The following is a 288,358-nucleotide window of genomic DNA, read 5'->3' on the forward strand; positions in this document are numbered from 1 at the left end:
AAGATAAAAAGGAGGCTATTTCAGAGAGGCAAGTTTTACAAAGAGAGAATCTTGAGAAAGAAGGTGAGCTCCAGAATGTCGAACAAGAGATAGCTAAAATGTATCAAGAAAGGGACACGCGGGACAAAGAGTTTAATGAATGTCAAATGCAGATGGGCGATATGCAAAATGTTATTAATAAATTGGGTGATGAAAACACATACTGCGCAAGTAGGCAGACTGACTTCTTAAAATGTGCAAGGATTTGGAACAGCAGATATGATATTTCAGGTCCCAGAACAAGCGACAGGGCACCACATTCACTGGGATTGAGGTGAATTCCTTTTCTACACGGGGAGATAGCGCCCCAGTGTCTGTGCCTGTGTCTGGGCTTGGTTTCAGTGCCTTTGGGGGGTTTGACTCACCCATTGGGGGTTGCCACCGATCCCATACACCTGAAACAAGTGTTGAACCACAAAGTAATTCAATTCCAAATATAGCACCAAGTAGCCCTCTCAAGATAATGAAGTCAATCAAGGCCCTGATCAAACCATTCAAAAAAGGAGGGGAGTGTTGTATAGAGGACCACTTAGAAGCGGTGCATGATATATTTAAAGCCCTACACATACTCAAGGAACAATACAGACAATACTTTCACTTAACTCTGGATGCTCCCACAGCGAGCATCATCAGGGGATTGAATGAACAGGAGAACATGTCATGAACAGGAGAACATGTCCTGGGCAGAATTTGAAAAAGAGGTTAGGTACCATTTTTCTCCATTCCAATCATTACAGAAGGTGAAGAAAGTTGCATACACAACCACAGCTGGGCCAAATACATCATCTCGCCAATTTCTTCAAGACTTAAAAAGAGCTTGTTCTTGTTTTGATGTATCTTTTAATCCCAATTCCAATGAGTTTAAAACTGCCTATTTTTATGGTTTGCAGAAAGACATCATATTACAGTTAATCCGTGAGTTTGATTGTGAGAAATCCCTTGAATGGATTGTGCACCAAAGTACAAAACTGTATGAAGTGCTCTACTGTCAGGGTAGAGAGGGCAATAAAATGAAAGAAACAAGATCAAAATCTAAAGAATCCTCTGCAACAGTAATGGAGATCAGGTCGGCTAAAATGTCACTTGAGTCCGCTCAAAGTCCAGGCAAAAATAATATGAAACCCGAACAGAGGGGTACTCCACAGAGGTAACCACCCTCGGCGCTGATGTTTCGTCACATGATCCTAGTAATAGGGAGAGTTACATTAGCCATACATTAGGTACTTAGGAGACAGACCCCGTGCAGGATATATGCCCGATATGTCAGGCACGAACAACAATCAGAGACAAAATGAAGATCAAAGAAGTAATAGTCCCTATCAGACATTGGGGACACAGAGCAGATTTGACCCCAACACCGTGATATATGGTAACCAGGACAGACCGCGGTATGTGGATCGTTTTACTGAAAATGGGAATCAGCATAGGGGACAGTACTCACAAAATGAGAGACAGGACACGAGGCTGAACATGAACTATGCTCCACGTAAATACAATCAATCACCGCCACCAGCGGATTAAAAACAAAGAATAGGTACACCCCGCTCCCCACCCCACATGAATCAAGAGTTCAGAAAAAATTCAAATAGGAATCACTCTCCTGAGAGATACCAGAATAGATTTAACCCGAGGGAGAACAACCAATATCAGCATAAGCCACAAAGAGATGATTCTAGAGAAATGGAAAGATTCCAGTGTCTCGAGGCCCAAGTAAAAATATTGGCTGAAGAAATAGGAAAACTCTGCAAAGATCAAAAACAGTCATCAAATGAAGGGGCAGAAGTTCATAGAAGTGACGTGGTGGCTTCCAATAATAAGTGACTAAATATTCATGACAACTGCAATGGTAAAAAGACAGAATCCTCTGAGCGGTTTTCCATAATGACCCTGAGCTGTTTAATGATTTAAAAATGAAAATACCTGCAAATGAACATGAGGCAGAAATTGCAAACATATCTAAAAACGAGGTTTGGTTTAACCTAGCATTGAAAATGAAAAAGGAAAAGGAGAAAAACATGAAATCCCAAAGGAACAAAGAGACAGATTTAAGAAAGACAACTCATGCACTGATAAAATAATTAGTGAGGGAGTAGTTGTGAATGTTAGAACACCCTCCCTAGACAATCAAGATGCTAATAAAATACAGGCAGGAAGAATAAGTACTAAAAAGGAGGGTACAGATCAGTCACCTGAAGAGTTCTTTGAGCCACATATTTGTGAAGAAATTAAAAAGACTAATATCATGCCAAATACCCGCAAATGCCCAGAATTAGAAAATGACAACTTATCAGGTGATGTTTATATGCATATTCATTTGGAGAATTGCAGTGTGAACTCTGATGATCCCACGATGGAAGGGCAAACTGTGGCCACACTCCAAATGACCTGTGAACATGGGGAGATGGGTAAGGTTTCTCAAATGGAAATGGACAGAAAGGAGGGAAAAGGGTCCTTTCATTTACCGATGTGCTTAGCCACGAGTGAGAAGGGTCTGAGAAAAGTGAATCCTGAAATCAGTAAAAATGTGCACTTTTTGTGTGTATTAGAGGAAGTTGAAGACAGATATTATGCTCCCATTTCTGTGGAAGAGAAGTGCAATACATTTGCAATGATTGACACAGGTGCACAGGCCACAATTATGTCCAAACAATTGGTAAAACGTATCAATGAAGGGAGATCTCCACAGAATCAGATCAAAGTGAGACAGAGTGAAGGCCCAGTACATAACTTTAACGGTGATGAGGTGTCTATTGAAGGTGTCACTGAAGTTGACATAAAGATAGGGAAACACAGAATGAAACAGGAAGTATTGATCACATCTATTTATGAATTTCCATTTATGAAGAGAAGAGATTGCCTGTAAAGATTGTCTCCTCTCATTGATGGGGTAAATGGGGTCCTGTGGTCTTTAACCGAAAAACCATTAAGGTCTAAGAAAATAAAGTCACAAAACAGCAGCATAAATGAATGCCATACTGTTTCCAAATCGAATGATGCAGTGGAAGTGCACCTCCAGAATAGCTGTGTGCCTAGTGTTATTTTGATGTGTCAGGACAAAATGCAAAGTGAAAAAGAAAAACAATCTGTGCAGATTTATTTGGATCCTAGGAAGAAATGGCAAACTTAAATAGATGAACACACATTGCGCTTCTATTTAAAAGAGAAGAACTGCAAACAGAACACCACCCCTAATGCAGACACAGAAAAACACATCACCACTCTTGCTGAAATACATATGGAAGATGAGCAGCCATGGATTCATATTGGTATAAATGGACATTCTAAAATGATAAAAGCCACTTTGGCACTTGAACAGGAAAGGAGTTTTATTAATGAGAAACTACTGCAGAAAATAATGGAAAGAGAGGAGATCCCAAAGTTTAGAATTAAAAACCAATACATCTCTGGATTGGACAGGAAGATGCATGCTAAAGATTAATGTTGGACAAAAAACATCTACCATAATGTGTGGATAGTGAGTGGAACACAAAATGATTTTTATCTGGGCAATGATATCATGCACAGGATGTGCATGGTGTTAGATTTCCTTAACCAAAAAGTATGGTCCCGGCTAGGCGGACCTGCGCCCGAATTTGAAGACAAAAGAAAGGCGTATCATTGTGCACAATTGGTGCCATATAATTGAACTACAGGTGAAGAAGGATATTACTATTCCTGCATTCACCAAGCAGGTTACTTTAACACTAAAGCGCAAGAATGAACAACAAATACAGGATTCTGATGCATTTGTGTGCTTGAATGAATCCATGAAACAGCAAGGGCTGGATTATGAATATACCCTATTGGTAGATATTGGGAAGGGGTCCGTCAAAATTATGGTGGATAATAAAGGATGTCAAGATGTTCATTTAGAAGTGAATTCTGTGCTAGGAATGGCAATACAAAAATCACATTATGCTGCAGATTTCATCAATATGGTGATTGGAAATACCCCTGAGAGATATGTAGATGCACAAGGTGTGTTGCCAGAGTCCTTGGATTCTCAACCCAAAGGGATGTTCAAAATTGAATCTGTGTACCCTTATGATTCCAATGAGACAGTGTGCTGTCACCAGGAGAATTGTATATTATTTGATTTAAATTAAAATGAAACAGGACACCAGCACATTGAAATGGAGGCTGATATGCCAAAAGATTTAAAAGTGGCAACTCTGCAGAGAGATACAGCCACACAGTTGGAAGAAAGCACAGAGGTTCCTCCATTGGAGGATTTCCCAGAATTTTCAAAAATGGTAGAGGAGCAGATTCTGTTAGCAGATGCCTCTGATAGCGAAGAGGACAAGAATGAATTGAGAAAAATATTTATGGAATTTAAGGAGGTTTTTGCTAAAGACGCATATGATTGCGGCCTAACTGATTTGCATGTTGCCACATTACCAGAGGAGTGTGGTAGAAATCCAGTATTTGTGTGGCAATATCGATTACCACTGGCATGCTTAGAGTCATTGGTAGAGATAATTAAAAGTTGGAGTCTAGGGGAATTATCAGACCTTTTCATAGTACCTCCAACACTCCCATTTTGTGTGTATTAGACCAAATGGTCAATGGCGTCTGTGTGCAGAACTGAGGGAATTAAATAAGAGTGCCAGTGTCTGGCAACTAAAGAGTTGTCACTGTAGCCTAACTTTGCAACAAATAGAGAAGCCCATGGAAATCCAAATGGGGGATACATCTGAAACAGGAATATTTCAATTGTCACTGAATGCATGCGTATCCCACTGCTGTCATCCCGACTGGAGGGAAGTTAGTGATAAATTGTAGTAACCTGGTTGTGCTCTCTTTCGAGATTTGTACTGGTTGCACCGTCCTTACCAAAAGGACCTCCTCGGGGCCCGGAAAAGAAGAAACCCAAGGAAAACCGAGGTGTCGCTCCACACCAGAAAGGAAGACCCAAGAGAAGTGTCCCAACTCCTCCCGCGTCCCAAAAGGATTATGAGACACACCCAAGAGCAAGGTAATAACTGCTGTTAATTAGAGTAACGGCAGGGATACGTTCAGACCGTATGCATCCGGAGAGGCTCTCGTTGTTCGTGGGGCTCACAGGCCCTTTTTACAGCAGTATGATGCGCTACTTGCGTCACCTGGGAAAATCATCACAAAACCTATCGCCACTCCGGGTTGGTTCCCGAGTGGTACGGTTAGTATAGTTACCCTATGGGAGGAAATGTTAGTGGATAAGGACGGGTCAGGTGGTACACTTGGGCTGTCCCTAACAGTTGCTACATCGGAATTGTTACAAGGGGACCATTGGTGATTGGCTAAGAGTGATGGCGTCAGTGATGAGCCCCCTGTGTTCTGATTGGTTCTCCCGTGAAACCCCAAGCCTAGGACCATCGCCGTTCCCAGCTCGCACTGTACCTGACATTAGCAACAATGTGCAACTATGTGTTTGTGGCGGACAATGGACAGGTCTGCTTACGGGCTGGTGTGCATGTCTTTCCCATCGCTGTAGGTGTCCAACTCATCACTTCGTTGTTGAAGATTGTGTCCCAGACGTGGGACCCTGGCGATTCTCTGTCTTGTGAGCTTGGCACCTTGTCAGTTTGGCTTGGACACATGTGGGGAGACCGAAGCTGGAGTAGAATTATGAGCATTATATTTTGTATTCTGCCTCTGAGGGCTTGGCACCGGCAGGTATAACCTTGGCGCTGGGTGCGCGGCATGTGGGTTGCAACATCGCGGCCTTGGCTGTGGGCTCTCGTTGGGGGCTCGTTCTGCATGATCAGCACTTGCATTTTCATTCTGGGAGGATTTACATTTGCGAGGCTCTTCCCTGGGGGCTCTTGCTTGCGGCCTACTTGGGGCTAGTTCGTGGGTGGCGGTACATAATCCATACTATGAAGGTCACAGGGAGACAGAGTGTTATACGCAGCATTAGGTATATATGGTGGCGTCTTCATGGGAATAGGTAGCAAGAAAGCATCAGCAAGCATATACACAAGGTCTTCAGGCGTCTTGCTTTTCTGCGGTGCTGTAGAAGGCCTATGTGAAAAATAACAACGATGCATGTCCGTGGGTATGTCAGTCAGCTACGTCATAACACTGAGTATATTCTTTGTGTGGGTTGGTGCGTGAGTGACCAGTGTGCATGGTGGCACGTGTGTTCTTGTCTGTTGGCTATGTCATCATGGCATCTCTAACGATGGTGGTTTTCGTAGTTGGTGTCTAATCGAGCTGGTCCATGGCGCATGCATCGGCTTGACCAGGGCGTGCTAGTGGGAATGCTCCTCGTATGTGTATGCCTTTGAAGCAGGATATTTTGTCATCTGGTAAGGAAGGGAATTGTTTGAACTCCTCTCGTGGGGGTGTTGACGAGGAGAGGAAATTACTGACGGGCCCACTAGTCAGTACTCATCCTCGAAAACTAGTAATACAAGATAGCAGCACCATGTGAGGACAGAGTGCAGGATTTACATACTCCAGCAAGGTTCAATAATCAGGACGCAATAAATTGGCAAAGGGAAGTCTGTTTAATGATACATACATCAGCTTATGGAAATCAGCAGCATCACAAACACCTGCCTCACCCCGACTTCCTCGAACATTAGTCAAACAGCCTCATTTATGGACAAAATCCATCATCATTGACGTCTAATTCTACAAAAAATCATCATGCAATACAATTGGGTGGGAAAGGTAACTTAAGTATAGGTGCTATATCTCTATATGGAAATAATGCAAGTGGATTGGATAACTCTTATCGGGTGGGTGTCTACGCCCTTCCATCTACACCACACGTGATTGACGTCACTACAAGTATGACGTCTCATTGGTTACAGTGTCTCTAGGACCCTAGATTACATGGTCCCTTGTGATTGGGCAAATTACACCCCTAAACATAAATCTCCATTTTAATTAGCAGCTTTAGAGTAGACACCCAGGTGCCTAGTGTCCCACGATTCACCCTTCCTCCCTTCCATCAATCAGTGTTTTAGGGCTGTGTGTCAATTAGTTGGCTGGGTATGGCCTTGGATCTGTAGTCTCTTATCAGGAAAAGTTATGGCACCCCCTGGTTCTGGATGACATCAGGCGGTGGTACATCTTCGCGCCTGTCTGGTCATGTGTTGGTTCACCGTGAATCTGCTTCAGTTTCCAACCTTTTGTGCATTTAATTATGTGTGCGCTTGGCCACCTGCATGGGCCTCTCTTATCTTGACCTTCATGGGCGGGCTGGTATTCTCTGTAGTTGGAGTCTCGTGAGCTCATGCTCACCTCCCCTTCTCTGGTTCACCTCGATCTCCCTGACATAAGCCTCTCTTTGTTGAGTTTCGATTCCGCTCCTTCTCTGGTCTATGCTGGGTTTCTAAACTCGGCCTGTCAGGCCTTTGGCCGCCTGGGTACATTTCTGCTTTCACAAAATGGAGTTGCATGTGTACATCGTGCAGTATTGAGGTAGATATATGGTTGGCGCTTGCTGCTCTACTGTTCTACTAGGCATTGCAAGCAGTATCGATTTCTTAGCCTCTTGCATTTCAAGCTTATTTACACACATTCAGCAGGGCGGTTGCTTCCATCTTGTCTTATGGCACCATTCTCTTACGTTTTAACAGGGTCTCTCCCCTGCATCCATTATTATTATCCTTGCAGTTACTAGTACTGGCATTCGTGCTTTCAGTAGCCAAGTCTGTTTGTTCTCGGGGCTGCTCGGGTCCTTGGTTTATTTTCATTGGCCTTCCATTAAGGTTTTAGGGGTCTCCTTGTGGACTGTGTGCAGGTATTCCTCATTTCGTATCAGTGGCTGGTATGGCTGTCTGATAGGGTATAATGCTGCCCAGGGTTGTCGCTTTATGGCTGCTTCAACCGGTATTGATCTCCTTACGTACAAGGGGCAGACTCCCAGTGCGGCTCTCTGTTGGTTCATTTTCTCCTCATATGTCACGTACCACGGCGAGTACTTTACTGGCAACTCGCAATGGGGGCAGGGGTGCAGGTCATATCTGGGACCTCCTCTACAGGGGGTGCTTGGGCTGTAATCCCCTAGGCCATGCTCTGGATGAGACTGGGGCGACGGTGTTATCCCATTCTCCCACTTCAGAAGGTTTCCGGTATCGTTCCAGGTTCCAACCAGAGGCAGCAAGGAGAGCGTGTTGCATCGTTCGCTGATGGAAGAAAGACTCATACCCGACAGACCCTGCCTTGTCCAATGAAGGAATCCCACTTGCCTGATTCTCCCTCAGCTCAAAATCTCAGGAGACTCGTGGGGGGGACGTGTGGGATATATTGACCCATTCTGCTGTGCTTTACCACATCACTAAGCTGCATTTGTGCAGGAAACAGCAAAATGACTGTGCTGCATTTTTGCAACAACCAAAAAGATGGCTGCATCATCCTGCCACACACAGTTCAGGGAGGGTGAAACAGGGGACACACTGCAGGAGCGTGCCAGTGTGCCCGGACTATATAAATGAAATTAAGTCAAGAGGCAGCCTTGCTTTGCTGAAAGCCCAATATTCCCCTTCAAAATGAAACCTTTTTTCACCCTTTAAAAATGCTGTTTGATGCCAATTCCATCCATTCATCTGAAACCATTGTGATTGAAAAGGCCCTGCCGTGCCCAGGAGAATTCATTGTGCCTCAGCAAAACCGGTCATAATTCCTGGATGACAGGCCCAGTCACATGAGCTTTGAAAAAAATCAAGAAGAATCTTTATTTTTCACTCACACAGGAACGCATGTTTTTATTTTCTTCATAATGTAGCAAAACACCAGCTGTCTTCAATGGAACTCTAACCATCTGAGCCTGGTCAGTTTCATATATCAGTGTTCTGATAAAACTCCTGTCTTCCAAGAAAAATGACTTTAGCTGCAAAGACATAGTGGAAATCTAATGAAGGTGCCAAAACCGATTTAAAGAAATAAATGTCAGGTTGGCACTACCTTTAAAAATAGGCCTTTGCAAAATAAAGAAAATGAATGCTTGTGTTTTAAAACAGTACACTAGTAAATGAAAGCTTCACAGTCTTCAACAATATGAAGGGGTTTGTTACGGGTGAGACTGTATCACGTGTGTTATTTGATGCAACAGGTTTGTTTAATTCTGGATTTAAGATCAAAAAGTGAAGGATGTTAAACCCAGGGTGGCTTAAGTTGCAAAGTTGAAAACAGGTTTCTGCCAAAAGGGAGGGCTATCTCTCTCAGCAAATCCTGGCAACTCCCTGATAATTATAGGGTGGAACAGGCTTTGGTCTCTGCTGGGACCCAGAACAAGGAGCTCCCAGGGAAGGAAGACGGAGGTTTGAGAGACAATAAAACTTCAATCAGGCAGAGAAACCCCCCATCCTGCTTTGAAGGAAATGCCAGTTGGGGTCAGCTGAAAAGAAGAAAAAATGATCCAGTGATGCCCATTTGTTTCTAAAGACTATTTCATAAGGAAAGGTGGTAGAATGTATTGACACCTTGTGGACAGAAATGGTGATATATGTTGGATTACAAGAAAAGCATCCACGTTGCAAATATAAAATTTGGTACATACATCCCTAATGACAATCCCCACCTCTGTATAAAGTTGTAGAATTGTAGAATTGTGAGTGATATAAATCCCATTGAAAAGCGTGAAAAACTGGTGGTGGGGCGAAACCAGGCCTCACAGAATGGAGGTTTGGACTGAAATGTGATGCACAAAATATGTAACCTGTGTATCTGATTTGCTAAGAGGTTGCAATTGTGTAAACATATGTTTGTGGCAAAATTAGATTTTAGTTCCAGTAACTATGGGAGGTTTCTGGACATTGTAAAACTCACCTCGTAAACCTGACATAATTTTTCTGAAATCTAACCAGCAAAAAGCTAGACAGAGATTATTACCCCTGCCCAATCCAGTTGATAGAGCAGTGTGTAGTAAAGCCTGCCCCAGTCATATACTGTGATGATGTTACTAGGAATTATAAATAAGAGTCCCTGAGAACACACACAGAGACACTGATTCCTGATTTCCTACGCCGGCATCTTGTTCCTGTCTATTCCTGTCTTCATCTTGCATTTATCCATCCAGACTTCAGATCCCAACCACAAGGCCAAGCATTGCTGATCCGGCTTCAGCTAGGCCTCAATTCTAAAATAATCCCAATAACCAAGGGAAATGCTGTGGTGTTTTGGGAAGCATCCTGAATTAACCTGGCTTGCTGCTCACTAAATGCATGCCTGCTGCAAACCTGCCATCCAGCTAATCTGTAGTATCCAGTGACCTAAGGTGCCAGTCCAGTGCCAGTTGAGTGCCATCCGGTGGCCAGAACTGCCCAGCTGGAATGCCAGGTGCCTTGTCGTGTAGTGACCAGAACCCTTGACAGTCCAATATCCTAAACTCAAGTGGACTGTAAGTATCACCCCTAGTCAGTGACTTGCACCTGTTTTTATCAAAAACCATTTGGTTAATTCCAGGCTGGAATTAAAATACTTGCAAAAGTTCCCACATGTCATTTTGATTATAAACTATTATAAATCTTCCATTCAATTTTGAATTGTATGCTTTGGCTCAATGCATTGCCTGTGATTGCTAGTACCTTTCCAGTGTTGCTCCATGAAAGAATTGTTTTTGTTTCAAGATTTTTATACACATTCATTGTTTTATTCAGCCATTACCGAGTGTCATTTTAACATTGCAATTGTTTCAAATACGTTATTCATTCTCATTTGAGGAGGGAAAGTTAGATTTGAATTCCGTTTCCAGATTCATATTCCTAACTGCGTGTTGCTTCCTTATATCCATTCAGAAGTGATTATTTGTGGGTTGAGGGAACATTGCAGGGGGAAATACTAACTTTAGTGCTATCTTTCCGAAAATCCAAAAGTGTGTCTATTCCCTGGTGTTTTCTATCTGTGTTACTAAAGGGTTGAATTAAGTGCATTGCCTACATTCCTATTGTTATTATCATCACATTGGTGATTGCTGCCCCATTTATTAAAACGTGTATGATTTCTTTTGAATGTTTAAATAAATAAATAAATATTACCTTTACCCACCAGCCTAGTTCCTGGTCCTTCGTGACCCGGGGTATTTGAAATGGTTGTGTTATATGAGTGGTGTATCTCTCAAATATTGAATCTATATATAAGTAAATAAGCATTTCAGTCGTGCGCTGCATACCAGGCTAAGACCAGGGTGTGTCGCCTGATTAAAATCCTTAACAATTATAACATTTTGCTGTATATTATCACCACACTGGTGATTGGTGCCCTTAAAATTTGTTTTGCTCTGATTTTTCATTAGAATTGTACAAATAAATAAATATTTCATTGTTACACACCGGCCTGGTTCGTGGTCCATTGCGACACAGGGTATTTGTCAAGGTGGGTGCCAGACAGGTTGGGTGCCTTCTCAAAGCAGAATCTGAAATCAATAAAGATAAAAAGCGTTTTTATTGCACACCACATTCCTTGCTAGTGGAAAGATTCCTTGTCTGGAGTGTGCCGTGTCTTAAATCCGTTACACAGTGGGGGCTCGTTTTCCGATATTGAGATAAGTGATTCTACCCATGACAGTTTAACACAGCAGGCTAACCCAGAAATGTTAGTGATACTTTTTGTGGTTAGAAAACTGTATTACACTGTAAAAGCGCCATCCCAAAACTTAGAAACTAAGTATCAGGCCTGTATGTAACAATAAAGTAAAATTAACCCTGAACTAGACAAAAGTAGAGTACAGATTTGCCCTTGTATAAATAATTTGATAAAGGGCACTGTGCACTGTTGAGATCAACATGGCTAGGCAGCACCTTCTGCACAAACTATTCGTTAGAGGGGAAGGGGCGGAGCAAGATCAGGAGGCCTGGCTATTAGACATGATGCAACAGGTCATCTCTATGAACATGGATCTCTGGCAGGATAGTGGCCTGTTACATCAAGCCTTGACTGAGTTGTATATGATTCCAAATATTAAATAGGAGCAGCTTCAAATGATCCTACTCACTGCCTATATATACCTCCACATGGTAGTTATGGAGGAAAAATACAAAGAACGTATAACCCTTGCGCAAAACCAGTCTAAGCTCCTAAACCAAATCCAGATTGAGTTAAAACAGGTAGGAGAGAAATGGCAAAAGACCCAGAATTCTGAGGTAGAATTTGAAAATCACATCAAGCAGCTCAAAGAAGAGTTGGCTGTACAACAACAAAATAATTCAGAGCAAGGGGACCAATTAGATACATTAAAAGAGGAGTGTCAGGAAAAGGTTGATTCTCTGAAAGAGAACCAACTAAAATTAAAGCAACGAGTTACATACAATAATGCCTGCTGAGGGCAGATAACCACCTTACAAAATCAGATTAAGCAACTGGAAGAGGAAAATAATAAATTAATCATTAAAGAATTCCACTCTCAAACAGAATTTGACCAACAACACCAGAAATGAAGTGCTATTAAACGACAGAGGGATGACATGGCTGAACAGATGGGCCCCCTGCATCAGGGTAGAGATGTCCTATGTCAGGAAGTGTACAAATTAAAAACAGACCTACAGAAAAGTGAGTCAGACCTTCTGGAACTGACTGACTTAAAAACTGAATATGAAAATGTGTTGGGGCGCATGGGACAAGTAGAAGGTTCTCTAGAAGAGATCATCCAAGCGAAAAATGTGCAAAGTCAGGAGATCTATCTCCTGCAACAAAAATGGCCTCAGTGTTCCCAGGCAATGCAGGCAGCACAAAAAGACAATGAGGCCCTCTGTGATGAGAACAGGGGACTGCAGAGCCAGGTAGCAGGCCAAGGAAAGATAATAAAAGTAAGTCAAGCCCTGATAGCAGAGCAAAAGGTGTGCGCAGGCTTTTGCCTACCGTCAGGAGATAGGGGTTGAGAGGGAGAAACTTGAGCTGTTAGAAAAAGAGTATGCTAGTCGGAATCAAAACTTGAGGGACCCGAACAATTAAAGAGTGGCAGGGCAACCCCTGATCACAGCATGATGCCCTCTATACCAAGGGACTCAAACCCATTTGCCACTTCGTATGCACAAGACACTGCGCACGTCATGCCCACAGGTTCACACGAATACGAAACCATGAGGCAGCCAGACTTAAATAGGCTTAGCATGATTGAGCTGACAGTTCAGCGTCCAACAGAAACTGATGGACGGATGTCCCTGTTCATATAAAAAAATATTATGGCTGAGGGATCTGATCAGGATAGCTCCTATGAAGAGTAAATCAGGGGGGAGCTAGACTTGCAGAAACATCACCTACAAAGAGACCCTTTGTTTCACTTTGCAGAAACACAAGAGCATGAATTGAGGCCCCAAAAGAGTATTCTAAAAACCTCCACCCAATCAGGGCAGTGGGAGGGATTCTCCACCAACCCTGGAAGCAGGGAGGAGTTAGAAGTCTACTTTCCTGTGCAAAAGAGGGAGTCCACTGGGGTGACCCAGAGAGCCCAAAGTACAACAGGGGTGAAGAAACTAGGCCCCACACACACAAGCTCAAAGAATTAGGGAGGGCCTAGAGGATCATGAGGGGACCTCAAATAGCAGCAGCTCTGAGTCTGAGGGTCGAATGGACTTAGGTGAAGCGGCAAAAGAAGGCTAACATGCAAAAGAGAGCTCTGGTGAAAGACCCCATTAAACAGATTAAAGCTATTGGGAATTTCAGGCCCTTGTACTGCAAGAATGCCAAATATTCTGTCTAGGAGCATCTGGAGCTATATGAACAGATGGTGACCTCTTTTGACATAAACAATAATCAGAATTGCATAGAATTTGCCAAATGGACATTTTCTCCAGAGTACTCCAGCTTCTTTGCTGGGCTGGAAGACCAGAAACATTCAAGGTGGTGCACCTACAAGACAGCCATCTTGAAGCACTTCTCCACACACAGAAACCCCCAGGAGGCCCGCAAAGTGGCCTACAATCTGCAGTGTGGAGAGGATCAGGCCCTAAGAGAATTTGTGCATGAGCTAAAACGGGCATTTGCGCAAACTACTAGGTGGTGCGCACGAATAGTAGGGAATTTATAAATACCTTTTTTTATGCACTCCCAAAATATATCATTACATAGCTGGTCAGAGATTTTCATGAGGAGGGAACCCTGGACTGGGTAATAGAGTAATCTACCCAGATCTACGAGGTCTCCAAAAATTTGTAGAAAACAAAAGTACTACTAAAACCCCCAAATCAACCAACATCCCCACTGCTGCCAAAGTGGCGGAGGTGAAGGTTGCCCCCATTTTGGAGCTAGAAATGGGGGGGGGCTAAAAATACACCTTCCCAAAACCAACAAAATCACAGGCAAAGAAGACCCTCTGATCAATCACAAGCAGGTGGTAGTCCAGTAGGGTGCCCCACCAATGTGCCCCCTAACTCTTCCAATTACATCAGCCCTAGGTACAAGGGCAACAGATCCTCCTTGGGGAACGTGTGGACTCCCCCAGCCCAGGGGGGAGAGGGTCCAACCAGGTGAGTACTGCCACAGGAAACTTCCCTCCTAACTTCCCTCAGGAGATCAGTAACCTTCAAATTCTGGGTTAAGTTTTTTTCCTAGGTACCCTCAAAACCCTAATATCCAGGACAACCCTCCTTACTTTCACCGTTTTCAGGAGTCCAGACCACCAAATTTGGGAGAGGGGAGGCGATGGGTGGAGGTCTACCAAGGAAACCCACAGTACCTAGGTTATCCCGGGAGAAGGGCTAGTTACCCTTCCTGAGATCAACCCAGATTCAACACAATACCCCCGTACCAGCCATAGTGGGTGTCTTAACTTGAGCGCCAGGTTCCGAACCTTACTCAGGATCTGAGTTGCATGTGGAAGGCTCAGCTGTTAAAGACTCCAATCAAGCAATCCCACTAAGTCAGTGCCTGGTCTGGGATGCCCAAGGGAAGCCCTTATTTATATATTTTTATGTCCAGTTTGTGTACTCTGGATGACAACCCTTATATAACACCCCTCTCTTAGAATCCCCCTGACCCCACTGAGCCAAGAAGTAAGTTTGTTTTGCAAATTTAAAAGGTTTATTTGAGAATTAAACAATATACATATATATATATATATCGCACTTTTATAATAAATTAATAATTGATATCACACTTGTGAATATGAGCAGTAATCAGCAATAGGTAATCCTAAAATAGCACGGTTCTGGTGACTTATGACTAGGAACAGGGGAATAAGGTATCAGAGAATGCTTTATGGTTTCAAGGAGATGCAAAGATGAATGAAAGGCAGTACAGAAATAAACTTGATATGATTTCAGCAAAAGATAATGTGATCACTTTTTCTTTGACAATTCACTCCCCCCCTATGCAATGTAAGGAGATGGAAGTAACACGCACAATTCTCAGGAATACACACAAATGCAATACAAAGTTCCAGTTCCCCCCAGCGAGCTTAGAGGAAAACAGGTATGATTTTAAACACAGGCAAAATCCTTTTAAATGTGGTGGCAATGAAGTGAAAAATATACTCAAATTGATTTTATTTCCCTATAGGAGGTTCAGGGTCAGTGAGAGATACTTTAAATCAGTTCAGGCCAGCCCTATCAATGATTCAGGGATGGTTTTCAAGTTGTAAACAGAATTCCGTGATGGAAGCAAAAGATAAATGTTTTCACACATGGCTGGAATGAAGCAAAATGTCAAATCGCTGCAATTTAGTTGCGTGCGCTGAGCGCAATTACAGAGGCTCTATAAGGAGTAGCAAGTCGGTTTGTTAGCAAGGGCTCGTTGGAAAACTTAGATTCTTAGCTTTAAGATGAAAGTTAAATTACGTTCCTAGGACAAACGGTTCCGGAGATACGGACGATTTTGTGAAGGTAGATTCTCGAAATTAAATTTCAAAGTTCAGAATGACAGATGACAGTTTTGCAGCTTTGAATCAAAAGAAGGGACACGATTTCTATAATGCAGTTCTCAATAGGTTAAATTAGTTTGAATTAGATTATTTTAAACTAAGAGATTGGTTTTGCACAGTTCTGGCTGAGTACTCACACTATTTTTTTGGACAAGAATGCGACTTCATCACGGATCAGGTCAGGATTGGCTGCGGTTCTCTCGCCACTGGGTACTGGTTCTCTGGTTCTGCTCACAGCGATCTGGGTCAGCTCTCAGTGATCTGGTCTGGCACTGGTCTCTCTGGTCTCTGGAGATTGATGGATTTGAAGTCTGGATCTCTGGATGTGAAGTCGTCTGTCAGCGTGCTCCGCAAGGAAATGGAAATTGAATGTCCCTACCTGTCCTGCACAGTCTCCTTTTATGTGTTTAGAAAGTGGGTGGGTCGGCTCATTCTGCATGCCCAACCCTCTCAACTTATCATTGGCCAGTTCCTCCTCTCTCCCTTGATTGGGGGAACTGGGTTGTGAGTCAGAGTGATGAGGTAGGTTTATGGTCCGAGTATCCTCCCCTTGTCAAATTGCACCCAAATCTATTTCTGATCCAAATACATATTTATCTATGTACCATTTTTCTAATATTATATATTATAATAACATATTTTCTGTAGCACCAAACCATCCGATCCCTGTCTTTGTAAGATGTCGTGTCCACTTATGACAGAATTCTCCCCTTTTAATCCAGATAACAACCTCTAAACCTTTCCAGATTTTACACAAATGTGCACCAGGGATATGGGTTTCAGATGATAAAGTGTCAGATTTTTAACATGCATACATTTGGAGTAACAACCTTTTTTCCACTACTATCCTCAAGAACATACCACAGAGTCCTAACACCTCTTAAAATGTGCACAGAAAAATCACAAGAATGATGATATTATTATTATATAATTTTTACAAGTCCACACTATGAATTATCCATCTTTTTTTTAAAATTATGCTCTGGCCCGAGGGGTGTGGTTTTCCAAAGCACATGGTGGAATTTCTGGTTTATCCACTTCCCCCAAGCTCAGCTTGCTCACAGATGCAGTGCCCCTCCCCGTTTCCTTCCAAGAGGAAGCCATTTACGACCCCCCTAATTTAACATTTCCCTGGGCCAAGGACAGTGCTTTGTTTAGTTTCCTGCAGTCCCCAGGTGCTCCCCCCCTGATTCAATCAGGGAGGTGTCATCTCCTTTTGGCAGGGGCAGCAGAATGCAGCCAGGCCTGGGAACAGAGCTGCTGATCAAGTTTCAACTTCTGTCGGGGGTAGTTGCCGGGCAGAATTCACTCTCTTCAAGCCAGGCTTCAGCTAAATGTCACTTTGGTTCCCAGTATTTCTTCATCCAAATAAAACTTACAATTTTTACACATGCAGCTAGAACGCTGATTCTAAGTTCAAAACTATGACATTTAACAGTTGTAAACTATGTGACACTCAACAGTAGGTCACTCATATTTTAAACATTTAGATTTTAGTGTCTTTCAGTCCAATTTCACTTCAGCTGCTGACATCCACAGCTCGGCCAGTTTTGTTATAAACATTGTTTTGGGCGCTTCATCTTTCCAGATTTTGTATGCACACAAGAATACATTCTGCCAAATGTCTGCTGGTGTTCAGTGAGATTTTTGAATATCTTGCAATGTTTAAAATAGGCATTTTTAGCTTGCATTTCAGAGAAACAAAGGTGATTTCAAAGCGCTTTCTGAGCTAACCGGCACTGCTGTTTTTCCTTTGGCACACATTTCACCCATGGCATTCCTGGCCCATCACGCTCACACTGGTGGGTGGCAGGTCAGGGGACCATTTGGTTGTGCGCAAAACTGCGCGGTTCTCCTGGTTCTGGGATAGAATGATGGGCGGCGACAGCTCATCCCCACATCTACCCAGTCTATTGATTTAGTTTTGTTCTGGGATAGAATGATGGGCGGCGACAGCTCATCCCCACATCCACCCAGTCTAATAATTCAACATGGGTCAAAACCCTTGACGCAGCAGAACCCTCAGATGAACATGGTGGCTCAGAATACCTCAAACCAAGGGTCTGGAACCCCGGAACAATAAAAGGGAGAGAACCCTGATAACCCACCGGTTCCAGAGGAGGAGGCACTGGAGGAAGGGGGGGTCCAAAGCCCTAGAGGAAGCTTCCTTCCTCAACTGTGAAAAGCCCCTAGAGACCCCGGAAACGGAACTAAAATCTATTGCCCCCGAAAATCTGCAACCCAGGGAACAGAGGGTGGGTAGGACAAACAAACAAAGAGACCAAAACGTCCCATTTTGTGGAGGAAGTCAGTATCCTCCAGTTTGAAGGGGAAGAATCCTTAGAGGATTCTGGGAAGAAAGTCTTCTCCTTCAGGGACGGGGGAATTCCTCCCAAACAAAAATGGGTCCCAAGAGACCAGATCCCAGACTGAGGAGGCGTGAGGACTGATTCAGAATCACCCATCCCTGAACCCCAAAATTGGTATCCTGAGAACATAATGATCACGGAGGGATCCCCCCACAAACTGGTTCTAGTGACTGTCTCCCGGTAAGGGGGACAGCACAGGGCTAAGGGAAAAAGGGGATTCCAAAATCCTGCCTATTTCAGGATGCCAAATTATTTTTACAGATTTCCGAACTCTGACACAAAATGCTGTCCAAAACCCCACAGTGTCGGAGTCCAAAATAAAGAAATTGGCTGCCCCGCTTGCTCAAAATGCCCATTTCCTTTGCCCCTTGGAGGAGAAAGAAGGGAGGTCCTATGCCCCTGCCCGGGTGCAAGGACAATGTGCATTTTTAGCACTGGTGGGCACTGGATCCCAAGCCACTCTTCTGTCTAAAAGGGCCTTTGATAAGCTAAATTCAGGAAGGGGGGAGAGACACCAGATCCCTCTCACCCCTCTTCGTGGACATATCCAGAACTTTAACGGGAATAAAATTCCCATCGAGAGGGGACTGCGGATCTTGAAATTAAAATTGAGTGACATAAGGTGAAACACCCTGTCATAGTCGTGACTCCTGAGGGAACCCCATGTCTCTTAGGGGAATTACATCCTTCAGAGGTTGTCTCCCCTAATAGACTGTGTGAACAATGTCCTCTGGAATCAGGCTAACAGGCCAATAAAATTAAACCAAAGCATCAACTATGTCAGTTTAAATGGCACATGCCACATGGTTGAACAAATATCTGACCAAATTGAGTTCCATTTCCAAAATAATCAAATACCTGACATTACTGTAATTGCTGTAGGACAAAAAACTCCAATGATGTCCTTGCCTTGTGTAGTAATTTACTTGATATTATTGTCTAAATGTCAGGAAAAGAACAGAGTAACTGTAAGCATTGTTTCGCTGTTGTAAATCTTCCGGGAAGACTGTCAGTTAAATATAATAAAACCTGTGTTTATCTATCTCCTATTAGATAATTAACTTCATTACCTCCTAGTCTGGTGAGGACCTCCCCGGGCAACTGGAAAGGGAAGCAAGGAAAGGGGGTGCCACTCCATACCCTCCAACCGAAAGACGAAAGGAGATCTTGGCATGCCACTTCCGTATGAAAGAGAACTTTGCCAAATGAACCCCATTCTGCCCTACTCTCCCTCAACAAGAAGTCGTGGCAGAGCAGGGGGGGTCTGTGGGGTACATTTAAGGCCTAAGGCAGACCCCCCTACAACAAAAACTACATTTCAGCAGTCACCCAAAAACGTCTGTGCTAAGCACATGGGGGGTGAGATTTGAACACAGCCACCCCAAGAATGGCTGCATTGTGTTTCCTTCAAGTGAATCCAGAAAGAATAACTTAAAGGCAGAATGGCTTTGCACTACTGTTCTGTCATTTCAAAAAATCAAGGCTGCACAAGAAAATGTCTTGCATTCCAGACTGCATCGCACTGGTGACTTCTTTCATTTACAACATTACACAGTTTTGTCTATTTAAACACAGCCCTGCCGTGTATTGCATGTGAATACTATGAAATAAGGCCATCCCTCACTGAACGGCATTGTTTTCATCAAGTAAAGTCCATCAAAAGCAAAATAATTCTGCCCTAAGTCTGCATGGTTTGGATTGACTTTTTGGGAATAAATGAACACATGCAAAGTATTTCAAAGGAAAGATGCTCTCTCTTACATTGTGTCAGTTACCAAGAAACTATTTTCAGCACATATCTGTGTTCAGAAACTAATCAGATCTGGGAAGAGCCTTTCAGAAAGTTAATGCAAAAGAAACCACATTTTCTGACAGTAACAGGAGAGAAAAAGAACATGTGTAAACCTATTTTTGCAAAGCTGATAAATTATATTTGTAAAATTAAATGTCAAATAAAACCGTGGCTCGCACAGAAATACAATTTTACATTTGGGGAGAGGTGCTAAAGGAATATGTATAGTGTGCTGGTTTTTCCCCAAAAGACAAATCATCCCAGCTAAACTCGGGTGTTTCTGTCAAACCAGTTTAGCAGAGGGGCCAATGTTGCACCTACCCATGAACAGATACTGCAAAGGACATGTGCTCTGTTCTCTGGGACCTGATAGTGTGATAATTACAGGTTCTCCAGACTGTCTGGCAGAACTGCCCCAAGGACAAAGAGTGGGGTGAAGCCCTGGGTTTTGCCTCATATGTGTGATTTTCTCTCCATTCCTGCCCAGTATCCACAGGAGTACTTCAAAGGGTAGTCATAGAAACCCTTGAGCAAGCCAAGCCTGGCAGGGACATTTGGGTGTGGGGCGCTGAGGACCACCCACATCTGGGAAGAATTCACCCCATTGATTTGAAAGAGCTAATGTACATTATGACATTTGTTTCAACACCCTAAAAAGGAAACAATTTGATGTTATGCCAGTATTGTATGTGAATTTCGGACAAGTAAAATAAGACTATGTGTGCCTTCCTGGCATGTGGTGGACTGGAATGGCAGTAAAAAGGCATTTCTGAGTGAAGCATAAATGGTGCAGACATAACATTTGGGGAGAGCATGCTGGATACTATTATACATATATGTAGCCATTTGGAGAATTGTAGATGTTATGTGTCTCCTAAAAACTGTGCCGAAGGGTGATGCAACATTGCACAAAATTGGCATTCGATCCGGCATATTCCTTGTAAAATATGGGACCTACCTATCTGATTTTTATGTTGGTAACTATTGTAAATATGGAGTTTTATTTCATAACTCATTTTGTGAAAAATTAGGCTTGTGAGACAATGGGAGTCATAAAAGTACACACTCATAAACTAAGGCCACTTCCCCTAAATCAATCAACTCGGAGGGAGGTGGGGGCATCAATAGCCTGGCCTATCCTATTCAAGGGATATGTCCAGATTTTTTCCACCCATAATGTAAAATTCTCTGATGTCATCCTGGCTATTTAAGAGGTAGACAGGGGGGCACAGGGAGATTCAACATTCACAATTCACCTGCAAGATTCCAAGACTCCAGAACCAGGTCCAGGGGTAGCTGGCCCAGATTCAGGCAGAACCACCTATCCAGAACCACCTTTTCATAACCACCTATCCAAATGCAGGCAGAACCATCCAGATCCAGGCAGAACCACCCATCTAGATCCAGGCATAACCACTAATCCAGGGAGAAAAGAGGAGAGGCCGCTGATCCCCTTTATGAGAATCCAGGCACTAGACCCCTTTTGCCATTCTGTTCCCATAAAGGAGAGCCCAGCCGGGACCCAGTGACCAGATACTTGCCCCGCTGTCCAGAGACCCAGCTGGCTGTCCAAATTACCCAACTCAAGTGCATTTTGTAAGTATCACCCTCCCCAGTAACAAAACAGCATATCCTGCTCGTTTACCTTGCATTTTGTCTAAATCTTATTAAAACCCCATAAAAACCCTGACCACATCCAAAATTGTCAGTATCCTTTGTTTATCCTGTCCTTAGAAGAATCTGTGTAGTATGCACCTGTTAGCATATTTCTTTTCTAAATTCATTTCAGTATCTGTGTAAGTCCTTGGTACCATTTTTGAGATAAAGTAATTAATTCCCTTATAAGGAGGTACGCAGCAAGAGCTTGTTAAAATTGCAAATTAACCCCCTTGTGTGCAGTGTCTTTCTTTAATAATCTAGCCATTAAAATATAGTCTCAGTAGAACCTGTCATTGTACCATCAAAACCGATTTTGCCTGTATCATTGCTTCCCTTGAAAAATCTGATTTTCATTTCATATAGAGAAACCCATACTGACACCCCATATAGAGTCACGCTTTCACTCCAGTATCCTGTTATGTGCCTTGTTTCCCCATCACAAAAACCAATTTCCGATTTTGATTGCTAAGCTATTTTCTTAGCTGTTTGCTTGTTTACAGTCCGTGTAGAAAAAGAAATCGCAATTCTGCCACTTGTGATTTTGGCTGCATTGCTTTCCTTCCCAAAGTCAATTTTCTCACCTGTGGTCCTATTGCTTTAGTACCTTGCTCAGTAGCCTGTCTGTTTCCTTGCCTCTTTAGTACAGCGCACAAATTTCTGTCTTATCTATCATACCGCAAACGTAGACTGACCTCAGAGAATGCCATTTTGCACAATTTTAAGGTTTTCATTTTCTTCTTTGACCTGCCATTCTGGAGTGGTGTGTCGAATTTAAAAATGTTTCCCTCCTCTTGCTGACTCTGTGCCACTGCTTTCTATCCACACAGAATTTAGTTAGCAGGTGTTTGGGGAAATGCTGCAGGGGGAGTGCCTAACATAAGTGCCATCTATGAGTGTGACAAAAAGTGATCTTGCTCCCATTCATATTTAAAATTGGTGTATCTGATGTCAGAAAGTTAAATTAATTGTATTATAACATGTTGCTGTATATTTTCACCACACTTGTGATTGCTGCTCAAAAACTGTGTTTTGCTCTGATTATTCCTTTGAATTATAAATATTTCATTGTTACACACCGGCCTGGTTCATGGTACATTGTGACACAGGGTATTTGTCAAGGTGGGTGTGAGACGGGTTGGGTGCCTTCTCAAAGCAGAATCCGACATCAATAAAGATAAAAAGTGTTTTTATTGCGCGCCACTTTCCTTGCCAGTGGAAAGAGTCCTAGTCTGGAGTGTGCCGTGTCTTAAATATGTTACAGTCCAATAGCTGAAATATTGCAGCCATGCCATCTTTTTCATTGTCTGATACTAGTCACGTTATCAAAAGCCTTTGATAAATCATAAAATTCCCAAAATGTGCGAAATGCCAACACATGTGAGATTTTACATTTTTGATGTTATTACACTTGTGACGTAAAGAAATCGTCATTCTAGAAACTCAGATTCGACATTTTTTTTTTCTTTTTTGTATCCACCAAAACTGTTTGGTTTTACAAAGCGGGTTCAGAGTTGAGGTTTTGAGTCACCAACATTCCAAGTTATTGTGCTTGTGGGTCACTTTCTTGTTGTTTTGAGATTTCAATTAGTGTTAGAGCTGTTAGTAGGATTTTCGCGGTGGCTATTGACCAAGAGGTTTTTTGTCCGCTTATCAGGCGTGACCACCAGGCCTCTTCCGCATGAAAAGCTGAGCTCTCTAGGATAAGGGGCAGATAAATCTGTCGGATTTTTCCTAACGCCGAGCATGACGTCAGTAAGTGGCGTACTGATTCAATCTTGTCATCCTTTTTGCAGAGCCTGCAGATGTTGGTACTTGAGAGGCCTCTTATGTGCAGGATTTCATTTGTTGGCAGTAGGTTTAGTCTTGCTCTCAAGAAAATCTGTCTTAGCAGTCTAATGGGGAATCTTTTGTACATTTCTGCTGCGTCGCTTAGTTTCATTGGGCGTATGGGCAAGTGAGTTAGAAGTTTGTTCTTCCCCGTCTTTTCCAGGGTAGTGATCCAGTCAAGTTCCTCTAGTTTTGTTTAACTCTGAGGGGATTTTGGATCAGGTCGTCCTCTGTGCAGCATATAGAGGCAAGTTGGTTCCTTTGTCAGGATGCCCAAGTTGTCATCATTTTGGAGCTGCCCTCTTTGTATAGGTGTGGTGCGTCCGGTAGTAGGATTTTGCGGTACAGTGACATGACCAAGCTCTCTCCTCTGAGATTCGACATTTTCCATTCCAAATGTTTAGTAGTCTTTCCTTTAACATTCGAGATATTCAAAGAGAACCCATAAAAGCAGTTGCTTAAAGCAATGGTGTTATTCCAATGTGCTAAAGGCAACGTCATGCTACCCAGCAATACCGACATTGTGAACACAGTTCGGTCATACACCTCAGCAAAACTAAAAGTGTGAAGAAAGTGCATAACGGGGTATGATACTGCATGGTGGCTGAAGCAGGATTTTGGGACGGAAGGGGGGAGTTGATATTATGTGCAGGCCATGCTTGTGGTGCCATGGGAAGAAGCAGGCACACCCGAGGTCAAGTACTAAAGAAAAGTGGGGAGGATTAACATACCAACTTAATGTGGTGTCACTAGAAAGTAGCATATCATGGTGTCCTCTGAAAAAAAGTGGGGGAACTCAGTCCACCCGCGTGTACCCGTGAGCCCTGGACCTATCTAGCCTTTGGCACAGTATGGCCACTGCTCAGAAACTCGCTTACACTACAAACGTCCTAAACAAACGCAGGGCTCCTAGCGTGTCGCCGTGGTCAAGCCTCCATGGACGCTTGAACGTGGAGCAGCGTCCCACGGAACACAGGGAGCGCTGGCATCTCTCCAGGGCCCCTATAAATAACTGCCGTCAGTGTCACACATCAAAGGAGGGCAGCTGATGAGAGGTGCTTCGGGGACTGTGCGTGCGTGTGTGTGAGAGTGGAGCCGGGGGCAAGGGGAGGGGGACGACCCGAACCCACACCCCACCCAGCCACTTTGCATAAATAAATAAATCACCGCGCAGGAGGGGGGAGAGGGCGCAGAGGAGGCTACACCGAGGGGAAAAAAATACCCCGCCAGCCCATCTGATCCTCGCCGTCCAGAGAGCGAGACCGCAGGAGAGCAGCGTGGGTCATGTTACAAAGGAGCGAGGATCGGCCACAGTGCAGCTCCCGAGCAGCCCACGGCTACACCTCGCCAATGGGGACTTCCATGTGCCACCTAACAGCCACCCTGCCAAGAAACTGAAAGGGGCAAAGGCAAGAAGCAAGCAAGCTGGACAAGACTTCCCCAAAACTTGTTGAGTGCTTTTTTTTCAGCAGCTGCTGGATCTCTTCATTATTTCCTTATTAAGGACGGGCATCATTTGAATTAGGTTTTCTCGTCCATCCCAAACCATTTCCTGGTTTCTGGGTGCGATTTGGATTTCTGCTTCCTGTGCCCACCGTTTCCTGGCGTGCCCTACCTGGGAGAGGAGAGGACCGGGGCCTGTTTATTCTATTCTATTTATTTATTTATTTGACTCCGGCTGGACAGGAGATGGATGAGGGGAAAGGGTGCGCGGGGGCTCCCGGCAGCGCCTGGGTGCAGGGGTGCAGGGCGCCCCACAGGAGGACGGCGGACGGGCGGCGGGGCAGTGGCGCCCCCCTGCTGCTGGGCTGCGGGTGCGCAGCGGTGTCTGTGGTCTCGCTGGTGCTCAGCCTCCTGGCGCAGGCGGGGACCTCGGACCTGCAGTCCCGGGTCGCGAGTCTGGAGGAGGCGAGGCAGCACCGGCTCGCCGCCTTGCTATCGGCGGACCAAGTGGAGACGGCTATTTTGGGAAGAGTGGATCGACTGCTGGAAGAGGTTTGTGAAAGTTTACTTTGCGTGTCTCTCCGTGTGACTGTTGCGAGTTCTACTGTTGGCGAGAGTCGAGTCGATGTTATTGTGTCTACGGCAGCAGCACACATTCCGCTGCAGCTTCCAGCTAACCACCTACAGAGCCTCTGGGCAATAATCGTGCGAGTGTGCGCACAGAAGGATATTCTGACCCCCCCCCCCCCTTTCCAGGTAATTGCACTGAGTTGCAGCTGACAATAGCCTGGGCAATTAACACCGCCCCATCCGTCAGGCACTTTTCAAAGCAGCACGCTCCTCTTACACCTTCTTTTCTTCACTTTACTTGTGTGAGGTGTTCTCGTGAGATTTTGGCGTCCCACTCATATGAAGAAGCCCGTCGACGCACAAGGCGCCCCAGCAACGGCAACTGCGCCTCGCAGCTAGACTGCGCGGCCCTGTTTAACCCGTTGTTGCTAGAATAGTTAATCAGGCAGAAGATCATTCAGTGAAAATATGCTGGGGTCAAAAAAAGCGCCAAGTGAGCAAGAAAGCGGTAGCAGTCCGCTATGTAAAACCCACAGCGTTACCAAGCTCTCCTTTTCGATGCAGTCTACACGTGTAATCGTTTTCAGTTCAATGGGACCGTACACGTACCCTTAGACGTGAGGGTCCTATGAAGGAGGGACGGGGGAGTGGGCTAGGCTGAAGTCAGGGACACACCACTGCACATGTGCGTGTTTTGGGTGCAATACATGTAAAAGAGGTACATGCTGACGGACCAATGGAATGAATGTGTTGGGGTCGTGGGATGCAAAAGAACACCCGGCACCCAAGTGATACATACTGTCCACGTATGTAAAGGACTGGCCGATTCTTCCAGGTTCCGTTTGCAGAAGCTTCACACGGGGCCAGTATCCCCCTCTCCGGTCTCCAGCACACCGCCCCCATCCGCATTGAAAGACAATTCAGTGGCGGGCAGATGGAATAATCATTAAACCAAGAAACGCCGCTTATCCAAAAAGCTGCAGCAGTCCCTGACGCAGAAGCGTGCGTGGCTTCAAGACGCGGAGAGCGGCGCTTCCTGGCTGGCTTTGGATCCCCGTAACGCGCTGTGGGGGCATCGTAACGTCCAGGCCATCTATGATGCGTAGAACTTACTGTGCAGTCGAACGTGATGGTACCCGAAAGAGTAAAGACTACGTCGACGTGCGCACGAGGCGTGCAACTTACACAACGAGTATCACTGCAATAGGCACATCAGCAGTGGCGTCGCTAGGGGGGAACTGGGGGGGGGGCGGCCCCCGTGTGTAATACTGCCCCCCCCCTTGTGCACACCTACCTAAGACGAGCAGTGACCATGTTCTCCCCCTACATTTGTCTGTGCCCCCCCCACTTTTGTCTTTGGCCCCCTCTGTGCCCCTCCTAAATGTGATTCCTGGCGACACCACTGCACATCAGCCCACCGCTCTCGCCAGTGCACACATTTAAAAACCGGATTCATGGGACTGTGCAAAGTGTATTATTGCAGTGAAAAGCCATTTTTGCAGTACAACATGAACTTTGCACTGACGTTGCACTGCAAAAATAAAATACCCTTTTGCACAGTTCCATAAATCGGGGTTTTAATGTCCTACCTGCATACCTATGACGCACAGTGCTAGGTTACCGGGCATCTCAATTATCAGGGCTCCGCATTTCACCAAAACACATTGACAAAGATTACAATGGGATACAACGTATGGAAGAAAAAAATAATGGGAGGTGACCCCCGCGAGGGCACAAAAGGAGAGGTACTCGCAGAGTAGGCGCGTGAGAGAGTGTGCCTGGGGAGAGGCGGGTTAGTGGGGGCGAGCGGGGGTGTATTTCACATCCCAGGTGCCCATTGAGGTTAACCACGTGAGGTTATTCACGCGCCGCGTTTGAGTCCTAACTCTTCCCGTAGCCAAGTGGTTTTCCTGGAGATTAAAAGCTTCAGAAAGCGTCCAAGAATAGGAGGCTAAAAGCTGGGTGGGATCAAGGGCTGCAGACCCCGGAGACAGGCGTGCTTGTCCCGCGCCAGTCCCTGGGCTGCCCGGTTTATTCTGCGCCGTCAGCCCGTCCTCTTGAGCGCTGGCTGGGGATGAGGGGGAGAGGGCAGGGCCGCCGTGTGAGAATTCGCACCTTGGAAAAGGAGGCGAGCTAAAGTGGCGAAACTCCCAAACTTGCAGGCTGGGGACGGGAGTGTCGCGTCTCGGTTCTGTCACTTGACAAGATGGTGTGATCCTTGTCAAACCAATCCGTCCGCAAGTGCCACTGTTCTCTCGTTAGAAACCCGGGGAGGCTTTGGAACACGAGAACCCCGGGCTCGAAGTATAAAGCAACAAGCCCACACAGCTGTTTTATGGGAGTTTCGGGGGTTTCTTCCACGCTCAAGCAAAACCCTTTGGCGAGAAGAGTGACCGGGCCCCAAAACAGATATATAGTTCATTTAACCCATAGTGAAAATAGGGCATAAGTGCGCCGCCCGCTCCACGGCGGCTTAATAAATTACATGTCTGGTAACATTGCTGAGTGGGTGGAGCGCCAGTTGCAGAAACATGCATGTGTGAACTGCAGTGCAGTGTTGCCAGCAAGATACCTCAGTGGGTTAACACAGTTGTTGAAGAGATGCGTCGGTGACATCAAATGCACACGTTCGAATTATAATTGGTACAACTGAGCTTCTTCTTCGCCTGCAGACCTTGGTAACACGAGCGCCCTTGTGTTTGGGGGTAATGGGAACACATTCGAGTAACACGGTCCAACGCTTGCGGTGTTTACTGAATGTAAATTGTGATTATTAGCACGTGCCGTATTTGGTCATTCAGAAGGAAACCGCCACGTCTGAGGGAGAGCGCAGTCTCTCTCAACGTGCCCTCTTTTGTGAGACTCCCTCGTTGATACATTATTTGTTCCGAAGAGTAACCCTGGCGTGACTAGATTTAGTGAAGTTAGGGTTTTTTCTTCGGACCTCCATTTTGCCTCAGCCATCCAAACTGATCAACCGACCCAATATCCGGGCAATTAGCTCGGGCCCGCTTTCCTCCCGTCTTAACGGAAGCCTGCCAAGCCAGCAAAGAGCCAGCGACATGTAGGTATAGCTTTTGTTCGGAAAGGTGTGCTTTGGGGGGATGGGCTGTGCTCGGACGAAAGGCGGAGGTTTCCCACCGTGCTTAGCACGTGACGGACGCCGCCTCAGCCTCATAAGCCGGTTTGCGCATCCGAACTCACTCAGGCGGATGAAAGGGGTGTCCGGGCCTGATGCTCTCACACACACACACCCCAGGCCTCTCTGCGAACGGCGCCAATTATAACAACGCTTTGGTGAGAAAAGTCACGGAAATGGAAGCTCCATGAGCATATAAAACAATCTTAACAATACCTAGGGACTTGTTCCTGTCTGGTGATAAATTGACTTGTGAATTCTTAGATTTTGGGGTTCTCCGACTTGCACTTTGAAAAACTGACCTCATCACCGAGGATTTTTAAAGCATAACAGTAGCCACCGGAGGGTCTCTCGGCTCTATGACCCACATGGAGCCAGGGGGTAGCTATTGAAGAGCCACACTTTCAGGGGGCCCGGCCCTAGAATTAGGTGTATCCCCTGATAAAATCCTAGCGTCTAAACACCCCAGACATTACAGACCTCTCTTTCAATACTCATTACAAAGCGCTTGTTATATAGGAACCTCATCCGTGTTTGTTATGTCAGGGAGCAGGTGTGAGGCTGCAGCTTCGCTGTGTTTCTCTTACCGAAGTTTGAGGTGGTCGAATGTAGACTACATTGAAAAAAACACATTCGTCGAAGCTGTAACTTTGCTTCAGCACCCTGACTTAATAATAACCAGGGGTCAAGTCCTAAAAAAAAAAGTGAGGGACTCATTAACATGGCAATTGAATGCCGTGTCACCAGAAATTAGCACATCAAGGTGCCCTCTGAAAAAAGTGGGGGGACTCTGTCCACCCGCGTGTACCCTCGACTTAAACCCTGACAATAACCGGCGTTCTTACACCCGACTTCATGCTTCTAAGCACTGTAATAACAGTTTGAACCCCCAAGCAATGGTGCACGATTGACCAACACCGGGAAGATGAAAGCCTGCCGTGGCCTTGCCATGGGATTCAAACTTGCCAATTCCTGACCACATGTGAACAGCGAGGCCTTACCCTGTGAGCTGGAACCCCTGACATAACTGTGCACCTCTCGGGATGTTTCGTCCAAAGTTGCTCACCTCATTAAACGCAGGACGGGTGGATTAGCTTTCTTGAGCGCTGACCGGGGTGCTACCAAGGGGCGTCCAAGGGGGGCCATGTCCACCCTTATAAAAACGCTGCCGTCCCCCACCACGCTGGTTCTGTTAATTATTTGTTTTGCTGTGCCACCCCAAGATTTCCAGTGACCTCATCAGGCAACCCGTATGAAAAATGTCTGGGGGTGCCGCTGGAAAGTGAGTCTCCTATTCGTGGACTTCACCCTTCTCCTATATCCGGGTGTTCGTGTCCACCTCACAGCGTGCCAGCAGCCCAATACTGGAATTACCTTAAACATTGGTAAAGTGCCGCTACTTGCTCATCGGGGAGGGAAAGTAATCACATGCTTCAATCCTTCTGCGGATGCCTTAAAATCTGGACAAACCGTTTGCCCAGATTTTTAACACAGTTGTTTTATGTCTTCCATAAAGCACACGCCTAGCTACGAAGTAACAGACCAGTCTCGGGAGGATCGCTCAGGGGCAACGCGCTCGTCTTGGAATCAGATCACTGCCATGCGCATGTGCAGGCGGCAGAGATCCTCATGGATTTACTGCATGTCTGCATGTCAACTGCTAGTAACATGCATGTAGTGGATCTGATCTGGCCATGTACTATAAAGGCTGGGTTTCCCCTTAACTGCCAGAGTCTATGCAAAAAGGACGAGCGTACTCGTCCTTGGCACTTAAGGGTAATGCATCTTCATTTTCGGCTGTTCTGGACAATGCATTGGCACCGCATGCATACCGGAAATCACCGAGCGCAGGCAGCGCAATAGTGTTTCGGTATCTCTGCACATTCGGATGTGCCTGGTATCTGTACATTTGCCTGGATTTGGTCCAGTTTTGGTGCATGAGTGCACATCAGAGTCAAACCATGCACGTTCTTGGTGGAAGTGGAGGTGGAATGGTAGCAGTAGGCAGATTAATTGCGTATCTCCGCGCATGTGTGTGTGTGCACACGGTAGAGATCCTAACAGGTTCACTGCATGTGTGAAGTTAAAGGGCTGGAAACATCCACACATTAAGGTTCTGCTCTGTCTCCAGAACTGGATGGTCAGAGTGAGTCTGAGTGGTCATGATAACAGTTAAGATCGCTCCATTGGCCAAATTACCAACATCAAAATGCCCCATGCACGCTATTGTTCTGCCTGGTAGAGGGCGCTCCAGGGTTCAGTGGTATATTGCGATGTTTCAAATTGAAGCAGGTCATCTCTTTTTTCCCAGTGACAGCGCTCAACATTTTTCATAAAGAGCGCAATATACAAATGTACTCCGATGGCCATAATACGCTTTGAACTGGGTTCTTTGTCTCGGTATGTTCAGGTCTTATGGAAAATGTGTTGCTTGTTAAGAAAATGTCTTCTCGGCTCTAACTCAGATAACATCTTGAGTGTCACAGCCCTTTACTTGTGAACATCTGTACATGTCTTCCCTTGAACTTGGCGTAATTTCTTAAATGACGCCTTGTCTGTTGCAAAAATCACTTTGGAACTTCTATTAGTCAATCCAGGGAGGGCTAAAATCAAGCTTTACCAACACGATTTAATTTGTACACAAGTCAAATGTAACGCGTACATAGACTTTAATCCATTCTTGTTTGGACGTAAGAAATTTCGCCAAATGGCTATTTGATCAAGTGTCCTTCGCCACACATTAGAAATCAATACGTAAGATTCAGACTAAACTTGTGGCCTACAAATGACATATTGGCAAGGAGAGGTTTCATAACCAAAGATCAAAACTTTTGTCGTTTCTCTGTGAATATATTCCAGAAAGTAACGTTGCAGCACTTGGTTGTTGAATGTCCTGCTTTAATTATAAAACGTCAAGTGTTTTTTAAGAATTTATTGATATATATCATCCTTTGAATGTGAATGAGTTATGGCAAACTATTTTTACCTGCTCCAGACTCTCAGTCATTGGTTCAGATTAGAAGGCTGTTCATGTTACACCCAAAAGATTATTTGTAGTAATACCAAACCAATAAGGATGAAGTGTATATATCCTTTATCTCCTATATTTTTGATGAATTTTAAAACTATAGTCTGGAATCTAAGAGTTCGTTTTAGATTAAGGATAATGATTATGAGGACTCCGGATTTAAGGATTTGAATTGTTCTATTCTGAATTACATTCACTGCCACTGTCACTGTGCCCAATGCATGTTAAGATTTGTCATTGTCATTTTAGATTAAATATTTTGATATTATAATCTTCCTGTTTTTTATTAATCTATGTAACTTTTGTATTTGCTTTTGTAATTAATTTGAAAGGTTGGTATTTTCAGCCAACCAAATAAAAAAATAAAAAAATAAAAAATAAAAAATAAAAATTATATATATATATATATATATATTGGTAGCAGTTAAGCACAGTATGCCCATATTTTCCACCCATTTCCTCCTACTGCAATGCTATAGAGCGCACATGGGCCCTGATTCATGGAATTATTTGCGTGTAAAACAGTGATTTGTGTGCCATTCTGCCCGCAAATCCCCATTCGTCAAACAGGCAGAATGGCACGCAAATCCCTGTATTACACGCAAATCATTCCATGAATCAGGGCGTTAGTCTCCAGTTCTGTCATTGCTCTCACACCATGTTTACTCCCAAATAAACTGAAGGAGCGAGCAACAAGTTTCAATAATATTTAAATATAGCTTGTTGTCTTTCTGAGTGAGCAGGCGGCATGAACTGCTCTTGAAACCCTATTTGGATTTGTTAGTGTTCACAATGCCACTAGTGAATCCTTCCTAGATTTTCTCACAGTGATTGATGAAGGAGGAAACACAGGCTTAAACATAAGCATACCACTGATAAGGTGGACTATGGGGATTACCAGATTTGGAATTGCTGGGAAGTATATGGCTCCTGCCTGTACCATAGGAGAGCCTAGTTAGCTTGAATCCAACAGCCACCCGGAGCTACTTTTGGCTCCCGAGGCCAACTGGTACCTTGCAAACATATATAGGTGACATTATCTTTGAGTATTTGAGAATGTTAATACAAATTAAGACATATTTAGTACACTTTTAAACTTAATGGTTCATACATAATGGGTAGAAAATTAAAGTTTGCCTCTCCTGTGGAAGTAAGATTTGCGTTGTGGTCCGTACTCGTTCCCGGTTCCCTCAGAAGTCCCTCCTGCCGAATCTATATGATCACTGCGCCGCCCATAATGTCGACTATTTATGAAATTGCTGACTCCCATTATGGCGTGGCGCAGTGATCACACAGTGCCCTGTGCCCTGCATTGCCATAACTGCCCCCCCCTACCCACTTACCTTTTCGGCGGCACACAGTGAAGTGTGCCACCGTCTCTCTTCCAACCCATTAACGTGGGTCTGAACTGTTGGGCCAGGGTCCTTTTTTCTTTTAAACTTTGTTTCTCTTTATTGTCCCCCACTACCATATCATGGAAGTGGGGAATACCCCCGCAACCCCCACTACACTGACAGAGGAGATCGAGGGACACCCCCGCAACCCCTGCTATCATTATTCGATGTAGTGGAGGTTGGCAAGTTCTTACCGCCCAAAGGTGCAGTATTTAACATGCCGTAGTGTTTGGGTGCATTTTACTATTATTCTGCTCCTGCCTAGTGCCTGACACCTAGGAGCTGGTTTCAGCTCCTGCTCGTTCAATCTGAATACTGAGCCATGGGGTTATGAAGGGCTGGTGCCAGAGTACAGTGGTTTTCGCTTTAACTTTGTTCCAATTATTTTTGGATGTATGGACTATTATTATCCCTCGCTATGAGTCTGTATTTTTTTTGAAGATCTTACCGATAGACCCTTTGCGACACAGCATACTTCCAATGCATTTGAAGACATTTTGCACATGCTCATGGTCACTTTTTGATGTAATCAATGTCATACCCATAATAAATTAGAACGATAACTGCTTGAAAACCAACTGCAATGGAGCACCTCTGTTTCTCCCATGCTTACGCGAAATGAAATGCCCCCTATAGTAGCCAATTGCAAAGAGTTATGCACAGATCACAACTGCAATCAGTTGCTCCGGGAATAGTTTCATCTCACATTAGTTGAACGAGTCCCACACCCATATTCGTTCCTCATACCAGGAATCACTTATTCACTGACATAGCAATGCTCACAGCAGCCCACACCCAATGTATAGTAAGTATTGGCAAAGCCATCAGTTTGGGCTTTCGGGTAGGTGTGAGAGAGGCGTTTGACAGGCACTGATATAATGGTCATACGATCGCTACAGCTGGAAAATGGAGGGATTAGCTGATCATCCGATGTCAGCACCTTGCAAAGTCTTAGCTAATAACACTGTTTGCCTTGTCATTGGTTGTTTTTAACAGAATTTCAGTTCATGGAAGAGATGTACATCTAGTGGCTGAAGGCACACTTTGCTAAGACATTTTTATTACACCAGTAGCCATTTACAGCTGCAATTAGGGCATTTCCTCTCAGCAGGATGCTTAGAAAAAACACTGACAGGCTGAGATTTGACATTACAGCTTCTATATCGAGCACAGAGAGATTCCAGGCGGTTTTGTTTAGGGTGTGAAGGGCGGGTATCATGTTCTTGGAATCTTTATGCACACGTTTATCATGTAATGTCCTTCTCCTGAAATGCAAAGTCTTGCTCTACCAGGTGTGTGCAGACTACAGTCTGCCAAACGCCCAAAGCGACTAATGCTATAAATATGTCCCATAACGTGACATTAACAAAACATAAAATAATCTAGATATGGCAGACGTCACTTGGCACTTTTAAACGCCCCTGTTATGGTTGTCAATTGGCCATGTGTGACAAGGTCTGCCAGTCACTTTGCAGAGAGCGTGAAGCACCAAAGCACACCTACATCATTGGTTTAAAAAAAAATGAAAAGATTGAGGATTAGCAGCTGGATAACACTGTATTACTATATATGTGTAAACCTTTTAACAGTCGGCATAAAACACCCGCTTGAAAGGTGAGTTACAAATGTACTCTGAGAGTGATTTTCTAAACATCACACATATGCAATGTTTTGGCTGTGGCAGCATCCCAAATCAACACGCCATTTTGAAAATATCTTCAGGAGAAAAGCGACTTTCTCTATGAACATCCCCCATTTTTAGAGCAATGGCCACGAGAACTATTAGGGGACAATAGGTTGTTGTCACATCCTCAACCGCTAGAGCATGGAATATTGGGGAAAATGGAGTTCCCAGCGGATGCCCACTTTCTCTCAGGATGGAGGCTCAGGTGCTGGCCGTGTGGATGTTCCCCATGCACCATGGGGCAGAAGAGATTAGGATGCTAGCTGGCATACATACCTAGAACCAGAAAACTGTGAAAGTTGAGTGAGGAGATCAGCATGCACAAGGGGTTATGCAAGGACCATCCGCAAAGGTCGGCCTTGCACACATCCTATCAAAGTGTATACATGTCTGGGAAGGGGACATCAAACCTATCCAGCGACTGTAGTGCTTGACCCATGACAAAGTCCTACCTCTATGGACCTAGCTACTTACATTGAAGTAGCAGAGGTCCCCAAATCCCTAAAATCGTCCAGAAACATAGGCAAACAGCCTCGTTCTGAAGGATGTAAAGCAGGGCTCGGCGAAACATTGGCTCTCCAGGCATACCTGCCTACATTTGAAAATCAAAATTCCTGAGATTTATGCCACGCCCACAGCCACACAAGACTCCGCCCATTTGCACACGGCCCCACCCACCTATCAAAAAGATAAACTCGGTTGCTGTAGCCTTCAGTTTTCTTACTATAGCATTGAAAATAATTATTTCAATGCTATAGTAGCCGAAATAATAGTGCTTTCAATCCATTTCATTGGATTGAAAGCACTATTATTGCTGCAGCAGCACCTTCAGTTTGCTTACTATAGCATTGAATGAATTATTTTCAGTGCTAACGTAAGCAAAATGAACGTGGCACCGCCGCCGTAATAATACTGCTTTCAATCCAATGACATGGATTGAAAGCACTATTATAGTGGTGCAGGCAGTGGGCACGAACATTTCGCGCCGTTTCCGGGTCCCGTCATATTCTCCACGTGTAGCCAATCAGGTGGAGAATATGACGGACCAGAAAGAATCACAAAATTCCTGAGATTGAAGGGACTTTTCCGGAGACCCGGAGAAATGCTTGAAATTCCGGAGTCTCCGGAAAAATTCCGGAGGTTAGGCAGGTATGTCTCCAGGTGTTTTGGACTCCAACTCCCATCAGACATAGCTAGCAAAGTAAATGATTAATGGAGAAAAATACTGGAAACAAACTAGCCAACAGCATTTGAAACACCTCCCTAGCTTTTGTAGCGGCAAGATTTACCAATGACAGTGTTTGCTAGTAAAGAGATGACCGGGATTGCAAACAAGAAGTAGCTGCTGTAACATTGAAAGCAGAACAACTGTTTCATCACATTGACTGGTCTTGTCACTGAGCTCTGCTTAAGAAAACCCCTTTTAGACATGCCTATATGAAACTACCATATGTTGTTTTTGGTACCTCCACAAGGTATTATTTACTTTGATGGTTGCCTGTCCCAGGCAGGCCACCGACAGTGGAGCTCTAGAGACAGTTGCCGACTCTCCCGCTTCCTCTTATCCAACCATGGAGTGATGCATACATGTGAACCACAGGGCACCAATCAAAAGGCTATAAAATGTGGGGTGAAAATGCAAAGTTTTCATGTTTGTGGCTGGCATCCTCCCAATGTGCCACGCAGGCGTGGGATTCTTTACAGTGGCTGCAGGGAACTTGCAGAAGATGCTGGAATTAGAAATGAATGGGTCAGAGTCAAAAGCACCTTAATACGATCGCGCAATCTGGCAAAGTAAAACCTTTGGCTAACGGATGTTGTCCAATGGGCAGAGTCCCACATTCGATATTTGGATATGAATACTGTTTGCTTGTACACCTGGTTTTCTGGGAAAAAGTCTCAAACTATTCAAAGAGAGTTCTGATTACTTACTTAAATGACTAAACTGTAGTGTCTCGTGGACAAGGAGGATGGCTAGTTGACGAACATAGTCTCCCGACTCCTAAATTCATTCCCGGCCCTCCGACTCCAAGGATCGCCTCTTCGTTTTAAATTACCATAGGATAACGTCAGGATGCTTATCTACAAGGCTGATCTATCCTTCATAGTGAAACGTGAATTGATGCAATGTCTAGAATAAGGGGGTCTGGCAAGCCCGGTGGCGTATATTGCGTCTCCCATTTCGAGCCTACTAAGTGCAGTAAATGAATAGAAAACGTTTAACTCAGGCTATCATTGGAGAAGCAATGAAACATATTTTCAGAGGTTCTACGTAATTTTGGTCGCAGCCAAATCCATCTAATATTTTTTTTTTCTTTTGAGCCATTTAGAAGCAAATATATGTGGGTGGGAGACCCCCCTGGCAGCCTCTCCTTTCCCCCCACCTTATTATTACCCTCACCCACCCCCATATATATTTACGGCAATGCAATGTTACCTTTTCAGAAATCCCATGGCGTTTTATAATGGGGCTATGTAGAGCACTTCACCACAAGTCAATCATCAAGCGTAAGTTATAAATTGGCTATTGGAGTCATCAGCCACATCAATACATTGGGCTGCATCATCAATATGATTGATTACCTGTACGAAATTGTTGAAAGGTCCAAAACAATGCTATTGTGCAGGGGGAAAGCTCAGGTGCAACGCGTTTGTCTTGGAAGCAAGACAAGATAACACAGGCAATACAGGTTCGAATCCCGATCCCGCACTTGGAAACCAATCTCTGGTATAAAGTGCGTTATAAAAGAACAATTATAATTATAATAATACTCAATACTGATATTAAAACTATTGCCTGACAGGTTAAAGGCTTGTTTTACTTTAATGGGCACCCTTTTCTAGCCGCTCTTTGACTATAAATGAAAAGTGTTGTGTTCAGAAATCCCCTGAAATTTGTGTAGCCAAACATGAATCCGTGCTTTGTCTCTGGCGCGTGTTTTTTTAAAGAGGTAACAGAAGACAAGTGTGCCCACATTTTGGGAGTGGGGCGAGTAGACGAGCCGCGCAGTCTGAAGATAGCTGCGTCTAAGTTCTTACAACGGACTATACTATTAGTATATGCGATTCAGGATGGACCAAAATGTGCAGATAAGGAAAATAATTGTGAATGAATGCTGAAGCTCAGTCGTAGCCCAGGAATCAGTGTATTCGGTGGAAAGGAAAGTGCAGGAGTAAGCAAGCCTTCATTATGTAAAGACGTTACAGCTGTAGCATTCTCTAACATGGAAAGTGATTGGGGAGCAGGTCAAAAGTCTAACATGGGGACCTATGAACTTTGCTCAAGTTTAACTGGTAGAATCACATTTCGCCGCATTCGATTTGCTGATTTTTGCACCGCAAAATATGACGGGACACCCCTTGCGCCCCTTCTCACCTACGCTCTCACTCCCCCCTGCTACATGCCTAACCCCAACAAACGCAGTGGGGAACACCTGATGCAGAGCACAATGCCAGAGACATGGGACCCACCAGGGCATCAACTGTGGCCAACGAAGTGCATGTTTGTGTTTATTTTTGTTTCTATTTCCCAACTACAAACTGATTTCAGACAATAGTTTGTATCATGCTGATAACGGAGATACGACTACGTTGGGGATGTCGGATATCTCAGCAGCCTGCGGCACAGTGCATCGTGACATCTTACTTTCCCATTTGTATGTGCGTGGCCAAAATGGTTTTGCTCCATTTTGGAGAACATGTCGCAACAGCAACATTTAGGCCCTTGTTTGTTCCCTAAGGTGTGTGTGATGTATGGCGTGACACAGGGTTCCCCCCTGTCTCCATTACTTTTTAATATTTACATCAGACCACTGTTTGACATTTTTCTTAGTCTGGACTGCTGTATAGCTCGTATGCTAATAATACGCAAGTTGACATTCAAGTTGGTGGCCCTGATTCTAGTCTCACAAATGGGGTTAATTGTTTAGAAGAAGTCTACATTCGGATACTAATCAATGCACTTCACCTGAATCCCAGCAAAACAGAAGTTGTCTTCCTTGGCCCAAAAAGTGCATTTCACACTCCCACAAATCTTTGTCCTCCTCCTCCTTTATTTAATTTACCCACGAGTTATAATCCCAAAGTAACAATTTAGGCTTTTATTGGCAAAAAAGACCTTCATATGAAAACCTAAATCAATCAACTCCTCAAAATATAATGGTATAAGCGTCGTCTACTTCCAAGAATTGTTCAGTTCAGTGACCAGCGCCTGGAAACCCCTCAGGGTATACGTGCATTTAAAAAATGTATTTAATCAATCGTCCAATCACGCTAAGTTATTCCTCTTATTGGAAATACAGATCACACACAAGATAGACTTAGCTTTATTTGTCAAATATCCGTAATGGAAGACCGGATTGATTTGATTGCATTTTGGGTGACTTTCTGGGAATGCATGGGCGATATTTTTTTCCATAAATATCTTTTTTTGCTGAGCTGAGTATATTGGTGAGAACTTTCTCCAGAGCCAGCGGACAGTGATTTGCCTGACTGCACCTTTGCTATTGATGCAAGGGAGTGAGCCTCATGGGCATAGGTTCATATTCGGCCTGTGACTTTATACTATATAGCTGATTGTTTAATTTCTCTTTTGGTACAGCAACAATTGCACATACAGCAAAGATAACGTTTAAGATAACGAAGGCCCTTTCTCGTCAATGACCCTTTGGCTATTTCTTCAATTTGTGTTTGGCCTTTATAAAAGCACTTTGTACCTCTCTGTGCATGAGCCATGACTGCCATGGCTATTTCTAATTATGGCACTGTTCAGCCATTGACCCAGTCATTACCATCCTATAGGCCCGGCCCTTTATGACAAAAAGGCAGGCGTGTGCTCTAAGAAGAGATATGATGGCCTGGATTCACACACCCCACTGAAACACGCTTTGTGAATCAGGCCCGCTGAGTGAGAGAGAGCAATTTCATGCAGGCAGCCCAATAAGGCTTTGGAGCAGTGATTTATAAACTGCACATCAGATATAAAAAGAAGACAACATTCAGAGGCTGGCTGAATTCAGTGAAAGAAATACAAATACACCCCATTTAACTGAGCAAAGTATGACAGTTATGATGTTCCCCGCTGCCAGAAAAATAGAACAAAGTGTTACGAAAAGAATAATTTAAAAAATCAATAATACCCATCATACTGTTAAAGAAAATCACATTTGTATTTTCTGTGTGTGTGTTTGTATTTTGACCTGTCAGAGGCAATACCCTGCAAGGGATTCCCAGTGCGTGACTCTACTGTACTTACAAGAGAAGGAGACGGAAAGGAGAGAAGATCAAAAAAGATTTGGAAGTGTTTTCTTGCTGTTAAAAATGCATTGTGTTTTCTTCCACAGTGCTAAACAACGATAACTAATATATACATATTGTATCACCGATTTGGGAATAAAAACAAGTTTTGCACTCTCTAAATTACAGAGACAGCTGGAATATGTGAGGCATAATACTCAAAATTACAGGGATTTTAGTGTCACGTCCAGTGGAATTCATTCAACACCTCTTTAGATGTGAAAAACAGAATAAGGGGCCAGTTGAGAACGTGTCAAGATCTAGGTTTCAAGGTGTTCAGCCTTGTGACTGTGCCAACACAGATGGATTGGATTTGGGACTTGAGAAGTCCCAGCAATTATTCCCCCTCCCCACCACATGTGGTCTGTATGCAAATGTGCCTAGGCGTGCCACAGCTAATACACCTCAGTTTCATTAGTGTTTAAACAGTTTATGTGCTGTCATGAAATACATTGAAAACCATGGGCATGCTTATTTATTTATTTATACATTCACAGGCAAAACAATGCATTTTTGGCACAAAAAACACATACAGAATTTACCATTGATAACAGAGCTGAGGTCATGGATCCTTTACAATGGGGTGAGAGAACGTGACATGAAGACCAGATGTTGCAGGGGAATGTGGAATCATAAACCAGGGAAGAAGGCAGGACAGAATGATATAGGAACTGGATGGTGGAGAAAGTGCTGAATTAAGGATGGAGAGTTTTTGGGAATGTGCTGGAGAGTTGTCCATGAACTGTAGGGAGAGAGGAAAACAAGGTGATGCATTATTGTAGAAGACTAGGAAACAGGTTATTCAGAAATAAGGTGAGCTTTGAGGTTGGATTTAAATAGTGGTAGAGTTGGAGTAGTACAGAGAGGACGAGGAAGAGCATTTCAGGATAGGGGTGCAAAGAGTGAGAGAGAGCAGAAACTAGAGGGAGCACAGGGGGCTCTAGTGGTGGCAAGGAGGTGGGCAGAAGATGATCTTAACGAGCGAGGAGGAGAGGTGGGAGTGAGATGAGCTGATGGGTAGAGTGGGACGAGTTCACGGATAATTCTGAAGATGATGAAGATACGTTTATATTCAGGCCTTTCTTTTATAGATAGCCAGACAATCTGGTGACGGGCATAGGAGGTGGAGGTAAAGCAAGACAGGTTGAAAAGGGTGTGGACTGCAAAGTTCTGGACTTTGCCTAGAGGTGAAAAAGCATAGTTGGGAAGGCCATAGAGTAGACGGCGCAGTCGTCAGAACTAGAACAGACTAAGCAGACGATTAGCTGTTTAGCAGTATTGAAAGGAAGAGGACACATTTTTCTGATATTGAGGAGGTTGTGTCTGGCTGCACTGGTAGATTTGGAGATGAAGAGAAAGAAGTTGTGTCATGGGTTGGAGATGACACCAATGTTATTTGCGGAAGCAGAGGAAGGAAGGTAGGCAGGAGAGAAGAGAAGAAGAGGTGAGGAAGAGGTAGCCTGTTTGGCTGGAAAATAGAGAATTTGGTTGGACAGAGCGTGTTACCGTTGTCATGGGCACATCATAGCACTCCCACTTTCTTTTCCATTCAGCACCTGGGACCGTCCTTATTTTGATCCTATAGAGTAGCACCATACATCGATATAGAATGTTCTTACCATTGGTCACCCTTGGGCCACTTGCGTTCAGTCTGCATTTTTGTTTACCGTAGACACAACTAAGACAGGCAGATTACATTTATATCAGTATGTCAAAGTTCATGGACATTTGCTTGAACCTCAAACATTGAGAAGTGGTTAAATATGCAGAACAACCGAACAAGAACGGCATGCAAAGATAATCGTAAAATGTACTCCACCCATCACCCCAGTATCTACTATGTATGTCTAGCCTTGAAAAAGCTGCAGGTGCATGAAACATAAGTAAAATACGTGTAACCAAGGCAAACACAAGAGATCAATCAATGAGTTCTGTATCATGAATTCATTTTTGTTGTTGTTGTTGTGAGTCGCAAGCACAGACAAATACCCTCACAAACTACAATTCTGTGACAAATGAAGCTGGCATGTCCTACCCAAGCTGAGGAAAGTGCTTTTGTCAGAGAGGATTCGATAGTGTGGGTCCCAGTCCCCTTACCCCTCATTTCATGAGTATGTAGGTAGAATGCAAGAATAGAAATGCAGTGAGTGTTTCCTTTGCACTTACTTGGCCGGGCGGATAGCTCAGAGGCAATGTGCTTGTCTTAGAAGCAAGGCAAAACCGAGCAGCCTGGGGTTGATCCCTGGTACCGCGCTTAGAGGGTGGACTCTGGTTAGAGGCTGGACTCTGGCATGAAACGTGATATTAAAAAAAGCCCCAATATTGTAAGGGGTTCATCGCCTTTTTGAAATATCAGAGTGGTTATTTAACCCCAGAGACTGGTTCACGTTTGACATGCTTGTCTCTGATATGGAGCCAGCCTGTACATTGCACGTCTGAGTCCTAGCTGGGCCATCAGCCTTAGCCCTTCACCCTTCTGGGCTTTATAAAATGAGTTACAGTAACATTAACTTGGGTAATAATAGCAGTTCCCATTACTGTGCTAGACAGTTTAAAAGGGGGGCAGGAGGGAGATTGTGTGTAACTCAATTCAATTGTCTTGAAAGAACTTACATATTTCATAGTAACTGTTGAGGGGTGCGGACCTTTGGGAAAAAGTGAGCCTATCCAGTTCTTATCACTGAAAATGCACACCTGGGCTGTCACAACGACGCATTCCCTTTTCACCATCCGCAAATGCTCAGCTGACAACATAGAGATGTGTTATTTGCATATGTGCCTTCCCGATGCCACACCCAGCTCTGCTTCACTCAGTGAGGTCTGCTAAGCCCTCCGGGGGAGCGCCATACAGCTGGGACGGTGCCACCTGGACAGGTTAGTTGTATATATTAATGTATTTGTTCTTTTCTGGGGCATCCAGGCAGGGTTCTGGTCATGTTTTCAGGGCCAGCGGCTTGAAGCTCCAGTGCAGTTCGAGTCTGCTGCTTGTCTTAAGCCGGCTCGAGCCCCACCTGGCCTGTCCACCTCTAAAGTTAACATGCCCACACGGGAAGCATTGGTAATTCAGCTTTACATGCTTTCTTCCTGGTGACTCAGGAGCACTGTGCTGCTGACGTTGTCAATTTCAGTTATCCAATGTCTTCATTTCAGCTCTCAGCGCTGAGTGAATCCTTTCTTATAGGGCTTCCCACCATACTTTACACCTCAGTCATGGTCCAATGAAAACAAATGGGGATGTCTTTCGCTGCTGTGCTAGATGGGGTAGGCCTCTAGTTGCACCTGCTGCGGAGTCTTAATGAAACTTGATAAAAGTAGCATTGCGTTGAGCTAATCACGCTACTTAAAATGAAGGAAGCAGCTACCCTTGAACACAGGTTCGCACTGCTTTTGTTCAAATATCCTATCTCCCTTAATGGGCTCTGTATTGAGCTTCAGCCCAACTCTCCTCTACCAACCAAATACTTCGGACCTGATTCACAGAGCGTTTTCCGAAGGGATTGCACCATTATAAAATCAGGCCCTTGATAGGAATCAAATCACAAACGGTTTCACAAGCGCTGTCCTTTGATGCCACCCGAAAGTGTTCACCAGTGCCAGGCATTGTTTGCGCAAATGGAGAAACACACACAATTGCATTTATGTAGCATTTACTGCCACAGACATACACCGTCAAAACACTGAGAATAACACGTTATTAAGCCTGCAGTACTCGGTTGAGAAAGTTCAAATTGAGTAGAGGCTGTGAGGCGTTTCGGGGACTCACTTTGACAGTACATTAAATATTTGTCAGTAATGGAATTGCTGCTAGTTTTCCTGCACTGCTGTATGCTGAGTTGGTGTTCAATTGGAGTAGTTACCTTAAGTGCTGGAGGTAAACTCTGTTTGAATGCACCATTTGGACCAATTACCATGGGTAGAATTGGTGCGCAGGTTAATTTCTCAAAGTTCTTCACAGAGTCACATGGACTCAATCAAGGGGGTGTAACTCCCATTTACCACCACTTGTAATCTGGGCGATTTACCATCAAAACGCGAGATTGTCAGGATAATAAAGTTTGGCAGGTAAAATAACAAGGCCCCTTGACTTCAAATGAGTCAGTGTGTGTTCGTGAGAGGCATTGATTGGATGAGGAAATATGGGTGGTTCAATGTGTTTTTACCACCACGTTTTTTACCGATTTTTGCAGATGTGTTCTCTGCCAATTTTCAGTGTAAAAGGCAAGGGAAACACCCACCACCCCACCACCCTCTGCCGCCCTCCATTAACCTATAACCACTCACCTCTATCATCTTATAGTCCTCTTTGCCAATGAACCATCTGTTTTTTCTTTTTTTATATATATTAATTGCATTTCGTTTTAATGAATATTCTGTAATGAAAACACTGGTTATCTTTGGCTCCACATGTGTGCAAGACCTTCATCTGACTCCTGAGTAAAGCACCACTGGTAACCTTTGTTCTACCTACTTCCAGGAAAGTCTAGTTCCCATCTTGATTAAATGTTTTTTGGTAACAAACCATATGCAAATAGTACATTCATCCCAGTATTATAAAACGTTCTTCAATTCTATTTCTAACTATTTCTGGTGGCACACGCGCACAAAAAAAGGGTTTGCGCTATGCACAGGAAGGCCCACAGGAGGCGAAGAGGCAGAAGCAGCCCGTGCACATGTGCATGCATCGTTAGCCTTCATCTGGGGGCAGCAAACTGAGCATGTGGGGCTGGAGTGGCTTGTCCTGCCCTAAAAATAGAGCCCAGCCCTTCATCATCCCGGCCGGAGCACTACCTTCCCGTCCTGTTACCTATTCTTTCTGCCCTGCTTCTACCTGTTCCCGGGTGACCAGGAAGGCAGCCACTGTGATTGGTTGCCTCTGAAGGTGTTTGCAAGCTGTTGACACTGGATGCGGCTGGTCTGCCACTCCTGTTGCTACTGGTCCATTTTGAGGTCAAGAACTGACTGTCTTTGAAGACCAGTGGGCCTGCGAGCACCTCCATCCATCATGGGGGTTAGTGGGTGGTGGCTTGCAGATGGGTATTGTTGCTGACAAGCATGCACCGCTTCCTTATCGTGGCATCTTTGCCTTGCTGTTTTGTATTCTACTCTGGCAACATTAGGAGAGCCTGTTCAGCTGCAATTAACTTAGCTTTAGCGGAATGCCTGTCAAAAGAAGTGGGGCGCAAGGGCGAGATTCTGCCACTTCGGCCTCCAAACCTGTCACTCAGTCATTTAGCTGTAAGTCGACTGGGAGAAAACTAGACCCACACACTGCCCAGTATACTTTCTAGTAAACACTACCAGACCCATAGATTGAATGAGAGATCTAAGCACTTTAGTTTTTGGGAAGTCTGATAGTTTTTGGGAAGTCTGATATTGTCAGTAGGACCTCTTTTGCTACCCCCTCTTCCCGAGAAGGGACAAGCTTCGAAGATCGGACTCCTGAAAAAATGTAGTTAGGGACAGGGCCAAGGTTTAAAACAGGTGGGATCCGTAACAATTGTGTGTGTGGAATTACCCCCAAAAATACTCTAATGGAGATACCAGATTCCTTACCAGACATTGTTTAGAAGAGAAAGAAGTATAGAATCCATGCGGAACAGAAAAAGAGAAGCTAAGACAAGAAGAAACTGCAGAGCTTGTGTCATTGTGTCATTGGGGTCCATCCCTTTAATTGATTTATCTACTTCACAAGAAACACATAACTACCTAAGAGCTATCCCAAAGCTAAGAGTGTCTGGCTGCATTGCAAAAACTCTCACGAATGTACCTGCTATTAACCAGACAGAGCTTACACGATCCTGTGTGCCCATGCCACCTGTAATGTCCCGACCTAAACCTATCACTGCAAGATTGGTAAATCCTCCCTATTGCCTATCCCACTCATTGCTATTTGGTGCTGATTCAAGAAAAGGGAGCGGACATTGATGAAAGTAAAATCCCCACTCCACCTAGCTTTGAACAAAGGTGACTCACATCCAGCTTTGCCACTAGGAAATAAAGCAGTCACAAGCTGTTGCTCACAACCATCATCAGCACATCTTCATCCTTACTGTATTGGTGCTCTAGCCAAGAACCTTGATGACTTGAACATCGAGACCTTGGGAGGATAGCTCAGGGACAACGCGCTCTTCTTCAAAGCAAAATGACGCGAACCAACAAAGGTTCGATCCCCAGGTATTAAGCGCATTATAAATAACCAATTACATATTTACCTCATCTATCCAGACTTCATCTGTCTCCCTTCACAATCCATGAAGCCAGTCTCACAAAATCTTAAGATTCAAAGGAGACATGCCTAAGCAAGTTGATCCCAGACTTGTCAAACGCATCTTGAATAAGAGCATCACCCTCATTAGCAATGTCCCTCAGCATCCTAGACTTGACCATTGGGAGACTCTTCACAATAAGAGTCTTGCCTGGTTAAGAGGCAAAGTTACTGCATCAACTATTCTAAGACGAGATTCAAAGTCATAAAATAGGATACACACCCCTGAATGAGACCACATTTCAGATTGTATTTTGATAGACTTTGGTGAGAGTAATCTTCCAGAGCTCCTCCCAAAAATATAAACTTACTTTCAGAACTGTCCCAGCTATCTGCCTTTTTTAAAGTAAATGTTGTTCTGTTGGGACCTTCGCTAATAGATTTCGTTATTAATTAATTCTGTCATTTGATGTTTTATGTCTGTTTTGAATTAGTTTTGTGTGGTGTTTCGGCAAATAAACAAGCAAGAACACAGTGTCCTTTCACAGCCTGAACGTAATTGCTTTTCTATGGAAAGTACAGTATGTTTGTATGTCCAGGAGGCATTGTAAGGGTTAAAAAAACACACACAAACACCCAGCACGGACTGGTTTAATTGAATTGAATTACAGGCTTAGAAGCACATTTGGATGTGATTTAATTCGTGCCTCCAAGCTAGAACATAACAGAAATTCATGACAACATTTCCCAAAATCATTAGAGCTGTAAACTGGACTAGTGAGTAAACAGGCATAACAAAGAGCGCCAAACTCTTAGAAAGGTCGTCTTAAAGCACTTTCCAAGACGTATGTGTGTGCCGAGCCAACGTATGCAGAAAGAATCCATGTACAGAGTAGGTGAGGGAACATGTGAAGCAAGCAGAGTAAGAGGAATGTAATCTGCCCTGAGGCACTTTAGTGAAGAGAAAGGACTTCTACAGGGCTAAGAACAGTCATCATGATCAGGAGGATAGCTCAGGGGGCAACGTGCTCGCCTTGGAAGCAAGGCGACACAGAGCAACACTGGTTCGGTCCGCGCTTAGAAACCTCTGGGTATTAAGTGTGTTATAAATAACCTATCATATCATATCATGATATTTCCTGAAGGTCGCAGGGTGGTTTTCTAAGTGTACATTGGTATTGAGTAGAATCAATAATTGAGGGCCCTAGACTCCAAAGTTGTACTCTTGGTTGGTGTTTTACCATGTTCTGGCAATGAATGGTAGTTTTGTTTTCTGAAGCGGAGAGTATGTTCTGAGGAAAGACGTTTTCTCTCATAGCGTCGGGTATTTTAATTGGGTGCACTTATAGCCAAGAACGAATTCTGAAGGTCACTCAAGATTGTAGAGGTTTTCCAGCAGGTATTTGGTGATGACATGATCTGTTTGGGTACCTTCCCACCCATTACTCTTACTCCGGAGTATTAGACAATCTGAAAATGGCAGGTCTGGAATGGTGTAGTATTTTTCACGTGCACAAACACTGTTTGCACAGACGCATACAGTGGCTATGCATGCACATTCAATTTAGTGCCAATAGAAACACTCTTGCTCTGTATTGGAACTGGCACGTATGCAATTGTTCATGTACAAATAGCATGAACGCATGCACAAATGTACCATAGCACCACCTCTTGTAGTTTGGACATTCCCTGGCAGATGGATGTGAGATGATCCTCTATAGGAATCATCAGACGAGTCATAGGCAGTGGTGACGGGAGCTGATTTTATCCCATTCCAAAGAAGAGTGCGGCTCGACCCAAGCATCGTCAGGTCACAGGAACCTTGATGATGATTTCACTAAAGAAGTATGTGGGGCTGTGGGGTGAATTAGAAGTGGCTACTAAGGATTGTGTGCTGAGGTTTTTAGAATTTTTGTAAATTGGCCAGATTAATTTAACCGACTACAGAATATTAAAGGACACAGAACATTAACCGTACCCAGGTTCCTATAGCAACGTAAAGTGTCCATTGACTCAATTGGTCCAGTAAGAAAAGGTCAATATGAAGAACGCCAAGGATAATTGCAGATTACCACCATTGGGAATGTACCACCTGTAACAGAAAGGAAAATACCATCCAAGGGAAAAATCTCTTCTGCCACGTTCACATTATTGCTGACAGCAAATAACCTCGGTGGTATTTAGCACTGATGGTAGGTTCTACCTGCAGCTAAAATGGCATTATCACAATATTGCCAAGAGTATTCGCTGGCAGATCCATAATGGTTTCAGGTAGTAATTTACCAGAAGACATTTTTGTTACTGTAATGAGGGCAATTGTGTCAAATTGCTGCCTCCTAGCACTTGCTCGGCTTAATGCCTCTCCCCACAATGCCCTTCCCTCTCCCGTTATTCCTTCAGTCGTTCCCCATCCTATTACTTATCTCACCTGTCTTCTGGATAGTTCTATTGCTACTTCTTCCTTTCCCTCCCTCTGTAAACATGCAATAGTTTAAGCAATTCTCAAAAAACTCCCTCTCATCCCTACTGTACATGGCCACTTCTGACATATTTCTTTTGCCTTTCAAAACTTCTTGAGCATGTTGGAACTCACAAGTTTCCTCTAACTTAAATCTGTGTTCACTCCTTCCTGCTCTTCCATCTGGAGTTGATCCTTCTCACTCCGCTGAGGCAGCTCTCCTTCACACGTGGCCAATCCTCTTCTTTCTCTTCGTCATTGTTAACTAATCCTCTATACTTATTTTTCTGGATCTGTCTGCTGCCTTTGCTAATCATTCTGTCCTTTTATCTTCACTGTCCTCTCTTAACTTTTCCAGTTCTGTGCTCAAGTGGTTCCAATCCTACCTGTTGGACCATTCCTACTTGGTCCCATTCTTCTCCCAATCCTTTAGTTGGAGGAGTTCCTCTAGGCTCTGTTCTTGGTCCTCGATTGTTCTATATTTGCACCATTCCTTTATCTGAGCTCATATCTTCTTGTAATCTATCTTGTCACTTCTACAAAGATGCTCAAACCTTTTTCTCATTTTCTTCCTTTACCAACTTTCTCCACTCTGATGTTTCTAACTGCCTCTCTGCCATCCAATCCCACATCTCTCATCTCAATCCTGTAATAACCAAACTGCTCTTTTTTCCAGCTAACACTCGACCTCCATCTTTCCTACACCCCTCTTTTATGTCTCCCTTCTTCTGTACCTTTTTTCGTCCTCAGTACAAATCCTGGTGGTGATTTTGATTCCTCTCCTCTTCTCGCATATCTAACACTGTGTGGGTCTGTCGCTTTCATCTCTATTATATCCGTTGTGCCCGCCCCTTTTCTCTTTCTCTGCTGCTAAACTCCTCATTATTTCTCGCATCTTCTCTCTCATTAACTATTGATTGTCTGATTGGTCTTCAATTCTTGTCTCACCCCTCTGTGCTCCATTTCTAATTCTGCTATCCGTCTCCTCTTTACTCTCTCGCCACGTACCACTGTCACCCCATCTCTTCTATTTATTTCTCTCCTTCCCTTAGATTCTCTTCTCCTTTTCCACCTCTTACCATCGTCTTCAAGTGCATCTCTGGCCTTTGTCCTTTTCATCTTTCCTCTCTAATCTCCCTGTACACTCCTTCTCATCGACAACCTTTGCAATCCCATTTCCGGCTTACCATTCCTTCTCCTCTTTGTGCTCCTCTCGTTTCTGTTGTTTCTCACTTCTAGCACCTAAGCACTCAAACTCTCTTCCACTGCGCGCACCAGAGAGATGGTCTAGCAGATGTCTGCCACCAAGTTAGCTGTCCAAGCCAAAGGCAAGTTCCTCTAAGGAGGGAGTGGTCATCTAGCACACAATAGTGCCTGATAGTAAGGACTCTAACGCTACTAGAGCTTGTGGAGGAGGAAATTAGGGCAGCCTCACCTAGGGCTTCCTGTGACACAGGCTGTCCGTGTCTCACCAATCAGTGGCCAGTGTGTGCATCTCATAAAAAGCTTTGAATACAGCTTTTACAGGAAGTTATGTCCTCAAGACCAAGCTTGCGGATTTACTAGACTGGAGGCGAACTGTCAGAGAACAAAGGAGAACCATAGAATGCAGGCTTCTACTGTGGTTGGGGCCTGGATGCCACACTTTGGTTCTGATTGTTGTTAGCTCCTGGGAGGTGATGTCATGCCACCTTGCAGCTAATCAGGGAGCTTGGAAGCAGTGGGAAGCTGCCATCTTACCCCCCCCTTCCCGGGGTGAAATAATTCACTCAGCTGTACCTCATTTACCCTCTCAAGAATTCCCACACCATCCCCTCCCAGGAAATCAAGTCAGGTTGCTAATAGCTATAACCCTCTCAGTAGGGGGGTATTACCAGTCAGGTGATGGCCCCAGTTTCCCACGTTCAGGCCAGAGCGCACCTGACTGGCAGTGCCCCCTACCTGAGGGTTATTGCTTAATTTGCACCCTTCACAGAACATTAGAATCCAGAAAACCAATCCGAATCCATGGCTTCTGGGGAACATTCACGGTGTAGCCATGGATCCTTTTGCCTCTCGGAATTCCAACATTCATGCTCACTCGTGTCCCTACTCCCTCCCCGGATCACCTCTGCCTTGCTCTCTCTATGTGGGTCCCGCAAGGTCCCATCTTCGCCCCCCCACTCTGCTCCCTCACTGCGCCCATTTGCCACACCATTAATCCCACATCCAGAGATAGGATGGGGAATGTTGCTATCAGCCAGATGAGAATCCCTGGCTTGGCAGCCATTTCTGACTGGCTTTCTTTGCTTGCTTTTCTTTTTCTTCTATATCATCATAACTCAGCGTAAGCCGGATGATAATAACATCACCCTCAGCTGCTGGGCAATATGAGCTTTTTCAAGCCCGGACACCGTCCTTTCCCACCTTGGCACATAAATCGGGCTTCCGGGATCATAAGAGCTTGTATTGCCCATGCCTGCTGGCAATAATGCTGGATTATCGCACCGATGGATACCTGTGCATGTTTAATGTAGACTTGGTTGTTTGGTAGAATGTTATTCTGTCACATCACATATGGAAGCTTTGTACAGCTGTATGGCGAACATGCTTGATATTTATTTATTTTTATTTTATTTATTTCATTTGGTGTTCGCCCAGACCCTTAGGTATCACCGTGAGGTTACGGACAGCTTATACCTTAATTAAACAATGTTACACATGTACAAGTAAAATAGCATTTGGCCAAAATGGCTCTGCAGAGCAGAATAGTTACAATTTGTTGAGACAGTGTTGCTCTTAGTAGGACCTACATGCTTCATAGGATTGAGACTGGGCCCTTGTGGACAGGATGCAGGTAGGATGTCTTGGTCCATCAGTATTGATTGAACAACCAGGTTTTGAGCACTTTTTTGATAGGGCCAGGAAAATTAAATGAAATACAATGGAAAAATTAATGTTTGCAAAATGAGTTCTTGCCCATTTCTAAATATATGATTATTCTTCGCCAGATCTCCCTGTGTTTGTGGCAGCAATCTAACAGGCTTCTCTGTGACAGCAAATGGGATCATCCCAATGGGGTGGCTGGGGGGGGGAGGGGTATTTCTTCTCCCCTAGACACTGAGAGAGGGCAAAGATAGGAAGAGAGAACCTCACACCCAACAATGGTAGGAATGTTTCGTGCCCCTTTGGAGGAGCGTTGCTTTGATTGGGAAAGCCTGGGATTGGCCAGCTATGGAGAATCCATTACCTATCCGCAGGGGGTAGATTAGTTGTTTTGTTTCCACTTAGCCCCCCTCAAGGAACAAAAACAACTGCAGTCCTTGAGAACCTGGACCCCACCACCAGATGCTATTCACTCGCACATAATCTCCCCGGTAGGATGACAAGTCTGGGAACGCGCCGACTAGAAATGATAGGTTTACCAGAATCTGCGGTCCCACTGCGAGGCCGCGCTTTGAACAGGTGAATAATACATAGCCATGGCTGGGGGGAAAGCGCGCCTGGCTTCCTAGTCGCAGTTTCATGTCAGGAATGGCAAGGCGGCTGTGCCAACTGCACCGCAAACGCAGCAAACGCGGATTCCTTGGCATCCGGAGTGTGTGGAACAATAACACAGTGAAATACATTTTGAGCAATGTTAACTACACGGAGCCCCTTCGAACGATTGAGGTATACTGCTCTAGAAAACAGAGACAAGTTGAACGTAACTTTCTTTAACTTTTCGACATATTAATCAAAGTAACGCAAAGTGGATTTGCGTGACTCTCCTGGTGAATAGAAGAATAGCCAGGAAAGCGCTTTAGTGTGCTGTTAAGTGCTGCTCGGGAGACCTGCATGTTGCTGGATCGAATCAGTGTTTGCTGGATTCAGCCTTTCCCCCACTCTGAGGTAGTAAATACGACGAGTGCCTATTTTGATCGAGTAATAATTGCAACTAAATCGATTCTATGTTCTCTGGATGTTAAATGTTAAATGTTAAATGTTAAAGGTATTTGTACTGCGCACCGTCACCAAGGAGTTGGTCCCAAGGTGCTCTGGCGGATCTGTAAACAAGAGGTGGGATGGGTTAGTAAGGTGAAGAGGGAGTAGGATAGTGAGAGGAGTGGTGTTCTGTTGGCAGCTTCAACTCGGTATACACCGGGTGCTGAGCTTTGGTGCAAGTATCATCGATGTCAGTCCTTGTGTGCTTTTGGTGCGGCTTATGTGTTGTTGCAGTGTTGTGAAGTGCATGCGGGTTGTTGTGCGAGAGATGGTTGCGAGAGATGGATAGCAGTGCTTTGTTAGTATGACTATAGGCAGTTGTAAGGGTTTATTGAGGGGGCACCCTCAACACAGGGAGTTCCTTCTCTCCGGCTGCCTCAGCAGCAACAATTGATTTCAGAGTTTTCATACCCTTTGATTTTCCCATTCTTTAGACCCCGGAACATTGCTTAAGTAGGACACGTGTCATGGTTGTATGTGGTCTACTATAGAGCGGTCTCAGTTTGCCACGTCACATATGACTCACTCCTTGAGTCCTGTTTATTTTTGTCAGTCTGATATTTGGTCTTTGCTTTTCCAATTGTCATTTGGGGATTACATGTCCCAGAATACAACGACATAAAAACAGGACCGTTCAGCTGGATAGCTCTGTGTATGCAACGTGTGAATTGTCACCATTCTTCACAGTATTACTCTCATGTATTTAAATACAACATGGTAGTCGCAGGCAATAGTGGTCATGTTGTGTGTGTTATTTTACAAGCCTTCTATAAAGTCCTTGCAGGCCACTGATGTAGCCTGTGGTGCTGCGGCATTTAGGTGTTTAGAGCTGCTTGGTACCTTGTTTCCGGTAGACTGTAGTCTGCTTATGGTACTGCTAAGGACAAGGCACTACATGATTGGCTGGCATATGTTGGAGCTACAATCACATGATGGTGACAACGCAAGAACAGTGTTATGGAGCCAAGAATACATTTCAACTTTTAGAGTTCAATGACATTGGTATTTAGAGAAGAACGCATCAAGTTATTGCATAAGGGTGGTTGCGATTTCAGACCCTTTCTATGTACACAAACATATCCCCATGAATCTATCCAATGCATTCACTATAGATGATACATTACAACAAAATATCATCACATCAGCATTGCGATAACACTGAAGTTATTGCATATTGGTGCATTGATGTGGGTGGTGATGTGCAGGATTCCGCTGTGGAAAGCTATGTCAGTTTCTAGGGATGGATGGATTCAGATTCACTGTGATTAGGAGATGTCAGCTTGTGCACCTCCGAATACACCAAAGGCAGGATATGATGTTGTTGAAATGGCAGAACTAGCTAGCTATTAATAATATGGATAAGCAATCAGTTATGAACATAGTAACAGTAGAGAGGTGTCATCTTCTATTCAGGGGGACCGGTCTGATGACTGCTTGTTGCCTTGTTCACATTTGCCCCCTCAAATGTCGAGGATGGCAAGGGGGGAAGCTCTGACTCAAACTTCTCAGCCCTTGTCATGATATGATAGGTTATTTATAACGCACTTAATACCCAGAGGTTTCTAAGAGCGGACCCGGGGATCTAACCTGTGGTGCTCTGTGTCGTCTTGCTTCCAAGGCGAGCACGTTGCCCATGAGCTATCCTCCCGAGACTCATGCCTCATTCGGCCGGATAGACAGAGGGATGACTGATTGCTGTGTGGGTGTGTTGATGGGGTAGTTCTTGCTGGCACCTCTGATGCAGTTGGAGGCATAGCCAACTCCAGAACTACAGTGTTTGGAAAGTTGCAAGTCCTTGATAATAACGCAAATAAAAAAGTCAGCATCCCACAACAAAGCTTGAAAAATCTTTGCCAAACACTTAAGCATCACTCAGGATTTGATGGCTTGAGGATCTTTTATGCCTCCGGGGAATCAGCTTAGCAAAGCCTTCTTGGATGGGAAAATGTCCAGACGGCCCTGTGTGCAGTGCCTTTCATTTTACCAAGAAAGCATTGCAAGACTTGGGATGCGTGCCAACTTGAGCAGATATGGCTGAGCTATCTCCAAGCTGCTGCTGTGAGGCAGATTTCACCCATTCTGTCAGCATTTTTTATTATGTTGTTGCCATTTCCTCTAAAGATGCAGAACTTTGTGATAATGCAGTTTTTCTTCTAGGACACATGGGAGGGTTACATTTATAGAGCTGAAACCAGCAAGATCAAATCGTATGCAGTCTTTGAACGTCCTCGCTTTTAAAGTAAAGAAAAAGATGTTTTTATAGTTTTGAGTTTTTCTCAGTATCTCTTTGCATCTTCTACAGAGACAAAGCAGCTTTATTTTTTCATTTTATGACTGCATGAATGCATTTAAGTTGAACGTTTTTTTTAAAAAAGCATGTTTTATACTACTTTTATTTTGTACTCCATGCGATAGCATTTTACAAAGAATAAATGTCTCAGTGTACACATACATTTACAATTAATTTGATAATCGGGAGGATAGCTCAGCGGCAACGTGCTCGCCTTGGAAACAAGACGACATGGAGCAACACAGGTTCGATCCCTGGGTCAGTGCTTAGAAACATCTGGGAATTATAAATAACCTATCATATCATATATGCCGTTTCAAGGAAGAAAATCAAGACTGTTTAAATAAAAGAACAGTACTTTACTAATTGTAGATGACTAACTATGAACATCAGGGATATATTTCACTGAAACGTTCTGAGTGACATGTGATAGACAGAGAGAGCAACGACTCGGGTGGAATATATACCCATCATTGATAGTTAGCCATCTTCAAGTTGGTATTGCACATGCCCCACCAGCACTCCTTTCTATTCTGCCTGTCTGCGTAGACCAGCAGTGGATAGGCGAGGAGGAACCATATGCAATACTCATAATGCCTGGCGTCACGACACCTTGACCGTCAGTGTGTGGTTCTCAAATCTTCCCTACACACAGCATCCTGCCAACTTGTTCCACCTTCCTCATCTGGCTTCTTTCTCCGTTGTCCCCAAACCAAAAAGAAAAAAACACACCTGCCACTCTGCCGCCCTACCCTCCTCCCTCAGCTTTCCCTCTTCTGCCCTTCCCAATGGCCGCAGGTGAGAGCGATGTTAGTAAGGAAAGTAATGCCCGTAAACAGGCCTCTGATATTGAAATACCAACTACAGGGGATGCTCTCCAAGCAGAACAGAAGCTGAAAGTTTGTTTCTTTGTCAGACCCACGATTCCAATGTCATTAGAGAGCAACTCAATGTTCATCAGTTGGCCTCTCAAAGTGTGTGAGGAATTGCCTTCTCGCAGGTTTGGAATTAATGCAATCATGCAGGCAATTCCATCTCAGAAAGGGCAATCTGCTAATTAGATCCCAAGCTACATTCAAAAAATATAGTGTACACCTGTGCCCTGTAGGATCAAGTACCTTGATTTGCAGCTCCTGCTCTCCGGTGGCAATGAGCAGGATCAGAGGTCACAGGTGCCCTCTTGACAGATGCTATGACCACCAAGTCTCTGCAGAGCAGGGGCTGCATTGGAGATATGCACCTCTGTTACAAAACTACATAACTATGAGTATGCTATCCTGGTGCTACATTAAACTGTAAATATAAGCCATACCCGTTTAAGGTAAGATATTGGTGGCTAGCATCTTTCATTCTTATCTAAGCCACATCAGTTTGATATCACAAGTGGTAAACCTGTGATACCAGCTCAACTGTGGAAGGGTTAACTGTATCCCCCACACCCCATCCAGGCTGTATCCTGCTACTACCAGCAAGACCGTAGCCCTGTGGGTTGCCTCCCATTTAATCTTTTGTGAGGGCAGGCAACTTCCTCTCCAGTGAGACAGCCACTCCTCAGGAAGCTGTCCTGGGAACAGGAATCAATGGGCACAGCCTGCACAAAAGGACTAGCCCCACATCAGGGTTCTACACACCAAAATGGCCTTTGATGCTATTGACAAGTTGGGGTTTGGGAGGGGGTTTAGGGGGGTGTAGGCAGAGACAGATCAGACCAGCGAAGGAAAGTTCCACAATCTTGTTTTCTCTGTTTACCTCTCTTCATTCCTGTCCACTCCACTTCCTTTAACAAAAAGCACTTTTGGTGTCAGGTCAGAAGGCAAAGTTTATTTATTCAAAAATCAGGAATTAGACCCTTAAAGCAGTGTTACTTTGGTCCAATCAACTGCAGATGTTTGTCTTTATAACCGAACTTCAAGAAGATTTAATTAAACCCTATTGGTAGAGCAGCCTTTTCCAAAGTCCTCACGTTTTGAGGTGAAGATAGGTAGTCCAGAACACAGGCAAGCTCTGTCCCCTAACCATCCTTATGGAACTTTGGGGGCAATCTGCTGCTGGAGCAAGCCCCACGCCTTTTTCAGACGCTCTGCCACCCAGGACCTCACCATGCTGAAGGGCCCCTGAAGGTGTGCGCCAGCTTACTCCATGTTTGGGAGTCTGAGAAAAAGACTACTCTTGCCTCTGAGTCCTTGTAGTGGGACTCACAGCTCCTGAGAGCCAAGAAAGTCAGGAGTCCTGCTCTTTCACATTTAACCGTTGTGATTAGTTATTTGAGCTAGTTCAACACCATTTTGAACCAACAGGATCTTTCAGAGCTGCCTTCGGCACTCACCAACATTTGAACCACTGTTCCGCTCTTTCGAGCCAGTTTGCCACCACAGTCCACCACATGAAAAGCATTGTTGCCTCAGCTCGATAAAGATGCATTGCTACACGTACATTGCTAGAACCGCTGTTCAAACCACATGTCTCTTCATCACCAGTCCAGTCGATGATCGAACTGACCCTGTCCTCTCCGATCCACATGCGTTGAGCACAGCATTGAGTCGGCTCACCTGCACCTCCAGTCATCAGCCTGTCTGCCGTCGAACCTCAACTGACGAACCAAACCTAGTGACGCCCATAATGCTCAGTGCTTGAGCATCTTGTCATACCACACCTTGAACTGATTTGAAACTTTGAACAACGCTGTGAAGCCTGGTTTGACGTTATAGAGATCCCAAGACACTGCAAATGTATTACTTACTGCCTGATATCTGCCACCATGTACATTTTAGGAACTAGAGATCGGCTAAGTCACTTTTATACCTTTTTCAACTCAGGAACATTGGGGTTTTTGTTACATTTTCTCCCACTGTTACATTACCCTAAGTGCTGCATTTTGATGTTTTGCATATTCTGCATTCTTTCCACGGGTTGGGTTTTTGTAGTGCTTTCTGTTTAGTTATTGTTGCAAGCAAAGTGGGTTTAATTAAAGTAAATGTATTAATATAGAAACTTTATTGGAGATTTATTTATTTTGGATTGTTAAACTTCATTGTTTGGGTTGCTTTTGTTTCACATCCAAACTCCTCTTGACAATGTAGCCTTCCCTCTGCCCACATTACCACAAAAAGTGAAGGAAGTCTATCTCTTGAATGTGACTGTTTCACCTGTATGATGGGTTAGCTCTTAGTATGTAGAAGTTTGAAGGCTGAGAAGGCGCTTTAGCCTCTGCTCATCCATCCTGCAGGGCTGAAGTCAATTTGTCACAATGTAGGGATGCAGGCTTCCACGACACTCCGCTTAGCCTCATCTGCATCCCTCTGAAATGAGAAGGACTGCAAGGACAGAGAAATGCTAAATTCCTCCGCCATGAAATTAAGACAGTGAAACATTGTTTTATTTTAGATGTAAAGAGCATTTAGAAACGTGTGTTAAGTGATAAATCGGTCAGTTCCAGGGAGGCTGCACCATGTGGCAACAGCCTGCTGTCCTCGCTCAGGCTTTACTGGGCATGGTGTGCTGTTACTAGGCACTACAGCCTGCAAGTAAGGTTTTTATCAATAGTAGCAATCCCGGGCATAGCCCTAGTGCACCATTTCCTTTTTTAGAAAAAAATACAAAACAAAATGGCCAGCTTCAGAAATAGGAAAAGGATAGCAGTCCCTTTTCTATGTCTAACATCATGAAGTGCGGCTTTGACATCGAGAAAGGAGATGGCAGAGGCCAGGTTTATGGAGGTGTGTGCAGTGCTGGTCATTGGTCTGGCTCTCGGTGGATCTGAGATCCGGCACCAGATGTGTGTAGCCGGATCTCGGGATCCAGCCAGAGTCAGCCGCCCAAGCCCACGAACAGCACTGGAATACTTACATTTTTTTAAAAAAAAGAAAAGAAACAAAAGGCGCCCGCGACGGCAGCATTGCTTTTTACCACCAACTTTGGCATTGTTGTGTAATGCACAATGCTCGCTATATGTAGAATCAGTTTTACATGTAGCGAGCATTGTGCATTACATACCAGTGCCAAAGCTGGCGGTAAAAGGCAATGCAGCCATCGCGGGTGCTTTTTTTGCTTTTTTTTTTTAAAGTATTCTAGCATTGCTGGATGCAAAAACAGTTATGAACCAAATTCACAGAAGCGTTTTATAATGTCACCCCCGCGGGAAACGCTCTGTGAATTAGGCCAAAGATTCATTTGATCGGATGTCCACTACCAGCCCCGCCCCCTCTAGAACACGCCCACTCTCTCACCGCACCCTCCCCAACTCCACCCCCAGCCCAGCCCTGGTGGGATCCCCCACCACATTTTTTCCATTTCCACCACTGGGTGCGTGGCGAGGGTCCCTGGGTTAGTCAGAACAGAGCTGGGACATGTTATTAACAGGTGAGGCATGGGGTGACAGCAGATAGCAAACATGGTGACTTCAAGAGTAGTGCATGGGTTGGAAATGGAACGCCAGCTTATCCTGGCATATTTAGTCTATTTTAAGTGCCTCCTCATTGGGCAGTTACTCTTCTCTGTGTGCATATTGTTGACAATGGCTTCCAATGGATAGCATGCTCAACAAAGCTGTTGTTCGTTAGTGTGGAGGAGGAGCGAGGTGACTGCTAGGGACTCCAGACTCTATAACATCACACTAAATATAAAACAATAACAATCCCCACACTATTTGACCACAGCTGTTAATCCACATTTGTTGTACAGCCTGCATGGCTTATGACCGTAGCTCAGTAACTAGAAATATGGCACAGACCACTGGTCTGTCAGACTCTGCTTTTAGGACAGCCAGGTCAATTGGCTTGGCCATAGTCATATATGGAAATCCTAATTAGATCTTGTTTAGAGTTTGTAGATTAAAAAAAACAATGTGGCATACTTTACAAATGGTTAAGAAATCCATGATTAAAAAGTGTGTGTGTGTGTGAGAGAGAGAGAGAGAGAGAGCGGGAGAGAGAGAGAGAGAGTGAGAGAGAGAGAGAGAGAGAGAGAGAGAGAGGGGAGAGAGAGAGAGAGAGAGAGAGAGAGAGAGAGAGCAAGAGAGAGAGAGAGAGAGAGAGAGAGAGAGAGGGAGAGAGAGAGAGAGAGAGAGTGAGAGAGAGAGAGAGAGAGAGAGAGAGAGAGAGAGAGAGAGAGAGAGAGAGAGAGAGGAGAGAGAGAGAGAGAGAGAGAGAGAGAGCAAGAGAGAGAGAGAGAGAGAGAGGGAGAGAGAGAGAGAGAGAGAGAGAGAGGAGGAAACACATATAAATACATCCTAATCCCAAACTAGAAAAAGGTGAGAAAACTTGACTCTGGCCAGCAAATTGATCTTTATTTAGTGCTTTTGCAAAATGAAAAGTTATTTCATCTTAATTTGAACTGGGAATATCTGTATTACTATGTTGCTGGTATCCCGCTGGTAAATCCGGCGGATGCCACTTAACCGGAATTGGCATTCCCACTGCCTGATATCCCGATATTACTGTGATATTAGAGGCAGCGGGTAATGCCCCGTTCCATGGAGTCCTGTAAGACTACATGGGGGAATTACATGAATTACCGGTGTCAGTAATTTTGGTATTTATTTGCCGGTTTGGGCCTAATTCCCCTCCAGTTGTTGCCCGGAGGTTAATCAGGTATCCCTCACTGGAAAACCTGTAGTTTACCAGTGCTGTAAAAGCCCCGGTTATGGATTTACCATCACTTTTACTGGAATTTTTACCACACTGGGAAATTTCTAATGACCCCCGGTAATTCAACGAAGAACGAAGCTTGACATAGGTGCAACCCTTCTGCGAGCATGTAGTTATCTTCCAACTTTTTTTTATATATATATTTACAGAAAATGTCTACTTTGGATCCTGCCATTTGGCCTGTAAAGTGTCAGATGGGGGCATTTTATGAAGAATTATGTATGTATGACCTAACTAACTAGACCCTCATATTTGTATCCATTTGTGTTGTACTCGGCAATCAAACATGTGGAATTTTGAGCTCTCATTTTTCTGAATGCTTAAATCTGTATAACTGCCAATCTGCAATTTGGAAAGGGCATCTGATTTTAAAAAAAATCGTTTTCGAATCCATAAACATTCTTCCAATTTCAAACTGAAGTTTGTGACAACTTCATCAATAAAAAAATACTCTTGAAGCATTAATTCATGCAGACAACATCATGTTTCAAAAGTATTTAAAATATATACGTTAGAAAATGTGTTTTATAGAGCTGGCCCCCGTTATTTAATGTTTTCTAAATGTGTGAGCTTGATAACTGCTTGAATGCTCTTTGAAAATGTTCATAAAAGTTATTTAAGAGTTGTTATCAATTAAAAAGATATCAACGTTAGTTAGTAGTTGATGTCCTTTCCTGGTGAAAACAGCCTTGCATTTTAAGAATATGTTTTCCTGAATAAAGGAAAACAATTGTTTGCGAAAAATGTGCAACTTTGCCAATTCTATAAAGTTTTGTTCTCAATTTCTGTATGTTTGAGGAGGTGACGTTTGTCAGTTTTTAACATTACTACACAGTGTATTCCTATTAAAATGATTGAACATTTGAAATAAATTCCCTTAAGAGCATGTCCCATTATGGATGAGAGTCAAGCAGTGCAGGACCAGATCCATGCAGTTAGGTGGTGCAGCAGGGAAGAGTTTAAGAGGAATATATATGCTCCTCCACCCAAAGAACTGCCTATTTCCAAGTGCTATCTGAACTAACCATTAGTCAAAGTCTCGCCTCATTTCCAATGCTTACAAAAAGGCTGCTTTTTTGGCCAATAATTTCTAAAAGCAATTGCAGTGGAATTATTTACTAGATGGCTTCTGAAGGTTGCCCCCCTGAGAATGAATGTGTAGGGTCTAGTATATGATATGCAATTGTTAGATGGAAATATAGAATATGGTGAGGAGTTGGAGCCAATTGTGCTCTATGTAAATAGTCAATTCTTCTCAGTATCTGTTCTGACAATTTGCAAATGATCACGATTAACCAAAGACGCTGGGGTTCATAGTACTGGTCTTGTGAAGATGGTTCCCAGCAGTAATTCTGGTGCCTGGTCAGCCATACATTATTGGGCTAAGAATTGAAGAGAAGATCTGGAATCACATGTTCCGGCCACCTACTAAGCACTTTGGGTTATCGGTTTATGAGAACGGATCTAGAATAGCAGGGCTTACCGCAAGTCAGGCATGACGTCCATTGGCAGCGCTGCATGTGCACTCTGGACTGAAATAGCAGGGATGTTCAATTCCGCTCCCCTGGCACGGTTCCACGGGGGGACAAGAGATTGCAAAGCACCTGCCCGCACTATGTCTGGCTCCAGCGCATGCTGGAAATCAGACCCTCCCGTCTGCAGAGGTGGAAAGACTGTCCATTTACTGCCATACGAGTACTAGCACCAAGTACCGAGGTTAATTCTGGTATAAGCAGAATATGAGAACACATACTTTTTCACTGGGTTTTCAAAATGCACTGAGAAAGATTTGTGAGGACGTATGCTCGGATTGGAAATCTACTACCAAAAATTCCAAGAGCTACCATAGGAGTGCAACTGTAAAATGTTGCCCGCCCTGTGGTAGTTGGAGAAGAAATCCCTCAGATATTATCATCAACATGACATGCATGAAGTCCGCATTCACATGTTCATGATCAGCCAGGATGAACATGCATCACTCACCCATGCACAACCATCACTAGTTGCTGCAAAGTCTTTTTTAGACCACTTCCGGCTCAGGAGGAGAATGAGATCAAACTTCATGTGCAGGAGTCCGAGTCCATTGGGTAAAAAGCCTGGAAGGTTAGGGTGACCAAGCAAATCTATATGCCGAGAACTACATTCAGATATACTGAAATCATGCCCAACTTACTATGACTGTGTAGGTAAGATGAATCACATTGCTCCCAAGTTGCAAAAACTGTTATTTAAACTGTTTGGAGATATTGTATTGGAGTTTATCATGTTGCTAGACTGATGAGCACACCCATCCATCTCCCCAGTGTTTTCTGGGCAAAGCTTTACAGACTAATGGCCTCAAGCTTAAAGAACTGGACCAAACATTGAAGCTTTTCCATGCAACCCATCAACGTTTTGCTTCATCTGCTGCAGACTCTCACATTGACCGTTTTCAAACGAATTTGGGGCCTGATTCATGGAAGTGTTTTATAATGGTGCAATCCCATAGGAAAACGTTCTGTGAATAAGGGCCCTTGATATTTAGGGCCCGATTCATGGAATATTTGCCCGGTTCAATGTGAATTTGCACTGCTAAAAAGTGACTTTGCACTGTTGACGCAAAACCTGAGTCATTGAACCGTGCAAAGTGTATTTTTGCCGTGCAAAGTCCGGGCAAATTCAGTGCATAGTCATTTTTGAAGTTAAAAATTACTTCGCCCAGACTTGCTAAAATACGCTTTGCACATTTCCATGAATCAAGGTTTGTGTCAGCAGTGTAAAGTCACTTGTCAGCAGTGTAAAGTCACTTTTCAGCAGTGCAAATTCACTTTGAACCGGGCAAATATTCCATGAATCGGGACCTTAAAGTTCCTTGTATCCCAGTCGGCCAGTCCAAACTTCCTGCCCAACAATGACAGGTGGAAGGCAAAAGCATTTGCTGTCACTCTTTCCAAGCACCATCATGGCAGGGGACAATATGCTGGTGGGTTCATACTGGGATGTACATTGCGCCTACAGATTCTGAATACACTGCTCCTACCTCATCAAATGTAGATGATATTCAGAAAGGTAGCTTTATTTATTTATTTTATTTATTGTGCATTTGCTTATACATCAATAAATTGTGTTTCAAAGCACCCACAGTCCAAGGGGCGGGAACATGGGACAAGGGCAAATAGAAAAACAATGATAATGAAGATAGAGGTGGTCCTAACACTCATTGAACATGCAGTAACAAAGCAGCCCAGTCAGCCAGCAGCCAGCAGCCTGGCTGTGCTAATTGGGTTACAGGATGTAATTCATGGCAATGTAGCGCTCAGCTCAGCCATCGAGCCAAAGATGATCATGATCCGCTGCCGTTTGCTACTGTGGTTAGCTCAATGCCTTGGAGATTCAAAGTTGCGAGGTACCAAGTCCACTCCCAAAGATGCGCTGGAATTTAAAATGACATTAGTGAACTTAACGGGTTGGCAATGAATGGGATTGGCACTTGATGCAGTCGTGCCATTCATTTTGATCAGGATCATCAACTGTTCACGTTAGCACGAGCTGATATCAAGCAATTCCAGTGTTAAGGTGAGAAGTGAGATTTACCTTAATAAGGTTCCGGTGGTCAAGTAGTGGGCGGGATCTACAGGGAGCGTGTAGCGGAAGTGCCGGCTTCTCAAGAGCAATGCTCAAAGCGAAGGGGACAGGAGTGGAAAAGAAAAGGTGGCCATTTATTGTTGCTGGGGAGACGGAGGGGCAACCGGGAAGTTCAACTACCACCTCCACCGTCCAAAGGAAGATGCAGTGCCTCGTTTGCTCATAGCCTGGTGATTTTAGGCATTTTGTGAACATCTTGCTCTGTTTTAATCAATACAGAGTTAGTTTCTTCTACTGCGCCAGACTGGTAATCTTGTACACACTCCTACACCCTTGTCTTTGCAGCAATGGCAAAGGGCACTGTAGAAAGTATTTTATTTACTTGGTACATGTGCAAGTGTGTACGAGAACTTATGAAATCAGTCAATCCAGCGGTTGGATCGGCTTTTTCATTCGAGAGTTTCTCAGGTCAATCGTGCTTGCTTGAGACAGTCCCAAGTCACCATTGATCAAAAGTATGTGCAAAACATGAACCGCGCCTGGTGGTCCCTGTCCAGAGCCTTGGGCGTGCGACGTCAACCCCACACACCACTCAGATCCACCATCACTAATAACTGACAGACTTCACGGACAGTCCCGCAGTGAGGGTTTCACAAATATGGCATCTCAACCTTTAACAAGTCCACGTCTCATAAATGAATGGGAATTACCTTCTGCTTCTTGAAAATCAAGGTTTGTTACACCAGTGAACGGCACCTTTGGCAAGTAACACGTGTGTCCAAAGGGGTGGAAGGAAGGGCGTGTGACAACGAGGAACAAAAAGGCCTGAGCGAGAGGCAGACAAATTGGGTTGGAAGTGCATTCATAGAGGGGTGGGGCTGAATGGGAGGACTGTCAGGGGGGAGTTAGGCACCTCAGCCTGCCTCCGGGATGAGCGACAACCGGGGAACACATCATCTCAGAGCAGGCTCATGCTGCATGAAAGGAGGCTACCAAATGACGGTCGGAAAAGCCTTTTGACTACAGACAGGTGTACATGGCTCAGTGTCATAGAAGTGCCTGCGGAGGGCCCGTTGTCTGTCATGATCACGAAGATGATTGCCGAGGGCAACATTTACCCGGGCTGGAGAATTAGAGTCCAAATGCCTTTCATGCTCTCCGTAGTATCTTTATTAACTCTCATCTTTTACAGAGCAGTTACTACAAGAGACCCAGGGCCTCATTATTAGTAGCATTATAATGGTAATTAAATATGGTGATTTCAATAGTACTTGTATGGTGTATTTGCCGCATGCGGTACATACCAAGTACTGGCATGGTATTGTTTATTTATAAAGCGCCTATACTCAGGCAAGTGTTTCAAAGCGCTCAAGGAATCATTCTTTTACTCAACTCAGTGGTACTCATCCTATCAGCCTCAGGCCGTTGAAAATCTGCCCCAGACCACTAAAATGCATCTCTGTGGCCTGCAGCAGGCGCATTGACCCCCAAGCTATCTTTCATACATTAATGTATCTATGTAGGCAGGAATGAAAGCAAGCAACTATAAGGGGAAATAATGTGATCACCATGCTAAGACGCAGATTCATGAAGGCCTCACGGGATTAGACTACTGTAGGCTTTTCAGAGCCTGGCACAACGCTGGGGGATGGAACCTGCAGTTTGGAATCAAGAGTCACTGTTCAAATGACATAGGAATGCCTGGAACACCCCCATTGCTGGGACATTCACTTCGTCATGCTATAGCAGTCAATACATTGGACTTGTTGGTGATGGGGAAGGAACTGGAAACAGTAAATGAAGAACACCCAGGCCAGGCATTAAATGCATCCTCAGTAGCTGCAGTAGTTACAGATATATACAGATAGACAACTCCGTGGCAATGGCACTTGGCTCTGTTCCGAGAGAAGCTGTAGTTAAGGACAATCTTGAAGTAAGTCCCTATTAGAATAGCCTTAATTGCTTTGTTAGAGCATTCCAGTGATGGAGAGCCAGATGGGGCAAAGTGGGAGGGGGGGTGGGTGGGTATGGGGGCTAAACCATGAATGCATCGAATAGGAGAATTTTGAATAGTGAGTGGTTTTGCATGGATGGTCACGATGCATTGGGGGGGTGGGGGGGGCACGGTGGAAGAGGATCATAGGCATTTTAATGGTATGAGTAGCACACATGAATATCTTACTATGTGGAAAAAAACAGCAGAAAGGGTGTCCCGCTGGGGAATTGACCCACTAATCCAGTCGCAAAAGACCAGGGTGGCCCGAGAGTGGAAGATGGGGGTGGATTTCATGTATGTTCAGTCAGAGCAAGGTAGGTGGCACAGTGCTGAAGTTTCAGATCGCTATCAAGGAGAACAAGGAACCCCTAGATCGGGCGCCCTGGTGTAACGAGGTCAACATATAAGTGAGGAGAGAAGGACTGTGGCATTGGAGGTAGGGAGAAATGTCACTTTGGATGAGCACCAGGCAACACAAAGCGATACAATGCCACATAGCAGATATGCAGTTAATGATGCAAGAGGGCAGCTCATGGATGAATGAAGACAAGAAGAAAATGTGAGCATGATCGGCAAATAGATGTATGATAAATCAGAGGTGTAGATACGTTTCCCAGTGGAGGATGAGCAGTGTCAGAAGAAGGGATGAAGGACAGACAGTTTTCCTACTCCCATCTGGAGTGAGTGGAAGATGAGGAGTAAATCAGCCAGGTAAGGTAAGTGTGGGGGCCACCCAAATGAGCACGCTTCCCTGAAAGTCAAGACAATTCTCTAACATAGGGGACCTCCTGCGCATGTGCACTTTGATAGGAGGATGTATTGCATTGCAAAAATCAGCCCAGTGTGGCCAATAAATAATGGTGTATGACGCCCCCTGACCCCTGAACATTGTTCTGCCCCCTAACATTAGCCCACCTTCATAAAACACCATTCTTGAAATCAGAAACGTTTTCTGATACCCACTGACCATGGATTTGTTGCCACTAGTTTTATGCAGCCAGGTTACCTCTACACATGCAGATCGTTATTATGGATTTGTTGCCACTAGTCGCATGCAACCAGGTTACCTCTATGCATGCAGATCATGACTACGGATCTGTTGCCACTAGTCCCATGCAACCAGGTTACCTCTATGCATGCAGATCATGACTACGGATCTGTTGCCACTAGTCCCATGCAGCCAGGTTACCTCTATGCATGCAGATCATGACTACGGATCTGTTGCCACTAGTCCCATGCAGCCAGGTTACCTCTACGCATGCAGATCGTGACTACGGATTTCTTGCCACTAGTCGCATGCAGCCAGGTTACCTCTATGCATGCAGTTTGTGACTACGGATTTGTGCCCACTAGTCGCATGCAGCCAGGTTACCTCTACGCATGCAGATCGTGACTACGGATTTGTGGCCACTAGTCGCATGCAGCCAGGTTACCTCTATGCATGCAGTTCGTGACTACGGATTTGTGGCCACTAGTTGTATGCAGCTACGTTACCTCTATGCATGCAGATCGTGCCTAAGGATTTGTGGCCACTAGTCGCATGCAGCCAGGTTACCTCTACGCATGCAGATCGTGACTACGGATTTGTGGCCACTAGTCGCATGCAGCCAGGTTACCTCTACGCATGCAGATCCTGACTACGGATTTGTGGCCACTAGTCGCATGCAGCCAGGTTACCTCTACGCATGCAGATCATCATAAGAGTGTCCCCTTTGCATAGCTGGAGTCTCACTGCCTCGGCGCTTGCAGTGATGGGTCTGGCCACGCAGTCTGTCAACTGTAAAGCTGAGTCTGACCTGTGCAGCAACTACTTATGACCATATGGAAATGTACAGTCCTGCATGCATTATTGAATGTTAAAAGGTGGCGGGAAAAGGATTAGGGCTGCAGGTTTAGTGTAACACACACCAAAATATATTAATAAAAAATAACCTATTTTTCATACAGTGCTTGCTACTACCGCTGTTTGCAATGTTGTAGTGCTCTGAATTTTATTAATACTCAATTTAAAGTATTAATCCACGTGTGATCCTTCTGGAGAGAAAGGAATTGCCCCACGTTTACATATTGTAGATCAGTGACAGGCTTGAAGGATAGCTTTTCCGATGGGGTCAGCACTTGCCGAAAAATAACACTTTCAAAAGATTGAACACAAATCCTATCATTAAGCTTAAAGTCAGAATCCTTGCTTGCAGTGTCCCAGAGTTGCTGCCTCAATGTGCCTTTATCGACTGCAATCATCTGTGTCCTCTATAAGTGACTCTTCCGATGATCTGTCGAGGAAGAATGTGAGTGCCCAGTGACAGGGCGAGGACCTCATGGCGCTTCCGCAGTGTGTGCGTCAAGTAGTCCGGTGCCGCCTTACATCCCAATAAATAAAGGCTGGGTCAGCATTGTTCTTTAACAGACCACCACCATGTGCAACACTGGGGCCCTGGTTGTCATGGGCAGCATGCTCTGCTCTGCCCTGCAAGGATTTCTCAGCAGTTCTGCCTTTCCACAGCACTGCTTTCACAAAAGCCTATTTTGGGCATAATATTACCTGGGGCATAACCAGCAGTTTTTTTTTTCCCCCGCAGCACTCGTTAGGCTCATTATGCTTACGGGTTATGGCATCTCTGGTGCTGCGATATGTTTAAAAAACGAATTAAAAAAGCATGTACATCCTCGGGATTCGGAACCGGTTTGAATGGTTAAGGCAGCAAAGCATTTAGCATATGTATCTGCCAGAGGTTTTGAGAGAAAAAGTGTGTGGTTCACGTGAACAGACGACAATTCACCAGACGTCATTGGTAGGCTGTCTGAGGTCACGTGTGCGTTTTTGGCCTATTTGTCGCAGCTTTCAAATAGCTCTTAGGGCCTGCCCTATAAGTGGGTTCCACCTGCAACGCAGGTTCGAATCCCGAGGGTGCTTCATGTCTGGGAGTGTGCAAGGCCGCCTGCATACCTCTTTTTTTTTTTTTTTTTGCACTGCACCGATTCGAAATACTGTGGGAGAGCCAAAAATGGTGCACAGACAACAGCCCGCGTTTGCTATGTAAAGTAGAGGCACGAGGCAAAACATATGTATTTGCTGTTGCGCCCGTTTTGAAAGCATTTTTTTCAAGTGATCATTTTTTTTCCCCACTATCGCATAACGGGCCTGATTTACCAAATAGTTTTCAATGGGACTTTGTCATGTTAAAGCATTTTTGTAAATCAGGCCCAAAGTGTCTTTAAAACTTAAAACATGACAAATGGAGGGCAAATGCTCCATGAAAACAGAGGCCTGCGTTGATTATTTACTGAGCTACAAAATCGGCAGTAGGAAGGGCTGTATAAAAATACACGTTTCTTTTATTTCTTTTATTTATCATTTGCTTGTTAGGCGCTTATACTGAAAGTCTATTCTGTTTAAAAGCGCCACAGGGCAACAGGGAGGGGACACAGGGATGAGACTCATTAAAATACATACAAAATATCAAATACAGTGGGGGGGACGACAAACCTACTATGCCTTGTGAGTATTCAGAACGTGCAAGTGCAGAAGGGAGGGGGAATAGGGGTAGCTGCTAGGGTGCTCGTGGGTGAGAAACAGGTGAAGTGCAATGTAAGGTAAGTGCGAGCCTCCAGGGTGGAGGGAGCGCCAATGCAAGTGCTGAGGATAGACAGAAGCTGGGGGCGATTCAGTGTGGGAGGTCAGGGGCCAAACGATGCATAAGGCCCCTGGACACCAAACAAGCAACTGTGACATTAGCAGAGGAGAAAAGGGGGGAAAGAGGAGGTAAAGAGGAAAATCTTCCAGAATTTAAGAAAGTCCTGCTCAACACGAAGATGGAGGGGGAAGCTGTTCCAAAGAAGGAAGCCAGCTGAGGAAAGCGATCAACCTCCTGCCCGCAGTTTAGCAAAATGCTTTACACACAAAGAGTTGGTGCCAGAGGAATGCAGAGGTCTAGAGGGGGAATATTTAGTAAGAGAGTGTTGCAGATAGTGTGGTCTCCTGCCCCAGACAGCGTTGTGGATGATACAGAGGGATTTGAATTTAATCTGTGCAGCAACCGGGAGCCAGTGAAGAGCTTTTAGGGCAGGAGAGATTTGGTCCCTTGGCTTGAGGCAAAGGATAAGTCCTGCTGCCCTATTTTGGATTAGTTGGAGGGGTCGAAGAGTGGACAAAGGCAGATTCAGGAGGCGGCTATTGCAATAGTCGAGCCTAGAGAGAACCAGGGATCGGGAAACATTGAGCTACTGGGGGAAGGTGAGAAAAGGTAGAATTCCTTTGAGAAGGCAGAGCTGAAAGTGGGACTCCTTGGCAATGTCCTGAGTGTGAGGAAGGAGGAGAGAGGAGTCAAAGATGACTCCAAGGTTTCTGTAACCAGGTGAGTAGCAATGATAGGGTAGATCATTTGGTTGAGTGCTTACTGCAGAGCTGCGTGCAACCCACAGCACACAGGATTGTGCTCTTCCAAAACAAGTACAATTCTAGGGCCGATTCACAAAGCGCATTATGAATTAGGCCCTATGTGTGTGTATATGTGACAAGGATTATGAATGCTTTAAGTTTTTTCTATAATAATATTATTGTGCTGCACGCCTTTCGTGAGAACGTTTCCTGACATGCATGCTTTTTACTTGCTTGCAGAAACTCAAGTCCCGCTTGCCAAAGGTTCGAGAAGTTCGGGAGGCCCTTCAGAGGTGCAGCTGTCCGCCAGGTAAGAGCACACCAAACCAGTGTACTGTGGGGAACAAAGACGGCCCTGGGACAGAATCCAAAAAAGGTCCCTTCCTCCTCCAGTGAAGGTCTCCCTCTCTGCACCAATCAGAGCCACACTTCAATCTTTCATTCACAGAACAATTCCAGTTTTGGGGCTGTCCCCAAATACCAAAACAGACAGCAGCGAAGCATTTCCTGCAAATTAATCATGAGTTGAATGATGTGTAGTAGAGTGGTCCTCCTCAGCTTCCTGCAGGATGCCTCCCTTCGGAGACATCCTGCTCTACTATCTGTAAAGTTAATGCCCAAAAGACAACTCTCAGCTACCACACCCTCCAGGATTAGGCAGCGGAAACAGTGTCGTGGGTCAGAAATGCGGGGCGCGGAGGGGGCAGGAAGCAACAAGTTAGTCAGATGCATTGGAAAGAGTGGAGAGAAAAGAAAAGCATGCAGTAAATGAATGGCCGCTCTAGTTCTTGGAAACAGAGCATCCTTCGTGAAAAGGTGACTTGGAAGATAGCAACATTGCTGTCTGCTGGATCCAGTCGCGGATGCTGCGGAGGTTGGAGCAGAATTGACTCTGCTTCAATCCAGTGACATTCCTTGATTTGAGCCGCTGTTCTGGTCCGGCAGGTACCAACCAACATCACAGGGCTGCCTTTTCATCTTGGAAGCCACTGAACTGCGAACAACAAGCAGACACACTAAGAGCTGTTGTTGTGGGAACGGTAGCTCAATTTGTGACTTCTTTTTGCTTTCATAACATGTCTTTCAAAGGAAAGCCCCAAATTCACGGGCGTGCCATTAGCAGATGCCAAAATAGACAGAAAGTTGTCATCACTCATGTGGAGGGGCACCTATGTCGGCTGCGGGCCTGGGTGTACACAGTGCTCTTGAATCGAGGGGTCTTTCAATGGCACAAACAGGAAGAAGCAATGGAAAGACACCGGTAACCTTTTCTCCAACATGCAGCGGTTCTGTCTGGCCCTTTTACTAGTGTACTGATCTCACCGTCACGTGTAGCCATGTTGCACACTTTCACTATGTGATGGATTTTGGAAAACAGCTGTTAATGGCGGGCTTAGAAGAGGGGGTATCTGGCTTAAACGCTGTTTAAAAAACTGATATTGTTATGTTTTGTAATTAACAAATTACAAAATTTGTAATTATATTACAGCATTACAGGAACAAATATAATTGTTCATTTATAACGCGCTCATACCAGTGAGTGGTTTCCAAGCACGGGATCGGGACTCGAACCACTGTTGCCTTGGCTCGCTTCAAAGACAAACGCGTTGCTCCACCCAGTGGTAACCTCTGGCATGCCCCTTCAGGTTCTGATACATTACAGTCAATAGATGCACAATGATCCTATTTAGGCTCATCTCCAGTGAACAAAGTGCACCTTCCCTAGTTGATTTCCTTTCTATTCGTCAAAGTTTTTGAATTGTGTATTTCACTATTGTTTTATTTGTATTTGTACATAAATTTGAGTTTTTTTCTGTTTATTCACTACAGACTAAATTGGAAGTAGTTTGAGCAGTTTTCCATGCACTTAAATTAGCAGGTCACAATGGCGTCTCCATGTATTACTTCACAATTATTTGGATCTTTTATTTTATGACCTTAACTTCTACCACGTCAGAGTCCACAGTAACACTTAAGAATAGTTAGTGTGATAACACAGCAACACCAGGGACTGAAACAATACAGGGGACGCCCATTACATTATCAGACATCCCTTTTTGGAGATGAATTAAAAAGGAAGGATGAAAGGAATAGAAAAATAAATCTTACATGTATTATATTTATTTTATTTTGGGTATTCATTGAGCGCAAACCTAGGTTTGGAAGCAAGAGAGCCCTGCGGTTGATCAGCATTACAGGAATAGATTCCATGCTTACTGGCGGCAGCAGTCTCTGCGGCATAGCTCTCATTATTGGCATACCATTTAGGGTAGCTGGAATAGTTGGCATTTTCTGCTAGTGGGGAACATGGCACAGGGTGAAAATGGGCCTGGGATGCCACAGTGGGGGTGGCCCGTAACGTGGGTCGTCAGAGGTATATTGGTTCCGGGTGGAGGGGGTGTGCTGGTATAATACAGGGTGTGAAAAAGATGCTACATGAAGAGCATGGTCTTGGTTTATTTTCTGAATTGAATCAGGGTCTAAGTCTGATGTTGATGGATGTGACAGCCCACAGTCTTGGTGCATAGATTCAGGCTGAAATCTATGCTGAAAACAGGACATCAACTAGACTAAAAACAAGTGAAAACAAACGAGCATAAGTAGATAGGCAACAAATCAAACAAAGCCACGAATGTGTCTGACTGTATACATTTTTACATCGTTATATACTCTTGGACAAATTCACGTGTCCATTTGCGCAAATGCGTAATGGGTTGTGGTGTGCAACAATGCAAGCACCATCCTCATTCGCTAATGCGCCCACTGCAATGTTTACTTGCTCAGGCTGATGCACTTACATTTACAGTGTTGGCTGGCATCAATCCTGACACACTTCTTCATTGCAGCCCTGCCACCGAGGTGCAATATGAGTAGAGCTCCGCCAGGCATACATTCACCCCCTTTCACAAATGCAAATGCCCCCGATGCATTGAAAGTATCGACCTTTAAAGGCAACTCTTGAATAGCTCTAAAGGAGCACATGGACGGAGGTCTTTTGACTCTTGCAAGCCACCGTCATTGAAGCACTTGCTGCTGCTGCGCAAGCGTGTCAGCACTGTGTATAGCTGTGCAGCCTTGATAACACAAACCAAAAGCACTGACTTGAATCCACCTTCAACGCCATCCTCACCTGGTCTCCTCCAACTTAATTTCCGAGTGCCTGCTCCCTCTCACCCTATTGTTTCTTCCTGCCATCTCTCCCCACACTTGATTCCACATTGCCCACTGCCTCCCCCTTTATATAACTATCGCACTGGTCTCTACCCTCTACATTCCTACAATTACTGCTCCTCTCTAATTGTCCGTCTCTAAGTCCTTGGTATGCGATCCTCCATATCCCCTTTCCACCTCACTCTCCCCCCTCTCCCCACCCTCCCACCTCCTCCTCTCCCTTCTACTCTCCTCTTTCCTCCTTATGCCTAGTCCTCTTCACTATCCTCTCCCCACCCCCCCAGCCGCCCTCCCTCCTTCTCTCACCGCCCTAACCTTCTCTACTCCACCACAGCCAGCCACTCTGCCCTCATGAACACTGCTCTCTGGAACGCCAGATCCATCTGCAACAAAACTGCAGCTACCCTTGATCTTTTCTTTCCCCTTAACCTTCATTTCCTCTGCCTAACTGAAACCTGGATTCCACCTCATAACACCTCTGTCCCCGCTTCCATAACAACCTCGTCTTCCTCTTTCATCCATACCCCCCGCACCTCTGGTTGTGGTGGAGGCGTCGGTCTCCTGTTCCACCCCAAATTCATCTCCTCCTCTTCATCTCCAACTCTCCCCTCTTTCCCTACTTTTGAATTCCTCTACAAGTCCTTCTCTTCTCCCCACCCTATTTCCTTCCTGGTCATCTATCGCCCCCCTGGCCCTCTCTCTTCCTTCTTTGAAGACCTGGATCACCTCCTCTCACTTATTTCCCCCCCTCTCCTCTAATTGTACTTGGCGACTTTAATATCCATCTTCCTTCTTCCCCCCACTCTTCCCCTCTCCTCTTCATCCTTGATTCCTACCTCCTCTCCCTCCTTCCTACACCCTCTACTCACTCCTCTGGTTCCACTCTTGAACTCATCTTTAACTCCTCCTATCCCTCCTCCCCTGTCTCTTCTCTTCCTGTTTATCTCTCTGACCATGCCTTACTCTCTTTCTCCCTTTCTCCTCTCTCACCACCCACTAATACTAATCCCTCCCCCAATCTACTCACGTCGTGACCTGCGTGACTTTGATGTTACCCTCTTCTAAGACACTTGCTCTTCTTCTCTCCCATCTCACCAAGACTTTGCATTACTCTCTGCTGACGATGCTCTCTATTCCCTTTCTTCTTCTATCTCCACTGCCCTTAACCAACTTTACCCCCTTTCTCTCTTTCGCCCTACTCGGAAACCTTCTCAACCCTGGCTTACCTCCCATCTCCGCTCTATGCGGCGCCTTCTCAGCCGATTAGAGAGACTCTGGCTCAAAACTCCCTCGCTTTCTAATCAAACTTCTTACTTCTCTTACCACGCACTTTACAACTCTTGTCTTGCAACGGCCAAGTCCTCCTACTACTCTAACCTTCTCCAGTCTCAAGCCTCTCATCCTCGCAGGATTTTTCAAACTCTTTCCTGCCTTCTTTCTCCTCCTACTCCTGATCCCTCATCCAATTCCACACTTTCTCGCTCTGACTTTGCCAACTTCTTTTCCTCCAAAATCATCACACTCCGCCAAAAAATTAACTCCCTCTCTCATCCTACCCCCTCCCCTCCCTCTTCCACTATGTCTGTCTTTTCATCTGTTTCCCCTTCTGATGTCTCCTCCCTTCTATCCAAAGCCCACCCCACGTCCGCCCCCTCTGACCATCTCCCCTCCGTTCTCATCCCCAAGATCTACCCTCTTCTTATCCCTTACCTTGCCACTTTCTTCAACTCCTGCCTCTCCTCATCTACCTTTCCCTCTGCTTTCAAACATGCAACGAATATTCCTATTCTAAAGAAACCTTCTGCTGATCCACTTCTCACCGCTAACTACAGACCTATCTCTCTTCTGCCTTTCCTTTCTAAACTCCTTGAGCGCCTTGCCTACTCTCAACTCTCTTCCTTCGTCCCGTCTTCCGCTCTCCTTCCTCCCTTCCAATCTGGCTTCCGTCCCAAACATTCCACTGAAATTACTCTCACCTCTATTCTCAATTCTCTCCTCTCTGCTTGGCATGCCAAGCAATCTTCTATCCTTATTCTCCTTGATCTCTCTGCAGCTTTTGGCACTGTCGATCACCCACTCCTGCTCCACACTCTCTCCTCCTTTGGGTTCAAAGGCCCTGTTCTGAAATGGCTATCTTCTTACCTCTGCTCCCGTTCCTTTGCTGTTTAATGGGGATGCCAGACCTCTCCTTCTTTCCCTCTTATTTACGGTGTTCCTCAAGGCTCTGTACTTGGTCCTTTCCTCTTCTCTCTTTACACCTCCCTCATTGCTCCTGTTATCTCCTCTTTTGGCATCTCCCATCACTTCTATGCGGATGATACTCAACTCTTTCTCTCTTTCTCCTCCTTCACACCTGACCTCCACCTTAAACTCTCCTCTTGTCTCAGAGCCATCAAGAACTGGATGTCCTCCCGCTTTCTCTCTCTTAACACTGATAAAACCGAAGTCCTTTTCTTCCCTTCTAATACTCTTCCTCCTCCCTCTCCTCCCCCTTTCATCCACTTTCCTCCCTCCAATCTCCCTATCTCCACCCATGCTTGTAATCTAGGCGTTCTATTTGACTCCTCTCTCACCTTCTCACAACACATTTCACTCACCTCCCACACCTGCCGATACCACCTCTACAATATTCGCAAAATCCGTCCCTCCCTCACATTCCACGCCACCAAACTCCTAATTTCCTCTCTCATCTTTTCCCGCCTCTTCTACTGCTCCTCTCTAATCTTCAGACTTCCCGCATCTCAGCTTGCCCCCCTTAAATCCATATACCACTCCGCTGTTTGTGCCCTTTGTCTCCTTACCTCCCGTGACTCCATCTCCTCCTCGCTCTCTCACCTTCGCTGACTACCTTCCCACTTACAGCTAAAATTCTGCTTTCTCTGCCTTGTTTTCAAATCCCTACATGGTCTTGCTCCTCCTTATCTCTCCTCCCTTCTCTCCTTTTACTCCCCCTCTCGCTCACTTGTTCCGCTGACCATTTCCTTCTCACTGTACCTCCTTCCCCCTGCGCTTCCTTCCAACTCCTTGCTCCTCTGCACTGGAACTTTCTCCCCCTCTCAATCTGCTCTTCCACGGCACTCCCCTCATTTCGCACTTCCCTTAAATCCCTCCTCCTCCATTCTCCATCTTGAAAGCCCACCCTGCCCTCTCTTCTCCCCCCCTTCTTTCCCTCATCTAATTCCTCTCTCCGCTCTCCTATTTCACTCTCTCTCCCTTCCATTTACGCTCGTTCTATCCTTCTCCTGCCCCCCTCACCAATCCTATTCCCACTACACTACCCCCCTCAGTTAATTGCTCTTTGCACTGTTTTGTTGTTGAATGATTCAAGATGTAATTTTTGCTCCCAATGTTATTTGTTGTTGTTACTTTGTATTAAGTTGTTCCATTGTACAGCGCCTTGGTGTAAGGCGCTCTATAAATCAATCAATCAATCAATCAATCAAGCACCATTCACTGTTGCAAAATGGCGATTTGTGAATTCTGCACTATCTCTGCGCAGATGTGGGCAACACGCCCCCTTTCTATATAGTTAAATACATTTGTTGGCTTCCAAGTCGTTTGCTGTGAGGCACCCAATTCCCCTGCCCCAATCTCTTGCTCCTCCCTCACATCATCAAACTCCTCTCTCACTGTAAACAACCTCAGTGCTCTTCCCCTCCACGATGGCCAGGTTATCTTAATCTGTGCTCTTTATCTCGCTCGTGGGGCCTGGCACAGTCACACTGCTGTAAAAATGACTATAAAACGAATAAAGAAATCAGCAACTTGCCTGCTATCTACTACTGCAGGAAATGCCCTGATTGTGACCTCTGCTGCCTCCCAACAATTCTCAAAAGTTGACTTTTAACGCTGCTCGAAAGAAAGGGGGTCGTAATCACACATGGACCTGTCTGATTTACAGCACGCCCTGACTCTGGAACATGTAGCAACTGCGAATCTTGTGTGCATTTAAGAGGATCAAAGCTGAATTTAATTAACTCATTCCTTCTATGTTTAGATTAATCTTGAACTGAGTCCACACGTGTTTCGTGTTATAATCGCATCCTCAGGACTCACATTTTCAACAAACAATGCTCTCATTTATGAAAAGACTGGTTGGGAATGGTGTGAGAGAATAGTCTTAAAATAATCCCAAGTATGTACGTGAGTATGTTCTACAGTCATTTGGATTCTGTGCAATGTATCAATCTCAGCACTGGGAGAGCCCCCCAACCCCTTGTTTCTTCCGATCTGTGTGATAAAATTACAGGAACTTGTCCATCAACTAGTTCATGACTTGTAAAGCGCTCTAATGACTCTCGGAGTTAGGTCCGCGCCCAATAAATATCCTAATAATAAAGGATAGAAGCAAAAGGACGCAGCGTGCACTTTAAGTAGCCAATCTTGCATTTAATCACTTCCGATACACCTCAACAATATCAAACACAAAGAAATATACTTGTGATATTTGACTAATCTGTAAGGAATGGCAATCTTGTTTAAAATGCCACTGCCTGCGCTGATTATAACATTATTTTCACGTTTGGAAGCAAATTGTGTTAAGTGAAAAGGTATTGGCTCCTTGACAGCAAGAGGGTAAACCCTTAAAATGGGCAGAAGGGTGTGTGTGAGGTTTGTAGATCTTCATGTGGTATGTATTTGGCATATCAGCCTCCTCTGGGAATAGACTAGCCAATGAGAACGCAAGGAACATGGGCTGTATGTATCTGAAGAGAATCCGCACTCATTTCATTCTAGTGCCGCCACCATTCTGTGAGAGTCCAGACATATTCTGGCCTGACCCAAACACTAAAGGGCCTAATGCATGGAACGTTTTGCGCTGTTCATAGTGACTTTGCACTGCCAACAAACATGTTGAATCAGGCCTAATTTACAGAGCGGTGCAACGTCTATTTTTGCAGAGCAAAGTCACTTTGCACTTGCTCTAAATGGGCCTAATTCACAAAAAAAGCACTTAGAGCCAGATTCATAGATTGTTTTGCATGGTGCAAAGTGACTTTTTACTAGTGCAAACTTACTTTCACTGCCAAAAACATCCTGATTCATGGAAAATTGACGACAAAAAGACACGTTGCACTGCTCCATGAATCAGGGTGGAGCAGTGAAAAGTGTATTTTTGCAGTGCAAAGTAACTTTGCATGGCAAAAAGACACGTTGCACTGTTCTATGAATCAGGGTGTTTGTTGACAGTGAAAAGTCACTTTGCACTATGAAAGAAATTCTATGAATCAGGCCCTAAATCTGCGCTACGTAGTAGTATTTTTATAATTATCCTCATTTAGCGCTGTGCAACTAGTACTATTGCAGTGCAAACTGACTTTGCTCCGCAAGAATACAATTTGCACCGCTCTGAGAATTAGGCCTGGTTCAACGTGTTTATTGGCAGTGCAAAGTCACTTTCCACTGCGCTAAACGTTCCATGAATTAGGCCCTAAAACTTTACACAACATGTGCATGCTACTCTCATCCCAGCCACTTCCGGGGCTTTGCTCTTTTTTCACTAGTCCCTTTTCAGTCTTCATTATATCCGAGTAGTGGAAACTAAAGTGGGTCTAGTTTTCTCATGGATACACCCCAAGCATTTTTTTAATTTTTCGGTTAGCAGTCGTGTTTAATCTCTACATATGTGGGTGCTAAGGTAATTTATAAAAGTGCTTGCATGTTCTAATTCCATCCTTCTTACAGATGACCACTGATAGCGCAATTACCAACAATTCTCTTTTTGAATCAATTGTCAGTGGGTGATTGATGGAGACGGCACATTTCCTTTCCCATCAGGCCCCTCTGCTGGTTAAGCTGTCAAAGCTAAAACGCTCTGGTCAACAGCTAGGCCTGTTCTAATTCGGGAAGCCGTCTGTGGCCTCTAGAACGTGTCTCCACTTCAGTTCTTCACAGAGGCCCACTTCCCATGTCATTCTATCTCTACCGGAAAAGGGTTCCCAGGTCTCTGCTGTCGATAATCCCGCAGAGCCCGTCGCACAACGTTAAGCAGTCCTTAAACTATTGGCAGCATAAAGTCATTCTTGGCCTTGATTATCTCTTGCCGCGTGCAGCGGGACACAGAGCGCCATTGTCGAACAATGCAATCCCAACAGCACCTCTTTTGTAGCCGCTGCAGCTACCCTCTGTCTGGTTAGTAGAACTTTCAGCTGAAGGGAAGGCGGGGGTGCCGGTGAAGGTAGTGGACCGTCTGAGGTCACCACATTTTGACAGGAGCTATTCTCAGTTCGCCAGCCCCACCTGTTACTCATTCTAGGCAGACTTCATTTTTCCTGCACAATGGCATAGCCGCCATTCCAGGGGACGGGTGGCTGCCTCCCTATTCTGGTCCTACTGTTGGGCGCAGGGGAGGAGGGGGCGTGCATGGAGTCAAGGGGATTGGATGGGGAGCACACATCACACGCTGCCGCACACAGCACCTGTTCCCAAGTATCCATTTCACCAAGGGCACCCTGCAAAGAGCGTTGCTTAAAATTCCATCTTAATAGCGCTGAGGATCTGTAAGGTATTCATCCAATCAACAATGCTGACATCATGGATGAGAGCTTCAGGAAATCGGGGTAAATGCCTCATGATATTTCATGAAGGAGGAGAAAGCAGGGGTGCACAGACGAGACAATTGATCAAAATGTTAGTTTGTTCAACTCATGTTTTTTTTAGACATCTGATTTCCAAAAGGAAATGCGCATGCGTGAAAACTTGTTTTACTATTTATTTTAGTGGGGTGCTAGGAGGCCTCCGAGATCTAGAGACCCAGGCGAGTTGCTCACGCTGGAGCTGCCTCCAAAGCGCTCGAGTTAGACCCTCTGTGCCCAAATGGCAAAAGCCCGCTGCTCCATGTCTGCTTGTTGCCGACTGCTCCATACCTCACTAAGGATGGACCCTCCCTTCATTTTCCACTCCCCTGGGGGCTCTAAACTCTTTTCCTTTTGCTTGTGCCACACCCACTAGCAGCAACACATGTGGGGCATGATGTACACAAATGTTTTCAATGGGGCTTTCCCATGATATGATATGGTATGATAAGATATGATGATATGATACGATATGGCATTTATAACGCGCCAATACCTAAGTGTTTGAAGGCCCGATGAGGCAAGGGAGGGGGAACAAAGGGAGGACAGACAACGATCCTACTAGGTCAGGTGTCATTCATATCACGCAAGTGCACGGGAAGGGGGGGATAGTGCAATGCATGGGAATAGATAAATAGCAATAAGTAAGTTAAGGCCAGCAAGTGGCAAGTGCAAGGGTAAGTGCAGACAACAGGTGTCAAGTGCTGGTAGGGGGACTGCAGGGATACAGAAAACAGTCCCCAAGTGTGGGGTTGCCAGGCAGGCAGTGCAGGAGTGTGAGACTGGGGGGGAGGACCTGGGCCCGAGATCAGAGGGTGGCCAGGTAACCAGTGCAGTTCAGGTTGCAGCCAGGAGGTCAGCAGGGGAGGAGAAAAAGCAGAAGCAAAGAGAAAGGTTTTGAGGTGCTTCCGGAACCAGAGATGGTTCTCCTCATGTTAAAACATGTTTATACATCAGGCCCCTGGTCTCGCTCTGAATTTGGGATGGGCCGATGATCCTCCCCTTCCAGGTGTGTTTTCAGATCTGCTACTGAACAAACTCTGTGTATGGAGTGAATTGACAATTCCATTCACCTTCAAAGAGGGGTGTAGCCGTAATAGGATTGATTTAAACCTCAAAATGCAAGGTACACATTTCTCTCAGTCTTGCCTGCCACGCAACCACTGTGCTAGCGTGGCCCAAGGATGAGCAACTGGCTGTGTGATTGGTCCATAGCCAGACTGACGGAGTGGTGAAGGCACAATGCAGATCTACAGAGGTAAGTGCCAGACTTTCAGATCAGCAACGTGCATCCAGCCCTGACTGTGCTTTAGAATGGGCTTCCTTACCCGGGCTCTAGTCAAAGGATTCTTACCAAAGTGACACATCAAGTTCAGCCTTATTTCCTAGCTCTTTTATGAGGGGCTGGCTTCGGTCCTACACCGTGATACTGGGTAGCGGGGAGGAGGGAGCAAAACAGGATATAATTCCATGCAATCCCCAATCAGAGTTAGATCTTGTGGAGGGAAGCAAAGCAAAACAATCCTGCTCTTGTAAAAACCTGGTCCATGACCGGCTCTTCATCTTCTCCGTGTGGAATATAGACACAGATCCGTGCATTGTGCAGGGAATGTGCGGTAGCCTGCATGGGCGAGAAGACACTAGACCTAAGTTTCTTCAGGTAGGTTTATTCCATGCTCGAGAGTAGCAGGTAAGGGGTAATGAGCAAGTTACTATGTGCACAGACACTGGCACATCCAGCACTAGCCAGCATCCAGATCTAACGGCCTTCTTCCTCTAAACGACTCCATTGTTCTTTTATGTTTCCCGCACACTGAATCCTCCGTACTTACTCTCATTCGTTTGTTTGTCTTGTATGCTCTATGTGTGTGCTTTGAGGCGCCATGCAGCACAGTATATACACATTTTAAATAAATAAATAAATAAATCATGATCGCAGTTTTGTCTGTCAAAGTTCAGTTGGTGCTGGCTACCTACCATCACCCATGATCTTAAGTCTTTCACGTGAAGCTTAAGGCTTCGCCTGTCGAATCTCTTCTTTGGACAGAATAAGCAATAAACATGCCTGCTAAATTAATATTTGTGCCTGGTTTAGAATTGGTAGTTAGACATTCCCACACATAATTGGTAAATCACAGAGTATAACTATAGGCATTGGCTAGCAATTGGCCTCCTGCATCTGCATTTTTATCTAATGATTTAATGTCAGTTTTGTGCAACAGGGTCTTACACCTCTGCCCTTGAAATAAATCAGCTATTAGATTCAGCTCCCCAACTAATGCCCTCTCAACTAACCAGACTACAAGTATTTTAAATGTATCTCCCGAATACAAACTGCATCAGATTGTTCTCTTTACAGGACTTGTACAACCTTCTTGTGTTTGAATCATGTTTTGATTATTTATATTGCTAGGCACTATTTTAGCTTGAAACATGTTGTCCTAATAGAGAATGCTATCCAATGTGGCTTTGTGGACTGCTATGAATTAGCCCAAGTACGTAATTATGATGATAATTGTTCTTTTATAACACGCTTAATACCAGAGATTGGTTTCTAAGCACATGATCTGGATTTGAACCTGTGTTGCGCTGCGCTGTCTTGCTTCCAAAATTAACGCATTGCCTCTGAGCTATCCCCGCTCTCCAAGGCTGGGTTGCGTGGTGACAGGGTAGTATTAATTTTTGGGGGTTTTGTTCCTAAACTTTTTCTATTTTCCCTCTTAAGTTTCTAGGATCTACGTTGGATTGTTATGGTCTACTGAAGTCCCCCTGCACTCCTTGCCACTTCAAACCTTTTCACCAGGTTTTACTATCGTTGCCCATTTGAATCCTAGGACAGGAGTACTTTTTAAGCAACAAGGTTTAGCACTGAGATAATTTTATCACCCTGCATTGGTTTTAGAGTAATTTGGTGGTAGCTCTAAATCAGGGTTGGCTTTAGCAGGAGTGCAGCTGATGTTACCACATTATTAGCCCAGAGTCCAAAAGTACCTTTTTGGTCACCATTGGTGTACTGATGTATTTTTAAAATCTTGCTATCAGCAATTTTATTTTGGCCCATGCCTCTGTTTGGTGGAACCATAACGAGGTGCTAAAATGGCCACTATGCAAACATGGGCTCACTGTGAGCCCAGCCTTGCACCTCCAGTAGTGGTGAAGACCGATTTAGACTAGTTGAAAGATCAAAGAAATATCGAGGCTTAGTACCACAAAATGAAATACACCAATCACGGGCTGAAAAGATACAAGTCACTTTTATTTCTGTACAATCAAAGCAAAACAGATAGCTATCTGGCTCCTAACACATTGCAGTGTGTACCAGCAGACACAGTGAGGAGTGAGAGTGCTGGAAATCTAAGCACAGGCATATTTATACAATTTCTGAAACATTGTCCAGCCCCTCTCCACACTAATAAGTTACTGGCTAGAGTTTGTGCCCAGTTCACATGTCAAATATTACAATATTGTACAAGGGATCAAACAAGTTTGCATGTCCACGAAGTTACAATGAGATTGTTGGTTTCCTAATCCATGGTAAGCCTTGTCCCAAGAATCGCTGCAATGTAGCTCAGACAGACCACACAGTCTGAGTTTGTTTTCCATTGTCTCTTTGTTTATATAAGGATGAGTCTTGTGAGCACAGACAACACTTGGATGGCAGTTCATTCGAGTTACAAGGTTTCTTTACATTGGTCAACAGTATGCTCTCGGTCAGCCTAAACATTAACAGAACTCAAAGGTCATTCAGCTTGGCTGCAAGTTGAAAACACAGTCCACTATTTTAGAACATAGAAACAAGAGTTGAAATCAAAATGGTGGACGATTCTTAAAATGGCGGTGACATCGATCAAAACACAGAATAATTCAGATGCGGTTTGCTGTGTAACGCGAAATGGCTTAGGCCAATATTCATAATGAGGCGGTAATATGCAAATACGGTTTAACAAACCCTCCTTTTGGCCTACGCCAAGAGCATTACTCATACATTCGCTTTACTCATAACCCACGTCTCAATGTCCGTACATCCTGAATCACATTCTTCAGAAATATCAAACGCCATTAGATCTGTGATAGGAATGTCCTTCATTACAAAAACATTAGTCATTTTCTCGGGTGCATATATATTTGGTCCTAATGTACCCACAGTTTGCGCACAACATCCCCCTAACATCAAACATATGGCAGGAAGGCATTGTATGCAACAACAACAGAACAATAGAACACCAAAGATTAACACTAAGACTGAAAGGAGCTTCCATCCCCAAGACCATAGAAAGTCCCAGAACCAAGCACTAAGATTCCAATTTCCCTTGGGAACATGTACTTCTGTACTTAGGATGTGCAGATTTTGTATTGCCTTGAATATGGTAGGGGAGGAGTCCGGTGCGAAAACGCAACAAGCAGATCCCACCAATTTACATACTCCACCACGCTCAGCCAGGATGACGTCTAACACCATCCGGTTCTGTAGAGCCACTAATCTGATTACTTTCTGTTCCAATGTCATATCGTATAGTATATTGGTGGTTCTGTTGATGGTTCTCTCCAATACTCTTGCCAGTCTCCTAATATCCTCAGAGTTCATGATCTGTCCCCAAAATGGCACAAAATATTTTGTTACATCACCCATGACCTGTGAAGGTGTATCACCATTATCGTCCCACGTTGGATGAGCTCTAGAGACCTCAGAGGTGCTGGCTACAAATACCCCTGGTAGCAAGATACTCAAATAACAAGTACCCTGCCAATCCCTAGGTAACCAAGGATAAGCTTCATTGCCACAGACAAAATAAATGGTATCACCTGCATACAAAGGTCTGTCCTCACTAGTTAGATTTGCGATATTGGTACAACCCTCAAAAGTACCCATTGACTGGGAACCATCCCTTTGTATGAAGAAGGAAACAGAGTTGGGGCTATGATTGATAGTATAAGAAGGAGGCATGGCACCCCGGTTGCCTACAGGAGCCATTTTGAAAGAAATGAGCAATCGGAAGGCCTAATAGAAGCAACATTGAGTTTGCTCCTATTTGCGAAAATGGAACATCCCAGAGCCATCAGGACAGGTCTTTCAAATTAATTCAAATTAGTCCGATCGAAGTTCCCCGAGATGCTGTCATTCCAATGACCAAAGAACAGTGTCTTTAGAGAGGCACAGCATGCAGTAATCAAAGGAAGAGGATGAATATACCAGCACAACCCTTTTTCCCCGTGCTGTGTCAAATGCGAACATATCCAGCAATTTGTTCTATTCAAAATCGCATGGGTCGCATTCATGATTAATAGAAGTGTATTATTGTGGTAACTCTGTCTGTGTTGGGAATCCCTAGAAGGTAGAGTGTGCAGATGCACGAAAGGTGAAGACAGAGTGGGAACACTTTCAGTAGGTAGCAAGGTCTCAAGTAGATGCACCCCTTCAATGTACCAAAACCCAAGCGCTATCACAACTGTTAGACCAGTTAACATTATCACAATAAAACAGTAAGTCCTCAAGGACGTTGACTTTTGATGCTCAATGTCTTTGTTAGCCACACGACCGATCGGTTGCTTCGTACGAGAGTTAGCGATGGGCATTGTTCCTCAAAGTTTGTTTCGAAAAGTTTCTGCAACAGTCTCCTTAAGTTCATTCGTTGGTGATCTCCTAACCACATGTTTTATCTTGATAGTAGGTAACTTTGCCGGTCCCGGCTACTTAGTTAAGTTTCAGCGAGAGTGGCAGGGACTAGCTCAACAGTTGTTTCTTGTGGGCACAGCTGTGCTGTGCTGTAAGTCTAGTGCCGTGGACGCAGATCGTATCTGAAGACTCCCCAGGTACGGCATGATCTGCGAACAGGCTGTTGTTGCTTCCTGATGGAAGTGGTGAAACACAGGCAAGATTGCTCAAGGGTGCAGAAAGATCCAAGGAAGAATTCTAAGACAAAGCAGCAGTCTCCCTAGACCCCAGGGGCTCAGGAAGAATCTCTGAGACACCCTTGGTGTTGTTCAAAACAGGTTTTTCGTACGGAACAGAACAGACAGGCTCCTTCTCTCCTCCTGCATCAAGTGGCAGAGGAAACGGTATCTTCTTGACGTGAGTCGTGTGGATCCAGTGTCTCTTTCTGGGTACTCGTACAGCGGCCTGTGTGGCCAACAGGACCTGGAACGGTCCTCTCCAACACGATGCGAGACTGGATGCTCTTTCAAAGGCTTTTGTAAGCACCCAATCCCCAGGTCGAAGTCAATGACCTGGCCCCTCCTACTTACTGGGAGGGCTGCATGCACCTGTTGATAAATCAAATACAAGTTTTGACTTAACGGGTCACAGTATTCAGAAAGGAGCAAATGCTCCACGTCTTTCATTCGCTTGGGCTTGAGCATGTTCCAAATATTGGCTGGTCTCCCCATTACTATTCCATAGGGGGAGAGTCCAGTTCTTGTTTGTGGGGTCGTCTGCATGGACAATAAAGATACCAGTAAGGCATCTGGCCATTTCAAATTGTTACTGGCACATATCTTAGCCACCTTATTCTTTAAGATACCATTATGGCATTCTACAAACCCAGCACTCTGAGCATGTCTGGCCGAATGGAACTGTTTATCGATCTGTAATCCCACAAATACTTGCAGAATAACAGCAGCGATAAAATGTGGACCATTGTCCGACCAAATGACCCTTGGCAAACCAAACCTAGGAAAATATTCCTTAAGCATGGTTTTTGCCGTAATTATTGCTGTGGCATCTTTTACAGGGAATGCTTCGACCCACTTGCTAAAGGCACAAATGACTACCAGAACATACTCATAGTTCTGGCAGCGCTCCATTTCGATGAAGTCAAAATGTATCACTTCAAAGGGCACAGAGGGGGGACCAAAACTACCCCTCGGTGTCGATGTACCCTTTCCCACATTATGCTGTAAGCATACCATGCAATTTTGGACCAAACGCTCAGCAGTCTTTGAGATGTTTACATTGACCCAGACAGGTTCTAGCAATTTACACATTTTTCTAGCACATATTTGAGTAGGACCATGAGCCATCGTAACCATTGCGGTGACATAAGCATCAGGTAGCATCCATCTATTCTTTATGTTGTCCAACCAGCAACCTTCCTCATCCAAACTTGCTAAACCCTCAGCCCAGTGTTTAAGTTCTTTTGAAGTGGATTCAGCTTGAATATCTTGTATCGAATCAATTCCTTCATCTAAAATACAAGTGTTTGTGGCTTCTTTAGTGACATACATTTCTGAGTATAAATCAGTGGCAGTCTGTTTGGCTATCCTGTCAGCAAAAGCATTTCCTCTCCCCACATCATCTGTTACTTTCTGATGTGCGGCGCTCTTCATGATTGCTAGTTGAGAAGGAAGCGCAAGTGCTGAGAGTAGCCGAACTATCAAGGTACCATGTTGAATCTTTGTTCCGTGTGAGGTCAAAAAACCTCTCTCTGCCCATAGTGTACCAAAGTTGTGAACTACCACAAAGGCATACTGGCTGTCTGTAAATATATTTACTCTAAGCCCTTCGGAAAGTTCACAAGCTTGAGTCAATGCGATAATCTCTGCGGCCTACACAGAGTTATGTGAATTTCTTTTGGTTTCCACAATTGTGCTTAATGTAGTGATGGCATAAGCAACAGTGGATGTACCATCCAGAAGTTTGAAGCAGGAGCCATCGCAAAATCGCAGTCATGTGCCGTTTCGTCAGTGAAAGCAGTTTCTTGCGGAAGAGCCAATAGTTCAGACAGATTTAATGCGCAACATCTTGTAATTCTGATATGTGGTGCAAATAGAATCAGCTCGTATCATGTTAATCGTGCTGATGTAAGCTGTTGCGTTTGCGTTCTGTTCAATAGAACGTCTACGGAGTGGGGTACCATTACGGTTAAAGAGTGACCTAAAACCATACCCTCACTTTGTTTCATGGACGCAGCAGCAGCAACAGCTCTCAGGCATCTCGGCAAAGCGCATGCAACAGGATCAAGCGTGGAGGGAAAAATAACTGCACAGTCTATTTTTCCCCCGTGTTCCTGCGTTAACACAGCCAAAGCACATCCATCACATTCATGCACATACAGAACAAAGGCTTTATCATAATTTGGTGTGCCCAAAACTGGTGTTGAACACAGTGCAGTCTTGAGCAGATCAAAAGCTTTCTGGTGTTCCAAGTTCCACGGTAATGGCAAAGAAATGCCCTTCTTTGTCAATGCCAACATTGGTTTCATCACTAGTGAAACATTTGGTGTCCACCGTCTACAGTAAAAAGCCATTCCTATCAAGGCTCTAACCTCTTTCTGTGCATTTGGGACAGACATGCCAGAGATGCTTTTTATCCATTCAGGTGTCAGTCTTCTTCCCTCCTTTGAAAGGAGATAGCCTATATAGGCGACCACCTGTCGACAATATTGAAACTTCTTCAATGAAGCTTTATGCCTATGCTCTGTTAGATGAATAAGCATCAACACGGTGCCCTCCTTGCAAGCAACTTCTGAATCTGCAGCTAAAAGAAGGTCATCAACATACTGCAATAATGTACAAGTGGGAAGCAACTCAAGTTTATTGAGCTGCTCCTTCAAAACTCTACTATAAATGCTTGGACTCTCACTGTACCCTTGTGGCACACGAGTAAATGTAAATGAGCGTCCCCCTAGGGTGAACACGAACACATATCTACTAACCACATGTTCGGGAATACTAAAGAATGCATTCTTAAGATCCACCACACTGAAATGAGTAGCAGAAGCTGGGATCAATGTTAATATTGTGGTCACATCAGGCACAATTGGAAATTATGTAGCAACAATCTTATTAATAGCACGCAAATCAATAATAAAACGGAAAGAAATCACATTATCCCCTTTCTTATACACAGGTAAAATCGGGCTATTGCACAAACTTCCTGCAATTTCCTTGATTACTCCACGATGGACAAAATCAGAAACTATGCTCTTCAGAGCTTGCTCACCATCAACTGAAATCTTATATTGTGGAATACGTGGCAATTTAGCTCCTGGCTTCAAACCAATTTTAACAGGTTCAATTTGCAAAATGCCAACATCATTGTCGTCAACCGCCCATAAACACGTCGGAACTTCACTAAATTCGGGGGTAAACGTCTAGTCAAAAACTGTGAGGCAGAAGATTGCTGGGGTGAAATCGTCATACGTACTCCATCCGAAGAACAATGAATTACTGCATTTAATTCCTTCAACAGATTCAACCCCAACAAATTCTCACCACAATTTGTTGTTAGAAGAAATGGACAGTGCTCCGTGAATGGCCCTAGTGAAGTTTGTATCGGCAGAGAAACTGGATTAACCACTGGCATGCCATAAAATCCTACAGAAATGTTATTCTGCCCTGACAATGGATTATCTGCAACCCGTGAATGATCAGTGAAACACTTCTGTGCTCTGGTATCTATCAAAAATAGATGCTTCCTATTCCCCACCTTCATCTCATGGTAGGTCTCTTTTTGATCGATGGGAATTGGTACAGGTCCAGACCCTGCTTCGGGCTGTCCTAGCGAAACAATATATCATAAAAGATAAGATCCTCAGAAAGATAGGCAGTTGAAGGATTATCAAAAATATTTCTGCTATCTATACTAGTTTGCTGACTATGTTGCGAGCAAATCTGCGGGACAGCAAATGTTTTTTTTCATACACTCATCCTGTAGGTACTCTACCATTGCCTGTAACACTTTCTTTTGCATTTCATAAATGCAATATATCATATACTTCCATGGGAGATATTGAAATATCTGAAATCCATCTACGCACATCCGTTGTGCAAATTTGCGTCTCTTCACTCATTGATTTACAAGAAGGAAGAAACTGTTTCTGCACATACAGAGCGTCCAATCTATCACCATCTGTTTCATCATTCTGTAACCAATCTAACTCCCTCTTAAACTCAAAAACCCTCTCGACATGCTCATGTACTTTCTCCGCAGTGTCCCTTGAGTAAGCTAAGACATTCAAATCAAATTGTTAGCCGCTCAAGTGGCACAGCGAGTAGAGTGCTCACTTTGACATCCGTGCAGAGCTTGCTAACCCAGGTTCGAATCCTGGTGGGGCCAAACTCAGCCTTTCATCCTTCCAAGGTCGATAAATGAACACCAAACACTGTGGGTAATAATAAGCAGCGATAAGCAGCGCTCAGGGGTTTGTAGCGCTATAGAAATGCGAAATTATTATTATTAAATCCCTCAACTCTTGTGGGACATCCATGTCCGTCAAATCATTCCACATTTCAGACAAGTGCATTCCCATCCCCTCTATAAAAATATTCTGTTTGGGAATACTTACAGAAATTGTAGCTAAGCAGCTGATTTTTCACCTTCTTCTATACATTTCTTCGCCCATACATACAATTCCCTCTTTCTAGCTTTAGAATCTGTACTACGAGTCACTACCTTTGATTCGGCACTCGCCCCTTCAATTGTTTCAAGTGGAGCAGAACCACTTGAGAAAGAGAGTCCTGTACAACAGGTAGTGGAGACACTACCGCTGGCGGTAAAGACGGAATTACGGGAACAGCAAGTATTGGTAAGGGTGGAGATGCAGAAGGGAGAGAAACAACAGGAAAAGGAGCAACAACTGGGGGCAGAGGGACAACGCAAGGAACAGGAATAACAGCAGGAGGAAGTGCAACAGCGGGAAGAGGTAAGGCAGCAGGAAGAGGCACATAGGGAGGTAGTGCAGTGGCAACAGTCCTACCCTCATTTAAGTTTATCAATTAATTTGTCTGAGGCATGAAAATCTTTAGACAGATATATCTTCTGTACACCAGGTTGAAAAGCCCTATTCATGTTTCTAACAGACTCTGACTGTTTCTGTTGATCATACAATAATGCCTTTTTACTGAATTTGACATATGACGATGTGCATGCTTATCTTTACTATTAAGTTGCTGCATAGCTTCTTTTTTCCAATTCTGAATTACATCAAATGCTGTAGGTCTAGCTTTTTTCTTTAACAATATGGACTCTAAATACTCTCTGCGGGCAATTTCAAAACTACCATTGACTGGCCACTGAAATTCGGAAGCATGTCTAGTTTGTCTGTACCAAATATCGTTGAATACTATAAAACCAATGTCATACTTACAGTACATAGTATATGCCGGCAACCCCTCCTGTGGTGCCGGATGGCCAAATTCCAAAGATTGTCTGTCTCTGCAGAATAATCCCCTGAAACAGGCAGACAATTTCCCAGGCATATCAGATCACTGGTGTTACCTGGCGTTGTTTGAACTCGCAAGTGCAAAACTACAACCAAATATCAGGATACTTAGGAATCAGGGCACGACTCACCTGATTGCAAAGGACAAAGGTCTGATCGGATTACAGAGGACAAAGGACCCTCATGGTGGGTGATTTCGGCAAGACTGCTCACCTCGATATGTGGACCCTCGTCAAGATGCCTTCTGGGACAGCATGCTCACCGTCCAGGGATCGGATCGTGCAGTAGTGTCGAGGTGTCGCATCTCATACGAAGGGGCCCCCTTTTTTCTCACTGTCCGATCCGGGTCCGATAGCCGCATCTTCTCTTCAATGAGGTGGCATCAATCTTGAGGGTCCCAAGTCGGGCACCATCTGAAAGATCCAAGAAACAAGGACTGAGTTGGAGTGAGAGTCAATAGCAGGGGTGGAGAGGGGAATACAAGAGGTGGCAAAGGGGACTACTGACACTTTCTTTATCAGTCGGATGGCGGAGAAGGAGGCTGGCAGTGCGGGCAGAAACTTAGCTGGGGAGCCGAGGAGCTCCAGGTGAGAGGAGAGGAGAGAATGATCAGACCAAGAGAAAGGTGTATTGAGATGGTTAGAGAAAGAGAGGCCAGCTCACATGAGGGCATACAGAGTGTGCCCAGCTGAGTGAGTCAGAGCCGAGGGAAGAATGGTGAGGGAGAAAGAGTCACAGATGTTGCAGAAGGGTAAGGTCGAATTAGTAGAGTCAAGATGAATACTGAAATCTCAGAGTAGAAGAAGCTTAGAGGTAGAAGTCAGGAGAAAAGAGGTGAGGTCGGGCCACTCTGATAGAAAGAACGAGACCGACCCAGAGGTCCTGTAGATAGAAGAGGGAGTGATCGATAGGGTAGCAGAGATGCAACCTGTGTTGTTCCCTGTCATCTTGTTTCCAAGTTGAGCACATTGCCCCTGAGCTATACAACCCAGGGATGAATACCACTGCCGGAGGGAGCGAGGAGGAAGGGGGGTGGAAGACGGAGGAGTGGCAAGAGAAGGGAGGAAATTAATGAGAGACAGAAGACACATGTCAAGCATGGGGAGGATGGACTGAGAGCCCTGGGACATGATAGGGCCATTCAAGTAGACATTGATGATGTACCTGGATGATGGGACTTATGCCAAGAGAACTTCCCATCTGGTTCCCCCATTAATGAATGATTAAGAGAAAGGGATAAGGACAGAAACCATATGGGGAGTCCATGGGTCAGGAGAGGGAACGACAAAGAGAATGTTGGTAAAGCATGGAAAGAGCATTAACATAGGTGTCGGCAATGAGCAGACCTGGGTTGGAGACCAGGAGACCCTTCTGAAACCATTTCCTTCCAGGCTTTGAAAGAGAGAGATGATAGGTAATAGAGTAGCAGTTAGAATAGATAGGGGAGATGGATAGCAACATAGGGGGGGGCAGAAGGATGCCCAGGTGTGGGAGAAAGACAGAGGGTCACACAGTGCACAAAAGAACTAACCAGGCAGCCTATCAGCCAAGCAGGAACAGATTAAGCAGGTATTTTAATCAAGATTCAAACAAGGGCAGCAGGTTTTAAAATATCCAGATTTGAAGTTCAAGCATACATGAAAAATGCCCGCATTTAAGCAGGGCAACAGGATTTAAACCAGCATAGCATTTGACACAGGCAGGGGATTTTGAGCACCAATATTCGATATTCAGGAATACAGACAGCATGCCATGTTTAAGTAAGGCCTGCAGAATCAGAACATCTAGATTCTAATTTCACACATACAGCTACAAAACACACCTTTTAAGTTAAATTCTGCTTTGACAAAGAATAAGAAAATAGGCATATTCAACTTTTTTACCGGTGAGTGAAATGCAAATTTCTAAAGCACAGCCAAAATTAACAAGAAGCAGATTCAACTTACCTGCAGGTGTGTGAAATGTGTACTTTTTACAGCACAGCCAGAATTAGTAGAAAGGCGGGTAGGCAAATACTTTAACAGGGAGGTTCAAGCAGATTCAACATTCAGAAGGAATGGGGTACGGGTCTACAGTTAAGCAAGGCGATTCTTATCAATGGCAGGCAGATAATGAAGTGAGAAGGGGGAAACGCAGCACAAAGCGTGTTGTTTTGCCGTCCCTGAGACATGTTTCTGGAACGGCTGCTATAAATACTTACCTCTGGCTCCTGGGCTCGTGGAGCCCAGGACCCAGATTATTCTTGAAACGCACCACCAGGGGTACCCTTAGTCTGTTGTAGTGGGTTTCTGCAGCTCCCTTTGTACCGATGTTTGTCAGAGACTTCTATTGGCACAAATCCTGCTTTGTTTCTTTTCTTCCTCGGGCTCCTGGGTCTCAAGAATGGAACTGTAACTCTCCATGGGGGTGCTCTCTGGTGTCCCCTGGAGTGGGTTGCTGCCTTCTCTACACCTATCGGGTAGAACTTAGACTTACATGACTTTTCTCCAAATCTGCGACTGTGCCTACAGACTTTGACCTCTTATACCATATGGGGAAGTTTTACCACTTTGGAAAACTCCACTTCAGTCTTGAAGGTACTAATCTGAACATTGGACTTTTTTCCTGGGCATCCATAGTGTCCTGGAGTTTCTTACAAAAGACTGGAATTTTGCCATGTACTATATTACACTCCTTTTGAGAAAAATGCTGTACATGTTATAACCTCTAGTTATGACTCTATCTTTTTCTAGGAGTGCAATAAGACCTTATTGGTCTGATACCATAGGTCTGACCTAATTCTAACTTGTGTTGGCCCTTTGGGCTTGGCTCTTGCGGTATTAACTCTCTTTCTCCCTCTAGATGATATATGAATGTGTGTTGTGCATTTGTAAAATGTATGCTAGTATTTGCTAGTGGTATAGGAATTAAAGGGATTGCTTTCTGTTTGGCAATGTGGATCCTGAATAGGACTCTGTGCATGTATTTCTACGTTGTCTAGTGTTCACTTTTTTCCCACCCCTCAGTCTTGTTTTGTGCCTCACAGCAGGTTTGTGAGTTGGTTTGAACTTCACTTATCATTGTTTTCCAATCAGATTGCACCATCGTAAACTTCTTTGGGGTTACCTATTGACAATAACAATACTTCACTAACATCATTGCTTACTCTCTTGAGTTTGAATGGAGGATAGCACAGGGGAAACGTGCAGGTCTTGGAAGCAAGACCATGCAGAGCAACAGAGATTCGAATCCCGAATCTGGGCTTAGAAACCAAACTCAGGTATTAAGTGTGTTATCAAAAAAACAATTAAACAAACAAGTTAAGCCTGGGTGCTACCATTAGAGTCTGGTTTTGATTGGAACCTTATGTTAACATTAGATGGTTTCACATCTCTCACCAAAGGACTGTGGCAAAATATCCCTGACCAGAGGCTCTACAAATAGAAGTTACAAAAGTGCAAGTAAACAAAGGTATAGATGCTCTAAATGGTGCAATGCCTCGATTAAGGTAATAGGCTAATGGTTGGGCGAGGCAGAGTGTTAATAGAACAAGGACTTTTAAAAGAGCAAATGATTACCCAGCCTGCTGGCTACTCAAGAACAATCTTATGCGTTAGTGCTAACAGAAACAGTTTACAATAACAGCCTGTTAACAGATTATTGATTCTAAAAAAACATAATAATAATCAATAACCAGAGTAATACATTAACAACGGGAATCACAACCAATAAAGTTAGAGACACCAAAGTAGCAGGTCCTCCATGAAGGAAGAAAACAAGCACTATCCAACAACAGCTAGTGAGCTATACCATCACCAGATACGCCCAACTCTGTGGACTCATCAGCACAGTTACTGATCAGCTGAACTCTCTGGTCTCATCAGCACAGTTACTGATCAACTCAACTATCTGGTCTCATCAGCACAGGTACTGATCAGCTCAACTATCTGGTCTCATCAGGACAGTTACTGATCGACTCAAATATCTGGTCTCATCAGCACAGTTGCTGATCAACTCAACATGAAGCACATGCATACACTCTGAATAAGTTCATATAAGTGTTTCAAACAAAGAAATACTACATTCCATCTGCAAGTTGCTCATTATTACATTGGGAGTGCATTTTAGAAACTATTACCAACCAATCTGGGAGTGGGGCAGAATGAACCAGGTGAAAGAAAAGAAAAATGAGCCCTCACCCAATGACAAATGAGAATTGTGCTCTGTATTCTGAGTGACGGCTAAATGGTACAGCTGTCAGGAGGGGCAAGGTTAGTGTTGCCACACTGATTGAAATCATGAGTTCCAAGTCACTCCTGCTATGAGTAACTTGTTGCACAAAGGGCATCCTGGCTGAAGGGCCCGGTTCTCCCTGAACCCCATCCCCAATTGGAGCCTCCACACGGAGCAGCAAGTTGGTGCATTTATCTGTCCAGGCCCACGTGGCCACAGAGACCACCACATCTGCCTGGATGCGCACCGCATCCACATGAGGCAGTGCGTTTGCACACTGCGCGTTACTGTGCTGGGTAGGAGATGCATTGAGCTCCAGCATTTGTGTAGGTGACAGAGTTTTGAAAATGTTATGATTCTGGACGAGAATTGGAAAAATAAGTGCGACGTTAGGCCGGCCATCAAGCACGACGTCAGTGAGAGTTTAAAAGCATGACTAGTGAAATGAAGAGAACTGTATGAACTTTGATGCCACACCCTGCAGCCTCGGAAAAGAGGGATTTGGCAAAGTGAAAGAAGTAGTGAGAAGGTCAAGGAAAAACGTCAAGAAATATGAATACATAGCAGGGAAATCTGTGCACTTCTCCAAACCCACAGGTGGCCAAGCTACGCTTCCTTCTTTTCCGTGGATGTAGGAGCTGTGTTGCCTCTCCTGCACCTGAAGGAGTCTATGGGCCTGATTCACAGAGCATTTTCCGATGGGATCGAGCGATTGTAAAAAAGAAATCTGTGAATCAGCCCAATGGCTCGTCAGAAAACGTGTTCACGGAGAATTTTGATCTGAAACCACTTTTTGTGCCCATGTCCTTTAGCTCCCTATCCTCATCATATGTTTTTCCAACCAAGTCCTTCCCTAGTGAAAGTCTCGGAGAATGAGAGTTTGCTGCTAATTCCTTTCCTTTGGCGGCTTCGAGGAGCATTAGATCTCGCTGGGGGTGCCTCATAACATGAATAACGACTAGGCTCTCTTTCGGACTCTCGCATTGGCGCCCCGCTCTCTGGCCCTTCTCTATGTCCGTTGGAAGGTTCTGAAATGGCCCAGAAGCCCTTGAGTAGGAAAGTGGCCACGCTTGGTAACTCAATGTTCCAGTATTCCTGGGCAAGACTTGGCGTCGCCCGTGTCTTGCAGGAGTCTTTTTTTTAGATCACATATCAGATGGTGACGAGGCTGGGCTCATTGCAGCTGTAGTCGGTCCTCGTTACAGAAACTTTGCACAGCTGAAAGTGCAATGTTGAGTGGTATTAACACTAGGGCATAGAACATATTCCTTTAATGCATTTTTGCACCACGGTCATTTTCCCTAGTGCTAATGCCACTGCATATTAACACTATGACAAACATCAGCCAGGTGCAACAAATTGATTGAAAGAATACATGTTTTTGCTCTATGCCAGAAGTTACACTTTTGGGAATCCCATGCAAAATTGCACTTGCAGCGGTGCGAAGGTCCTTTAATCAGGCCCTTGGCGTTGGTTTTCACCCAAAACTTTTAGCTTATGCATCTGGTTGCTTCATGTTCATCCATGGCAGTTGTGCAGGGGCCGCTATGAATGTGTTTAGTGGTCCTTGCCATGTGGCCCAGTAGGCAGTATGAACCAACCTGAACCTGGTTCTGAGCTGAACTTTGACTCATTAGCGTTCCACCCAGCAGGGCTCTGATTCGCAGAGTGAGGTAGCATAATCACCTCTTAGTGCTAAATTGAGTCTCGGCGCTAGACATTCTAAACGTAGTCTGATGCAACAGACAGGACACTACGTTTCAGGGAGAGACACTACAGCTAACAAATCATTCACCATAAAGTGACGATTCTTGACTCTCAAAAGCATCCGTGTTTCCCTGTAAACTGTCTCTTAAAGTGAAACCTCCCATATAGGGAGTTTGGGGGGCTGCTTTGGTGCAGCCTTACTTTCGGGAAATGTATGCTGCATATTCCAGTGGACGACTTCCCAATTTCCTCTTTCCATACCATTAATAATATTAATAACTGGATATTTATAACGCACTTGAGCTAGAAAGATACAGTCACCGAGAATTCACCCAAAGGTCTCTAAGCGCGATGCGGGGATCGAACCTGTGTTGTTCCTGGACGTCTTGCTTCAAGGAAAATGCGTTGCGCCTAAGCTTTCTCCCTGGGTCACTGTTTGCGGAGCAGGACATTTCGGTGCAGCCGGTTCAGTGCGGGCCGATTTGGCATAGCCAGTTCGCAGCAGGCGCCGGTTTGGCGCACCCGGTTCAGCGCAAATTCTCACTGAACCGATGTCAGTGTAATCGGCCCCCGCCGAACTGGCAGCGCAGAAATGGGGTGCAGTACACCCCATTTCGGTGGGTGTTGTAATACAATATTCAGCTAGTGTTACCAGCCCAAAACAAACAGCGACTGGGAGGATACAATGACTATATATGGAAACAAACAGTATTAATATCAGAGGGTAAAGGGTGCTGCCAAACAGGATCGGTGTGGCAGAAAGGGGTGCCACCTGAACAAAACAATACACAATGAGACCCTGCAAGCATGAGCTTATCTTTCCTGAGCAGCTACGTGAGGAGGGAAGCTCTCGCTTTTGGTCGATACTGTGCTGCTACTTTGTCATTGTGCGGAAACAGAGACGCCGTTGTTGCATGTCACCCCTGTAGGGGGACATGGTATCTTCCAGTGTGTTTGTCTTGGTCACGTGGCGAACCACGTGACCAAGTTAATAAAAGGATCGAGCCGTTTCCGGGCTCGTCAGTCAAGACCAAACTGACTCCGCGTGTGTGTGTCCGTGTCAGCACCATGAGGGTGCCTCACCACGTGTGCTGGGCCCAAGGACGGGGCCCAGCTCCAGGACGATGCCCCTGCCGGGCAACGCCGTCCGGACGGTGCTCCTGCTGGGCAACGCCGTCCCTGTGTGTTCCCCTGGCCCTGTGAGTCAGGCCAGGGTGGCGACCCCGGCCTGGGTGCCCCCAGAGCCAGGGCCGCGGTGAGCCGGGTGCCCCCTGGCCACGTGATGCGGAGCTCCGGTGATCCGGAGCGGGTGGGCTGGAGCCCCACCCTTGAGTCTGCGGCATGGGCGCCACTTCAGTGAGTCTTTTGTCGGGTGCCACCCGACCCGAGTATGGGGCTGCCCGGTTTCCCGGAGCAGCCCCCAACAATGGCGATGAGGGCTGGAGCCCGCGTGCGCAGAGTGGCGTCGGCCGCTGGTGTGGAGATGGCTCTGTGGGTGGCCAAGATGCGGGGCGCCTTGTGCCCGCATGGGAGCTGGAGGTGTGGCGGGCCTGACTTCAACAGGGCCCGCAAGAAGAGGTACACCGTGTGGCGAGCTGCTTGCCCGTCCCCTGAGGGAGACGGAGGACATACCCGGCCATGGCCCCGGGAGGAGGAGGAGCTGCGGTTCGTTCCCCGTGGGGAGGAGGATGTGTGGCGATGGCCGCAAGGGCTGCCTCCCCTCTCCCACCTGGGGGAGGACTGTCCCTTGGAGGGGAGAGAGTGTCCGCGGCGTAGGCCGCTGCGCGGGAGGCGTGTTGGGGCTGCCAAACAGCTGAGGCAGCCCCAAAGAGATTGGCCTGCTGCGTCAGCCGCAAGAGGGGGAGACACTGCCCCTCCCCCACCAGCATGCCACGCAAACAGGGAGCGGCCATCATTGCTGCAAGGAAAGGCAACAAAGAAGAGGGCGCTGCCCCCCTGTGAGCGGCATCGCCGCATATGGAGAAGTGCCTGCCCCACCAACATCGAGGGGAGTGAGGGGCCCGCGGCATCGGCCGCAAGGAGGAGGCGCTGCCCCTACCCAACCCGCAAGTCGCAGGTGTGAAAAACGACATCCGCCGCGGAGGGGGAGGAGCGGCGATTTTCGTTAAGGGAAAAAAAAAGGAGGTAAATCGCTGCGCGCGGAGCGTGTGCAAAGGAAGGGGGGGTAAATATATTATGCTGCATGTCGGTGGGAGGCAAGCCCAGGACAATAAACAGAAAGGGGCACACCACGAGTACCCTGCCACACAGCAGGCATCCAGTTCACAGTGTCGCTAATGAGGATCCGGGGAAGGAGAATGTCAAGGCCGGCACAACCTCTGTCTTCCGCCATCATGAGGGACGTGAAGCATAAATAGAACTGCATAGGCCAAGGTCTGCCCCTTCCACACTGCAGGGGCTGAGTCCATCACCCTACAACGGGGTAGCGGCTCCATATGGAGTGCTTGTGCGCCCTCAGTGTCACCTATCTGTCTGAACAAAGCCAGGTGTCCAAACAGCATGGACACCATCACGCGTGCCCCCTTGTCAGCGTCCCAGGCGTTTCCAGGTGCCGTGGGGTTGGCCCCGGAGCGGTACAACCATCTAGCCTCCGCCACCACCATGCCGTGAGGTTTGCCCTCTAGATTGTGGACCTGACCGATGTGGCCCCTCGGCCAGCCCAGGAGCAGCTTTGCCGGCCGCCTTTGACTCTGGTGAATGCGGGTGAAGAAGTGGACCTGCAACCCCACAGGTGTGAAGGATGAACATCTTCCTTGACATCCCCATGGAGGGTAATGGCCTGCAGACAGGGACTTGTTGGAAATGGCCCGGTGGTGGGGAATGTGATGGTGTGCAAGACTGCACAGGCAGAGGGCTTTATGTTGTGTTAGTAGCTTTCAGTGGTGCCTCATAGTGACATGAGAGCCACTCACCCAGGTTAATAAAGGGTGTGCAAAGTAGTAGATTGGCTCAAGTAGTAGTAGTAGTGGTGGTTATGTGGGGACTATAGGGTTTTTATTTTTGTTGTTATGAAAAAGGATGAGTGTTGCATGTCACCCCTGTAGGGGGACATGGTATCTTCCAGTGTGTTTGTCTTGGTCACGTGGGGAACCACGTGACCAAGTTAATAAAAGGAATGAGCCATTTCCGGGCTCGTCAGTCAAGACCAAACTGACTCCGCGTGTATGTGTCCGTGTCAGCACCATGAGGGTGCCTCACCACGTGTGCTGGGCCCAAGGACGGGGCCCAGCTCCAGGACGGTGCCCCTGCCGGGCAACGCCGTCCGGGCGGTGCCCCTACCGGGCAACGCCGTCCCTGTGTGTTCCCCTGGCCCTGGGAGTCGGGCCAGGATGGCAACCCCGGCCTGGGTGCCCCCAGAGCCCGGGCTGCGGTGAGCTGGGTGCCCCCTGGCCACGTGTGCAGAGCTCCGGTGATCTGGAGCGGGTGGTCTGGAGCCCCACCCTTGAGTCTGCGGCATGGGCGCCTCATCAGTGAGTCTTTTGTCAGGTGACACCCGACCCGAGTATGGGGCTGCCCGGTGTCCCGGAGCAGCCCCCAACAGCCATCATCTGAGAGCTGATACTTGGTAGGAAATATTCGCTGATGCGCTCGACAGGACTGGTTGGTTAATGAGGTGGGTAATTTACAGCCTTTCCCTATTGTTAGCATGATACTTTTTCTTTTAACATACTGTGATATTTGTCATGTTGACGTATCCTGGACGACGGGGGCGGGAGGGACCCGGGCGGGAAGAGAGGGGAAGTGACGCGGGCGGGGCGGGGCGAGTTAGTTAATGTTGAGGCACGAATAAAGAAGGAAGTTTACAGCACTGCTCCGTGTCGGCCTGTCATTGCCGCAACCTGCGCTCGCTCCCTTACCCAGGCCTGGGATACCACAATGGCGACGAAGGTGGGATTCTGAGAGGCAGGGTCCCCGGAGACGAGCGCCGTGCATCGGCACGCAACAGCGACGAGAACGCTCGCTGACCGACGCCCACAGCAGCCCAGAAGCGAGGGGTGTCGCCGCAGCGTCGGGGCGTCGCGGAACCTGGCAGACAGGACGGAGAGAAGATCCGGGCCGCGACGGTGAGCACGGAGAAGCAGGCGAGCGCACGTGCGCGTAGTGATACGCGGCAGGATACGGTGCCGGCCCAAGCACAAGGGGCCAGGCCCACGCCAGAGCGCTTCAACAGGCGTGGTGCTCATCAATGGTGCTTGTGCCTCCTAAGGCGGCCATCACACCACGACAGCGGAATCCCGCGTAAGGAAGCCACGCTCCCAGCACCATGTCTAATCAGGATGCAAACCAAGGTGCGGGAGCTGCAGGAAATGGGCCCCCAGCACCTCTAGACCAAATGCTAGATCACGTGCCCTACCAACTGCCGGACACACTGGCCGCCCAGATGCCTGGAGCCTTTGACGTGACGGACACGAGCAACATGGGCCCCGGGTGGACCAAATGGATTCGAGACTTTGACCTGTACATGGGGGCCACGGGGCCAGTGGCGGATGCAAGGCAAGTGTGCCTCCTAAAGCTAGCGGTCGGCTCCGCCACCCGAGACATCATAGACAAAATGCCCCAGGACTCCATAGACTCCATACAAAAACTAAAGGACGCCCTGGCAGCATACTTCGCGCCTCATACCAATGTCGATTATGAAAGGCACCTGTTCCACATCACAAAGCAGGCAAAAGGGGAGAACATGGACGCGTATGTAATGCGACTCCGCACAAAGCTCAAACATTGTGACTTCACAAATTATTCGAACACTGAAGCCCTCAGGTCGCAAATAATATCAGGTTGCGAGTCCCAAACATTCCGCAGAAAATTGCTCCAGAAGTCCCGCACGCTAGAGGAAATACTGGCACTGGCCAGGGTCGAAAGAGCCATCGACTGTCAAGTAGAAAGTTTCGGGAGCACACCATTGGGCGAAAATTTGAACAAACTACACCTAGAGAAAAGGACAGAAGAACTATTCTGCTACAAGTGTGGATTCGAATATCCCCATGAAGGGACATGCCCGGCCGTAGGACAACGCTGCACCACATGCGGTGAAGAAGGCCATTTCAAAGCGGTGTGCAGACTGTTCAGGGATCGAGGGAGAGAGAGGCCCCGAGACAGCACCACTCGCTCGAGGAATCGATATGGGGGAACACCGAGCACCCACTCGACCCCAAGTAACACCTCCAACCCTCCAAGTCAACACGGAAGTGACCAGAGAGATAAGGACTCCGGCGACGACCGCCAAAAGCGGAGAGAAAGGAGAAGATTCGTGACACGGGCCAAACCCGAAAGAAGATCAAGACGCCACGTTCGCTATCTAGTCGAACAATCCCCCACAGAATCAGACCCTAGTTCTTCCGGGAGTGATCACAAAAAGAAGGCATACTTTACGCTTTAGGAAATCCCACAGCCACCGCTCATAGCCCCACCCTCATCATCAAGCTGCAGGAAAGACCAACGGAATTCCTCATCGATACTGGCGCCACCGTCAACGTGGTGAGTGAACAGGTGTACGCCGAACTAATCCCGAAACCAAAGCTCCAGCCAGCCACCGTTGATATCTACGCCTATGGTGCGAAAACTCCCCTCAAGTGCGTAGGAAGGTTCAGTGGGCTATGCCGGTACAAGGGCCAAGAGATGAAAGTCACAATACACGTCCTGGCCACCGAAACGGACAGCGGATGTGTCCTGAGTTTCAAGGCCGCCGCAGATATGGGCCTGATACACATCTTATACAACATCATGGTTCACAAGTACATCGACCCGATTGACATGATCAACAACTTGTATCCAAAAATATTCAGAGGGATTGGGAAACTCAAGAACCGACAAGTAAAATTACACATAGACGACTCCATATGCCCAGTGGCTCAGCCATACCGAGGGATCCCTGTCAACATCCAACAAAAGGTGGAGGATGAGTTAAAGAAATTGCTGGAACAGGACATCATTGAAAAGGCCTCGGGAGCAACCACCTGGGTTTCTCCCATCGTCCCCGTCCCGAAGAAGGGATCTGAAACCATCAGGTTGTGCGTCAACATGAGACGTCCCAACCAAGCAATCCGCAGGGAAAGATACCCTGCGCCACGCATAACGGACATGATACATCTGCTAAACGGAGCCAAGGTTTTCTCAAAACTAGACCTCCAGAAGGGATACCATCAGCTGGTCTTACACCCCGAGAGTCGCAACATAACCACATTTGTCACCCACATTGGGTTATTCAGATACAAAAGGCTGAGCTTTGGGGTGTCGTCAGCCGCAGAGATCTTTCAAGCTGAGGTCCATAACATCATAAAGCACATCCCCAACTGCCTCAACTACTCGGATGACATTCTGGTGTTTGGGACTGACGTAAAGAGCCATGACGAAACCCTCATGAGGGTGTGTAAAGCTCTACACGATGCAAACCTCACACTCAACAAGGACAAGTGCGAGTTCCGGAAGAGCACGCTAAAATTTTTTGGACACGTGTTCTCAGAGGTGGGGATGACCCCAGATCCGGACAAAGTCTCAGCCCTGAATGACACAGCTGCACCACTCAATGTGTCAGAACTTCGCTCGTTTCTAGGCCTAGCCAGCTACTGCAGCAGGTACATCAAGGATTTTGCCTCGGTCAGTGAACCTTTGCGGAAACTAACACACCAGAACGAGAAATTCGAGTGGACCGGTGCATGTCAAGAAGCTTTCGAAACCATCAGGGAGAGGGTTGCGAAAGCGGAAAACATGGCCTACTACGACCCCAACCGGAGAACAGAACTAACAGTGGACGCCAGCCCAGTGGGATTAGGGGCCATCCTGGCTCAATTTGATCCCAAAGACCCACAACAGAGACACGTGGTAGCCTATGCCAGCCGCAGCTTATCCGCCACTGAACAAGCCTACTCCCAGGCTGAAAAAGAAGGACTAGCGGTGGTGTGGGCATGCAAACACTTCCACTTATTCCTGTATGGAAAGCCATTTCAGGTAGTCACCGATCACCAGGCGCTCCTGTTTCTCTAGGGCAATCCCCAAGCCAAGATGCCCCCTAGGATCGCCCGGTGGGGGCTACGTCTGCAGGATTACGCTTTCAACATCATTCACAGACCAGGGAAGGGTGAAAACCCGGCTGACTTCCTGTCGAGGAGACCGAGGGACGAGAGCAGACCTGAACCGTCGGTGGCGGACCGCTACCTCAGATACCTGGTTCATCAAACCACGCCGGAGGGGGTTAACACAGAGGAACTGGCAAGAGAAATTGAAAACGACCCTGCATGCCGCATCATATGTGAAGGTCTCACATCTGGACAATGGAGAAGGGCTAAAGAGAGAGGAAAAGCGGCAGGGGGCCAAACATGGGAAGACGTGGAACGGCTTCTCCTCGTGAAAGAAGAGTTAGCCGTATCAGAAGACCATCTCCTACTCAAGGACTGCAAGCTAGTGATCCCAGCAACCCTGCAGGAGAAGGTCATCAACCTGGCACACGAGACCCACCGAGGCATTGTCTCCACACAGCGCATGCTGCGCCAAAAGGTGTGGTTTCCACGAATGGATGCCCGAGTGGAGGCCGCCCTGAGAACATGCCCCACCTGCTGCATCATTACACCAAACCGACATCCGGAGCCACTACAAATGTCCGAACTTCCGCAGAACATATGGGAAGCGGTGGCCGCCGACTTCTTTGGACCCATCGAGGGGGGGAGGTATGTCCTCGCAGTAATGGATGAGTACTCCCGATATCCAGAAGTACAGATGATCTTGTCCACGGCCGCGCATCACGTCGTCCCAGCACTGGACCACATTTTCTCTGCCTACGGAGTGCCCAAAGTACTCAAGACCGATAACGGGGCCCCGTTCTGTGGACATCAATTTGCCAGGTTTGCGGAATACTTGGGGTTCCGACATCGGAAGGTGACCCCGCTTTGGCCGCAAGCAAACGGGATGATCGAACGATTCATGGCCAATCTCAAGCGGGCCTTGCAGATTGCTCGCCTCACGGAACAACCATATGAACAGGTACTCAACCAACTACTGCGGGACTACCGGGGAATGCCCCATAGCACCACAGGGAAGACCCCTGCCGAACTCATGTTTGGGCGCAACCCTCAAACCCGAATTCCCCAAGCAGAGGCAAGTGCACCACGCCCGGCGATGGATGCGGAAGTCCGAGAGCGGGATGAAGCAGCAAAGAACAGAATGAAAGAATATACCGACGCCCGCCGAAAAGCCCAGACATCCCAAATAACCATAGGAGATGTGGTGGCCGTTCGACAACCCTCGACCCATAAGCACACGCCTGCATTTCGGGAAGAGCCTCTTCTCGTTACCCAGAGGAAGGGGTCGATGATCACTGCACAAGGCTCCACGGGAGCGATAACCCGGAACTCGTTCCACTTCAAGGAACTCCCACCACCCGGAACAAGACGCCTGAGCGGCAGGGTACAGGCCCCACCAGAGGAAGAATACAGTGAGAGGATCCGTGGGACGCCGACGAATCGGATCAAGATCCAGAAGCCGAGACGGCCGTGAGCAGACCGTCACCAAGGGCTGAGCTGACACGACCACAGCGAGTCCGGACCAGACCTTGCCGGTGGATCGAGGAAATGGACTAGAGACTTGCCAGATCATCGCCTGTTGCGAAGAGTGTGGTAACGGTTTAAAAAGGGGGGAGATGTCATGTTGACGTATCCTGGACGACGGGAGTGGGAGGGACCCGGGCGGGAAGAGAGGGGAAGTGACGCGGGCGGGGCGGGGCGAGTTAGTTAATGTTGAGGCACGAATAAAGAAGGAAGTTTACAGCACTGCTCCGTGTCGGCCTGTCATTGCCGCGACCCCCGCTCGCTCCCTTACCCAGGCCTGGGATACCACAATATTTATTCACAGGACTGCTGAAATTATCGTTCATAGCAGAGAAACAATATCAAGTTCTGATCCGTTCCGAAACATGCGCACGCCGAAACACCCCTGCGCCGGACTAGTCGCACCAAACTGGCCACGCCAAATCGGCTTGCGCCGAGCTGGCCGCGCCGAAATGGGGTGTACCTCTTTGTTTGTTAGAGAAGGAATACAGAAATCGATCTTGGCAGCTGAAGTTCAATTTGCAGGATGCTTCACCTGGGTCCAGGGATAATAAGACTCAAAATACATTGAATGCAAGTAAAAATAGAGAAGGAAGGTCCACGGCACACACATGTTTTATAATCATCCGGACTCATAATAATGGAGAAAGGAAAAGACATTGTTGTCTTTGTCCGTTGTTTGTTATTAATAGAGGCTGATAAGGCTGGATGATTACAGAGGGTCACGGGTGCGGTGGTCAGGAAGCTGGCACTTCATGATCTGTCAAGCTTCCCCTGGGCTGACACCCAGATGCACATTCTCTCACCACAGGCGTTTCCCATGTTTTGGTTTTAAGCGCCATTAGAAACACACAAATCTCGCCCTATGACAGGAGCAACCTTGTTTAGTTTCGCCCTTCAGTTTGTATTAAGAATGGCGAGGTTCTTGTCAAAAGAAAGGGATGTCCTACATTCTAACATTGCTTTGCCACATTTTTAATATTCCTTTTTAATACCGAGCAATACAAATATGAACTTATTTATGTAGCATTTTATACCGGATTGCTCCCGCCAATAACTGCTATTTTGTATAGGTCTTATTACCCAGTTAGAAGGGGCTCAGTGCCATGTGTGAGACCAGTGCTTAACTTGGGAGCTATTCACCTGGACCTACAAAATGAGCATTGCAATTCACTAGCAACGTCCTCCACAATCAATCTTTAATCTAGCGGTTTCCAAACCCGGGTCAAGAAAGAGGGCGTATTTTTTTTGCATGGAAAAGCATCTGCTATTTAGATTAAGTAGTTCAAAGTAACATTTCCGAAGGATGTTGTAAATGAATACTTAAGTAACAATAGCACTGACCCTGCATGGTATTGCGGCATGAAATTGACCATTCAGTAGCATAAAAAAGCACATTTTGAAGCACAACATTGGATCTATTGCAGCATTTTGCAGAACATTTTGACTGTAGGCTGCTAGAGATCCAGGGTGTAAGAGAGCCAGGCTGCTAGAAAGAGTCAGTGCTTTTGAGACTGCAAGAGGCCAGGCTATCATTATTTGTACATTTTGTATGTAGTCTCTGCTATCATTTTAGTAGAAAGAGTCCAGATGACCCTGGCTTGGCAAACCAGTGTTTGTTTTGCTCTACATTTTTGATTTAATGTGCATCCTACTTAACATTATTAACTTTTTTGATCATTATCAGTTGTTGTGATGCAAATATTTCCCTTTTACATTCTCAAACCTAACAAAAACCCACACTGCCCGCTCATCAAACCTACTCACACTCACCTAATCTCCATCACAACTGCACACTCTGCCAGTCATTTGCATACTTGCTTTGTCTGTCACACTGTCTAGTCACAACTCACACTGTGCACTCCGTGCCACACTGCCAACATGCAGTTTACGCTCTCCAGTTCCTCCTGCAATCTGCAGTCTTTCATTCTTTCTCACTCTTCTGCATCTCACATTCTCAAAGTCTATTGCGCTCCTCCCCATCCTTTCTGCCAATCTGTAGCTCGCTCGCCCTCTCTGCCCCACCAGGCCCTCCCTGCTTTCTGGCCCACTGATCCGACCCTGCTTTCTGATTCACTGCTCCTCACTCTTGCCCATTGCTATACATCTGGTCGATCGTCACTTTGTGCTTTCGTTCCCACTGCTCCCTCTTCAGCCCACCGCTCACTCTCTACTTTCTTACCGATCGATAACCCTCGGGTCCAGGGACGTCATTTCACCAAAATGCCAGGGGGAGCAGAAGGGACATCACATGACCCTTGACCTCTGATAACATCATAGGAAGCAATGTCATTTGAGCCCGCCCCAAGTGACATCACAGGAAGTGATGCCACACAACCTTCAGATTTGTCTGACACCTGTGTTTCTAGGCGCTCTCTTTTCAGCCAGATATAAGAACCGAGACACAGAGGGAGGCATGATTTGTCCACGATCACACATTTGGGGAATGCCATTTTCCAGATTTAACGTTGGGCCTATATGTAAAACATACATAATGCAGTACTTGTAACAGGTCAAGCAGAATCGTTAACTCAGGCTACAGCTAGTGTATGAAACATCTATAGATCAATGGACAAAGAAGTATTCGTTATTTGTGGCATTGATGGGTTAAACAAGCCAAAAAAGCCGGGGAGGCATGCACTGTCTGTTTACCCAGGAGCAAACTACTGCACGAGCAAGGCCTGAGAATTAAATATTTGACCAGGATTTAGTATCAACAAAATTCCCTGGTTATAAATGTATCTATGAGTCAGCAATCACAACGATAGAAGAAACCTATTGTACTGGTGTAGGCTGAGGTCATCTGTCTCTTTGTACATTTATCTTTAAGTTATGTGACAAGTAACCACATGTTGTCCCCCACAACCCAGAACCGAACATAATACTTTAATGTCTTAGACTTGATGCATGACTCTTCTTCAATATTTTTTTATGTGGTGAGGTGTGGGGAGGGGAGCTACTCTTCCCTCAAGAATGGGGCTCAATGCATCTACGATTTTCAGAGCTCTATGTGCGAGGTGCATTATTCAATGACACCCCCAGGACCGGCACAAAGCACTTTCCAAGAATGAGTTCGAATGGAGAGGGGTGGGTCACTCCATGGCTCTCTCACCTCTGTGACTCTCTGTCCAGCGCTTATTTACTTAAACAGTGCTGCACCAGAGTAGGGTCCTGGTCAAGTTTGCGGCCCCTCTCAACCATTCACATCACACTTAAATGCGTTCAAGGTGAGCAGAGCCCAATAAGTGGCATAGCACACAATTTGGGCCCCCTATGCAAGCCATGCTGAGGGCCCACCGCCACAAGCTCCTTAACAAAGCATAGGGCACGCCACATGCTAGGCCGCCCCGGACTGCCACGTGTGCACAATATCCATGATGATTATGCTGCTGCAGAGGTATGCACTACTCCAAGTGAAAGAAGTAAATACGTTTTTTAATCAAAGCTAAATGTATCACCTATCGTGGGAAGAAGTGGGAGGTGCCTGGTTCCCAAATATACCAACCATCAGTGGTGGCTGGTGAATTGTTTTATTGGAGGGTGTAAATATTTGCCACAAGTATGCGATTGCACCTAAGCATAGCGAGGGGGCCCGAGCTAACGAAAATGGGTTTGGGGGGTCTGGGGGATTTATCCCCCCCAATGAGAACATGTTTTGAATAATGGGTTAAAATGGTATATTACACAGCACACTTTCTGTGAAAATGTGGGTAAAAGGACAGACAGTTTGCAATCAGTTTTGTAGGGTGTAGGGTAACTCATGAAAAAAAGTGCAACAGGTGCAAGTCACCAAAAGTGCTCAACTGTTTTTCCCAATGCAGTGTCATGCCGGTCACTGCAATATATTACAGTATAAAATGTTAATGATATGATATGATATTTTATTTGTATCACGCTCACACACAAGTGTTTCAGAGTCCGCAAGGCAAGGGAGGGGAACAAAGGAGGACAAAACAACGACCTTACTAGCCTAAGTGACATTGAGAATGCGCAAGTACAGGGGAAAGGGAAGGGGGAGAGTGCAAGGTGGAGGGGGGAAGTGAAAAGTGCTGAGCAGCGGATAAAAGACAACAAGTGGTAGTGCAGCCAGCAAAGTGGAAGGTGCTGGGTTTAAGGCGCAGACAGGGGGTGTCTAATAAGTGCAGATAAGGGGACTGTAAGGTTACAAATACAGACCCAAGTGCAAGGGTTGCCAGGAGGCAGTGCGGGTAAGTGGCTGGATGGGCATGTACCTGGGCCGGAAGTCAGAGGGTAACCAGGTGCACGGTGCCGAGGCAGACAGATCAGCAGGGAGGGGAAGAGCGAAGGCAGAAGCAAAGAGGAAGGTCTTGAGGGGCTTCCGGGAACCGGAGATGGTTCTCAAGTTTCAGAGTGGCAGGGAGGCTGTTCCAGAGGGAGGCCCCAACCGAGGAATGAGATCTACCCCCAACTCGTTGCTTGGAGAAGCTACTGACCCTGAGGGAGTTGGAGGTGGAAGAGCGAAGAACTTGAGTGGGAAGGTATTTACGGAGAGAGAGTTGAACCAGGACCCAGAAAGCCTTGTGGACACTGCAAAGGGTATTGAATTTAATCCTTGCTGCCTTTGGGATCCAAGGAAGAGATTTCAGGACTGGAGAGATACGATCCCAGGGCTTCAGGCCAAGGACAAGTCTTGCAGCCCTGTTCTGGATGAGTTGTAAAGAGCGGAGAGCAGAAGCAATCATATTTAGAAAGAGGCTGTTGCAGCAATCCAGCCTAAGGAGAACTAGGTCTCTAGAGACAGTAAGCTTCTGGGGGAAGCAGAGGAAAGGAATAATACCTCTGAGGAGGTGAAGTTGGAAGTTTGGTTTCTTAGAGACATTAGAGATGTGAGGGGAAAAGGAAAGCGTGTATCGAAGATGATCCGAAGGTTCTTAGCCTCACAGATGGGAGCAGGAAGAGGGCCAAGGGAGGCCGGCCAGAGAATGACAGGAAAGGAGGGTACAGGTGTGCCAATGAGGAGAATCTCCATCTTACTGGCATTAAGGCAGACACTATTGGTGGCACACCACTCCTGGATAGCAGACAGACCGTCCGAGATGGCAGAAGGAGAAGAGGTGGCAGAGGGAAGCCTGAAAACGAATTGATTGTCATCATTCTAGCTGTGCCCATACATTTCCATGCTGGCTCCACCAACATATGCTAGTCTTTCCATATAAGAACATACTCATGATCTCTTTTAGATGTTTTTTATAGTATCATTACTGGCCAGTCTAGCCATGTAATGACACACATGAACTTGGATTTGCCCAGAAATACCAGTAAAACATGCAAATTCAATAAAGGATGTGTCAAAAATGCTCTAGTGATCCCCAGTCTCCCAGGGCCTTACACACACACACACACACATGCACACACGCACACACAGGTATCCCCTTTCACCCACCCATACATCTCTCAAATTCATTCATGCTGCATTCACCACACAGGCAGGCACTCACCCACCCAGAACTTTCACACACACCATCACATCCATACCCATTCACCCACCAGTCACTCACCCATATAGCTTCTCTCACATACACTCACACTGACAGCCACCCATCCATAACAAGGACACACACACATACACACTCACATTCGTACTCACTCACCCACCATTCACTCACCCATAAACCTCTCATGTCCACTTGCACTGCATTCTCCACACAGGAACACACCCACCCACCCAGAACATTCATACACACACTATCACATTCCTACTCATTCGCCCATCACTCACTGACCCATACACCTTCTCTCGCATCCACTCACACTGCATTCTCCACACAGACACGTACCTATCCAGAACGCCTTCTCCTACATTCACTCTCACTGTATTCTCTACACAGGCACCAACCCATCCACATACTTAGAACATTCAAACACACACTATCACATTCCTACTCATTCACCCACCAGTCACTCACTCATACACCTTCTCTTACATCCACTCTCGCTGCATTCTCCACACCGGCACACACACACCCAGAATATCGAAAAACACACACACTATCACATTTCTCCTCATTCACCCAACACCCACTGACCCATAGCACATACATACATCTGACATGCACTTCACACATGCAAAATAAAACATCAAATAAAAAAAGCCTTCTTACCTGTTTTTCCGACTTCCGTCTGTCACTCAAGGCCACCCTTGGCTCATCAGTGATGCTCACAAACAGGTACCAGGAAGCTGAGAGAGCTACCTGGATCCTGTAGTTAACCGGCGAGGAAGCCGGAGGAGAAGGGGTCGGAGCTGCACGTGGCATGTGACACGTGACACAAATCACAGTCAACTCCAACCCATACTGAGTGCTTCCTTCTCACGCTGCAAGCCACGTCCCAGCCTTCACTCTGATGGGCAAGGACTGCACCCCATCCACACCCCAGTCCTAGTGTGGCAGGCCCCCCTGCTACTTCAGTGCCCTGGAGCTTCTCTTTTTAAAAATAGTTTTTTGTTTTTTTTGTTTTTAATGCAGGGGTAGCAAGGGAAACAACAGGAGTCACGGCTGGGACCCCTGGCGACCCCCAAATGACGACCCTGCTCGGGACTACTGTTCCTCCTGTGTAATAGCACTTCATCTCGCTCTACTTCTTCCCCCTCACACTGTGACTTTAAAAAAAGTATTTTGTACTTTTTTTAAACATCTGCCTTTGCAGAAATCCTGGTTTTCGCAGGGGTTTTTGCAAAAATTGCACATTTTGAATTTATTGGAAGATCTGTTAAGAGCCATCCCAGTTCGTAGTGGCCCATATCCCGGGTTAATGAGGGCCATGCATCATTAACAGCAGAATAAGCCCTTAGAACACATTACTATTGCTCTTAGCACCCTGGGGCAAATCCCCAGGATGCCAAGAGTGTGTTTAAAAAAAGATCCCAAAGGCTATGCAAAGCAAACGACCAGTGGATATGTAGTAAATAAAAAAGGAAAAGAAAGCATGGCCACCATTGGAATGGAAGCTGTGGTCATGCACTGAGCCCTTATTCCATTTCCATGACTTTAGGAGACACTGCCAACAAGGACTGACAGAGGCAGCGGGGCATGTGGCTCGGAGAAGGAGGTAAGGAGAAGCATTGGAGGAGTGGGCAGGGAAAAGAGTAGGGAGAGTCGATCGGGCTCATGGGGGAGACTGAGTAATGCAGGCCTAGCATGGAAGGTGACAACTTGTAGGAGTGAGCACAGGCTTATATGTGTGAGTCAAGCATGTGTTCTGATGCTCCTGATTTGATGGGCCTTCTTACCGAGTCTTAGTGGTGATTAACTTTTTTTTTAGCACATCCCATGTTTGTAGACGAGGAAGGGAATTTGCGGCAGCGCCAGAGAACATGATTTGTCCACGAGCCTACAATTTGGTCAAATGGAGAAGCTGGAATTATCATCAAAATCTCACATTGTGATATTGATAAATTATCCATTAGCCTCTCTATGAAAGCTGCACTGCCTCAGGGAAGACGAACAGAAGAAACATGTAGTGGCCGATCACCGCGAGCAGCATCCGTACAAATGTCGGCACTCCCAGTGGAAGAAAACGTGTTTCCTAATTTAAGCATATGATATGGAAGTGCCCACCTTACAGTTTAATCAGAATTCTTTACAAAACTGACAGCTGGGAGGTAAAGTTGACTATTCGGTAAGCTGCATTCCTCAAAATAGTTTTAAAATTCTGCTATTTTGTTTAATTGTATAACATGGTATACATTAAACCTTTTATATATATATATAATACATAGGTACTCCAGATTCAATACATTAATATATCAGAAATCATAAAACCGGTTCAGATAAATAAAGTTTCCATCGTGAATGCAGCTACACACATTGTAAAGTCTTATTTAAACATCAATAGTTCTAAAGAGATAAGAGCATGGTATTCGTGTGTGATCATAAAGCCCGCTGTTTCTTTTATGATTCGGGGCTGCACTTCCTGCTAGTGAGTATGGAGCCACCCTCTATACACCTGGTCCCATAGACTACCGCTTAACATAAGTGTGGCTCTTTATTGGCATGTGAATGGAACAGTTGATCCATTATTGGACGGAAATACAGCTATTTAAATGCCCTTTAAATGGACATTTTATTTGCATACCAAAATACATTTCTAAATGTAAGCTTGTTAGTTTTACCCCCGAGGATGTTGAAGTCCGGACCTGAGAAGATGCATACATGTGGATTGAAATTCAACAATGAAACATATGAGCAGTGGCACTAAAGTGGATTTGACACCGATGCAATAAAACATCCAGAAATGTGGAAATGGAATTGGGATTAAGAAAAAGATATAGCTAACTATCAACAACAAGGATGCATTTCACCCACGCAGTTCAAGCAGCATCTAATAGTCAACAAGACCAAAGCGCGCGTTGTCTATGACATCACCCAGAACCCCAAGCTGAAATGTACCCCCATTGTCGGTGTATCGTTTTTTCAGCAAAGTAAATTACAAAGTGGTAATTGAATTCACAGAAATTGCATTGCGGCTGTACAAATGGCTATACATCTGTTGAGGGTGGGGGTAATAGGGGTAAGAGGTGGTAGGGGACGGCGTAGTAGGAATTAGGAAAGGGGCTGTTGGGGGACCCCTGTATAAAAATAGCATAGCAAGATAATTTCGAGGTAATTCTGGGAAAATAAATTACCACTATCTAATTTACTTCGCTGAAATCATGTACAGCTCCTTTGTTGATAGTTGTCCAAGTAGAATGCCATCTTGTCTGTTCCTATTCATCTCTTTGCTAGCCTCTTTGCTGTCCCCATGTGCAAGCTCTGCAGGTGGGTTAGGGGAAGGTTAGAGGGGAGCATACATACCCATAGGGCCTCACTGCCTTCCTCCCAACCACCATTCTCTCCCACAACAGCAAAGAATTCATGGCCTCCGGCCACTGTGGCTTGGGTTTTCCCACCTTCCAAACTGAAACCATCACTAATGGTCTTCCTGCCACTCTCCTTCACATCCCCCGTGTTGAGTCCTCCTGCACCTCCAATGGTACATGAGGCGCTATATAAATGCCAAGTAACATAACATAACCTCAACTGAAAACAATCTGTGCCAGGCGCCTTGCCGCCCTCCTCCACCATCCTCGTGTTTATTCCCCCAAAGAAGAAAAATACCTGGCATCCTGCCACTCTCCCTCACCTCCCACTTGTCTTCCCGATATTCCACGAGTTTCCACCAGCTTCCCAGGAAGTAAAACAATGGGATGTATAACACGCTTAATACCCAGAGGTGTCTAGGTGCGGACCCGGGGATCCGTGTGGTCTTGCTTCCATGGTGAGCATGTTGCCCCTGAGCTATCCTCCCGAGACACAAAATAGCGGGCATTGTGAGGCCCACTACCTTCCTTTCAGGGCAGCTTCCCAACAGTGCCTGAGCCACAAGCTGGTCAGGTGTACCAGGATGTGGCTCCCCCACTCTCACAGGGACAAAGTAGGGTGCAGCGCTGATGGTGCAGGAACCAGGGCTCTGTAAAACTGAAAAGCTTGGGGTACCAGCAAGTTAGCAGGAGGGGGCCTTCTCGGCTTCCCTTGGGTCTAATGAGACATAGCAAGGAAATAAAATGTTCTGTTATCTTGAGTCTCTTACTTTACGGCACTGAAGCCATTGCAGGAGGAGACAGCATTTAGGAATGCCTTTATTTGCTAATGACTTCCTGTGGAAACCATACACAACCTCATATTTTTCTATAGGGTTTAATGGTTTAAAAAGGGACCAGGGTCCCCTACTGCTAGTAAGAAAGCAAAGGCACCCACGGTCTATATGAACCAGGAATGATGAAGCGAAGTTGGAAGAATTCTTTACCCTTAAAACCCCTTAAACACTGATAATATGTCGAGAGACAAAGGGCCTGATTTACAAACGCGTTTTCAAAATGGCGCCATTGAACAATGCTTTGTAAATCAGGGCCTAGGGCTTTAATGTGTTTTCCATTGTGCTCTTTTTCTCGGTACACTTCAACGTTGCGCACGTAAACATGCAGCGAGACAAATGCACCACAAAAGAAACTCCTCAGTCCTGAGCCATTCTCCTCCATGCTGGAAGCTGCCATAAGATGGTTGATAGACTGTGTCTTGTATTTGAACGCATAGAAAACTGGGGTGCACCTCCTTGCACCTCTCAGCCTCTAGTCATCTTTGGTTTACGCCGTAGTTGGGCTCTGGAGGTAAAGGACCTTTGTGTTTACTGGGAAGGTAACCTTAGTACGAATGCCCAGTTTAGTGCTGAGTTTCGTGATGCTGTCTTCAATATCCGGATTAATATCTGCTCCCTTTGATTCCAACCAAACTCATCTTTGCACTTGATGGTCATCAATTCTAGGCAGGACTATGCACTTCTCTTAATGCTGGAAATCTCAGATATAGCGCTTCAAGTCCTAGCAAGTCAATCTTCAGCAACAAGTACGGAATGATGCACTCCGTCTTGGTGTTTTACCTCCAAGGCGCTCATAACATTGGCCACCTGTTCACTGCCATATCACATTCCGGATTCTTGGCCTTGTTTTCCAGCGCCCCAAAGACGCTCCTCACCCCTTAATCAGCAATCAAACATCAGCCCTACCATCCTAATGAGGTTGCTATGTTCTTTGGTCAACTTCTGCTGGGGATGCCGACACCCGGGGCTATAATGTAGGTGCACAGGCTGTGGAATGTCTGTCCCACTGTCTCCTGCCGTTTCTGGGACCAGATACCCTTTTCAGAAAGCAGTTAAAACTCTTCTGTTAAGCTAAACCCGGAAAACTTTGCCGTAAAGTAGCTTGTTTTTAATGTTTCCGACTGTGAGAGAGTGACCAGATGTCCCAGTTTTCCCAGGACAGTCCTGGGAAATTGCCCTCCTTCCTGGGGTCCTGAACGTGTTTTAATTTAATAAACCCTATCCTGGGATTGGATGGGTGGGTGGCTACGGTCCCAGTTTTTGCCAGGAACCGATTCAGAAATCCCAAAATCAGAGGCCCGACGTGACTCTTCCTTCGCGTGAAGGCTTTTCAAGCCCCCATTTACTGCCCCTTCCCCTCCCTGGTTGCTGTCCACCAATGAGAGAAGTTTGCCTGTGAACACCCCCACCATCCCCCCGCGCAACAGTCCAACGATATAGAAGTAGGACTACAGTTTTATCAGAGTCCTGTTTGTGTTTACTGTAGTCCTACTTCTATGTCTATGCCCTGTGCCTTTTTTTTTATTTTATTTTTTCTGGTCACCCTACACTGTGGAGGTTCCTAGGGCCAGATTATCAATACTTTGGCCTTGTACAAAAAAACGGAACAAATGAATGTAGCTCAAATTGTGCTGCTTAGATATAAGGAATTGAAAAAACAGGTTTTGTATTATAGAAGCATGTTTTCACTAGGGCAAAAATTACACAGACTGTTGTATATATTAGTTTTGCTGTGTGACATAACAAGTAAGGTAGTAAACACATTTCTTATGTTGTTTACTAAACATTGTACAAAAAAAATATATGATTCACTTCCGCGCTATTTCCACAGTTTTCATAGTATAGTGTGTGACAAAACCTGCCTTGCTATATTTCGTGTTATCGAAGTATTTGCTCAATTTCTAGCACTGGTGCAAATGTTAGATACTGTGGGCCGTGATGCGTCTAAAGGCAATTAAGTCTACGAATCTAGCACTTATCAAATTCAACATCAAATTAAAAAAACGGGGGCATATGCGATTCATGGATATTAGTAGAAAAGATATTGGGCCTGATTTACAAAAGCACTTTTCAATGGGAAAATCAGACTGAAACCCTCTTTCTAAGTCAGGCTGTTTAAACGACTCGCATATTGTTGTCAACATGGGATGTGTATACGGTCTGATTCATAGAGAATTTTCCAATGGGGGTGTACCATTGTAAAAACACTTCTGTGAATCAGGCCCTACAGGTTTTCTACTGGTGACCTGAAAAAGAAAAATAGGTTATCCAAATGGGTTGCACCTGTGGCGTGCCACTAGCTTGCGGCGGAAGAGAAAAAATACACTGTACTCATCCGAATACTTAAAAAGACAGCGGCAGCGTGGGCGCAGAAAAGAGTGCGATTGTCTAGGGTTTTGGACATGCCATTGCCCAGGAGGTTGGCATCCCGGCAAACACAATGCACGAGCAACAGACGGGAACTGATGGGTAGGAGGCATGCATGCCCCAGACCCCAAGGAATTCCAGCCATCCCTTCCAAGCAGGATCAGCACATAACTTGGGCTCCCATCGATCAATTAGTTACGATGAAAAGACTGGCGAGGTCACGCAGAGTGCTCTGGAAGCACAGGGCCAGCAAGCCATCATAAACAACAGAGTCCTCATTATTGCAGATATGCGGGTGGACCCCCCCCCCACCCCCAAAACTGAAAGAGCTAATGAAACATGGCACCTGTCCTCTTCAAACAGAGTATCCAAAGGATCAGTGATGAAAATGATATGCAAAGAACATACCACTGGTTCCAGTGCACATTTGCACAGAATGAACCCTAGGGCAATGGTGGTCCTGGTGCTAATATGGAATGGGATTAGCACTAGCGCAAAAACGTCCCTGGTGCAAATTGCATGGAAAGAAAACTTACTTACCAGGGTCGTTTTCTTCCCTGGTGTAAATCTGTAGAAAAGTGCACTTGCACTGATGCAACGTGTCTGTGATAGGCTCATAGTTGGGAGCCTTCTTGCTGCGGATTAACCCCGAGCATCATCGATCTACAACGTATCGCATTTTGGAGCTGTGGCTGGAAGAAACAGGATGGTGGTGTTTTTGCCAGCTCGTGGTTCATCAAGGGCCCGATTCATGGAATTCTTTGCACAGTGCAAAGCTGAAAAGTGAGTTTGCACTGCCGACATACACCCTGACTCATGGAACTGTGCAAAGTGGATTTGTGCAATGCAAAGTCAGTGCAAAGTCATTTTTTAAGTATAAAGTGACTTTGCAGTGCAAAAATGCACTTTGCACAGTTCCATGAATCAGGGTGTGTGTCGGCAGTGCAAACTCACTTTTCCGAAGTGCAAAGTCACTTTTGAGCAGTGCAAATAATTCCATGAATCAGGCTCCAAGAGTCCGGGGATTTTATGAACCCCCTTTTCCAAAGTGTGCAATTCCTGTTTTTCTAGGAGAAAATGCACCCATTTTTACTTTCATGCCTAGCAATGTGCATCTCTCACTCAGCACACATAGCATACTTAATTTTTTGTGCAAAATGACACCTTTGCAACGTATTGGGTTTGCAATAAAAGGCATTGTTCGGGCAATGCTTGGATTTGTAGACAAGATTCTCATCATGTATTTACAGCGCCGATTGTCAAGGCGCCGGGGCCTTTGAGGAACTGAATTCTGTCTTGATCGCCCACCTCGCATGGACTGGTAGGCTGATTTCTGTGCTTTGAAGCCTCTTGGCATCTGGGCATAGCGGACGCCAAGACCCATTTGCCCATGTCCAGATAGTAAGGTATCTCGTTGAACATCTCGGAGGCCCGGGCAGCCTGCCAGGGCCGGTTACCCAACCCTGCTGTAAGCCAAGCTTCCCGCTCCTCTTCCCTCCCACACCAAGGGTTTCTCGGTTTCTAGTCTGCAGCATGTGGTGTGAAATATGATCAAATTTGCTCATATAAACCTTGGAGCCTGCTCATAAAGCCCTGGCGGCCTGCCTCGCTCACCGCATCATTTCCTCTTCGCCTTATAGAGAGTATATCAAAAATACATGCAGGCGATTCTCCGTGGTAAAAAAAGGGCAGATCAAAGTCATTGATCGACTGATGCGCTATAAAAGTGGCTGCTTTTGCATGCAGCGCGGGATCTGAGTGCTGGCACTGGTACGGTGGTAAAAGTGTGATTTAATGGCCCTTTCATTGAACCAGCTTCGCAACTGTAAAAAGATGATAGGGTACGTTAGATTCAGGCACAGCGTGCCCGCAGCAAAGCAGGTCTTGAAGGAAAAAGGGGCAGTGGAGCATCTTACTAGAGCGGGAGTTTAGGTAGCACAACAGCAGAGGGGGCACATCAAGTGGGAGGGCACCTCTGAAATGTGGGAGAGAAGCCAGGGTGGTGGGCGAGGTCAGGGTTGAGCTAGAGTCTCTGGTCGAGCGAGCACGCAGCGCTAGGGAAAGACGAAATCCTAGCATTTTGTAGATTGAATCAGTGAGATTTGATGGTAGCATGGGGAAGGGATTCCCATTGGTTGTATGGGCCGCACTCCATGAATTATCTAAGCTGGGACTCATTGACATACAAAAACGTGAGACCCCCTCTATTGATAATAAAGAAGGCCAAATAGCCTGTTCTATGGGATGGTTCGCTCGCTGCAGAGTCTACAATCACATTTTGCCAGCAAGCCTCCCCTCACTGCCAAAGCCTAAGAAGACAGAAACACTTGTCTCGCGTTGCTGGTGGCAGCCTTGTTGCGAGGAAAATTGCCTAGTGTGTTAGTGCTGGACTGTCCATGTGGATGGGACCAAACTGCTATGCCAATGGGTATTTTTCCTCTGAAAAGGCATGGGGAGCTATGATGTGGTTGAAGACTAAGGTGTCCTGCGCCCTTTGTGTGTGTTTGTTTAATTTGTTTTCTGTACCATCTGAAAGGTGGGAGGGCAATGTTGTGTCTCAATTCCTTGGAAATGGATCCAGAAGGCCAGTCCTTCATTGTTTTTTGTTAAGAGGATATCATTGTGCAACTGTACCTATATTATTTCACTAACGCTGCTGCTTGGAAACACTATACTTTAACTTGACATTTTTGATAAAAAATGACAAAGGAAAAATAAAAACCACTCTTGGTGGGTGAGCTCGAAGTGGGCAACCTCACACAACTGGAACATAGCCTCTTCTCTTGTACGCTAAGTATGAACATTCTCTGCTAGAGTTGTTTTCATACCAGGATAACCAGGGCATGACACCACAGACATTCAAACCACCCTGTAGTTGGCCATGATCAAAAGAAAAATGGAAAAACCTACTTTGCCATCTGCCGATTCCGCACTCCTTACATGGCAGCACCAGACGACTCATTGCCACACAGGCACCAAGGTTTCAAGTAACTTCCTTTTACAAATCTGTTTCATAAAACAAGACTACAACTCCCAGAATGCACCTTACAAGGGCAGAAAACAAGCTGTCGTAGGGACACAAAGGGCCGCATTTCCAAAGCCTTTTTCAATGTGTTTTTTTCAATAGTGTTTTTGTAAATCAGGCTAACAGTCATTTTGTTACTCTCTAGGACACACACAAACGCAAACACACCAGAAACTTCTGATACACTGCTTTACTGACTACAACCTTTTAACGTTGTTGGTCAGCTCTCTGGTAGCCAGAATCTATATGTGGTTCTTGCTATATATTACTTAAAAACACCCAAGACTCCCTATGATACAGCTACATACGCGCAGCACCACCACAGCAAGACGGCCCATTAAGAACCAGCAACAACCCCACCCACAGGGATACAGCTCAAACAGAACCAGAAGCACCTGAATCAGGATACAGACCCCACTAATCCCAACCCTCCATTTTCTGCATAATCAACCCACACAAAACTCACACAACCATTTCTCTCACAGCAATTTGCACGCACTTTACCGCACCGCATCAACAACACATAGACAGCACCTACAGCCCACGAGGCCTCGCCTGATCCGATACTTGCACCAAAGCCCAGCATTCGGTGTATACCGAGCTGAAGCCGCCAACAGCACACCACCTATCCCACTCTCCTGCTCCCCCTGACTAACCCCACCCACCCTCCTTCTGTTTACAGATCCGCCAGAGCGCCTGGGGACCAATTCCGTTGGTGACGGTGCGCTATAAAAGTACCTTTAACATAACATAACATAACATAACATTGCTGACCGGAGCTGTGTCCCCGGTGCTCTCCACAGGAGCAGGAGCTCCCCAGCACCCACACGCTCCTCATATCTGAGGAACCCTCTTCAAGTCGAGGAGGTAAGTTGCAGGCATATGACCAGCTGCCTCAACTCCCTCAACGGCCCGCTACTACGATCGCTATTTTTCACCTTTATTATTAATAATATGCTGCCACCTACGTTCGAATTTGGCCAGATCCACTTTCCAAGGCCGTATGCCTAAGAGCTCCTCTGCTGTTGTCGGAGCTCTGGAGCACTGCAAGTGTGTTAGCGCTAAGCTGTACTTCCCTAAAATGGCCGCCACCAGAAGCGCCCACAGTGCCTGATCGTGTCCCGCCTGGCTGCCTGTCCTCACCGCCCTTCACGGGCGTGAGCCGGCTAAAGGAGTAAGGCGTAGTAAGAAGGCTCCATTGCTGACCGGAGCTGACCGAGCGTACCGAGTTACCGGTTGCGCTGGGCGTCTTTCAAGTTCTCAAGCTGTTAGCCGCGCTCATTATACGGTGAGACCAACATGCTGCCTAAACACCTTTACTATGAGGAACTATAAACACTAAGACATTGTCATTACGTCCGCATGGATTGTTTGCTGTCTGTCTTCCCCATGAGGTACCTTACGCGTGTTCCTCTTCTTTGCTGCTAGACCAATTTAAATTTGCAGACGCCTTACGCTGAATCCTCAATTTAGAGTCCTGCCAATGCCCGCTCTGTTTGCCTTATGTTCACTATCATTTGGAGCCTCCTTTTGCCTAAACACTCCAGAGGTCTTTGTATTCGACTGCTACACCCCGATATTGACCTGAGTCTGCATTCTGCAAGATGCCTATCCTTCATATCCATAAGCACGACTAATGTTGACTGATGTTTGCATAGTACCATAACTTATTGCTACTAGGGTCACTGCTGTGTAACACTCTGCGATATCTTGCATTTAGCGTGTGGATTATTAGTGCTTGTCAATACTATGTGCATGCTACTGTGTGTAATCGCCCTGAACAGGATATCTACTCCATCGACCCCCCTGTAGCTCGAACAGACATCTGCTCCTAGACTATATTAGGCCAACATGCCCCTCTCCAACAGCCTAATAGCCACAGATTTGCCTAAGTACACTCTCAGTATCCTACTTGTTAGATTACTGCCGACCCTTCTCTCCCTCATACGCCACACTGGTGGGATCATACCCAACCACAACACTGCCCCCATCCACTACACACTTCCGTACCACACCATCATTATGCCTTCCTTTGCCGACCATACTAACCTCTATCTTAACAACCCAGCCCTATGGATACAACACTTTGCATCTAGACCTCTACCAAACATACCATGCTCTATCACCCTGAGAAATGCCAGACTTGGGTCGCGACTCATCCACGCCTCCCACCACTCGGCGCATCTTAACAAACAGCCACTGACCTCCACCTCGTCCTCACCTATGCCAAACCCACCATCACCCCACACTAACCTCCCCAACACAAGTATTATCAAGGGTGCGTTAATCAATGTCAGATCACTCACGGCACACGCTCTTGAAGTGGCGGACCTCATCCTCGACCTTGACCTTGACTTCATAGCAATCAACGAAACTTGGCTTCATGCAGCCTCAGGCCCACTACTCTCCCTTGCCATCCCCCCCAGGTTATAACATTATCAGACATGATCGTAATTCTAATCAGTCCAAAGGTGGTGGCATTGCCATTATCCATAAAAATGCTTTAAACTTCCACCTCTCCTCCACGCATCACTTTTCCGCAATGGAATCACTGACAGCTAAACTAGCCGTTACCCCAAACCATTCTATCACCTTCCATCTACTCTACCGGCCACCTGGGCCATTATCCACCTTCGCTGAGGACCTCTCTAACATCATCACTCACAACACCAAATCCAAATCCCAAGCCATGATAATGGGGGATTTCAATTTAGGCCTCTCTGACCCTAATGACGCTGCATCCATGGCTATTGACAATATGCTTATGAATGCAGGATTCACACAGCTCATAAACCAACCCACCCATGCCAAGGGCAGAACCCTTGACTGGCTAGCCGCCCACAATTGTCCTATCAATATCACATCTAACCATCAGTGTTCTTGGACTGACCACAACCTAATCACGTTTAACATCCAGTCCAAACCTGTCAGCCCATCTCCTAGCATTTCACCTGCTACGGACAAACATAATAAACGTGACATCACCTGCGACAGACTTCTCCCACTCCTTCTTCCTTCTCTCAATGACCAGATTCGCACATGTTCTGACCCTACGGCGCTGGTTGACACATTTAACTGCGCTATGCAAAAAGCTTTAGACATCATCGCCCCATCTAAACTGAGAAAATCCAAACCTCGAGCCCACCTAAACTCTTGGTTCACACCACAGCTTAGAACCGTGCGCAAAGAAAAACGAATTGCGGAATCACATTGGAAAAGCAACCAGTCTCCAGCCAACAAATCGTGTCTATTCCTGGCCACCCTCAATTACAAGGAAGCCAAAAAAGACATGTACAATAAACGCATAGAACAAGCCAAATCTAACACTAAAGAATTGTTCAAAATCCTAAAAGAACTTGAAACTCATGTCACTGCTCCAGACACCTGCACCAAAGATAGTTCTTGGTGCACCACAATCCAAGAGGCTCTCCTAGGCAAGATTGCCACTCTCAAAACTAAAATTAACAACAAACAAACCAGTTTACAATCTAACCCTCAACCTAACGTTATCCCTACCCTAAACCACCCCATCCCAGATTCTCTGACTCCTTTTAGCCTCTCTCCACTCTCCATCTCTGAAGTGGAAAAGATCATCGCTAGCCTTAAACCTTCCAACTGTCAAGGCAACCTTTGTCCTGCACCCATCATTAAGGAAGCAGCTCATGACCTGGCACCATTCATCACCACGCTCATCAACTCCTCCTTTAGCTCTGGGATTGTACCTGACAACCTAAAGGACGCGTGGGTCATCCCTCTTCTGAAAAAACCTACCTTGGACCCTAGTATACCCACAAATTACAGGCCAATCACTACTGTCCCATTTCTTCTAAAAATCCTCGACCAAGCTGCTTATCTACAAATCCAAGATTACCTTGAATCAAACAAACTTCTGGGACTTAGGCAATCTGGGTTTCGGCCACGCCACGTACTGAAACCGCCCTTATTGATTTAAAGACACAGAGGAAAGATCTAAAAGACAAAGGCAAACTTGCGCTATTACTCCTCTTGGACCTATCGGCAGCCTTTCATCTTGTCAATCACGAAATTCTTTGTCACCACCTCAAATCAGCTGTTCACTTCTCAGACAAAGCTACAACCTGCATTAGCTCCTTCCTAGACAACAGATCAATGCGCGTGTTCTCTCCTCTAGCATCCGCCCCACCCGCACTTGTCTCCTGTGGCATGCCACAAGGATCGTGCGTTTCACCCACATTATATAACGTGTTCACCAAACCCCTTTTCGATATTTTGGACTATCTGGGTGTCACCTACACCAACTACGCCGACGACACACAGATACTAATCCCTATCACAGGTGACTACACTGCTGACTCCCGCGCTATCAATGTCATCTACCAGGTCATCCAAGCGTGGATGGCTCAACACGGACTCTGTCTAAATGATGAAAAGACAGAGCTCCTCATCCTTGGCTCGCCACAAAAACTCACCAAGCTTGACCCTGTGTTTAAGTCCTTCTCCATCGATGGGAATACTATCCCAACCGCTAAGGACACAAAAACCCTTGGGATCTAAATTGACTCGACCTTATCCTTGTCTAGACAAACCAACTCAGTCTCTTCCGCAGCGGCTTATACTTGTGAGCTTATTACAGCCTGCCGCCCTTTCCTCTGTACAGCCAACTGTGTGACCCTGGCCAGGACCCTTGTACTATCAAAGGTTGATTACTGCAACGCCCTGTACCTAGGTACTAATCACTGTAACTTAAATAAGCTACAAATTGTCCAAAACAATGCGATCAGAGCGGCCCTTAACATTCCCAGGCGCCAACACATATCTGACACTAGACGTAACCTTCACTGGCTCTCAATCCCACACCAAATTTCTTTGAAATCCCTGACTCTTACCCATAAATGCCTTCATAACCAGGCTCCTTGCTACCTAGCTAACAGATTTGCCTTCCACAGTTCCACTAGACCTCGCAGAATGGCCCAAGCCAACTGCCTGGTCATCCCTCGATTTAACCTCCAAAGATCAGGTGGAACCAGCTTCCCCATCATGGCAGCTAAATTATGGAACTCACTACCCAATGAGCTCAGAGCAGAACCCTCCTTTCTGAGATTCAAACACATTACCAAAGCTTGGTTGTTCTCCCAAGACATCTAACACTGGACTCACTGTTTAACCTGTACTCAGACGTACCCTGTATATATTTGCTGCTTGTCCTCTTATTATTATTTTGCTTGCATACTTTGTAATAGACCTGTCAATCTGTAAGTAATGCCCTGTCTGCTTTTATCTTGCTGTAACTATGTGATGCACCCGTTGCCCCTGGGCCTGGTGCGCTATATAAATAAATAAAATACAAATACAAATAGAAAGCCTGCCCTCCAGCTCGCACCCTTTAACACTGGCAAGCAACATACACGCACTCTGCGAGGGCCCAAGGAAGCCAGGCCTGTTCAGCAGACGCAGAAGCTCTTTCCCAGGCAGCTGCCTGTGAGATAAAACCACAGAGTTTGGATTTAAAGATAGTGGACCGGGTGACGTAGGGTCAGGCAAAGCACAGAAGGAGGGCCTGCCACTTCAAACACAGAACCGTATGTGGACAGGAAGTGTGATTAATCAGGCTTCAGCATGTGGACCAGAGCCAACTAGAAGTGCCAGGCTGGCCTTGTAACGGAACACTCGGGCCTCGCCAGCCCAGCCTCCAGCTCAGCAGCTCTTCCTACACACAGCCTGGTCGGCAGGAGTAACGCCTGTCACTGTCTGATATGTATGTATGAGTAACATTGACTGGCAATGTCGCTTTAGAGTAGACTGAGTCACAGAAGCAGTTTACAATGGCACACTCCCATAGAAAAACGCTCTGTGAATCAGGCCCTTAAACCTTTCCTTTAAAAAAGTACCAATGAAGGTCACTGCTGAAGGCAGTACTCACACCCAATACATTAAACGACCATATATATTTTTTTCATTTTTTTTATCGCGAGGCGAGTGCTTCGATCAGAAATTCTGTCCATGTGCAAGGCAACTGTGAGCGGAGTAATCTCATTGCAAGGTGAAATGTGGCTGGCTCTTTTAAAGCGCAAATTCTGCTATTTTAGAACGGCCTAAAAGCGCTGTGCTTTACAGTAGCTGGTCGAGGTTAGTGAGCAGGATATGAGCCAGGTGTGGGGGTGTGGAGGTGTGGGGCGGGGGGACAAGAGTAGGAACAAGGACTGGAGCATCAACACCATTTAGGCGTTAATGAGAGTAATTTCCATGTAGGGTGCAGTTTGGGTTTAGAGGGCAGGGATGTGGCATTTCAGTGGCCTTCCCCTGGACAGGAAGTGATTTCTAGAGCCGTCTAGACGTCCTTCTTCTTTATCCAGAGAATTATAAGAATCCATTTTGACTCCAATCACTCCACTAACATCACGTTTGCTGTATGTAGTGCTAAATACACATAAGAACCTTTGGGCTTGTTTTACAAACGCGTTTTTCAATAGGAAAATCCCATCGCAAAAAGCTTTGAAAATCAGGCCCTTTGTCTCAAACGCTTGACTCAGTTTGTGAAAAACGCCATCTCTGTCAACTTTGCTACCTATAGAGCCTGCGCTACAAAAGTGCTTTTGAACGGGAAATCCCCATTGGAAAATGCTTTGTAAATCAGGCCATGGACTGAAACATGCTTTTTTTTCAGATTCATGGAGTCCTATTCGTTATTTTACATATGTTAAGTTGGGCAGTATTTCTAAAGCACGCCATCCTTCCTCCATTTACACCGCCGCCTGGCCCTGACAGCTGTTTCATTTAGCGGAGTGGTGTGTCTGCTAATTGTAGGTTCCCCTGTGTGGAGACAGTAGGAGTGAGGTGGGGTCTGTCGACGTTCCCACACAGCTATGTGCTCATACATTAAACAATGCCTGGACGTCTGAGATTAGGATAAACCCCCTTCACCTTTCATTATGTTAGGGTACGTTCACCTGCATTTGTAAAGGCCAACATTTGCCAGTTTCAAGAGTCATGGTGTGGACAGGATGCCCGTTAGGACCGAGGGACGCAGAACTGGCTCAGCACCTTGCCATAATATTCAATGTGAATTGTTTGTTGTATTTAGTGTTCTGTGAGAGTGACCGGGTGTTGTGCCCTCCCCCGACACCCCAGTGTATTTTGTCTGCGTTGGGTGTGGTTGTTGGTGGGGGGGGGACTAATGGGTTTGCAGAGAGTGCATGTATCACTAGGTTGTGGGTTGCACTGAGAGGTATTGGTAAGGGGTATATGTTACAGAATAGTGTGAGTCTTGCATTTGAGGTTTGGGTGTGAGAGCCTTGAGGGGCGGGTGCAATGTTGGGGAAGTGTGTGAGCAGGTTTGAGTCAGAGTATGGGGTGTTGTGTCTGAGGTTAGGAAGGGAATGGCTTGAGCAATGTGCTTGATTTCTGCTTGTTTGTGGTAGGTGTACGAGTAGGCTGTATCCGGCAGGTTAGTTTCATGTAATAAGGTCCACGTGTGAGTACTGGGTGTTAGGTATGCTGTTGGTATATGTGACTTGTTCTGTGGCATGATGTTATCTTCTGTGTAGATAGATCACTATGGTTGCGTTGTAGAGTAGATGACAGTACTGGAGTGAGGTTCTTTTTTGGGCTTAATATTGGTGAATAGGGTTTAATGTGTGAGTGCCTTTGCAGCATGTTTCATATCCGGTTTGATGTAGGTAGAATAGAGTGCATGAGTAGTCTGACAGGTTGTACTCTGCGAGTGTCTTCCAGTGTTGTGATGGCGTGTGTGCCCAGGAGTGCTATGGGATAAAGGGAAGTTGCAGCATACTCGCTAAGTTGCCCAATGTGGATCCCAAAGTGCCAGGCCTCCAATCCCCACCTGACCAATATGTGTAATTATAGACAAATTACTTGAGCACTCTGTAACTCAGTTTCCATGTCTGCCAAAACTGATAGAGCCCAGATGCTGTCAAAATACAGGTATGAAGAGCTGCATTGTTAACTGACATCCTAAAATGGGCAGACCATGTGCAGAACTAACCAGTGCATTTTCATTGAGGTGCTTTGTTGAGCATCACATGTTCCATGCACGTTTTACGTATCGGTTCCCAATGGACATTTATATAAATACAAACACACGTGGGGGGGGAAGGGGTGCGGGTGTTTGCTCCCGCAGGAGCAGGGGAGCGGAGAAGTTCTTTTTTAAAGTTTACTTTGCTGCAGGTTGCGCCACCAATAAGCCCGGCCTACCAGCCACAGCATTTCTTCAAGTACTTCCAACACCCCCTGCAAGGGTGATGCCAGCGGGGGGGAAAGGGTATGTGTGTTCGCTCCCGCAGGTTGTTCGCTGCCCAGCTGGAGCTTGGGTGGATGGAAAATCTATTTGATCCGACCTGCAGACGACTTGTGTGCTTTGACCTGGATCTGGTCCTGGACTCTCCAACTATGTAAAAAGGGGTGTGCTTCCCCTTACTCAGACCTTCCAACACTAAGCGCCTATTCAGGGGAGAGGTTCAGGGTTGAGCAGGGCTGGCTGGCGGCGTTTGAGTATGTGATTGTAACCTTGCCTGATTGTTTGCTCATGAGTCAAGGCAATCCAAGCCAACACATTTCCACCCCACATATGCGCACAACCACCCATGCTTCCACTCCTGCTCCACCTCTGTCCAGCTATGCAAGATTGCACAATGACCAAACGGAAAATACTGTCAAGCAGCAAATGGCAAAGGAACCCTCACTATATGGGGCTGACACCAACGCTGCAAAGGAAAATAAGTCATAGCCTTATAAAAACCACGGGAGAGGCAAACTCCCTGATTAAAGAAATTCACCAGTTTCTTGGTAACGACCTGGAAGTTTGGGGCATCCAACCAACATATCATGGGACAAACCACAAATCTCCTGCAGTGGCGGAGCGTCCTTCCATACCACTGACCATCTGGCCAGAGCCAGCTCTACAGACACTGTTGTCATATATCCTTCATCTAATCTACTATAGTTTGGGGACCTGTCCATTGTCCTGGGTGAGCGCAACCACAGCAAAGGGGGCGCAGGGAGTGGACATGGAAATACCTTAATCACCCTGGCCCCTGAGGATTTGACTTCTAATAAATATCCATCAACTACTCCCGCCACCACCCCTATCAACATCCCCCCTGCTGTGGACCGTATTTAACTAGTGTTTGTGTCTGTGGCCGGAATCCTACACCCACCCACTCCAATACTGGATACCGGGGGTGGGTGGGCTAATCAGGAAAAGCCCAAGGATGAATCAGAAGATCAAGGAAACACCAACTCTACTGGAGCCCAAACTAGATCCTAAGATGCTTGCATCACCCACAGCCCTGAACAGTCTGGCTGCACCCATGGCTCAAATGGTGCCTGGGGATGTGGAGGGTAAACCGCCCCCTCCCTCAGACACCACCTTTGATTTTAATCCCCCCTTATAGGCATAGCCCGGAGTAGAAATGATCCAAACCTGAGCCGTGAGTGAAGCTGTCTGTTGAGTTTCAGCACCCCCAGCAACCCCCAGTGGCCCCCATGCCACATGGCCCACACACCGGGCACACTGTTGTTTCAGCTATCGAGGGTGCACTGACAGTCTGTGGATGTAAATGCAGCCTCATCTTGTCTGAGCTAGTGGACCTAAAGAGGCTGCTGCTGGCCCTTATAGAAGCACAGGAGATGGGGAAGCCATGGAGAGCGCCCCCTTGGGATTGACGGGTGCCACAGGGGTTAACCAGCCATTTAGTGAGGCAACCTATAGTAATTCTGATGCCCTCACAAACTCAAACATAAAGAGCACTAGTACAGCGGGGTTGTGGCCCATTTGCGTAAGTGGAGAAATCAGCGGTCATAACAAGGCCTTGGCTGACCAGATGCACTAGGTCTCTGTTCATTCTGGTTGCCCTATGTCAACCCCAGGAACATGGAAGCAAGTTTCACCATTGCCCCAGCAGCCTACACCCAGGAAGGTAGATCATGCATCTAGCGCCAACCCAAAGAATGACAAACCAGCTAGTAGGCCAGGTTATGCGGCATGAAACTATCTTTAACGATGCCTGTCCTGAGGTTTGCAGATTATAGCCCTTGGAAGTTCTTGTTTAACAGCAAGGTGAGCGGGGGGGGGCGAAGAGGGGCATAGTATATCTGCACAATGTCCCCAAACTGGCCCCAACTAACTGGAATCCAGCGATGCACTCACAAACAAATGTACAACCTGGCTAGGCACTGTGTATGGATGTTCATTCGTAACCCGGGAAGCCATCCTAAATTGCATCAGACTGAACTACCCGGGGGAGAGCGGTTGCGGCTTTCTCCAAATAGAATTCAGGGATCAGAGAGTGACCAATGGTACTCTGGGCATCAGCTGTCAAACGTCCAATAGTATGATTGTAATTAGCCCCTACTCCCATTACAACACGACTTATCTTTTTAGCGCTAATGCAACACCACTGGGGATAAGGACCGAGGGCAATTGTAATTGGCCAGGGGCATGTGGAACCTAAACCGATCGTTAACCGAGCAATGGGCCGGAAGGCATAATTGTGGGACACTGGTACTATAGCAAACGCCACATTATATTATGCAAGGACATTGATTATTGTAATTCTATTGTAATTTGTGTGTGTTGGTATGTACTTTTATGGTCATATGTCTGAAATAAAGTTAATAATGACTGCTAAATACATTACATTTATTGTACAAGTTGTACACCAGAAAGGTATGTATATTGTGTGTCTGGCTAATCTTTGCAGTTAAATTAACCTTGCAGGCAGTTTTACTTTAATGGGTAGGTATATATAGTAAAGTGGCAAAGGATTGCCGGCTATAACAACCCGCTGGACTACCATATGCACTCAGAAATTGCTTACAAATCAAGACCACTTTTCATTAGTCCTCAGTACTGATTTCCTACAATGTCAAGAAATAATCCTTTGGCGAATAATAGCTGATTTAATCTAAAATAGCAATCTAGAATTGGTGATTTCGAATAATTTCATTAAGTCAACATCCTTCAAAATACAATAATAAAATAAATACTTCACCGTCCAACCCCAAAGCATTTAAAGCATACAACCTCATTTTAAACGCCCATTGGAGGCCCTTTTTAAACATTGTAACAATGATAATCTAAGATAAGGCACTATATTGCAACAAAACAAAGGGGGGTCAGGGAATCTCTCTACCAGCAGGAAGACATCCCAATGACGTGTTCTTGGGTGAATAACCCCTGGGAGAGACTCTAACAAGTTTTTGGCTCACTGTCCCTTTCACAGAGAAGAAATGTCCCTGTATATCAGCCTTTGTCCCGCCCAGGGGCAGTCCAGCACCAAAATACCAGGCAATTCTCCTCTGAACAAGAGTACCAACAGCAACCCCATACACGTGTTTCAGCCTTGTTGGGCAACATCAGTGAGGTGAAGCTGTGCCTCTCTAAGAACAGTGAGCAAGGGGTCCACGTCTGGATCACACTGGTAACTTAGGGTGAGACCCAAAGTTAATTTATGAAAAACAAAGGGGGGTCTGGGAATCCCTCTACAAGCACGAACACAGCCCAATGACCTGTTCTTTGGTGATTAACCCCTGAGAGAGACTCTACCAAGTCTTTAGCTCACTGTCCATTTCACAGAGAACAAATGTACCTGCATATGAGCCTTTGTCCTGCCCAGGGGCAGTCCAGCACCGAAATGCTAGGCAATTCTCCTCTGAACAAGAGTACCAACAGTAACCCCATACACGTGTTTCAGCCTTGTTGGGCATCATCAGTGAGGTGAAACTGTACTTCTCTAAGAACCCGGAGCAAGGGGTCCACGTCTGGATCGCCCTAGTAACTCTCTACCAGCACGAACACAGCCCAATGATCTGTTCTTGGGTGAATAACCCCTCGGAGAGACTCTACCAAGTCTCTGTGCTGGTAGGGAGATTCCCAGACCCCCCCCCTGTACTATATTGCAACAATGCAAGCATCCATGATAAAAACAAAAGCATGTTTTTGGCCTGAATGAAGATAGACAACTAGGCGGTTGAGTCATCTCAGAAGATTTCTTGCGCAAATTGTGATTCTTGTTTGAAGATGTTATGTCTTTCTTGCACTCTCATGATAATGTTTTGATTTTTAAGTTTTGATGCCTGTTCAGCGATGTTACATTTTTGGTACCCTCTCATTATACTTTTTTGTTCTGTTTCAATTCTTTATTTGAATAATATATTGTTTTGATTGTGCTTTTGTTCATTGACCTTTTGATTTGTTTTGTGAACTGCAGAGTTTTTGTTTGGTTGAGCTACGTCTGTTTGGCAGTTTACTGTGCTAAGTTTCTACATTTAGTTATTTGTGTTCTTAGGTTTTGGGCATCCTTCATCCTTTTCTCTGTCTACTCATAATCTCCAGTATTCACATTCATCCTTTACTCTTTCTTTTCCTTTTTTTCTGTATATCGGCTTTCATGCTGAATTTGATGGTTTGTCATCTTCTTGAGTACACATTTAATCAGAATTGGTTTGGGAATCTTTTTGCACTTTTCGCTAGTTTGCTCTATAAATCATTTTACACCAGTGTGCATCATTCGTGTATGCTTTCTATTTGTAATTACAGCTGATCATTTTCCACGTTTAGTAACTGATATCCTTTTTGCTTTACCTGGCTCTTACAAGTCTGTGCAAGCGTTCATGGGTAGCGTAGTTTCAGAGGTCCATTAGTTTGGACTGGACTGCTACTTCAAATTCTTAGTGCCTTATAGTTATTGACGGACAACAAGGTCAAGTTGAAAACGGATTTTAAAGACAGACGAGATGTGGGAAGGTGTCAGAGACGTCATTATTTTTATTTTTTAAATGTAAGCTCCTGGGCTGTGGCCAGCGACATGGGCTCTTTGTTTTTGGAGTGGCTGGCTTTCTTGTTCAGGCCTAAAAAAAACAGGGGGTTCCACAAGTGTAACACTTTCAGCAGTGACTATAGATACGAAAGAATAGAAATAACACATTATTTGTCTTTCAGGAATTCTATACAATAATTGGTAGACTCATTAAAGGTTTATTTCAGGCAAACTTCAAGGGGTGAGTCACTGATTTAGTCTGTTCTTAAACAACTCATTTCAGCCTTTCATCCTTCTGAGGTCGATAAATGAGTACCAACACAGGTTGGGTGATATTGGGTGTATATTTGTTCTATGTAAAGTGCTTAATGATGTGTTAGTATATTGCACTCACGCTTATCATTTGGCCTTGGACGTCTGCTTGCATTCACAGTAATTTGGTAATATGGGCCTATACACACTGATATTAATGATACATATGGTGATCCATTCTTGTAGTAGTGATATCGTAACCATATTTTAGGACTAATGCTATGTGATGCCACTTCCTGTTTTGTCAAGGGGTAAAAGGCTGTGTTCCATCACTTCCTGTGATGTCACTTCAGAGTGGGGTCAAATCCTGTGATGTCATCGGAGGTCAATGGTCGTGTGATGTCACTTCCGCTACCCCTGGCATTTCGGTGAAATTATGTCGCTGGAAGGTGGCCACAACTTTGCATCCTGAATGAGTGAGTTAATGTGAACATTTATGTAGCGCGTGCTGCAGGTTGAAATGCCTCTTAGCGCCATGTGTTTACTTTTGTTTGCTAGAGGAAATGTTTCTCGCAGTAATAGAGCAAACACTATATTTAGAAGATGTTTGACGTTTCTAGGGAAAGTAATGTTGGGGTCGGTAGTCACGTTTGTGCTGATAATCAACAGCACCCAGTGCGGAAGGGATATACTGCAGCTAAGGTTCTTGTCAAATAGGTGGTCATTCCTCCATTTCTGGAGAGGTGGATTCCCCAGATCTATTTCTCAAGCTTTTAGAAGGTGCTCACTGGTGGGTCCCTATATTCACTTTGCCTTTTCTGGCCAACAGAAGGTCATGTCTCCTTCCGCATCTGCCGATGCCCTTTTGGTCTTGAAGTGTAAAGGTTCTTTCCTCCTTTTACATATCACGTTATTTAGTGGAAGTGGCCATGTATAGTGCTCTTCTGACACTTTTGGTGGACTCACTGTGTGTGTCTCTGTAAGAAAAGGGTGTTTTTTTTGTATTGCGACAGTGAGAGAAACAAATGTGAAACCTGTGGTGCTGATGGGTGCAGTTGGCAAGCACCTGGGCCCTGTGCGCCAATCTGCATTCTATGGGTTTGGCTGAGATACTTCAGCAAGCCCCAGTTGGAGGTTTTGTGTATCAAGACAGAGCAATCAGATTTCCCAGCAGTATAAGTGACTCTCTGCTCCCTTGTCCAACTGGCTCCACAAGATGGAGAGGATGAACCCTGATCCTGCGCATGCCCAGATGCAATAATTGACAACAAGCGACGCAGCCGCCCCTCAGGACTTGGTTTCCAATGGTCGTCCAAAGAAGCCTAAACTGGGTCTTTCTTTACCATCAGTTTGAGGATCCCCAAGCGGCCTGTATGTATATTGATTACATGGAGGGCTTGCAATCATACGCCATATCTAAGGTCAGCTCGCCTGTGTCCTCCCACGTGTAGATCAACACCACTGGGCAGCTTCACTTCGACACATGACTGGGTGGTCCCTCTCTCTCCCCAGAGAGAAAGATTGCCCTGAAGCTGCCGCAGATCAAATCACAATAAACAACAGCTGAAAGTCCCTTACACATCACAAAGAGTCCTCTCATATCAGATGCTGGATGTAATTACTGTTGTCCTTTTAAAGAGAAAAAAGAAATAGGCCTGCTTCTTTTATTGTGGATTAATGGCTTCTTTTTACTGGCAGTTGGAATTTTCTGCACACGCCTTCGAGCGAAATGTGCTCCACTGGCACTGGACGAGCCGCAATGATGCACTCGCTGCCTTATTTGTCATGCAGGTTTCATGACGTCACTCAACTGGAGAAACTCTTGCTCGGGCTGCCTCAGTTCAGGGATGGTATCCCGGCCCAGACCCACACAAAAAATAGTGATGATGTCAGGTTTTTGCTTTGCGCTTCCCCGCTTCAAATCATGTTTTACACCATGTATTGGCGCTCGTCGCCATCATTAGGAAGAAGTGCTGCGTCATCCCGGCGGGATTCGAAATTGCAAGGCTCAGGCTTGCCGCATGTCAAAGGGAAGAATTCATCTTGTGACGTGAGCTTTCCGCACCAAAAAGTATCTTCCGACTACATGAAGTACCACATCCCCGCCCAGCTAACGAACCTTACAGTTACAAACCACCTTCTAAAAATAAAATAGGACACAAATAACTTTTTTACCAAATAGGCTGCGTACTAACCACAGGAAAAGCATAGAAGTGCTGTCCACCCGTCGAAGTTTTTAAACTGATCTCGGAATTCTCCTTCAGCATGCAATCCCACAATTGCACCCTCGGTAACCGTATGCAACTCTCTCTCTCTGAGCATTTTCACCATGAAGCTTCTGGCCTTGTGGTCAGCTGGAAGAGCTCCCCACACTCATTTATAAGGCAAGCGGGAAACGGGACAGCGTGAGTCCAGCCGCTTCCCGAAATACCAAGAAGATGGTGAATTAGGAGGATCACGCCATCTTGTTGTCCCCACAGGGACAACATAGCTTGCCCTCAAGGACAGCCCTGTGTAATCTCACTCCTGGGAGCTTCATTCCTCAGAATACACCACATTGACGCAGGGAATGGGAATACAGACACAAGCAGTGGGGTGGTTGCCAGCCATGTACTCCAGCATCGATAGCACAGATAACGCTTCACCTGGTGGAAGAAACCTCATAACAAGGTGCTGCCAAATTCAATCAGGGGCCTCATGCCATGGAATCTTATGATTCATAAGATTGTGTTCTGATTCAACCCTAATAGAAACCATTGCCCATAAACTGACCTTAGTGTGGAGAAATAACTACTGCTCTGCAGGAGTAGAGAGGTGGGCAGTGGCTGAACCGCTTAATCAGCCCCAACCTACTACAAAACCAGCAGTGATCATAATCATAATGGTGAAATGGGCCCATCCCAAGAGCAGGCTACAAGCTGATACAGTTGCAACATGAAACAGCAATGGTACGGTGGAACCAAATAAACAAATTGCCAATCAAGGCTCTATTAAAATAGGGACTTTAATTAAACAACCAATTCACACAACTGATTAAAAATACTAAAGACCCACCCCTGCAAGACAAGAGAACCAATGAAAGAATTCAGAATTTGATGAGAAAGGGCACTCTGGGTTGATAAGCAGGAGTGTTCAGGAAATATATTTTAGCAGCAATGCCAATGCTCAAGAATATGTACTTAAAAGGTAAGATGGGGGTTTCTTAAAAAACAGAATGTTCCTTTAATGTGGATAAGGGGGACAGGGCCTTTTAAATACCCTTTCCCTCTTGTCTTTGGAGCTCAACTGCATTGAGCTTGGCTTCTAGGTCCTTTAGTACAGTCGAGCAGATGTTGAGAGATTCAAGTCATGCAGTCTCACTTGTAGGTCAGTGTCGAGTTGATTCAATGCACAGGCTCCCTTTTAATCAAGTCAGAATTCAAGAAGATTGTGTCAATGGCTTGCAGTGGTTTGAGGCGGTGATTGAGTCAGCAGCAAGACAATGATTTTGTTGGGTCCAAGTTAGTGCTCGAGGTGGGTGACTTTGTGGCTTCTGGTGGGTCGAGTTGGCATTCAAGTCAGTGGCTTCCAGGGAGACGAGGTGGTGATAGGTTCAAAACGAGGCAGTCTGCTTCAATCGGACAAGCTGGCATCTGGATGGCTCGCCGTTCAAGCAAGTGGTGCAAAGATTGTAGAGTGCCAAAAGCAGCACAGCAGGTCATGTAGTGGCTTCAAGAGAGCCGAGCACAGTTGAGCTAGCTGGAGATACATAGTGGCAATAAAACAGGGCCCTGGCTGCTTCTAGACTTTGGGGTTGCTGGGAGGGCCAATCCAGGCTATTCAGGGACAAGGCACGACCTTAGGTCTGCACTTCAATTCCATGAAGTTGTTTGGCACTGACAGTGGGCTCTTAACCTCCAGTGAGAAGGATCCTCATTACAGTGCAGAGGCAGGAAAGAGGCCTTGGTCCAATGCAGTGTGACCCCACTGTTCTCTAGGAATGGCTAGTGAGCAGAGCTTGCTTTTCCCATGGATTCCTTCCATCTTCACCTCAATAGAAGAGAACTTTGAAATAGACTGTATTCCCAATAGAGGTCCAGGAAACCTTTCTCCTCTTCTGAGAGCCCAATAATTAATTATCTACAGAGATGGTTTCCTCTCCTTATGAATGCAAAATGTCACAGAAGGTTGGTCTAAAGCAAGCCCTCTGCAAGGGGTTCAATTCAGACTGTTGTAACAAGTGCCTATTGCCTTCTGACATCATACCTAGAGTGCTATGGTCTGCAGGAAGAGGGGAGTGACAGGAAGTATAGAGAAGAAACCACGATGTTGAACCCCTTTCTGAGCCTATCCCTCTCCTCTGCCTATTCTAGCTCTACCCCTTCCCATGGCTACTGTTTTCCAAGGGAATGCAGTGTTCAGCACCCTGGTGTGATAATGTCTGTGTTATGTCACTGTTGCCTTTGAAGTACCAATTTCCAAGGGACCTTCTGGGGAGGGTTCCTGTGCCCTAGGAGGAAGGTGTTGACCTTCCTCCAGGAGGATCAAAAGGCAGCATACTTGATATTGTCACACATGGATGTTGTGGAAACATAAATGCCAGACAGCGGATACAAATCTCGGTCATTGCTGAGCACTGCTCACATAACTGACATTAGTAGGATATCAAATTGCTGTGGCTGTATCATTGTGTTATCCTAGTAGCCATCATGCCATACCCAGTCATGGCTTACATGTATACTTTAACGTACCACCAGGCTGACTATGATACACAATTATTTTAATTTGAATCAGAGGTGCAGACAGGTAAGAAGCCACATCTGCCTGCTATAACATTGAGTTCCAGCAGCTGTCAGGAGAACACATGCGACTTTTGAAACTGTCATAGTACCTCTGCATGGCTGGTGCTGGGGGTGTCATGAGACTGTCCCATCAAAGGCACACATTTGCACTATAATGTTGGCATGGTGAATTTATTAAAGGGGTTCTTATTAGCAGATCTCATTTTCAGAAACAGATTTATCTGCATCATTGTAATTATTAAAAATCAAAAAAGTGTTGGCTAACCCACCCTCACAAGATGGCATTCTGTCACACACCCTCCAGCCTACAATGGTTGAGCACCACCCTTCTAAGTGTTGTGCCTGTTAGCCAACCAAAGGTGCCTACTGTTGCCATCTGAATTGGAGTGCTTTGATGCAGGTTAATGCTGGATATCCATCTTCGGTCCCTGTAGGAATACAGCCAAGCATGCAATTCTCTCCCTACATGGCCGTTAACCACCTGGGAGGCCTGTGGTCAGTCTGAATTATAAAATGAGGCCCAGAAATGTGGGACTTCAGGTGTAATACTGCCCAAACTACTGCAAATGCCTCTTTTTTAATTATGGCCCAGTTGCACTCTCTTTTATTCGGTCATCTGCTAATGAAGACAACAGGTTGTTCAACTCCTTCAGAATTTAGCTGTACATAGATTTCTCCAATTCTGAATTCACAAGCATCTGCCTGGATAATGAATTCCTGTCCACAATCTTGAGTCTTTAGAACTTGTGCCCTGCACAATCCATCTTTTAAGTTTTGGAAAGTGGTTTAGCTGGCAGGAGTAGTAGTGACACTTTTCTCCATCTTTTTAGAAGTCAAGTCATTCAAGGGAAAGGTAGTCGTCCCACACCCCTTGAAAACAGATCTGTAGTACCCAATGAGGGTCCTGGAAGACTCACACCTCAGGCTGTGTGGTAGGAATGTCTCAATCGTGGACCACTTGCACCTGGGTTTGGAGGGGCTGTTTCTTAGTACCAAAAGTAACAGTACTATTCGCTCTCTGGCATTTTGACATCTTGATAGTTAAGCCAGAATTCTTCATGGCTTGAAGAACCTGCTTCAGATGGGAAATATGATCTTTCCAGGTGTGCCTAAAAATTCCAACATCATCAAGATATGCAATGCTGAAGTGTTCTAGGCTACTGGGGGCCTCATTTACCATCCACTAAAAGGTGTCAGGGGTATCTATAATCAGAAGGCATAACAGTGATCTGCAAGAGGCCCTCTGGGGTATAAAATGCTTACCTCTCTTCTGCCCAGTCAGTCAGACCAACCTGCCAGTCCTCAGCCATGAAGTCAAAGGTACTCATGCACTTGGCAGCACCTAACTTGTCAATCAGCTTGTCTGCACGAGGTATGGGGTAAGCATCTGTCTTGGTCACAGAATTGAGCCTTAAGTAGTCTGCGCAAAAGTGGACTTCAGTCTCTCCATTCCTGGACCTTATTGCAATTAGCACCACAATACTAGATGATAGGCTAATGGAAGATTCAAAAAACCCTTCATCAAAATCTTGGAGACTTACACCTTGGTGGTGTTCCTCAGATTGGTAGAAATCCAGGGAATTATACTCACTGGCTTACTGTCTCCTGTGTTTCAGTGATGGACACACCTGTCTTTGCAAATTGGGTTAAGTGAGAAGAGATTTAAAAATTGGCCCAACAGCCACCAGCAGTCCTGCAATTGGTCTTCTGTCAGGTCTGTGAAGAGCTTAATCCCCTCTACAAATCCATATGTGGCTTCCGGGTGCAGCAATTCTGGAATGGGATCTGCCTCCTCTTCTGCTTAATAGCAGTCACTAGAGCCAACACCAAGTCATCCTTGACATAATTAAGTTTCAGCTGGTTGACATGAAAGGTCCTATGTCTCTACTCTGCCTACTAGCCTTTATATCAATGAATAGTTAACCTCACTGATCTTCCCTAGAACCAAGAAGGGTTTGATCAAATTATCTTGGAGGGCACTGGGCTTGGCAGGTAACATAATTCACACCATCTGCCCCGGAGTATACTCTATCACTGTGGCATCATTCCAGTGATTAATCAGCTCCAGGCTAGTCTTGAATTTCTCTGTAGACTTTTCCATGCACTTGGCAATTCTAGTTCTGCGCCAAAGCACACGATGCACTATGTCGAGGGAAGGACTTCAGGGGTTATCCTCTCATACCCCATGCACCAGACTTAAGGGACCCCTAATAGAATGGCCAAATAGAATCCCAAAGGGACATAACCCTACTCCATTCTATGGTACCTCTCTGTAGGCAACAGCAGGCATGGCAGGAGAAAATGCCACTTTCTCCTCAGGTGCTCTGCCAAGCCAACTATCATGTCTCTCAGGGTATTCTTAAACATCTCATTGAGCCTGTTTGCTAGAGGATGGAAAACCGGACCAAACTTATGTCGCTCCACACTACACCCACAATGACTTAATATTTGCAGTATGAAGTTGGAGTCCCTGTCAGAAATTACTTCTTTAGGGAACCCCACATGAGAGAATATCCCTCTAAGAGTCTTCACCACCTCATGGAGTTTGATACTCCTCAAGCATAGTGCTTCAGGGATCCTGAACAAGATGTATCAGTTACCTGAGGAGGTTTGGGATCCAAATCGTCCACAATATCCATGATGCTCCTCTCAAAAGGCCACTCAACCAGTGGTAATTGAAGTAAGTGGGCCTTTATCACCCTGTCTAACTTACCAGAAGATTGGCAACTCTGGCAAGTCTAGAAACATTCCTTAATGTATACACCTGTCTAAAGTCAGTAAAAATGGCCAACCTGTCACCTGTATTGGTCCCTCCTAAGTGACCTTCCAAAGGAATGTAATGAGCCAAGTCCAATAGGAACATTCTGTGGCAACATGCTCACAGTCTCCATCTGCCTCAGAATCCTTAGGCTCACTGTTCAGGAGACCATACTATGTGCAACCCTTGAACAACCAGGGTCTCACCCTGAGCTTGTTCTTCTGCGTGCTTCGGCAAGCCTGCTAGAGTTGGGCAGTCCTCCGGTGCCTTGCAAATTTCAGCTTGAATTGGACCTACAGCAGATGGCAATTAACTGAATTCTGGCAGGCCCCCGGGGTCTCGGGTGACCATGCCTGACATCTCAGGTTCTGGAACAATGCCAGATGGCAACCCTGAGATTACTGAATTCTGTGCCACCAGAAGGAGGCACACCCATGACCACTGGGCCCCCTCCAGCAAACCCCTCTGTGTTGCTTAGGATCTGGACTTGGTGCTACAGGGGTCTTCGGTCTTTCGCACACTCTTAGAAATCTCTTTGAGGCACATGGCCTTGTATGCTGCTGCTCTGTTTGCTTCCAAAGCCATAGATCTGGTGACCTACATAAATATCTCAGGATCAGGAAGGTAATTTCCTAACATACAGCCAACTAAAACAGGGTCTTTCACAGAAACACAGTGCTAAAAGGCTCCCCTTACCTCCTCAAGTTAAACTCCACCATTGCCAGTGGGCATTGACTAAGACCATCAAGCCCTCTGACTAACCTGTATGGCCCTGGAATTATCTGTCCGCAGGGGCGTTGCTAGGGGGGGCTAAGGGGGCTATAGCCCCTGATCTTTTGGTTGTAGACCCGGATAGAATCTCAGGAGCTACAGCCAAAAGACTAGCTAGCCCCCAGGCCCAACAGTTCCGACATCAGCGTAACCCCGGGTCTTTTCTAGACCTAGCAACTCCCCTGTCTGTCCTTTTTGCACCATTGACATCTGACAGTGGTGACACTTGCAGCTGTGTCATGCAGTGCAGGAGCTTTGTTCCCATTAATGAAGATGGTTTCCAAAAAGATCTATGTATTCATGGGAACTCATGGGGGCAGGGGCATCTTTCCCACTCAGTGTCACCAGGGAACATTCAGCCACTACGTTGTCTAGGGGGAATTAATTTGCTAAGATGTTGACACTGACTATGGGCCCATTGATGCAAGCTCACTGGGGTCTGTGATATTCTTGTCTACTAGATGCTGGTGTAACACTGCATACACGTTTTAAGGACATATTCACATGCTATCAAATTAAACGTTCCTTCAAATGTGTCACCTTTGTTACAAATGACTCGCCTACTCAGACACTTAAAGGATTGGTGTGCAATGCCTCAAAAGTTTGATTCCCCATTTTAATGAGTTCGCTAAAGCTCCTGAGGTATTGCTTTGGGATTTTGCAAAACTTTGGCCTTCATTTTGTAATAAATGGGCCTTTCCTCAGGAGGCAACTAAACGTTATCATCAGATACAGCCATTAGTAGATGGCTCATTGGGGCTGCACCTGACAAAACCTCTTCAACCTTGTGGAACTAGAAGGCTAACTCCAGTGCTTTGAACCAGTCGGAGATGTTCTCCAACACTTCATACAACTTTATGGCAAGTCCTCCGGATGTGGAGCCTAGGCTTTCCTTGGGTCTCCCACTAGAAATACTCCCCTCACCTCTGGAGGTCTGTTTGCAGACCTTGCTCTGTTCTTCGAGATCCAACTTGCATAACATCACAAGGTCCTTCTGTTTCTGCATCTCATCTGACTGCTTCTGTTCTGCTATGGCCACCCTCCTCTCCTCTAGAAGGAGCTTTCCTGTAGCCATCTCTTCCCCAATGAGACTCGCATGGGACCTAACTGAAGCTCAGAATTTGACTGAAACTCTGAACCTCTTGAAAATCATGCTACCCACCCCCTGGGAAGAACAGCAGGAACAGCTGTCGCTATCGTTGTCCCCTTCTATTACTATGAGCATCAGTGGATTGGTATCTCTGTTGGGGGTTCTGACCACTATACACTGTGTGAGTCTCCTCTGCCACCCTAGCTTCCGCAACAGCTTGGGGGCTCTTGTGCATTTCGAGTGTACTAAACTTACTGCCATGGAGGATTCCCCTTTCCTGACATAGCTCACCAAGGGCACTGGACTTCAGGCCCAGCGTGGAGCTCAGGTCAAATTGCAAGTGTACAAAATCAAAAAAATGACAAATGTTTTTCAAATGTCGATTGAAAAGTCCTTTATTTTGGTTGACTAAGCTATAGGCGTATTCTGTATCAAATTGCTCTGCTGCCCACCAGTGTGACGAAATGACTACTGCTCAGCAAGAGGAACAGCAATGAGCAGCGGCTAAACAGACTATGCAGACCCACACTACAACTAAACCAGGAGTGATCCCAATTATAAAGCTGAAACAGTCACAGGCTGTGACAGTCAATAGGTACACTGCCCTTGCATCCTTTTGTAACCTAGGCTGTGAGCAGGCTATACTCTTCGGGAAGGTTGTCAGCTGGTACAGAAGCAACACCAAGAACAATAGTATGGCAGTACCAAAATAAAGGATAGTCCAAACAAGGTTCTATAAAAAAAAGAATGCCTGAGTTCATGAGGATGTCTTTAAAAAAGAAGGTAGACAAAAGGGCTTAAAAGTAACAAGGGCCCTTCAAGGCAAACCAGGGGAGAAGGTGTCTTCAAACACCTTTAGTTTATTGTCTTTGAGGTTCAACAGCTTCAAGTCAGGGATTTTGGCATTGAACAGGAAGTCTGGTTGCTTTCAGAATGGCGTTGAGTCTGGCATTGGCAGCGTTGGGTTATAAAGAGGCAGTCCTGTTCATCAGTGCAAGTGGCTTGTGGGTCAAAGACGCTGAGGATGGCAAGTGGTCTCGGGTCAGAGGCGCTGGAGAGCTCTGCGGCCTTAGTTGCGGAGAAGCTGAGATTGGTCTTTGGAGGTGAGTGACCTCAGCTGGTTCAACGCAGAGTTGGACTACTGCAGCATCACTACTCGGAGCTCGAAGAAGCTGGTAGCAAGGCAGGCATTGTTGAGTTGGGAACAACAGAAGAGTCTACGTGTCTCAGATGTGGAGACGACTGATCTTCTCAATCGGCGCCGAGTGAAACTCAGAGATGCACAGGAGGTTGAGGATCCAGGTTGAAGATGACTCAAGTGATTTCCTTTGCATCTGTTTGGATGGTGTCAAAGGTTCCCGAAGTGGAATCAGGGCAGTTTGGAGGTGCAGGTAGATCCCTGGGCTGCCTCCTTGGTCCTTTGGTTGCTCGGTGACCCAATCCAGGCTCAAAAGGGAAAGGTGAGTCCTTTATTCTGCCCTTCTCAAGCACAAAGGTTTAAAGAGAGTACTTGCAATGTTCTGTCACCTCCAGTGTACAGAGTACTGTGTACCCTTCAGCTGCTTATCCCAAATAGGCCCTTGAGATGTGTGAGGAGAAGTATTTTCCATATCCCTTGAGCACTCTCTTCACCTGGCTGACAGAGGACTTTGAAGCAGGCGGTTTCCTCATCAGAGTTCCATTAAATCCTTATTCAACAGTATCCAAAGATGAATCAACCAGGGACAGGGATTCCCCTTTATAAGAGGATTCAGTTCAACACTACAGCTAAGTCAATGCCTAGTCTGGGATACTGAATGGAAACCCTTATTGATATATCTTTATGTCCAGTTCATGCATTCTGGATGACTACCCCTATATAACACCCCTCTCTTGGAATCCCCCTGACCCCACTGAGCCAAGAAGTAGTTCTGTTTTGCAAGTTAAAAGGTTTATTTGAGAATTTAAACAATATATATATATCACACTTTATAATAAATTAATAATTGAATATCACACTTAATCTGATATGATAAAGATCAACAACGGAGAATCTGGCACTAGCCCACTTCTTTATAATCACTAAGGAGTTGACATGAAATGGATAAGGTAGCACACTGGTAAATAGGGACAGAAGAATAATGTGGTAGAGAATGCTTTATAGGGTTCAAGGAAATGCAAGGTTGAATGAATGAAATGCAGTATAGAAAATAAACTGATATGGTTTCACAAAAGTCAAGGTAATCACTTTCCCTTTGTGGCAATTCACCCCCCCCCTATACAACGTAAGGAGATGGAAGAAAGAGCACACAGTTCAGGTATACAATCACAATGTAATACAGAGTTCCAGTTTCCCAGCAAGCTTAGAGGAGAATAGATATGAGTTTTACACAGGCTCAAAATGCTTTTAATATGGTGACAATGCAGTGAGAAATATGCTGAAAATGCTTTTAATTAACTTCAGGAGGTTCAGGTTGAGGATTAGTTGGTTTAAATTAGTTCAGGCTTACTTTAGCAATGTTCTAGGAATGATTGGCAGGTTAAACGAATTTTTGGCAAATGAAAGCAAGGAAGCTGCTGTTTTCACACGTGGAGAAATTTGCAAATCGCGGCAAATTCGCGAGTGCGTTTTTCGTGATTGCGGCAAAAGTATAGGGAGTAGGAATGCGGTTCTAGGTTCGTTGTAAAGCCAAGATTCCCAGCTTTCAGAGGAAAGTTACTGCAAGTCGCTAAGACAAACGGTCACGGAGATATGAGCGATATGGTAAAGGTCGTTTTTCAGATTTGAAATTTTAAAAGTTCAAAGTGACAAGTTACAGCTTGCAACTAGAAAATGACATGTGACAGCTTTGCAAATGACAGGTGACAGTTAGGAGACAGTTCTGGTTAGATTAAAATAGATTGAATTATATTATTTTAACTAAGAGATTGGTTCTGCACAGTTCTGCTAGGTACTCACAATATATTTTTGAAATAAATGGGCCTCGCCACAGATCTGGTCAACAGGTTTTCTTCACTCGCCACGGACGGTTTCTGCGCACAGCGGTCTGGGTCAGCTCTCTGGTTCTGATCAGGTCTGTGGGTCCGGATACAGCGGTCTCCGGTTCAGCTGGTCTCTCTCTGGATACAACACTGCTCCCTGGCAAATGGCCAGAGTTCTTGCAAAGAATTCAAACAGCTCGCCTGGCTGTGAATAGTGGCAATGATTTGAGGCCTGCTAAAGAGGGATTTAGCTTGTAGTTGACCTCTCTGCTACAAATTCTGAAGTAAAGTCTTGGTCTCTGAAGGTGGATAGATTGAAGTCTCTGTGTTGGCTCTCTGAAGGTTGATGGAGGTAAAGTATGGATTTTCCCGGCAGAGCGTCCCGCAGCAGATGGAATAGCATGTCCTCTCTAGCTTCTGACTGTCTGCTTTTATGTGTTTTGAAAGTGGGTGTGTGTGCAGCATCACTAGCCAGCCCCTCTCTCAACTGCCCATTGGTCAAGCTTTCCTTTCTCTCTTGATTGGGGAAAAGAAGTGGAGTGTCAGAGCGATGTCATTATATGGCCTGTAGAAAGGACACTCCCCTGTCAAATTACACACAATCTATATTTGACCTAAAGACATATTTCCCCGATAGACAGTTGTTTGGCATTGCATACACACATCATGCATTTACTGATGGTAGCCCCTGTTCCAATTCTGTCGTTTCTAGGAGCTTGGGTTCAAAAATGGCAACATATTTCACTTTTTGGTTGGGTTACCAATATTGGATTTTTCTCCAGATTTATACACATGTACACGGCCTGTCCATACATACTCCAGTAAATTACCATGTCTCTAGCTTAAACACAGAGTCTGTAGTATACATAAATAGCAGGGTTTTGCCCCAGAACCTCACACAAATTTGAGTTTGGGCTTGAATCGAAGGTACATTTTTTAAATGAAGGCTCTCAAAGTTATACATTCCTGTCATTTGATTACAAAGAGTTATCAGTGTTTCTGTAAAATATATATTTTGCTTTCAATTCAGTTCTCAGAGTGTTGGGGTCCGCCTCCAAGACTTGGGTGGGTCAGTGATCACATGTGTCTTCTAGCAGGCAGGCCTTTGTTGACAGGAAACAGTCAAAATCAACATATTCTATTCAAGTGCGAGAGCCTATTGTGTGGTCTCCAGGAGGCTCCCAGCCAGTCTACCTTCTATCAATCAAGAGGTCATGTGAGATTCTAACTCCTGGTGTGAATCTCTGGAGGTGAGAGGGTTTCCCAGGCTTCTGGCCTCTGGGAACAGCAAGTGGCTAATTTTTAATTAAAATGCAGCCTTTGAAGTCAGCTGAGTCAAATCCCTTTGTCAGCAACTGCACTTAGTTCTCCTGTCAGAGTTTAGACCGCTAGCGCCGCCTTGAGGATTTTGTTGGTACTGCATCCATTTTTGGGATCTTTCTTGGATTAATGCATTCCAAACAGCAATGGTTCTTACATGGTAGTAAATCCTTGCTTAACATTGTTTTGATGGGGCTCCTTACAGTAAAATGGTTATGTGGAACCCCACAAAAGGGTTGAATCTTTAAAGTGGTCCGGTGAGCCACAATTTCAGCAACTTTTTGACATCAGTAACAGTGGATTTTGTTAACAAAGATCTTTCTTTACACTGGTGGGTGGCAAGTGAGGTAACCATTTTAGTGTGCGCACAAACTGTGTGGTTCTCCTGGATTCTGGCGCACTTGTGGGCTTTTTGGCCATCTTGTATTTTCTAAGCCCACAGCACCAAATGTTGCAGCATGATAGCTCAAACGTGGGTCAGGACACCCAACAAATCCCCCCACGTGACTGCCCTTTGAATTTGAGTCGATGGGGAGTCGGGTGCACAAGGGTTTTGACCCACGCACTGGTCTGTCCGCATAATCTTCTTCCAATTCTGCAAATGGCACAGTTCAGCATCTTTTCCTCCATCCGGTACTGATCGATCGGTTCTCCTCGACGGTCCTGATGGGAATATTGGGCGGTACCCTGGGCCCCTCGCGTCTCTGCTCCCGGTCTCCGGATCGTCCTCCCTGGCCAGTCTCAAGGTTTTCTTTCTCCTAGGATGACAAAGGAAGAGCGGCAATACCTATTCATAGACATTTTTCCCCCACCATTGATATAGTGGGGTGGCATATAAATTTATAGTCAAAACATATGAACATGCACATTTCTTTTTGCATTCAAAAACGAAAACACCCACATTGAGAAACTCAGAATTTGATAGGCGATATGTAGGATATTTTAAGTTAGAACTGAATTAATCTGAGACAGTACCCTCTAGGATTCCAGAGGATTCCTCCAGTTGTTGCAGAGTGTGCCTGAGATGGCAACACTTCAACTGGTTAATGTGGACCCACTTGTCTTCCCCCTCTGCCAAACCGCCTTTGGGGATGCGGATCTTGTAGGCCACAGGGGAGATCTTGTCTATAATCCCAAAGGGTCCCTTGCATGTAGGCAAGAATTTTCGCTGTTTGGCCTGGTTCCTTTGGAAATTGTATAGATAGACCCGGTCCCCCACCTGATATTCCTTCCTGGAAGTTTTCAGGTCATAGTGGGTCTTCATACTCTCAGCTGATCTTTCTAGATTCCGCTGAGCATAGGCAAAAGCATGTTGAAGGTGTTTCCTTAAATTCTCCACATACTCATGAGTTGTGGAGGCATTTATTAGTGTCTGCTCTTGGGTCCTGTAGAGCAAATGCTGCGGGAGCACCATCTTGCGTCCAGTCATCAACTCAAATGGTGACATTTTGGTTGCAGATGAAGGGGTAGATCTGATGGCCATTAGGACCAGAGGTAATCGGATATCCCAACGTGGCCCAGAATCTGCCACAAACTTTTTTAAGATGCTCACAACTGTCCGGTTGTAGCGTTCTACTGCTCCAGAAGAAGCTGGCCTGTAAGCAATGTGTAGCTTTCTCTTGACCCCCAGTATCTCCCACATCTTTGTCATCACTTCACTGGTGAAGTGGCTACCCCTGTCTGACTCAATCCTTTGAGGTAGACCGAAACGGGAAAAGATGTGGTTAATCATCAGGGCAGCTGCTGTTTCTGCCTTGCAATTTGGGGCTGGGAGACATTCCACCCACTTGGTAAACAAGCATGTAACGGTCAACATGTACTTGTTTCCTCTAGCGGAGCGAATCATGGGGCCTACAAAGTCGATTTGTAAATCTGACCATGGGAGTGTCATTCCCCTCTTTTGGAGAGGCGCACGGTGTGTGAGGGATGATGGCTGAAATTGTGCACACACAAGACACCCCTTCAAGTATTGGTCAAGGTCCTGCCCCATGTGTGGCCAGTATGCAACCTCTCTTAAGATTTCCAGTGTTGTGTGAAACCCCCTATGACCGGCGGTGGCCGCATCATGGGCGTGACTTAACATCAGGCTTCGGAATGAGGTAGGAACCACCCACTGATCGTGGCCAGCTTTGGATTTCCTTACCAGCAAACCGTCTTGGATTCGGAACATTTTTGGACATTTCATCAACACTCTTAGGTCCTCTTTCCCAATGTAATCGGTATCCGTCAGGGGAAAGTTCTCAGGGTCCTCAACGTGTTGGTAAAACTTACCAATAATTGGATCCCCCTTCTGAGCTGTAATCAAATCAGCATCAGGGGTCTCCTTACTCCATTGTGCAATTGAAAGATCATTGTGAGCATTTGTCTGGGACATAGTGATAGCAGTGACCTGGATTTCCCCCAACAGGGACTCAATCTCAATTAGATCCCCTTGGATGGCCCCGGTTTTGGCCATTTGATCAGCTAAGTCATTTCCAGTTTTGTCTGGTCCCTTTACTTTGGAATGACGCTTGATCTTCTTCCAATAGATGGTCATTCCTTTCGAGGTGACCAGATCATCAATGTTTTAGATCAACTTCCCATGTTTCAAGGGTTTGTTGTTAGCACATAACATGCCTCTGGTTTTCCAATTAACCAGGTGCTCCACGAACCCGTTCCGTACATAATCCGAATCTGTGATTATGACCAGTTCGTGGAGTTGATGCTGGACAGCAGTGAGGATGGCCTGATGCACAGCCATCAATTCTGCCACCTGACTACTTCGGGGACCAATTTTGTATCCAGCGGAGGGTTCTGGGGACTCATTCACCCATGCATTCCCTACGCCGGCCACCAGTTCTTTCTCCCCGTCGTTGTCAACATGGTAAGAGCATCCATCCACATACACAGTGGGCATTCCCTCACACTTGTCTTCTTCAAAGACTTTGTGGGGGGAATTAAGGTATGCCTCCATGTTGTCCTTTATTTTTAGACTTTCGTCCTCGAGACAGTTTTCTCTGGCACAATCATGCAAGTCAGCCAGACCTTGCGCGAGGGGACTCTTCTTGTTTTGGCCATATCTGACCTCCACAGGAAAGCCTTGCATTGACAGAATCCAGGAAGTAATTCGGGAATTATTCACATTTCCGGCCCGGATTCTGTCACTTTGGAGATATTGCAGAGGCTGGTGTGGAGTCTCCACTATGATGTGTTCCCCCTGGATAAACGGGCGGTAATTCTTCAATGCCCACACCGTTGCCAGGAGTGCCTTCTCACAATCGTTGAATTTTTCCTCCACAGAGGATAAAGTTTTGCTCGCATAGGAGATTACTTTATTGACCTTGTCATGCTTTTGGTATAATACTGCCGTCAAGCACGTATTAGAGAAACCCGTCTCCAGGAAGAACTCCTTGTTTCTGACAGGGTAAGCTAGGCAAGGCGCTTTTGAGAGGCTTCTTTTGAGTTGTTTTACTGCCTCGGCTTGTTCTGGACCCCATTCCCACTTGACCCCCCCCTTCAGGAGATGAATCAGGGGTCTGGTGATCTCTGCGTAGCCCTCAATGAACTTTCTGCTGTAATTAGTCAGTCCAAGGAGGCTCCTTAGTTCCCGCAGAGTTGTGGGGTCTTTCAGTTTCTGAAGTGCTTCCACTTTCTTTTCCTGGGGACAGAGACCCTGAGGAGTAATCTCATGCCCCAAGAAATTAACACGGGTTCTACACCACTGTGCTTTCTGAAAGGAAAGTTTTGCTCCGGCAGCCCTCAACTGCGTCAGAACATAACGGATCTCCGCTATGTGTTCCTCCACAGATGAACTTTTGATGAGGACATCATCTACATAAGCCAGGTTACCCCTCGCACCCAGGTCGGGCATGGCCTTATGTAGGAAAATATTGAACTCATTACCGGAGTTAAGGTATCCGAAGGGAGTCCGGGTCCATGTATTCTGCTGGCCCCCAAAGGTAAAAGCCAGCTTGTATTGGTCCTCCCTACTGACCGGCACGGTCCAGTATCCATTGGTCCGGTCTATTGCAGTGAATACCTGTGACCCCTGGATCTGGGCCAGCCCTTGGTCAATGTAGGGCAGAGGCCATCGGGAAGTATGGACCCGTTTGTTGAGCTCCCTGAGGTCGGCGCAGAGTCTCCACTGGCCGTTTGGCTTCAATATTCCCAGCACCGGATTATTGAAGGTGCTGTGGACTGGACGGATTATTCCCCGGGACTCAAGGTTCTTAATTATTTCAGTAAGGGACTCCATTGATGCGAGAGGCAAGCGATATTGCTTCACAAACACAGGAGTCATGCCAGGGTCCGTGGGGATTGTTGTTGTGTGGATGTCAGTGCGACCACAGTCATATGAGTCTACCGCAAAGAGATCTTGGAAATCCAAGAAAACTTGTTTCAACTTTTGCTTTTGTTCCAGAGTCACACAGGCATCAGCTAGGTTGACTCTCTCTTCCACCATCTGCCTGAAGCCTGGAAAGACTTCTGGTTTGGATATCTCCGCGGCCTCCTCCAGCTGGGTGGAGAAGTCCCTGGTCAGAGTGCTGATTTGGACCGGAGGCTTCAGGTGCGAAAGGCAGCCCTCATGGACCTGGAAAATCACCTCATCCCTCCTGACGTCACAAGTCACATCTTCCTTATCATAGGGGCAGGAAGTGTACACCAGGAAGTTCCCCCCATGCCGGGTAAAAATCCTGTCTGGTGTTGTATTGTCCTCACTGTCACTGTCAACGCAGTCCTTGGGGATTGGCCCTAACAGTTCATTACCTAAATCAATGGAAAAATGTCGGTCATCAACCGCCATTCCAATAATGGTGCCTGCGGCTAGAGTAATACTCTTTAAGTCGCTGTTATCCACCTCTATTAGAATGGTGTCATGTTCTATGTTGACTAATGGTGTTGGGTTTACCCCTAACCCTTGCTGTTGGAGAGAAGCATTTAGATGTATGTAAGCATCAGGGTTTTGCAAATATTGTCCTCTTTTAGCTTTCACTTCCAGGGAGAATTGTCGGGTCCTTTCTGGGATGGTGACTTCCTCTTTGATCTGAATTTCAACTGCATAAGGTAGCAATTGAGCTGACCTAAATGCTTTTTCTGGATCATCAAAGCCCATGGGATTATCCGCTAATCGGGACCAAGCTTTGAAGTTTATTAGGTCCAAACTAATGGCAAAGCGATTGAGAATGTCACTGCCTAAGTAAAAGGCGGCAGGGACGTCTCGCACGACCCAACAATTGTGGACTATGCTCTTGTTGCCAATGGAGATTTTGAGCATACACCTGCTTGGCAGGAGATGTTTGGAATTAGGTGCTTCCAGGTCCATTTCCCATTTGTCTATCAGTTTGAAGGTGGGAATGGCTGGATCTTTTGGGAGTTGGCGAAACATGGCTTCGCTGATGAAGCTCTTACCATTGTTCACGCACACCCGAGCGAGAACAGAGTCCTTCCCATCATTTAACTGAACAGGGATGAACAACTGCTCTCCAATTTGCTGAATATCAGCCAGGCTCTGAGCTGATTTCACATCTTTCTGGACTATAGGAGTGGGAGTTTCTGATTGTGGATTAGTAAAGAATTTCAGGGTGTTTCCTTCCAGTGGAACACCACCTTAAACTGGAAGGAAGGTTGATTTTCAGAAATAGAGAGGACCCCCCATCACCAGTCTGTTGTCCTACTGCTTTTACTGTCACGTCTGGAATTTGGTTGTTCAGGAAGTGAAATTCTACTTGGTCAGATTTTTGTTCAACCATGTGGCAGGTGCCGTTTAAACTAACATGGTTGACACTCTGTTTTAGTTTTATTGGTCGGCTAGTCTGGGTCCAGAGGACCTTGTTTACGCAATCTATTAAGGGTGACAACCTCCTCAGGAGGTCATTCCCCAGTAAACAAGGGGTGCCCTCTGGAGTCACTACTATGACCGGGTGTTTCACCTTGTGTCGCCCGATCTTAATGTCCAAGTCTGCAGTCCCCTCAACGGGAATTTCCTTCCCGTCAAAGTTCTGCAGTTGTCCAGGAAGAGAGGTGAGAGGAATTTGGTAATTCTCTCCCCTTCCTGCATTCAGTTCTTCAAAGGCCCTTCTGGACAGAAGGGTAGCTTGAGATCCAGTGTCCACCAGTGCCAAAATTGTACCCTGCCCCTGTACTTGTACCGGGGCATAGTATCTTCCCTCCTTCTCCTCAAGGGGGCACAGATAATGCACATTTTTGGACAACTGGTGGGCTAACTTTCTGGTTTTGGACATCGCTAGCGAAGAGATTTGGGCAGAATTCTGTGGAGAGCCTTGGGAATCTGAAAGAAAAAATTGGCAACTGGAGATCAGAGCCATTGTGGGTTCCCCTGGCTCCGGTTCCGGGCCGCCCCCCCTTTTTGGAGGCAGTCACCAGGATGGGTTTGAACCAGGGGATTTTCTTGCTGTTGGTTCTGGGATGAGATGGTGGGCGGCGGTAGCTCAGTCTCCACATCTCCCCAGTCTGGATTTGCATCCCTAGGGACCCATTTTTCTTTGGGAGGAGTTCCCCCCTCTCTGAAGGAGAAGATCCTTTTCCCAGGATCCTCTGAGGATCCCTCTCCCTCAAATTGGAAGATCTGTACCTCCTCCTCAAACTGAGTCTGTTTGGGTCTTTTGTTTCTCCTACCCCCCCTCTGCTCCTTAGGAGGCAGACTTTCAGGGGCAAGAGATTTTGTTTCCGGTTCCTGGGTTTCCAGGGGCTGTTTACAAGTGAGGAAGGAAGCTTCCTCCAAGGCTTTACACCCCCCTTCCCTTTGTGCCTCCTCCCTGGGAACCGGTGAGTTATCGGGGTGCTGCCCCCGTCATTGTTCTGGAGCACCAGGTCCAGAGTTGGGTGCGTTTTGCGCCGGCATGCCGATCTGAGGGTTCTGCTGAGCCCTCAGTATGTGACCCAGATCCCGCGCCATGTTTTGAACCTGGAGCTCTAACTGGGAAACCCGCTCAGGCTGATACGGGGCCCTGTTTTCTCCCCTGGGCTGATCCCAGGAAGGGTAGCTATCCCTTCTTTGGTAGTACCCCTGGTTGGGAAGATTTGGATACCCCTCCATCCTTGGCCTCCCCTCTCCCGGATTCGGTTGTCTGGGCTCAGGGAATTGGGGAAAGAAGGGTGGAGGATTTTGGGGCTGGAAGTTGGGTGGATACCTGGGGAAGAAGTTCTGCCCAGGGTTTGGTGAGTTTCTGCGCTCCTGTGAGAAGTTGGGAGGGAAGTTCTCTGGGTTAGGTGCTTGGCTGGATCCCCCCCTTGGGCTGGAGGAGTCCACACATAACCCAGGATGGGTCTGTTTCCCTTGTAACGGGGGCTTACATAATCAGGAGAGCGAGGGACCCCATTTGTGGGGCTGCCTCCCTGGCTCCCTGTCTGTGACTGGCCCGAGGACCTTCTGGGCCTAGCATTATTATGTGCAGGTAGGTTTTTAGGCCCCCCCATCTCCAAATCTAAAACGGGGGCGACCTTTACCTCTGCCACCTTGGCAGCAGCAGGGGTGTTGTTGGCTTTGGGGTTTTTGGGCGCATTATTTTTATTTTCTATTGGCTTCTGCACCTCATAGATCCGGGTCGCCTGTTCAATGACCCAGTCTAAAGATCTTTTCTCGTGAAAATCCCTCACGAGCTGGGTCATTATGTATTTGGGCAAGGCATGGAAAAACGTATTAATAAATTCTCTGCTATCCGTGCGCACTCTTCTTGTGGTCTGTGAAAAAGCACGCTTGAACTCCTGCACAAATTCTTGTGGGGCCTGATCCTCCCCACATTGTAAATTGTAGGCTGCCTTGCGAGCCTCTTGAGGATTTCTATGAGTAGAAAAATGTTTCAAGATGGCCGCCTTATAGATGGACCATCTTAAATGATTTTGGTCCTCCAGCCCCGCAAAGAAACTGGAGTATTCCGGAGAGAAGGTCCGCTTTACATATTGAATACAGCTTTGGCTGTCCTTAAAATGGAAAGTCTCCATCATTTGCTCAAACAACTGTAAGTGCTCCCAAACAGAATACTTGGCGTTCTTGTGGTAAGGCGTGATGACGCTCCTGATTGCCTTAATCTGCTTTAAGGGGTCCTTAAGCAAGGCCCTTTTTGTCTTATTGGCCCTTTTAGTCCGGGTAAACCTGGTCCATTCATCTTCTGACTCAGAGGCAGTGCTCCCAGAGGTTCCCGTCTGTTCTTCCAGGTTTTCCCGGATTCTGTGAGCCTGGGAATGGCTGGCAGAATGTGGGGACCTGGTCTCCTGTGTCCTGTACCGCTCAGAGGAGTCTTCAGATCCCTCCTTGCTGCCAGGATTTGATGGGTACCCCCCCCACTGACCTAACTGGGCAGAGGTTTTCAGGATGCCCTTAATGGGGCTACTCTCCTGGGGTTCCCCATTAAATTGCACTGTGCTTGGGTGCCCATACCCGGATGCCCGCCCCTCCATTCCTTGGTGGTACTGGCCTATGAGCCCCATGCTTCTGGCTGGATAGTAATCTGCCATCCCTGTGGCCCTGTGCTCATGTGCGCCAGGGGACATGGGGGTGGCAGAGTCCAGGGACTGAGAGAGATAAAGGCCTCTGGTACTAGGGCTCCTGGGGTTATGCTCAGGAGTTTCTCTTTCCCAGCGAACCTCATCTCTATCCGCCCCTGCTCCCTGTTGCAATGCAAGAGCCTGCGCCTTCAGTTCCTCAGTTAAGGCCTTACTAGACTCTATCAGTCTCTCCTGCATCGCTACCTGTTGTTGGAGTCTATCATTGTGCTGGCAGAGAGCCTCATTCTCTCTCTGTGCCTCCTGATTGGTCCTGGAGCACTGGGCCAGTCTTTGCTGCAGGAGGGTTACCTCCTGAGCTGTGTCCCTATTGGCCTGCTCCTTTCTTGCCAGAGCATCCTCCACCCTCCTGGTGTGTTCTAACAAGTTCTGGTGTTCTTTTTGGAGGTCACCCAGCCCCTGGAGGGCCAAGTGATTTTCTTCTGTTTTTCTTTTTAAATGGCAGACTTCCTGGCCTAAGGCGTCTCTTTCCTGACTAAGAGCCTGCATTTGTGCCGCCAGGTCGTCCCTCTGCCTTTGAAAGGCACCAGCTTTCTGGCGTTCTTCATCAAACTCTGCCTGGGTATCCAGGTCTTTCAAAATCAGCTTTTTGCTCTCTGCCTTCACTCTATCTAGATGACTTTGCAGGGTGGCTACATGCTCCATGCATGCCCTGTTAAAGTCTAATTGTTGCACCAGCTTTTTCTGGCTCTGCAGTAAGGAGTCCAAACTGTCTTGGTGCTCCTTCTGCAGGGCCAGAAATCTAGTATCCTGGTCAGCCTTTTCCTGTTGCAGTATATCCATGTCCTCTTTTATTTTAATGATATACTGCCTACTATCATTTTCTGACTCCTGGCTCCTCTGCAGCCTCTGCTCAGAAGAGTCCAGATCAGATTGGGCCTTCTGTAATGCCAGCAGTTGCCTACTCGCCAGATCTTGGCCTTCAGCACATTTGTCCTGCATGGCTCCCATATGTAAATATAAATATGCCGCTACCCTGGCAATCTTGTTGTGCTCATCCTTGGCCTTAGAGGACATATATAGTTCACTCAGGGCCACATGTAAGGGACCCTGGTCTCTCCATATATCTGACCCTGTTTCCGTGATCTGGGGTGCGACTGCTTGCAACCAGACCGTCTGGTCCTGATGAGTCCACTCACCTCTCACAAATAGCTTATGCAAGAAGTGCTCTCTGGCTATTTTCATATCTACCAAGGTCGTCATTCTGGAATTTGAGTTCCTTCCTGACTTACAGAAGTTTGTATTTTATTTTTGCAAAACAGACCTTTTCCTTAGAGCGTTCCTTTGAGGAGGTCTTTACAGCGTAACACAGCGTGATGATCCGACCGGATATGTGTATCTGGTCAGCTGGCACACTGTATTAATCTGCACAAGTGATAGATCTAATCCGGAATCCCCGACTTCGAGCCCCCAATTTGTAAGAGGATTCAATTCAACTCTACAGCTAAGTCAATGCCTAGTCTGGGATACTGAATGGAAACCCTTATTGATATATCTTTATGTCCAGTTCATGCGTTCTGGATGACTACCCCTATATAACACCCCTCTCTTTGAATCCCCCTGACCCCACTGAGCAAAGAAGTAGTTCTGTTTTGCAAGTTAAAAGGTTTATTTGAGAATTTAAACAATATATATATATATATATATATATATATATATATATATATATATATATATATATATATATATATATATATATATATATCACACTTTATAATAAATTAATAATTGAATATCACACTTAATCTGATATGATAAAGATTAACAACGGAGAATCTGGCACTAGCCCACTTCTTTATAATCACTAAGGAGTTGACATGAAATGGATAAGGTAGCACACTGGTAAATAGGGACAGAAGAATAATGTGGTAGAGAATGCTTTATAGGGTTCAAGGAAATGCAAGGTTGAATGAATGAAATGCAGTATAGAAAATAAACTGATATGGTTTCACAAAAGACAAGGTAATCACTTTCCCTTTGTGGCAATTCACCCCCCCTATACAATGTAAGGAGATGGAAGGAAGAGCACACAGTTCAGGTATACAATCACAATGTAATACAGAGTTCCAGTTTCCCAGCAAGCTTAGAGGAGAATAGATATGAGTTTTACACAGGCTCAAAATGCTTTTAATATGGTGACAATGCAGTGAGAAATATGCTGAAAATGCTTTTAATTCCCTTCAGGAGGTTCAGGTTGAGGATTAGTTGGTTTAAATTAGTTCAGGCTTACTTTAGCAATGTTCTAGGAATGATTGGCAGGTTAAACGAATTTTTGGCAAATGAAAGCAAGGAAGCTGCTGTTTTCACACGTGGAGAAATTTGCAAATCGCGGCAAATTCGCGAGTGCGTTTTTCGCGATTGCGGCAAAGGTATAGGGAGTAGGAATGCGGTTCTAGGTTCGTTGAAAAGCCAAGATTCCCAGCTTTCAGAGGAAAGTTACTGCAAGTCTCTAAGACAAACGGTCACGGAGATATGAGCGATATGGTAAAGGTAGTTTTTCAGATTTGAAATTTTAAAAGTTCAAAGTGACAAGTTACAGCTTGCAACTAGAAAATGACATGTGACAGCTTTGCAAATGACAGGTGACAGTTAGGAGACAGTTCTGGTTAGATTAAAATAGATTGAATTATATTATTTTAACTAAGAGATTGGTTCTGCACAGTTCTGCTAGGTACTCACAATATATTTTTGAAATAAATGGGCCTCGCCACGGATCTGGTCAACAGGTTTTCTTCACTCGCCACGGACTGTTTCTGCGCACAGCGGTCTGGGTCAGCTCTCTGGTTCTGATCAGGTCTGTGGGTCCGGATACAGCGGTCTCCGGTTCAGCTGGTCTCTCTCTGGATACAACACTGCTCCCTGGCAAATGGCCAGAGTTCTTGCAAAGAATTCAAACAGCTCGCCTGGCTGTGAATAGTGGCAATGATTTGAGGGCTGCTAAAGAGGGATTTAGCTTGTAGTTGACCTCTCTGCTACAAATTCTGAAGTAAAGTCTTGGTCTCTGAAGGTGGATAGATTGAAGTCTCTGTGTTGGCTCTCTGGAGGTTGATGGAGGTAAAGTATGGATTTTCCCGGCAGAGCGTCCCGCAGCAGATGGAATAGCATGTCCTCTCTAGCTTCTGACTGTCTGCTTTTATGTGTTTTGAAAGTGGGTGTGTGTGCAGCATCACTAGCCAGCCCCTCTCTCAACTGCCCATTGGTCAAGCTTTCCTTTCTCTCTTGATTTGGGAAAAGAAGTGGAGTGTCAGAGCGATGTCATTATATGGCCTGTAGAAAGGACACTCCCCTGTCAAATTACACACAATCTATATTCGACCTAAAGTCATATTTCCCCGATAGACAATTGTTTGGCATTGCATACACACATCATGCATTTACTGATGGTAGCCCCTGTTCCAATTCTGTCGTTTCTAGGAGCTTGGGTTCAAAAATGGCAACATATTTCACTTTTTGGTTGGGTTACCAATATTGGATTTTTCTCCAGATTTATACACATGTACACGGCCTGTCCATACATACTCCAGTAAATTACCATGTCTCTAGCTTAAACACAGAGTCTGTAGTATACATAAATAGCAGGGTTTTGCCCCAGAACCTCACACAAATTTGAGTTTGGGCTTGAATCGAAGGTACATTTTTTAAATGAAGGCTCTCAAAGTTATACATTCCTGTCATTTGATTACAAAGAGTTATCAGTGTTTCTGTAAAATATATATTTTGCTTTCAATTCAGTTCTCAGAGTGTTGGGGTCCGCCTCCAAGACTTGGGTGGGTCAGTGATCACATGTGTCTTCTGGCAGGCAGGCCTTTGTTGACAGGAAACAGTCAAAATCAACATATTCTATTCAAGTGCGAGAGCCTATTGTGTGGTCTCCAGGAGGCTCCCAGCCAGTCTGCCTTCTATCAATCAAGAGGTCATGTGAGATTCTAACTCCTGGTGTGAATCTCTGGAGGTGAGAGGGTTTCCCAGGCTTCTGGCCTCTGGGAACAGCAGGTGGCTAATTTTTAATTAAAATGCAGCCTTTGAAGTCAGCTGAGTCAAATCCCTTTCTCAGCAACTGCACTTAGTTCTCCTGTCAGAGTTTAGACCGCTAGCGCCGCCTTGAGGATTTTGTTGGTACTGCATCCATTTTTGGGATCTTTCTTGGATTAATGCATTCCAAACAGGAATGGTTCTTACATGGTAGTAAATCCTTGCTTAACATTGTTTTGATGAGGCTCCTTACAGAAAAATGGTTATGTGGAACCCCACAAAAGGGTTGAATCTTTAAAGTGGTCCGGTGAGCCACGATTTCAGCAACTTTTTGACATCAGTAACAGTGGATTTTTTTAACAAAGATCTTTCTTTACACTGGTGGGTGGCAAGTGAGGTAACCATTTTGGTGTGCGCACAAACTGCGTGGTTCTCCTGGATTCTGGCGCACTTGTGGGCTTTTTGGCCATCTTGGATTTTCTAAGCCCACAGCACCAAATGTTGCAGCATGATAGCTCAAACGTGGGTCAGGACACCCAACACCTTATACAGGCAAAATGTTACAGTTCATTGCTGCACAGCAAGCCAGTTGTCAATGGTCAATTCCTGGCTACTGTGACAAGTGTCCCTTGCCTGCTGATTTCATACCAGAGTGTTTTGTCTACAGGAAGTAAAGAGGCGGGAGGGGCGAAAAGGTTAGGAGCACTAGCAAAAATCAAGATGGCGAGATCCCTCTGTGGCCTGAACCTCTCATCTGGGCTGCTCTAACTCCACCCCTTCCTCTGTCTGCCTTAATCAAAAGTCTCCAGTAATCAGCACCCTGGTGTGAGATGTCCATTGCCATGACAGGACTCTTTTTGAAGCACCGGTTCCCAGGAGACCTCCCGGAGAGGGATCCTATTACCTGGATGAAGGTGTCAACCCTCCTCAGGGGGAGGAGGGATCAATGAGAGTCTTCCTGTGCTGGGTCTCGTAGGGTTGTTGTGGTTACACCAAGGGCAGGCATATATTACACAACCAGCCCTGTCATGAATGAGTCACTGCACACCAAGCTGAAAATACTACAATCCGATGCTATTGGCTGAATAATGTCACCTCGTGATAGTCCCTGTTAGTACTATACCTGGCTTATATTTATAATGTAGTAACTGAAACCGGGCTACTAGGGTACAGAATTATAATATTTTCAGCCAGAAGTGCAGATGGTTAAAAGAAAACACCTGTGCCTGTTTGAACGTTGTGTTCCAGAAGCCATGTCCAGGAATGCATATGAGAACTTAGGACCTGCCCTGCTGCCACTACAGGGGAGCATGTGGGGATTTAAGGAGCCAATTCCAGCAAGGCACATGTGTACATTGTGTTTTTTGGCATGTTGCATTATCTAAGTGAGGTCTGATTTGCAGTTCGGCTTTCAGAAACAGAATAACTTTTCTTTCTTTTTTTCTTCTAAAAATCAAAAAAGCTCAGGCTATTTCACCCTTGCGGATGGCATTTCGCCACAGAGGCAAAGAACGTGAGAAAGGGGTGAAAGTGTCTGGGCCCTATATTGTAGCTAGGGCAGGCGGGTCTGAGGGAGGTAACTGGTTGGGATAGAGGGGCTAGGGAGACCAGGAGAGGTGGGAGGGGCGAACAGATCTCAACAGGAAGATAGAAAGGGACGTGTGGCATGAGGTTTCTAGAGACACAGGTCCATGGGAAAGGCAGGTAGGAATAGGAGATCATGGGAAGGCTAGTAAGTGGGTAGAAGTGGCTTGAGGTTGGTCGGTGTGGTAGAGGGGTCTACAAAGGTAAGACATGAGGGAGAGTCAGATAGGGAGGAATTGGCATATGGTGTGATGGGGAAGGGAGATGGAGAAATTAGTAATGTGTTTGGGTTGCGAAAGGAAATGTGATAAGACAGCACAAGAAAGGTGGAGTGTGCTGGTAGGAATAGAGCATCCAAGAGGGAGCGGGTAAGGTTGTTAATAGACAGAGGCAGTGCGAGTGGTTAGGCAGTGGGTGACCGGAAGCCACTGAATGTAGGTAGTGCATGGACTGGAGAGGTGGGAGGCCAAACTGGGCTGGATGGTTAGTGTGAATAGGAGGGGTGAGGCTGAAAAGGAAAGAGGGGGAGTTGGAGTCTGGATTCAGAAAGAAGAGGAATCTTGTTCAAGCAGGAGAGGAATAGACAAACCATATAAGAAGAAAGCCAAGCAATGGTTAAAGCAAGGTTGATTGTAGGACAAGGGGGTGACGTGAAAGCAGTGGTCCAAGTGGTGAAACGTTTTCATGGTGTGTAGTGTGGCAAGGTTGAAAAGAGTGGGTTGGATGGGGTGACTGGTGAAAAGGCACTGGGGAGTAAGGCAAGTGCTTAATTAGCAGGTGGCGGGTGGAGTTGGATGGCACATGGATTGTGTGGTTGGTTTGGTAGCCTTAGATCATGTGGTAAGAGTCCAATAGGAAGAAGGCTTTGAACATGACCAGTCACTGACAAATTCTACTCCAACAGAGACCATTGCCCAACGCCCCTCTGGACATCAGGAACATACGGATCCTTGCCCCTACAAATGCCCAAAGTGGTACTGGAGGGGGATTTGAGATGCCTAGCCTGGCAGACAGGGTATCAGAAGGGTGCAATGGTGATGAGAAGGCATTGTACAGATCAGGACTTTCGGATAGCAGGAGCATCAAGGGCTGTGTGCACCCAAAGCCCAACTAGTAGGGTCATCCTCCTCGAATGGCTGCATTATGTCGGATATAGTGCCCCAGGTTATTTCATTTTTATTTATTTGCATGTTTAAAGCGCTAACACAGCCTGGGGGCATCGAGGCGCTGTTACAGAAATATGTCTTAGTTACATATTTATAACGTGCTTAAAATTCCCAGAGGTTTCTAAGCGCGGACCCGGGGATCAAACCTGTGTTGCTTGGTGTTGTCCAGTTTCCAAGGCGAGCACATTGCCGCTGAGCTATCCTCCCGGGATGTTATTAAAGTGGCCTAAATTACCCCAGAAAACGGACTGCCTCTTCAGGCTTTTTGCTATTGCCATGTGGGGCCTTCTAATCTTGGTAGGATGTTCTGTTTCCAGGCACACCAGATACATTGGCCACTGATAGATACCAACAAGCACCAAGCTCACAACCGCCAACTATGGATGTGTCCAGACCGCGTAGTTCAAAAGAATTCTTCGTGTGAATGGAGCGCGCTGTCGTTCCTGTGTTGAGCAGCAGAAAAGAACACCCTTTGCATAGTGACACCATTTCCCTCGGATCCCACCGGGAGACCGTTCTGCGCCACATTACAGAAAGTGTGGTAAAATACTGCTCATGAAGTACCGCACAGCTGCAAAATGCACCCTGCCAGGTTAGCCCTGATGTAGAACAAAACACCACAGGGCAGTGATTAGATTACTGCCAAATGGGTCAACAAGGATAATATGAAAAAACCCATAATCAGCTCCTGGAGTCTGATCAGCGTATCAATTGTGGACAGTGCTTGCCCACGTAATTCCGGGAGATATCTCCGGGTTAGGCACGCTTTACAAATGGAAATAAATAAATAAAATAAATAAATATTGGCGCATGCATTTGAAATAGGTTATGGCGACTGTACTGCATACGCTTTTGTCCATGTGATAATTATTAAGCTGCTAGAAGAGAAAATGTGCTCCGCCGGCTGTAGTTTTACCAACGGTTGCAACGGCCCCTGCAAGAATTGTATGTTTTCAATACCACCGAGATTATTGGCAGAACTGTTTTCTGAGCAGAGGTGGAGTTTATCGCTAGTTGTATTTCTTGCAAAATGAAGACTTTCTTTTTTTTCTAGCCAATGTTACCATTGCACTTTATGGAACCCATAGAGACTCTTGCAAAGACTTAGCTGCAGCACTCTCCTTTACCCATCTAAAAACAACTGTCTTGTGCCAGTCATGCTAGATGGCACATGATTTAAGCACTTGCCTGTGACACCGGACAAGAATATACTTTGCGATTTCCGAACCCAGCCACATCGATTCAGTCCTTCATCTATCTGAAGTCAGCAAATGCAGTGTATTCATTGGGTTCGAGCTATTAATAAAGTGCTTAAAAGCAGAGGAATCCGGCATGAGCACTATATAAAAAACTGATATTGTGTATAATGATATACAGCGCTGGCCAATGGGCAGGCTCTTGCCGGGTCCCAGATCCGGCATCAGATGTCTGGCTGGATGTCGGAACGGGGCCGTCCTCAGCCCTGGTCAGTGATCAAATCTGCTCAGTGCGACCGCACGCAGAGCAGATCACATTACCGAGCCCCCTGCTTGGCAAAGCGAGCACACGCGAAGTTGGGGGCCATGTGATATATGCCAGCAAGGATTCTGGTATTTGTAGTCTCTCAGTCAAGATAGGGGGAGGTGTCACAATTGTACACGTTTTGCCTACCATATTTCTCCTTATGTGTATAAAAGCTGGCATGAAAAGTACACAAACCATGGTAAGGTACGCACACAAATATATAAATCCTTAAATATATTCATGTGCGTACCTTACCATGGGTTGTGTACTTTTCAGATCATCTTTTATAAAGCAGAGCATTGTTGAAAGTTGAAAGATGAGAGGGCAAGTGAGTCGTGAACATTTGCCCGGGATGTCACGTGGCAAGGGAGTTTACTATCCTGGAGGCTGGAGCAGGTCTTTCCCCATATTGTGGCCCTGTACTGCTTTTCATGGCACAAGGAAAGCATGCATGTGGGTTGACAGTGTCGCTTTTTTTCAGCAGGCAGACACAGCACCCCATGGAAGTATTTGAGGGTGGCAATCCTGCTCAAGTGGATATTTTGTTTTCCAGGGAATATTACACTATAGATTGCTGGGTTTAAAAGGTGAGCACCTTTTATAATTTACCAGCGTAGTTATAGAAAACATGCAGCATGAAAGAAATGGCACCATTTAAAACTATTATTTTGAACATTTCCTTTGTGTGGAGTCCAACTGACAGCTCTGCCCTTTCTGAACTCTGCCTCTTTGGAACCCTGCCCCCACCCCCGGCCCTTGTGAGATCCCCCTTTAAATTGTTTCCATTTCCACCACTGATGATGCAACTCAAACAGCAGCAGTAAAAATCCTAATTCCCTGCTGTCCTATGTACCAAATTCCAGCAGTCCTTCGAAAAGGTTTCAGAAACGAATGTAGAAAGCATACATTGCAAGGAGTTGTTCTAGTGAGCCCGAAAATATGATGAGACGAGCATGCATTGTTCCTTCAAATCTAGGCATGATTTTCGGGCTGAAAGAGATGTAAGAATGAGCCCAAGGTGGAGGGGGGGGGTATAGGGGGCCTGGGGGCAAAGAATGGGGTCATATACCAGCTGTGCAAATTGGATGAGCACAAAGTGCTAAATGCAGAATTTCCCATATGGCACAAAATATACAGGTCAGGATCAGTGGTCGAAGTGAGCGGGGGCTGTTAGGAGCGGTGCTCTTCTAATTTTTTAAATTAAGTTTAACTGCTCCTATAATTTTATTTTAAAAAGAAACCATTCCAGAACAGCTTTGTTTTAAAATAACAGTGTAGGAAGAAGTTGAAACTTGCACTTTCAGTGCACTACACTGAACGTTCCCTTAAACAGCAGGCGCAGGTGTTTTGGGGTTTGTATTGTGTGTGGAAGGCGATGTGGTGATGGGGTTTGTGGGGAATGGGTGCAGGCTAGCAGGGAACATAGTTCCACTACTTCTTTTCGTACACTTCGCCCACTGGTGACGTTACTCAGGTACACACCATTTAGTACTTTGAATCATAGACAACTGCACACGTGGAAAAGATTACCTATTAGCCGTTTTTTTTTTTTTTAAATGTTGATATCTTGAAAGCCTTAAACCAACCACCCACCTTCTAACACTGTGCACCACCACCTCCATTGAACAAACACCAGTTCCTCTTCATTCAAGATTTTCCGAGCAATCAGTTAAAAAAAAAACAGAAGTCTTAGAAAAAGGAATCTCAGTTTGCTGTTTCAAATGCAGATTTGAAACAGCAAACTGAGATTCCCGAAAAGCAGTAAGGAGCCAGAGCAGGCGACAGGACTATGCGCATGCGCGGAACTTCCTGTGACGTGGTGAAAGCGGCCTGCCTGCCTGGATCTGTTTTGGACCATGGAAGTGTAAACAAATGTGGAGGCCTGGAATCTTAATCAGCACGCTACTTCTGTTATGAATGGTAAAGTGGATCAGGGGGCCGCTTCTTGGTCCATTAAAGGGAAATGATCATAACTGGGTCACGCCGAGCCATTGTGGCCAGTGATACCCACATCTCTGATAATTTATAATCCGTATTCTTCGCCTGACAGAATAGATCCACGTCGGTGATATTTGAACCGAAGGGTCCTGCTGGTGGGAGCTTGGTTTTCAAAGAGGTGCTGACAGAAAGGACATGACCTTTGAGATCATTTTCGCGTATATGCAGAACCACTCATGGTTTAAAGTCGAGATCGGTGTCCCTCCCACTCCCCTTATCTTCCCTGCTGTCTACCGCATTCACCTGTTACGCACTCAACCCTTGACGTTGTCCTCCTTAACAGTTGGTCTTGGCAGCCCCAGGATAGTGCTCCGGGGGTTTGTCTTGAGATGGCAAAACGTGATCTTTGCAAACAGCTTCCATGCTTCAAGGGGACGCCTGAGCATGCCTGGAGCCCATTCCACAGCCACACACCAAATCCATATACTATTTACTTCACTAAGAAACTACCCTCACAGCAATGTTACCTCTTGTTTGAGGCATCCTAGAATGTCCCTCCTTCTTTCTGCATTTCTCTTCTGAGTCACTGCTGGCGGGTTTGTATGCACCAAGCCTATCACAAGAACTAAACTCTCCTAGAATCTCTTCCTAACTTACATCTGTTTGTTTTAGCTGTTACGACGTGTCCCTCTTCCTCCAACGCCCCCTTTCTTTTTCTTTCCACACAAACATCTGGGTACCCCAGCTGGAGACACAATACGCCACTTTCTGGACAAGCATCATCGCTTTGAGACCAGTACAGTGGTAGCGAGCAGAGTATCAATGCTTTTCAGATTACTTTATTATGGTTTTAGGTGGCAAAATAGGGTGCCTGACAGCAGGAGAATTTCACCTGCAATGCTGGTAAAAGGCGTCTCTAAGGGTTCCGGATTTTCTAAACCAAGAGACCTTTAAAAGAAATTCCACCGCAGTGTCTATTTTGATCGTCCAAGCTTAAAAAGGACAGATAAGAGGATAAGACATTTGGGCATCATTACAAGTTTGCCGGTCCGGAAACAACGCTGCCAGTTGTTTTCGGACTGGCAAACAACGAGTCTGCTGGCAGGTGCCGTTCCGCCCGCCAGCAGACTTTGACGAAAGCACCGGCACTGTTGCGCACAATGCCGGTGCTTCCGTCCTCCCCATTCCCATTGAGTCCTATGAGACTCAATGGGAATGGGGAGTAACAACTGCCTGACTTACCGGACCTCCGTGGCTGTAATGCCCCGGTTATTCCGGCAAGTCAGGCGGTGGTAATTCATCACGAGTCCGGCGGCAGCCTGCCAGTTTTACCGGCACGGCTACCACCACACTCGTAATGAGGCCCATTGTCTTTGCATACTGCCCAAGGTAAATAGTTCCATGCCTTTACCCCATGAGCCATAGGGCTAAATTAAATTAGAATCCTTGAGGTGTGGACGAGCCAATCAGCTGGCTCTGAAAAGGGTAATTATCTGCGTGTGAACATTCACATTCCAAGTATTCTTAGCGTGACCAGATTTTGAAAATAAAAAACATGGCAGGCCAAAAACATAAAAGTAGGACGAGAACCCCAAGCCCATGCAATCTGCGCTACCCATCACCTCTGTGCCCCCCCCCACATGGTATCAAACATTAAAATAAATATTTCCAGCACTTCTCATATTTAGAAACTGCAGGGTTGCAAAATTATATCTCACTAGCGCTTTGAGGAGTTTTTGCTTTTGATTGTTGTTACAGGGTTTGCTACATGTGTTTATTAACCAGACTCCATGGCGTAATCAGTAAATGTGACTATTACAAAAATGGATGGCGGTTCGAGGCTATCCTGTGGTGTCTGACAAAGGTGATAATGCGAAGGTGGGAAATCAACCTGTTCATTATTTAAAATGTCAGCTTATAGTCGTCCATTTCTGCAGAGGGTACCCTCAATGGAGTAACTTTGCTGAAAATATTGGTGGGGACATGACATCTGAAGAAAAGGTGCACCAGCCAAATGAATGAGGACAAAATGGTGTGCCATGAAAGTTGGGGGGGGACAAACACCCCTGTATGCTCCTAAAATTACGCCCATGGGCACCCTCCCTTTCCCTAAGAGCACTGGTACTAACGTACCTGCACCCTTTCCGGACCGCCATACTCTGAGAATGCCAGTATGGACCACAGATCCCCCGGCAGGCCTGACCTGCCAGGAAATCAGGCCCCTACTGGCATGTCTCTCACAGAAGCACCGGCTCCATTAGCAACAGTGCCAGTGCTTCAGTGTCCCCATTCCCATGGAGTCCTATAGGACACCATGGGAATGGGGATTTACCATTCCGCCGCCACTTATGATATCCCAGTGGCACCGGGAAATCAGGTAGCGGAATTGGTGTTACAGGGTTGGCGGCAAACTACCAATAGCACTGGCGGGTTACTGCCAACCTTGTAATGAGGGCCATGGCTTTTTAAATTAAAAAACTCTTGGGATAGGGGACAGAGTCTAATTCCCGGACAGTCACGGCAAAACCGGGACGTCTGGTTACCCTATCAGAGCAGCCCATCGGAACTTGAGCTGCCATTTTTCTCACCTGCTGCCACCAGGTTGACTGTCAATACGCCCACCCTACTTCAACCCATCAACTGTCACCATTTGCCCATTCAACGTCCTCCTCACTTGCCATGGGCCTCAGTCACTGCCAATGGCCAAAACGTCCACCATGCTTTGACCCATCAACAGTCACGATGTGTCCCTTCAACTTCCTCGTCACCCCCCATGGGTTAAAGTCACTGACACTGCCCCCCCTCTTGCCTCTGCCTTCAATAACTGTGCCAGCCATCTTAGACTTGCCTAACGCTGCTGCCGCTGTCTCTTACCACGCTTTGAACTCACATCGTTCCATGTGCAGGCTCCCTGGAATTTGGCCAAATGTCAGCGTGAATTAGCAACCATCCTTTTGCTTTTGGATAAGGCGGTTGCTAATTGCGTTAACGTTCATGGGGGCGGCTCGCACCACCATCTGTAATAGCTCTTGATATACTCGGCCATCATCGCTTGGTAACGCCCATTTTCAGCCTGTACAGCCTGCAACCATCGCCATCAATTCTAACATGTGTTAGGCAGTGGGCCGTAGAAAAACGAGCGCGGGGGCCAAATTCAGTACATAGGGACATTGCTGGCCGTTCAGGTGGGCCTCATTAAGCACATTGCATGACATTGAGATGTCTTGGGTGTTATTTCTGGAAATAACAGGCACACTTTGAAACATACATGAAGAATGTACCTCTCGCATTCTCCACCTTTCAAATACATAAACCACAATCTGCACATCTGCTGGCTACTTATTCTACTAGTTATGTTCATGGCTGCTTATCTACTTAAAGAGTTTGTGATTGCATAGCACTTTTTACTTCACTGTTATGTTATTATATGTTATGTTTTGTTAATAGACTGCCCTTATGATTAGTCTATACAGGCATGAAAAACGTGCAGTCATTCTTTTGCACTGATTTTTCAAAGAACCTTTTTTACATTCAATGTGGTTATGCAACTTTCACAATGATTACCCAATCTGTCAAAAACGAAACAGAACAAACACATTAATATGCAGGTCCTTATTATGTGTGATATTTCAATCGACCGCAGAATACTATGAACAAAACATAAATGGTGCATGACTGTTGCAATATAAGGGGTCACTGGTTGACAGCACATAATAGGTGCTGGGTTCAAAATGTGGGCTCAAAAGGCTATTTGGAGCGGGATATATGGAGCGGTATAGATTTCTTTCATAAAAAATAGATTTTTGCTAATCATCTTGGGTCTGCCGATCCAGCAGGACCGGTGGATTGAAAGATGGCATAGGCCTCATAAACATGGAAAAATACCAGAGTCATTGATATAACTGGGGCTAAAATAAAGCTTGTGGTTCTGAGGTGTTCTGAGGGGTGTTTCTGCCACTTCATTGAGAAGAAGATCAACACAAAAGCTGTGCGGTCTGTCTGTGGTACTAAAACAAACTAGATCTGTTTTCAAAAGCTGCACAATTTACATGGGTCCAGGACTCCTGCTGGTCAATTCCAAGAACAGCTGCAAAAATGAAAGTTTTGGCACTTTTCGAGCACAATGATCACAGTGGACCCGGGTCGGAGCCATCTTATTGTTTTAAATATAGCCTGTTATTTCAAGCTAAATGTGTTGTTCAGTTGTCTATTTAATAAATGGATATAATCCTCTGATCTTTGAATTGTGGATTGTTCAGATCTGGTCTTTGAGATAACATGTAATTGAATACTATATCTTAAAAGGATAAGACAGTGCACATTCTAACAAAACAGCTATCCTCAATGTCAGCAACTTCATCTCTTCGCATCATGGGAACCATTCATCTATTCTTATTCTTCTCGACCTCTCTGCTGCCTTTGATACTGTCGATCATTCTGACCTTCTCCCTACATTATCTGTCCTTGGCATCAGAGATAAGGCCCTTGCTTGGTTTGCTTTATACCTTGCCCCTAGACACTTTCAGGTGTTCTTGAAAAGCCTTACCTCCCAACTCACCCCCTTACTGTTGGAATTCTGCAAGGGTCTGTCCTTAGTCCACTTCTCTTCACTCTTTATACTGCAGCTCTTGGCCTATCAACTCTTTGCTGAAGACACTCATATCACCTTTGCCTTTCCCTCCTTATCTGACGAGCTGTTGTTGAACATTTTGAACTGTCTCTATGCCATCAAATAATGGATAGGTTCTCAATCGCTCGTGCTCAATCTACTAAGACTGAAGTTCCCTATTTTCCAGCCAAACAGATCATCTCTTCCTCTCCCCTCTTCTTCTCTTCTGACTCCTGCCCTTTCTCTTCTTCCGATCGTAACCTTGGTGTCATCTTTGACCCACCTCAGAACATTTCGGTCTTAATCTCCAAATTTGCCACTGCAGCCAGATTAAACCTCATCCATTTTAGAAATATCCATCATCTTCTTCTGTTCAATGCTGCTAAAAAGCGAATCTCCTCCTCACTCCTTTCTAGATCAAACTACCGTGCCAGTCTCATCTATGACTGTCCCAACTATGCATTTTCATCTCTGGACAAAGTCCTCAACTTCACGGTCTGCACCCGTTTCAGCCTTTCTCGCTTTACCTCTACCTTCTCTGCCCGTTGCCAGATTGGCTGGCTATCTATGAAGCAAAGAGCCAAGTATAAACTTCTTCTCATCATCTTCAAAACTATCCATGGACTTGCCCCACCCTACATATTTGCTCATCTCACTCCTTAATTTCCCCCTCGTTCATTACAATCATCCTCGGCTCGCCTCGAGCCCCCTCTCATTTCTGCTCTCTCCCTCTCCTCTCTCCCCTACTCTAGAATGCTCTTCCTCTCCAACTCGATACCACTCTAACTCTATCATGTTGTGAGTGTTTATGTGCCAAAAAAAGCATTGCTTTCCTGAGATATCTATAAATAAGTAAAAAAATATAAAAACATTTAGATCCATTGTGATTGATTGTGGTACAGCTTCAGATTTTAGGTTCCTAGCAACAACAAGGTGTCAAGAAAAAATAATATGTGATTTAGGATCAATTACTAAGTGCTTTTTAGAAAGAATTGAGGAAGAGCCTTCTCTCGAAATAGGTGTGGCAGCCAGTCACTCTCCAAAAGCAGGAGGCAACTTGGAGAGTAGGAACCATTCTGAAATGAACAAGACTGGATCCAGGATTCCATAGGAAAGTGATAGACGCAGGCAAGTGCTGTCCTGGATCTCCTCCAAGTGACCTTGCCCCTTTGTAGAGCGAGCAGCCTGAGATTGAATGCTGTGCAAAGACAAAAGGTACGTCGGGGGCAGTCAGTTGACTGCAGGAGGCTCTTGTGAGGAGTGAGGTGCAGTGTAGAGTCTATATTCCTATTCAATACAAATCAGAATACAGTAAGATGATATGTTTCTAAAGGTATTTTTAGTGATCATGCAATACTCGAGGCTTGTTTTGAAGAATGTCTGTGATGTGTTGATGGAGGGGTGCTTGTTCCCATAAATGTGGTAACTAATCCAGCTGGTAAAAGGATCAAATTGAATCCTGGCTCGGTCTCCAAAGTGAATGGTGACCTCATGAATTTGCTTGCTGTTTCAGTGATGATTGGAAATGTAACACCTTCTCAGTGGAACCCTTTGAAGTATTTGTGACTGGGCTACTTCACTCCACTTTAACCAGAAAGAAACTGGGGGTGGTGCCCAGAAATAAGAAACATCTACACATCTATAACGTGAAGGTCGTCCTGAGAAAGAGGGAATTGAGACGGGTAATTAGACAGATAGGGCACCAGCCTGATCTGTCTTTTATGGTTAATGAGATCCTCACCCATAGGGCGTGACAGTCCTATATGAATTGGCTTGGCTACATTCGGGCCCAGAGGTATCAAACAGATGGCGAGATGATGTTTTCTATTCTGTCGAATAAAAATGATCAGTCTTTCTGGAGCTTAATTAATGAGGTAGAGATCTCTAAGCCTAATAAACAGACACACTCAATATTCAAGAAAGACTGAGTCCTTGTACTTTTTCCTAAGTTTTGAATGCTCAATCTACAGGGAAGGAGTTTGCCTACAGTAAAGACCATTTTAGTAAAGTCACGAGTAACCCTTTAAATTTCAATTATGAGAATGTGCATGAAGTAATCCATAAGATCAGCACTTCTCGTGCTCCCGGTCCGAACGGTTTGTCAAATGTTTTCTTCATGTGTGAGGTGAGAGCTTGGCCAATGACTTTGACCTATTTATTTGACAGCGTGGTTATGACTGAATCCTTCCCAGTGTCATGGTCAACGGCACACATTGTGCCCATTTATAAGAAGGGAGCAGGATCAGACCCTCCCAACTATAGACGAATTGCCATTTTGGATGTCAACAGCAAGGTGTTTGCTTCTATTTTGTTGTAACACCTTGAGCAGTGGGCATCCAAGATAGGCCGAATTGAAAAATGGCAGATTGGATCCAGGAGACACATGGGCACATCTATAAACGGTCTGATGCTAAAGTGTATACAACATCTTGCATGGCACAGGAAGTATGACTCTGTTTATATTGCGTCTGTAGACCTTACAGCTGCCTTTGATGTCATTGACTGAAATCTTTCATGATCTAAATTGTGCATATGGGGCATTCTGAATGGCCTTTTAAGGATGCTTTTCGGTCTCCATTTAAACTCCAACATGCCGGTCCGATTAAATCACGATGGGCAACTCTGTCGTAAAATGTTCACCTTTTGCGGGGTGCGGCAGTGTTGCGTATTAGCACCCTGCCTGCTTAATCTATATATGGCTGATATCAGTGATTATTTGAAGTCTGTCTCCATGGTATCCCCCAAATTGCATAAACTAAAACCATTTTGAATAGCTGCATCACCAGATCAATGGTCTTTCTTCATTTATGGGCAAACATTCTTTGCAGATTAATCCAGCAAAGACCAAAATCATGCACTGCTCGAAACGGAATAAGCATACTACCTTTCGCTGGTGCATTCGGACTGAGCCCCTGGGAATTGTTGATGGCCTCATCTATTTGTTTTTTTTATCAATACGAAATCAGGCAAACCTAAACTTCAATAGTGGTTAGAAGGTTGTGCCTCTGCCCTTCCGAATCAACTGTCTAGGGTGGACGCCCATTATGCCAAATATTCTTTACTACCTTCCATTTGGTATTAAGGTTCTTCCGAAGATTTTGTATGGGATGGAATTGTATGCTTTATCAATCTTAGACTATTTGCAGTTGCTTGAGGCATTGGTCTGGAGTATTGCGTTTTCTGAACTCAGTTCCTCTAAGTGCCATTAGCAATAAGTTGGGTATCATGTCAATGAAGACAAGAGCACAATGGACAGGAGCCGTTCCAATGCACCACAATCCTTTGGTATCCTTGATGTAATTTGTGATATGTCATATGATGACATTATTGATATCATCAATAATATTGTTAATGCTGTCAAGTGTGCTCTCATCAATTTATTTTATATACATGTTTTAGTGCTGGCCGTACCCACAGGGTCTCAGAGCGCCTTACATGAGTCAACATTTGAAAAGGTGGGAGTTCAAAATAGAAGTCCAAAATGTGTTCAGGAAATGATAGGAAGATTAGTATAGTCAAATGATCGCAGTGGAGGGGGCCAAGGTTATGTGTGGGGAAACAGGTATGTTTTGAGTCTGTCTGTAAATGTAGTGATGGAGAATGCAGTGTGTATGTGAACAGGTAGGGTATTCCATGGTCTGGGTGCCCAGTGGGTAAGTGTTTGGTTTTGTATGCATGTGAGTTTGCAGAGTGGCAAGTGTAGAAGTTGTTAACTGTCTTGTCTGGTGTTTGTGAATGTGATGGATTTGAGTTGTTCATGAAGGTAACATGGAGTTTGGAGGCGGATGGCTTTGAATAAAATGCAGAGGACTTTGAAGGCAATTCTCTGGGATGAGGGGAGCCATTCAAGCTGAGCAAGAGCGGGGTTGATGTGTGAATGTTTGGATAGGTGGAGGATGAGTCTGGCTGCTGCATTTCATATTGCTTGTGGAGGCGCAAGGATGCTGTTGGGGAGTCCAGTGAGGAGAGCATTTCCACAGTCCAGCTTAGAGAGAACCAATGCTTGGGCATCGGTGCAGACGTCATCAAGAGGAAGGATATGTCTGGGTTTCTGAAGGAGGTGTAGTTGTAGATTGCATGTGTTGGGTACAGCGGCTATGTGGTGTGCGAAGGAAAGGTGGGGGTCGATGGTGAAGTTAAGGGATTTGACAGGTGTGGCGAGGGATATGTGTGGGTTATCCATGATGAGTTATTGGATCCAGAGGGTGAGGTCGGGTGTGTACCTTGGGGCGCAGATAAGGAGGTATTCTGTTTTGGAAGGGTTGAGTTTGAGGAAGTAGGTGGTCATCCAGTTGGTGATGGTGGAGAGATAGGTTTGAGGGTGTAGAGTTGTGAAGGGGATGAGTATATTTGAGTGTCATCTGCTTATTGGTGGAAATTGACTTTGAGTTTGCTAAGGGTCTGACCAGGGGATTCAACATATAGGTTGAAGATGAGTGGAGATAGGGAGTAGCCTTGTGGGACCCCATATTTGACTGGGGTAGGGTCTGATCGATAAGGGGGCATGGAGACAAAGTGTGTCCTGTCAGAGAGAAAGGATGTGAACCAGTCAAGTACGGTGCCAGAGATATTCATCCTTTGGCTAAGATGTCAAGTAGAGTGGTGTGAATGGTGTTGAAGGGTGCAGAGAGGTTGAGGAGTATGAGTAGTCAGAGGTGTTGCTAGGGACTCTTGGGGGGCTATAGCCTCAGGTCTTTTGGTTGTAGCCATGAATAAAAGCTCAGGGGCTACAACCAAAAGGCTAGCTAGTCCCGAGTCTGGACAGGCCTGATATTAGTGTAGCCCCAGATCTTTCCAGAACTTGCAACACCCCTGCGAGTAGTGCTGTGTGTCCTTTGTCTGTAATGCTGTGGAGGTCATTGATGAAGTGATGAGTAGTAGTCTCCGTGCTCTATCAAGGTCGAAGGCCAGATTGGAAGGGGTTGAGTAGGTTGTTTGTGGTGATGTGTTGTTGCAATTGGGAACTGACAAAGCATTTGAGGATTCCGGTGAGGTATGGTAGGATAGTAATCTTGCAGTAGTTTTCAGAGAGCATGTAGTCAAGAGATGTGTTTTTGAGGAGGTGTGAGGTTTGTCCAGTTTTGAGTGCAGTGTGCATAGTACCATGTGAGACAGGAGTTGATGTTGACAGTGGGGAGCTAGGGTGATCATGGAACTGGATGCAGCTTGAGGTGGGCATGCATCATCCAGGAAGTGTGCAGGTTTTGTTTTGGCAGTGAGGGTTATGAGGGTATGATATATGATATTTTATTTGTATCGCGCACGTACACTGGTGCTTCAGAGCTAGGTTGATCATGGAAATGGATGCAGCTTGAGGTGGGCTGCATCATCCAGTTAGTTTGCAGGTTTTGTTTTGGCAGTGAGGGTTATGAGGGTATGATATGATCTGATATTTTATTTGTATCGCGCAGAGCGTGACTAGGCAAGGGAGGTGAAACAAGGGAGAACACAAAACAACAACGATCTTACTAGGCCCAGTGACATTGTGAACGTGCAAGTACATGGGAAGGGGAAAAGGGAAAAAGTGCATGGAAGGGGGAGAGTGGAAAGTGCAGAGAAGAGTAGATAAATAAATAATACATTTTAAAAAATAGAATGGAGGCAATAAACAGTGAGAGTGCAGCCAGCAAGTGGCAAGTGCTGTGTTTATGGCGACAGACTGGGTAAGTCTGATAAGTGCAGAAAGGAAGAAAATGGGATGGGGGGCTGTATGGGTACAGATACAGTCCATCCAGTGCAAGGGGTGGCCGGGAGGCAGTGCAGGAGGCCGGCAGGGTGAGCAGGTACCTGGACCCAGGGGAAAGAGGGTGGCCAGGTGCACAGTGACAAGAGAGAGCGGGTCAGCAGGGGAGAGGGGGAGAGAAGGCAGAAACAAAGAGGAAGATCTTTAGGTGCTTCCGGAAGCAGAGATGGTTCTCCTCAAGTATTAGAGCGGCAGGGAGACTGTTCCAGAGGGAGGCCCCAGCCGAAGATAGAGATCTACCCCCAGCTCTTTCTTTGAAAAACGACTAACCCGGAGGGAGTTAGAGGTAGAGAAGTGAAGACCTCGAGAGGGGAGGTATTTGCGGAGGGATAGCTGAAGATATTTTGGACCCAGGCCCCAGAAAGCCTTGTGGACAATGCAGAGGGTTTTGAATGTAATCCTTGCATCCACTGGGAGCCAAGGGAGAGATTTCAGAGTGGGAGAGATACGATCCCAGGGCTTGAGGCCAAGGACAAGTCTCGCAGTCCTGTTCTGGATAAATTGCAGAGGGCGGAGAGTAGAGGCAGGTAGATTTAGAAAGAGGCTGTTACAATAGTCCAACCTAGAGAGAACCAGAGCTTGAGAGACAGTGTGCTTCTGAGGAAAGGAGAGGAAAGTCAAAGTAACTCTGAGGAGGTGCAGTAGGAATGTTCACTTTTTAGAGACCTCAGGTATATGGGCGGAGAAGGAACGTGTGGAGTAAAAGATGACCCCGAGGTTCTTAGCCTCGCACGTAGAGGTAGGAGGCATGCCAAGGGAGGCAGGCCAGAGTGTGAGGGAAAAGGATGGAGATGGTGTGCCGATGAGGAGGATCTCAGTCTTGCTGGCATTCAGACAGATATCATTGTGGCACACCAATCTTGAATGGCAGTTAGGCAGTCCGAGATGATAGAGGCGGAGGAGGTGGCTGAGGGCAGCCGGAAAATGAGTTGAGTGTCATCAGCATAGCAGTGGAAATTTGAGCAGAAGATGGCAATGCAGTGGGCAAGAGTTGCCAGGTATTGGTTGAAAAGCCAGGGTGAGAGGTTAGAACCCTTGGGAACCCTGCAGGTAGAGAGGAAGATAGATGGTAGGAAGGACCCGAGTTGGACCTGGGAGGGTCGATCAGAGAGAAAAGAGGTCAGCCAGGCCAGAGCCTGATCAGTGATACCCAGGTTATCACGGAGCCGGTTGAGCAGGATGGTGTGGTTGACCGTGTCAAAGGCAGAAGAGAGATCAAGAAGGATGAGGACAGAGGGAATGTTAGAGTCCAGTTTGGAGAGCAAATCTTCACGGATGTTCAGGAGAGCAGTTTCTGTGCTTCTGGCTGCTCTGAAACCAGGCTGGTGGTCATGAAGACAGACAACAGAATCTGAATGAAGGTTAAGCTGAGAGATGGCCAGCATTGGCGATGGGGTGGAAGATGTCCCATATATTATACTCTTTGGGAGTCAGAGGTGAGTGGGAGAGCTGGAAGGAGGGCTGTCCTAATGTGTATTTTGGAGTTGAAGTAGTTCATGAGGGAGTTGCATACTGCATTGGTTAGGGGTGGGGAAGGTCTGGATGGTGGCTTAGAGGGGGATTTGATAATATTGAACAGTTTCTGGGTACGATTGGTGGTTGCTTGGAGTTGTTGGAGGTAATGGGTGGCTTTAGCATTGTGAATGGTTGTTTTGTATTTGTTGTGGCAGTGTCTGAGGGGTGTCCCTCGTTGAGGGGCATGGGTTCTTTTTCCAAGCTCTTCCTAGACATCTGGCTTCCTTCTTGATGCAGAGGAGGGAACTGTTGAACCATGGTTTGTGGTGGTTGTTGGGTTTTATTTGTAATTTGAGAGGTGCGATTTTGCTAATAATGTGTGGGATAGGTGATAAGTTGTGTGAGCTCATAAGGGGTGAAAGGAGCAAGGATAGTCTTTAGCAGGGGGTTGCTGTTTAGAAGGGAACTAGCAGGGTTGATGTTGCCACAGTAGATGTTGTTGTGTGAGGAGGTGTGATTTTTAGTAGTGAATTCCGTCCAGTCGCTCTGAAAGTTGTAAGAGTTCAATAAATGAGCTTGAGAACGGTGCGGTGTGGGTGTGATAGAGGAGAGCAAGTGAGAGAGAGCGCTTCAAAGGATGTGTATGGGGAGGATTGGATTACTAAATGTTACTGTGTCTTTACATATGATGGCAATGCCACCACCTGGTTTGTGTGGGAGGCCTCTGTGATGGATGAGATGTGCAAGGCAAGCATGTCAGGGATAATCAGTATGGGGTGGGGTCTTAGCCATGTTTCTGTAAGGAAGAGTTTATCTGGGTAATGTGCTAATGGGTTCATTAGTTTCATGTGTGTGAGCAGGTACCCAGTGGCAGTTGAGAAGAATGCAGGTGCATGGAATTAGATTGTTTTGTGCTGTGTTGTGTTGGAGTTTGATTTGGATGTTTGGGTGCTTTATGCAATGTATAATTGTGGCGACCTGTTGCAAATAAGGTCTAACCAGGAACACAAAATGAAAGAGAGAAGTATCTAGCAGCAAACCGTAGCTGTGGCTTCCTTTGCTCTGGATACCAGGGCGAATGGACTCCCAAAGGACAGTGCTTATATACCCAAAGTAACCTGCAAGTAACTTTGTCAGAGGTAATGTGAGCAGTCCCTATATCGGTCCTGGATGCTTCTTGTAGGTGCCCTGACCTCTGTATCAATAAGGTCATAAACTGCCCAATGTGAGTGCCTGGAGTTCCTTAACTGTAGAATTTCTGGTGCTTTCTAAGCATCAAAGTATAACCTTAATCTTGCTTCCATTACGCAATTTCTAGTCTAAAAAATAAAATGGCCGTCCTGAACTAACTGGTTAAAAAGTAGCCCAATTCAGCTTTTTGTTTTTCAGTTAATATATTGAGGCAGAGAGAAAGAAAGAGAGAGTGAGACAGAGAGAGAGTATGTGTGTGTGTGTGTCCTATTAACTTACCTGCAATCGAATTGTTATATGACCTCACTCATAGCACATTGCAGAAGAAACGAAATGGTCACACGACATCCAGCAGGTTCCCTGTAAACCAGTGCCTCGGCCCACAGGCGAGAGAGTCCTGTTGATGGTCGCGTTGCTTCAGCGGGTGCTAGGCCAGCGAGCTGCTGTTCCCAGGCACTCATTTGTACTCGCTATAAAGGGATTAGCTCGGCCTCGCTGGCTTTGATATTTGATTGCCAGCGTGTGACCTGCTGTACCGCCTCCTTGGCTGCCCTTGCATGAAAGCCGGCAGCAGATCTCATTTGCCTGGGCACTGCTTTTTTTTCCCTTGTCTTTTGTTTTTCGTGCCAGGGCACCATCTCTCGTGAGCAGTGAACTGTGGCACACGCTGGTGGAATAGCATACGTAAACATAACACACGGCAACTTGAAAAGCACAGAAGCTTTTTTTTTTTTTTGCACATCATGCGTTTGCAAGTCATTATTTGCAAGTCATTAAATTGCTAGCTCCAGATATGGGGCCTGATTCACAGACGCGTTTTATAATGGCGCAATCCCATAGGAAAACGTTCTGGCAATCAGGGCCTATAATCTTTATGATGTTTTAGAAGTGCGAAGGGAAATTAAACACCAAACATCTCCTTGTTTTCATGTTAATTCTCTCTTTGCTGATTCTAAGTGGGCTGCAAGAAAGAGTTTTAAAAGTGTGATTGTGAGGTTGGACCGTTTTATATGCGATCAATGTACATATAACTGGGGGAGACCGCCAGGGAATTCACGGCTAGAATCTAACCAGAAGTGAGTCAGTGGGGTCAAGCCTGCGCCACGAGCCAAACACACGCTGAGCCAGGAAATTGGCGCGACTCTTAGAATGGAATATTTTACAAACCCCCAATAGATTTGCACAAACTATAGCTAATGCTGGGTGGCCGTGGGATACAGCACCCACATTGCAGACTGGGCTCAAACCCTGCGTTTAGCACTCACACAAAGTGTGTGATCCTGGGCAAATAATTTAAGTTCACTATTTTATCTACCAAAATTGGGAATTCGTAGAAATGATTCCGTTTGCTATTTATGCTATTAAAGAAACACCTCACTTATGGTCTACTAGACTATAGTGTTGCTGCAACCATATACATGGCTAATAGTGACCATTCTACTATATATTGCCCACCACAAAGTTATTTGTCTCTTGGCAGATGGGGTGTCAGAGAAAGAGGGATAATATCATGGATGACCTAATGAAATTGAAATGCATGGGGCAGTGCTGGGGTTTGAAGGGTGGTGGGGTGGGGAGAAAGAAGCAAGGATCATTCCCGGGGACTGGGTGGACATCACTCAATGGCTTTTGGATGATGCGGAGGGGATATAACCACAAATGACTCTCAAGGGAAGGGCCTGCTGGCGAAAGCACAGGTATTTGAATGGTGGTTAGGGGGCTGAAGTAGGGTGACCAGTCGTACCGGTTTTCCCAGAACCGTCCTGGGAAATCACCCTCCGTCCCAGGGTCCCTGGAGTTATTTAATTTGATAAATCCCATCCTGGGATTGAATGGTTGGGTGTCTACGGTCCCGGTTTTTGCCGGGAAGTGATTCCGAAATCCCGAAATCGGACGTGGGGCAACTCTTCCTGTGCTTGAATGGTGATGTGAATGCTTTTCATGCCCCCATTTCCTCCCCATAACCCACCCTGGCCGCTCTCCTCCAATGAGAGGAGTGTGCCTGTGAGCACACACCACACAACAGGCCAGTGACATAGAAGTAGGACTGCAGTTTTATTTGGGTTTACTGTAGTCCTACTTCTATGTCTATGGCCTGTCCCTTTTTTTTATATGGTGACCCTAGGCTGTGGGAGAGAAACAGGAATTAGACTCTGGAAATGGGTGTGGGGAGGAACAAAGGGGCAGGGCCAAATGGCGAAACAGGGATGGACTTACCTGGCTTGTGCACAAAACATTGCCAAGTTGCCACTTCTCACCAACCTGCTCACCGCTCCACTCTGTAGCCTACTTGCCTTGCCCCAGCCAATGAATGAGTTGTGTGAGAGGCAGGTGTGAGGACGGGAAGTCAGGCAACAGCTGCTCTGGACGTGCTTGGTGGTCACATCAGTCAAGCGTCCCTTCAACATTTTCGTTTTCAATGGAAATACTTTACCCGTGAACGGGAGGCAAACCTTCCAGGACAGCACAGAAAAGCAGGCGGGCAGCAAAGAAGGTCTCATTGGTCAGCTGGTCCTATAGGCTGACGCTGGCCGAATACAAGGGTCGGGCTAAAGTCCATGTGTCGGTCCAATCCAGACCGAGCCTCGCCTCGCTCGCCCAGCTCTACATGTAAATAGGAAAGACTGAGGGGTAAGAGAATTCCGAATCCAGAAAGCATTGTCCGGTACACATTACCAAAAAGGTGTTCCGGTGCAAGCAAAACAAAATGGGAGTTTACACAAGAAACAAAACGTATCAGAAGGCAGAATGGTAAGACCGAATGCTAGAGTGACAGCAAGGCCACCCAAGGTCAGGAGCCCACTGAACCTTCCTAACTTGAAACGGTATTTCACACATCACAAGGCCTAATACAGTAGCACCCGTAGAAGTGAAAATTCTGTGATTTAAAAAGTGTGGCGGAGCGGAGCTACTCCACACCAGCAGTGCGCATTGAGCAAGAGTGCTGGGCCCTAACCCCAGGTCTTATCAATTATTGAGAAAGATGTCGAGACATTATTTCATCTACTGCTCAAGCACTAAAGGATGATACTAATCAATCTTTAGCAAGGGTTATTGAGGGGAATAGTGTTTCTGTGACAATGAGGATGAATTTAGATCTTTGTGGCTGGAGGGGAGCGATAGAAAACGCATGCCTTGCCATCTTGCTGTGCTGGGAGATAATAGCAACAAGGATTCAGGAGTTGAAACAATGGCCAAAGAATACTCCATTCTGAACTATGTGGCAGTAATATTGTGTGGAAAGCTGTTACAAATAATGTTTAGGACTGTACAGTAAGGAATTGTTACTGTGGTGCCTGTCCTGATAGTTCTGATATGTGTTTCAGTGGTGAAAGTGATCAATTACAAGAATATTATATCCCTGATTGGTGAGAGGGGAAATATCATTGTGACTCCCTACGTGTCAGGGGTTTCATGAAATATGGCGATTTAAGCCGAATTATGTTTTATATTCAAGCACGTTTTGTGTGTAATGCTTTGTGTATTGGAACATACAGACGTTTTGTTTGAACCTTGCAATGCTAAAGAAACTAAAACAAGTCAAGGTGTTGAGGGGCAAGCCATCTAATCCTCTGTGGAATTTGAACCACTGAGCAGACGTCAGCCAGTGCATAGCTCCAGAGGATGTGTACACATGGTCATGCAACTTCATCATCACAATAATTCACCACGTTACTGGATTTTGACACACAAATGGTATCTAAAGTAGCGATAAGCAAGAGCAATGTTTAATAATTAAGTAATAGTAGAATGCTGTATCTGCTTGTCTGCTGAGTTAGAAAGCGTGTACCGTGCAGATCTATCATTCAGGGACTGGTGTTCTCGGAAGCGGATTGTGGCAGTACCGTGGCCCACCCTGAAAGCTTCCAAACATGCCCCATCACAGGACTGAAGAAACTTGACCACATTTACCCCTCTTGCAAGCAACTGCATTAGTTACCCATCCAAGCTTGCTACACCTTCAAGAGAGCCTGCATCACCTACAAAGCTGTAATGCCCAAGCTACCATCAAGTAGCTGAAAAGATGACCATTGTAGGAGGACGGCATAACACTAGGCGGCAAAATATAGAAGACCAGAAAACAAGCATCCTCTTGGGAAGGTCCCATACTCTGGAACGACCTTCATTCTAACATCAGAGCAGCTACTTCCCTCCTGTGATGCAAGGACTTCATTTAGTGGTCACCAGAGGTCGCAACTACGACCTCTGAGGCCTCCCTTGCGACCTCTGTGGTGTCCCTTGTGACCTCTAAAAAAATACTTAAAAACATCTTTTTTTTTTCTTTTTGTAATGCAAGCTCCTTGGCTGTGGCCAGAACCATGTGGCTCTTTAATTCTGGAGTGCCTGGCTTTCTTGTTCAGGCCCCTTAAAAAAAGAAGAAAAATAAGAACAGGAGTGCCACAAGTCTAACACTTTCAGCACTGAGCCTAAATAAGAAAGAATAGAAATACCAAATAATGTGTCTTTCTGGAATTCGATACAATAATTGCTACACTCATTCAAAGTTTATTTCAGGCACACTTCAGGGGGTGAGTCACTGATATAGTCTGTTCTTAAACCCCTCAACTCAGCCTTTCATCCTTCAGAGGTCGATAAATGAGTACCAACACAGGTTGGGTGATATTGTGTGTATATTTTTTCTATATAAAGCGCTAAAGCGTAAATGCTATATAATAACACATCATTATCATTTGGTCATGGACGTCTGCTTGCATTCACAATAATTTGGTAATATGGGCCTACACATACTGATCTTAACGATACATATGGCGATCCATTCTTGTATGAAATGTACATCACATTATAGTGATATTGTAACCATATTTTTCGTAGTGTACAATGCTATGTGATGCCTCTTCCGGTTTTGACAATGGGTGAAAGGTCGTGTTCCATCGCTTGCTGCGATATCACTTCAGGGTGGGGTCAAATGACATCACTTCCTGTAGGGTAATCAGGGGTCAAGGGTCGTGTGATGTCACTTCCGCTACCCCTGGCATTTTGGTGAAATGACGTCCCTGCTGTGATGCCCCTCATGGAACGCTTCACCAACAAATGCGGGCCATGGACCAACAAGAGGATCCACCCACTTTGTTGCACTCCCTTTATTGTCTAGTGCACCATTGCTTTCTAAGTTCATGCTAAACAAATCACCTACACACATACATACAGTCATACATGCATTTGGGATGGGAGCACATGCAAGGGTGCTCTACCTCATCCTTGCAACTGACAATATTTGTTGTTGGTGTCTTCCAAGGCATTTCTCATGTGAGGGAAGAGGCCCAGGTCCCTCTCCGCAGCTTTAGGAAAACCATCTACTCCTCTGCAAGGAAGAAGAAATGCCTGCTTCTCCTCGTGGCCTGCTTGAGAATGGTGCAGGAACTACATAGAGCAGATGGAGCATGGGTGGGAGTCGACTCTGGCCACAACTCATGGACGTAGATTACTCATAGTACTCTTTGGACTTCAATACAAGAACGATGAATAGACCTCCAACTTGCTCTAGTGAACTAGGTTGTTTCATTGGTAGAATTGAAGGCAAAATGCACTTTAAAATAAAAATGTTGCCTCATGTAAAGGGCACTGCTAAATAGTTACTGGCATGTGGAAGAATAGGGCCTTCGACTCTGCCAAGAAGGGGAGATGTGGTTTAGGGCATGAACTGCTGACTGGACAATGAGGAGATGTGAGTTCCAATCCCAGTTTCCACTGATAAAAATTATGTGATATTGATCAAATTCCTGTGCCTCGACGTGCTTCAGTTCCCTTACAAGCCCAAAGGTATAGAGTTGGCTAAACACCAGTATTAAACTGGAATAGACTGAGCTGTCTTGAACTACCCTTAAGTGACTCAATGTATGGTGCTCCCTTATGCAAATCTTCTAACACACACACACACACTCACACAATCTTTCTTGGTTTTGCCTTCAATGTAATATACACTTTATCGTTATTGCAGTGGCCACAACTGTGATCAGTTGCTTTGCCTGTTACGACCCAGCTCAATTCGTTCTCACTACCTATTTAGTGGAGCGATCTCACAATATCTTTCAGAATCCCTCAGATGATCAAATTCAGTGCTCATGTCACTAATAACTAATTGACTGGCATAGACAGACACACAGTATTCACCACCCAATAAATAACTTTGAAAAAGTAATTCTACAGCACAAGTAATAATATTTTCCTGAAACGTAATGCACATTAGCACCCTAGATGGGTGTGCTAGGGGGTGCTAGCCAATCAGGCGACTCGGAATGTGGGCTGTACTGTATGGTATAAACCCACGTTCCGAGCTGCCTGGGCCCCGAGCACCAGGCACCCTTTTCCTTTCCTTCCCCTCTCCCTTTCACCAATTAGCACCTGTGTAAATTCCTAAACAGGTGCTAATGGTGTCTTCTCACCAAAACATATTTATGGAATAGTAATGAAGGGTCTGGTTAGTAGTAAACTTAGATAAACTTTAGTTGTGAGGCAGAAGGGGCAGCTACTTATGTGACGAATCAACTTCCGGGGCACCACTGGTGCAGGGATGAATATCGGTTTCTAAACCATCAATCAGGCCCACAACTCTAGTACAGCAGAAGAGAAAGGAACAAATTGGAAACACGAACAAATTATAAACTTCCTTGTCCAATTTTGGTAATGTGGACGGAACAGCAGGCTTATCTCCGAAAGGTAGTGAATCGTTGGTTAGTTGCAACTCAGCGAAAAATCTATTATTACCCAATGATAAAAGGCACTGTCCGGTCAAGGTTGTATACAAATATGTACTTTATTATTATCACAACACACAATTCTAGTGGCACTACGAAATACAGCCCACCCTGTAAAGGAATGCCCAGGACAGTTTCAAAGAAGGAAAACGGATGCACTCTGGATACTGACAGGAGGGTGGTCAGTACAGTAAATAATCACAGCAGTTCACGGATACTTGGTTTCAGCACAAAGGGAGCAATGGGTCTTAAAATGTATCTCCAGAAAAGGACAAAGGGGACAGAACCACAATGCACCTTGTGTTTTTAGGTTTTAGGTGTTCTTGGTGCTTGACAGTGTCGAGTCGACAGAGTTCAAGATGGGTGACAGATGCGGGTATCAGGTGGTACCAGTTCAGCGAGTGAAGCTGGACAGACGGCTGAAGGCTGGCCTACATGGCTGCACGGGGTCAGGAATTGTTGTCTCAGTGCAGGTTGGAGGTTCTGCAGCACTGTCCGAGGCATCTCGTAGGTCTTTGAGCGACTACAGCGTAACAACGGTCAGTGATGCAGTCAGTTGCAGCTCAAGGGACTTGACTGGATTGAAAATGTTTTTTATGGCAGACGTCTGTAGATGCTCATCGATGCACTTCTCCTAGCTTCTTCACTGGGCTTGTTTCGTCCTTTAAGGCAGATGGCCTAAAGCTGAGGAGTGTGTTGCAGACAGCTGCCTTGTCCTTGGTTTATAGCTCAGAAACAGGGTCCATTCAGTTCCAGGGTGCTTTGCAGCTTCTGCAACAGATTTCAAGATGGGAGACAGCTGCGGGAATCAGTTGGTAAACAGTTTGGCGATTGAAGCTGGACAGACGGCTGAAGGCTGGCCTAAACAGTGGCTCGGGGTCAGAAATCGTTGTCTTAGTGCTGGTTGGTGTTCTGAAGCACTGGTCGAGGCATCTTGGAAGTCTTTAAGTGACTGTAGTGTAAGAATGGTCAGCATTGCAGTCGATTGCAGCTCGAGGGACTCAACTGGCTCGAAAATGTCCTTTAAGGCGGACATCGGTAGATGCTTGTTGATGCACTTCTCCTAGCTTCTTTACTGGGCTTGTGTTGTCCTTTAAGGTGGATAGCCCAAAGCTGAGGAGTGCGCCTTGACCTTGGTTAAGGGTTCAGAGACTCTCTGGTACTTCCCATAAAGGAAGCTTGCTGTAGAGCTTAACAGGGCAAGCTGTGTGCTGGCAGAGTACGCGTTCTGTAGCTGCTGGAGGGTCCTCTGGATTTGGTATATCCTTCTATTCCCTTGGAGATGTTTAGGTGAGGGATCTTGTTTCCCTCTTGGAGGTCCTAGCCTTCTTTCACTGACAGAAGATGTAAGGCAGGCTGTATCTTCAGCCAGGGTCCAATGATGAGTTCTTCCTTCTGCTTCTGGTAAAGCCTTCAGGTGATCTTCCAAAAGAGAGGTTCACCCCTCTTTTAAAGCCGAATGGGCTGCACTGATTGGTGCAGGCCAAGCCTACCTTAATGAACTAATCCTATGTCCCCACCACCAATGTCCTGTATCTGTGAGGTCATAACCATAGTGCTTTGCAACAGAAAAGGTAAAGAGGTGAAAACATGTAATACTAAGTTCCATCCATCTTCCTGTCTGTTGTGGGTCAAAGGGTCTCTCTGGTAAATGGAGCTCTCTGTGGTTCCTGATTAAAGCGACAGGTCTCCCTTGAAGCTGCAGCGAGACGAGACTTTCTGGCTCCTGCAAACCACATCCTCGTACTACTGTAAACACACAGTCCCAGACATGACAGCTCACTTCAATTGATACTGAGGCGGGAGCTGGCTTCAGGTGGACACAGTTGCATATGAAAGGTTGTTGTGGTCTCCTGTCTTGTTTGTCAACCTCTGCAGCCAGGCTTGTTTGAAGTACATTCTGGATGTATGTTAATCGCTGCCACCCACTGCAGGGCTAAACAAAAGAGCAGGCTGGATCCATGGAGCCTTTGTTAGTTAATCATGCTGGCCATGGCATGGTTTGGTCCTCCCCCTTCTGGAGATGCACTGTATACTGCTCCTGTCATATCCCAACTAAATATGACAGGATGGACTGCGCCTGTAGGCTGCGTCCACCCAGTGTACACAAGTCTATGCACATGTCATGCGGTGAGCATAGGAAAAATGTGTGCAGAATAGCCCCACACATTTTCTGGAGGTTGATATATCATCATTCAATTTCATTTAAAAAAATGTCAAGAAAAGCCAGGCAAGCGCTGTTAGGAAAGATTTCGTAATTGTAGGGAACTTTCCTTCCATGTGGCAACCCCTAAACTTTTTGCTATTGTTTTCAACCTGTTTTCTTGACTTTGCCAGAGAAGTGCAGCCTTCTGCCGTACTCCTCTGGGCTTTCGCTCCTTTCTTACGGGGAAACTGACATGCCCTTAAGACAGTCAGTACCGGGGAACGCTGTTTCCCGTAGTTTCTTTTACCGTGTCGCCATTTTAGTGCAACACGACACAAGAGGGCACTGTAAGCTAAGTTACAGCTCTCTTGGGTCTCTAGCCTTCTACAGACCCTAGACACTCTTGTAGGATGGTTTTTGGATCGGTGCAAGTCATTCAGGGACTGGGCTGGTGGCAGCGATCATTTGGTTTATTTTGAGCTCCTTTTGCCGTTCTGAGCACCTTTTTGCCGCGAACACAAAAGGGTGGCCCGGCTACCCAAAATGGCCGGACCACGAGGCTCCTTTGTCTCGTCCACTGTCCGTCTTGCTCCCTTTACCTTCCCCCGGGTCAGGCGACCCGGGGCCTTCCTTATTTGGGCATGTAGTTTCCCGCGAAACACGGTTGCTTTCGCGGGCTTCTACATGTCGTTTGAGTGCCCCCAGGATGTGGGCTGGGCTGTCTGGTCCCAATACACATCCTGGGTGCCAGAGAGTCTAGGGTGGTGTGAATGCCTGGGACCACCGTGGTCCGTGATTGGTCCACGTATGGTATGTGTGTTGATGAGCGGATCTCCCATTGGCTCCCCTCCGTTTTGGCGCGAAGGGAACCGTGGATAAGAGGGAGCTGGAAACACCACTACCATGTCGATCTCCTGAGTTCTTACGAACCCAGGGATACAGGAGCCAAGTATCCTGCGAACACGAGGCTGGACCGAGGAATCGCTGGTGACCCCCTGAAGAACTTCTGCTCCTCATTGCTGTCGTCCGGTGAAGCCCTTTCCACCTAAGATCGAACAAGAAGGCCTGTACTGGCGCTTCGACCTATTGGAATAGCAGGACCAGCTATTCCCGGCACCTTCATCAACTCCTGCCGTAAGCCTTCGGAAGTGTCTCTGGGCCATCCAGTTGACTGACCAGCTTACTAAGGAGTCCTGCTCTGTAATCGCCGACAGGTTGGGTGGTATTCTGAGTCCGGGGCACGCTCACACGCTTCGTTTGCTTAGCAACCCTAAGCTAGAGGTGAACGGTGCTCGTTTGGCTTGAATACACCCGGCCGTTCCGTTGCCCTGCCGTGGCGACAAAACTGTGCAGGATTCTTCGATCGGGACGTCTTTTTACTCTGCACGACGACGAGACGTTCCCTGCTCTTCAGAACCTGCCAGAAGCTGCATCTATCGAGGAGAAGCTCGGGCCTGCTTGCTTCGGGGACCGGTGAGTAGATTAGCTAGGATCTGGTCGCCCGCCTGCAGTGCCCCTTGCTTTTCCCCGCTGTAAATACAGCACCCCTTGTCCGTACTCGCGCCCTACTTCTGCCTCACAGTGGAGGCTGCGCTAGAGTCGCGGACCGTGTTCTCCTTCATTAGGGCACCCTACAGAGCTGTCCAACGTCCTCCGAAGAGCTTCACCTTCTGCCCATTGGCACCGGCGTGTGCAGGTACTTTTGAGCGCTAGGCTCCACTCTTCGTAGGGATTGGACTACCATCCAGTTAGGGGCCTCAGAAGGCGGACATATCACACGCATTGGTTCGCACTGCCTGTTTTCCTTCCCCTGCAGGTGGATAACATATTTCGTGCTGCTAATGCTGTGAAACTGTGTATTCTGTATATATATTGGGTGGATAGTGTATGTGTTGGTTTAATATCGTTGTATATTGCTGCTTTTACTGTGGTTATTAGTTTCAAGGCCTTATAATAAATGTGTATCTATTTTTGATATAACAACTGTTTGGAGTAGTTTGTAAGCGCTCTTGCTTTGTGTGCTCACTGCGGGCTTTCAGTCACCCTCACCCCTCTTGAGACCTAGTCTTGACCGCCGCGATCGCTACCTTGATTGGTCTGGCTTGTCCAGAGGTTACCCTGTTCCAAGTAATTAGGTTGGCCTTCTGAACTTCTGCGCCACCAGGACAGAGTTCAGAAATCCGTCTTAACAAATTGGTGGCAGCGGTGGGATAGAGAGCTCAGATGGTCCACGGTAGAGAAAGAATGTTTCTCTGTTGTGTGGGCCCTAAGGAAGCTGCGGCCCTACCTCTATGGGACCCACTTCACTGTGCAGACTGACCATAAGCCGTTAAAGTGGCTAATGAACATGAAGGGGGAGAATCCAAAGTTGCTTAGGTGGTCCATAAGTCTACAAGGCTTCGACTTCACTATTGAGCATAGGCCAGGTGTCCAACATAGCAATGCTGATGGGTTGTCCAGAATGTTTTACCGACCTGAACAAGAGACTCATCCAGGGGTGTATTAGTTCCCCCTGTCCATAGTCTGGGAGGGGCGAGTGTTAGGAAAGATTTCGTAATTGTAGGGAACTTTCCTTCCATGTGGCAACCCCTAAACTTTTTGCTATTGTTTTCAACCTGTTTTCTTGACTTTGCCAGAGAAGTGCAGCCTTCTGCCGTACTCCTCTGGGCTTTCGCTCCTTTCTTACGGGGAAACTGACATGCCCTTAAGACAGTCAGTACCGGGGAACGCTGTTTCCCGTAGTTTCTTTTACCGTGTCGCCATTTTAGTGCAACACGACACAAGAGGGCACTGTAAGCTAAGTTACAGCTCTCTTGGGTCTCTAGCCTTCTACAGACCCTAGACACTCTTGTAGGATGGTTTTTGGATCGGTGCAAGTCATTCAGGGACTGGGCTGGTGGCAGCGATCATTTGGTTTATTTTGAGCTCCTTTTGCCGTTCTGAGCACCTTTTTGCCGCGAACACAAAAGGGTGGCCCGGCTACCCAAAATGGCCGGACCACGAGGCTCCTTTGTCTCGTCCACTGTCCGTCTTGCTCCCTTTACCTTCCCCCGGGTCAGGCGACCCGGGGCCTTCCTTATTTGGGCATGTAGTTTCCCGCGAAACACGGTTGCTTTCGCGGGCTTCTACATGTCGTTTGAGTGCCCCCAGGATGTGGGCTGGGCTGTCTGGTCCCAATACACATCCTGGGTGCCAGAGAGTCTAGGGTGGTGTGAATGCCTGGGACCACCGTGGTCCGTGATTGGTCCACGTATGGTATGTGTGTTGATGAGCGGATCTCCCATTGGCTCCCCTCCGTTTTGGCGCGAAGGGAACCGTGGATAAGAGGGAGCTGGAAACACCACTACCATGTCGATCTCCTGAGTTCTTACGAACCCAGGGATACAGGAGCCAAGTATCCTGCGAACACGAGGCTGGACCGAGGAATCGCTGGTGACCCCCTGAAGAACTTCTGCTCCTCATTGCTGTCGTCCGGTGAAGCCCTTTCCACCTAAGATCGAACAAGAAGGCCTGTACTGGCGCTTCGACCTATTGGAATAGCAGGACCAGCTATTCCCGGCACCTTCATCAACTCCTGCCGTAAGCCTTCGGAAGTGTCTCTGGGCCATCCAGTTGACTGACCAGCTTACTAAGGAGTCCTGCTCTGTAATCGCCGACAGGTTGGGTGGTATTCTGAGTCCGGGGCACGCTCACACGCTTCGTTTGCTTAGCAACCCTAAGCTAGAGGTGAACGGTGCTCGTTTGGCTTGAATACACCCGGCCGTTCCGTTGCCCTGCCGTGGCGACAAAACTGTGCAGGATTCTTCGATCGGGACGTCTTTTTACTCTGCACGACGACGAGACGTTCCCTGCTCTTCAGAACCTGCCAGAAGCTGCATCTATCGAGGAGAAGCTCGGGCCTGCTTGCTTCGGGGACCGGTGAGTAGATTAGCTAGGATCTGGTCGCCCTCCTGCAGTGCCCCTTGCTTTTCCCCGCTGTAAATACAGCACCCCTTGTCCGTACTCGCGCCCTACTTCTGCCTCACAGTGGAGGCTGCGCTAGAGTCGCGGACCGTGTTCTCCTTCATTAGGGCACCCTACAGAGCTGTCCAACGTCCTCCGAAGAGCTTCACCTTCTGCCCATTGGCACCGGCGTGTGCAGGTACTTTTGAGCGCTAGGCTCCACTCTTCGTAGGGATTGGACTACCATCCAGTTAGGGGCCTCAGAAGGCGGACATATCACACGCATTGGTTCGCACTGCCTGTTTTCCTTCCCCTGCAGGTGGATAACATATTTCGTGCTGCTAATGCTGTGAAACTGTGTATTCTGTATATATATTGGGTGGATAGTGTATGTGTTGGTTTAATATCGTTGTATATTGCTGCTTTTACTGTGGTTATTAGTTTCAAGGCCTTATAATAAATGTGTATCTATTTTTGATATAACAACTGTTTGGAGTAGTTTGTAAGCGCTCTTGCTTTGTGTGCTCACTGCGGGCTTTCAGTCACCCTCACCCCTCTTGAGACCTAGTCTTGACCGCCGCGATCGCTACCTTGATTGGTCTGGCTTGTCCAGAGGTTACCCTGTTCCAAGTAATTAGGTTGGCCTTCTGAACTTCTGCGCCACCAGGACAGAGTTCAGAAATCCGTCTTAACAAGCGCACACCCACTGTGTTGATGGCCGAATTCCTCACAACTTACCATCAGCAGCTGAAGTGGGTGAGCCTTTGAGGGCAGATGCATCTGCAATTGGAAAGAAAGTATTAAAGCAGTGGTGATGGTGTCTTTAGAATGTTTAATTCCTAAGCAAACAATAACACAGATTACTTACAGAAATATCTTAATTTGTGCTTCCAGAAAGGACAGCAACCCATAAAGATTGGCAAAAAATAATGTATTGAGAGGACTAGTACTATGAAGGCAAAAGTGCAGTTGGAAGGCTGTTTTGAAGATAGTACTTAATAACCTTCCAAGCATTGATCTTTCCTTTACAGGGGGTCTGCATATCAACTTGAAATGTGATGCACAGTAACCTAACCCTGAGTTATACTATATTTTGTATTTTATTTGTGTCTTTGGTTTATTATAAACCTTGCACAGAACAAATAAATACTTTTTTAATGCAATTTATAACAAAATAGCCTTACACACCTCATAATTTTGCATAAATTCATGAAAATAATCTTCAAGTTGAGTATATTTGATTTCAAGAACACCTATCAAGAACCTTAAAATACCCAAAGATAAGGATATTTGTAGTGTTTTAAATTGGAAAAGGTAATTTAGCTCGCAATACTCAGAAATAGTCTTCAACTCTGAGCTCCAGCGAGGGTTTGAAGAGTTCTCAGAAGAGATGCATTGCCCCCAGGCAGCACATGTGCGCCTTGGGTTTGGGGGGAGGGGCTGACAGGCGAAATCGCTGTGAATGCAGCAGTACATTCGGGTTCCTTTTTATGACGCATAGCCTTGTCTGTTCCAGAACTGTTCTTTGTCTGCCAGAGGTTTGAAGGTCACAGGCCAAGTCATTTTTGTAAAGTATCGCCCCACTATGAGAGTTTACAAAACATGGGTGAGTATGGGGGGAGGGGGGTGGGACTAGACAAAACAGAGAGGGGGCCCTTCTTATATAGCTTGGTGTCTGAGCTTAGTCTTTGAAGTCGGCTGAGTGAATGTTTAGTACGGTGCTATATTTCTCCAGTTAAAATATTCTAGAGAAAACTTAGGCAGAGCAAGCAAAGAGACAGAAATACATGCATCGGATATAGTTTACATTATTCGAGTTTAATATAAACAAAACCAATAATAGAACTCTAAATTATCTGAAATAAATATAACTTGATGCATTATTCCGAATTCACAAATGTTACGTTTATCTCTTCCATAAATGAGAGACAGAAATAGGAATTAAAACATAGACAACGTACAAGAGGAAGAAAGCTGTGTAAACAGCACACATGTCATAATGGGTTAAACAGCAAACATGTCATAATGGGGTAAACAGCAAACATGTCATAATGGGTTAAACAGCAAACATGTCAGGGCTAACTGCTTTCGTATTTCCAGCTCAGCTTTGATTAAGGTGATCCCATTCCTTTTCTCTATATTTGGACGACTTTTTGGTCTAAGCTGTCAGGATGTTTAACATTTTCTTGTGATTCATTTCCTTGTGATTCATTTTTCCTTTCTTTTGCTTTTATTTCAAAATCTGCTGTTCTCTTTAGTGGCCATGTTACAAATTGTTTTAAGCGTTAAATCTTTCCTGGTAGTCAAAACTGAGCTGAAACATTGTTTTTCATTTGTACCTAAGAAGCTAAAACGTGATCCGTGTATAAAGCTTTTGTCACCAAACGACCACTGCTTTGCCGGAATACAGGGATGATTATTGGCTAATCTGCTCTCTCAGTCCCACACTACTACTAAACCAGAGGTGATCCCAACCATAAAGGTAGAACAGATACAGCACGAAAGGTATATTTCCTTCGCCTCTTTGGGAATGTGGCCTGAGAGCAAGTTATAGTCTTCAAAACCAGTGTGATCCGATACAGATGCAATAAAAACAAACATAATACAATAGTGCCAAGATAAAGGAAAGTCCAACCAACGTTCCAGGAAATAGGAACTAAACTAAAAACTAACAACGCACACAACTAATTAAAAACACAAAATACTCACCAATGTAAAGGAAACACAGAATTCAGACTTTGGAATAAAGGGACATTCTGGGAGAAGAAAGGGGTGCAGGAAATTGTATTAAGCGGCAAATGTCAAAGGTACTTAAAAGTGTCTTGAAAAGGCAAAGAGTGGGGTCTTATACATAATTGTGGCCCTGTGAACATTAGCCTGCGTCGCATCTAGATGGAACTGTGAATATTAGCATGTCCACACTTAGATAGAATTGTGAACATTAGCCTGCGTCGCATCTAGATGGAATTGTAAATATTAGCATGTCCACACTTAGATAGAATCCTGAACATTAGCCTGCACCGCACATAGGGGGAATTGTGAACATTAGCCTGTGTCGCATGTAGATGGAATTGTGAACATTGGCATGTCCACACTTAGAGAGAATTCTGAACATTAGCCTGCGTCGCATCTAGATAGGACTTTGATTGAAGGAAAGCATGCCCGTGCCTAGATGAAACTTGAATGTTAACATGTGCCACACTTAGAACTGTGAACACCAGCCGGCGCCACATCTAGACAGGATTGTGAAGGCCAACAAGTGCCACACTTAGACAAAACTGTGAATGTTAGCATGCTAAAGGTCAGGTAACCCACTAACCAATATAACCTCAAACTCTGCATACCTATCTCAACCAAAAACTCACACAACCATCTCTCGCACCACAAGCCGCACACACTTCACAACACTGCAACAACACATAAGCCGGAGCAACAGCACACGTGGACTGACACCGATCCAATATCTACACCAAAGCTCAGCACCCGGTGTATACCGAGTTGAAGCTGCCAACAGAACACCACTCCTCTCACTATCCTACTCCCTCTTCACCTTACTAACCCATCCCACCTTATCGTTTGCAGATCCGCCAGAGCGCCTGGGGACCAATTCCGTTGGTGACGGTGCGCGGTACAAATACCTTTAACATTTAACATTTAAAGGTGAAACAGGAGACAGGACCACTGCAAATATCTTTATTACGTGTCTTGATGGCTCAACATTATCGAGCCAGGTCATTGATGATTTACTGCACTCGAGACAATTTTGAGCCAGTCAGGGCATGCTGTTCTAGTGGCAAGTTGGCATCGAGTCAGTTTTCAGATGGGGTTCTCTGTGGATCAAGTCAGCGTTTGAGACAGATCAAGTCAATGACATCTTACAGGTTGAGTCAGTGGCTGAATTGGGTAGAGACAATGCTTCCACTGGGTCTGGTTAGCGTTTGCGATGGTTGGGTCGATGGCTAGCAGTGAGTGGAGTCAACATTCAAGTAGGGTTGAGTTGGTGCTTGGCATGTAGTGAGTGGGGTGCTTCCACAGTGACAAGCCAGCGGTCAAGTCAGAGCAGTGATATGCTTCACTATGTTAAGTCGGCGTCCATACACCCCGAAGAAGAAGGTAAGGGGCTCATAATTCTTAAAATGCCAAAAGCAGCATTGCCGGTCCTCTAGAGGCTAAACAAGTGAGTCAAGGGCAGTTAAGCCACCTTGAAGATATCTCAAGGTGGTAAACAAAGTCCTGGGCTGCTTCTGGGCTTCTGCGTTGCTGAGATGCCTGATGCAGGGTCTTTAGGGACAAGCTGAGTCCTTTGTTTCAGTACTTCCACTCCAGGAAGGTTGTCTGGCACCTATAAGAGGCCTTCACCTCCAGTAAGCAGGATCCTAGTGTCAGTGCAGAGGCAGCAGAGCACTGAAGTGGATAGGCAGAAAAGCTTTCCTTTTCCTTTGAGCCTCCTGTCTTCACTGCTATTGCTGAGGACCTTGGAATAGACTGTATCCCCCAACATAGTTCTTGTATTGAAGTACAAAGAGGAATGAAATAAGGGCAGGGATTCCCCCCTATAATGGTAAACCGCTACAGCAGATTGGTCCAAAGCCAACTTGTTGTCAGGGATCCAATCTATGCTGGCTGCTGTAAGAAGTGTTCTTTGCCTTCTGATGTCATACCAGGAGTGTGTAGTCTGCAGGAAGTGTGGAGGGGGCAGGATGTGAACAAGCACTAGTGATATCCAAGATGGTGGATCCCAACTAATGCTTGGCGTGGTAATATATTCAAAATATATGGGGCATACTTACGTACCCATGCAGGGATGTTAATCATTCTAAGAGTGGTCTGAAATGTGAGCAGCAGAATTTGGCTTTGGTTGGAGTCTGATGATCAACACAAAAGATTAATTGCCCTGTGGTTCCATTTGTGTGATATTTATTGACATTCATCAACTGCTTCCCCTTGTTTAAAACATCTAGAAAAAGTGCGTACATGTCAGTGCTCCCACAGAACAGCACATGTGTTTGTAAGATCTGCACCAATGCACCAATGCACAGAGTCTGTATACTGCAGAGCCAGTTTGGAGGGGGCATCATTGTTACCGGTCAAAACGAGCAATGATTTTGCACCATAATATATTCTAGCATCATGGAGCCACACATTTCATTTTGTGCCGATCCAGGAGCTGATTGGCCATTAAACTCAATGTGCAAGGGCCCATCCACTAGTTTAGGGTTTCATCGCTGCTTTTGAATATTAATCTTCACCCTCCCCATTAGGCCATGGACTTCTTCAACAGAGGCAATGCAACAAAATAATGCATTATGAGCAAAACCTTTAGCGCCTGATTTGACACCTGTAGCACTCTCCTGCATTTACCCATGTTCACCAATGGCTGATCAGAAAGCAGCCACAAGTGCACAGGTTATATTTGCAGGCAGGACACACAGGTCAATGGGGATTGCACTGGCTGTTGAGATAAGTGCTCACCTATTATGTGACACGTTCAGATCCCATTAGAGCCCACTAAGAGCGCCAATGCAGCCTTGAGGTAATGACATAACAGTGACATTTCTATGTTTTCACAATCACCTAATCTCGGTACAGGCATTTTAGAGGTAATTCAGGAGAGGTAGTAAGTATCACTGTATTGCAAGGTGATATTCACATTGAAAATCTGCCTATTTTTACAACCACCCCAGAGGAGCAGGTAAACATTGTAAATAGTCTCAACACATGCTTAAAGGTTTGGTTTTTCCTGCGCAAAAAGGAAGCAAAAATGCTTCCCTTCAATACACGAGAAAGATTTGAATGGAGACGTTGGAATAAAGTGAGGAAGTGGGCATCTTGGAGGCCTATCCCTTCACCATGTAATACTGAAAAGGTTCGGAATGTACCCATGTGTGCATTGAAAATATACAGCAGTGATGTGAGCCACGGAATCGTACCAAAATAACGGAGGTAAACATTCAGAGAACGAAAATGCTGAATGGAGAAGGCTGCATTTCACTGCATATGTATGTGGGGTGTGGGGGATGTGGGTGAGGGTAATAATAAATGTGGTGGGTATGAGGGGACTGCAGGGGGTCTCCTCCCACATATATATGCAGCAAACTGCATTATAAAAAATACCATTTTCGGCCTCAGCTTTTTTTTTCTAAGAGGTGATCATGTACATCCGTGAGCCAGCACGGCACATTATCCATTTCACCCTCAATTGACGATGGAAATGTATAGGAAACAAATATGCCAACTGTTTTTGTTCTCTTCTGGAATGATACTTGTACTATTCCAGAAATACCACTACTGGTACAAATGTAACAGGGATAAAGCTCTAATTGAGCATACCTTTATTAATACCACAGGCAGACTTGGCAGTGCTACTGGTGGTATTCGGACCAAGAAACCCACCCAAGCTGTAATGGGGCAGCCTGTTTCATATCATTCTGAGAGCTGTAAATGGAGCACCATTACATTGGGCAGTAGTAACAGCAGGACCATGAAGAGACACACGTGCTGATACTTACTAGGAAAGAAGATAAGTGACTATCATCCGTTTCTTCATAGTTATATGGTCCATTCACAGAACACTTTCACATTATGATTCAGAAGAGGATGTGCGAGCGAGATCTGGTGTGTGAGAGAGGGAACTGGAATCCATTACAAGCTGACAGAGGCATTTTCTAGCAGCGGAAAAGAAGTTTTTCTGCACCCATTGGTATTTTCACAGTGCCTTTCATGGTGACATGTAGGCAGGGCACTGAAGTGTAACTTTAAAACATCTGCTGCATGCTTCTTGTGCTGCCCGGCTGGTGGTGGCATGCCAGGTGCCCTTGTACCATTACCATAATCACATTTAGGGAAAGGATCCGCAACTTTTGGCTCTCCTGATGTTTTGCACTGCATCTCCAATCTTCCCTAGCCAGCGCATTCAAAGAAGAGGGATCATGACGTCTTAGTCCAAAAACATGTAGAGAGCTGCAGGTTGTAGGCCCCTGTTTTAGGGCCTACTGAATTTCACATTAGATAATGACTTCCAAGCCCATCAAATCTTCCCGTTCCTGTTTCTTGACAGCACAAACCAGACCTGGCTTCTGCTATACCTAACAATATTGCCTTTTGATATTTGGTGCATTCATTTATTACCATTTCTGTAATAAAGGGAAACAGTTTGTAATGTTTCATCATGGTATGATCATGCAATTATAGCTGGAACATGCTAACCCATTCTACATTTGTACACTTAAGGAATGAATTGCAGTGCCTCTCACGGCCACATCTTCACTTTTTCCACACACCGCATTCAGGTGGAGTCCAGTAGTGTTCATTAACGTTACGCTCGGTTATTAAGAATCCTGTACAATTTCAATGATCTCTTGACGCAGTGGATGAGTGTTTCAATTTGCCCCTCTGCCGTCTGAGAATTATATGGAACAAATATAGCTCACAAGCTTAAAGTCAATCACAGAATATACTTGCGTTAGTCTTTTGCTGGCCTTCATGCAAAGCAAAAGAGAACAAAGATAGGTCGACTACCCCTTCCTTTAGTCCCTGAGGCTCAACAGGTCAGATCAATGACAATCTAATTCAAAGATTGTTCAAAACACCTGTCTAATATTTCAATTAGACATATTCATTTATTTTAATACAAGTTTTGCTAAACTAAAAAAGGCCTCCAAGTAAGTCCTATTCATACTAATCTAAAATATTTTTCAAACCTGTGCAGAACACTTACATTCTTAAAGGTGACAATGCACCATACCATCGAACTGAATACAAAAAAGAAAAAATCGAAGAAAGGTGTAAAATACAAGGGAAAACAGTTTCAACTACTGTTGGTATATATTGTTAATTCATAAATTCAAGAAAAGATCTCGCATCAATAGCCATGATCATTCCTGCATAATTAAAGGCGACAATTATCTAAGGAGACAGCTCTTTCTACTTTAATATTTATATATAGCCTCTCTGTACTACTGTACAAAGTTATTTGTGAGTGTACATAATGTTATAGATTAAAAAGGACACCGTTGTAACAGTTTCCTCGAATCTAGTTGACATATGTTTCGGCCATATCAACTCATACCGTTCAATCTCACAGTGCTGTTGGTCTTATTAGTTGGGGCCGTCTTCAGGACAGAGAACGTGATTTAAACATGTAGTTTATGCTTCCCAAGTTCAAGGTTCCTTACAAGGCACTCTAAAAAGGAAAATTAAAAAGACATACTTAAAAAAAACATTCAAGATGTTCATTGATGGTTCTATTCTTAAAATGGTGGAAGCGGCATGTCTTATTATGCCACCACATTAACTGACTTGTATCTCACTCAGATTTCTTTGAGACATTTAGAAATATTCTTGGCGCCGTCTGGCTGCTCTTTGGATATTCAATTCAGATGATGTAATCATTCACCATACCTATGGGGATACATGCCCCTATTAGTATTGACCTCATTTGGTTTAAATGCATTCATTATTTGTATTGCAGGATGCAACCATTATTGTGTATCAAATGGGTACCATAGAATTCTGCTTGGAACAGCTTATTCTTATACTGTTTCCGTGATGTAGTCTGCGTGAAAGATCTTGATATTATCTGTCTATGGCGGTCTTCACCGCTATTCGAAGGGGCGCTATGTTCACAATTGCACCCACCGTCTAGAAATTGAGACAGAGCCGAACAGAAATCAATTACTTTGTTGATCCATTGCAACGATATTGTTATATTGCAAAATATTACATGTAGCAGCGACTATATTATTATGCAGTCGCCCGTGAATCCTGTAGCATCAACTATTGGTAATTATACAACATTTATCTTTGTAGTTGCTTTTCAAATAGTTGTTGTGGCTGCAAAGTTAATTATAACCTATTGCAGAACAAAGAGATAGGCAAATACTATTACAGTTCGTGGCAATCCCTTGGGGACCTACTGGTCTATTGCATATGTTTGTCACGGCAAGTTGTAAAATGTAACCATGCGAGCAAAGAAAAAACATTGTGTATACTTTTTGTTCATATAGACAGAGTACCGCTTACCTCAAAATCATTTGGTATGCTCCTGCTCTTTCTGTTAGCCGTTACCGTTTCATGTGATGACTAATGTCGAACAACCTTAATTTCTGGTCACACGGTCATGTGATCGCATGTCAGTAGGTCCCCAAGGGATTGCCACGAACTGTGATAGTATTTGACTATCTCTTTGTTCTGCAATAGGTTATAAAGAACTTTGCAGTCACAGCAACTATTTGAAAAGCACCTACATAGATAAATGTTGTATAATTACAAATAGTTGATGCTACCGGATTCACGGGCGACTGAATAATAATATAGTCGCTGTTACATCCAATATTTTGAAATATAACAATATAGTCGCAATGGATCAACAAAGGAATTGATTTCTGTTCTGCTCTGTCTCAATTTCTAAATGGTGGGTGCAACTGTGAACATAGCGCCCCTTCGAATAGCGGTGAAGACCGCCATAAACAGATAATATCAAGATCTTTCACGCAAACTATGTCACAGAAACAGTATAAGAATAAGCTGTTCTGAGCAGAATTCTAAGGTACTCATTTGATACACAATAATGGTTGCATCCTGCAATAAAAATAATGAATGCATTTAAACCAAATGAGGTCAATACTAATAGGGGCATGTATACCCATAGGTATGGTGAATGATTACATCATCTCAATTGAATATCCAAAGAGCAGGCAGACGGTGCCAAGAATCTTTCTAAATGTCTCAAAGCAATCTGAGTGAGATACAGGTCAGTTAATGTGGTGGCATAATAAGACATGACGATTCCACCATTTTAGGAATAGAACCATCAATGAATATCTTGAAAGTTTTTTAAAATAAGTCTTTTTAATTTTTCCTTTTTAGAGTGCCTTGTAAGGAACCTTGAACTTGGGAAGTATATACTACACGTTTAAATCACTTTCTCTGTCTTGAAGACGGCCCCAACTAATAAGACCAACAGCACTGTGAGACTGAACTGTATGAGTTGATATGGCCGAAACATATGTCGACTAGATTCGAGGACACTGTTACCAACTTTTGTCTCTATCTCAATCTACACTAAGTATTACAAGGGTGTCCTTTTGAATCTATAACATTATGTACACCCCCAAATAACTTTGTACAGCAGTACAGAGAGGCTGTATATAAATATTAAAGAAGAAACAGCTGTCTCCTTAGATAATTGTCGCATTTAATTATGCAGGAATGATCACGGCTATTGATGTGAGATCTTTTCTTGAACTTGTGAATTAACAATATATACCAACAGTAGTTGAAACTGTTTTCCCTTGTATTTTACACCTTTCTTAGATTCTTTTTTTTTGTATTCAGTTCGATGGTATGGTGCATTGTCACCTTTAAGAATGTAAGTGTTCTGGCCAGGTTTGACATTTTATTTAGATTAATATGTATAGGACTTACTTGGGGGCCTTTTTTAGTTTTGCTAAACATATATTAAAATAAATGAATATGTCTAATTGAAATATTAGAGTGGTGGTTTGAACAATCTTTGATTGAATTAGATTGTCATTCATCTGATCTGTTGAGCCTCAGGGACTAAAGGAAGGGGTAGTCGACCTATCTTTGTTCTCTTTTGATATATAAGTCTCCCATTTGATAGTGTCAACCCCTGATATCAAAAAACAGGGAGTACCCAATTTTAAGCATTGCTTCATGCAAAGCGAAAAGGATTCTTAATAACTTAGTGCGATGAGAACAGAAAGTTCTGGAATCCCTCTGAAAAGCCTAGCGTTTCTAATGCCAAATCGAATCTTTATCGCTGCAAGATCTACTCTGCCATTTTGCCACCTGTGGTAAATGTCCCCTGAGCGGTACATGTCTGTGTGCCTTCTTTTGGTTTTCACTACAGGGCCATCAATTACTTCCTCCTTTCCTGTAAATTTTACCGAAGTAAAAAATACAGAAGAATTACCAAAAATGTTAAATAAATATAGATATGGTAGTGGGGTAAGGGGTTAAAATGAGAGGGGCTGGGGTTAAAAGGGTAGGAAAACAGGAGGCTTGGGTGAGGACCCCCCAAATTAAATAAAAAAATGTAATTATATAGTTTTTCTGTATTTTTTACCTCTGTAAAATTTACCACTCTGAATTTTACTTCGGTAAAATCACATATAACCACCTAAACATGGCTGATCAACTGTATTCCTGTACCTCCAGGAGTACATTTGATCTCCATCTGTAATCGTGGAGCTGTGGAAAATGTATCGCCCACAGCATTTTTACCTGTACTTAGCTCCACTGTATCCTCAGACAAAGGGATTACCCCAGGCAGTACTGCCAGTCCAGTGGCCATAATACAGACTATGTATGCTGGTGATGCTCAATACCTTAAAACCTTTGATTTCTTTGAATAACCAACTTTTTTTTTTCAATTAGGGCCACCAGGAGCAAAGGGCAAGCGAGGACAAAATGGGGAACCAGGTATGTTTGCCATCAGGTTTAATTCAAACACATTCATGTGATGTTTTCCATAACATTACCTGTCATAGCAGAGAAAAAAGGGATACGTATTGACACTGTTAAACAAACAATGTACCAACTATATCACCTGAATATCATGCACGGGAGCACATGTGGGTGTGTTGTCATATTTATGTCACTGTTGTATTATGTCATTGTTTATATTGAACAGCCACTTTTATGCTTTTCATGTGCTTCATGACTTACTTGTACTCTGGGCTCCATGTGTTTGCTGTTGGATGTTGGTATATCATCATTCCTACATCATGCCATCAGCTTATGTGTGTTTGTTTGTTTTATTCACTTATAATGCGCACCAGACCTGAAGGTAATAGGGTGCAACAATACAGTACATGCGAAGCTTAGGTTACATAGTTACATATTTGTACAAAATACTCAAATATATACAGGTAGTAAAAGTAATACAATAAGAAATATACAGGATATACAGGATATAATACAGGTTGCAGGTAATATATAAGGGGAGTCATGGCAAGGGCAATAGGGAACAAAGCAATAGGTAATGTACAAGCTGTATCTGTAGTAGGAATATGTACAGGATTGCATGAGGTGGTAGGGGGTGAAGAGGCACTGGCTAGATGGTCGATTGTTTCAGGTGGTTTGTTTGTTTTGTTTGTTTATTTTATTTGTATGGCGCTCCAAACCCAGAGGTAGAAGGGCGCTTAAGAATTTGGTTACAGCGTTAAGAAGTATCTTAGTGTTGCATACTTCGTACAAGTTTATAATATATACATATATATACAGTGATCAGTAAACAAGAGCAAATGCAGTACGTACAATATACAGTTTTCAATATAAATACAGTGACTAAGCCAGTTACCGCACGGTTCTGGTGTTAATGGCGTTATTCTTTGTTTAGAAGCCAGCTGATGACCTGCTTCCTAAAGATCTGAAAGGATTCGACAGTTTTGATGTTGAGCGGTAGGGAGTTCCAGAGTTGGGGGGCAAGCACTGTGAAGCTTACCCCTCCAGCTCTTTTTAGGTGGAACCTGGGCACTGATAAGCAAAGAGTGTTGGAGGATCTGGTGGATCTGGTGGCAGGCTTCAGGGTGAATTTGTTAGCTAGATATGGTGGTGCTAGGTGATTGAGGGATTTGTATGTGAGGCAGATGGTTTTTAGATCAATTCTTTGGCATATGGATAGCCATTTGCAGGCTTTCCTAGTAGCGGAGATATGCTCTTGTCTGGGAATGTTGAGGGCTGCGCGCAAGGCGTTGTTTTGTATTACCTGCAGCTTGTTGAGTACGGATTGATTAGCACCAAGGTACAGGCTGTTACAGTAATCGAGTTTGGATTGTATTAGGGCTCTGGCAAGGGTGAGGCAGCTGTTGGGTGATAGGAAAGGTCTGCTGGCCCTAATGAGCTTGCCGGTATAGGCAGCGGCTGAGGCGGTCATATTGGTGTGTTTGCTAAGGTTGGTGTTGGCATCTAGATAGAAACCAAAGGTTTTTACGCTTTTGGCTATGGGGATGGCATGGCCATCGATGGTGATGTTGTTATAGCTAGGGTCGAGTTTAGTTAGAGTGTTGGGGGAGCCGACGATAAGGAGCTCTGTATTCTCATCATTCAGGCAGAGGCCATGGGAGGCCATCCATGCCTGAATGATGGAGAATATTTTGTTGATCCGGGCAGTGTCTTCTTGGTAAATACCAGAGATGGTGAGGAGTATCTGGGTGTCATCTAAGTAGTTTGTGTAGGTGGCACCCAGACGGTCCAGTTGGTCAAATAGAGGCTTTGTAAATATGTTGTACAAAGTGGGGGATACACAGGATCCTTGTGGGACCCCGCATGTGATGGGGATGGGGTCTGCTGCAGCTGTAGTGGAAAAGACTCGCATGGTTCTGTTTGCCAGGAAGGATTGTATCCATGTGATGGCAGGGGAGGAGAAGTGGGCTGCGGTGGCAAGGTGATTACAGAGGACTTTGTGGCTGACCAGGTCAAAGGCCGCTGAGAGGTCTAGTAGGAGTAGGATTGCGGCATTGCCTTTGTCTTTAATTTCATCAATCTGGCTTTTGAGATCAACAAGGGCGGTTTCAGTTCCGTGTTGAGGTCTGAAGCCAGATTGACGTATTCCTAGCAGTTGGTTGGATTCCAGGTATTCCTGAATTTGGATGTAGGCAACTCTGTCCAGGATTTTCAGTAGGAAGGGGACTGTGGTGATGGGCCTGTAGTTGGCGGGTATGGCCGGGTTGAGGGATTGTTTTTTCAGGAGGGGGAGAACCCATGATTGTTTTAAGTTGCTGGGGATAGAGTTATTGGTGAAGGATAGGTTGATGAGTTTGGTAATGAAGGGAGAGAGCTCTCTGGCTGCATCTTTTATGATCTGTGCCGGGCAGCTGTCTCCTTTACAGTTAGAGGGTTTTAGGGAGGTGATGATTTTTTGAACTTCCGGGATGGTGACTTTCTTAAACGAGAAGCCTGCGCTAATGTTGTTGGGTGTGGGTAGGCTAAGGTTGGTGACCTTATTGTTGAAGAGTTGTTGCTGTTTGTCTTCAATTTTAGTTTGGAGTCCTAACATTTTATTGTTGAGGGCGTTCTGGATGTTGGTGCACCAGGATTTGTCTTTCAGGCAGGTTTCTGGAGGTGAAATAGGGTTTTCTAGTTCCTTCAGAATTTTAAATAGTTCTTTAGTGGAGGATCCTGCCTGAGTGATCCTGGTGTTGTAAGTCTCTGTTTTGGTCTGGATTATCTCGCTTTTGTAAAGTGAGGATAAGTAAGTGAGGTTGGATTTGTTTTCCGTGGTGGGGTTAGTCTTCCAGGTGTGATGAGCCTTAGCTTTCTCTTTCCTGAGTATTTTGAGCTCAGGGGTGTACCACGAGTTCAGATGAGCTTTGGGTTTAACTTTGCGTATTTTTAAAGGGGCAACGATGTCCATTGCTCTAGCCATAGAATTATTGAAGGTGTCAATCAGCAGGTTTAGGTCAGCGTTGGCTGGGAGAGCATTGAGGGTAGGTAAGACCAGTGGTAGTAGGGCTTCAGCAGTAATGTTGTGTTTATTCCTGGTGGGACATGCTGGTGCCATGGGGTGCTTATTGGGCAGTGCCTGATTGGTGTTGACCTCAAGAGGGATCATGTGGTGATCGGTCCATGCCAGAGGTTGGGGGTCTTTGCAAGTTGTATTGCAATTGTGAGTTGCTACCCAATCAAGGGTTCTGCCTTTTTGGTGGGTAGGCAGTACAACAAGTTGAGTAAGACCATGATGGGTTAGGACATTGGCTAGGGATGCAGCATGTGCATCGTTCGGGTCTTGGTAGCCGAGATTGAAGTCTCCGAGGATCATGATTTGTGCTGATGGTTTGGAATATTCGGTGATGAGGGATGTGATGTCTTCTTCAAAGGTCCCAGGGGGGCCTGGGGGTCTATATATGAGGTGGATGGTGATTGTGGTTGTGGGGGATGTTTGTAGTTTGGCTGTGAGTAACTCACAGGATGTGAGTGCGACTGTGTCGGTTGGTCTAAGGCCTAGGGCGGATTTTGAAATGATCGCTACGCCTCCACCTCTGGCGTTTGGTCTGTCCGCTCTGAGGATAGAGTATTTGTCTGGGATGGCTAGCGATAAATGGGGTCCGGATGCCTCATGAAGCCAGCTTTCTGTTAGGTTTAGAAAGTCAAGGTCGATGGTAAGGATAATGTCTGCAATTTCTGTGGGGTGGGCAGCCAAGGATCTGACGTTGCATAGGGCGCCTTTTAGTGGGGGAGGTGTGGGCTTGTTCGGGGCAATGTGCTTTGTATTAGTTTTGGTGTAAGGTTTGGAGCTGGGTCTAGAAATTGATGTAGTTGGATCTGAATTTAAGGTAGGATATCTCAGCACGTATGGGGTGCGGCAGTGAGTTTCATACTTGGGCCGCCCGGACGGGGAAACTGGCGCCTCCGGCCTTATGGCAGTGAAGATGAATTTACATTAGATCATTCCAGCTGATCAGATCTACATCTCCCAGAGATTGCTTCAGTGAATTTGCCCTCCTGAAAACGACATGCACATTTGGCCCTTGTAGGGGGGCTTGTACTTCCTTCGCCCTTATTCCCTTTTCCCCATTGTGGTTCTCTGCGGTCCCCATTATACACTGACTACCATTGGCTCTATTGCTTCTGGCAGTTGGATTGGCATTCCTGGATAAGAAAGCTCTGATTTTCAATGGGTCCATAAAGAATGATATATGGCAATTTGAGCCGCACGCATCAAGGGCTTCTGAGCATATCTTGGGGCCCTCGCACAACAATGAATCCACTGGCTCTAGTACTTCTTCCACGAAACCAGAAAATGGCATCACTGGAAAAGTCTCATTATCACAAGTCCTTTCTATATCTAGATCAGAATTCCGCTGGAACCTGTCTGTATTACATACAGGCCCCTAATTATAGAATCATATTCCCTTCTATACAACGCATAGACCAGGAAACGGTGCAGTAAAGCCAGGAGGATAGCTCAGGGGCAACGCGTTCACCTTGGAAGCAAGACGATGCAGAGCAACAGATCCGAGCCCTGGGTCCGCGCTTAGAAACCTCTGGGTATTAAGCACATTATAAATAAACAATCATAATCATTATGGGTGTGATTGGTGCAGCATAAACAATCCATAACATAGCATGAAATAAAATGTGACATTGTCAGCCATATTATGTTTATAAAGGAAGAGCTCCAACGGTGTCGAATATCATAAAGAAGTAGTTCATCCAGTCCTGTTTCTTTTGCATTCTGGTAATTGCAGATTGGGCCTTTCCATTAGAAATGCAGGAATACAAGGCCAGGAATGCAAAGATTAAAAACTGGACTGGGTGAGCTACTCTAACCATGAAAAAGTGCACCTTAAGTGCACTGGGTGCATTGAGAAAGGACTGTCAGAAGCATGTGTTCAAAGCAATGCTTGGGGGAAAGTACAAAGGATCCAAAACGACCCACTCTATGCATAACTCTCATTCAGGTAGACCAGGAAAAGCACAGTGTTGAGAGTAAGGCATGATCCACTTCAGAGCCATTGCTGGGTTCCTGAGCAGGGCATACTCTAGGAACTGTTGCCAATAAATAATGCCCTTCTCAACCAGAGTCGAATTGACATCTAAGTGACTGTGGATGAGCCTTTTGATGTCACCAAGGCATCGTGGATAGAGGTGAGGGACACATCAGAGTCCTGATCCTGCTAGAACTCTCAGCCCCTTTGACACTTTAGACCATAACACCTTACTCCGACACCCCAAAGTTTATGAGCCTGAACGGTCCACACCCCCTTTGGATCATTGCAGACTGCACTATTGTCAGTTATCCTTTTTAACATATGAATGCCCCTCTGAGTTCCATAATCTGCATATAAGCGTGCACAAATGCAGACGTGCATGCTGAAACACCTTTATTTTGATGGTAATACAGACACAGGTGGATTATTATAAAAGGCACACACATTTATTTTGCACGTTTATTTCTAACCCCTGCACACAATCACTAGATTACAACAAATAGACAATCATCAGTGTGTTGAGCTGTCCATGACACTGGACACTATGTGGTATAACCGTGGCACGCCCCCAATGCAATGCATAATCGAATGAAATTCTGAGGAAAGCCGAATGAATTACAGAGGAATAGGTTGATTCTTCTATGGTAGCTGGAATGCTGGGCACAGCTGGAACGGGTGTTGAATGATTTAGGGCCCGATTCATGTAAAAGTGCACATAGATCCTGAAAAGCCTGCGTGCCGAGAATGACTCTGCGCGAGCCTGTCCACATAGGTTTTTCTGCGCGCTCTGTGTATTCGTGGAATTGTCCCCGCAAACTAAGCCTATGTGCAAGTTTCAGCCAGAACGCCCCTGACACAACCCTGCAAAGCAGATACAGCCACTAATACCTACCTGTGCGCGGTCCTCGGGTGCAAATTCATGCACCCCTGTAATCCTGTGTGGGGTCCCCCGCAACCAATGCAGCATCCCAGGGACACTGTGTAGGGTCCCTTATAACTATTCCAGCACCCCCGCAACATGCATACCACGTATCATAGAATAAGTCATTTCCTAGAAAATATGCTTGCAAACCCCTGTTCCTGCACCCCGCTATAATGCTTACAAGTACAGTTGACTTCTATCAGAACCCCAGCTGTGTGCACGCACCCCGAAATCCAACATGCAATCTTTCCTTTATGCTGTGATTCCTATACGAAAGTGTTTGTAAGCCTGCCTTTCAGTGGCAGCTACATCAAGAGCTTTGCGTGGTCATTTACCTGACGTGAGGTTGTTCGGTAAGATCCATGAATACGATTTTACCTGCGCAGTTGTAGACGTGCGATCATCTCGTGTGGGCCGTCCCTCGGGAACGCCCACATTTTCCCTTGTTCTTTTCCATTTTCCGATTTCCGCCACCTACTACGTTCTATGCGCAGGCCACGCCACGCTGTGCGAGGTATCTCACGCAAAGGCACTTAGACGTTCACAGAGACGTGCTGAGCCTGAGCAAAGTCTCAGCAAAGTATGAAAAAGTCCCACGCAGTCGATTCCATGAATCGACAAACAGGGTTTTGCGTGCAGTTTGGCAGGCAAAGTCCCTATTTACTGTGCTATTAATCCCATGAACCAGGTCCTTAGGAATTTAGGTCCCATCGCAAGTCCGCAAGCAATACTTAGATGGAATTAGAAATCTAGCATACAGTTGTTATAAGAACAATAGTTAGGAGAGATTTAACATAATTCTGTAATAGAATAAGCTAAATGCATTTGTTTTAGAAAAATAAAAAAAAGAGATGCAAATTTAACTATATCGAATAAAAAATATTACAAGCTATGAGTGGAATACAGATGAAGCATTTCTTGGTGTTATCTTACATTTGGCGTTCTTTTCTTGTACTTTCTTTAATTATTTATATGTGTCATGTGCATTGCTGAACTCACTGGTGTGCATATGTATTGTCCGTACAAATTTACTTTAAAGCACTGACATTATGTTTGTTTGTTTGTTTGTTTTATTCACTTTTTATGCGCGCCAGACCCTGGGGTAGCAGGGCACAGCGATAAGAAAATGCGAAGCTTACATGGTTAAAATAATGGCCTGTGTTTGTGGTTGTTCTGTGTAGTGCTATAATAATTGCAGGTTTTCTTATCTTATCCCTGAATCAGACCACATTTTTCCAGAAATAGCATAAGAGATGAGGGTGTGTGGGAGGCTGTGGGGAGCTGTATACACATAGAACAACCCACCAAATTCCCCTGCTATCTTACCTGCCTCCAACACCATATAACCACTTAGTTGGCAATATACGTTCTTAGTGTGAATGGGGGCTGGTGTTGACACACCACATACATGAAAATAGCCTAAGAAATAGGTGCAGTGAGTTGTGAAAAATCACACTGCGTTAAAAGATGCTTCCAGAACTTGTGTCAGACTCTCTTTTGAGACCTGCCCAATCATACTTCTCATGTTGATGTCGGTTATCTGAAAAGCATAGTGGCACTGTTGGAGGCTCTCACAAGAGAGCCCAGTCAGCGCCCCCAGAGAGCCCTGGCAGCTTCCTGCCCACACTAGAGACGTCGTTCGGGCACAGCCCACGTCACCACAAGCCCAGCAGGTGTGTCATATGCAGAGCAGTCCCACGCAAGCATTCCTCTTCAGTCTCTGACCAGAAGAGGTCCGGGACTGAGCCAGCCAGGGAAACTTGATCCCTTCTCACCCGCTTCTCAGAGGGATGATCTCAGCCCCCGTATGTGATGAAAGACGGCTTGTGCCCACTTCAGCTCCTGCGGCCCTCTACTGACAGCTCACCCTCCCAGCGAATATAACAAAACAGATTGTTAATAATGAGCCATCGGTATGATTGAGAAGGCACACAAACAATCGACATGTTAAAACTAAGATGGACTCCCTTCTTGCAGTGGAATGCTGGCAGATGCACTGCAGTCACCAGGTCCGGATCTGGCGATTACCGCTAATGCAGCACCTGCTCCAGGCATTCCTACAACATTCCAAGACACCACCTGTGCTAATTGCAAATTGAGCTCCAAAAAGAACTGAGTAACTATTACCCAATCTAAAACCTTGCAACCCCACACGCATCCTGGTCACAAATTCCTACAGAATTGCTAAGTGTTAATCCCATCCACCCCACCCTCAAGGAAGCCCAAGCCAACATTCTCAGTGCAAGCTCAACTATGGCACTTCTGGTGGCACAAGTAGTAACAAGAAAGTAAGAAACAGGTGAATGCACAGGGTGCACTTTAACTCTTCTCTTTCCTTTTGCAGGACTGTCACTAACACCAACACCCAGGTCATGGTGGGGGTGGGGTCAATATCATAATTATGTTACAGCTTGTCTAGGAATGCAGTAACAGCTGTTGATGTGCCTTGCTCTTGCTGTAACCACTCAATTTCACGTTATGGCTATAACTCATGCATGGGTCAATAATACCCGTTACGGACCCCCAAGACGGGCTGTAACTCATCCTTTTATTTCGATGTACTCGAACAGTTTGAATTCAGAAACAATTGAATCAGTGCTGGACGTGCAATCAGCATTGGAAGACATTGCTCTGTTGCCTGATTTTTTTTCAATAATGCTTTTGTGGCTCGCATTGTTCTGGTTATTGGGAAATGCTGAAATGCAACTGGAAACTACAAAGGAATGTGCCTGGAGCTTTGCTAGAAAGCCACTGATGAGAGAATTACAATGAGAAAGGCACAAATTATTAGGCAGATTTTTGGCGTAATCTGTTGGCGATGCCCCAGTGTTTATGAAATACATTGCACTGGCAGCCAGGACAAAGGCCTGTGACATTGCGCTGGAATCTAGCACCGCAATATGATCACACAGAGTTCTGAATTCTGAATTCTCCAAGGGCCAGTGCTTTTGTTAACACGGGGAAGACATGGGGTTGGAGGAGTGTTTGGGAGGTAAAGTGATCGAATCAGGAATGTCAAAGCCTGTGCAGCAACATACATACCCAGCGGGGCATACACTCTGCCACCATGGATCACCTAATACAGCCAGCAAGTGAGAATCCACATGGTGAATGTTAAATGTTAAAGGTATTTGTACCGCGCACCGTCACCAACGGAATTGGTCCCGAGGCGCTCAGGCGGATCTGTAAACGATAAAGGTGGGATGGGTTAGTAAGGTGAAGAAGGGAGTAGGATAGTGAGAGGAGTGGTGTTCTGTTGGCAGCTTCAACTCAGTATACACCGGGTGCTGAGCTTTGGTGCGGGTATCGGATCGGAGTCAGTCCACGTGTGCTGTTGTTCCGGTTTATGTGTTGTTGCAGTGTTGTGAAGTGCGTGCGGCTTGTTGTGCGAGAGATGGTTGTGTGAGTTTTTTTTAGTGAGATCAGTGTGCAGAGTTTGAGCTTATATTGGTTAGTGGGTTACCTGACCTTAACATTCATAGTTCTGTCTGAGTGTGACACCTGTTGGCCCTCAGTTTCCCATCTAGACGCGCGCAGGCCAATGTTTAGGCCTCCATCCAGGTGTGGTCATGCCAACACTCACAACCCCATCCAGATGCGGCGCAGGCCAGTGTCCAGAGGCCCGTCCAGGTGTGGGCATGCTAACATTCACAACTCCATCTGAGCGCCACCCAGGCCAGTGTTCGCAATTCTAGGTGTGGCACATGTTAGCATTCACGTTTTTTCTGGGCGCGGGCATGTTATCCTTCAATCGCTCCTATCCAGATGTGACGCAGGCCAACGTCTATCTGGATGCGTCTGCCGGTCTGGATATGTTCGTCCGGTACATACGAGTGGGAGAGTCACTTGGGGATTTCATCTGGGTCTAGGTATGTGGTCAGTTTCTGCAGCCTTCCTTTGTGGCTATTTTCCATGACGTCTTATGCTCTGTCGAATGGTTGGTTCTTTGGTTTGAGTGTTTGTCCAGTTTGAGAGTGGTCGAGTTTGGAGTTATTTTCGTCATTGTTTTAATGTCTGGGCATTCTAGTGCGTCTCCGTTGTGGTTACGCTTTGAAGAGCCATGATTTGAGGAGTTTCCTGAATGCTAGGTGGTTTGTTGTATTCCGTATATTCTTAGGTAGGTCATTCCAGGTTTTAGGTGCCTGGTGAGAGAAAGACGATCCTCCGAGTTTTTTTCTGTTGTAGGGTTTTGGTTCCAGGCGTATGTCCGTACTTGATCTTAGTGTTCTTGTCGGTTGGTGTAGGCGTAGTTTGTCGCTTAGGAATTCTGCGCCTTGTTTGTGTATTGCTCTGTGCAAAATGTTTTTTCTTATTTGCAAGTGACAAAACTAAACTATTTTCCAAATTGTGCCTTCCAGAAGGTATTTTTTGATTTTCAGTTCTGGCACATGGGTGACTGTATTCAGTGCCTCTTTTATTGTTATGATCCAGTTGGGGAAATGTCGAGGAATATGGACGCACTTGACATAGACACCTAGCGAGTCATCTGTGTGGTCCTGATGAAGCACACTATTTGGAGCAAATCATCGGGTGTATTTGGCTACTTGACGACTCTGGAAGGGACGAACTTGAAAGTAAACGCATCAGCATCGATCATCAATCAAGTCTGATTTCATTTGACACTTGGAGCAATGCACAGTTGTGGCTGTAATTTGCAGCAAAATTCTTCTTTAGCTATCACACATGCAGCACTCAGCTTCTTACAGCATTTTGCCAAATAAAATGGTAAAATTGTCTCTTAGCACCTGATTCACCAAGTGTTTTCCAGTGGGATAGCGCCATTAAAAAACAGGCCTGTTAATCAGGCCCTTTGTGGCTTTCCACATCATGCACTATAGAAAATAACGTGAAAACAGTAAAAAAAAAAAAGGAAACGGCTGGTTATCAAAGTGGAATGGCCAGAATGACTCATTTAAAAAAAGAAAGTGCATTCAGATCCTAACAGCAAATGCTCCCAGATTAGGAGCACGTGCAGCAGGTGACCAGAGAAGCAGTCATAAAACAAAGGGAGGATGGAAAATGGCAGCCTGCCCCGGAGCCTTTTCTTTCCAAAGCTGGCCTATTGTCAGTCAAGCGAACGGCGTCATGACATTCCCACTCTCAAAAGGGTCTCGGTGACAGGGTCTGAGGGCATCACGCTGTGAGCTGTAGCCGCTTTCTCTCAAGGGAGCCCTTGGCTGCCACCCTTAGCAGGTGCTGCGCACGGAGAGCTGGCATCCCTGCTCTGGATTGCGCAGCAGCGCCCAGATATGCTGAGTCTGCGCCAACCTACTTTGCCTGCCCTGAACTTCTGCCAAGTGCTATTCAGGGGAAATAACTCAACCGCTTGGTTGTTTATTGTAAGGTGTGTCCAGGAGAGATTTGAGTTTAGATGTATAGCTTGCATTTGGGCAGATTTGATATACATATATATATATATATATATAGTATTGGCCTGTTCCCCTTACAGGACCTTTGTAGGCCTCTCACAGACAGGTTACAGAGCCATTAGGTGTTCCCTGCATGTTATTTAGCCCATCTTTAATAAAAAGTCCACTTGTACCCATTAGGAAAGAGATACACCCCTGACTGTGCTCATTTCAAACCCAATTTACAAGACCTGCCTTTCCAATACTCTTTAAACAGGTGAAATGCTCCATTTTCACTGGATACTTCTAAACAGGCTCCCACAGGACAGGGGCAATGTTTAATTCCAACCCTTCATGTACATTTGTTCCACGTGTACCAAAAACAAATATTGTCGCAATCACCGCTGATGCAAAAGCGTGTGACTGCATGAATTGTGAATACAAAATACAGTATTGTAAGTGTGACACAAACAGAAGGGGACAAAGATGTGGCAATTCGGGATATAATACGGTTGACATGAGACAGTATGCAGATTGCTCAACCTTGAAAGGTGCTCCCCCATGCATATTTCTATTTTTTTAAACTTTGAAATTATATATTTTTTGTAATTGGTTATTTATAACGCACTAAATACCCAGAGGTTTCTAAGTGCGGACCTGAGAATCGAACCTGTAATGCTGCAGGTTGTCTTGCTTCTGAGCGCTTTGCCCCTGAGCTATCCTCTCCAGTTGTGCGTCAGAGAACCGAAACAGACGTGCAAAACTATCTTATTTAGTCCCGGAAATGACCTCTGCAGCTGTCTTCTTTAGCAGCCTCTTTACAGTTATGCTGTCACAGCGGCTGCTTCATTCTCAAGTAAAGGGTAGGGCAGTGGAGCTCATCACTCCTCATTAGATTTGATTTTTCGGCAACATAATCATCAACTCTGAATTGCAGTGAAGTCTATCATGGATACTTAGGGCCTGATTTACAGGAATGTTCAAACATGGGCCAGTCCCATTGAAAACATGTTTGAAAATCAGGCCCTTTGGATTAGGATCTCTGCAGCCCTAATCCTCCGATTGAAAAGCAAAGCAGGGAGTATGAAAGATTACATGGAAAATGCCTTCGGGCAGACGTCAACTACATAGGCCAATCTTGGGACTAATTGAAACATTTTGAGGCCCTGATTCAGGGAATTATTTGCGTGTAAAACAGGGATTTGGGTGCCATTCTGCCCGCAAATCCCCATTTGTCAAACAGGGATTTGCGGGCAGAATGGCACGCAAATCGCTGTTTTACACGCAAATAATTCCATGAATCAGGGCCTAAGTCTGTTGCTGTTCTCGAATGCAAAACGGGTGATTCGTTGAACGCTAAAAGAAACATATGCATCAGATCAGAGTGCCACATTAAGACCGGATCTGGAGCGCAATAAAGATTCCGTGGCATGAGTTTATGAGTCCCTGGGAAGGAGATATTTTACCCGCTAATGGAAGGGTCGCACAGTAAAGGAAAGAGTGCACCCTGAAGGACAGTCCCAGCATTTCTGCCCATCCTTAGGTCAAGTAGGGTTAAGGAACAGATCCACCGGTAAATGAGCATATACATGACATATCCCCCTGCTGGGATATCATGGCAGCTGATTGGGAGTTCCACATTCCTCGGCCACGACGTCACAGCAGGTGGATAAAGCCTTTCAGAAAGCGACGTAGTTGCTATTGGATTCCTATGGAAAAGATGCCCAACAACGACGCAGTCTTCTATGGGGCACCTCTGAATTCCTGCTGCCTTGTTGCTCATGGCTCTGCAAGGAAAGAGAGGGACTGAGGTGTTCATGGGGCAGAGGAGATGCCTGAGGGTTTCATTAGTGCAAGCGCGAGGTACCCAAGGCCTGAGTGCTGGTATGAGTCTATGTGCTTTGTGCTGGTGCCACTTGGGTAGCTCTTTTATCTATGGGGAGAGTCCAAGCTATGATATGATATGATATGATATATAATGTGCTGTTGCTCTGTGTCGCCTTGCTTCCAAGGCGAGCACATTGCCCCTGAGCTATCCTTCCAAGATCAACTGAAAAAGGACGATAGAGCTAAAGATAGGAACAGTGGCACTACTCAGTGAAAGGTAATGCAATATTAGTAGGCATAGTACTGGTATGTGCTTAGGTGGTCTCTGTGGATTGTGGGATGTATTTACCCATGCATCCTAGCCCTACCTCAAAACTGTGCAGTACTGACATGGAAAACATCATGATGGCCAGAGCTTCCCAGAAAATGCACAGGGAAATGCATGAAGAATAGGCTGCCATTCATTTTTGCCGATGTTATGGGCACAGAAGGAAACTGCCTAAAACCACCATTGGACTACCCACACAGTAGTCTGAAACCATTGGGAATGGCAATGCTGATTGCCAAATGCAACCTAGAATTGTGGGGAATTCATTTCTTAAATCCCAAAAATGGGTGCAGTACCAGTACTCACCACTATCCAAAAGCCGGCGTTTTAAAACCACTCTGTTTCCCTGAAGGCAAGTCAAAATGCCTATTTTCAAACATTGCAATATGTGCAAAATATTTACTGAACACCAGCAGACATTTGGCAGAATGGAGTTTTGTGTGCCTACAAAATCTGGGAAATGAAGATCATAAGACAAGGTTTATAACAAGACTGGCTGCGCTGTGGATGTCAGCAGTTTAAGTTGCACTGGATTGAAAGACACTAAAAAAAAATCTAAATGTTTAAATTGACTGAGTGACCTACTTTTGAGTGTTACATAGGTTGCAATTGTTTAAATGTCATAGTTTTGCACTTAGAATCAGCATTCTAGCTGCATGTGTAAAATTGCAAGTTAATTTAAAAAGCAACAAATAACATGACAGTAGCTGAAAGTCTGGCTTAAGGAACTTGATTCTGCCTGGCAACTACCCCCATCAGGAGTGGAATTTGAGTCACCACTGTGTTCCCAGGCCAACCTTCCTTTTGCTGCCCCCACTAAGGATATGCCATCTATCTGATAACTGAATTACCTAGGCTCTGCAAGAGAGTGAACAAAGCCCTCTTCACTCAGGCAAAGGTTTTTATTACCGCAGTCGTAAAATGTAGCTTCCTCTTGGCAGGAGCTGGGAGGGGCACTGCCTGTGAGAGCAAGCTGGCTTGGCAGAAACTGGAAAGACTGGTTTCTATACCATGTGACCTGGGAAACCACACCCCTTTGGAGCCAGAACATAACTTTAAAAAGATGAATAACTCATAGAGCGGACATGTGAAAATTTTATAAATGATACCATAATTCTTGTGATTTTTCTGCCCACATTTTAAGAGGTTTTTCGACCCGGTGGCATGTTCAGGGGGGTTTTAGCGGAAAAATGGATATTACTCTAACTGTATGCATGTTAAAAATCTGAAACTTCTTCAGTTAATGTCCATACTCCCTGCACACATATATGTAAAGTTGGGTCAATGTCAGAAATTGCAAAACCAGTTAAAAAGTGAAATATGTGCCATTTCTGAATGCAAGCTCCCAGGAAGAGCAGAGTTTGAACAGGGGATACCTCCTGTAATGCATGATGGGTGCATATGATTTTAAAACAATATGTACCTCTGCAAATATGTATTTGTCTCAAATCTAGATTTGTGTGTAAGTTGACAGGAGGAGTGGACTTTCTGCAGGCTGTAAAATGACATCCCTCTGACTCACAGTTCATTCCCCAATCAAATAAGAAATGGAAGTTTGACCAATTAGAAGCTGAGAGAGAGGTAGGGTCAGTGATGCTAGAACACACCCACATTCTAAACACATAAAAGCAGACACATAAGGACAGATAGAGACCTTCCAAATCCATCTGCAGCGGGACGCTCTGCCGGAAAAATCCATACTTTACCTCCATCAACCTCCAGAGAGCCAAACTAGAGACTTCAATCTATCCAGAACTAAGAGACCAGACCAGAGAGAAAGCAGTCTGTACTAAGAGACCAGACCAGAGAGAAAGCAGTGCTGTACTAAGAGACCAGACCAGAGAGACCCAAACCAGCAGAGAGAGTGACCAGAGCCCAGTCTAAAACCCTGACCAGATCCGTGATGAGGCCCATTTAATTCAAGAATATAGTGTGAGTACCCAGCAGAACTGTGTAGAACCAATCTCTTAGTTTAAATTCATCTAATTCAATCTATTTAACCTAAGTAGAACTGCCTCCTAGCTGTCACCGGTCATTTCTAGTTGCAAGCTGCACTTGTCATTTTGAGCTTTTGAAATTTGCAAACCCAAAAACGACCTTTATTAAATCGCTCATATCTCCGCGACCGTTTGGGCTAGAGACTTGCAGTAACTTTCCTCTGATAGCTTAGAATCGTAGCTTGGAATCGTACCAAGAACCGCATTCCTACCCCTTATAGTTTTACCGCAATCGCGGAACACGCATCCGCAAATTTTACCGCGATTTGCAATTTCTTCACATGTGAAAACTGCTGCTGCTTGCCTTCCATTTGCCAGAAATTCGTTTGACCTGCTAACTATCCCTGCCTCATTGCTAGTGTGAGCCTGGACTAATATTAACTAGATACCACTCACCCTGAACCTCTGGAAGGGAATTAAAAAGCATTTCCAGCATATTTCTCATCCATTGCCAGCACATATCAAAGCATTTGGGCCTGTGTTTTCAAAACTCCTATCTGTGTTTTCAAAACTCCTATCTGTGTTTTCAAACTTCTGTAGTCTAAGCTTGCTGGGGTGAAGTGAATCACATTTGATCGCATTTCTGAGAACTGTGTGCTTCCTTCCATTTCCTTGCCTTGCATCAAGGGGGGGAGGGAATTGCCAGAGAAAAGTGATTACATTGTTTTGTTGAAATCATATTGAGTATTTCTATACTGCATTTCATTCATTGAATATTGCATCCACCTGAGCTTACATAAAGCATCCTCTACCACATTATACTTTGGTTCCTATTTACCAGTGTGCTACCTTATCCATTTCCTGTCAACTCATTAGTGATTATAAGAAGTGTGCTAGTGCCAGATTCTCCGTTGTTGATCTTTATCATATCAGATTAAGTGTGCTATTCCATTATTAATTTATTATAAAGTGTGATCTATATATCTCTTGTTTAAATTATCAAATAAACCTTTTAAACTTGCAAAACAGAACTACTTCTTGGCTCAGTGGGGTCAGGGGGATTCCAAGAGAGGGGTGTTATATAGGGGTAGTCATCCAGAACGCATGAACTGGACCTAAAGATATATTAATAAGGGTTTTCATTCAGTATTCCAGACTAGGCGTTGACTTAGCTGTAGTGTTGAATTGAATCCTCTTACAAATTGGGGGCTCGAGCCGAGATGTTGGGTTAGATTTACCACTTGTGCAGCTTAATACAGTGTGCTAACTGACGGGATACATACATCCGGTCGGATCACCACGCTGCATTACGCTGTGAAGCATTCCTCAAAAGGGACACTCCAAGAAAAGTTCTGTTCTGCAAAAATAAAATACAAACTTCTGTAAGTCAGGACAGAGACCAATCTCTAGAATGACGACCTTAGTAGACATGAAAATAGCCAGAGAGCACTTCTTACATAAGTTATTTGTGAGAGGTGAGTGGACTCACCAGGACCAAACAGTCTGGTTGCAGGCCATCACGCAACAGGTCACTGAAACAGGGTCAGATATATATAGAGATCAGGGTCCATTACATGTGGCCCTGAGTGAACTATACATGGCCCCTAAGGCCAAAGATGAACACGACAAGATTGTTAGGATAGCGGCATACCTGTACCTATATATGGGAGACATGCAGGATAGATGTGCTGAAAGCCAAAATCTGGCAAATAGGCAACAGATGGCATTACAGAAGGCCCAATCTGATCTGGACTCTTCTGAGCAGAGGCTGCAGAGGAGCCAGGAGGCAGAAAATGATAGTAGGCAATATATCATTAAAATAAAAGAGGATATGGGCATCCTACAACAGGAAAAGACAGACCAGGATACCCGATTTCTGGCCCTGCAGAAGGAGCACCAAGACAGTTTGGACTCCTTACTGCAGAACCAGAAAAAGCTGGAGCAACAGATCAATTTCAACAGGGCATGCACAGAGCAGGTAGCCACCCTGCAAATCCAACTAGACAGAGAGAAAGAGGAGAGCAACAAACTAATTTTGAAAGACCTGGATACCCAGGCAGAGTTTGATCAGGAGCGCCAGAAAGCTGGTGCCTTCCAAAGGCAAAGGGACGACCTGGCGGCACAAATGCAGGCTCTTAGTCAGGAAAGAGACGCCTTAGGCCAGGAAGTCTGCCATTTAAAAAGAAAAATGGAAGAAAATCACCTGGCCCTCCAGGGGCTGGGTGATCTCCAAAAAGAAAACCAGAACTTGGTAGAGCACACCAGAAGGGTGGAAGATGCTCTAGCAAGAAAGGAGCAGGCCAATAGGGACATTGCCCAGGAGGTAAACCTCCTGCAGCAAAGACTGGCCCAGTTCTCCAGGACCAACCAGGAAGCACAGAGGGAGAATGAGGCCCTCTGTCAACACAATGATAGGCTCCAGCAACAGGTAGCGATGCAGGAGAAACTGATAGAGTCGAGTAAGGCCTTAACAGAGGAACTGAAGGCACAAATGCAGGCTCTTGCATTGCAACAGGGAGCAGGGGCGGATAGAGATGAGGTTCGCTGGAAAATGGAAACTCCGGAGCATAACCTCAGGAGCCCTAGTACCAGAGGCCCTCATACCTCTCAGTCCCTGGACTCTGCCACCCCCATGTCCCCTGGTGCACATGAGCACAGGGCCACAGGGATGGCAGATTACTATCCAGCTAAAAGTATGGGGCTCATAGGCCAGTACCACTCAGGAATGGAGGGGTGGGCATCCGGGTATGGGCACCCAAGTACAGTACAGTTCAATGGGGAACCCCAGGAGAGTAGGCCCATTAAGGGCATCCTGAAAACCTCTGCCCAGTTAGGTCAGTGGAGGGGGTACCCATCAAATCCTGGCAGCAAGGAGGAATCTGAAGACTCCTCTGAACTGCGCAGGACACAGGAGACCAGGTCCCCACATTCTGCCAGCCATTCCCAGGCTCGCAGAATCCGGGAAAACCTGGAAGAACAGATGGGAACCTCGGGGAGCAGTGCCTCTGAGTCCGAGGAAGAATGGACAAGGGTTACCCGAACCAAAAAGGCCAATAAGGCAAAAAGGGCCTTGCTTAAGGACCCCTTAAAGCAGATTAAGGCGATCAGGAGCGTCATCACGCCTTACCATAAGAACGCTAAGTATTCTGTTTGGGAGCACTTAGAGTTGTTTGAACAAATGATGGAGACTTTCCATTTGAAGGACAGCCAAAGCTGTATTCAATATGTAAAGTGGACATTCTCCCCGGAATACTCCAGTTTCTTTGCGGGGCTGGAGGATCAAAATCATTTAAGATGGTCCACATATAAGGCGGCCATCCTGAAACATTTTTCTGTTCACAGAAATCCTCAAGAGGCTCGCAAGGCAGCCTACAATTTGCAATGTGGGGAGGATCAGGCCCCACAAGAATTTGTGCAGGAGTTAAAGCGTGCTTTTGCACAGACCACAAGAAGGGTGCGCACAGACAGTCGAGAATTCGTTAATACATTTTTTCATGCCTTGCCCAAATATATCAAGACCCAGCTCGTGAGGGATTTTCATGAGAAAAGATCTTTAGACTGGGTCATTGAACAGGCTACCCGGATCTATGAGGTGCAGAAGCCCATAGAAAATAAAAGCAATGCCCAGAAAAACCCCAAAGCCAACAGCACCCCTGCTGCTGCCAAGGTGGCAGAGGTAAAGGTCACCCCCGTTTTGGATTTGGAGATGGGGGGGCCTAAAAACCTACCTGCACCTAATAATGCTAGGCCCAGAAGGTCCTCGGGCCAGTCACAGACAGGGAGCCAGGGAGGCAGCCCCACAAATGGGGTCCCTCGCTCTCCTGACTATGTAAGTCCTCGCTACAAGGGAAATCGACCCATCCTGGGTTATGTGTGGACTCCTCCAGCCCAGGGGGGGGGATCCAGCCAAGCACCTAACCCAGGGAACTTCCCTCCAAACTTCCCACAGGAGGGCAGAAATTTACCAAACCCTGGGCAGAACTTTTTCCCCAGATATCCACCCGACTTCCAACCCCAAAATCATCCATCCTTCTTTCCCCAATTCCCTGAGCCCAGACCACTGAATCCGGGAGAGGGGAGGCCAAGGGTGGAGGGGTACCCAAATCTTCCCAACCAGGGGTACTACCAAAGAAGGGACAGCTACCCTTCCCGGGATCAGCCCAGGGGAGAAAACAGGGCCCCGTATCAGCCTGAGCGAGTTTCCCAATTAGAGCGCCAGGTTCAAAACATGGCGCGGGATCTGGGTCACATACTGAGGGCTCAGCAGAACCCTCAGATGGGCGTGCCGGCGCAGAACGCACCCAACTCTGGACCTGGTGCTCCAGAACAATGACGGGGGCAGCACCCCGATAACACACCGGTTCCCAGGGAGGAGGCACAAAGGGAAGGGGGGTGTAAAGCCTTGGAGGAAGCTTCCTTCCTCACTTGTAAACAGCCCCTGGAAACCCAGGAACCGGAAACGAAATCTCTTGCCCCTGAAAGTCTGCCCCCTAAGGAGCAGAGGGGGGGTGGGAGAAACAAAAGACCCAAACAGACTCAGTTTGAGGAGGAGGTACAGGTCTTCCAATTTGAGGGAGAGGGATCCTCAGAGGATCCTGGGAAAAGGATCTTCTCCTTCAGAGAGGGGGGAACTCCTCCCAAAGAAAAATGGGTCCCTAGGGATGCAAATCCAGACTGGGGAGATGTGGAGACTGAGCTACCGCCGCCCACCATCTCATCCCAGAACCAACATCAAGAAAATCCCCTGGTTCGAACCCATCCTGGGGACTGCCTCCAAAAAGGGGGGGGGCGGCCCAGAACCGGAACCAGGGGAACCCACAATGGCTCTGATCTCCAGTTGCCAAATTTTTCTTTCAGATTTCCAAGGCTCTCCACAGAATTCTGCCCAAATCTCTTCGCTAGCGATGTCCAAAACCAGAAAATTAGCCCACCAGTTGTCCAAAAATGTACATTATCTGTGCCCCCTTGAGGAGAAGGAGGGAAGATATTATGCCCCGGTACAAGTACAGGGGCAGGGTACAATCTCGGCACTGGTGGACACTGGATCTCAAGCTACCCTTCTGTCCAGAAGGGCCTTTGACGAACTGAATGCAGGAAGGGGAGAGAATTACCAAATTCCTCTCACCTCTCTTCCGGGACAACTACAGAACTTTGACGGGAAGGAAATTCCCGTTGAGGGGACTGCAGACTTGGACATTAAAATTGGGCGACATAAGTTGAAACACCCGGTCATAGTTGTGACCCCGGAGGGCACCCCTTGTTTACTAGGGAATGACCTCCTGAGAAGGTTGTCACCCCTAATAGATTGTGTAAACAAGGTCCTCTGGACCCAGACTAGCCGACCAATAAAATTAAAACAGAGTGTCAACCATGTTAGTTTAAACGGCACATGCCACATGGTTGAACAAAAATCTGACCAAGTAGAATTTCACTTCCAGAATAGCCAAATTCCAGACGTGACAGTAATAGCAGTAGGACAACAGACTGGTGATGGGGGGTCCTCTCTATTTCTGAAAATCAACCTGCCTTCCAGTCTAAAGTGGTACTCCACGCCGGAAGGAAACACTCTGAGATTCTATACTAATCCACAATCAGAAACGCCCACTCCAATAGTCCAGAAAGATGTGAAATCAGCTCAAAGCCTGGCTGATATTCAGCAAATTGGAGAGCAGTTGTTCATCCCTGTTCAGTTAAATGATGGGAAGGACTCTGTTCTCGCTCGAGTGTGTGTGAACAACGGTAAGAGCTTCATCAGCGAAGCCATGTTTCGCCAACTCCCAAAAGATCCAGCCATTCCCACATTCAAACTGATAGACAAATGGGAAATGGACCTGGAAGCACCTAATTCCAAACATCTCCTGCCAAGCAGGTGTATGCTCAAAATCTCCATTGGCAACAAGAGCATAGTCCACAATTGTTGGGTCGTGCGAGACGTCCCTGCCGCCTTTTACTTAGGCAGTGACATTCTCAATCGCTTTGCCATTAGTTTGGACCTAATAAACTTCAAAGCTTGGTCCCGATTAGCGGATAATCCCATGGGCTTTGATGATCCAGAAAAAGCATTTAGGTCAGCTCAATTGCTACCTTATGCAGTTGAAATTCAGATCAAAGAGGAAGTCACCATCCCAGAAAGGACCCGACAATTCTCCCTGGAAGTGAAAGTTAAAAGGGGACAAGAGTTGAAAAACCCTGATGCTTACATACATCTAAATGCTTCTCTCCAACAGCAAGGGTTGGGGGTAAACCCAACTCCATTAGTCAACATAGAACATGACACCATTCCAATAGAGGTGGATAACAGCGACTTAAAGAGTATTACTCTAGCCGCAGGCACCATTATTGGAATGGCGGTTGATGACCGACATTTTTCCATCGACTTAGTAAATGAACTGTTAGGACCAATCCCCAAGGACTGTTTTGACAGTGACAGTGATGACAATACAACACCAGACAGGATTTTTACCCGGCATGGGGGGAACTTCCTGGTGTACACTTCCTGCCCCTATGGTAAGGAAGATGTGACTTGTGATTTCAGGAGGGATGAGGTGATTTTCCAGGTCCATGAGGACTGCCTTTCCCACCTGAAGCCTCCGGTCCAAATCAGCACTCTGACCAGGGACTTCTCCACCCAACTGGAGGAGGCCGCGGAGATAGCCAAACCAGAAGTCTTCCCAGGCTTCAGGCAGATGGTGGAAGAGAGAGTCAACCTAGCTGATGCCTGTGTGACTCTGGAACAAAAGCAAAAGTTGAAACAAGTTTTCTTGGATTTCCAAGATCTCTTTGCGGTAGACTCATATGACTGTGGTCGCACTGACATCCACACAACAACAATCCCCACGGACCCTGGCATGACTCCTGTGTTTGTGAAGCAATATCGCTTGCCTCTCGCATCAATGGAGTCCCTTACTGAAATAATTAAGAACCTTGAGTCCCGGGGAATAATCCGTCCCGTCCACAGCACCTTCAATAATCCGGTGCTGGGAATATTGAAGCCAAACGGCCAGTGGAGACTCTGCGCCGACCTTAGGGAGCTCAACAAACGGGTCCATACTTCCCGATGGCCTCTGCCCTACATTGACCAAGGGCTGGCCCAGATCCAGGGGTCACAGGTATTCACCGCAATCGACCTGACCAATGGATACTGGACCGTGCCTGTCAGCAGGGAGGACCAATACAAACTGGCTTTTACCTTTGGGGGCCAGCAGTACACATGGACCCGGACTCCCTTCGGATACCTCAACTCCGGCAATGAATTCAACATTTTCCTACATAAGGCCATGCCCGACCTGGGTGCGAGGGGTAACCTGGCTTATGTAGATGATGTCCTCATCAAAAGTTCATCTGTGGAGGAACACATAGCGGAGATCCGTTATGTTCTGACACAGTTGAGGGCCGCCGGAGCAAAACTTTCCTTTCAGAAAGCACAGTGGTGTAGAACCCGTGTTAATTTCTTGGGGCATGAGATTACTCCTCAGGGCCTCTGTCCCAGGAAAAGAAAGTGGAAGCACTTCAGAAACTGAAAGACCCCACAACTCTGCGGGAACTAAGGAGCCTCCTTGGACTGACTAATTACAGCAGAAAGTTCATTGAGGACTACGCAGAGATCACCAGACCCCTGATTCATCTCCTAAAGGGGGGGGTCAAGTGGGAATGGGGTCCAGAACAATCCGAGGCAGTAAGACAACTCAAGAGAAGCCTCTCACAAGCGCCTTGCCTAGCTTACCCTGTCAGAAACAAGGAGTTCTTCCTGGAGACAGGGTTCTCTAATACGTGCTTGACGGCCGTATTATACCAAAAGCATGACAAGGTCAATAAAGTAATCTCCTATGCGAGCAAAACTTTATCCTCTGTGGAGGAAAAATTCAACGATTGTGAGAAGGCACTCCTGGCAACGGTGTGGGCATTGAAGAATTACCGCCCGTTTATCCAGGGGGAACACATCATAGGGGAGACTCCACACCAGCCTCTGCAATATCTCCAAAGTGACAGAATCCGGGCCGGAAATGTGAGTAATTCCCGAATTACTTCCTGGATTCTGTCAATGCAAGGCTTTCCTGTGGAGGTCAGATATGGCCAAAACAAGAAGAGTCCCCTCGCGCAAGGTCTGGCTGACTTGCATGATTGTGCCAGAGAAAACTGTCTCGAGGACGAAAGTCTAAAAATAAAGGACAACATGGAGGCATACCTTAATTCCCCTCACAAAGTCTTTGAAGAAGACAAGTGTGAGGGAATGCCCACTGTCTATGTGGATGGATGCTCTTACCATGTTGACAACGACGGGGAGAAAGAACTGGTGGCTGGCGTAGGGAATGCATGGGTGAATGAGTCCCAGAACCCTCCACTGGATACAAAATTGGTCCCCGAAGTAGTCAGGTGGCAGAATTGATGGCTGTGCATCAGGCCATCCTCACTGCTGTCCAGCATCAACTCCACGAACTGGTCATAATCACAGATTCGGATTATGTACGGAACGGGTTCGTGGAGCACCTGGTTAATTGGAAAACCAGAGGCATGTTATGTGCTAACAACAAACCCTTGAAACATGGGAAGTTGATCCAAAACATTGATGATCTGGTCACCTCAAATGAGATGACCATCTATTGGAAGAAGATCAAGGGTCATTCCAAAGTAGAGGGACCAGACAAAACTGGAAATGACTTAGCTGATCAGCTGGCCAAAACCGGGGCCATCCAAGGGGATCTAATTGAGATTGAGTCCCTGTTGGGGGAAATCCAGGTCACTGCTATCACTAGGTCCCAGACAAATGCTCACAACGACCTTTCAATTGCACAATGGAGTAAGGAGACCCTTGATGCTGATTTGATTACCGCTCAGAAGGGGGATCCAATTATTGGTAAATTTTACCAGCACCTGGAGGACCCTGAGAACTTTCCCCTGACGGATACCGATTACATTGGGAAAGAGGACCTAAGAGTGTTGATGAAATGTCCAAAAATGTTCCGGATCCAAGACGGGTTGCTGGTAAGGAAATCCAAAGCTGGCCACGATCAGTGGGTGGTTCCTACCTCATTCCGAAGCCTGATGTTAAGTCACGCCCATGATGCGGCCACCGCCGGTCATAGGGGGTTTCACACAACACTGGAAATCTTAAGAGAGGTTGCATACTGGCCACACATGGGCCAGGACCTCAACCAATATTTGAAGGGTTGTCTTGTGTGTGCACAATTTCAGCCGACATCCCTCACACACCGGGCACCTTTACAAAAGCGGGGGATGACACTGCCATGGTCAGATTTACAAATCGACTTTGTAGGCCCTGTGATTCGCTCGGCTAGGGGGAATAAGTACATGTTGACTGTGACATGCTTGTTTACCAAGTGGGTGGAATGTCTCCCAGCCCCAAATTGCAAGGCAGAAACTGCAGCTGCCTTGATGATTAACCACATCTTTTCCCGTTTTGGTCTACCTCAAAGGATTGAGTCAGACAGAGGTAGCCACTTCACCAGTGAGGTAATGACAAAGATGTGGGAGATACTGGGGGTCAAGAGAAAGCTGCATATTGCTTACCGGCCAGCTTCTTCTGGGGCAGTAGAGAGATATAACCGGACAATTGTGAGCATATTAAAGAAGTTTGTGGCAGATTCTGGGCCAAGTTGGGATATCCGATTACCTCTGGTCCTAATGGCTATCAGATCTACCCCTTCATCTGCAACCAAAATGTCACCATTTGAGTTGATGACTGGGCGCAAGATGGTGCTTCCTCAGCATTTGCTCTACAGGACCCAAGAGCAGACACTGATAAATGCCTCCACTACTCATGAGTATGTAGAGAATTTAAGGAAACACCTCGAACATGCTTTTGCTTATGCTCAGCGGAATCTAGAAAGATCAGCTGATAGCATGAAGACCCATTATGACCTGAAAACTTCCAGGAAGGAATATCAGGTGGGAGACCGGGTCTATCTATACAACTTCCAAAGGAACCAGGCCAAGCAGCGCAAATTTTTGCCTACATGGAAGGGACCCTTTGAGATCATCGACAAGATCTCCCCTGTGGCCTACAAAATCCACATCCCCAAAGGTCCTTCGGCAGAGGGGGAAGACAAGTGGGTCCACATTAACCAGCTAAAGTGTTGCCATCCCAGGCACACTCTGCAACAACTGGAGGAATCCTCTGGAATCCTAGCAGGCACTGTCTCAGACTAATTCAGTTCCAATCATAAAACATACCACATCTAGTCTCTAAAATATTGTGATTTGCATGAAACTGTCTCTTAGTTATACTGTTTTTTTTTTTTCAAAATAAGAATGTAATGTTTCGTGATGATGAAATGCATATGCTGCCCCACTATCTCAACGGTGGTGGAAAAACGTCTATGAATAGGTATTGCCGCTCTTCCTTTGTCGTCCTAGGAGAAAGAAAACCTTGAGACGGGCCAAGGAGGACGATCCGGAGACCGGGAGCTGAGACGCAACGGGCTCGGGGTACCGCCCAATATTCCCATCAGGACCGGCGAGGAGAACCGATCGATCCGACCGGATGGAGGAAAAGATGCTGAACTGTGCCATCTATTGGAAGAAGATGAGGAAACATCCCAGATCTTGCGAGTCCCATCAGTGAAACCGAATGGCCATCGCAAGAGGGGGGCTTGTGGGATGTATTTACCCATGCATCCTAGCCCTACCTCAAAACTGTGCAGTACTGACATGGAAAACATCATGATGGCCAGAGCTTCCCAGAAAATGCACAGGGAAATGCATGAAGAATAGGCTGCCATTCATTTTTGCCGATGTTATGGGCACAGAAGGAAACTGCCTAAAACCACCATTGGACTACCCACACAGTAGTCTGAAACCATTGGGAATGGCAATGCTGATTGCCAAATGCAACCTAGAATTGTGGGGAATTCATTTCTTAAATCCCAAAAATGGGTGCAGTACCAGTACTCACCACTATCCAAAAGCCGGCGTTTTAAAACCACTCTGTTTCCCTGAAGGCAAGTCAAAATGCCTATTTTCAAACATTGCAATATGTGCAAAATATTTACTGAACACCAGCAGACATTTGGCAGAATGGAGTTTTGTGTGCCTACAAAATCTGGGAAATGAAGATCATAAGACAAGGTTTATAACAAGACTGGCTGCGCTGTGGATGTCAGCAGTTTAAGTTGCACTGGATTGAAAGACACTAAAAAAAAATCTAAATGTTTAAATTGACTGAGTGACCTACTTTTGAGTGTCACATAGGTTGCAATTGTTTAAATGTCATAGTTTTGCACTTAGAATCAGCATTCTAGCTGCATGTGTAAAATTGCAAGTTAATTTAAAAAGCAACAAATAACATGACAGTAGCTGAAAGTCTGGCTTAAGGAACTTGATTCTGCCTGGCAACTACCCCCATCAGGAGTGGAATTTGAGTCACCACTTTGTTCCCAGGCCAACCTTCCTTTTGCTGCCCCCACTAAGGATATGCCATCTATCTGATAACTGAATTACCTAGGCTCTGCAAGAGAGTGAACAAAGCCCTCTTCACTCAGGCAAAGGTTTTTATTACCGCAGTCGTAAAATGTAGCTTCCTCTTGGCAGGAGCTGGGAGGGGCACTGCCTGTGAGAGCAAGCTGGCTTGGCAGAAACTGGAAAGACTGGTTTCTATACCATGTGACCTGGGAAACCACACCCCTTTGGAGCCAGAACATAATTTTAAAAAGATGAATAACTCATAGAGCGGACATGTGAAAATTTTATAAATGATACCATAATTCTTGTGATTTTTCTGCCCACATTTTAAGAGGTTTTTCGACCCGGTGGCATGTTCAGGGGGGTTTTAGCGGAAAAATGGATATTACTCTAACTGTATGCATGTTAAAAATCTGAAACTTCTTCAGTTAATGTCCATACTCCCTGCACACATATATGTAAAGTTGGGTCAATGTCAGAAATTGCAAAACCAGTTAAAAAGTGAAATATGTGCCATTTCTGAATGCAAGCTCCCAGGAAGAGCAGAGTTTGAACAGGGGATACCTCCTGTAATGCATGATGGGTGCATATGATTTTAAAACAATATGTACCTCTGCAAATATGTATTTGTCTCAAATCTAGATTTGTGTGTAAGTTGACAGGAGGAGTGGACTTTCTGCAGGCTGTAAAATGACATCCCTCTGACTCACAGTTCATTCCCCAATCAAATAAGAAATGTAAGTTTGACCAATTAGAAGCTGAGAGAGAGGTAGGGTCAGTGATGCTAGAACACACCCACATTCTAAACACATAAAAGCAGACACATAAGGACAGATAGAGACCTTCCAAATCCATCTGCAGCGGGACGCTCTGCCGGAAAAATCCATACTTTACCTCCATCAACCTCCAGAGAGCCAAACTAGAGACTTCAATCTATCCAGAACTAAGAGACCAGACCAGAGAGAAAGCAGTGCTGTACTAAGAGACCAGACCAGAGAGAAAGCAGTGCTGTACTAAGAGACCAGACCAGAGAGACCCAGACCAGCAGAGAGAGTGACCAGAGCCCAGTCTAAAACCCTGACCAGATCCGTGATGAGGCCCATTTAATTCAAGAATATAGTGTGAGTACCCAGCAGAACTGTGTAGAACCAATCTCTTAGTTTAAATTCATCTAATTCAATCTATTTAACCTAAGTAGAACTGCCTCCTAGCTGTCACCGGTCATTTCTAGTTGCAAGCTGCACTTGTCATTTTGAGCTTTTGAAATTTGCAAACCCAAAAACGACCTTTATTAAATCGCTCATATCTCCGCGACCGTTTGGGCTAGAGACTTGCAGTAACTTTCCTCTGATAGCTTAGAATCGTAGCTTGGAATCGTACCAAGAACCGCATTCCTACCCCTTATAGTTTTACCGCAATCGCGGAACACGCATCCGCGAATTTTACCGCGATTTGCAATTTCTTCACATGTGAAAACTGCTGCTGCTTGCCTTCCATTTGCCAGAAATTCGTTTGACCTGCTAACTATCCCTGCCTCATTGCTAGTGTGAGCCTGGACTAATATTAACTAGATACCACTCACCCTGAACCTCTGAAAGGGAATTAAAAAGCATTTCCAGCATATTTCTCATCCATTGCCAGCACATATCAAAGCATTTGGGCCTGTGTTTTCAAAACTCCTATCTGTGTTTTCAAAACTCCTATCTGTGTTTTCAAACTTCTGTAGTCTAAGCTTGCTGGGGTGAAGTGAATCACATTTGATCGCATTTCTGAGAACTGTGTGCTTCCTTCCATTTCCTTGCCTTGCATCAAGGGGGGGAGGGAATTGCCAGAGAAAAGTGATTACATTGTTTTGTTGAAATCATATTGAGTATTTCTATACTGCATTTCATTCATTGAATATTGCATCCACCTGAGCTTACATAAAGCATCCTCTACCACATTATACTTTGGTTCCTATTTACCAGTGTGCTACCTTATCCATTTCCTGTCAACTCATTAGTGATTATAAGAAGTGTGCTAGTGCCAGATTCTCCGTTGTTGATCTTTATCATATCAGATTAAGTGTGCTATTCCATTATTAATTTATTATAAAGTGTGATCTATATATCTCTTGTTTAAATTATCAAATAAACCTTTTAAACTTGCAAAACAGAACTACTTCTTGGCTCAGTGGGGTCAGGGGGATTCCAAGAGAGGGGTGTTATATAGGGGTAGTCATCCAGAAGGCATGAACTGGACCTAAAGATATATCAATAAGGGTTTTCATTCAGTGTTCCAGACTAGGCGTTGACTTAGCTGTAGTGTTGAATTGAATCCTCTTACAGGATAGTGTAAGCTTGTAAGTGACAGAGAGGTGAGAGGGTTAGATGAGGGTCGGGACGATATTTGTGAGGCCTGCAGTGCTTTCAATTTAATGATAGAGAAAACAATTTGAAAGCCAGTCTGCAGATGACATGGGGGTGCAGTTTTGTGCTGCTGTTTTCTATCAGTATTTAGAGCAATGGCACAATGTGCAAACAATGCATATGCTGACCAAATGCTGGGGACAAGTTGAGCTTACGCGCGAGCGGACTGAGTTCCCCTACTATATTTCGAGATGGGACTCGGGCTTCTTTAAACCACATGAGTGAGAAGGGCATTGATGCCTTTGGGCCATAGTTGTGCTCTATAAAAGTTTAACTTAATAAATATAAATAAATAAAGGGGTGGGAGATGATTAAAGTTTTGGGCTCTGGAGCCGAGCACCGCAGGGGAGTCTCATGTGGGACTGCAATTACTTGCTGGTACCGAGTGTGATTGTTTTGAGACACACTTGTTCTCAGCACAATTGCATCTCCAAAACATGACCATGTCCAAAACCAACTGTTCAGTATTTCCCAGGAATCCATAAGTCAGAAATTGCTCTTGTTTCCATTTCCTTGATGATTGCTTCTATGCCACATACACACGTATTTGCTCTGCTCACATGCAGATTTGATCTCTGCATGCATAACAACAAGCTGTGTGTCAAAGAATGAGCATCACTGCAGGCTGCTTTGAGTGTGTCTTTAAATGGGAACGTTTACAGAGGTCTCAATGGGTCCCTTTTCAGGTCTAAATTGTGCAACTCATCTTCCCTAGAAAGCACACACGACTTTGCATTCTGGTACTTGTAATACTACATTTTCAAAGAAAATATAACACTACACATACATAGCAGGAATTCAAATTGACATGAGCTAAAATCCAGGAAGTGCAGAACATTCCTTGTGGGATGTACATTGTTGTTTTCAAATGAGTGTGAATGATCATGGAGTGATGCTAGGTCAGAAATGGGGCCCGTAGGTTTTTAGCATCACTTGCTTGAATGGAATTCAGCATTTCCTCCTAATAAGTTACTTGCCAAGTAGGCTACTACTGTCGAGCAGTGGGAAAGCAGATTCCACTGTCAGTCGAATGTATCCCAAAGAGCCTCCATTTCCAGAAGGGGCTAAGTTTTCCTTGACGTAACATTGTGTCTTCTGATGTCACTTCCTGTGATGTTGCACATTGTATGGCTAACTACCCTCACCCACTTACTTTTTCAGGATGTGAGCCCTGCCCCGAGAGTGTGTCCCAGATTAGTTTAAACTCATTGAAGTTCATTTGGTGTTTCACAATGATCCAATTAATGAATGTGTACTGTATGTTTAGTATCCCCTTCACATCATTACATGGAATATGTGTTGCATCGATGTCTGGGTGTGAAATACACCACCACTGGTCCCAGTAGTGAGATGAATTCCATAAATGCAATGCACTCAGATTCTTTGAAGCAGTGCCTTGTCAATCATAAATATGAACGGAAGTCATGAAGCGTGTTTTATATACTTTACCATCTTCTGGAGGAAGTTCGTGTCGACTTTGGCCATCTTGGCATGATATTGCTGTTTATTAGCACGTGGGTACTGTTTTTATTACTTTACATTGTCTTAATGGGATTTCTTTTATTGATCACTGGTATAGTGATGTAGTGAAAGTTGACGATAATAAATAAATAAATATATTTTTGGGACCCAAAGGCAATCTACATTGATTTGATCTGAATAGAATTGATTTTCCTGTTTTGAAAAGAAAATCCCCGAATAATCCAGGTTCAGCACTAAGAGATTTAGGACCTAATTGGGCCTGATTTCTTTTCAGAAAGTGGGGAAAACGTTTTCCATATGTACACAGGTTTTACCTCGAGGCAGATATCCAATCCCTTTGACTTTTTGTTGGCCAGTGGTGAATGTATTTAAACATGTCTTGGATTATACACGTGACTTTCAGTGGGCAAGGGCTTTTAAGAACTTAATTATTTCCTGGAGCATCTCAGGGACTTTGAGTGGATAATTCAAGACATGCTTAAAAATTAACCAGGAAAATGTGTCCAGGGAGATTGTTGGTACCCATTCAAATGAAATCACGGCTAGTGTGTACGCGATGGGAGGTTGTGTTGAATTGGAGAAGCAGTGGGTGCGTCCTCTAGCAGCCAACAAGGTGTGTGAAACCGATTGAATAGTTGTGATGAGATTGTGTGAAAGGAGTGATTAGAGGCTAACCATAGAGAAACTGCAGGACTGAGTCTAGGGAAGGTGTAATCTAATGTAAAGCGTCCGATATAGCACCTTTCTGCCTGTAATGTTGGCTTTGATGTGCATGGCTCTGTAAGAAAGGCGGCAGTGCGTGTTAGCCAGATAGCAGGCAGGCAGCTGCAGAAACCTTTGGCGTAGAGATGGATGCAGGCCGGAAGTACCCGTTACCTGTGTGTCGATATGAGCATCTCTATGTTGTTTGTGGTTGGTACCGACAGGGCAGGTCAGCCATATAGGCAGCCCCCAGATTGTGGAGTGCAAAAATGAACAGCATGGTCATGGACAGTAGATGGACAGGGGCTGAATCTGTTAAGTACACTAGACCTAGGAGGTCGTCTGTGGGAGTGTGGGAGGTGTACGTTTCACTTAGGAACCATGCAGGTATTGTTTCTTTCGGATGCTAAGAAATGCAGGTGTGCCCTGGGAGGACCAAGAAACACACTAACCCCTTTCTCTCTTCTCTTTCTCTTTTAGGACCACCCGTAAGTAGAGGATACTCCGGGGTTTTCATTCTACCCGTGTCTGATGGTAAAAGGGCTGCTGGGGGGTGGGCATATGTTCCTCTAGACAGTGAACTCTGCTACTGCGGAGACTAACACTCCTGCATTGCACCCAAGGTAAGCATTTACCGCTAGGGATTACAAACGCTGCCAGCCACACTACAGTTAGATGTTATAGTGCCCTTCCAGCAAAATCCCACTTCTGATTGCGGGCGACGTTGGCGATCACACAAAACACATTGGGCCTCATTTACAAAACGTGTTTTCAATGGGATTGCACCATTGTAAAATGCTTTCGGAAATCAGGACCTTTACCTGTTCTCTAATAGGAACTGCTTGCAAAATAAATACTGCCTACCATATAGGATGTACCACCGGCAGTAATGTTACCATTGACAATTATGCAGCGGAGAGCCTTTTACTGCCATGTGGTCATCAACTATTACCATTGACAGTACTTATAACATATTTCCCATTATAAGCTGCTGCTGGTTCTAGTACATACCTCTGGTGGTAGAGTGTATATGCAGTACCCCAGATAGTACTCAGCAATGCAGTAATATTAATGTTAAAGTTAATGTTAAAGGTATTTGTATTTGTACCGCGCACCGTCACCAACGGAATTCTTAACACAGCAATATGCTGTCAGTGGTATTTTTTCCATACTTAAGGCAATGCTGTTTCGTAATGTGTACTTAAACCCGCAATAGAAGATAGTATTGCTCCACTTGTGCATAGTAACACATTTAATGGGCATCAGGTAATATTATCCCCATATATATGGTCGCCGTAAATAATATCGCCGGGAAAAAGTCGTGGCGATATTATATGGGTGACCGAATATATGGGGACAGGGGCAGCGGGGGTTGCGGGGGTGTCCCCCACTCCCCATGATGAAAAAAAAAGGTCTGGGGGTTGCGGGGGTGTCCCCCGCATGTTCCATGTAATAATGGCCCCACAAAAAATGGCAATTTTTCGGCGCTTTTCTTGCATGGGGGACATTATTACATGGAACCATTTAATGGCACAGCGGAAGAGTCTGGATAGACAAGTGCAATAGAATTGACACAGATGCATTCGAAAGGAATCCTAACCATGTTGGGCATCAACCAGCACACATTGGACTTGCTGAGAATCACTCCTTCCTGAAGAGGATGTTTGAAATTACCAGTCTGCTAGTTCTGGACAGCCAATCAGGACAGAGCAAACAGAGTCATGGTGGCAAGGGGGCAACTCACAGCAGTCACACTCATAGAAGTAAACTGTGCTGACGACGCTTTGGTGGCGTTTACCCGCTTGTCCGCTGCGCAAAGAGGTACACACAGGGAGGTATGTTTTTGTGAAAAGTTGGAACCTGAAGTATTTCTTTTCATTCAATGTCTGTGAAAGTGAGTGGCATGTATCTAATGTTTGGAATCACATTACTGTGATCTGTCATGAGGATGGGCTCCCACAGCTTAGCCGAGCGCGCAATCCTTAACCTAGGGCTGGTTAAAGGTAAGGCGAGGCCACCACCTGTGGGGCCCCCCACCCCTGCATGAGGGCCACACTGCTCCTTCAAGCGTCAATTGTTGCCTCTTTGCTAGTGAGAGAGCCAGTGTGATGGCAAGTTGTTGCTTGATCTGGAGTGAAGAAGGGTCTTTCACTAGACCTGATCCAAGATAACAGGAGATGTCCCTGCTTGAAACATCTCAGCCAGAGAAGTTTAGAATTCCTGTTTCGATTGTACTGGCACTGCAACCCATCGAAGACTGATTTAGGGATGGCAATACAAAGGGTAACGCAAAGCCTTGCGGGCCGCAAAACTTAGACTGATAGTAGGTGGGTAAATTTCACATTGGTGAGAGGGCAGCAATGCCCTCTTAATAGTGAGGCAATATCCAAGTGTTGAACGAGCTGCACTCAGCATGACATAATTATTGATTTACAGTTATTCATCACTGCTTTGTAATCTCATGAATCATTTGATATATAAACCTTCGATAGTCGAAATGGACATTTTGAAGCTGCTCCCTAAAATCTTCTCTAGAAATAATATCACATTTCTTATAGCGCTTCAAGCCGAATTCATCTTATCTCGAAGCACTGTAACAGTAGGTGTTAATATTATTGAATGTATTGGTACTCGACGTATCAGCCACATAAGGGTGAAGGGTTGAGTCAGACCTGCCAGGGGATGAAACCTCGGATGTGAAGGTCGGCACCACGTCTGAAGTGAGCGCCTAGCTTGTGAACTTTCCACCCGGTCACTGTGCACCCCACAGGCAGATTGAAGAATCCTGCAGGTCGGACTGACAGGAGAACAGTGGGACTCTATGCAGGGGCACGAGGCGCTGTTTACTGGTTGTCGTCAGCCTATTTTATTTGCCTTTTTAAGGGGGCTCTGAGTGAGCCGGGACTGGATGTCCCAAATGTTCCAAACAACTATTATTTACTTTCCCACTTGTGCACTAACAAGCCGTAATTGGCACCTAGGGATAAATACAAGCACATCAGTCAATCCCTTGAAATCTTTAATGGCCAAAATATCAGCCTACATGAATGTGCCACTGCCTGCCTGTATGAAATAGATGCGATATGTAGCACAGCCGATACAGGGCAGTGCTAGGGGAGGTGCCTCTACTGTCAGGACGCAGGGGTTCTCCAGGCTCCCCCGCCGGGCAGACTTATCGTTCATCATTCTTTGAATCAACTCGCTTAATCATTTGCAATCTGGCTTCTATTTCAGGGTCCGTCGGGAAGACCTGGCCTCCCGGTAAGTACCTATTTGCATGTGTGTGCTTAACATGTTCCCAACGGCAAAATATTGTGTTTGAAGACATTTCCATCTGGTGACAACATACTGCAGTCTTTTGGGTGGAAAGGAAATACATTGGCCGGATTGCTATATTCCTCATATAAATCCCCCCTTTCCCTGTTGGTTGTTGACCAAGCTGATTGGCTAAATAAATGCATGCGACTATGTGGAAATCAGCGGCCAGGCTGCCTCAAGCGGATCTTGGAAGAGCCTGGAGTTGGGCAGTCATGCCCAGGCAAGTGTTGGAGGTGACTCGCGCCAAACACGCGCATCGCCGCAAGCCCCGGCACCAAGGAGTGAGGCACACACATCCGTCTTGGTTCGGGCTTCCCGGTCGCTCTGCTGTGGCCGGGAAACGCTCCGTTTGTTTGTACTGCACGCGACGGCGTGCAACGTCACGCCGTCGTGTGCGTGCCCGTCATCGGGCAGCGCCACACTCCTCCTTTTTCGGGGAGAACCAACGATCACAATTCAACTCTACACTGCAAACCAACCAACACTGCAAATAGAATAATTCACAAACCCCGATGCCATGAACACCCCTTTATTAGCATCCACCCGGGTCCCCCTAGTTAACAGCTGTCACCCTTCTGATCATCAGCCAAATGTCCCAGCACGTAATCGGTGAGGCGAGCAGGTTTCCCTCGCCCAGCCCTCTGGGGGTACCTCCGGCTCGCCTCCGGCACGGGTGATCTGTCCACCGACGGGCCCCGGGCTGGGGACTCCGGCATGCAGGGTAGGTCTCCCTCATCCTCCGGGACTCCTCCAAAGTCCGGATCAGGAGGTGGGTCAGTTCTGGGATCCCTAAGCTTTTTGAAGAAGCTTACATTGCGAGTTACTTCCGACCGGCCATCTGACGCAGTTACCATGGAGCCCCGGACCGCCACGACGTCCAGTGGCTCAGGCTCGTACGGCAGGGAGAGCTTCCCATGCGGATGTCGATTGCGAATGAGGACCTCATCGCCCGGCTCCAGCTGTTGTGGGCGAAGCCCCCTCCGCACGTTCTCTTGCTCAATTCTCACTCGCCGGTCCATTTCGACTCGTTGGTCATCGATCACCGCAGGCTCTTGTTCTCCGACCTCTGGCAACAACCCTCGAGGACACCTCCTGAACATCGCCTCCGCCGGGGCCACCCCCGTGGACGCATGGAGCGTGGTGCGGTATACCCTCAAGAATTGGTAAAGGGCTCTCTGTGGGGACTGCCCCTGTCCTTGGGCGATCCTAAAGGTCTTATTGCGAGTCCTCATCAAACGCTCTGCTTCCCCATTTGCTCAAGGCCAGAGAGGCATGATCTTCCGGTGCACCACCCCACAGCTCACCATTAGTTCTGCAAACCGTTCACCCTGGAATGGCGCACCATTGTCCGAGCACAGCGTGTGTGGAAACCCATGAGCCGCAAACAACTTTTCCACCGCCACAACCACGTGCTCAAACGCCACGGACTCCACGAACTCCACCTCGGGGTACCTGGAGTACTCGTCAACCAAGACCAGGAAGTGGGTGCCCATGGTGGTGGACCCGAAATCGGCATGAACCACCTCCCATGGATGGGTCCCCCTCGGCATTACCTCGATGACTGGCTCCCGCTGTACAGGCGATGCTGCCTGGCACCAGACACAAGCCGCCACAAAGTCATCCACCTTGCGTTCTAGCTCGGGGAACCACACCTTCATCTGGAGGCGGGCCTTGGTCTTGGCGGCCCCTTGATGACCCCGGTGCGCCAGTGCAATCACCTCGCCCACCTTTGACTGGGGAACTACAATCCGATCACCCCGAAGTAACAGGCCCGATGTTGAGAAGGACAGTTCTTCGCGGACCTTCCATAGTTGCTCCAACCCAGTCCGGGCCTCCTGAGTGCGCCCCGCCAGGGCCTCGAGCGCTGACTTCCAGGAGCCTTGCTGCATGGACTGCCTCAGCACCTTGAAACACTCACCCTGTGCCGCTGCAGCCTCCAGCTCCTGAAGAGGCATGGCATTCAGCGTGGCTGCTTCCACCACGACTCGGACATGCTCCTCAGCTTCTTCTTCACAGGTGTCTCGGGCCCCTCCTCCAGGCACCCCTGGGTATCTGTAGAGATAGTCAGCTGCGTTATTTGCCCCCGGTCGGTATACCAGAGTCACCCCATACTCCAAAAGAGCCAGCATCCACCTTTCAATGCGTGCTGGCGGCTTGAATGACGACCCTGCTAGGATGGGCAGCAGTGGCTTGTGGTCAGTTACCACCGTCACCGGGCGTCCGAGTACAAAGAGCCGGAAGTGGCGGCATCCCCACAGCACTGCCAGCGCCTTGCGCTCAATCTGCGAGTATCGTTGTTCGGCGTCCGACAGTGCTTTGCTGGCATACGCAACTGGCCGGACGCCGCCGTCACGGTCAATCTGTGTCAATACAGCACCCAGGCCAAATGGGCTGGCGTCGACGATGATCTCCGACGGTAATGCAGGATCAAAGAACGACATAGTGTCCTCGGCCGTGAGGGCACTTCTAATGTCATCAAAAGCCGCCTGCTCCAGTGGGCCCCAATTCCAGATGGTGTCTTTTCTTGTCAGGGCCCTGAGAGGCTCAGACCTGGATGCCAGGTTCTTGATGAACCGCCCACAGTAAGTGACCATGCCCAAGAAGCTTTGCACCTCTGATACAGACTCCGGTGGTTGTGCCTTCTGTATGTCCAGTACCTTCTTGGGGTCAGGAGACACCCCCCCTCCTTGAACACGAACCCAAAGAACTCCAGGGAGGGGCGCAGAAACTCGCACTTCTCCTTATGGAGGGTGAGTCCCAACGACCGCAGCCTCAATGTCCTCGCCAAACGCCTCAGATGGTCCACCTCCGTCCTCGCAAACACCAGAATGTCATCGCTTATGTTCAAGACGCCCTCGAGGTCAGCTAGGGCACCCCGAATGATGTTCTAAAATACTTCAGCCGCCGAGGACACCCCAAAGCTCAGCCTCTTATAGCGATATAATCCCCGGTGTGTGGTGAAGGTGGTAATATACCTTGACTCGGGGTGGAGGACAACCTGGTGATAGTCGGCCCGGAGGTCGAGTTTCGAGAAGAACCAAGCGCCCTGCACCTCCGCAATGATGTCATCCAGCGTTGGGGTGAGGTGCCTCTCCCTCTTGATGGCCTTGTTGGGGATCCTCATGTCCACACAGATCCTGACTGCACCCGGTTGTTTGAGTTTCCTTGCTACCACTATAGGGGACACCCAGGGAGTCGGGCCCTCCACCTTTTCTATGATGTCTAGATCGACGAGGCTGTCCAGTTCTTTGTCGACCTGCTCACGGAGGTGGAATGGTACCCTCCGATGTTTCAGGGCGATCGGCTGTACCGACTCATTGATGTGCAGCCGCACCGGCTCCCCGGCCATCCGCCCGATCCCCTTGAACCATGCTTCTCCAGTAAGTCATTAATGTCTTCCAGGTAGACGGAGTACGCAAAGCTGACGATGCCGAGAGCTTCTGCCGCTGCACAACTTAACAAAGTATTGGTACTCACTGGGGTCACGTAGAAGCGTGCTGTGATGTGAGAGCCATCGTGTTCTACTTTTGCTACGAATGCCCCGTCCAGAGGGATGGGCTCCACACCACCGAATGCAAAGATGCGGGCCTTGGGTGTGACCAGCCTGGGCGGCTGATCCATGGCATTGTAATGTTCACGGGCCATGACGTTTACCGACGCCCCTGTGTCCACGAGGACAGGGACTGGAGACTGGTTCACTTCGACCACGCACCTTGGTTGTCGTCGGTTCCTGCTTCTTAGAACCCCCACACTTGAGACAAAGAATATGTTCTCTTCGTCTTCTTCCTCCGCCTCTTCCACCTGGGCCTCCTCCTCGCTCTGGTCCACTTGAGCGCCGTTGGACGGCCGACCTTGGCGAGTGGAACTAGCTCGGCCTTGGCCCCTTGGCACCAATACGGGCATAGTCGCCCTACACACCCTTGAGAAGCGGTCCGGCAACCCGCACCGTCCACAGGTCTTTCCAGCTGCAGGGCATTCTGATTGGTGGGGCAGGTCATACCTGCATTTTTGGCAAATTTCGCCTGCCCTCCCGGCTCTGTCTCGAGTGCCGCCACCAAACCTCCTGGCACCCCTTCCCCCTTGCCACATCACGCAGACCTCTTCAGTCTTGATAGGGCGCGACCCGGCCTCCATTCTTGCGGCTCTCGCCTCTGACACCTCGTGGCACCTTCCTAGCTCAAGGATGCGCTGGAGCGTTATCCCGGGCTCCCTCAGCACCTGGCGCCTGAGCTTGCCTGATGAGCACGCCTGGATAAGCATGGTCCTAATCAAACACAGAAGGTAAGAGGAAAATACCAGTTTGTACCACAAGAGGCAACATTTTGTTTTCTGTATGCACGATAGTAGTACTAATAGCATTTGCCATAATATTCTGGTATCTGGAACATCCATCTAGATATGAATTAAAGAACCTGTTGCCCGAGTCAAATGAAACAGGGAGAACAGATTGGGTCAAGAGCAGGAATCGAGATGCCTATGACCAACACGACCCGGAAGACTATGCTAAAAATGAATACGTGAAGATAATAAACACAACATATGGGGTAGTGAATAAAACTGATTGCTGGATCTGCACCCACATGCCCCGACATAGCAGTGAAGGCATCCCAGTGTACGCATCGCCAGTTACTGAGGATGCCGGGTGTACATTAATTTACATGAGAATAGTGTCAGCACAGCAATACATGATACCGAATACCGCTTGTTATGTTAGAGGAGAGAACAAAACCCTTCTAAAGGAAAAGATACGCTATAAAATCAAAACTGAGGGAATCGGGCTTGCACCTGCTATGGTACAGATAGTAAGAGAACCTCCTCCCCCTATCACCATCACACAAGAGTTTAGGCCAAAGAATATATGTTTTAAGAGGAGCGCAAGAGGTAATCAAAGAATGATTTCGGGGTGCAGTCAAATGGTGAATCTAAATAACTACACGAAGGGATTGTTACAGATTGAAGGACATGCCTACGTCTGTAACAAGAGGGCTTATTTGTGGTCAGCCAAAGAATTTCCCTGCGTGACATAATCCAGTGTTTTTTTATGCGCTGAGCACTTCACTACGGCCACCATTTTGGGCAGCGTAAGGGCTTGCAATAATTCAGCAATCAATCGGGCATGTTTAATAGTATCACCTTGGGAGGTTAAAAACCCACGCTCTCCCCAGAGTTTACCAAAACTGGAAACCACCCCATGAGCTTAGGCTGAATCAGTATAAATTGTCACTTTCATACCGCTGCTTAACACTAATGCTCTCGTTAGCGCAATTAATTCTGCTGCCTGGGCCGATTTTTCACACACTTTCCCACTCTCAATCAACCGTTCCCCTGTAGTTACTGCATACCCTGCTGTTGTCTCCCCATTTGGCAGTTTGAAACAGGAACCATCACAGAATAATATACCCTCATTATCAACCAGCGGGGTGTCTTGCAGGTCTGCTCTACCCTTAGTGTGTTCTTCCATTTGAATCACACAATCATGCCTAATGTCATCAGGTGAGGTGGGCAAAGGAAGCAGTGTCGCTGGATTCAAAGTGTTACACCGTTCAATTTTTACATTACTGGCAAACAGGATCATCTCATACTGTGTGAGTCTAGCTGTAGTCAAATGCTGTGTATGCACTCTATTCAGAAGAACATCTACCGTATGTGGAACCTTTACTGTTACTTCACTCCCTAGGATGATACCTGCACTTTGTTTTAGGGCTGTCGCTGCTGCAGCTACTGCTCTCATGCATGGGGGTAGGCCTCGAGCTACTGAGTCCAGAGTGCTAGAAAAATATGCACATGGTCTCTGTTTACCCCCTTGTTCCTGTGTCAAGACTGACACAGCGCAACCTTCCTGTTCATCAACAAAAAGGCAAAATCTCTTAGTATAATCAGGTGTGCCTAAGGCCGGTGCGTGGCATAGAACATCTTTCATAGCTGTCAGGGCTTTTTCCATCTCAGGTGTCCATTCTAATGGGCCGTTTTCTTGTACTTCTTTTAAGGCTTTTAGCATGGGCTGGATCAATACAGAGAATTCAGGAATCCAGTGCCTACAGTAGGATAAAACACCAATTATCCTTCGGAGACCCTTTGCCGTGTCTGGACCTTTTATGGACTGTATCAAAGCAATGCGATCAGTAGACAGGGTTCGCCCCTCTTCGGACAGCTCAAAGCCTAAATAATGGACCTTTTGTTTTACATACTGCATTTTGGCTAGGGCTACCTTGTGCTTATTCTCTGCTAAGTGCATTAGCACCAATCTGGTCACATAATGGCATTCCTCTTCGGTGGCTGCACATAATAGCAAATCATCAACATATTGTATCAGAGCAGTGTTAGCGGGTAGGGCTAGGTTATCCATCTGTGTTTTTAGTGCTTGGCTGAATATGGCGGGACTTTCTGTATATCCCTGCGGGGCTCTAGTAAATCGATACTCTCTATCTCGAAGAGTGAAACTAAACAGGTACCTGCTTTCTTCGGCAATAGGAATGCTGAAGAAGGCATTTTTCAAATCAATTACCGTAAACCATTTCGCTGTTTTGGGAATTAAAGTGAGTACACTTGAAATATTAGGGACAACTGGATATCTGGGTTCTACTATTTTGTTTATCTCCCTCAAATCAATAATGAAACAATAGGGTACCGCTTCATCACCTTTCTTGTGTACTGGAAGGATCGGAGAGTTACAAGGGCTATCATTTGTTGGCTCTACCACCCCTAATCGTATCATGTCCTGTACTATTTGATATAGTGCCTGCTCTCCCTCGTGTGATATGCGATATTGTTTTATCCTGGGCAACCTGGCACCAGGCTTTAGTTTGATTACTACTGGGGAAACATCCAACACTCCTACATCATTCCCATGAGTGGCCCATAGTTCATTCGGGATGTCTTGGAGTTCCTGGGGCAGGGTTTGCATTACTCCTATCATACTCATAGGTTTGCTTATGGTCATTCTCACTCCCTGGGGGGAGCAATATATTGTGGCCCCTAGCGTTTTTAATGCATCAATACCTAACAAGTTTTCTGGGCAGTGATTGGTCAATAGCCACCCATTCTCCCATTTTACCCCATGAAGTTCCGCTTCTACTATTTCACTTACAGGAGTCTTTATTGGTTTTCCCCCAAATCCAACGGATACCTTGCTTTTATCCGATAATGGGACAGCGGGGACGGCTCTGATATTCACGGAACTGTTTCCAGCTCCCGTGTCTACCAGACATCTCAAGTTTCGGTGGGGGCCGATCCTAATAGAGGCATAAGGCCCCCTTTGGTCTATAGGAACCTGCACCACTCCCGCTATCTCATTCCGGCATCCTCAGGACATATCGCTTGTGTTATCCTGAAAATCATCGTTATAGTATACCCCTTCTCCACATTCTTCACCCTGGCATACACCTTGTACTTGTGTCGTTTGTCGTGGCTGATACAGTAGATTGGGGGGAGGCGGGGCCGGCCAGGGAACATCCCCTCTTGCTTGTCCGTCAAAGGCATTGGGTTGAGGGGGTTTAAACATTCTATTGTCTTGGTTGCCGTACCCACCAGTCCTATTTCCTGGGGCAAATGTTGTCTGTGAAGGGGGCCGTACGCCCCTTCCTCTCCCACCACTCTGGGGACACTGGGATTTCCAGTGTCCGGGTCTCTTGCAGAAGGCACATACATCTTGGGGTAGCCCATCCCTCCTCCCATATAGCGCACCTCCTTGCACTGTACCTCTTCCTGTCCCTTGGCCCCCTATCATGTTGCTACTATAGCCCTGTGACGGGCCGTTATAATTGTAGTTATACCTGCCTTGGGGCCCTTGATGCAACTGTTGCATCAACACTTTGGTTTTTAAATCCTTCTCTTGTCGTGCCTTTTGTTGTCCCTTCACTCTTTCCCCTCTTTCGTAATACCTAGCCATTTCGAGGAGATCCCGGGGGTTCCTAGTCATCCATGTACTTTCTGCCCTCCTAATGTTCTCCTGAATTGGCCCGTGGAGCCCCTCTACAAAGTTTGTGGCAAAGTACCGTTGGCCCGTTTCAGACCCTATCTCTAGCCCACTGTGCGCTTTGAATGCTGCTTCATAACGCAGAAAGTACTGTGCTACTTCCTCACTTGCACCCTGTATCACAGCGGACAGTTTCTCCACATTCACATCAAATGGGGGTAACACCTTTTCTAGAGCCCTCAGGACTGCCATGCCATGCCCCCTTAGGGGTTCAGGATATTCCTCATGCAGTTTTCTATTTTTGCTCGCATCCATTACATCTTTCCATTTTATTGTTTCATTGTCTTTGGCACGAAAGGGGGTCCATATTTCTTCTGGGACAATGGCTAACAATATGTTATCTACATCCTCTACGGTAAATAACCCTGGTCTGAATAACTTTCCTACTTCTTTGTAGAATCCTGCCGGGTCTATACGGGGGTCGGGGATGGACTTGGTGATATGCATTAATTCAATTCGGGATAAAGGGACATACACATAGGTGCGCATCATGTTACCAGTGGCTGCCTCTATGGTGGGTTGGCACTCTCTCATTGGCATTAATAGTAACTTTTCCGTATTTGTTTGTTCACTCACAGGGGCCTGCGCTGGTTGCGAAACAGAGGATTGATGACTAAGAGCTTTCTCTTTTATTTTTTTATAATCTTTTAATAGTTTCTCCACCTTAGCCATCCTCCATTCTTCCGCCCCAGAATCATCCACTCTTATATTAGATAGCAGTTTCTTATCCAATTCCGTCCTAATCCTATTCCACTGGGACACATATCTAGGCTCCTTTTCCTCTTCTATATCATCCACCCTAATAAGAAGATATTTAATTACGTTTACTTGTATAGGCCAGCCAAGGCCCTCCATCAGACTCACCAGGGTGGACATGGACTGCGAGTGTATGGATGCTATCATACGATTAGCTACGTTTTGGCCCGCCTGGTCTGCATCTTTGAGTTTAGCCTCTCTTTCCCTCACCTCTCTTTCCCATGCCCTCTTTTCCTTCTCCCATTCAACACCGCCCCTTATGACTTCCGCTATTATGTCGGACATACATCCCCATAACTGAACACTGGACGCAGTCACTGGTAGTAACGCGACAGCGTCCTGATATGCTGAGGGCAGATCCGCAGTACTCTGTCCTCTCAATTTACAGTTACCCTCATAAAAGGTATATAGTTTAGTGGCCACTGTCCTAAATTCCAAAGGTGTCAAACGCCCCAATTGGTCCCGTAGGCTGTCATTGAGGGGTGTGCCATACAGCCCGGTCATAAGGATTTGCAAGTCTCCATCTCTATCCTTTTCTACAGTAGTCGTTCTCCTATGGTCTATCAACCTATCTGGGTCTCCATACTTCATTGGGAATTCCACCCTTTCACCCTCACTGTCTGCCGGTGGAGCTGTAGCTCCTGGAAACAATAATTCAGTCGTTGTTTGTTCTGCTTCTAGCCCTATCACATCTTCATATCGAGGCACCGGCACGGCAGGATACATACCCCCACTGTTCTTAATCATCATATGTCTATCCAACTGATCTAGCCTCTCACCCTTCTCTTTTATCTCTAGATCATGTAATTTTTGATTTACCGTTCTCTTCTGCTCCTTTGCTTTTTGTTTATTCTGAGCATTGCGCCTGCGCATTGCTTCTACCCTCCATAGTCGTATAGCCTCAAACTGTGCGGGTCTAACCCGTCTTTTTACTAACTCTATTTCTATTTTGGATATGCGGTCTATGTCAAAGGACCCGGTATCTGGCCAATTATGTTCAATCGAATCTTTTGTATTTTCAGACCACTCCCTTAAAAACAATGTCGAGTTCAATCCATGTTTAATCAACATATCAAATGCAGGGGTTCCTTCAAGGGGGGCATAGTGTCTCTTGCCTATACCTCCCTTGTGGGAAGCCATTTGACCCATCTTGGCGGTATACCGCAATTGCCTAAAACACTCACCTTTCCCAAATATGCACCTATTGGCTAACAATAATAATACATCCTCCTGGCGTATCTAACATATCATATCATCATTTCAACATTACTTCTTCATAGACGGACTTACCACCGTCCTCTTCACAAACCCTGAATCATTATTTCCTTATTCCATCATGCATCCGTCCATACCACTTATCTTAAGGGTCCCGCCAGAGTGTTCCGGACCCGAAGGGCGACAGCCTGCTGTTCCACCGCCGACGGAGCCGGAAAAACAAGGATGACGCGTTGGTTGCAATCAAAGGTGCAGATTCAGTTGTTGGGGCCCCGTGATCAATTCCTTCTCCGGTTCCGCCGCGGCGTTCCTCACCCAGTGACGGACTGTCGCTCCTTCGCGTCCCACTTCTGACACCAAAATTGTGGGTGCGGTTTCTCGCCGTCACCATAACCAGTACAAGAGGGACCCTATAAAAACTCAAACAGAAAAGAGTTGAGTAAACATTGCTTTATTAACACACAAGCATTCGCGAATGGGCCACAAGTTCAACCATCTCGCAAAGCAAGTCGTCGAAGTGCCGCCCTTTCCCCTGCACATAGTGGTCCTTTTATACCCATCTGTTTTACATTGTCATACATTGCTGCACATAGATTATGTCCACCACAAGGCAGTTCCTCCCAGTCATGACTTTGCATCAACGGTCAACAGTTCAACATCTGCTATTGTGGTTTCCTGTTATCTGTTATTCGCTCTCTCTCGTGCCCCTCTGTGTCCTTATCTCTGTGCACGAGGCTGTGCTTACTCATTCCTTCCCCACCCGTAATCTGCAGATAGTTTTAGCAGGCTCAGCATGCTTCGACATACAGTGACCAAACACAATTCTTCTGTTAAAAACAAGTTCTTGCCAGGTCAGCAGGTCTTAAATGCCGCTGTATAAAGAGAAGGCCTCTTCTTTTAACAAAGGGTACATTCTTTTAACACATATGGTGATTAGTACAAACTCCAAGTGTGAGCACAACATTACATATGTATGCGTACCTTCAAAGGTCTCATCATCTTTTTGTTTGGCAGAGAGCATCACGAACCGCTCATAGTCCGCGTTGGCAAGGGGCAGAAAGTACGCTTGTAGGGCGGCCTTTGCTTGATCATAAGTTCCATTCCCTTGTGGCAGAGATTCAAAAGTCTCCTGGACAGAGGGCCCTGCCGAGTATAACATCGTAGCCAGCCTGGTGTCGTCATCAACCACCTGTGCAGCCCTGAAGTACATGTCCAGGCGGTCCACCCACCTTCTCCATCTGGGCCCCAAGCTGGAGGGCGGGCCCGACACATCGAATTCGGGGATGGGCTGCAGAGCAGCATGTGCACGTACCTGGGCCATGACAGGTGCGACTTGTTGAATACCAGGTGGTGCAGCTGGTTGTATTGGGGGTTGAAGAGCCGGAACCGCTGCCTGACCACCTGCTGGTGCTGCTGGTTGCTGCATTGGAGGCTGTCGACCCTGCGGGGCCACTGGCGCACGAGGATGTAGCTGCGCCGCCGCACCGTGTGCTCCGTCCTGCTCCTCGGTGTCACTCATGAATTTGAGCGCACAGGCACCCCCAGAATGTTGAGCAGGAGCCGCAACTCAAACACACAGTCCAAAATTACCCTCAGCATGGACCACCCCTGGATACAGTCACTTGCAGCACACCTCTGTGATGATGAAGAGGATGAAGGCTGGTGAGGCCACCAGGATGATGATGAAGGGGAGGAAAAAGGCACTCTGCCTTTAGCTGTTCCAAAAATTGTGCCAAAGGACAAATAAGCTATGCAGGCCCAGCCAAGATGGGCCTTCTCTTTGCTTCCACTCGACGTAGAAAACCCAAAATTGAGTCCATGCACTATCCGGGCATAACCTCGTATAGATGTAGCTATCAGCTACCAGGATTTCCAAAAATTAGGCCTGGGGTCGCTTCAGGGCTCAAACCGGAGCCTCCCGAAGTCCCACAGCCTGTTGCACAAAATGGCCGCCAGCCGCGTGGGCAACGCACTACCCGCGGCGTGAAACGAAGTCTGTACTCCGACCTCGTTTCGGTGAAAAATTGATCCGATGATCACCGCCGGGCCCGGGCATCGTTTCCCCCACTCCTCGCCACTCTTGGAGGTGACTGGCGCCCCCCGCACGCATCGCCGCAAGCCCCGGCACCAAGGACTGAGGCACACACGTCCGTCTTGGTTCGGGCTTCCCGGTCGCTCTGCTGCGGCCGGGAAACGCCCCGTTTACTTGTACTGCACGCGACGGCGTGCAACGTCACGCCGTCGCGTGCGCGCCCGTCATCGGGCAGCGCCACAGCAAGGGTCGGCTCTGTGTGCCCCAGCGTTTCGCCTGCTGCCCTATTTCCGGAGCAGTGCTGCTGAAACGCAAGCAGTGCTCCACAAAGGAAGAAAATCTGCCCCACACTGTAAAAGAGAATAGGACTGATTCACAAAAAAGGTTGCAATGGCGCAACGACATTGAAAAGCGCGTTGCAAATCGGGCCCAACATGATCCACCCTGCACTGATTTTAACCAAAAAGCTCGAACTTACAATACCTTACTCGCCCCTTTTCGCTACATGATGCATTGTTTTTGGCAGGCCATCGCTGGTCCCATGTGTCTGTAGCGCAGCATTTGCTGCACCGCTCCTATTGCGCATGTCTTTACTGCGCTGCCACTTCCTGCACGCCCTTGGTGTTGTGGGGTTCCTGCCCCGTCCATTGCCCCAGTACAAATGAAGCTCCCTCCTTCACCCACGCCCCTCTGCCATCCTGCCCCTTAGAAGGGGGTACCCCCTTTACCTCCCAGTTTACCATTCCCTCCCTCATCACCTATCTTCTGCCCCCCCCGCATTGCCATCAGGGGGGTTGTAACGACCCACATGGCAAAGCCGGGGCGGTCACTACCAGTGCTTCTGGCAGCAGCACAGTGAAGACAGACCTTCTCACTCCAAAACAACATGTTCCTTCTTTAGGTTAAATGGCAGACAATATGTTGTTTTCTTACTCATCTTTCTTAAATTTGAAGAGTTTTACTGAATGATTGAATTATTACAGTATGTATTCTCTTTCTACCTCTGCATATATATACATATTTGCATATACATACATTTTTTTCTATATAGTTAAGGAAATGTAATATTGTATTAATTTTACAATAGAAATAAAAATCCATTATGCCCTTACAAATAACAATCGCTCAATTCGCTAAGCTTTTTTGGCAAATGCACTAGAGTGCAACTGTTAGAATTTGCGCTTGAATTCACATGCAAATTTCAGGTGCCCAGTGATTCATTAAGAATCCCTGTCAAATGGTGAGCCGTTTATGTGTCACCAAAAAGTCATCCAAACTCAGGAAGGAGCACTTCAAAAGGTTGCCGTGGATGTCAACCAATGAGAATTGAGTTCCACGCGTTTTTACAGTTCTCCTACTGTGTCCATAGCGACTCCTACTGCGCTTAAAGGCTTCCTTTCATTTTACTTGATAGGCGCTTTGAGGCTAATCACTGCTTCAAGGTGTAACTGCTGCTTAAGAACCAGGGGCAAACTATATAGGCATCACATTCTCAGCCTAGGTTGCTCTTCTCAAAAGCCTTGAGAGATCCTTCATGGACAACATAAATTATGTATTTCTTGGCTCTATTAAACCTTTTGGTATCAGTGTTTGCCCCTTTCCATTTTGAGCTGCCTCTCAGGGTGCGTCCCCCAAAACACCACTTGCCCTGGACGCCTTTGGGCCATTAACAGCATCCCCAGAAGCATTGCCAGAACCTGAACAAAACACATTTGTCAGTTTGATTACATTATTGTTTTACATTACCAGGTGAGGTCTTCTCCACTGCTCACTGAATAAATCACCTTTCTCTTTGCCGATGTTAAACAGGTGCAATGTTTCCACATGTTGCACAAAAAATGTCATTTCCTGTCATATTCTAGAACGAGAATGAAAAAACCTCTGAAAGACCTCATGGCAGCTAGATCTAAACTTACGTCTGTTTTGGTCTTGAAGACGAAAATAAAATCTAGGAGAAGGCCTTTTGTTGCCTGTGCAACACACATCTACCCGTCTGGTCCCCATGGTCCTTTCTACCATCCCCTTGGGGGTCAAGATCCCACTATTAGTTTTTATTTTTAAAACTTTTACCTCCACGTAAGGTCACGGGAAGGCAACCTTCATGTACGAAGGTGAAAAGTGGAATAAAGAACCTACACACAAGTAGTGAAGTGAACCCAGTGTCAAACAGGGGGCAACTGAATTGCTTTCAGGCAAAATGAGAAAAATATTGGAACTAGTCACTGAACATTAACCAGTTTGGAAGAAGGTGCGTTGCTCAATGGGAACACATGAGCACATTTTTTTTAATTAGAGTTCACCCTCCCTCCACCCGCCCAATTTAGTTGCCAATATGATTGCGTTCCCAACCAATGTAAGCACATTTGCTTCTTGTAACCGTATTTAAAATCTGCCACAGTTTGTCGAAACACAAACAGAACTGTTTTGTGAGCACCAAAGCAATTGTAGGCAGAACAGAAAAAAAAGCGTTGTGAATTGGGCACAATATAGGTTGCCCATTGAGACTTTGCCTGACAGGTGCAGAGAATGGCGCTCACTATCACCTCTTCCGCGATGAGTTCACTAATGGTGCATTCTCAGGAATCCTGATCTCAAACTGAAAGTTATGTGTCCAATAAAAAGGGAAGAAGATCCAGTGCGGGGAGGGAGGCAGGGGACCTGAAAGCCAGCAAGATGACAAGAGTGGCCAGTTCCAGAGATTACATTAGTCACAAGTCCCCGCTTCATAACGGATCACAGGAAAAGGTTGTTGGAGGTCAAGGAGCACTGTCCTTGAGTAAGTTCTGCATCCCTGGTGAGCAGCCAGCTTCTACCTCACCCTGCCACCCCCCTAATAATCCTGGCTGTTTCTTAATTCTGCGTGTCCGAAGGGATCCAGTGCATCCAGTTGGTTACTTCATCCATGCCCAATGTGCATCTACGATCTTCCAGACACTGCTTACCTTTGTACTGTAGACCCCCGATCTGTAGAGTGCCCACTTTTCTAAAATGTAACTCCTAGTAGACCAGCATAAGGTCACAGCTTTAAAGTACGTCTATTGCAGGGTGGCCAGATGTCACGGTTTTGCCGGGACAGTCCCAGAATTGGGCCCTCCGTCCCCCTGTCCCAACAGATTTTTTAATTTAAAAAACCATGTCCCGGTTTTAGGGAAAGGGGGGGTGGGGTGCAAGTCCTGGTTATTGTGGGAAGGGAGCATCGGCAACAATTATAAAGAAAGTATACATTAAAATACACATCAAATTTTCCCAATGCAGGCTGGGCTCGAACCCCCTACCTTATAGCTACCAGATACATATATGAACTGAGTGTGACACAGAGGCCATTTTGGAAAGGAATGAACAGCAAGGCTTGTAACATGTATCAAAGCAGATTCTCTTTTCCTTGTTAATAGGCTTATAGCCACAGTCAAAAGCATGCAATTTATAGGAGCAGGAGCAGTGGTGGAAAAACTGTGGGATGTCAGGGGACGAGGCAGAGGGGGGTCAGTTTGAGGGGGATGCAGGGTTAGGGGAATGGGCTGTGAAAGGCTACTCTTCTTTTATGTTGTTGGTCATCCCGGTTTTTCATCTTGAAAATCTGGTCACCCTAGTCTATTCTCCGACTTCCACACTTTGTTAAATGCGCTTACATTACTATCTGGCCATGTAACTGAGGGCCCTAATAGCTGCCATGAAGATGCGTCGCATTCCAATATATTCTGATGAAACTTGTTTTACAAATGTCAGTGAAATGGCCAACGTCAGCACCATAGCTTGACTATGAATATTCACTTCTAGTGCTAGTCCACGATCCAACAAGATCACAAAACCAGAAGCGTATAAATCGTACTGATAAAAGACATAAACTGCGTCGAAAGACGTTTTAAATAGAGAAAGTGAGTCTTGCAGACTAGGAAATCATTGGAGACACTGGGCATGTCTACTTTCTTTTGGAAAGCTATTGCTGCTCCGGGGAGCCCCACTCGAGAAGCCTATTTCACCCTACATGGGGACGAGACACTGTCGAGCTGAAAATAAAGCGTATCCGGGTTTGCCCCAATGATCACCCGCGCCAGCTCGTGATGTGCCTTATGCTTACGTCCTGTCTGCAGTTTCCTATCTTCAGGCATTCTACAAACAGGGCCCGATTCATGGAATAATTGCCCGGTTCCAAGTGACTTTGCACTGCTGAAAAGTGACTTTGCACTGCCGACACAAACCCTGATTCATGGAACTGTGCAAAGTGTATTTTTGCCGTGCAAGTCCAGAAAAGTCAGCGTGTAGTCATTTTTGCAGTACAAAATGACTCTGCCCGGACTTTGCATGGCAAGAGTACACTTTTCACGGTTGCATGAATCAGGGTTTGTGTCAGCAGTGCAAAGTCACTTTTCACCAGTGCAAAGTCACTTTGAACCAGGCAAATATCCAGTGAATCAGAACCCACAACAGTGTTTCTGACAGAGATGCTTCATACAAAATGTTTGCTAATGCACAATTTACATCAGGGTTGACCTATCGTACACAGTTAATCACTCTTATTTAATTCAATTAATTAGGCTGCCATCTTGTTTTTGTTTTGACTTAGGGATTGTTTATACGTTTTGTTTTCAATGAACATTTTGCACATGGGAGCCATTTTGTTACCTCAGTGGCACTTATTATGCCTGGCCCATTAGACATTTTCCGTGAGGGCGTATTTGAGTCGCAGGACTACTTTTTTCTTGTTTTCTTTTTCCTTTGGGAATTTGAAATTGGGCGACATCACGCATGCTGCCTTGTCATCTTGACAGGGACACTCTGACTTGCCGTCAAAGTCATCCGGAAAGTAAACACTCGTGTCTGGGAAGTTTCGGCTGAGAAATCATTGCTATCGCTTATCAAGACGGAGGCTTCCGAAGACTTAATCTTTCACATGGCCTAGCTGCCCACCGCCTTCCCAAGCGGCCCCTAGAGCTTCAGGAAACACTGGACTCAAATGTAGACGCTGGCATGCAGCCTGCCTGCCTGCCTTAAAGACAAGAGTGGTTCCTTTGCCCCATGCATATAATGGGGCCTGCCATGTTTCAACAGTGAAAGTATCAACTGCTCCTTTCAAAATTCCATTGTACATTAGAGCGATTTATTGTACCAGAAGAAGAGGGGTTGCGTGCATTCTGCTGCCGACTCCAAAGTATATTTATCTGAGTTTCCAGAAAGAAAACCCACTTTGATGGCATCCTCGTATAATGACTGGAATACCTCTGCTTCACCTTTCTCCCTTTTCTAGTCCCTTTGTGTGCACTTCAACCTTCAACTCTCCCCCAATTAGTTATAGCTCTTCCAAACCCAGACGGTATCGTGGGGCAATGGAACGTAAGAGTTCCCCCACATCCCATGTTCAGCCCCTCTTTGTGCCAATGCGTTGTTTGTTTGTTTATTGTTTTTACATGACGCACCAAACCCAAATGTAACTGGGCGCAAGCATTACAAGGAGACTTTAAGCTTGATGATACATAGGAGTACAGTCATAGAATTACAGTCATAGAGTTACCCGTCACAGGTTGCCGGTGAGCAGTTAAAGATATATACAGTACATTACAATATAAACAGTTACATTGCGGCGAGCAGTATAAGGTGACATGTCAGTTGCCAGCTTAGGTGGTGGCAGATACATCACATAAGTTGTACATTTGAACCCCCACCCCCGTCTCTACCACCCTTGTTCTCAGCACATCTTGTAGAGCGTCTGATTCGCTGAGGCTGGGCTGATATAGATGGCAGCTCATTTGCTATTTGTGGAGGATTGTACCAGCAGCTTACCCTTGTTATTTGGGCACCCAAATAAAATGCTATTCTATGTCATCATGTTCCTCTGCCCCCTAGAGCAGGCTCCATAGGGGAGGGGGCTAGGGGGGTTATCTTTACCAGAGTGCTAACTAAAAAAGGCTAATAGAGCATCAAGACACATTTTGACAAGTATGCCCGGATCCCAAGAGCTCAATAACAGAGAAACATGCAGAGGCTGAGGATGGTCCTGCCCTGTTGAAAAAGCCCCTCTTCTCTTTGCTGAACTGCCTATTAGTCCCTTCTTTAATAACGTGTTACTTGGACACTCATGCAAAATTGCTAATTAACGTCACACTTGATTCAACCATTCCTCTGAAGGTAGACAATTATTCTCTGCTACTTGGTTTGGGTTCTTCATCTGAAGCATCATGTCCCCAACAGAAAATGGATAACTATCAGAACACTTTCTTAATGATAAACATTAGTCTCCAAATGTGTCCAGAACAGCTGTCAATCAAAGATTCAATTCCACTCTGTTTTTACAAAAGACAGGAACATTAACTTGGAAGAATGTCACTCCACCAAGTATCCCACACAAGTTCTACTAAATTCTTTGCAAATCTGCTGCTACAGAGACTAGGCTGAATGGCATCCTATTGAATTGGCAGAGTCCATTGGTTGTAGCAAAGTAGGTGGAGCCTCTTCTATCGAAGTTGCAGCTTAACTTGGACAGAGGCAAGTGATAAATGCAAGATTGTAAATACTTGTGGCCACATTAAAGCCAACCAACATCTGTCCAATGTTTGGGCTGGACATATATTACCCAATTAATTTCAGATCCAATTTCTATAGACAAATCACAGCCTAAGGTTCATGGTCTGCTTATGACAGCAATGTCTGTAACCCACTCAGTTTTCACCTACTGTAGGATACTAGTCTGAAAGAGGTGCATAGTGCCGGTGATACGGCTTACCTTCGGCCAATAGGGACGCTGAACGTATGTCATACTTGCACAGGTGCACATTTCACCTTTACTCACTTTCTGACATCAGAGCGCATTCCTGAAATGCCATACACTGTGTACCAAAAGCACACGCAGAAATACCCTAAATCACAGCCAAACACCAACAAGTAATCCAACAGACACTCACCCACAATTGCATGAAGTGCCCCCATTCTACTCTACTAACCGCGAAAAGCAATATAGCAGAATTGTAAAAGGGGGAAACAATGAAATACAAACGAAGGCAGACCCTTAGTACGAAACTAAACTAACTTAGTACAAAATGCAGAACTCATTTGGGCATGTTTGTGTTTGTGTTGAGTCCACCTCTTGTGGAAACTCCTTCCTCTCCCACCGAACCCCTACTCGTTTTGTCAATTGACGATCCTAATGTTTATAGGGATGACTGAGCAGAACATCCTCCATGATGCTTGCATGCATTCACTAGAGGTGGGCGAGCCCGGCGGGGCTCTGGTCAGCCTCGATAACAGTTTGCACTCTGGCCTCACCCTCATCTCAGGTCAACACATGCCCAAAGCCAGAGCCGGCCCGGAGCCTTGCAGGCTGCCTGCACCCAAGAAAAAATTGTGCTTAACAAAATAAAAATCAGTTTCTGCTGCCTGACTTCCTGTCCCGCCTCAGCCACTCATTGATTGGGACAGGTCAGGAGTGCTTCCCAGCATGACTGGGCAGCGGCTGGTGGAGAATGCAAAAGGTAAGTGAGCACAAATAGTTGGTAGGCAGTGATCGTCTATAGTAGCACTCTATCACAATAGTTTCAGTGAGCTTCAAACCGGTGGATGTGGCATACCGGCATAGCAGGAGACTAGATCCTTATCCCTGCCCATGTGTATTCAGTGTCTCTGGTGAGGCTTAGTTTTGAGAGCCACGTAAAAACAAGTGCTGCGCGGTCAGCGCATTGAGTGTCCCCTGGCTCGGTTTGAACAGGAGAATAGCATAGAGCCAAACGCTGTATGTCTTCTCCTTTACTGTTGTGCGTCTTGGTATTTGGTGTCCTCTACTTGAAATAGAAAATCTTGGGCAGCATCATGTGAGCAAACTACTGGCTGATCAACAATGGTACTGCCAAAGCACATATAGACACTTAGGGAGAGGACAGGAACTGGGGTCCTCTCAACTGCCACCTTCCCCCCTCTGGGGTCAGAATGGCTCTGACTTCCACCCGAGGAGGTCTCCCACCCCAGGCCAAGAGGGGTACACATACTCTCTTGGCAAGGTCAGCCTTCTGACCTTATGATAACATCTAAACCTACCCTGTTTTAAAGTAATCTAGAAAACCTAAGCGCCACCATGAGCAGAGCTGCAGCCTGCAAATGTGTGTCCCTTCTGCTTCAGTCAATGGAAATGTCAATCATCCATGCCACCTTGCTATCCAAAGATGGCTCCAGTTTTCCTCCCTCAATCCCTGTTTATAAGGGTTCCCTCTTTACACTCTTGCACCAAATCCATCAAATGTTGATACACCCGCTTTTGAGGGATTGTCCTAAATCCTCTCTACGACACCCATTCCTGCACACTCAGATTATCCATCACCAGTCAAGAAGGTTCGACCTCTTTTAATGAGCACCTTTCCACTGGCTGCTTATTATTGGGAAGCCCATCTACCATTTATAACCTCCAACTTCCCCAACCGTCTTTTGAAACAACACCTTTCTAAAATCCTCTTGTGGTCCCGTTTATCATTTTGTTCTCAAACAACAACCATGGCAACCTGGAATAACATCTTAAGCACCCGCCAAATATTAAGCATTAAAACAGTGGTCTCGCAACAGAATCACCCACCAACCCCCTTTCCAAACCTCTGCTAATCAGTACAACCTTCAATGGCGTGGGATCTCGCTTAGCCCTCCACACCTATCTCCACACAATCCTGTGAAACCTTTACAGCGCCCAAACACAAGGACCGCCCCCTTCACTGTTACTAGTTCGACCATCTCACAATGCAGTAGATGTCAAATCAATCACTACAGTCAGCCACGTTCATATGGTACTTTTCATATGTACATCAAATTGTGCGAAGATGTGTGCTGTGCTGGTGCTAATAATCTCCTTCTTCAAGCTTTGTTGCAATCTCCTGTCCACACAAACTCCACTACCATCTTTCATCATTTCCTCATTCTTGGAAACAGAAAAAACACTGCCTTGTCAGGACCTTAGGCTATCTCTCCTGCCAGATAACTGCCTTCGGTCTGTGTACTGCGAGATTCCCTCCCTTGGCTTGAAGAAATATTTCAGGCGTCTATAATTTTCTAATTGGTTATTTATAATGTGCTTAATACCCAGAGGTTTCTAAGCGGTGACCCGGGGATCAAACCTGTGTTGACCTGTGTCTTCTTGCTTCTAAGCGCAGGCCCGTTGCCCCTGCGCTGTCCTCCCGAGCCTATGCCCTATCGTCTGCACTCATATGGTGGCATGAGATAATTTCCCAAAATGCAACTGCACCCGAATCGGTCCCCACGTCTCTGCAAAAATCACAACTTTATCCAGCATCTATTTCACACTGCTCAGGGGTGCGGCGGGGATTTCTGGTTATCAGATTTAGCACATGACAGGCCCCCATCCTGTTACACTTAGGTGGGAAAGTGACTACTCCCTCCTTTAACCCCACAGATTGTTTGTATCACTTATGCTTTGAAAAGGTCAACTGGCTGCAATCTAGCACAAAACGAGCCTGAGAGGCTGCACCAGCCCAGGGCAGGCACGTATGATAAACACCTACAGACCTCGTCAGGCCCAGAACGCAATCATCTATCATGAGCGTGTCTGCAGGACTCTGCGAAGGGAACAATGAGCAGCAAAACAGGAACACTTTTAAGTGTCTGGAGCAGGGGGACCTGCCAGATGTTTCAGCAGGGGCAGGAGGCAGAGTCCAGTCTTCAAAGAGCACCCCCTCAAGGAACTGCATTCTGGCCTCTGTCATTCCTGTGTTTACTGTCCAATTGTACATGCGTGGCACGCACAAGGGGCCGGGCGGGCAATGGGGCGGAACAGCTGTCGGCGTGGATGTGCACGTTAACAAAACATTAGAAAGAGTCTATTTATAACCCGGAGCGAGGAAGTAAAGCGGCGCTTGATGAAACGCTGAAAAGAACGTTCAGTCTAGGTCATTTTATGAGCTCGTGCTTGTTTCTGTTTCCTTGTAAAGCTGTTATTTGCTTTGTTGCATGCTGGAGCAAAGATAGCTGCCTGGAGTCATTCATAATATGGCGCACGGTGCGGTAGCTGCTGTCAGGTGTACGTGTGTGTGTTAACAACATTCCTTCTACTTTTCCTTGCACACCAAGGGTGACAAAGGTGGTCTCGGAATCCCAGGGCGAATGGTGAGTTTCAGCCTTCTTGCCTGTCTGGAGGCACGGTGTTAAATGCTCTGCATGCGGCCTCCATGTTGGAGCTACTGATTTACAGATGTGCTTTTACACTTTGCCCCTTCCATGCCATGTTTTAGGGACCATGACGAACATACACATATACATGATCGGCCATTCAAACCCAAAATAGGGAAGTCAAAGTTGGTCCCTACTCGCATGGGAATTTGGGGCCCAGAGCGGACTAGTGTGCCATTAGCAGGGGGACCTTTTTTCCGCCCCTGGGCTATTTGGGGAGGACATGGGGTGCATATCACATCAGTGGCTCAGCACTAAATCATCTGAAGACCAGACCTGGAGGCGTATCTGCAGCTGGCCAATAACGCACTATCGTTATAGTCCGCATATATGAGCAATGCTAGTCAAGAAAAACAATATGTCTCCTTTAAAAAACTGGGGACAAGGCAATAATAATTAGTTTTTCATATGGTGCTTTACATAGCACATATTTACATACATTACTACCCAATAGAAATTGGTACTCATTTATCAGCCGCGGAAGGATGATAGGCTGAGTTGGTCTAGCCAAACGTTTTACCTGCGACCTGTATATCAAACACAAATCACAGCAACAAGCGTTTAACCCACTGAGCCATCTTTCCAGATACAACTAGGGCAAAAAAACAAGCAACCAAACAAAAAGAGGTAGGGGACTATAAAACGTACCTTCCAGTACCTGTCGTTCAAGAGCTTGGCTGGCAAGGTTGAGCTTGAATACCAAAATGAAGATATTGAATTTATGGCTTTGAAAAAGCATAGATTCCGTGGTAGCAAAAGCGTCATCTTGTCTGTAAGACAAAGTTCCTCTTTAAGTTTTTAAAGGCATCTTCATGTCAGATTACTAAAGATGCGCATACGCCCAAACACTGGTAGTGCATGCATGCACAATTTCATCAGCAGTGCTTCCAATGAAGCTACTGAAATTGCACTTTGCCCATCGCCGTTTGCGCAAATCTGTGATACTCGTGCCTTAGATTAGTGTCCCCGGCAATTCTCCTGTGGTAGAGAGCGTTTCTCCTGGAAGAATCAAGGCCGGGCTGAGCTGTGAAACTCTGCTATTTTTTCGCACGTTTCAATGGAAACGCCGAACCTTCGAAATTGCGCTTGTAGCCTGGTATCCGACAATGCACCAATTCTATAGCAAACATTTTGTAAATAAAACCTTTTTAGAAGAATGTACTTGAGAACTAACTTTGGGGCACTTGGCAGACTCCAGGAGCGCCCACAAGTGGGTCATTTGCAAATACAGATATCCTGGAAGGATACATGATTGGGGAAAACCTTGAAAAATGACACACGCCATGGGCCTTATTGCCATACCTTTGCATTAGCACTAGCAGAAATGACTTAACACTGCATTGCAGCTGGCACTAATGTCCTGCCACATGTACAAATGCTGTTTGTGCATGCAAACACTCTTTAGTTTGGTGTCGGCATATACCCCTTGGTGGTGTGTCTGTGCATATCCACTTTGGAAGTGCAACCTGCAGGTATGGCGTACCCCACTAGAAGAAGAGATTCCCAAGATGTAGGTTGAATGGAGGCAGATCTGTTTTTAGGGCGGCCATTTTGTAATTGGCCTATTACTGGTGTTTACTGCTCAAAATTGGCTGTTTGCATGCCGGGTGGCCACAGTCCAGACCAGGCAGCGCATCTCTTGATCGTGATACCGTCTGCTGTCTATCTTGGAATCCTCTTCCTCTCCAATTGGCTTTTCATTACATTCCAGAGTTTATTATTGAGGAAAGAGGTGGCCTGTGGCGTGCAGCACTTCCTGCCTCCCAGAGAAGAGTCAGTCCATGCCCGGGACCTGCTGGCTTCCTGGCTTTAAAAGTGCTTGTAAAGTTCAACACAAAAAACACAAATAACCATAAAGTAAGATTAAGGCGCTAGGAGCAGGGAGCCAAGCGCACAGAGCGCTTACTGCTTGCACCACACAGTAGAACATTCTTTCAGCGGCCAGGCCTTTTGCAGAAGCGACAGCCTCTGACAGCCAGAACATATGCAATCTAAAGCCATTTACTGACAGCCTGACTAACATTTGAAAAATAAGTTCTTAAAAGGAGTACCGTCCAAGCTGTTCCATTTTGGGGAGAGAATGTTATAACGTCCCCTATTTCCTGTGCCATCAGATGTGGTGCAGCCATTGCTATCTTGCCCCGGTGGCTTTGATGTCATTAATCAATGTGCTACTTTCAGAGCTTTTTGTGAAATGAATGCCAGCTCAGGAATCCATTCCTGGAAGAAGCCTCATGCTTTCCGTGCATTCAAGTGCTATATGATATGCTATGATATGGCATTTATAACGTGACTAGACACAAGTGGTTCAAACGTGAACTAAAACAATGCATAATGTAAAACACTTACCCAGTGCTGGCTCCTGGGAGTTATTGTACCCTACCTCTCAGACCTGCATATGTCTATTCTAATTCACCATTAATATTTCGGTGGGTTTGGGAAAAAGTAAGAAATAACATTCTACCTGCAATGTGAAGAATAGGCCATTTCAGCCAAAAGGCCACCCATGCACAGCGCCACATAGTTGCCATCACTAGTAACTAAGTTCACCTACAGATCAGAGCCACACAGCAAAGCACTATGGGTATGCAAATTGGGTGAAAGGTTTGTTTCCTGCACGGTATCAGGAAATTGTAATTGTTTTGTAGGGCAGTGCTTTTTTTTAATAGCTTTCTCAACTCAAGACTGACAGCTGTCAAGGATGCAACAACCAACCACATAAAGGTGTGCATGAAATAGCGCTGCCCATTGAGACAGGGACAATTAACTCAAACGGAGCAAAAACAAGCTTTTCAGCTAATTTGAATACAAACACTGTATTGCAGTGTGGCTCTGATCTGGAGATGAAATTCCAGTGATGGCTACACAGTAGCATTGTGGCTTTGTAGTTAGAATGACCTGCCTGTTCTACTGGCTATTCTGAGAACAAGGTAATAAAACGGGTACATAAATTAGATCCACAGGAGACAGCCACAAGACCACACCATGAATTCAGATTTCACTGGCATGCAGCTGTCACTTAGGTTCCCATGAGGGAGTGCAACAGTGAAAATCTGGCTATGTTATACAGTCATTCACCCCAAATATTTATTTTTCCCCAATTTCTCTGCACCTTTTTCTGCTCATTTGTTGCTCTGCTTTACAGTTCAGCAGGCGTTTTGAATACATCACACACCACCATTTACAAAAAAACTGCATGTCCTTTACCACGTTTCTAGTGAAAGAGAAATTGTCCAAAAAGCATGTGAAGGACGCCAGGCAAGGTCTGAGAGTGCATCTGTAAATACATCATGTTTCTTTTAGCATGCCATCTTCCTACCAGTGCTTGTATACTATTAGCTGGGCCCTGTGCTGGTGGCTGTCAAGATGGCGAGGAAACATGAGGTTTTAAATGTTCTGACACTGTGCATCTCAGAAAAGAATGAGGGTCTTTGCCAGAGTGTTGCGTTTAAGATAATTTTAATTATGCGTGCCTGTTCCTTTTGGAATTTTGGAATACTAATGGTGCATGTATAACTTGGAGGCTACAGCACTTCTGTAGCTTGATTTTCAGCGCTCTCTCAGCAGAGCTGAGAATATTAAGTTAGAGAAATTCGCTAACATTGTTAAAGAGCAATTTCCTCCAAAAATCCTCTCCAAAATTTTAGCTTGCTGCCTTTTTGAATTTGGCTTTGGTTGAGTTGTTGTTTGTTTCACATTCTTTCTGGAAAAAATGCAAATATGTTTCATATTTCATAAAAAAAATAATACGAAAGATAAGTTACATGCTCTATGCACAGGATCGTGTTCCCATATTCAAGGCTTTGCGGTTCTCACGGCCCGTATTACAGAAGCATTGCATCCGTGCCAGTATAACTTTGCCCAGCTGTCTAAATATGTATTCTTGCAATGCATTTGTGCACCAGGGTAATTCTTGACCGAGTTATAAGAACACAAAACTGTATTAGCAAAAGGCCAAGGTTTGGTCTAATGTAAAAATGCATCAAAATAATGTATTTTGCTATATGTCAATATTTTTTGTAGGGAAAACTCCATCAACATTGATCTTTCATGCGTGCATCATTTATGTAATGTGGCCCTATTAACTGGCCAATTATGTGCAAAAAGACACGCATAAAAGAACTGTTACATACACCACATGTAGAAAATTAAGGGACATTTTTGACTCCATATGTTCATTATTTTCGGCTGCAAATGCACACATTTCCATTGTAGGAGTTTCTGTGTTTGCAAATGCCACCCTTTCAGGGAAAAGTAGGTCTAGGGTTTTAAGCTTAGACAATTGAATGCAAGGCCCATTGAGTAAGCGTACTTCTCTTTCTTTGAAAACAGAATTCTAGTATGTGGCAGATGAAAAATGAAATGCTGCCTTTTTCAGTTTGGCAGACATCTCTGTGTGTTTTCAATACTCTGCATTTTGGGCCCAACGTAGCAAAATGCAGTTTCCTTTTGTCTTGGACAGAAAATACCCCACAGATAGACTATTAAAAGCACAGTCAAAAGAGGAGGAGAGAATTGATATGAGGGGTAACAGACAGGAGATACAGTAAGAAAGGGAAAACCAGACCTAGGGCCTCATTCCGAGTTTGGAGGTAGCCATGGCGCTATTTGCGCCATGGCTGCCTCCAAACCCGGTCCGTGTGCGGTCTGGGTGAATGAGGACTTACCGGGACATTCCGACCTGTGCAGACCCGGTAAGTCCCCATTCAACCAACCATTCCCCATTCCCATTTGAGCCCCGATAGGGCTCAATGGGAATGGGGAAGGCGCTAATTACTGGCCCGTAAATTACGGGCCCGTTATTAGCACCCTGGTCCCTTAGCGGGACCCGCAAAGGACGTGTGGTCAGACCACACAGTCTTTGCAGGTCCCGCTAAGGGACCTCGGAATTGGGCGGTAAGGGTTTAACTGCACCAGTCTCCTTACCGGTGACCATTAAACCTTACTGCCCAACTCGGAATGAGGCCCCTAGTCTTGTTCAGGGAGGTAGTGGGCCTCTCGGTCAGCAAATGAATTTGTGCAATCGAGAGGTGTGTGAATTCTTGGGAGCCATTATGTTGCCACAGATGATGCCTAGCGTAAAAGAGGTCATCCTGCAACTGCGAAGGGAGGATGAGAGCCTTCAACTCAAAGGACACGTTTTCTCCAAACTTCAATTGATGCCAGTACCACATAACACACAATAGTTCTGAGCTAAGAGTACACTGGCCTGATTTACAAAAGCATTTTCCAATGGGAAAATTCCCATTGAAAACGTTTGGTAAAACAGGCCTACCTGAGTTCAAGAGAATTACAGCGAACATGTTCCTTCAATGCTCCAGTTGCGTTAGTTCTTTAACTATTTATCATTTATGAATCACTCCATGAGGTAATTAATAATATGATTGTCTGCAATGCTTATGCTGGTCCGATAGCACAACAAGTAGAGCACTTGTATGTTGAGCGGTTGAGTGTGTGGATCGGATGAGTGTGTGGACCGGATGAGTATGGGGACCGGCTGAGTGTGTTGATCGGATGAGCGTACAGAGCAGATGAGTATGTAGATTGGACGAGCGGACAGAGCAGATGAGTATACAGAGTGGATGAGTGCGTAGGCAGACATGAGTACATGCACGGGGTAGACTGGAGTGCATGCGCGGGGAGGTCGGGAGTGCATGCGTATGAATACATGAGAGCATGCGTGGGGCACACTGGAGAATGAGGGATAGACTAGAGCACGCAAGGTGAACTAGAATGTGTGAGTGGGTCGAGCAGGCAGGAGTGTGTAGGACAATCTTGGACGCCTGAAATGAATAAAATGCATAGAACGGACCAGATCGCATAAAATTGCGTGACGTACATAATATGCATTAGAATCCAGGGAACAGTTGAAAGAATGTATATCATACCACACCCCACGCCTACTCTCTTCTTTACACCACCACTCAAATAGAACACAGGGATACTATGACACCATTCGGTATAACTGTTCTCATATCAACATCTCCCGCTCACTCCCCATCACTCTAAGTAAACACCGATGGTTTAACACCCCCCAGCCAGGCGTTCTCCTCAGGCCTAACGCAGCCACACTCGATCTGGATAAATTCTGCCAGAGCGAACACATACTCCTGACCTCTCAACCACCACACCTACCGCTAAGAAGCAGCTACCACACGAACTCCACACCAGCTGCACACATACCTGGTGCGCACACGCACCTTTTGACTCTCCTCACTCTCTCTACTGACCTGAACTTCGGTTCCCAAGGGCGTTCAACCTACCAGCGCCTTCAGACCATACCAATGGTATATAAGGCGCTATATAAATGCAAGATAACAATAACAATAACAATAACTTGCTTTGACATCCATGCAGAGCCTGCCGACGCGAATCCTGGCAGGGCCAAACTCAGCCTTTCATCCTTCCGACGTCAATAAATGAGCACCACACAACGTGGGTAATAATAAGCAGTGCTCAGAGATTTGAGGGTTCATAGTGCTACATAAATGCTAAATTATTATTAAAAATGTCAGTATGCAAGGAGTGGCCCAGCTGGTACATTCAGACTACGCAAATCTATTTTTTGTGTATCTGTTAGGTGGTTTGTGTACATTCCAGTGACTGCTTGTGATGTCAGACAGTGTGCCATAGTTTTACAATTTAGGATGCGCAGCCTGTGATATCATACACAGTAACTGGGGTGCAGTGATTCAGCACTAAACCCACCTGCAGGGCCTTGAACAGGGGCGGGGATCCCACTACACCACAGGGGCTGCAGAGGTGTCTGTTGTGCCCCTCGTGGAATCTACACAGACCACAGACCACAAGACAGACGTGTTTGGAAACAGATACTTCGGAGGCACATCCCAGGCATTCTACGTTGGGGACAGATTAGTGTACATTTGCGCGAGTGACAATGCAGTTTGCCCATACGCAATTGAAGTAGTGTTAGTGGAAATGCGTGCGCAAAATGCATTTATGCTTCAGGAAATGTACAGTAATATGTCCACAGATACGTCTATATCTCTTTGGAGATGAGTGTGCTTTCAATGCCGATGAGCATGGGAGGGAAATGTCAGACCCAGAACACTAGAGTGAATAGCACCGAAGGACGAAAAGAAACAGGACCTTACTTTTTATCGTTTTCTTGAAATAATGTGAAAGTAATTGTTCTTTTATAACGCGCTTAATACCAGCGAGTGGTTTCTCCGCGCGGCGGCATCGGGATTTGAATCTGTGTTGCACTGCGCTGTCTTGTTCATGGATATCTCTGAGATATCCTGCCTGAGAGTTTCCTGAAAGCAAGCAATACTCAGGCATGCATGATGGCTGATGGCCGGTAAGACTCTTATGCTTTCAGAGGTTATAACAGTTGCTATACTTGCATGTAGTGCCCATTCTTATGAACGCATCCTCCGGGATGATTACATATAACGGTGATACGTCATGAGCATGCATGATGAAGTGTGCGGACATGCCATATGACCCTACTGTATCCACCTATACTGCATGATATATGCTATGAGTGACGACATTTTATACACATGACAAGATTTTTTCAGAATTAAATGTAACAACGTGAGTATGCACATGAATATGGCAGGATATTGTTTTTAAGTATTCTTTTTTAAACGAATATTAGCATGAACGCAGCCATAGGAATACATTAGCGTAGTCTGCCCCACTGTACACGTCATTTGCAGATTATTCTGCAGTAAAGCCTAAATCCCAATATTTATACAGGCGGATGGTATGTTTATGCATGCTTTTAGCATGGCGGACAATCTAGTGCATGTGAAAACTGACATGCATACACATGCAAGTCTCAGGGTGCTGAAGGATATTATTTGCACTAGCCAATCACTATGTTGGGTTACTCACCCAGACGCCATTTGCCATCTCATATTACACTCTACGTCACTCCTGAGTGGGATCCAGAGTTGTACTCAATCATTTTGAGTTAATGTCCATGGTCTAAAGCAGCCACGCGACGAATTGTCTAAAGTGAAATGATTGATTTTTGGTTCTGCTCACCCAGGTTTTAATCTCTGGTTGCATCATGTCTTCTCCTCATTGGCCTCTTCCTTTGACCCTTTGACCTTCCTTTAGTTCTTATATGGCTTTGCTTACTTGTAAATGGTGGTTTGCTTAAAATTATTTCAGTTTGTATGTACTTAAAATATGTACGGAGGCAATTTAGAAAATGTTCTCTTTTTCTGTTTCTATGTGTTCAATGTATTCATCTAAATAAGCCATCTGTCTTCTTCATACTGTAAATGTTCATTGTGTTTTATAAATGCTTTGACTGGTCCGGGCACAAACTTCCGTCCAAAAAGTATTGGCAAAGCTAACAGATTTTTGGTTGTCAAATTCTAAGCATTGTCCAAATGCCCAAATAACCTTCACGCCATAGCTAACGGGAAGCAATGAAGTTTGCACATGATGAAAAGTAAAGTATTTAACATAAAGCAGTCACACGCTTCAACCAGAAAAATGAAGCAAGACAAACACTGTTCTGTCAAGTCTTGGAAATTTAGATCTCTTTCCAATAAATTGACAGTGCAGGCAATCAATTGCAATTAAGGCAAGCACAGAATGTCCACCCTTCGGCAAATCACAATGCCAGAAGCATAAAGAAGGGGGGGGGGGAATAACGGGACATCACTAGGCCCAAGGCAGGAGCTGAAGCCTTTTAATAACGTGGATTCTGGGGGAAGTATTGCTCCAGGATTTGACTCTGTCTTACCTTTTACCCTTTTATACCGGGATAGCTTTAAATACGTACATTTATTCTGTCTGCATCTCAGGGAGAATACTTAATGGTCATTTCAATTCTCATTGTTACTGGCCCTGCCTCCATATGCAGTTGTTTCCCTGGTCATACTGGCAGCAGGTGGAAATGATGAGGTGCGCATATTGTAGTAGATGGCTGGGCACTTATATGTATTTGCGTCTTGTATTTATTTGGATAACAAGGAGAGTTTTGACAAGAAATTCTGTACATGAGTATGTATGGGTGACTGGCTATCCCACGGCATAGTGCAATAGTAGCAGATGGAGCTACATGGAGCAGGGTGAGTAGGGAGGCAATGCGACAATAGGAGGGAAAAGCACAGTCACAGACAAGGCAGGATACCAACAATGTACAGGCAACCTGCTTGAGAGCATGTAGCACCTACATATATTACAGGAGTACACTGACTCAGCTTTCAGTGATAGGCAGTGCAACAATCCACAAGGCAAGCCAGGCATTAAGCGGGAAGGAGAGATGTTGGACTTTTAGGCTGAGGAAAAGGGAAAGGGGCGACGACTTTGGGCATTATTTTAGTGGCAGCGTAATCCCGGCACCCATGTTTTTCCAGCGTACACTGGACTTCCGCCCCTATCAGAAACGCAAATGTTGTTATAAAAAAAACTTTAAATAGTGTATACTTTTTGAAAACACAATTTTCGGTAGTCGCCACAATGTTCTGAAGGCATAACTTAATTTCTAGCATTGAAACAGTTAAGTTAACATTGCTAACTTAATGCCGCAGCGCTTCCTTGGTATCATTGAAGAAAATGTGATCTCCCAAGGTGTGATACATCTTTCACAGGAGGCAAGACAAGGCTACAGTGGAGAAACATTGCACCAAGAAGTCATTTGTAAGCACTACAAACACTTTCGTTTAGGAAACCAATAGTCCATAATGGCAAGAAAATGATTTGAGTGATGGAACTCAAAGTGTTCCTATGTTTCACATTCAGCAGAAATGCTGCTGATTGCGCTACTAAGTCAAGGCGCATTTAGCGTCACGGATGCTGGAACCAAAGAGGCCCCCAAAGGGACGTGTATTGCCCAAGCAGCACAGAAGGTGTGGTGACTGCATGGCAACAGGTGTACTAATGTCAGCCAACCTCCCGCACCAGGTTATCCCGGGGGGATCCTGCACCCCAAACTGTATCACAGGGGCAAGCGCCATTTAGAAATACAAATATGAATAGAATCGCGAGGGTGCGAATGGTTGCTGTCCTCCGCTGTGGCGGGCGGGCCTGCCGTCCCACAGTGATGGCAGCGTCAGCAGCCAACGGGGCCGTGATGGATTCGCTTTGCTTCCGAGCGTCTCTTGTTTGTTACATGGTATTAGAGCTGCGTCACCGTGTTCAAGTTTGCAAGGCTTCATCCCTTTTTGAATTCCGTACCTCGTTACTAATCCGTCACTAAACCGAAGGGCTTCTCCCCCTTACCGCACCCCCCTCCTCCACTTTCCTTGCCAAGTTCAACAACCAACACAGCCTCTCCTTCCTTTTATTCACCTGACAATTGCCTAAGATGTCACTTGGTAAAAGAGTTACTCTGTCACGTGGAACTGTAGACGACATTCATTACTCCAAACAATTAACCTCAAATAAAGCATGTTTTACTTCTCTTTTTTCTTTGGTGTGCCATTTAACCCTCAGTCCTTTGTTTGTGTCTCTTTCTCTCTCCTCACTTCCCCCTTCCTCCTCCTCGTGCATGTGGCTGGTGCAACTGACCCAGGGACAAAAGGGGCATACTGGCGAGAAGGTGAGTCAGTCAGTCTGCTTATAGCTCCTTCTATCACCACATTGTTGACATTCTGCAACAGCCATGTCTTGGGGCGGAGTATAGTTAGTAGAAAGAGGCGTGGGGTAATGGCAGTGCGGGGACAGTAAAAGTATTCTGCTTCCTATGCATGGATGGGTTTCAGCCCCCAGAGTCAGTCTTTCTAGAAATGCAGCAATAGAAACGTTCTGACGCAAAATCCATTCTTTATATAAAAGAAATGTTCTGGGGTAGAAAGAATAAACATGATTTCATAATAAGCATTTATGTAGAGCACACGCTGAAATGTGCTTTGGAGCTATAATAAGAAGTGTGATTATTGTCCAATCTTTCTGTTTAACACATAACAATGGAACGTTGAGTTTCCACTACCCGAGTTCCGTGACCCGCGGCTACACACAGATCTCTTAACGTAACAGACTATTTACAGTGCTTAGATTTTGATGTTGTAATTTTGACGGTACAAAACATGTGCTCCCGTTATTTCGCATCATAATGTGCTGATCGGGGGTCAGCAGGTGTGGTGAACTGCAAGGGTCAGTAGGACCCTGCCGCAGCTCATAGCAAGAGTGATTATGGAGAGCACACCCTGAAGTAAGACTACAGCAATAGAGAAAATAAATGCATTATTGTGTAGTAGATTATGCCTTTGCCACAAGTCTGTCTCATACAAATAGAGAAAGAGTTACTGGGTGTGATCAAACAGTAGGAAAAAGTGTATTTCTCTGTGTATTGTCCCACGCTCTGTCAGGCACCCCCTGGAGCAATTCCCACAGCACTTGTACAGGCACAAGTTCCTTTGTACCAGAACCTATTTCGTACCTGTGTGCATTTTTTCTTTTTCCTCTGCGTTCCAATGCAAACTACCTTTAGCAGTTCAAAGTCTCCATAGCCCCAACTCTCAACGAGTTCTGAATTCAGTATGAATTTACAATGCAAAAATGGATCTCCGAGTTAGTATCCATTTCCCCATCAGCCTTATTGTTCTCCAATGTCTTCCTGAGCCTGTTGCAAGTTTACCAGTTGAGTCAGCTTGATTGTTGGTGGACTAAAGATGCAAGCTCATTTGCATATCCATTGTTTATGAGTAACCAAGTCATCAGTGGTGAAGCCCTCAAAAAGAAAAGTGGGGGTACTCATTAACATACCAATAGGATGTGACATTACTAGAAATTAGCATATCAAGGTTCCCTCTGAAAAAAGTGTGGGGACTCCTGAGAAAAGTGAGGCTCTGCATCCACCTGTGTGAACCCTCGACCTGAGCCCTGCAAGTCACCAAAGTGATAGGGAAGGATCCGGTGCCCGCAGGAAGAGGTTTTAAAGTGTTGCTTCTTTTCTTTTGGCTACACTGTAAGACATGCATTGAAATTATCCTTGTCATAAATATTTATTTCTGCTGCAACCAAGTGTAATATAGAACCTCTAATAGGCAGCCTACTCTTGGCTGTAAGTGGAGCTGGTTACTCCGGCTCCAGTGCCAAATGCAAGTTATACTATAATATGAACAATGGAACATTCTTGACGAACATTGCTATTCATTTATGGATTTTTTTTGTATTGGTGTTCCACAAAGACTACCTCAGATTTGTTCTAAGACAGTGCCACCCCCAAAATGTATTTTTTACACTTTCATTTACTTTGGTAGAAGGTGTGGAGTTTGCAACCAGGGGCATCTATTTACTTTGCATTTTTAAAGCACTCACACAGCCCGCGGGCATCGAGGCGCTGTTCCAGGAATTGTTTGTTTTTCAGTTGCGTAATTGTTTTTTGTTTTAGTTGCGTATTTATAACGCGCTTAAATACCCAGAGGTTTCTAAGCACGGATCTGGGGATTGAACTGTGTTGCTTTGTGTTGCCTTGCTTCCAAGGCGAGCACGTTGCCGCTGAGCTACCCTCCCGGGACAATTCTAAATGCAATTAAGAATTTGAATGGAGGAGCACAAATTAGGGCTGAGCCTCTTTTCTCTTAGAGAATTGTGCCCGCCAAGTCCCTTTCGCCGGGGATAGGTGTTGCTGAAGCATTCCGGCAGGGAAATGTTCCGCTCAGCAAGCTTGTTAGTCCATCTTGTGGGGCTTTCCACCCTCCTCAATCGGCACAGTGAGACGGAAAGCAGGATGGTGCTCATGCCAGGTGGTAGAAGTTGCACCTTACCTGCCACCATGTCCCAGACCCACCATGGAGGCCAGGTTGAGGCAGTCCTTTCACAAGCCTCCTTGCCGGCTTGCCAATCGGACAAGGAGTGTTCCTGTTGCGACTTGCATTGTCATCTGTCTTAGTTACTGTGGCGGTAATATTTGCAAAAACAGGATGATCGTATTTGCCGTGCATAATCCCCATGAAGATTAGTGAGGCTTTGTCCAAATCTCTTAATTGTATTCTCTCCATATAGGTTGAGTTGAAGGCTGAAGGCCAAGTTAATTTGTTACATCATCCCACCACAATTAACCAACATGTTCCTGTCTTTGCCTATTGTAATCAGAATATAGCCAATGTTCTCCTGCTCGTTACAGTTGCAAAAACGTCTCTATGGCCTCTGGGTGTCACCAGGTATCATCATCAGTGCTTCCGCTCTTTCTCTCTTCTTGCTACACTTCCATGGAATTCTCTTCCGCCGGACATCTGATAAACAGTCCACATGGATTTGTTCAACACCAGACTAAAAGCCTACCTCCTCGTCTCAGAGTTACCCTATTAACATACCTCTCATCTGCCCACTTGCAAAAATGTCTCCATCTCCTCTAACCTGCCTTTGTCTCTTACTTTCTCTGCCTCGATTCTAGCACTTCACCCATCATGGTCACATCCCGAGCACAGCTGGCCGTACCACCTACCTGGACTTAAAAATGTCCAATGTTGGTTGCCCTTAATCTATGTATGTCCACTTATGTATTGTCGCCATGACAGTTTCATTTGCTCCCCTCCACAACCTGATCAGAATGTCCCTCAAACTCACCCCATTTTAAGAAGCTCACTGCTTCATGTCAAATCTGATTTCCTATCTATTGTACGTTCCTTTGTGAGCAAAAGAGCATGGTTCCTTCTGTATTTCACACCTAACAACTAGATGGACAAACTACAATACCAACTTCATAGGACAATCAGAGATGTGGAACAAAGAAATGCAAAGACTAAGAGACAAAAAACCCACCAACCCAAAAACTCAACTTTCTGCATACATCACTCACACAAATAACCACACAACCACTTCTACACAAAGCAAAAGTCACGTACTTCACCACACCGTAACAACAAATAAATAACACATAACTCGGACCAACAACACATGAGGACCCACATCGATCTGATAATCACACCCAAGCTCAGCGCACAGTGAAAACCGAACTGAAGCTGCCAACAGGACACCACCGTTCTTACTTTCCTACTCCCAATTCACCCTACTAACCCCCCACATCTCCGTTTTTTTTTGTTTGCAGATCCGCCAATGCGCCTGGGGACCAAATCCCTTGGTGACAGTGCACAGTACAAATACCTTTAACATTAACATAAAATACATTAAATAAATACATTATTATTTGTATTTAGCTGAAGATCCAGGATGTCAATTTCTATCAGAAATTATTTAAAATAACACATTTACAAGTGGTGGATGCATTCACCAGTAGGGTGCCTCTACAATAACACAAAGATGAGAACAATGAAAATATGAGAAACTTGTGACTAATATTAGCCTACATGGCCAATTGCTTCCAGCTAAAGAAGAGTACTGTACAAATGTACACAATTATATTATTATGCAGCATAAGAGGGAGTGGTGGTGTCAGGTAGGGAAGCTACAGCAGCTGGGGCCCCATCCTCACTAGCAATTAAGTGAAGTTTAAGCTGAGCTTTGAAAAGATCAACAGTCGAGCTAGCTTTAATTGTGATGGGCAGTGGGTTCCAATGGAACAGCAAGAGAAGGGAGAAAGTGAGGACACAAAAGAGGCACATACGGGAATGGGACACGGAGGTTGAGTACAAAGGAGGAGCAGAGGGAAAGAAATGGTGAGTAGACACAGATGCTATCAGTCAGGTAGCTTTGTAAATTAGGAACAACTTGAAAGGGGAGTGGTTGTGCATGGACAGCCAACGAGCATGGTGGCGGTAGGTAAAAGTGGAGGAGGATCTGTGTAGGTTCTATAGAATATGGATAGTCAAGTTGAGGACTTTGTTTAGAGGGAAGAAGGAGTAGAGAGGAAGGCAAGGAGTAGGCATAAGCAGTAGCTGAGTTTACCAAGCCTGAGGATAGAGATTAGAGTTTTATAGTTTGGTGAGTAAGAAATGGGTGCATTTTGTGAATGTTGAGGATGTTAACACAAGCAGCATAGGCGGTGGTAGTGATGAATTGTTGCAGATGGAGGCCACTATCAAAGAGGACTCCATTGTTGCGAGGCTTGTGAGAGGGACCAAGAAGGTCAGATGGTAAGAAGATAGGAGAGGAGAGGGTTGTATTTGGTAGTCGATAGAAAGACGACTTTTGTATTTGAAGGGTTTCGCATGACGCATTTGACAGCCATTCATTGACCAATTGCAGTGAGACAGTTCTGAGAAGGCTGGGAGTAGAACAGAAATGAGAAAAAGTACTGAATTAGTAGCTCTCCATCCTGGTGCTGTAGATAACCTGCTATATTTCTTACCTCTCCCTTTTGTACATTTCAGATGCACTCCTTCACTGTATCCTTGAAAGTGCCTTGTTACTTCTGATCTATTTAGTTCAAGGAGTACCTCATGCATGCCCCCTTTCCTTATATCAAAACCCACTTACATCTATCTCCTTTGTTTACCCTAAATGTCAGTTTCATGCTGAATTCACACAAACAGATTTTCCTTTTTCTTCCTTTTTAGATTTTCTGCATCCTCATCTCTCAGCCTACCTCTCTGTTATTGAGTCATGTCTGGAGGAAAAATGTTTTTCATTGTCTTTCCTCATCAATTCTCTTCACATTCTCCTTTGATATCCAATTGGTTCCATCATCCATCTATTTTCTACCCAACTGTATTTGGCCCACTACGTCTGATCGGTTTCTTGAGCTGATGTTTAACTCATCGATAATCATTTAGGCAAAATTTTGATGAGTCTCTTAGATTCATACTTCTAGTTATAAAAACAACCAAAAACATGACACTTCTTTTTGTTCAAACTTTTTTTTCCCCCTTTTGATTATTGTTCCTCCATTTATGTTAGTCTTCCTCATTCGGCTTTACTTGGGCTGTTTGAAATCACTTATGCTTTTCATATCGCTCGATATCTTCACTACTTCCCTTTCACCACCCCTTCGACTTCAGGTCCACTTCTGGAGAATTGCGTTTTAATGCTTTCATTCTCTTGTTTCTAACTAGCTGGGCAGTATGGGTCTATATATGCAATATGTGCTTCAACTTTATTATCCACTGCATGTCCCACCTGTACCCTGTTTCAGTTATCCTTTGTATTTGCTAACTCCCAAGTTATTGACTTTCCTCTCTGTTGATGTCCAGTTATTGACTTATTTTACTACTTTCAATATAGGGTTAAAAGATAATTTGTTATATCTCACATATCAATGCACGTACTATATGTCCAGTTTGCAAAGATTGCACTGTATTCCCTAATTCCTAAATGTGTATTGTTCTTTACAAGCCCTTTGGAGCAAAACAATATTTTGCTCACAAGAATGAAAAAATAAATAAAAAAGAAGAGCCTGGCTACCATTATAAAAAAAAACAAGTTTTAAAAGTAGTATAAACAATAACTAAGTGAACGACATGATGGAGGGGAACTAAAGGCAAAGTAAAAGAGCTATATGCGGGCTACAGGTGCTGTTCTGAGTGGAACATTGTCACTCACCTGCAATGTGGTGACCAATGGACTGCGGACTGATAAGAATCCAGAACAAGGTCCATTAGCAGGCTGTTATTGTCCTAACATATAGTTATATTTTCTTTCCATGGAAGGAGACGGCTGTGGTCAGGAAAAGGTTTTCGGATCATGGCAATCCAGGGAGGGTAATGGCATATCTAGTCTTGAGGATGGGTTCAAATTCTTCTTATGAGATAATGCATAACCCGAAAGGCTGCATACTTTTGTGAAGAATGGTTTGGCCAAACCTGATAGTAACAGATCTGCAAAGTCACTGTTACAGATCTGTTTTTGGGGAGATGTATCCCTCTCAACTTGTAGCGTGAACCCACAGAGGGCCACGTTCGCTAAAAGGCGTTTTCCTCTTAAGTGTGCTCATTGCACAAACAATTAAGGACTGTCCCGGACAATGTGCTCACTGAACCCACGTGGGTAGAGGACTATCACTACCTCTCCACCCATTTGTTCACAGGTACCCAATCCATGTTGCACAGTCAGAAACACATTGGAGCCTAGAATAAGGTGTGTAGCCAGTCCCTCTCACTGTTGTCCAGTTGCTGATGCTAATCAGTGTCTTGGTAAAAGGGAATCGCAATAACGGATATGCAAGGGGTAAAGTACCCTCGCATCGCGCACTCACAATTGTTTGTGAATTGGCAGGCTAGATTCCTATGGCTCTCTGCAGTGAAGAAACAAGTCAAGCAGTTCAGTAGCCTGTGCGGCTAATGCAAATCTTTGCATTTCAACTGGGCAAGTGCTGTTTATCCAAGTTTGACCACTCTTTCTAGAGGCTGCCTTGGATGCAGGAATATCTAGGTAGCATCTCTTGATGTTGTCAGCTAGACTCCTCACTGGTCATTATGCCTGAACCCAGCTCTGAATTGAAGATAAATACTAAGGCACATTGTTTCATCCCTCAATACTCAGTCATAGAATATTTAATCGTTAAGCACATGTAGTGGATAAATAATTGAGTCAGTTCCCAGGCTCCTTCATACCAGTGGGTTTCTAAGAGCTGTAAGCACCCAATTCAAGCGTACCTATGTTTGATTTGAGAAACATGAATGGTTGAGTTAACCTTTCAGGATTTAAATTGGTCACTCGAATGTTTCACATGGATTTATGCATTTGGTGCCTTCAAATGAGTGTCTAATTGGAAGGATTCCTTGCACCACGCCATGTGACTGTCTATATAATTGCCCGTTTCCGTCTGTCACCACTCTTTAAGCTGGAGTTCAAGTACATAAATAACCATTTATTTGAAAGTTGGGGACCTACTTTAGATAAAAAAACCTTTGCCCCTTTCAATGCACGATGCATCAAGAGTCAGTGTGCTTCTCGGAAGCTATGTCTGATAACACCATAAGGCAACTTTCCGCAGTAGGCTTGCATTTCACCAGAACATGGGGCAGCAGGAGGCACCATATTGCTGCCAGAAGCATCAAACCAGCTCCTTTGCTTGGCAGGGAGCACACCAAAATCACACTTCACTTGGGGAGGAATAGATCCATGCACCCTGTATACAGCGGGCTGTCGCTGGAGAAAGTCCTCCCACTTCAGGATGCTTGTACGCATTTTGGTGTCGTCATAAGCAGGATCCAGCGAGCACAAGTTCTTTCAACGCACGATGCATCAAGAGGCAGTGTGCTCCTCAACAACCAAGTGTGATTACACAATAAGGCAACTTTCGGTAGACCCATGGTCGGGTTCAAACGACCTATATATACGTCATGGAAAAGTTGTCGATGTCTACATTCCAAAACTATGACTCATTTAAGTGATTTGAAAGAAGCTGGTCGCTTGTGTCAAGGCCACCAGGTTGAAAAAGAATAGTTAATGAGGATAAATTAAATTAGTGGTGTATGCATTTATTTTACCGTGCCCGCCATGCAACCGCCAGTAGAGTGGTGCTGCAAGGCATAGTTCAGGGGATCTCCGAATGCAAACCTGAAGAGCCAATGCCTCTCCAAGTTTCTGGAGTAGCCGTGCAATATATTTTTGAGGGCCGAGAATGTAAATGGGAGTGAGTTCCAGGCATTGTGGTTGGTGCTCTTGTGCACTGCTCTTGGAGACTCAGATGATTAATCTTATCCAGGTACACTCATTGCAAACATGCCGGTCCCTGGTGAAAATGCCATGGGTCAAATGCTCCACCTTTGGCGATGCCGTAAAATGGCACCCAGACAACACATGTTTATTCAGAAGTCGTCATCGAGTGTCTCATAGGAACATCTAAGTCATCAACACAACTAAACAAACTCTATTAAATAAAAGTGTTTATTCGAGCCATGGTAACATTTGGCAAAGGGAATTTATGTGGAGTTAGGAAAGCTGGATGCCAGATGGGGGAGCTGAGAAGGGTGCAGTAAGTGAAGGATACAGAGGCTGTTTCTCATTTAATTCTCAGAGTTTTGATTCCATGTACTCGCTCGCTGTGTGCTCAAAGGACAGCGAAAGCTACAACAATTCAGTATGACCACTTTTCACTGCAGGGTGTGGTGGTGATTGATATATCGCAGCTTCCCAACATGTGTGCTTGTATTAACAAATGCAAACATCATTGTGAACTATCCTTTTCTCGGTTGCCCAGGGCCTCAGGAAAACAACTGTGTTAAAACCTAAATGTAAGGAACGGGAAAAATTAGTCTGGAAAGACTCCATGTACGATGTGCGCTACCCTTCATTCAAAAGGAAGAACATCAGGTATTTGTGTGACCCTTGTCATATTTAAAGTTAATTATTTCAATCCCCTGTATGTTGGGCTGCCAGCTTAGATCCATCAGATGTTGGGCACTAGCTTCATCCCTTCAAATGTCTGACCTAATAAAAAGGGAGCCGGTTTCTCAAATGCAGCGATCAATACGATGGCTACTGTTCCAATAATGAGAAACTTTCATAATCTTGTGTCTGATTTACGTGTATCCCAGGTCTAGACTCTAGAGCCTTGCTACCTAACACTGAAAATCTATCACCATATGCAGGGCCGGCGTTAGGACAGAGTGGGCCATTAGCCCCCCTGCAAAGCCAGCTCTGGGGAGTCTTTCAAGGGCTCCCCTGAGCTGGTGTAGCGGGAGAAGGTGTGGCAGGCGGGGCACATTTATCAGCACCCTATTGATATGATTACCTCCCCAATCCGACGCAGGAGCGTAGTGGTTTTCATTCGAACAGGGCGCTTATGCGTTAGCATGAACGCCCTATTCCAAAGATTATCTCCCCGCTCAGGCGCCAGAGCGGGGAGTTAAAAAGAAATTGCTGCTGCCCCCCATCACACCCCTGGGATTGACCAGAGGTGCAAGGGGGGGTGCCACACTTTTCTTAAACCGGCCGGGGCTCTGCTGCTGCTAGGGCCGGCACTGAACATATGCATGTCCAAAGTCTTTAGTCTGCCACCAACAATTGTTGATAGTTCATCATTCAAAATGCATGGCAAGAAAAGACAGATTTGCAGTGCTGGTTCCCTATATTTGTGATGAAATGACCACTGCGCCACAGGAGTACAGGAACAAGTAATGGCTAAGCCACCTCTGCAACCCCCCAGTGTTATGAAACCATCAGTAATCCTCATCGTAAAGGTTAAACAGCCTGACAGGTATTCCTCCTTCACCTTTTGTGGTAGTGCAGGCCAAGGGCAGGTTATAATCTTCAGGCGAGGTGTGAACTGATAAAAGTATCAACACAAATAACGTCGGTACAATAGTGAAAAATAAATCTAAGTTATATACAATTATCGACTTTTATGCAAACAATTAAAATGCAATCAACTCATAAGAAACCAGTTAGAAAACACACCTCTGTAAAATAACACTGAGAATGCAGACTTCTGTGAAAGGGAGTCTCAGTAGATGAGCAGGTGTGTTCAGGCACAGGAATGGCACAATGTCACTGTTCCAATGATATGGCTTCAACAACAAGGTAGATAAGAGGGAGGTTAAAAGTCATTACAGTCCCGAAAATGGGCCTAGTGGATAGGGCCTCTTCACAGTGCCTTATGTTCTTGCCTTTGGATTCAACAGCATTGTGCCATGTGTTTTAGCATTGAACCAGGAGTCTGGGTGGCGTCAAATTGAGGAGCAGTGGCACTGGGTCCAAGGATGATGTTTAGCAGTGGTGATGGCTTGTGGATCAAAGACACTGAGCACGGTAGGCATTGCTGCATTGGAAGAACTGGAAGATTCAGCAGCCTTGGGTGCAGAGAATCAGACACTGGCCTTTGGCCAGGAGCAGGTTTGGCTAGCTTAAATGGTGTAGGGATACTGCTGTGGCATCAGCTTGGAGCTCAAAGGAGCTTGTGGCCAGTCGACTGTTTCAAGTTAGGGAGACTAGAAGATTGGCCGGATGTGAGATGCAGAGATGGTGGAGCTTTGGCACCAATCTAATCTTGGAGATGTAGAAGGCAGTGGGCATTGATGTCGGAGAGGACTCTAGCAGTTCCCATGCAGCAGCTTGGACAGCATTGAAGGTGCCCATAAAGCATTGATGTGGTTTGTAGACGCATGGAGAGCCAAGGTTGGCTTCCTTGGTTCTGTGCTACTGAGAGCCCCACCCTAGGTGCTGCAGGACAAAGTGAGTCCTTCTGCACTCCCACTCCAGGGAGCCTGGCTTGAACCAATAGGGGATCATTCATCTCCAGTGAACGGGATCCCGGTTCCAGTGCAGTCAGTATAGAATCTTTGGTCCAACAGCAATCACCCCCTCTCTTACCTGGGATGGCTAAGGGACGGATATCGCATCTGCCTTGGATGGCTTCTGTCTTCACCTCTCTGCCAGTGGATGTGGGATAAACTGTATCCACAACAGAGGTGTAGATTCATTTTTCTTGCCACTATGGAAGTCCAGAAATGAATCAAATAATGAGGGGTTCCACTCTCCTTTTAAAGGCAAAATGCCACAGGAGATTGGTCCAGTTCAGGTTGTTTTAGCAAGTGCCCTTTGCCTTATGACATCACACCTATAGTACCTTGACTGCAGGAAATGGAGGGGACAGGAAAAGCCCTAACAGAAATCAAGATGGTTGCCTTCCTCACCCTTCTGGCTACTCTAGATGTCCCCTTCCCATGCCTGCTGACTTCAAAGGGACCCCAGTTCTTACTCTGCTCTGCAAGTGGCTTTGTCAGTTCTGCCTCTGAATCACTGGTTCTCAGGAGACCTCCTGGGGGAAGTTCCTATGCCTTAGGGTAAGGTGCTACCCTTCTTGCAGGAAAATCAATGGGGCAGCATCTTGGCTATTGTTTCATGTTACTGTAGTGGAGAAAGTCAGGCCAGACACTAATAAACATCAGATCTGTCAAAGCTAGTCACTGCTTAAAGAGCTGAACCCTGTGCGTTATCAATTTGCTGTGGTCCATAATTATGTGCTCTTAGCGGTCACCATGCTACAACCAGGCATGGCTTATATTTAAAGAGGCACGTGCCACAAAGCTAAGACATGCAATATTGTAATTTAGATCAGTGGTTCAGGCGATTAAAAATCCACCTCTGTGTGCAGGGACTTTGTTTCCAAGAAGCTGTTAGGAATGCCCATCTAACCTTTGACCCTGCTCTGTTCCACTGCAGAGCTGAAGCTTTAGATGTCATGGGTTTGGTTACAGCAAAGGCACATGTGTGCACTAACCTTTTGGCATGCAGCATTCATGAAAGAGGGGTTCAATTAGCAGACATACCTTTCAGAAAAAGAACTACTCACATCATTTTATGTTAATAAACATTTAAAAAGCTTGGGCTATTTTGCCCATGCTAGAGGGCATTTTAGCATAGTATGTGCCACTGGAATGCGCTGACCCTGAAAAGCCAATACATGGCTGAACTCTTGGCTTTTTTAAAGCATTGAAGATGACATGATTCTGCTAATTGCTAAGTCTATTATCATTACCCTGCATTTTATGATCTTTTGCTTTTGTGGAGAAGTGTACTTAAGTGGCTTTTTTTGGTTGGCGACCATGTTATGTATCTGAACAGATACACATGGATGGCTGGTAAAAAGCTTAATGGGCATTGGCTGGAACCCCTTTAGAACAGTGCCTCAGGTTGCACAGACAGGTTTCTTTAACCAACATTTTGCAGGTACAACAACTCTGAAATACTGTCTCCTCTGAGTGTTTTTCATACTAGACCGAGAAGTATTGGTTGGCATAGTTATTAGGAGATGAGAGGCATAAGCAGATTCTCAAATCATGCAATCGGGAACTTCTGTGTAATAACTTAAGCAATTCGTCTATGCATGTGAAGCGTGCACAGTGATCTAGGTAGGCCATCAAATTAGCTTCATTTGGTATGCAAATGAGGGCTCCTCAGGAGGAAGCAACTGGCTCGAGGCAATCAAGCTCCTGTGACCGACGGGTTTCCCCAAAGATTGTATTCAGGATTACATGAGTTCTGGGCACTCTGTTAGAGTGGCAGAAGCAGCTGGTTCTTAAATCACAAAGGTTGTGGAAGGTCTACCCTCCTCTGGCTGGCATTGAAGACCATCTCCAGGCAGCCACCTAAGTGCTCGAAGCTTTCAGGGCTGAAAAGCATGGAGGACAGGCTTCAGGCACTCTGAATCGTGAGTGGACTCCTAAGCTGTGAAGGTGCTTTTTTTTTACTCCACACTAGGGTCCCAATACAGCAGCAGGCCGGCATCTAGGGAAGGCAAATAGCCCTGTTCCTATTCTCTGTAGCCAGCTATCTACAAAAGCTACTCTTTTCAGTTTGGCATCCAAAAGGCAGACCCAGAATTAACGTCCTTCTGGCAGCCTTTTACCACCGAGGGGTCTCCCCAATGGGACATGGTTGTCACAGCCAGAAGGAGTCCCAATGTCTCCCTAGAAGTCAGTGCTGCCTATACCACTCCAGGCGGGAGTTTGCAGAAGAAACAATGTTTTTCATATGGGAGGAGGGTCTGGACAGGGCTAAAATATGCAGGGATTGGGGAAGTTCACCTCCTATGCTTGCGTACTGAGGTATTTGCCTGTATATTATAGTGAGGTGTTGGGGTGCTAAATGGGTGGGTGTCCCATTCGGGGCTGCAATTCACATGCCTCCGTCTTCTACTCTCTTCAGTGTTGCCATTCCTCATGCGGTAATGCCTGTCCCTGCCCACACGTGTCCACAATCCTTCTTTCTGCTTGCACACCCACGTGCCTCCGGGATGAAATGGAAGCCCTCATAAGAATTTCCATTTGGGAATTTTTTGTGGAGGTGACATTTGACGCCTCCTGGCTCGCGCTACATATGATTACTCTTCTAACACTAACGTTGCTTCGTGTGAGGAGAATTTCACGAGAGAGACCTGCTGACGTGCTTCTGACACTTTAAGGAAAAAAGATCTCCTACCACCCAAAATGTGTGGTAGTCCTGTGTCTAGCACAGCATGCTAGCCCATATAGGCTAACACACCCACACAAAAGTGACACCTTCACCATGACGGGTGGCTGCTTTATATATAATTCACGTGTTCTTTCCAGAACAAAAATCAACTTCGCAATAGAGGTGATATTAACACATCTAAAGTGAGGATGCATGCAAAAGCTGGGCCTGGAAACTCCTGGAATCTTTTCTAGGCGCATGTGGCTCATCACTTGCCAAAGCTGTATGGAAACGTGTTTACATTGTGAAGGGATGAACAGGCTAGTCATTAAATCAAAGGCAATAAGGATTTTGGTTTTATGTGTCATGCTATTTTGGCAGATCGCAGTGCGCAAACTGTTTAGCAGCAGCATCAACAGTCGAATTACTCACCACACTTAGAATTCCAATTCTGCTGGGAAAGTTACTATAATTAAAGACGAAGAAGAATAAACACGGTGCTGTGACTCAGTGCCAGAAATTCAAAAACGCGGCTTGATAGCTCAACGCGGATTGCATGGCTTTCAAAACAAGCAATTTGTAAATCAGGTAGGAATCCTAGCATTCCATGGGCATTCATCTTAGCCACAAATCCTGCCTTACAAGAAGCAAGTAGATGCGAGAAGGCACTGCGGGAGTCTAGGTAATACAACGGGAACGGACACAGAATGCATAATAGAGTTTAGTTGGGTTTTAAAGGGTACACATTTACTTCTGAACTATGGAATCAACGGCTGCAGCTTCTAATAAGTTGGACAATTCCATTGGGATGATATGATGCAAGAGAAGTTGCCTTGGGTTGCATTTTCAGAAAGACTGAATTATGAAAAAGTGCACGATGGGATTACCTCCACCATCTCCGACTCCACGCTCGCCACATAATCCTTACAGGTGAACTGAAACGATTTGTTGCTGAAGAAAGGAGACTTGTTCCTATCCTGATGCGGATCAGGTTTTAATGCCTTGCTGCTCATTCTGCTGGGAACGCTTAGAGTGAGCTCATGATTTATGTTTCTGTTGCCTCCTCTTCCAGTCAGTGCTTGGTGATTTGATGAGGCACTATGGAACGTCAAAAGATTAATAATTGGACACATTGAAAATAATTGCAAGCATCCACCCCTGATGAAGCGTACCTGATCATTCGGCCTGTTACTTCTTAATCTGGAAAGAAGATTTTCAAAGGCACTTCAGAGGCATAATCCCTGGCATGTTAACTTGTATTTTTTAATGTTCTGTGTTTAAATAAGAGACTGAAAGTAGCCCCAGGCTTCAACTCTAGCCACAGGGCCATAGCAACAACATGGTAATACATGAGTATTGCCTCGAGAAAGGAAGCATGAAGGACAACTCCTCAACACATGGATTCTTCTGAGAATCTACACGTGTTTCGAGTCAATGATAATCATAGGAGCGGGCATGGTCAGCAGCCCACAATATGGCCGGTTCACTCCTCTTCTCCCTCTGAACGAACGAATCAGAAATAAAATTCGACCCCTTTTGAGAAAAAGACCAGGTTTAATTTAAAGTACAAGTCTGTGGTGGTTTTATACTTTCTTTTTTAAACTTTTTTTATTTTTACTTGGTATATTTAAACCTTATGTGATACAAAAATAATGATTACAACATTTTAACGTTAAACAGAGAAAGAAAGAATGAGATAACACACAAAAAGAAAAGAAAAGATAAAATATCAGAGTAAAACAAACAAACACACTTCACTCTCTAACACTTGATTGAATCATCAATTAGATTCCTATACAGTTCATCTATTACAGAATGGTAACTATAAAACGTCAAACTTAAAAAAAACAATAAACAAACAGGCATAGCAAAAAACAAACCAGACCATCCCAGCAATGCAGTAGATTTCATAGTGTTAAGGGGTTAATCCTGCTATTTTAAGGAATTGAATCACTTTCATCAAAAGTGAGGTCAGGCCACCGTCTAAAACATAATGCCAACAAATATCTTCATTTAAAGATGCCACATTACGTACAAACGGAGCAAATGTATTTTCCCTGGCCTTCTGAAGTGTAGAGCATGTCATCACTAAGTGTTTTATTATTTCTACCACACCTTGACAATGACGACACACCAGGGTTCGCCATAGACCTCTGATGAACAGTATTTCCCTAGTGGGGAGCAAGTTGAACCTCATTCTCTAAAAGGTATCTCTGAGTCGACTGTCTGGACATTGTCTGGGATATTTCGACAAGTGTCCCTTTTTCTTAGCTTCTAAATGTATTTCAGTGCATAACAAGAACTTTGTTCTTGCTTCACAAGTATGTATCCAATCAGTTTCCAACATGTTCTCTTTCAACTTGTCAACATTTCCCATCAAATCATCCAAGTAGATTTCATATAATGCCATTATGCTTTCAAAATCATTTCTACCCCCATTGGTTGTATGACAGGTTTTACCCATTAATGCATACAATGAATTTGAGTCACTAATCACGGCTTCCTGTAAAGCAATAACTTCTTTACATGTACTACACTCTTCATTGACGATAAACCCAATTCAAAACTCAATATCGAAATAGGAACACATCTAGGTAGGTCTAACACTCTTCTCCAAATCAAACCCTCAAGCTTATGCAATTCTAGTTTTTCATTATCTACCCCTATTTCAAGGCCATACAATGCTGCTGGTATCACCTTACTTTTATAGAATACGATTAACATAAGGAGGGTAAACCGACAACATTTTCTCTTCGTAAAGGCCATTTGGGCCGCCAACTGTTTACCCTTCACCCACACAGCTTCCCTTCTAACTCTCAAGTCTGATGGCCTCACTAAATGTATTCCCAAGTACTTGACAGTTGAAAGAACAGGTAATTTAGTTCCTCCCATTTTCGAAATAAATTATGTTTCCTTTTGCTTTTTACCATTAAAACACATAATGATAGATTTAGATAGATCCACCGCAAGACTATTCAAAGTCGCATATGCCTCAAAATGCATTAGGAGTCTCTGGAGACCCTTCAGCGTCATTACATCTTTTTACATTTTTATGGTGCTGAAGGAAAACACCTGTCTGTGTGGAGTGTGAGCATTCTACTCCACATGTAATGGATGCTGCAGTTAGCTAATTCGGAAGAGATGGTCAGCACTGCTCAACAGTTTCAGCGATGGTATTGTGGAGTGCGGCTTGGCAATGAACACATGATTTATGACTCTTACCTTCCTTTCCTTGAAGCTTCACGTTGCTGGTGCCCAACCGCTGCCAGCTGTAAGGAGTAAAGAGACATGAAGCACTACGCAAGACAGGTCCTCCGCCTTTAGAATGGTTCTGCTCTCCTGAAACACCTAATGCCCACAATTGGTGTATTTTATGTGTAATGAAGGTTGTTATCACTTTCAACTCACAAGTTTTGAGTGCCACAGCCGTAGACATCACTACATTGGATTTGCCTTCAGTTTCAAGTGGCTTTCATGATGATTTACAACCTTCCCAAGAGACTTATAAACTCAATAAAAATACATCTGGGAAGTTGAACCTTTCTCGAAGCAGGTCCAATTTTCCTGCATCAAATATTGTGTTTCATTTTCAGGACAGACCTAGGGACAAATCCAGAGCCCCAATTAAACTTGTACTAACCAAACTTGAGAGCATTTATATTAATCACAAATAATTTATTTTGCAACATATATTAGTCTTCCATTTCATCTTTACATTTATTTCCCTTGCTATTTGTCCTTTCATATCTAATATAATCTTCCAGTGTAAGCAGGGACTGGAGATATAGGGCTGTTCCTTATATTCATCCTTACTGTGCTCAGAAACTTGATAGCATTTTTTATGTCACTTTTGCATTTTTCAGGTTATTCTATATGTTTCTTCGCATTTTTTCAGATTTTCATTTTTTGCTTACTTTTTTTTATATATCCTCTCTATTTATTAATCTTCCTAATATATATATTATGTATTTTCTTTAAACCCCTCCTTTTGTAGTTCCCCTCTATGCCTTTAGCTTTTTTTTAAATGGATTTACTATTTCCGCAGTTAACATTCAACAATTTACAACTGTTGGTGCATTAAGTCTAATATACTTTTATTTACCACTACTTTTTAAATAAGCTGTTTGTGAGAATTTACATCTTACAATATTCTTAGATAATAAAATTGTTACATGGAACGTTAAAGGTGTTAATCATCCAATTAATCTTCAAAAACATTATTTCTCATTTATCAGTTATCTGGATTTAAATTGGACATTGCTTGCCTACAATAAACTAATTTAAACTCTGAAGTTGAAAATCT

General features: G+C 45.6%; 1 protein-coding gene across 1 annotated transcript; it reads left to right on the forward strand.

Annotated features, from left to right (window-relative positions):
- The first annotated feature begins 24,671 nt into the window (after positions 1 to 24,671).
- Positions 24,672 to 203,724, forward strand: LOC138472495 (collagen alpha-1(XIII) chain-like). Its single transcript, XM_069610708.1, has 3 exons — positions 24,672 to 25,468; positions 70,766 to 70,835; positions 203,512 to 203,724. Exons 1-3 carry the CDS (start codon positions 25,163 to 25,165, stop codon positions 203,595 to 203,597), a joined length of 462 nt encoding a protein of 153 aa, XP_069466809.1. The 5' UTR covers positions 24,672 to 25,162; the 3' UTR covers positions 203,598 to 203,724.
- Positions 203,725 to 288,358: the final 84,634 nt, after the last annotated feature.

The sequence above is a fragment of the Ambystoma mexicanum genome, chromosome 8, assembly GCF_040938575.1.
Source record: "Ambystoma mexicanum isolate Mex_15411 chromosome 8, UKY_AmexF1_1, whole genome shotgun sequence".
NCBI lineage: Eukaryota > Metazoa > Chordata > Amphibia > Caudata > Ambystomatidae > Ambystoma > Ambystoma mexicanum.

Bases quoted from the DNA above. Each gene is read 5' to 3' on its own strand.
- LOC138472495 (XM_069610708.1), top strand. From the start codon at position 25,163: ATGGATGAGGGGAAAGGGTGCGCGGGGGCTCCCGGCAGCGCCTGGGTG. The intron at 25,469-70,765 runs GTTTGTGAAAGT...ACTTGCTTGCAG, and splicing joins TGGATCGACTGCTGGAAGAG to AAACTCAAGTCCCGCTTGCC. The intron at 70,836-203,511 runs GTAAGAGCACAC...TTTTTCAATTAG, and splicing joins GAGGTGCAGCTGTCCGCCAG to GGCCACCAGGAGCAAAGGGC.